At 32.9% G+C, this 288,358-nt stretch overlaps 2 protein-coding genes and 1 long non-coding RNA gene across 7 annotated transcripts; 1 reads left to right on the forward strand and 2 right to left on the reverse strand.

Annotated features, from left to right (window-relative positions):
* Nucleotides 1-721: 721 nt before the first annotated feature.
* Ubx (Ultrabithorax) lies at nucleotides 722-115,376 on the reverse strand. Of its 2 annotated transcripts, XM_089695050.1 has the most exons (4): nucleotides 114,391-115,376; nucleotides 58,725-58,739; nucleotides 27,111-28,246; nucleotides 722-3,208 (listed from the first exon to the last, which is right to left on the reverse strand). In XM_089695050.1, exons 1-3 carry the CDS (start codon nucleotides 114,848-114,850, stop codon nucleotides 27,945-27,947), a joined length of 777 nt encoding a protein of 258 aa, XP_089551176.1. In that variant the 5' UTR covers nucleotides 114,851-115,376; the 3' UTR covers nucleotides 722-3,208; nucleotides 27,111-27,944. The 2 variants fall into 2 exon arrangements, with proteins under 2 accessions (XP_089551176.1, XP_089551177.1); XM_089695051.1 differs by lacking the exon at nucleotides 58,725-58,739.
* LOC149488407 (uncharacterized) lies at nucleotides 54,363-109,720 on the forward strand. Its single transcript, XR_016315586.1, has 7 exons — nucleotides 54,363-54,534; nucleotides 55,547-55,631; nucleotides 56,597-56,929; nucleotides 59,283-59,447; nucleotides 61,289-61,479; nucleotides 61,607-61,876; nucleotides 108,910-109,720. It is a non-coding gene; the product is annotated as an uncharacterized LOC149488407 (long non-coding RNA).
* A 101,160-nt stretch (nucleotides 115,377-216,536) lies between the features above and the next one.
* Nucleotides 216,537-252,050, reverse strand: LOC149488408 (homeobox protein abdominal-A homolog). 4 transcript variants are annotated; one of them, XM_089695535.1, is made up of 3 exons: nucleotides 251,292-252,050; nucleotides 244,205-244,237; nucleotides 216,537-220,337 (listed from the first exon to the last, which is right to left on the reverse strand). In XM_089695535.1, exons 1-3 carry the CDS (start codon nucleotides 251,887-251,889, stop codon nucleotides 219,940-219,942), a joined length of 1,029 nt encoding a protein of 342 aa, XP_089551661.1. In that variant the 5' UTR covers nucleotides 251,890-252,050; the 3' UTR covers nucleotides 216,537-219,939. The 4 variants fall into 4 exon arrangements, with proteins under 4 accessions (XP_089551661.1, XP_089551660.1, XP_089551659.1 ...); XM_089695534.1 differs by having other exon boundaries at nucleotides 244,193-244,237; XM_089695533.1 differs by having other exon boundaries at nucleotides 244,205-244,252.
* Between the last annotated feature and the right edge of the window lie 36,308 nt (nucleotides 252,051-288,358).

The raw sequence follows: 288,358 nt of genomic DNA on the forward strand, positions 1-288,358 counted from the left end.
CCGAATTTTCCATAACTTATCTCAAAATAAACAGCTCTTATTGCACCATATAGACATTCTTACCCACTCGAAATTTATTCACGGCGTACAATAAAACTTGGTATGACGCGTATGTATGTATGTGTATGCAAATAAGGCTGATATTCGCTAGCGAAGCATCGAACCCTACTCCTCGGCCTCGTATGCTCGCTTCCTGTCTGGCACGACACTGCGACTACTCCTCAATGTACCTGCCAAGCTTTATTCTACTATCTACTTTTATTTTAATATTCTTAAAGTATGTGTTTTGGAGGTAAACAATATATTTCCCACATTATTTTCTTACGTCAAGAGGAACTTTTTCCTTATACAACATTTACATATGATTAATAATTATAGTATTCTCAGTTAATGGTATTCTTTACTTTTTGTATGCATTTAAAGGTTTCTTATTAAATAATTGTCACATTAACATATCAGAATTAAAATTGTTTATAATTAAGACACCCCTGTGCATAATAATAATTCACTCAAGATTGTGTTATTTATAGATAAATGTATTATTAATGTCATTATAGTTAGCTCTTCATGAATTAATTATTCATGCAATTAATCAGTCAAAAATGCTTTTTGCAATAATTAGGTATGAGTTTCTGTATGTGTATCATAATTAATCTCATTATGAAACTTTAAAATAAAAGGAAGTTTCAACAAGGTGTGTTTATAAAAATAATACAAAGTGTACAGTAACAGAATTTTATTTAATGCAGATCCATCTCGCACTATAGCTGATATTGTACAAAAAATTAGAATATCGCTTCCCATTCAAATATATATGATAAGTGATAATAACTCGTATAATTTTACACATTTTTCACACAGTTACAATCATCAAACACAAACATATAAATCATTTTAACTAGAGTTCAAGTTTTAAGTATTTCTCTTCATATTCTAATTAATATTAATCAATTATGATACATTACTATAAATTGTGCCTACCTATTACGTATGACAAATGCTTTAAGGACAAAATTTACGTATAATATTCGTGAGCACGTTCGAATAAAATAAATAAACGTTATGCTAAAATTAATTTGTATACAGGTCGAAAATAGTGAGTTCCAAAAACAAGTGTATTGATTCCGAACCTCCAATAATAAAATTCTTATTCGATTAAGAAGGAAAGCAATATAAATATTATTTATTTATTTACAATATTTTAAAATTATAAGTCGCGAGAAAACTTAGACGTAGATTCTTTCTAAATAAATAATATAGTAACATCGACTCGATTTTGTATAAATGTACAAAAAAAGGAACTCTTGATATTATTAACACGGTGTAAAATGTAGAACAAAAGATAATTTGGCACGTTACGATTCGTTAATTAAACAAAGCTGAAAGAATCTCGACCAAATTTTAAATGACTTTTATGCTACAAGTGACAATTATATTACAATAATTACGTATGTTATAGGAATCCAAAAATATTACAACTACTGTATCTTATAATAAATTACATTATTACTTAATTTTATTAGCTATTCGTATACTGGGCACAACTAGTTTTGTTTCTTGTCATTTGAACTGACTATGAGTAAGCTAAGAATAAGTTAAGCTATCGACTAATAATGGAATATTTTTGTAATAAAGCCTTTTTTTACGTATATAGGACGGTTGGTGTGACGTCAATAAATAAAAAATATCTTATCGAAATTTATAAAATAAATCATCGAAAGTTAATTTTGAATAAATAAAAAATAATCGTTAAAAATTTATTTAAAATGTATAATAAAATTATATAAACACTTTTTTTGCCGAATTAATGTAACAACTCAATTCATATTATTATTTATGCTTATCTTTATTTATTAGACCACATTAAATACGTCACACCACCAGAAAATATTCTCACAATTAATTATAAAAAGTATACATAATATAAAGTATTTAATTCTGACCGTATACAGACATTGTACATCAGTTTCAGGTTAAAATTCATACTAATTACCATAAATATTTACATTTACATAAATCCCTTTCCTTGCTTAGCACGTTTTCTTACGTAGTGAAACAATCTTGAGATAAAAATATCTATCATTGTCGAACACGTATGAGTCACAGAATGCAACATCATAAACTAATTTTGTTGTTCTGCCCACTTACCAATGAATCTTACATTAATAATGGCAAGTCATCAGTAAACCTGACATATATTTTGTACATTACAATTTCTTATGAAAATTTATTGCAAAGAAAATATACAAGCGACATCTTTTATAGCCAACGCGACACTCGATAATATTCGAAAAGGATAGCATTTCGAAAATGCCTAAATCGGTTAGCTTCGCAATATGGTTTAGAATCGGTATATCTACACGGCTACAGTGCGAGTCCGCATCGAGCCGAGTCCGCGTTTAGCAGATAAATTGCGATTGCAAGTGATCGATAGTGAGGTACAATTCGCACGATAAATAAAAACACAATTCCATTTGAGGCCGGAGGCAGCCGAGCGGCCGTCTCGTGTACCTCAGCAGGCGTTCAAGATTTATTCAGGGAGATGCTGAACAATATATCACGGGAACAACGCGGGAACTTGACCTATTCCTAGTGTGGAACGGCCACTGTTCCGATACGGCCGATAGCAGATTAGCTTGACTGATAGCAGCTCGGCGTCGCTTCGCCGCCCATACACGCCCCTCGGCTACCGTCACACGTCAACCTCTCGCTGCTCATTGCGTCACACGACGCGCCGACGCAGCCTAATTAATAATTAAAGAGGCATCTATTTAATCATCTCGAGATTAACATAACATATGCATACATAACTCAGGCTAAGCGATAAATAAGCGGACATCGAAAGTGTATTTTTCATACGAACATATAATTTATAGTTGACGATGATATCGCGACTGGTTCTTTTATTTGTGAAATAGTGATACGCGGAGTGTGCTCGGTAAGCGTTACTAACGGGAAATTTTGACAATAAATCTTCGGCAGTCGATTGCCTAAGCGTTCGTGTGGGCCGGCAGAAAAATTTATTTGACATTCGGCATTGATATCTTGATCTCGGGATGTCAAATTGTGTGGAGCGGGCGGAGTATGGGCCTCTATACAGTGCTCACTGTACTACAACATTCACGACTTGTTACAATGCGTTTTTAAGCCGGGATGTGTTCGACCTACCAAGGATTGGTAATGAAGCGACATATTACGCGACGACCACCTGAAACAAAAGGAAAAGCGAAATTAATAAAACGTCAAAAAATAAATTGCGTTAATGATAATGTGCAAACAATAGTAAAATTAGCATTTGTTTATTTATTGCGTTAGTATGATGACTAGGCAAAGTCGAGTAAAAGATTTAAAAACCAATAAAACGCCAAGCGTCACCGCCTTTATAACTCGATCGATAGGCCATACATCAATTAACAATCAGTGAGTAATACTGTCTCTTATATTATTTATCGTGAACATTTGCGTCACTATAATTCCATTATGCATTAATTTCTAAAGCGATTTTGATAAAAGGCCGTATCTGTAGCTCGCAGGCTCCGTCGAGCCGGCTGAAATTAAGATGTAACATGATGCGAGAACGAGCAAGAGCTGCTAGATTTATTGCTATACCACTTTGCATATGCTGATTTACAAAGACCGAGGATATGTATGGAGTTGTTAAAACGGTACGTTTAGGAATGTAGCATAAAAGCACGCCTAACGAACGCATTCGATTTAAGTATGTTATGGTATCCGGAACTTGAATATTTTAATAGAGCATCGGAATTTGTATTCTATTTAATGATTTTCTATTTAACCCATTGACCACCGTAAGCCCCGATCGGGGCGCGACACAATAGATTTTCTATTGTGTCTGTGATTCCGAGGACTGATGGATTAAATACAGAAAATTGATATTTTATTTAAACTAAAGCTAGATAATTCTATAAATTGGGTAGGTATTTATATAATGATTAATAACATCACTTAGTATATTACAAATTATAGACGCGCTAATATTACCAATAGATTCATTTACTACATCAGAATTTACCTATATTGATAGGTAACGAAATGTAATGCAGAAATTAATGTGTAACATATTAAAAACTGAGTCCTTTTTACACTCGTAACGTTCCGTCTGAATTCTGAGATCCTACTAATTATATCAGCTTATCATATTGATTAAATAATAAACATTTATATATATCTAGCGCAAAATAAAACAAATAAATTGAAGATATTCATGCAATTGTAAGCTCTATATAATTACTCGTCGCTGATGTAGCCGATTCGCAAGGCGGTGGGCGCGGGACGAGTCTCGGCCGCAGTCAGCAGAAAGAAACAACAGCTACGTATTTTCACTTCACTTATACATATAACTCAACACTATCATAGATTAAATTATATCTAAATTTTAGTCCTCGCATGATATATGTGAAGATATTAACCGTTGTTTTGTGATTGAAAAGTTACTACCTGTTTAAATGGGTTTTGGTTTATTCACCTACTGCTTAGGCTATAAATTAATATCTACTTAGGTCACGCTTTTGCAAATAAAAGGAAAAAAACTCAAAATCATTTTCTTCTAGGTATGTAATAGACCGGGAGATACTGACACAAAATTTCGAGTCATTTGTAACAAGGATGGCGGTTCTACAGGGGTCTTAGTACGCAATGACAAAAAGAAAAATGATGGTGTGAACGCTGGTACCGGTGTCTTAGTCGCGTGGGCGTTTGTCGAACTCGTCGGAAAAATAGCGAAAGTCAAACGATTTGTAACACAAAAATTTTAGAATTTACCGATAGCCCATAAAAAAGTAGTAGGCGGTAGTGTCATGCCATACTTTTCCGGTGTGACTTACAGCCCGCCATACCGACGCGAATGTGTTGATTTAAATAAAACAATCATTCAACCATTTGTACCAGGCTAACTTTAGCACAGGTAACTATCGTCGTGCAGCCATTTACGAAAATCGCCATACCATACTTTTCGGACGATTCCAAATGGTCGCCATACCGCCGAAAATCTGCAAAAAATTTTTATTTCGCCAAACTTTTTGTACCAGTATTGCATTTGGATTTTTGGAGAGTATTTGATAAAATGTGACCATTATTATATTTGCCATACTTCTAGTAGGGGGAAAAAGTGCTGTTACACTTGAAAACTTAATTTATTATTAATTTATATAAGTGAGGATTTCCAACACTTAGATCTTTGAAATTTTGTATTTATATTTGTTGATCCTCAAACTTACAGGAAAAATAAGTGCCATACTGTTACAAATCGTTTGACTTTCGCTATTTTCCGAAGAGTTCGACTAACGCCCACGCGACTAAGCCGCCGGTAGCAGCGTTCACGCCATCGTTTTTCTTTTTGTCATTGCGTACTAAGACCCCTGTAGAACCGCCATCCTGTTACAAATGACTCGAAATTTTGTGTCAGTATCTCCCGGTCTATAATGTAATATTTATGTTTTTATTATTTTAAAACCGTTTTTAATCTTATTTTTTGTGTTATTCTCCAGATGTCCCAGAGGTGATTTATTTGGTAAAATTCATCTTAAGGCAATAGGCACAGAAGTTATTTCTTACCCTCCTCTTGGAAAAAGTAATAAAGAAGAGGACGCCATCCGAATAATTGATACTATTATGTGTTACTACTGCAGACGAGGTAAGCCGTAAGGGTGATGTTATATCTAGCTACTATAATAATTATAAAACTAGTGTTTTGGTATTAGATATTCTTTATCATCCATTTAATTAGATACTTTAAAAACAAAGAAGTTATATCGGTTCTTGTAAGTTCTTGTTTCAATTCACGACGCGTTTAATTAACTAAATGATTTAATTACATAGAAACTAAATCAGAATATTAACGCAAAGTGCCACGCATAAACGCCAGCAATAAAGCAAAAAGCAATCCTTTCAGCAAACATATCATAAGGACATACATCTTGCAGGAAACGTCTAGAAATAGAACAGCGGGTAATGACCTAGACTATAAGTAACATCCTGAATTCCTTTCTATTTCAGACACTGGCCAGCAGGAACAATGAAAGAACAGCGGTAGGCGCTCCGTCAAGTGCGAGAGACCATAAATTCAGTAGGACGCGCAATTTGTTGAATTACAGCATGCGCCAGCCACCAGGCCGACGCGAAATTAGCTCCCACAGAGATAAATTGACGGCAGCCCGCTAAATAAATTATTTGGGAAAACCGAGAAAAAACGGGCGTCTTCCCTTGATAAGGGTTGCGCGCATCCCACCGTGGAAATAATGAATATCGACCGCTTTGTTGCGTAACTGAGCACTGTATTAAGTATTAACTACCTATTTTTTTCCATGACAACCATTTGAGTTATTACAGAACATTTAGGTAGTATAACTTCGAAATGTCGTAAGCGTTAAAACATTTAAAGGATTTATAAAATTTCGACCTGTACATTAACCCGTAACAAAGCATTGCACACGATTCTTATCAGATATTCACCTTTGTTAATTCAAATTCAGATCAAGTACCGATACATTTGACGGCTTCACAGATTTAAAATTGCATTGTAATCATTCAATTCATCGTATCTCGCATACGATCTGAATTATAAGACAACATCGCATTGAGACGTTTAATTCGAAACCAGCTTCGAACTTAATCGGCAAATTATCACCCACTGGTATTTTATCGCGATCGCAAAGTATTCTCACGATAAAAAACTTAATTTTTCACGTTTACACGACCATTATGAAATGAGTTTCTACATTGAAATATTCGCTTCACACGTGTTCGGTTAGTTTGTTCGAAATTGAAGTATATGTAATTAATTTTGAGACGTGTCCTCATATTTTAATGTTAATAGGTAGTGTTATTTTTTAAAACATTTTATTTATTTTTTTTGTGTTAATATCTGATCTTTTTATAAAGTAAAATTCAAAGAATTCATTTAATACATGCAAAAAAACATAATTAATCAACTCGATATAAAATTCTCAATTTTTTGTTATCAATTAATAGCTCTAACTCTTATTTTATTATGCCATTTTATATATTGTACCATTTTGCTTTAATTTTTAATGTTGTCGCTGTATGTTTAGCAATAAATATTTTCATAGTCGTGATAAATTACCGTAACAAATCTGAAATATGATTTTCTTTCATAATCACAAAAGCTCACCACACCCTTTCTTTCAGCGGGATTAATCTTAGTTGTATATTCGAGATTTAGCTGGCAATAAGAAAGACGCATAGGTGGGCTTAGAGGGGCGAGTGGCAAATTGTCTCAGTTTCGGCCCCTCGCCTTGCTACAAGCGAAAGGATTTTATTACATTCGTTAACGTATTTTAGATTTAAATTATATTTAGATGCATAAACTAGAAATAATGGAACGACAATATCTGCATTAATAATTTATTAAATACTATTTAAATGATGTAGAGTTGTTTAGTTCAAGAACTTATAAAAATTGATTACCTGTCCAATGACAGATGTTTCAGACCCGGAAGAAAAAAGGTCAGAGAATTTTTAAAATAGAAGTAATATAACATTCTTAAATATAGCATTTCACAACAAAACTACGCAGAATTCACTCTTACATCCGATTTTAAGTCCAAAAAGTATCTTGTCTATTTAGTTCCTACCAACACATGTAGCTCCGCATCAAAAAATAAAAATTACATAACAGATACAATTCTTCCAGGTTCCATTATTAAAAAGGCAGCTTGGCGGGGCTTATTCCACCCTACCTGAGTGGCCATTAATTCATCCCCTCCGAATGCCATGACGTGCCCGTGTAGCGCCATTACAATTTCGATTATTGTACGCTCCACATTTTGATGCTGTTTGAATTTTTTGAAATTGATTACATATGCTGTAAACTATCTTTGTCTGTTAGTAATTTTCGTGATATGTTTTTGGTTTTCTTGCTACCTAAAAGTATCCCAAAACGGCAGCATAAAAGATAAATAAACTGTTTACTGGCTTCTAAAGAAAGCCAATTTGATCACATATTGATAAAAAGCTTTATTATGTGTTTTATATCGCTGTAATGTTTATCTTTAAATACTACAGTTAGAGCTATTTGCAACGAATTCCAATTCGGTCCCCGCATTGAACATAAATCAGGATTTTGGACGGGTGAAGCTAAAATTTTGAGCGCTATAAGCCGAGCGTAAATTTCTTAAAACATGACGTGTCGGAAAAAAATCCAACCGAAATTGTTATAATCTGATATTCAAAAATGTATTATTACACGGTTATACAACGCAATGTAAAGTATATTTTATAATGATTCAAAGCTTTATTGTTTTCTATTTGCAAAGTAATTGCAATCAGTAATTGATTTTGTATTAATAGAACACAAGTAAAATTGCGAAGATAAGTAAAGTAAAACAATAAATATTTCGTTATATTTCTTAATGTACCAGCTGTGCTGCGCTCCGAGTTATGACCGAACGTTTAACCTATCGATCCCAATAATAAATCACTACATATCTCTCAAGAAGGCGACCATTACGCAGAATTGTTTAAAAGCTTAACGCACGCGCTTTACTTTGTCGCCGTTCTGAACTTTCACACCGCACAGATTTGTATTATTTTTAGAACGCGCTAAGCAAAATGACGCACCCTCTAATCCTTCTTTTTATGTAACTCTCTATTTATTTCTGTAACACTCTCGCCGGCATGTGGAAGATCACACTCGCGCGCAACATTTTTAAAATTCCGACAAACTCTACTCTCAATTAACGGAGAATACATTGATAGATGTTTATTTTATTGGGCTCTGTATTAACGTCCGTCTGGGCGAGCTTTAGATAGAGGTTACGAAATCGCTCGTACAAATGAAATAGTAAATATGCCTGTCTTTAATAAATCACTGCAATAATTCATTTTGCATATAAATGATACGATGTCTGCATATAATGCGAACTATATTAAATGTCAACAATGCAGAATCATTTATCACGCCTCTATTTAAAAGCATAGCGTAAAAAAAGATACGTAAAATAATTTTGTTGCCAAATATTGAAACGAGAAAAACTATTTAATCCGAAAACTTTTGTAGGTTGTCCGTATAAATCTATGTGTCGTTGTGGATGCCAAGGAAATAAGATGGGATTGAGTTGGCAATGCGATTTAAGTGGGGTTAAGATAATCCGTCATAGCGATCGTACGCAAGTGTTGCCATGGCGCGTCCGAGGTGGGTTTGCGCTATTAATTACAAATAATCGGTTTCTTGTTATTATTTATTGGCTAGTTTGTGTACAGCCTCAAACCGCCCGCGGCGTTGCGTGTCGGATGTGTGGCTGTAGTCAAAACAGATTGAGTTGCATATTCAATGAAATTATCTAGGAAATATTTATAATCATTTAAAATTAAGTTTAGAAATAAATACCTGACATTATCATAAGTTCGAAAATATGAGATAATATTATATGTAGATGTAGAGTCGTAGAAACTGTTATATTTTATGACTTAATATTTTTATATAATCGTTAATATGAAAGACATGTAAAATAAATGCACACTGCACCTCATAATTAATTATGATCAGATCCAATAGTCCAACATTGATGAGTGTCGATCGTAAATCAATCATTTTTGACAGATCGCAAACATTTCAGTCTGGATTAACGCATGATCCTACAATAAACCTACATAGAAACCTGTCGATATCAATTATTAAAACTACACCAGTAATACATTCCATGGATTAAATAAACCACACAAGAATCTGTTGTTTTATTTGTGTTACCTATCTATGTGTTCAAAGATAGATTAAAGTAAATCTTACCGCTAGATTTCAACTTCATGGCGTTATAAAAATTGAGATTTGGGATATCTAATTTTACAATGTAAGTAATTTCAAATATGATATCCGTATTGGTTATTTGTATTTAACTATCACCTCAGTTTCACAATCACCTTAAATAGCTATCTAACCCAAATATCATAGGAAAAGGCATTTCGAATATTAAGGTTGCAATTACTTTTGCCTCATACAATTTGCAAATAACTGAGCTCTTAGATACCATCTGTCCTGGGTATGTGTGCATAAATTAAATCTAAATTCCTACAAAACACAAATATTTATACATTATAACAGGTTTTATCTATTTCTAAGCAAAACTAGTGTAACAACATTTAATTTTGCGATGTTTTATGTCCGATAGTGGTGCTGGATTAATTCGCTAATATGCTGTTGCTGACAAAGATATAATATTTGTAATGTTTAGCGAAACTAGTTTTTAATAACGTAAATAGCTTTATGTATAATTCCTGTTACGTGTTAAAATAAACGATGCGTCAAAAGGATGAAACTATTTTCCACTTATTATAATTATTATTTATGCAACATAATTTTAATTTCTTTAGATAAATAATATGACAAGTATAATATTGTACTTTAGCATAGCACGTTATTACAATCCCTCATTCGAGAACAAACAGGGGAAAATATAAAATAATTTCTCGGAGCGAAGATTACTCCTGGGATGTGATCTTTATTACCACGAATCACGTGATACAACAATAAACTATTTCTCATCGCCGGTTATTTAGTGAAGCGCTGTGTTCACACTTTTTATTTTTTCCTCTATTTCCTTAGAAAAATAACAATCGTGGCCATGCATCAACGTCGCGGGAGCTCGTTACCGAAATCACGTTTATCATAGATCACATTTGTCTAAGGCTTTACTTTTAATTGTAACGATAACAGCCTAACCGCCAATATTTCTGCAAAGAAAATTGTACCTTTTACTTATCATAACATAGGTGAAATTTCCAAATGGAAATTGAAGTACTATAGTTAAATTATAGGAAAGGTAAGAGAGAAGAGTCGCGAGCCACACACGACGAATTACGAGCGAACTCGGGACGCGGGCTTGAGTTATGTGACCGCGATATATAATATTAATGAATTATATATGTTTGGAAAACTTTTGTTTAAAATATTTTGGACTGTAATATTTTTGTTCGAATGTTTTTATACAACATTATTTTAAGCTGTTAAAAGTAATATTATCGTAGGAGAATTTGTCAGGTTCCATGTTGAAATCAAATGTATTAAAAAATATTAATAGGTTATTAAAGACTTGTTACATATTCGTAGGTATATCCGTTGTTTCAGATGCTGACATCATTCAACACAAGCGGTTGCATAGCGAAACTTCACACTTATCTTACACGTACGCAAATGAAGACGCCATCTCGCAGTAAGACAAAACAAATAGTGCACAAAGACTGCAGTTGATAAGTTTATGGTGCTGTTGACAGCGAAGACTTTATTCAACGCAACACATACCTTATAATACTAATGTATACTTTTAAAATATATTGGGCCTATAGCAGAAACCAATAAAACAAAATTAGACGGATGTTTTTAATAAAATTAAGCAAGTTCTTTTAATTATTCCCAAATATTGATAATGATGACTAAATAAGTTGTATAAACAAGAAAAACAGGATAAGAGTTCTTTCAAATGAAATATAGAGGTGATAAATATTAAAAAGCTTCTTTCATTAGAGTCGAAACACGTAACTAGTTTCTGCGAATATTTGTCTAAGCAGACGCTGCAAGAGGGAAAATAAAGGCCCGATATTGTTTTGCGATTTTTCCATGTTAAACAATGTAAATATTTTCATTTTTTTCGTGTCTATACCTATTTTATATGTTCTAATAGTATGTATCTTGTTTGATAAGGTGTAATTATAATATGTATTGTTAAATATTAAATAAATTTATAATAAACGAGTAATGTGCTTGCTTGATTGAACATTAAAATACAGTTTTGCTTATTTTTTAATGCTGATAATATGAAATTATCTGTTACCAAAGGTTTTCAAGACATTCGAAGATAACTCCATCATTATTATTCAAGTTAAGGTTAGCCAGAACTTATCTTCAGTAGCCTCAGATGAATTGTCAAGAGCTAATTTCGTAATTCAATATCTAGGATTTCCAAAGTCATCCAAGTATCGCCAGCCTACACGGTCGGTGAAGTAAGGCGGGACAAGAGCGCAACAAGAATAATACAAAATGTTTTTCATTTTCTTTATGTCACCCCCGGCAGTCGTAAAGGCATTAAGCGTGACCAAACTTGTTTGATACCAGCGATGTATGAGAGCAATGATACCCAAGAACTTGCGTTCTTAACTCGCAAAATAAAATTCGCGTCTTCAGTTTATTTTGGTTTAAATTTCAGTGCTATGTGAAGGATCTTACGTTATAAATAATATTTGTAGGTAGGTATAGCCATCTTCATTGAACGTCAAACTATATTGTACATGAAAGACTACTAGAAATTTATTGTAGGTACATATACCTAGATATTGAAGTAAATAATGCTCTTTAAAATATGTGATCCTCTTCAATACTACATTTCATTACACCTTATACATACTTTAGGGTCGTATTTCTCTTACAGACAGATGTTAAGATGTAATGTGTCTACGTTCTTGCACAAGTAGGTATAGGTACATTTCTTAAAATGATGAAGCCCCAATACACATGGCAGTTAATTCAGTAAAACAATCCCAACTTTCTCCTTAACGCTGTAGGCGTAACGTATGTATGTAGGCATTTCGAGTTTTGTCACGATTCGTAATCTTTCAAATAAAGTGGGGACACGAAGACGTATGGATATTGGAGAATTAACTAGATTTCGGCGAGATAAAATCTGAATAAGTTTCCTTTGAAATATATACTTTTTGTAATCACGTGACGGTAATACTAATGCAACATTCACATTGGAAGATAACGTTCAAGATTTATGTTTTTCATTAATAAAATGACTTAGCTAACTAAACTACAATGCTTATGTATAAAATATGCTTAAACCATCATTAACACTTAATTGAACGCACAAAATAAACAGGCTTTATTAGTAAGTTTTCCTAAATAATGAAGCTAAATGAAAGTCATAAAATTTTATTTCAATAAATTACCTACAGTAGTCAGTAGGTTTACATACCTCGAGACGAGAGGTATCATAAATTCATTATAAAGGTGACTGATGTAATTGAGTATAAAAATGCTAATGTGCCAGTTATCGGGTGAAGAATATTCGAATATTTTACTTGAAAAAATATAATTAGGCGAAGTTCATATGGAACTTGTATAAACACATTTTTCACATACTTTCACGACCTATTTACTCTCACGGAATGTATGTAGGCCCTAATTAATTAAACCAACATCTAAGCTTATTATTACTAATTGCTGGGAAATTATAATTTTTCATAATTAAATGTGACAAGTGATATTCTGAAATATTTTTATTAACTACTTTTAGAAAAAATAAAATATTACACTGTAATTGTTCGAACTTACATCGAGATAATTACAATTAATTAGAAGAACAATGTGTGAACCCTTCAAATTGAGTTCCGGATACCTATTGGGCGGATCGGTGCCTCCGTAATTACTTTAATGCCTTGCAGTAAATGGTGTAGAATCTGATATTACTCTTCATTACAATAATTTAATTAATAGATAAGTAAGTATATATTTATTTAATACTATGTTTTATAAAACATGTCGATAAGTATAAGTATTTAAAAACACTAAAAGAATTTCTAACCACGTAGTTATAGTAAGGGGTATAAAACGGTTTTTGTAATATTCAGAACATAGCGTGATTTACGTGTAATTAAGATAAATATATAATTTAATTAAGGTCACTGCGATTATCTTGATGCACTAAACACAGGTCAATTGCAACGCACACTCAAATGTCAAGTACCAAATTCAAACCACGTACATTCTGACTGGACTCAAAAGCAACTGTGTCGATTACTCAAACTAACAGTACAATCGCAATGAACTAGCGAAAACGACCCGGTACTACCTGTGGCTTTCCGTAATAGCCCGGTAATAATATTTCATGGCCATTACCTTTGTAAACACGGATAAAACGCTTTTACACGACTTCGCTGTGTAAAAAGTGCGACAATTGCGCTAAGTGCGCTCTAAAAAAAGGAATTCTTTCTTCTATTGATTCGAAACAATGTGCCTTTTTGGACAATGTCATTCTATTTTTAAATTGCATTAGAAATTTTTTTAGCGCGTTTTCAACTTTTTAAACATTCCTTTTGACATAAGAAATGCGTTTAGAAATTGGAGTTTTAGAAGAAAGCTGGCTAAAGTATCGTTCTAGGAAGTCGGCGACGGTATGGGGATGTGCCAAAAAGAGATAAAGTAGTTTTATTGATCTATACGGACGTTCGGGCGGCGCGAGTGTGAGTTGAATGGAACGAAGATAACTTGCCGCCCCAACTTCATTCATCCTTGTTAGCTGCACGGATTTTTATATAACCCCATCCCTTTCGGGCCACGTGACCTAAGCAGGGTGTAACTCACCCTACAGCGGCCATAACTTACTCATAGCGATAGGCGGTATACGCTCGCAAAAATCATATACATTATTAATACTTTTATTTTGTATTCAAAATTATTTCTAATGTTCTATTGTTTGTATTTTATTTTGTGTCAAAATAAGGTTAAACTAAATAAATACTTAAAAAAATGTTAACATCCAACACAAACTTACGGTTTGTTATTTTAAACTCAGATTACAGAGTACCTAATATATTTTTTTTTATTGTTATTTTTTTGTAAAATTACAATGTACATATTATCTAATATTAGATACTTATATCTAATTATTTAAGTCCTAAGCGCAACACTGGAGAGCCACAAAATTACTTTATAATATTTGATACCGTTCATACCAAATGTGCATCCCATAAATTACGATGTTCCTTCATTACTTCCTTCTCTTTCTCGACATTTTTCCTCTCTTTCCCCCACACTTTATTAACAGCCGGGTTTATCCTCGGGGGCCCATACGAGATTCTCCTTTAATAAAATAAAAATAAACAATACAAAACTACATTAAAGTCGATTCGAACAGTTGTGAATGAAATAGGAACTTTCAACAGTCTATTAGATTAATAAAAAAACATAACCAATTTAAGTTATTTTGATTGCACAGTTTATGACGATTTATTTATCTTTTATTTACGTTTTATAATAATATTTATAACATGTTTAATAAAATTTAGTCATGACAGCCAAAACCTAATTAAGTAATTCATAAGAAACAAAAAAATCTCTACAATGCCCGTTAAAAATCATAATTCACTCATAAAGACTAATAAAATAAAACGCGCATCGCTCTACAATACATATTTTTATCTGTTTACAAAATTAATTTAAAGTGGCAATAAGCCGCAATCGGTATGAGGTGTTAAACTTGAAAAGTCGTAAATGTCGAACGAACGATCGTGATTATCGTAAAACGTCTCGTAAAACAAATAATTAGCTCGTAAAGTTATGAGCTCTATACTTGAGTATGTGTTATTTGTTTTACCTTTATTATGATGTTATCCGCTTTATCAATTACTTTGATCTTTATTGGAAACGCTTTTTTGTTTATAAGAGAATCAATTTTAGTTTAGCTTTAATTTTAGAGTTGTAGGTATAATTTGTTTAATATTATATTGTATAATGTTGTAATACATTTTTAATATATTGTGTATGTTCTAAAATATATGAAATTTATACAAGGAATTATTATATTGACAGTTGATTCAAAATTGTAATGTTAGGAACTTGAATAAAGTGATTGAAAAATATTGATTGTTTATTTCATACCCCAACCATCTGTACAGCGCCATCTTTTGGCGAGTAGGTGAACAAATATCGATATATTCATGTCTTGTTTGAAAGTGATATTAATTACAAAACAAATGAATTAATTTGTATATTTGGTAGAGCACTGTGTAAATGATAATTTGATGACGTTCTATTTGATCTTTCTAAGTATTATTAGTTAAACCATCGGACTTATCAAGTTATTAACTGGACAAACACGAAGGTAGAACAGCTGTAAAGACTTAATACAAAACAGCAGACCAGAACCAACTTCATTGGACCTCTATATCCTCATAAAACACGGTTGTAGTAATAAAGTGATTTATCTCATAAAATAACAGCTGATCAACGTGATTACGCACAATTATACGAAAGAACTCATAACTTTACAACCAATTTACAAACAATAAAAGTCCGTCTTATGCGCCCATTCACCCTCCGATATCTCCATATTTGAGATGAAAGCCGCAGCTCATAACTTTTATGGGGATTCCGATGACCAATAAAACCATAACTCGCCGAGGCGTCGTAGTTGTCGTTCCTAATTCTTCAATATAGATGGCGCTCATTCCAAAATATACTAAAGCGCCATCTCTGATTCCAGCAATGAATTTTTTTCTGTCAATTCGTCACATCGTAAAGTATGATGTTTTATTACTTCGAACGATGACGCTAGTGTAGCTATAGGCTATTTTGGCGTGTATATATTTTTTTTAAATCTACTTTTTGTAGTTTTTTGACGGTAAAATCAAATTATTACATAGTATAAGGGGTATGATTGCTTGTAACACCTGTGGATTTTTTCAATTACTAATAAGTATGCAATTAATTTTTCGTTATAATTTTTAATGTTTATCAGAACGTATAACTAGATAAAATTATAAACATTCTTCAATGAAGTATTTAGAAACATAGTAGAAAAAGTAAATCTAAAGCAAAATTCAATGTAAAAGAACCTTTACGTTGCAAGAAAAATTTAGCCATTCAATATCAAGTTAAAGAAAGTGCCAGGCAATATTCATGACTAGGAATCGTATCATAAACATTCACTCGCTACCAAACTACACCATTCGAGACAAAAGCCAAGTAAGCTTTTCCCGCCACTTTTAGTTCCCTTGTTTGGACACGAACCGATTGTGGCGCTGTCGTCTATTTATATTAGCGACATCTATGATTTTACGTTCGAACTTCGTTCTCAGAATGTTATTAAAAGGTAACGCAGAGAAGATTTATGTCATTTATTATTCAAATTATAAGAAGCAAAAAATAGCACTCGCATTTTAAATAAGTAATACATTAATAATACTGTTTTTATTTGAAGTTTATTTTGTAAATTATCAACAAAAATGTGTTGAAAACACAAACTAGAATATAATTTCGCCACTAGATGGCAGAACACAATTCGGATTCTGATGAAATGATGGATAAAAAAATAACTACTTTTTTAATTATTCGCATCTAAGTTGAAAAAATCCGAGTTAAAATTTAATTCTTAAAAAATTGTCATTAACAACCACGTTTTTTGGCAAAGTTACAGACATTACATGGCTGTGTAAGGCTGATGTGAGATTAACAATAAGATTAAAATAAAATTTACTGCCACTTAGATATATTTTATTTATAATTTATGAGATCATTAGTAATTTATTGGAATTGATGACCCTGGTATTTATAATTTTTCAGTTCCATGATTTTACACGACTTTATTTTATAGGAGCAACTTTGAATTATTAAGTTTTCAATTTTTTAAATAAAAAAAAAGTATAAATATTATGTCTTGTCAATTGTTATCTATGGATTATATAAAATATTTCTGTAAGCAACAACAACTAAAGTTAATTTTTCTTCTTTAAAACTTTAAAGACAAGCAAAGATTCTTTCTGATTATAATATCTATGTAATTGTAGATACTTTGATCGTAGACCGGTGAGAATTTTTTATTGAGTTTCAAAAGGATTGCAAGAATCCTCCTTGTAGATAAAATGTAAGAGATTCTCGTTAATCGAGTCATATTATGATTTATAATTACATATAAACGTTACTTGTTTAAGTAGATAAGTATACCAACTTTTTCTTTGTGGTATTCAGTGGCTAGAAAGCTTCATTGAATTTGTCCCAACGCGTGAGTCTAACCTCATTTATTAACGACATTTTAGTTCATACCCATATCAAAATCTAAACAATACCCTAATCAAAATTATAGGCGAAAATACATACCTACAAGACATTACTGTATCACATAGCAATATTTATCCCAATTATATCCACATAAACCCAATCTAAAAAGTTATTCGATATCTCAAGTAATTATAAAAGCGAGGGTTAGTGACAAATCCCCTAATAAAACAACAAGGAAATAATTCCCTGCATAAATCGCCCTCGGTGTGAATGGAATAGCAATTATTTGGTTCAGTTGCCTCACTCCTTCCGTGGCTACGCTTCTGAAACTCATCTTTATATCGACTGATTGCTTTATAATTTATTTAAGCCTTTCTTATGGGATTCTAATAAGAGATATGCATTAGGAATTGCAGTGTTATGCAGTAGATAGAACTGGTTATGATTTGTTGTTATGTGGATTGGATTATAAATGACAAATTTTGATACATCATCTAATCTTATGTACCTAGTTAAATAGGTATAAACCGGTGGACGTGCAATACCTATTAAAACTTAAAATTTGTAATGCCACAGCACATATACATAGTTAAATACCAGAAGTTGCAACTTAATCTGATAATAGATTTCTTGCCTATTGTAATTTTCCTTTTTGCAATTGCCAATTGCTAGCAATAAATATTTTTCATCTCAGTTACAAAACATTGTATTTGTCAATTTTATCATTGCAATTTGTAAGTAGGTTCTTAGGTATTATCAATTGGATAAGTTTTACAATATATTGAAATACTATTTTTAAGAGCCACAAAGGATAACCTATAGGCTATAACTAGTTAAAAAAAGATAAAACAGAATAGCGCGGTACCATAAAGCTTCCAATTTAATAGATAAAATATATTATCAGAAGACGTAGAGTAATGGGGGTCGAAAGGGCACGGGGAGACACTTGAGGGGTTCAAACCCTTTGCTTACCTATTTTTACTCTTGGAATATTTATATATATCTATCTACTTCTTAGATTTTTAATGTTTTTGAAATAAGTCAGTTATTTATTATTAAGAAGTTGTATACCTAGTGTAAAGTTTATTTAAGTTAGGTATAAATGGGTACAAAAGGTCAAATCAAAAACGTGAACGAAATTTTTATACCTACCAACTATCAACCAAACTATCTTTCATATACAGGCGAAGTAACTATTCTCTAATCTGTGATACAGGTTCCTATACATGACCTCGTCAATGTCCTCTGAGAAAGAGTCACATTATTCAAATGCTGCACTTGTGATATGATTAACTGGGAACAATAAATCACGGTCGACGCATGCGCACAACGCATAACAATTAACTATTTCAATTAAACCGCTGATTTATTACATTTCTAATTTATACACTTTTGCCGTGTCGACGCGCTCGGTATTGGCTTCATTTTTCACGCTTCAAGTGTTGTTTTAGTGATAGCTTTTCGCGCCTTTTTATTGTCTTTAGAATAACTGAATTGCATTAGAACGTGTCAATGGATGATGAAGTTTATTTATTTTATTTGAGAGACTTTCTGGGTTAGCTGCTCGGTCCGAGAAGATATAATAGGAAGAAAACTATACAGGAGTTTCTTTCATAAAACGAAGCATTTCCTGTAGACAATGAAAATATTGATATCTATTAAAAATTTAAAAGCAAAAATAAAATTTGCAATTGTTTTGAGTCTTTACCTTCCTAATCCTATAGGTAGGTACATAGATAGGTATTAGAATTAACAAGAAATTTATGCGATGTAGAAAACTTTAATCTTATTAGAATTTACGAAAAGTTTCAACGATGCTAATAAGGTTGATCGTCATTTATCTATTTATGTGTAGGTACTAAGTAGATACGTAGGACGTACGTAGAAGGGAGACCTACGACAAACAAAAACTGCAACAATTGTAAACATAATGTCCAATAAAGTCAATGGCAATTAATACGATTTTGTATCCTATAAGTGCAAGTGGAAAATAACTTGGAGTTATTTAGGTATATAAACTCTTTATGTAAGCAATTACAAAATCATAAGGTAATAAGTAATAACACACGAAACAGTTTCCCAAAACGTTATATCCTATAGGTATCGGAATCACTTATATCGTAAAAGCAACCTATACTTTACTTAAACGCGACCACGCCCACTAAATGTCACTTGAATACCGTGTACTTTATTTTCACATTCTTTTTTATTTATGGTGAAATTATTTACCAATTATTTTTAATCATCAATTTATGGTAAATTAGCCATGCCATATCACGAGAACCACTTTGACCTTTTCATCCAATGTCATAATTTTAAAGATTTGGTATGTGACACGGCCTTTTAAGTCCTCAATTTAATAATTATTTATAATGAGGCCCTTTATCTATGTAATTTACTCTAAAACTTTCGGTTGTAGGTATATAAAATATTAAGTCAGGCAAATGTTAAGTTGGATATGATATTTATTGAATACATCCATACAATAGTAGGGGAGGCCGGGGTTCAAAGTGCCGGGGGTAGGTTGTTCCGATTGAAATAGCTCCGCCAAGAAAAGAGATAGCAATAAGTGTAAAGTGCATCGCGAAATGTCATATCATCGCGCCATTGCGTCAGTCATTTTAGTGACGGTCTGCCCGCGTGTTAGCGTGGTAGTCGATTGGTGACACTCAAACACCACGTAAGTAAATTTTTTCGTCATAATACTTTTTGGTCTATTTCAATCAATTTTCTAGCTATTTGTGTGTTACTTGCTATTATCTGTCGAGCAAACTATAGTGATTAACTTTTTAATATCGTTTTTGGCTTTTTCAAACGTATTCTATTATAATTGGATGTTACTTTAGAAAATGGAATTTGGGGTTCCAAGTTCCTCTGGTGGGGGGCTAGTTGTTCCGCGGAACAACCTGCCCCGTAAGGAACACGTTAATAATAAAATTAAAACTTTGTTTTAGGATGAGAAACTATAAACGAAAAACCGAACGGGGCAAGGTTTCATTTGATCTTTTGAGCCTGAAGCAATTAAACCTTTACCAAAAGCACCGCCAAGATCGTGTGTAACAACTTATCAGCAATACTGACAAATACGCTTGAAAAGAATGCTTTGGCTGAAGAAAAAGCAAGAAAAGTAAAGAGCAATAGTAAAATAAAGACGAAGGAAGTTGAAAAAAGAGTCAGAAAGAATTTAAAGTAACTGGTAAAAACAAGTGAAATTATAAAGTGGCAAGTAAATCCGCAAATGTTAAAGAAAATGTGAAAAGGAAACTACTGCAAGAAGATAATCATGGAAGTGATAGTGAAGAAGAGTCAAGAGACCATGGAATGGTATTGTCTAATATATTGCAATTTATATTCCAACTAACGACCAGGTGAACAATGGATTGAATGTGTCATGTGTAAGAATTGGGCTCATTCAAAATGCCTGAAATCTGAAGATGTTTATTCTTATGTTTGTCAAAATTGTAATTCTGACGACGACTCTAAATATTTTCTTTAAGTTACTGAAATGGATCTGTTTTTTCAGAGTAGGTTATAAGTTTAGATCTCAGTAAAGTCATTGCTATAAGACTGAATTAAGAAACTATAACTCGAAATGTTAAAATTTGTTATTTTTTGTGTTTTCATTAAAATAAATAATTTTGTTTTTTTTTTGACAAGCAAACGTTTGTATGTTTATTATTCTTAAATCTATTAATTAGGTTGAACTACACTTGTTATTATTATATGTTTGCAGTTATGTTCATGACATTTTTTAATTTTGTTGAAAAGTTTGTAAATAACATTAAGATTTTGTACTTTTCTAAATAAAACTCTAATAAATATTCAATTATACCTAATTTATTTTATATAATACCTTTCCAACTAATACTACATTATTAGGGACTGGAGTTGATAAGCGGAACAACTTACCTCAGCTGAGGAACAACAAGCCCATTTGTGGGGCGAGTTGTTCCTTGTCGACTTTTTGTAGAAAAAATATCCTGAGCAATAATATATGCTTATTTCAAAGAACTTAAGTTTACAAATTGAAAGAAGGATAAATTATGCACCATTTTATATAGGAATCGTTGATTTTAAACATTTCTATTACATTTATATTGCCTCCGACTCCAAAATCGGAACGTCGAACCCCGGTCTCCCCTACCTATAGTTATTGATATAATTTTAATAAAGAGGATAATTTTAAATATTCATATTTTATATAGATATTGAGTGTATAGATATTAATATATATAATAAATTATGAATAATGTGGTCCGACAGGAAAAATGACTAACTACATCTTCAAACACAAAAAGGCAAGCAGAAATTAAAATTGATTGCAAATATTATGTATTCACGCGACCGTGTGTTATTTAGACGTTTATTTTCTGATAAAATAAATGGAAACAGGTACCTGTAGTATAATTAATAATCTCCTACGGTTTTACGGCAATCACATACTGTAATAAAGGAAGCGCAATTTGTCACAATTCACAGCTACACGACGAGTTTTATGGCATTCAGTGTGGTGTCATAAAGCAATAAAATAGAAGTTGGAAGCGCGAACAAACCAATAGATAATGAAGTTTTATTGGTCAGTTTTACAGCGGTCCCTGGGCGACAGTGAGGGCTAGTAAATGGTTGTAACGTACACGCGAACGCCCCCGGATGGTGTGGGATGGTGGTACTAGTGTTTACATAAACACCGCCGTTCTTAGAATCGCTATACATAGATGGTTAAGAATGTTCTCCAACATACACTATGGTCTTAATCTAATTAAATAATTCAGAGATTTTCGAAAATGAAAACGATTTTTAGAAAATCATTTTGCATCAGGCATTAATTTTCGGAAAATTGTCTTGAGTAAAATAATAGGTAGGTACCACACCATAACATTGTTAGGTTTAAAAATTAATTATTTATCACTCCTTTTTCATATGAATTTTAATCAAGGTATTCGCTAATGATTGGTACTAACCGTTTTAGTCGCTAGCTGAAAAAATTACCTTCGCAAGTAACCCTATTAAATTTTGTTTTCCAACCGATAGCCATGTCAGTTTTTGTAAACATTTTTTTACACACGAAGTCATTAACAGGACAATTTTATCGCTACTTCTTTCTTGCACTTTTTTGGTGCATCCATGCGTCATTTATGTTTTTAGTATATAAATCTTGAAGCAAATTCATACTTAATGAAGTAACAAGGCAAATTTATATCCTTCCAAAGTCTGCGGACATATATATCGCGGTGACGAGATAAAGAATGGACAGCTTGTCCGCTTAATCTCTTTGATTCTGGTTTAAATATCAATTTACTGGTTCTAAAGGAGTATCCGCTGCTAAAAATTAATCCTACGCAAACTCTTACGTTTCACTCTTTCTCTCCGACTAAAAGAGAAAACAGAGTACCTAGGTACCTACTTCTTTTATATTAGGTACTTAATTAGGAGAACCCTTCTTTTAAAGTTACAGAGGAAAATATCCTCTTTTTTGAAAATAAAGTTATAAGAGCAGACTAATATAACAGATAATTATGTTTTATAGTGTTGCCAAGTTAAATTGAAAGACTTACAACAATTTATTGAAAACTGAAGATAATAATTTTATTTATTATCAATATTAACATACGTGCATCGGCAATGTATTAGACAGGCCCAGTATAGAATAGTGTGAACAGTAACTTATCAACAGCACTTGTAACTTTATTGATTGCTGCAATTATAGCGAAGTGACTATTAAGTAGGCAGTTCAGTAACGATAGCGCGCCTAGTTTATAGCCCCCAGTGTGGTCCTTCGTATGGAACAATTAATGGATAGCGCGAGAAGCGATATTCTCAATGCATGGGGCTACGCAGATTTCATTGCTATGTTTGTATTCAGAATCTTTGTTGTAAGTAGACGCGTACTGAGTAACGCCGCATATTTGTTTGATATTTTATGCCAAATAATATTGTAGGATTATAAAATGTATAAGACATTATTTTTCCGTTTTCAAAATACAAATCATAATTTACCACACTTAATAAACAACTACAAGCAATTGCATACAATTAAACGCGCATTAAATTTTACAATTACAACTTCATAAAATTTGTAGTACAAAATTCTTACAAATATATGCAAATTTATACGCGACATTTATAACTAAATTAAAGTAATTGGCTTTATGCAACAAAATCAATAAGACTTGAATGCAAAGCAATAGTAAATAACAGTATAGGTACATTTATAAAGGCATTATACAGAAGCTTCGAGCAGCCTCGTGCGCGGGTACAGTTAATTAAATAAATCGTTATCGATGAAAGCCTTCAATTCGACTTCGCGTACAAGAGGTGAGTAACCTGAATATATTCGCCACGAAGTTTAATTCCATCGGACATTTCCCTGAAACGGTGCTAGCGAATGCGGCGGACACAATAAAGCATGTAGGGAATTTACTACTATCAGATAGGTTTGTATTTTTGAAAGACGTTGTTAAATGGTATCCCAGGTTTATCAAATTTATGGGTATAGTACGGAAGGTACAGTCGAGTCGTGTGCGGCGGGGCAGGCCGGGTGACGCGATAGTATCGCTGGGCACGAATGTACTTGAATACTGCACTATTGCTGGATTTCGTGCCTATTTACTAGCTACCTACTTTATATGTACAGTGCACCTAGCCTTATATGCTTCAAGTTTTATTACGGATTGATTTAGTGGAAATTAGAAAACCATATTATGAACTACGTATTTACATAGTAGGTAATAAACTACCAAATATAGAGACAATTAGGCATAATAATATGTACATAAAAATACTAAAATCCATAACACAAATTAGTACCTACTAAATGTAAAAAAAATCGGTATACAGGTACACACATAATATATGTAACGTATTTAAGGACATTGAGAGTCACTAATACATAAACATTAATTTTTCGAAAACTACAAATTTTTTTATAAGATTTTTTTTAAATGAACAAAATGATAGACCGCATGAAGGACCTATAATAAAATAACTTAGACTGTCTAGATGTCGTGTGAACAAACTGTTGTTAGGATATTAAGATAAGATTGCTAACGATAACAAAATGTCCATTAGTTAATGTTAACGGAACCCCAGGCTTGTAAGGATGACCTATGCCTTTACCTTACAATGTTATTTAGTATTTACTGACAAATTCTTTCCAATTATCGTTTATAATATTTTATTATACCGCTTATATGCGAGTAGTTTATAACATTATTATTTAATTAACGGTAACGATATTTATGGTAAGTTCAATATTATTTGTATTTTTCATGTGTTCATACTGTTTAGTAAATTATTTTATCTTACGTAGCCTCTTAGTAATTAAAGATTGGTATCAACACTAATTTACCTCCAACGATATTAGAATTAGCCTTCCGCCAAAAAACTACCGACCTTCGTGTTATTTTTCGGAAAATTCAACGCTATTTATCTCACTGTTACTCGATCGCACGCGAGAAATAAAACTTTCCGTTAAATTCTTGAAAGTGAATGAATATAAAAACGTTATCGATAAATAACAGGGTTGAGCGACATGGCTCGCTTCGTGGTGACTCCACATAAGAAAGATCTCTCATCTCGGCTCAGCTGCCGGACCGGCATTCGTGTACATAATGATATATGCACCGCCCGCAAAGCGCTCCTTTACAGTACCTACACTCATTTCATACCCACGAAACAGGTTCACGACAGGAGCCTTATAAAATTGCAATATTTTAATAAGAAACCGCCGCTGAATATCAATTAATTTGCTATATAAAAATAAAAACGTCAGACGCATCGTAATGATTAATCCAGCATGCATTATTCAAGTTTTCATCTAATTAACTCGCATTTTGAGGTGGAATTTTATAATAAATGCCATTAAATGAAAATTTTGCACCTTACTTTAAACGCATGTAACGGAATTTACCTTCGAGGTGTGCGCAGCATTTAAAGGTATCGACATAAAATAATATGAGCACTAAAATATGTACATGATCTATGATCTATGTACCTATATTTTCTAGTCAAAAATTTTGTTAAAAAACCAGTCTAATTTATGCATTTTTGACTGTTATAATATTTCCTGTGATAATTTATGTAAATATCTATCTACGTTTCATATTTAATTTAAAATAAATAAATTTATCCGTTTAAGTACCTACATACCTACAGATTAAAATGTTATGCAAATTCATGTGAGTTTCAAGTGAATAAGTTTCACGTTATGATTTATATAAAAACCTGAAATCACGTCCTCCATTCCCCAGTGAAATTAAGCCGTTTAAATATTCGCCTTTCGCGATACGTCGCCATCAGCCCAGCCAATAATTTTTCTTATCGGACTAAATAATTATCAGTTATCGTTGAATTGATTTAGGCCGAGGACCCAAAAATGGCGCCCATATATGGTCAGCAGCATCAACCCTATATTTTACCGTATACGTTTACTCCATGTTCGAAGCGCTTAATTCGAAGCTATGGCAATAAATATTTGACGCACATACTTATTTCTCGAAAAGGAATCTTTTCGAGAAATAAGTCGAGAAAACTATTTGCTCATACTTTTATTTAAAATTAAGAAAATTGCATGTTATTAAAATAATTGCTGAAATAACTTGTTATAATAAATTTGCTCGAGTCAATGATTAGATTTAAAGCGCAATGCAATTTAATTATGTAACACTTGCGATATACCGCTATTTGACATTTATCAACATCAGAAGCGGACCAAACAAGTAGACAGGCATGCTAGTGGATCTGTTTTACTGACCGTACCTCGCGCTCCGCTCAAAGAATCCATTTTTTAGTGTTCGTTTGAATGTTTGCGTTTCCGTATTAGGTATGCGAGATGAAAATGTTTATAGTTAATTTAATTAATAGACGATTCCGTCCATCATTCAAAAAGTACACTGGTACTTTTTGAATGATGGACGGAATCGTTCTCATCGGAATGGCTTCATCACTGGATGAAGCCATTATAAATTTAATGAAAAGACTTGAGGCATCCACCTTTTTGCTCTGTTTTGCTATCTATAGTTATTCGGACAAGTATTTAAATCAGAACACATAATATAAAGGATACGATAATGAGAACGGTACTTTATGGTTATCTTAATTTTATTTTGACTTTTATCTCTCCGATTAATAATTAAATGTTATGGTTTTGCACATCGAAAGCACCGTTCACATTTCGATAGCGGAGGGAGACGGTCGGGAAACATGAAAGGGCTCGCCTTAGTAAATTAAAACATTGAGGCAGCTATCCATAGACGTCTCGCTTGGACGATTTCAAAAATGGCGTCGGGATCGGCTGGTGACGAGTAAGTTTTTCGCAACCGTCTCCACTCGATAAATAATGCCGCGGACTTTGACAAAAACTTACCTAGTCCTGTTCGGTGGCCGGCGGCGCCTCCCCTCTCCCCGCCCGCCTTGCCTCTCTCTTTGCCCGCACTCTTCCCGTAGTCTTTTTCTGCCCATTCCGCGGCGCTCGCGCAATCGCAGACTCCTCACTTTCGTTACTATATCCCTAACTATTTACACGGATACGCGCTAAAATAATACCTACTTATGTTTATGGCAATTTGTTTAACTTCACCGACTAACAAATCTGCAGGAACACGACCACGTTTACACTATACTTATGCGAGAGTATTGAAGGTTAGATGGCGCGGTTAGTCTGTCTACACACGAGTCCGATATTCCGGTACATAATTTATTTAACTTATGACTCTTCTTACTTAGCTTTAACTTTAAGGGTACGAGACCGAGTCTCTTTGGTAGGCATATTAATTTGTACAATGTAATTATAGTTCGTTTCGCCGACATCGATGGGCGCTAGCGCTACGGTCGCTCGTAATCATATCACTACAATAGAGCTACACTATGATACACGGAAGAGATTTCTACAAATTGCACTGGTTTTCAAACGCGAACATCTAAGACGATAGCGCGAATTAAAATATACGTAAATAATTCAATAAATCAACAAAAACAAAACCCGAAACACAAAATAATACGACCCGTTTCTATACTAACATTAACAGTTTATTCATCGCTCATACAAAGAAACACGTCTGATTCGTGACAATCGATTTAAAAAATAATCACAACAACCGAACAACACTTATATAACGAAAATAATTACAAACAATTTACAAACACAAAGATAGGGATAGTTCGGATTGCAATCGTATCACTGCGCTACGCACGGTCGCGCCTAGTGCTCGGGGTGGCCCTGCGCGGCCGCCGCGGCCGCCGCCGCAGCCGCGGCTGCTTTCTGTGCTTGTGCCTGCTTCTCTTGCTCGTTTAGTTCCTTTATTGCCTGAATTTCCTTCTTTAGCTTCATCCTCCGATTCTGGAACCATATTTTGATTTGCCGCTCCGTGAGACAGAGCGCGTGTGCCATCTCTATGCGTCTCCTCCGCGTGAGGTAGTGGTTCGTGTGGAATTCCTTTTCTAATTCTAGCGTTTGATATCTCGTGTACGTCTGTCTCCCTCGTCTTCTGAGTCCGTTGGCTCCTGAAACAAATAACAAAAAGATTAGTCTTCGATCGTTGTCAATGTCTACAAAAAGTTCGAATAACATCGGTTAGTCTTGGTTAGTCGTTTGATCGTCATTGAATGGGTTAGGTTGTCTACATGTTGAAATGACGTTACAATTGCTCGTAGCGACAGCTTCATTTGGTCTTGCCATCAATATTGATAAATGATAGGTATGCTATTAGACTTTCAACGATGGTAGAGAATCTCTAAATGGTAATTAATTTAAATTAATCTCAAAACGTATGACAAACAATATATACAATTCATAAGGGTCGTAACGGGGCTCATTACTGAATACCCGCGTAAAGGTCGAAACGTAAGGAACATTATTAATCTTCGTTGAGCCTTCCTTACTGGAAAAGCTTTTGAATTGGTTACCGAGAACCCGATTCACGGGAGCGATAGCCGAGTAGGGGCCACATGCCCGCGGCTCGTGAAAATTCGATCACGTTCAGGGCTACCTCCGTAACAATGTAATTGCCTGATATTATGACGTCCGTATCGCGTCGCGAGCGCATACTTGTAGCGCACTGTACATTTCCAATAGGAAACTATGATCTGACTTCTAATTGGATTATCCAAGCTGTTTATGTAGATGTTACGTGTATTAATGAGGTATTAAAAAAAGATTGCTTTATGTATTCCTATTGTTTAAATATTTATAGGTACCTACATTCGACAGTACATATTACACATACACTTTTGAATAATATTAAAGTAGTAGTTAAAATTGTAATTCATTGCTATTTTATTGACAACCCTGAGACCATCTCGAAGATGCAATTATGCACAAAAAGCATATTTTACTTCACGTTGTTAAATGTTCATAACTTTATATCGAAAGTTAATTTTATAAACTTTATTGGAAGCCTTTATCTTTTACGTACAGATAAAATATTACTAGAAATAAAGTACGTAAAGTCGGCGAATATTCAACATAAAAACGTTATCGTAAAATCAATATGTGTAGGCAATATAGCCAGCCGCTGATAGGTGTTCCATTGCAGTAAATTATACGATCAACTTCCACCATAAATGAAATGTACAACCGGTTGATATAAATAACGTGTCAAAAACCAATCAAGGGCTCAAAAGACCAAACACGCAAGTAACACGTTGCCTTTGAAGTTGATACAAAAATAAAAGCACTTTAAAACGAGGCCGAAGAACGCTTCTCACAGTGTAAAAGGGTTGGCAAGCGATTTAATGGCTTAATTATCTCAAGTAGTGGGAGCGGGCAGCTTAAAGACCACAGCGCATGTATGCGTTTATCTATTATATTGAAAGAGTTCAAGTCACGGGAGGCAGACATATTTATTGAACTATGCACTAACTGAATCTTTCCATTCGTAATTTACTGAGCGATTCTTTATGGGAGCAAAAATAGACTATTAACATTTCTTAACAATAATTTCAAGTACCTACTAAAAACCTGAACGTTTAACGAAAGGGAATTTTATATTCCTTAATTATTTTTGTAAAACACGGGTCTGTAATACATTAGACGTGAATTTTCTTAGTGTAAATTTTAAAATGCCTCTTACTCCGGGACTTAAGTGCACCTTTTTAATAATTAACAAATTTATCTGAGGGCGGTTAATTGAGTGACGCTAATTGTTTGAGCCACAAAAGCCTCTGCCATGAGAAGCCGTAAATATACTGGAACCTCTTTTTGCCGCTGTACATTGCACAAGTACCTACTTTGATGTAATCAATCGACGTTAATCCCACTAGAATAGCAATGAAATAGGTGATCACAAAGTTACACATTTTTTATTTAGGTAAGTATACTTTTGTCTAAGTGAAGAATGTTGTTGAAGAAATTCTTTAAAACAATTCCTGCAACACTTCTAGTGTTACAAGTGTCTATGGGCGGTGGTGACCACTTAACATCAGGTGGCCCACCTGCCCCTTTGCTTGCTCTGTCATAAAAATAAAAAAAAACATGCTATTGCAACATTGTGCTCTTTGATAAATAAGTCTAATTAAAACCTCGATGCTTATGTAAAAGGAAACCAAGTAATTACTCCAATTTTATACCATATAAAAACACAAACTTGTTATCGTCTTTAGTCGGTAAATAATTAATATATTATATTAAAGAGCGAAAAGAAAATAAACGAATATGTAGACTAATTAATGTCAACGATTTCTGTCAATTTGTGCCTTATAAATTGTCCTCAAAATCTGGCGTTCACCATAAAAGCAATAAACATGACACAAATGGCTTCATTAAGGCATTGGGCGGGTCTTTGACTAGCAAAAAAGATGTGTGGTGAGGCCTTAATAGGTAAATAATGACACCGAATGTTTCCGTAAGCAGCAAATCTGAAACGTCATCTGTGCATCTGTGTCGAGTTCCGGCGTGGAAGATTGTAGGACCCGCCCTTGCGAAATTCGCTTCAAATCTTGATTCAATATATGATTCCGAGAAACTCATTTAAATGAAGAAATAAAGATTAAGAGAGGTACATACAAAACAAAAACAAAAGTCAAGTATGCTAATTAACACTCAATCCACACTGATACCTAGATAAGGAATAAAATGTGAATTATCCGTTCGTATTTTCTTACACTAGAGGAGTAAAAAACATAAGTTCCACGGAAATCGAGTCTCTCAGTTCCCAAGACCCCTGAACAAGTGTCAGGCCCAACCCGTTTTGCAACACGTGTCTCGAACAAAAGAAACTCCGGCAACTTCCCCGCTTTCCTCCTGCCGAGCGACAAAAGGATTGCGTAAGTTTATATTAGTCGTAAAGAATTTTGAACTAAGATCTATAGTCTGTAAACCGCTCGTAATTCTCAATGGTCCCGCAATTGCGGGGGACATTCGCAACAACTGTTGTTTGCTTCGATGTTTTAATTGTTCGTAATTCGTAAAAGTTTTCTTCGTGATTTACGCCCGCTGTGTTATTCCATCGCCGTCTAAGACGGAATTTTTTACGAACATGTGCCGCAGCTTGACGCAGGATGTGGTTATTTACTCTCGAGGGGTCGTTAAGGCTTGTAAAAACATTGATTTTATTATGTGTGAAAGCCACTAACTAGAATAAGAGATAAAGATGCGTGTATTGAGACGCATAATTGCAAGCTTAATGCGCAATCACATGCTCACGCTTGTAATTTTCTACGATAGAATTATGCAAATTTAATGCCTCTTTCAAAGTCAATATACAAAACCATTATAGAGAAATATCGATAGCAATATCAATTTATTAAAAGAAAAAATATATGACATTCTTATTCACGTTAATATATAATGAATTAATGATATAAAGAATAACTCGTCAAGTCTTTACACGATTTATTAAGTAAAAAATATAAGACAATAACGGTCAATTTTACACAGAACGAGTTTTAAAATCGGCCGCTTACTTTTCCGAATTTCGCTTATTACATATTCAGAGGTAGCCAGTTGACCGAGCTTATAATTTTTATTGGTAAAACGAATCGAAAATTACGAAATGAACACTTTCAACGACAGTGAATATATGATGGACGTTAATGCGCCGATACCTAAAGGCATTTTACATATGAGCACATGATGTAGGTGAGGTAGCGCTATACAGGTAACGCGGCGAGCCTACAACCTGGGTGGTCCAACCTCTGTGATCATTCGATATATAATACCTGTTAATGTACATAACAACGTTTATGTCGGTCGAGTTTCGTGTCTCGCCGTCTTTATATAGATTCGTGTTACATGTACAATTAAATTCGTGTTCAACTTTCGATACTCCTTTTTATTAATTAAAATTTAACGATGATCTATAATTGCAATTTTGAAAATGTTCATAGGACCTGGAAGGCTCTGTTATCAGTTCGCCCATTGCTTAGCGATTTCTTATTGGAATTCTGCAATTTATTTGAAATAAATAATTGTAATGGTATTAAGATGGCGCCCAGAGCGTTCTCACAGCATAAATAAGAAACGTAGGCACGTGTGCACGTATTAATTATAATAGAGTAGAAGATGCCGCTATCTTCCCAGCGACTTCCAATCAGACCACTAGATGTGTATCGACTTAAGAGTCTGCTTGTTATCTCAAAAACGCAATATGAATAATACATTAGTCACCGGCGCAGCATACTCGAGTACTTAAATTGGCAAAGCTTAATTGACTCAAAGTTGAAAATGAAACACGCTCGAAGCGTGGTTTTCTTACGTTCGAACGAGAATTTTTTATTCACTCTGAATCCGCCACGGAATCAATTTAAATTGGTTATGTGGGACTCTGGACGGAGTGTACGGAAAAAGGATTGAAAATTTGAAAACAATAGCGAAATTAAGTGCCTATAAGATAAACAACTTCTTTCGTTCATCCCATCTCAGACGTTATTATGACATTAAGGGTTAAAGGAACTATTTATTTTTTCGCAATTACTTTATATTTGAAATTGAATTTTTACAACTGTCTTCGGATGTTATTTATGAGATAAGTTCGTGAAGAACGTCGATAAATTTTACAAACGTGTATAAATTCTATAGAGATAAAATTATGCGACCGCAATCAGTGGAATATGATAAATTGATATAAACTACATTAAAAGCACCAATTTGTTGTCCTTTCTTGTAATCATTGCAAAAATACTGGAATTTAATCAATTTTTACATTATATGAACAATTTTGTTTATTACTAGGTATATTTAAATTGTTGGTGCAAACTGCAAAATGAGATGGTGACCAATGGTAAGTAACGGTTACCGCCGCCAATCAATACGGCTTGTGTAAAAAGTTAGTTATTACTTATTATCATAATTGCGAGGCAGTAACTACATGCCACGAAATAGGTACTTTCGAGAAGTTTTATCGAGAAAATTATCATTTTCGCTGGCGAAATGACGTTTCGAGCCACGTCTTGGTTACTTTATAAAATTAAGTGGTATTTTTAATAATAAATGCAAATCGCTAATTGATGGTGTTTAAGTTTACGTTCTGTTACTCGTTACTCGTAATATAATAAATCTCGCGGGCCGTATGTACCTACGTAATTTATATAGCCCCTGCCCTTTATACTTTACATGGGCATATGTATTATTTATATCACGCACGTTATAAAGTTACGCCTTCGACAACGGATGCAACTCGTGACAGCCGCGATATTGGATTTAAACGAGATGTTATCGAAATTGAAGAGATGTACCTACCCTAAACAATATTCGAACCCTTTAGACATCGCTTTTCGATATACTGGACCCATATTAGCTCATAGATCAGGCTCGAAAGCAATAAAAATTGGACGTCCCTCCGGGATTAGGACAAACCCTGACGTATATGGCATGTAAAACCCTGAGACTTTCTCCTTCAAGGGGACAATGCGAACTTATTTAAAAATCAATTTGGCCTCTAACGCCCTCGACTCTGCAATAATATAATGTATACAGCACATTTCCTTGCCGATAAAATATGATCAATACATTCGTTACTCAAAATATATGGCGCATAAATCAATAACGGCGTACTGATACTGGATTTACGAGATCATTCAGCTCATAACATGAATAACACAAAATGTTCGATATCTATATTCAATCGAAAATCGTAAAAGGGAGCACGTAATTTAAATTGGCACAAGCATTGACGCGAATAAATACAACAAAAAGCAAATCACTGAAACCACGCTAACAAGATGCAGCTGTTGCGATGTCTCAAGCGGAGACCATTTTGAAAAACTCGTTAGTCCTCGAAAATAGAATATAAAATGTGTCACTCCTTCCCTAATAAATCAGCCGTGATTAATGTTCGTTTGTAACGAAGCGCTCCGTGTGACGGGGCTGTGCCTCATTGGGTGGCGTGGTGGCCATATTGCACAGGACTTGTACCTGTCAAACTTTGAAATATCGTGGTCGCCTTCTACCCTCGGATTAGACTACGTCTTATCTTAAAATAACGAGATAAGTACAAAACACGGAATCGCAAACGTATCATCTACCTGAGAATTTATCGCACAAAAAAACGAAAGATGAATTTCCAAATGTTGTTTTGATTTCACGGACATTTCTGATAAATTGACGTTTTGTTCTGGAGGTGTAAAATTATAGCGCTATAGCGACTCCAAAGGAATATGTGTTGATTTATACATGACATAAAAGCCAAAACATTCGTTTCTATTGTAAAAATCAATTTATTATCAAATAAATGGGACAAGCCACGCTATTGATGTTGACACAAAAAATGGACATAGATAATTTATTTATGTATATGTTATTTTATCTCTTGCTGATTCTTTTTATAATAAAGAATGAAACATGTTTATACGGTTCGTATAAAATCTTGTAGCCATCAAATAATGTTAATCTGAAATCTCAGGCAAACAAATCATGAATCTTCGTACTTTACCTAGTTGATCGGATAAGTTTTATTGTGCCGGTAACAAGTTTGATTGCAGACCGGAGACCGCAAAGTAGACATTTACCTACCACGTACCCATTGGCTATACAAATCATAAACTGTCAAACGTGCCGATATCGTCCTTAAGTTAAGACATTAGGGTCGTTATTTTCAGTGAAAAAGCGGTACGTGAGTGGAGCTAAAGTGTCCGTTCGAGTGAACCGCCAATTTGCGATTTAACGTATGTAATGTGAGTACGTGAAAGCGAATCATACAATTCCGATAATGATCTCCTCCGATCTCATCCGTGAAAATGTCGGAAATAAGAGAATATCGGCAGCTTACTTCAGGATAGACCTTTGGCTTTTACAATTTTAGAACGATCATTTTGTTATAAATGCTTATCACAGGATAAAAATAATAACACAAAATATATGATTGGATAAATTACTTCAAAAACTATTAGTCAGGCCTTTGCAATCTAGGTATTGAACCAGTGATAATAAAATATGACGAGAAATAGTTAATGATTTAAATTTTTAAAAGAAGCTACAAATCTCAAAGGCTATTCAATCGTCTGAAACTTTGTTTTGAAAATATATGATTGTATTGCAAATTCACCTGACTTAAAGTTCAAATTCCGGTAGACGCGGTAAGTTAAGTTGGAGCAAGTTTCCAAGTTAAGTTTCGAGTTGGCAAAGAAACCACAAAGGCACGACTAACTAAATCTCTGGATATATGAAGTCTGGAATTTAATGCACATACTAATCGCTATAAATTTAGATGTAATGGATTAGGAAAAGAATCATAACAATAAATAAAGGTTTAATGCATTATAATAGCCATATAATTAGAATCTTACATCACAATTAAATTGTAATTATTATAAATAAGACTCTTTATTTACATTTTTATTTGCGCATTATAAAATTAATGGACCAGATAACACTAAACGATCTAGTTAGATATATTTATTATCTCAAATTGAGAAAAAATGTTGAAGTTTGAATCATTATACATAAGTTAGTTATGTGAAAGTAAGTACTGTTTGCATTACGCTTAAATGCAAGTTTGGTCGTTGAGGCAGGGATTTCGCCAGGATTTTGTCTGCGTTTGAAATAAATTTACCAGATCTGCAGTCTGAATGTGTTGAGACATTGCAGTTTTTAGCCAAGAGTTATATCTGTACGAACAAAGGAATATGCAAACTAAAAGTGTAGGTACTATATTTTCGCTTAGGTATATATTTACGGGCAATTTCAACAATTTGTGGTTGTGGGTTTTGGTTGGGTTTTGGTTTTGGGGTGGTTGTAATCAATATTTATGAATACATGAAGGATCTATACGTATGGTTTACCTTTTAGTAACCTACAATTGCTGAACATAACTACACAAACGGTTATGTAGTGTAAAGAAATAAAAACTCAAGAATTTATTACAAAGTAAACACGTATCGATGGCCATGTCGCGCCACATCAAGCCATAAAACGCTCTCCCCGAAACCTGTGTCAATAAAGATAAAGGAAAACTAATATCAAAACAGGAATAGGCACGTGATAAGAAAACATTTATTCCCTATGTTTAATGCATGATTTGTCATAATTTCCCAGCCTCCCTTGTCTGTCCGTTGTTTTGTATCTAGCGGAGCAATGGGCGTTTATAATTTATTGCGTATCTTATTTATTTCGGACGAGAAAAATTGTTTGGGGGAAGAGATTGGAAGCAATGTCAGGGTTATTAACAAATTTCTGTCGAGATTTCGGAAAGTCTCCATTTTCTATGTTCATATTTTGTTGGTAATCTAATGTAGGTACTTGCTTATTAAATGATGTGTTTTTTTTTTTCGTCAGAATTCTCCTTCTAACTAAAAATTATACCTTTCTAAAATTAAGTTTTTTTTTTACAATAAAGACAATCTGTAATAGGCATTTAAAAGATAAAAGTGCAACATGCAGTTTATATTTGCCCCACAGTAAAGCGGCAATAAAACCGCGAATCAAAAGTTGCCAATAAATCACAATATGGCGTCCGCTGCCCCGTGTTTGCTCTCGCCCACATAATCCGTTCATACGGCGGTAAATCCATCCAACGGTGTCGAGCTCACTACTAAATCATCATAAGAGAATCCCTCGCTATAAACACGTACGGGAACTAACTATTTTTCACTTTTTATTTCGCCCAAATCCCCGTCTTCGATCGAGAACATTAAAATAAAGTTTTAAAGTTGAAAAGTATTTTCGTTAAAATTCCAGAATCATTATCAGATCGTTCTCTGTCGCGTGGTGCTGTGAAAAACTAGCCAATATATTCCAGTCGTTTTGTTCGATTTCCGCGGCGGTGCCGTTACTGAAAAAGTTTGCATCGTAATGCAATCGTGTGGCATTAGTTTTGCAGTTTATCAGCCCGTACTCGCCGCTGCAAAAGCTTTGAGGGATTAATACGGTAGCGCGCTGTGGAATACATTATTCCTTTACAAAATACAACTTACGCTCCTCCGTAATTAACATGTATTTATACGTCAGTAATTATTTACTGAGGCCGTGTACTCAAAAACTTGTGACAGCAGCATGCTGTACATATTTAAAAATTAAATTTCGCATGCACGTTTCCGCGTATAATAGAACAAAAAACTCACATCGGCGCAATTATGTGCACTTAGCTGAGCCGGCATTTCAGTACATCAAAAATAAAATGAAGTTGTACAACAATAAAAAGTTGACTAAACAACAAGCGCTCATGCAATATTTGTTTGTACATCGCAATTTTTAGTTGAGGGCAGTGAGCTATCGCTGCAATTTGACTTTTTCGGTCGATTTATGGGAGTCGGTGCGCGGAAAGCGGGCAAACAAGCGGAATTTGTTGGAGCAAAGGGCTATTTTTTAGTGTTGCAACTCTTTATATCAGTCACATGTCTAGCTGGTGGATTGCGTACGTGATTGATGTGTTTACGGTAGCGCATGGCGTGGATAACATGATGCATGCGTGCGCAACAAAGCTAAATTGTAGTATTGATTGCTGCAACTTGCAAACTGCATGCGTGTTTATTAACTAACTTTTACGTTAGACTTTGTTTGAAACTACGTATCTTATGAATAAATTAAAAGCAGCTAGAACTTACAAGTACTCAGGGCGGTTTGGCTTTTCATTGAATTTTGCATGATTTTTGATAATACATATTAATTTTTTATAGTTGTTTTATAAACAGGAACTCAAGTGTTTGTTCATCTTCCAACCGTATATGCACCTAGAACCTAGGTATATGTAAAGTTCTTTCTGTATTCATGTGGGCATATAGCTCACACAAAAAGACGACAACATACACGTTTACTCGAACTAGTCACATTTACATACGAGTTTCGTAACAATAGCTTCTGTGATCAGTTAAGTTTGTTAGTCCGTCTCTACGTCAGTACTGGACATGTAGATGAAGGCGATAGGCGGCCGCCAACGTCGCAATAGTCGTCGTTTTGTTAAAGGAAATTGTGAAATATGTACAACTATGTACGTACATGTACTATTTATATTCTTTGCTATTCTTGTAGTATATAAAAATATTTTGAACGTCTTGAAACGAAATGATCAAAAATTATTTCAAATTATTAGCAATAAACATTCTCTCGTCTTGTTTACATGATTATGTTTTAAAACGTGAGCTAAATATGTGAAGCAATATTTCATCTCTTTATTTTAAATATATAAACTTGATGAGAAAACAAATAACGGAGGGAATAATAACATAAATTTTCCTTACGCTTCTCGTGGGATGTATTAATTCAGGGAGGTCTGATACATTTTTCAGTGAAGTCAAAAGTTAAATTATGTATCTTTGTTTCGCTTGTAAAACAAACCTTAATCAAACATGAGCAAGAGTGTATTTGTAAAAATAAATTTTCACTACAATAATTATTCAGTAGAATACGTCCATAGTTATTAGTTATAAAATATTTTGTATTTACAAACATAATTAAAACTTCTGAAAGTCCGGTTGACAGCAAGATTTTAAACTTAAAATTATAATTACAATATTTACAATTTTACTATATATATACGTATATGTGTATGTACGTATATATGTGTATATAATCCTGAGCTACATTGGGCTAGTCAGAGATAAACGGCGGGCTTGTACACAATATTTCATATCCAATGTCTACAAGATACTCCACTGAATCATAATATGCAAACCGACCTAGAGGTTACTCATGTCTTGTGAGTTGTGGACAGCTAGCGGGAACTTGCATGCGGTTTTGTTTAATTTAAATGTTTAAATAATGTATGAAATGTAAGAGAAAAAATTATGCTTAGGTATAGATATCTACCTATTATTAAATAATGCAGAAACAGGTTGACCGATTCGTATATCTTTCGGTTACTACACTAGTTTAATCTTGAACGAATCTTTTTTTCTATCTACAATGTCGTATTTTTTTCCTTCATAATTTCTAATTAGGTATTTGAACTGCCCTTACACTCAGTAGCTAAACATTTTACTTTCGTAACAATATTATCGCTACTCCATTCCTGACTTTGTTCTGTAGCCCCTTACAATACCTACATGTATGGCATTGAGATTTGAGATCAGAAGAATACAATTGTATACGAGCTCTATTACCTTTTAGGGTTCTTAAATTCACTTAAACTTTGCTCCCGGTATCAGAGAAGTGAAATAAACTTTATGTTAGATATTATACCTATGTCAAATACCTAAAAATATAGATGTATTTATGTAAGTACATTTTTGATCTAGTTTTTTCACTACCTATTGGTTTTTTTAAGTTCTATGTTAAACGATAATAATTGGTCATAGAAATTTATTAAAACCAATTTTTAAATGAAATCATTTGTTACTTTCATAAAGATCTTTCTCGATGGGTAGGTACTTGAATAAATAAGTAAACATAATATACCATATTCTTGTATATCGCATAAAAATTAAAAAGCCTTACTGAAGGAGCAAACGAATCGTCATAGATAACGCACTAATTCAGATGCGTAAGTACGTATTTACTGTAGGGCATGAATTCAGCCGTTGTTAATTTGTCACAGTGAATTAGCCACGGACGGGGTAAGTGATAGCCTTAGCATGTTGCACCCTGCATGGCGCCAATATGCTCGTAAATGTCGTTACAGCACAATTTAATACCTAACTATGCGCCTAGATGCGTATCTGTTTATATATTGTTGTGCTAATCAATGGTAAACATTCACAATACATGTGTAACGAGAGAACTATGAATGAAAATTTGCATCAATTACGGGATATAAGATGTTGATAAAATACATTGAATAGATTTGTACACAATCAAGATTCCTATTTGTAGTGGGTGTTACTTTATGTTTAACTTTAATGTCAATAAAACCTGTTATTTATTTCATAGTTACTAACACTTTAAAAACTTCAGTATTAGCACGTATTAGGTTACTAATTACTATGTGTATAGGTGTAATTACGTATTTTACGGAAATAATCTGTTTATTTTTAAGTGTTACCTATTTTTTAAGGTACCTAGTCCTCGTATTCGTCCTAGTCGTGAACAAAAAACAAATTCCGACCGTTACATGAATGTTTGCAAAATTTTTATGGCGATTGTATTGTTAGAACGAATCGTAAAAAACTATAAGAATTGTAAGTTTTAACTTCTTACCTTTGTGCACAAGATAAAGGGAGAAAGTTGCGCAACGAATGGTCAGCTTTCTAAAATTCTATATCGCTGGTCCATTGTTCAGAATAAAACTCTTTAAAGAAAGTTACTGGAACAAAGTCCTTCGCCATGGGAGTGTTTTTACAATTGGTGCTAAGAAAATATACGATTAATAATTTCTGGTTCGCTATATTTTAAAAAGAATTTCGTATAAATAGCAAGTTCACGGAAAGATTAATTAAAATTGGACTATAGAAATAAACTACCACTTTAATTGTTGGCGAACACAATGAGATCGACACTGTCATTTAAAATTGTAAAGGAGATAATAATTTCCTTTTATTCACGATCACGTTAACAATGCATCTGATAAAATAAATTCAATTGGCCTTTTCACTACGAATTTACATTATGAAAAATAAATAAACCAATCGATCATTTCATTATCGTTACGTATCTCGTTTTAAATTCATAATGTAAGGCGCTAACAGTGGTAATAAACAATGGGCCGCGTGTAATGCAGACGTTTATGATTGTCGAGAAACATGACAATAATGCATCAACTATATCAAGCCTCATTGAGCTAGATGCGCGGTGCATAAATCATCGAATCGGACTCGCGAATAAATCGAATAATCGAATAAAAACTACGCATTGCGCTTTCGATGAAAGGCTTTGTTTTAGACTGAATCGAACGTTCTGAATAGAATGCCGTTTTAAAATACCAAATAGAGTTATTGCAAAACTACTATGCGATACGTAGGTTATCATTCCACATTTTGTCCAAAAATAGTGATGAAACGTAACATAATTTAGAGGGTTGTTGTTGTAAAAACAAAAAGCATACAAATTGGGAAGAGCAATAAATAGCGTGAAGCGTACATCATAACTCTCGCCTGAAGCCTGAATATAGTGCCGTATACAGAATTTCCACCTAATAAAAGGCCATGTTACGTGTAGGGAACGTTAGACACGCAATTACGAAGCTACCAGTTTAATTAGACCTGCCCTTCCCGTCCGCATCTTAACTCATGTAACGAAACTGGGGTAAATATATGAAGTACCGCAGACCAACTTTGATCAGCTACCTTGCTCAGTAAAGTTTCACGTTGAGCGTTAATTAGTGCGTGCCTCACGTTCTTAAACGTGTCCAATGTTTGTCAAATGTCTTCAAATATAAAACAGCCCTTAAGCCGTAGAAAATATAATACAGAATTTTAATACAGATTGCGCTTAGGAAATACAAATCACGTATGTAAATCAAGGCTTGATGACGTTATAATTTCATAGACATTGATCCCAATACGCAGTTACGATAGGTAATTTGATGTAGAGATTAATGTGCGTGACAATTTATTGTCAATTATCGATAGTAACAGGAAGGTGGGATCAATTAACACAAAGACGCAATTGCAAATTACAGTAACTAACTGCATATCTATAGGGCTGTGGTGATATGTTAGATATTGGAGATAGGACAATCTCGCAGGCTGGCACAATCTCAATTTATTGCAGAGAGCTGATTCGCTGCCTGTTGATAAATTTTCGTGCCTGGGGATATAAACAGAGCTATTATACAAGCCGAGTACAGTAGGGCACGAATAAAATATATGAAATTGTATTTCTGTGTATATACCTTCATATCTCATCAGCCATAGATTACTTTCAGAAGTTATACTCGGATGTTTATTCACGACTTTGTGTTATGCGAATTTCCTCAATAAATCTTGTATGTTAAAAAGTCAGGTTTTATAACATTATTTAATATTTTGTACAAATTTTGGTTCTAATAAAATGCTCAAAAAACGTATTTCAAAAACGAGCAAAAATTGTATTACCTACATGCTGAAGAGTTTAATTACCTTTATTGGTAATACCTTCTTATGTGTTATCGATTGTGTTATTCTTCTTAATCGAGGCGCTCATAAATAAACGAACTATTTATTACTTCAAAAAAAATACATGAAATTTTCATTACAAAAATGGGTATTTCATAAGCTCAGTCTCATTGATTATGAACTGATTCAGGCATGGCGGAGGTTGGAGGCTAAAGATCGAAGGTGGCCATTAGATCGTGCATGCATGACTTGGAACCTCGTGGTTATGACGTTTACTTATCTGGGTACATATTTTTTGCTTTGTTCTCGATACCCATGTGTTTCCAATGTATTGGAATTTATTATATTTTTTGTACGGAATTAAAATATATTTTACGTTGTTTATCATATATATATTATATTATTTACTCAGGAAACATATCCATAAAACTGTAAAACTTTTTGATTAGGTATTTTTTTTTTCTATTAAAACATACAGTACAAATAGGTATAACAAAACTTCTCTTATCCGGTAGAGCTAACATTTTTTTATTTACAAACTTCGATTTGAATAAACCCGATATTTTGTAAAACTCAACCTACATAAAATAAGAAAGTCAAATTGTGGAAAAGCAGCGTCAATTAAAATAACCGTTCATGTACGAACGAGACAAGGGGCTTAATTAAAGCCTTCTAGGCATGTCCACGATATCGACATTTGCACACTTCATTAAAGTGACCACGCGAGCTCTTTGCAACTTTTTGTCACATGACTATTGGCTATGAAACTTAAACAGTTTGCATTTACAGCGTGTGCACTGTGCATGTGTGAGCTGTATATGGATAGCGATAAGTGTTATAACAATTCATTTAAAATATATAATTACGAAAATTTTATAAATAGGCTATAAACTATTAAACTTACATGTTTTTTTTATAATGTACGACTCTACATTGTAAAATTTATTTTGTATGGAATTAATTAAAATTCTTTGACCGGAATACTGTCGCCTTCCTCAAGATGACACGTCTGACTGATTTGTTCCGGATATGAACATATAGAAGCCTGTTATTTATAAGAAGAAACCTGTGAAGTAGCGGAAATTGTACCGTAACACATAACATGTTAAATCTTTGGACATGTAGTACTGGTACCTACTTTAAAGGACATAAAAATGCGACTGGTTGAAGCCACTATAAACACTACCTATATGTCTCTATATAAAGGAAAACAGCTTTTAAATATTGATTGATTATATATTTCTTCATAATTGTCTGACGCAGTAAACAGTAAATAAATATCACTGTATAAAAATAATAGCTACTTATTTACTCATCGTCGATGTTACCGGTTTCATAAAATATACTCACTTAATAAATAAAAAGCAACATGACAAAAACAAACTCAATACAAATAAGGTCTCTCGGTCCGCCTGATAAGGTCTAGGTAAGGTGGTGAGTAAAGAATAATTGTCCGCTTGTTTAAAATATGCGGTCAATACGCAGCTGTACAATGTAAGTATATGACGTTACATAAATATACATAGGTATTACAATCGCATTCTCTCCTACACCTTGCTAGGTACCTACGAAGTACGAGTTGAGCAAAACGCCAATTTTATTTTAATCTAACTCAAAAACTGTAACAATTTACATAACCGATAACAGGTAATCTAATGAAGTTCTTATCTCGGACGCCAATAAACACTCAATAAACACGTCGAGTCTAACTCGATACATTTGAAGGCGAATTTCACAAGCATTAAAATTCAAGTTGAGAATTAATAAAGAGATAAATAAATTTAAGAGCAATGGGAATGTGGGTCCGCCGTTACGAGTCCGGTTCGCTTTATGTGCATATTGAAGATGGATGTCGCGGGTGTGCGGGCCGGCCGGCGGGGCGCGGTGCGCGGGGCGGGGGCGCAGTGCGAGGCGCGGGGCCCGGGAGCGGCGAATACTTCGCCCCTCTACGCCGTCTCAACCCCGCCGCCGCGCCGTAATGGCCGCGACCACGCAGCCCTGTCAGACGACAAAAATGCCATAATAATGGCCCCTGAATACTTTTTGCTGCTTCGCTCCAAATACCCACTCCGTATCCAGTACGTGATAACTCGTCGGTCATCTCCCTTTTATTGAGAAATTCGTCAGTTTTATTTCCCGTACGGAAAAAGTACATGTCCGAAGGGATGGAATCCAGTTGTGTCATTTCAAACACTTGATAAGTATCGCTCGGGAACTTTTTCGATGCAGAATTTCAGTGAACCTCCTTTCGTTAGTATTCGACGAATGCAGTATTTTTTATTCAGCTTTAGGAATAGAGGGTCACCTTCGGGATACTTTAATTGCGAACCAATAAGAAGTTTATTTCTTTTAGAGACCGAGGTGGACCTTGACAATGCCTTATTAGTGAAAATTAATTCCAAACTTCTTTTTAAAATATATGGGCCTGAAGAAAGTTCGATGATCCTTTTTCATGGGGTTCCTTAATAAACTTATATAATTAGACTGTAGGTACTTGCTTCAATTTAAAGAGACTTTAATAATACCAATTTCGTGTAATATATCATTTTAAAGTTTTCAGTTCGAAAAAGAGCTACAGTAATTACGAATCCCGTTATAATTATATTGATCTCGCGGAAGCGGTCATGAATCACGACAACTCCCTTCGACAACCAAATCGGGGCTTCGATCAAAATTCAGCAGCAATATGTTAAGAACATACTCAACAGTTAATTAAAAGCAACGATCTGCTAATAATTGGCAATGTTATTATCTGAGCGGCGATATTCAACGTCACAAAAGCTGGACCAATTAAGAATTTCCCCGAATGTCCGAGCTGAGTGGTACAGAATGATAGCACTCTCCATTATACCTGCTCAGCTTTGCTCAGCCAATTACCAGTCACTGATTGATAAAAAAGACGTTGCGAAATTCGCAAAAACAAATTAGGGTTACTTTTACGCTTGAGCACCGCGGTTGTATTTAAAATTGTTAAATATGTATGTAACTTTTATATGTATAAGTGTATGTATTACGAGAAATAATCTTATACCGATGCATGCATTTTAGGTACATATACAAATTTTTCATAAACCACTACCAACTGAAAAACCTCTAACAACATTAAATTCATAATGCAATACAGATAATTAAAAAATCTAGTACCTACGCTCCATGTTTGAATCATAACGTGATCACGAGCACAATCAATGGGATAATTCATATCCCAAATGCGCTGAAAAATCAACATCGATTTACAAACGGGGTTCCGTTTTAATGTCGATTTAAATCTGCTTCACGATTTATCTATGATGAAACTGTGCTTTCCAAAGCTATTGTTTTGAAAAATAGAAGAAATCTCCGAAGATTTTCCTCGTTATTTTATTGTTGTTCTCGTGGTAGATATAGAGTGCAATGTTTGTATTTAAGGATCCCCAATCCTATTTAGTTCCCATCGGCCGCGGCGGCTTATTGAAGGGGTGCCGAGCTCGGCGACACCTGTATACGTTATTGTGTCGCATAAATTCACCGTCCGCGATTCACTCGCGCTGCAGCATCGTCCAATGGTTTATTGAACTTTGTATCGAGATAAGGCGCGTACTCCACATAATAGCGGCGAAAATACACTATCCCCTCGCTTCTTTCTCGTTTGTATTTCCTGCAAGAGATCGTGAGCGAATACTCCACGGCTCATAATTAATTCAATTCAAATCACTGCGCCCACGAGACCTCCAATTTATCTTTAACTGGTGCACCGCCTTGTATGGAAAACGATTGTGCACGTATAACGCTCTCCCGCGCCACATTTAAGATTTCTCTTCGGAGGTTGTACTTATTAAAATATTTCATATGTAGATCACGTATGTATCTAGAAAATATATTAATAAAACATATTCGAAACGAAGTAGGGTAAGCAAACTTACAAATAGCGGCTTATTATCACACAATAAACTCTATCTAGGAATAATCTCGATTCTCATAGTTTGCGGGCGTTCGCCTAAAATGTTTATTTCCCGCGCTAGAAATGGAAATGTCGTCGAGTCTGGGATAAACGGGTGCGCGGGCGCACACGGCCACTAGAGGGGAGGGCTCGTTCTAATGAGGCGCGCCCAGGCTCTTGCCCTCACGCACGCCGGTACTTTATAACCTTAGGTATGAATATAAATACCTACGCCAATTTCAATTACAATTCTGCAATCTTCAAACCCGAGAATGTTATCGGATATGACTCAATGTATACGTCCATAAATACTACACGTCTCCCAGTGTTTATAAATCAAGATTAGTAAGTATCAAAACAAATGTCCCAGCCGCCGAGCCGTAAATCACTTTGACCTAATGACATTAGTAACGTCTTTTAAAATTAAAAATATCTCCCGGTGTCTACCCATAAAATATATTTCTGATACATACGTCGTTAGTCTCTGAAACGGTATGGCCGGCTTTAAGTGAATGAAATAAAAGCAAGAAACTACGTGAGCAATAGAATCCGAGAGCTTTATGTTGGAAAACGTCTAAATTTTCAGTAACCATAAACCCTCGGAGTAATAAATATCAGTAAATAGGTATTTCGTATGTACGCACCACCTAGTCTTATTCGTACTGGCTTTTAAATAAATTGCTCGGTATAACAATAAAAACGTCTATAGAACCTTTCACACATTCTAATGTGCTCAATGCTCCTTCATTTGTCGACGGCTAGCACGGAGAGGAAATATTTTCCCAAATCCATACAGCCTTAAGGATCTCATAAAGCAGTCGTTCCCCACGCAAAAGTATGGAAGTGAGATTTATACGGGGGACTTCGGTCCCGAGCCTGGGGCTTTGCTATGATGAATTGACACTTTTTCAGAGTTGCCTACAAATTTCAAGTCGAGCGGTGTACGTACTCTGAATGAACAATGAGACGAGGCGGGTAAGAGTTGCCGCCGTTATGACTTGGAAACTTTTAATGTCTCTAATGAGGTAAAGCGCTCATAAATATCTCCATTTGTAAGATTAGTGGCTCTTTACGAAGTAGAATGCGCAACATGTATCTGCTGTTAATTAAGCTTTTGAATGTATAATTTAAGCCCAGGAATTTTATATCGGCTATTATGTAAGTCATAACAGTTTTCTACGGGAGCGATCTATAGATATAAGCATAAATTGATATTTAAACATACTTTACCCTAACACTCATTAGACCACACGAAGAGTGGGGTCACATGTTGCAGACTGCAGTTGGACAACAAAAAGTATGAAAATTATAAACACCACGCCATGACTTGCCGTCACGAAATCTGTGCTTGCATTCTTGCATATCAAATACCGCTATGATTTCCGACTTAAGGCAAAATAACGATACTATGGCATAAATATATTAATTTAATCTTTACATCGTGACTAAGTAGAGCAAGAAAATGTGTCTTCTACAAATGGGACTGTAAATGCGTAGATCAATTTTTAACATCACATTCGACACATTTGTTTTATCTCAATAAAGTAGGTATTCCGTATCAAACCGGTTATTCTTAACATGATGACTTCATTCGACCGGTAGAGCTTTGGGCACTCGTCTAAATTATAATAAGCGGGCGTGAGCTCATTCCATAGTCGAATTTAATAAAGACATTATAAAAATATTATTTTTCGATACGAGGTCGGATTCGGCCAAACTACAACCAACAAAAAGTTTTTATTCTAAAATCGTAAACCTTGAAAGTACGATAGTTAATTCTTTTAGGATAATAATACAAGAAGAGTAAGATCTACTAAATTCTATGGATTAAAATTGAACCCCACTGATTGCACCTACGACGCGGACGTAGGAACATAGTTAACCATTACCTAAGTTGCAGTACATTATAATTTAGCTGCGATCAGCGCTCGTCTAATTGACTGAACCACACTATAAATAGGGTTTTCGCGTTCCAAAACAAACAGCCAAAACGTACGAGTACCTACCTACGAAACAAAGCGTAGCAGGGCCGTAACCGCTGATTTAAGCGGCCGCCAAACAACAATAGTAGCTTCGGCCGTATGAATAAAACGATATACAAATTTAATCAAAGAGAAATCTATTAGTAAAATGAGAAGCACGGAAGGGAGCGCACCTATACATATTCAACGAGGCACTGCATCACGAACAGGCCAATTTATGCGGCAACTCTTGAGAGTATCGTACTTTAGCTAAGCCATATGTAAACTTGGACTATTTCTTTTGCCGATCAGATTGTCACCTGGTGAACCGGGAGCGTTTATTTATAGGTAGGTACTATTCGATTTCAAAACCTATTTCGCTGCTCGATTTAAATTGTGCGTTATTTTTTGCCTGCAGCTGTATTTTCTAATTTACAGTTATTGGCTTTTAACATGTATGAACTAAAGAGAGTTTATTTCATAATATGATTAGGAAAACAAAAAAAAAAAAAACAATTCAGTATATATTTTCAGATACGTGTTTATTAATTATCTTTTAATTCAAAAGAAGTTACTCCTGACAACAATACATATACTCCTTCCTGTATTCACATTAAAATATAATTTACTAACAAATAAAGTTTAATGGCTCATAGAAATATCCCAATTATGTTACAAATAATTATCATTTTAATATACCTAGTAATATATAAAATGTTTACACCATTAAAGAGATTTATATTAAAGTATGCATGAATATTAAACAGAACATTAACTTTTCTGTAACTATAAACTTTTCTTCATAGTCATGCATATTATTGTTATCATAACATTTCCACTTCTATGTCCCTTCAAAAGCAGTTTTAAAAGATACGCATTTAGGTACTTATATTGTTTACATAAATATTTAACTTTACTTATGATTATTTATTTATAGTTTATAAATCTATGTGAGTTATTCGATGTTCTTATCGAGATTAAATATCAAAGAAGCTTAAAAATTAACACTAAGAAAAATGTTAACTTCATCTTAAAATCATCATTTTGAGTACAATAAGTTTTAATATGCAATTAAACTTATCGTCAATCCTAGTATTATAGTTAAAAAAGTATTGCTTTCCAATTAACAATTTACTATGTTTATTCAAATTGAATTCAGAAGTGGTATCGCTATAAATGGTAGCAATATAATAGCAGCCTTAGACATATTTGAATATCTTGGTTAACATCGGAGAGTGGCCATTGTTGCTTGGGCCCAGTATGGACTTAATTAAGAAGGGAATAGGTGGAAGGATCTACAGGCATTTAGACCGTCTCCACACAAATTTAATATCTTTGCACATTATTACAATTTACTGCCTCGGTAAAATATGTAAACACATCAATTATCAATATGCAAAACAGCATAGAACGGAAGCAATAAATTCGATTACATTGTCTTTTAATCAATGCATTGAACAAATTAAAATTTTAATCTACTGTATGTATTTAAATTATTTTCCTTGCGCGTTAGTCACGTTGGTGTATTTTAATAGAAAATAGGTGTAAGATAATATAACGATTTTAATTTCAATTGTAGCTATATTTTCATAGTATGATCGCATAGGGACATAAGATGTTCCATCGTCCATAATAACGAAGTTGTATGCGGTCTGTATTCACCATTTGGGAGTGATATTGCATCGTGTTGTAGACGCACTCAACATTATTTATTGCTTTCATCGCTACCAAGAGTCAATGTGCTCTTCTACCAACTTCATATAAAGAATTCTGAAACGTGAAATAAGGAAACCGTTTAAGGAACATTTTTTACTTACTTTGAACTACTATTCAAAGAATTCCTCGTAAACAGCTGACGACTACCTTATTTATTACTGTTCGAATTTATGAATAAAACAATAATAAAAAAAGTCTTTGTGCAATTGTAATTTAACACCTGGCATTGCTATTGCATTCGAGATTGTTCATCAATAATTACAATTAAGCTTTTCTCCATTAATTAAAGAAAGCCGTCCCTTTAAGCCCGTCCATGGAATATATTACTGAGCGTAACAAATGAACCAGAAATTTTAATGTGTGTAGCCTTTATACGATCAATTACGCACACATTTAATTGTTTATTGATTCAGTGGAGAACGTAGCTCGTAATTAAAATAGTTTATTTTAGTTGTTTGGCTAAGCGCGTTTTTCTACTGCGAAATACAGAAAAATTATAGGGGCGCAAGTACATAGGTTGAAGCGAGAGGATTAAGAAAATTTCGAAACAAATGACTGAAATAAATAATTAATTTAAATATATTTAGCACGTAATTTTCTACAACTTTAAATGAATTGAAAAATATTTTTGTAAATTGGAATGGGCTACGAAAACTGAAATAAGTATGTAACTATACATTAAACCTATGTGAGTTTTTAAAGTAGGTATAGAACTCTACATTGTGTGTTTCATTACAATATTTACATATGCATTCATTAATATTTCCGTGGAAAACGATTTTGATTACGAATTTAATAACTCAGGCCCCGGAATCACAGACACAATAGAAAATCTATACAATAGATAATCTATATTGTGTTGTGGACCGATCGGGCCGTTCGGGGCTCAATGGGTTAAATCCAATCTCGCGTCAACACTTTTGAAACGTTAATAGTTAATACCAACATATAAACAAAATTCCACTATTTGTAGAAATATTCATTTCTGAGCTTCTCCGCGCCTCCTCTAATATTAAGGCATTCAAGAGGAGCTCGCGGAGTTACTGCAGGGATATAAATTAAATGCTTACGTTTCGCTTGCCCCGCTAGTTTAATTAAGCGTCTCCTTTGTGCCTCCATGTGCGTACACATTCAACATGTTCCGTCTTATCCCTTGGGCTACTTGAATTGCATAGACGATACTGTTTATTCTCAAACGCTATTGGACGTTATCAAATCAAATCAAATTCTTGGACGCTATCAAATTCTTGGACGGACTACACGCAAACAAAATAATAGTTAAGCTGCAAATGTAGGATTAATCAGTCTAAAATATTCAGAAATGTAATTTTGCATATGCTGGTTCGTACAGCTTGTAAAGGGAAATTTCCCTAAAACAAAAATTCATGTTCAATTTTTACTTACATGCCGGTGGGATTAAAAAATTAAAGTACGTTCGCCCTTGCCCCATATTTCGTCAAAAATTCATCATGTCTGACATTTTTATTACAGCACCCGAGCGATGACGTTAAGTACTTACAGAGCATAATTTTAAAGATGACTTCTCACTTTTGTACACTGATTCAACGTACACACAATTTATAAGAACACATGCATTCTACCAAATGGATTTTCGAAAACTAAAAAACTTCAAGCCGTTGACTCTCCGGGTCTTTTGAATACAAAAGGCATTTTTTATCTAACAATCGCGACTTTCTCTTGTGCAAGGGTCCCAAAAACGTTATTGTTCGATACGTTTGTAAGGACAACTTTCTCTCTGTACTCGAACGGAAAGCTTTATCTCAAAAAACCGAGACGTTTTAAAAAAGTTAGTAGAAATCCAGCGATCGTCCTATCCGACCGCCTGGACAATCGTAACGATACTGAAAAAACGGTATTCTTTTATCCAGAAATCTCTTAACGAGGTTAGTTTAGGCAAACTTTTGTGATGTGATCTTTTTATTACGTTTTATTTTGGTCCCATATGAGTTCGAATGTTATATTACCCTTTCGAAGTAAAGAATTTTCGATCGTCGGATCACTCTCCTCGCGCAGGCAGGGGATGCGCAAGAGTGAGCGTGACAAGGAGATTTTAGCAGTGCAACTACAATCGGAACAGAGAACACGTTTGGAAAATAATTTGAATACCGAAATACAGATGGCTTCTTTTATCTGTAGAGCTTTGAAACCGCTTCAGTGGACTACAAGTTAATTAAGGTTTGGCCATCAATTAAATATTGGCTTTGATTGTTTTCATTTTGCCGATGAAGCTGTGTTCTTGATTTATGCACGAGTTATATTTTTAATTAAGACATACATAGCGGAAACTTATTCAATATTGCTTTGAATTATTTTAGAAGGCGTATTTCTCTGGACAAAGATTAAAATTGAAATTCTGAAATATGTTTTTCTAATAGAAATAGGTATCTAAAAGTATAACCAGCTCATACCTAATGGCTATTAGTAAATACAATAATAGGAAAACATAAACGTTATATGTTTATCTACATTATTATTTGTACCATACATACCAAAACGACTGTATTGAATATGTATTTGGCAATACAAAATACGGAACTGTGATGTCCAATAAATAAATGAGACGGAAACGCTTACTCAGAGCAGACAAATACTGTTTGGTAACTCATAATCCGGGGCATAAATCCATGCGGTCAAATCCCGCACATTCGTATCTAGGACGATGCATTCGTTCACTGAGCGAAACACCGAAATTTATTGGGTTAGTAGTTGCCTAGGTCGATAAAACGAGTGTCGCACTCAGAAGGACGTAACTCTGGAAATCGACGAAAAAATATACGACTTTCGAGCAAAAGAAACAGAGCGAGATTTTGCATGTTGTCGATCTGAGACTGTATGACTGAAGTGAAATGCGCAGTGCAATTTTGTGATATCTTTTTCACTCGTTCAATGTTGAAGCGGCTAGGCGACATACGGACGTTATAGTGTGGAATTAGCATATTTATTGCTAGTTACGCGACAAAGTAAATTTATCCCGGCCCACTGGTCCTGGGACATACGGAGTGTTTTTCCATTGTATCTCCCGTTAATTTCTTGTTAGGTTACCCCCAGGGCTCAGTTTTGAAAGTTGTCAAATTAACTTAATGTAACCTACCTATATATATTCAGTTTGAATGTATAGAATTAATGAATATAATTACCATTAAATAGATAAACTATCTAGTCAACATTTTAATTAATAAAAATTTGGGCAGGTGAATAACGAATAGGATTTATTACCTATCTATTGAATGAGTAAGGGAAATATTACGTTGAAAATAATATTTAAAAACATAAAAATATACAAAATCTCATTCAAAAATCATATTATCCTACCAGATATAATAAATCTTAAATCTCGAGAAGGAAAATACGCCATGCCTTCGTGTAGGTAGATACATTTGGGAAAGCTAAAGAATTGAATTTTAAGCTTTTCTAAATTCTATTCTATCTAAAAATATTATTTACCTACCAATAAGTTATGGATATGATAATGAGTAGGGATGTAACGATACCGATACCGATATATCGGCCGATATAATCGGCAAGCCGATATATCGGTATCGCCGATTATAAAATAACCGATACCGATATCAAACAATTCAAAAACCGCGCCCCATGAACGATGCGGAAGGCCGCCCGCGCGTGCGCACTTTGTTTTTTGAAAAAACTCTACCAATGGTAAACTTTTATTAGGAACTGATTGTATGTGTATAACTTAAAGTTTAACTGACTTTGCAAAAAAATAATACTAAAATAAATGGTTTTCTTGTTTTTTGATTTGGCATTGTTATTTAAAAGAATACGATTTACAGTTGAATCTCTGTTGGTAACTTTTATGCATAATTCTCTATTTATTTTTCTACCAAGCCATCGATATCGGTATCGGTATCGCCGATATGTTATTAGTTATTACAAATATCGGTATCGGTATCGTATCGGCAAAATCATGTAGGTATCGTTACATCCCTAATAATGAGTATCAACTTATTCTCAAATCATTCAAGACTCCAAAATTCTAAACAAATATAGGTTTGTAATTTGTATCATTTACTTATTAGTTATGTAGCATTTACGACAGTACAAGAAAAAAAAACTAAACAATATGTTAACAAAATCGCATTCCATTAAGAAAATACTTTTATTTTCATAACTTGCATGAAAATAAAAGTGTTTTCTTAATTCGTTTAAAATATTTTTAAAAGTTTAAACATCGTCCTACCAATTTTCCTCTTATCAAACCTGTTAATTCTCAACAAAATCTGCATACATTGAATATTCATTACCTGAAAAAGAAAAGAAATTACAATTAAAAATTTCATTTTTAATTCATCATTTTCAAAATTTCAATTCATTCAAAGCGACGAATGCTCTCGGCAATACGATCCGTCATTATAAATAGGTAGCGTCTACCTGCCCTCGACACATAGCCGAGCGCACATACACACACTACGTAAACGCCTCTGACGAAACCGGTCTCTTTCGCCGCCGGCATACAAATGTACTGTCCTACCAATATATAGCTCGTCCTTCATCAACACCAAAACATCTCATAAATTTGTCTCGCTCGCACACATGAGCCAACTTCACTTCGTGTCACATGGCGACCAATCAGAACGACCCGTTCCATCGCCATATTGAATGACGCGACACGGCTGCCACCTAACCGAACTAATGCAAATGACGCGTCCGAGCGTTTTCCAATTTGTTTTTGTGAGTTTTTCATAGATTTTCGCGTTGTTTCTAGTTAAATTTGTGCAAAATTAGTGTTTTAGTAAGTGTTAAGTTTAATTTACATCAAAGTTTTATAAATTTGTTAGATTATCACTGGAAAACAAAAGTGTAAACAGGACGCCAAGGTATTATTAGTACCAAGCTTAGTTGGAATGGTTTGTTTTGAAGTGGTAAAGTTAAATTATTTAGGGCTAATTTTTCAATCCTTGGTTAAAACTTATTCGTCGAATAATGTATAAAACTACCATTTTAAAAACGTATTCTAATTGCCCGTATTTGACAGTTTCCGACGTATTTTAATATTATCGTGTAATATTATCATTGGACGGATAAGTTTTATCCAAGCATTGAAAAATCGGCCCTTAATGAAGTCTACGAATCTTTGAACAATATTTAAAATATTGCTTTTATGTGAATAAGCATAATAAATGTCCATTGAAAGCTAAATTACAATTTTAATCGTTCCAACAAGAATACTTCTCATGAAGTTTTGTTTATATTAGAACTTTTCTTTTGTTTATTTTAAATATATGTATCGTTAAATAATATATTAATCAATCAGAAAGAAATGTAAAAAGCAACAATAACATGCCTATAATTGATAGAATACTTACTCTATCATTAGGTAGAGAATTTTTAACTAACCAAAGCTACTTAAAATAAACCTACTAATAGTTAAGGAAATCGTTTAAAATTAATTTAGATAATTCTATTAAGGTTTTACATGTTATTATTTTACTGAAAGGGCAAACAAAAATTATTTTAATACCGCATAACCTCAAAAGTACTACTGCTCTAAATGTTTCTAAAATTGCGTTATATATGCCTTTTAGTATTATTTTAAACGAGGATTAATTTACATACAACTAATTTAACTGACTATCAATAAATATTAACTAATATTTGACTATAATATAGCAAAACTAACATTATTAAATACTTGAAGGGCTAATACCAAAAGCTCCGTCGGCCGCGCATGCGCTGTTTATCTGCCTATCATTTTTTATGAATAGGTACCTACTCACCAAACATTTTATCTGAGAAAATTTTAAGTAGGAATTTATTGAAAATAATATTTTTTTTTTTATTTATCTCTTAGTATGGAAATGTGTGATAATTTTTAATATTTGATTCCAGATACATTATGCGCCTGTTCATAAACATAATATATACGAACTTTTAAAAGAACCGAACTAGAAAGAAATAAAGAAATAAAATAAAGGTAACTAAAAGTAAACATTTGTTCTAGCCATGTAGGTAAATTTGCATGTCATTGTTTATACTACAAGACAAACAGTCTTGTTTTACATTTCGCATAACTAACGTTAGTTGAAATCGTTTATCATGCGGATTTTAATGTACAGGAAAAACAATTTTTCTCAAAACATTACGTTAGTCGACGGGTGAATATTCCTTAAACAGTTCAAGTTAGATAAAGATAAAACTGGATGCGCACTAGTGCGATATTGTGAAACTTGGTCGCGCTTAACTTTGAATCTCAAATTGTGTCCTGATTTATAATGAGTTTTTCTTCACAGAAAAGCTACACGAGTTTAACGTTGTTATTCTGAAATCATGAAGTTTTTTGACGGGTTTAACTTTATCGTTTATACATCTTTATTCATACATTATCCTGTTATACATTTATCTGTTACTATTGCAATATATCTTATCTTCTTAAACCACTGAAATATTTAACAAAATTTCGGTACAATATATTTTTAAAATATCTGCTATTTTTACATTTATTATCTGTTCATACTGCAAAGCAAGCATTGCAGAAATAAAGTACGTTGCCAAGTCTTTCTTAAGCGCAAGAAGTGAACCGAAAGCCAAAGATTTACTAGAAAATTTTTGGAAGTCAGCCGCACTACATTCGCGGAACTTTAATTGATTACCTCCTAGTAAATAACATGTACCTATTATGTAACGTTACCATCTTTAAGTTAATTTATAATCATAACCAAATTTATTAAATTAACTATGAATAGGTATCATAAACTCTTGAGTAAGCTCATTTATATTATTTATTTATTTTTAGAAAATTTGTAAAATTAGCGAAGCATTAACATTTTAATTTAAATAAACGGTAGGACTAAGCCTACTTAAACAAATTTACAACGATCGTTACTCTTAAAGGTGACCCAAATTACCATGAAAAAAAAGTTTAACAGCCCTTTATTTCAGAACAAACAGAGGCTGTTGGTGGGAATCCCGTGTAATCCTGGCCACTTATCACGCGTGCAAAATGCAAATTCGAGCCGGACCGGTGTACGCAGAATTAACGAAAACTTAAACCTGACCGGAATCATGCGTCACGAAAATTGTCAAAGTTTGCGTGTTACTGGCTTCTGCTCGTATCAAACTGTAAACTGGATAATCTCAGCTGGAACAATTTAGACCCGAAAGACTAAGGATTAACACGCTCTCGAATAAACTGTGGCCGGGAGAAATATGCGCATTTACTATTAACACAGTACCAAAAGGTGTCGTATATGAATGTAGGCAGTATTTACGAGTGTAAGTACCGCATGATTGAGTTCTACGAAAGACCTAGCGAGTAGTACTCACATATCGAGGCGTGCGTTAGATGTATTGCGTAGCAATTACGGGATGTTGTTTTACCATTTTTAGTTTGACGTTATAAATGTTGAAACCTATTAGCCGCTACTTCATTACATAGTTATTCAAATACAAGACTAACATGGCGTGGAAAATTGAATAGCAGTGTCGTTATAAGAAACACTTTCTTTTAAATTAACTTATGTACGCAACTAATTATACGCATAATTAAATCCTAACGTAAACACAATTCCAAAGAGATTCTTAAAAAAACTCGCTTTTTACCAATGTCTTACATGTCCTTTATTTTTATGGTTGCCTGGAAGAGATTGCTTTTAAGCAATAAGGCCGCCTATTGTACACTTTCCAATTTTATGTATTCACTTATTTTAAATTCCTGTTATATGTACAATAAAGTGTCATAAATAAAATAAATAAATAAAAAATATTTTTAAAGAAAAAGTACTCTTAATCACATTATAGTAGGGGTTTATTAACGAGCTTTATTAATCCTAAGTATGAACAAAATAAAGTCGGTAAAGGAACGTGATCTATCTAGTTAATAGCTATCATCATTTTCTCTATGCTGTGTAATAATGTTTGTTTACAATCGAGCTATAATCCAACCACTTTAAGAGGGTAAATTAAGACATAATTAAGCCGTAATTCGAGATGAAACATTAATTTTATCCGCAGGTCCTATAAGCGGCTAATCTTCGACCATTTCCCCGCGCCATGGTCTGCCGAATCCCGAAGCTTAACGCCTGTTTGTAAGCTGTAATACGCTTTTAACACCTGCGTTTCAGACTTATGTAATGTGTGAATGAAATAATGTATATTTTGTATAGAGTGTTGAGTAATATGTTGAGTTGGCGTTTGACCGCGATGCGTAGCGTTGGCAACCAAAATAGACATATTTTATTGATGAAATGAAAAGAATAGTCTTTGAAATATTTTTCAGACTATTATAGTCCGGGATACATCGCCCATTTTTGCAAGTGATTACTATCAAGCTAATTTTTCGTGAGTAGCTTTATTTTGATGAGATGCCCAATAATTTCATGTACAAAACTCTCGATTGTGGTAGCTACCAGAGGAATCAAGGATAAAATATTTTGATTTGATGGTTCTCAAATATTAATTACTAACTGAATGTTTTTTTTTTGTTCAATCTCAAGATAATTATCTAAATTATTCCAAAAAATATTTGTCCTACAAAATCTATGGTTTGATCAAAGAGTCCCCCTTTCCAATGTGTATCGATAACGAAGTCATCATAAATGATTACTAACCAGCTGATTTTTTTATTTTCACTTATTTAATACTTATATAATTCAACAGCAATATTGTCCTACAAATTGCGTGATAAATATTTGAGAACCGTCAAATCAAAAATTTTTATCCTTGTTACCTCTGTAAGCTACCACAATCGAGAGTTTCGTACATGAAATTATTGGGCATCTCATCAAAATAAAGCTACTCACGAAAAATTAGCTTGATAGTAATCACTTGCAAAAATGGGCGATGTATCCCGGACTATTAGTTTTGTTAGGTTAATGGGTATATTTTAAGGGCTAATTTATTTTATAGCTCAGCCTAGTGATGATAACAAATATAAATAAATATGATATGAATAGGTAGGTAGTACCTAACATATTTTTGGTAGATAAATCAATGGGTTATTTGCGTTATTTGAGACATGAGATTTTTTTTATATTGGTAAGTAGATGATAATATATTCAATAGTACCAACCTAATAACACCCTATCTGAAAGCAAAAAAAAAACTTGTTAGCGGTTTCAACTGAAAATAAACATGCACTTTGCAATCAGTATGGAGCAACGGTATGGAGCTTTCATTCATTCCATTTATTAAAATAAAATAATTTTAGATTTGAACCAATTACGGAAATAATTATTTGATAAATTGTTGACGAACTAACAAACAATAAATCATGATAAAGCAGCCAGTTGATAATTTATCAATGTTTACTTTGAGCTATTAATGAGTAATGAGATAATTGCATTATCTATTTTGCGTTTAATTAGTTCACTATTACGTAGTCTATCATGTAGGTAATAAGTCGCCTCGTAACATGACAGGTACTCAACTATAAATACGTTTATTGCTCAATTTATAACACATGTTATCTTGTAATTTCTGTTATTGAAACATATAATAATTACTAAATAGATAAGAAACTTCTCAAAATAAAATGCACTTTAAAAGCAGGTCCTGGTGGAGGAAATACCTACCTAATATCGTTACATTTGTTCAAATTATAAACTGCAAAATATTATTTGTTTTTTAGATAATTCGCCGGGTGTTTAGGTGTGGAAGAGAAGAAAAGAAAGGCTTAGTTAACAATAAATTGGAGCTAAATTCCATCTATTAGTCTTCAGCCCAGGTGAACGTATCTGCATATTTATGACTGAGGAAACCGTCTTAAGGGGAGCGTCTAAGCTTAAAAACGACGGTAAATGTATGAGGTATTTTTTTCTGCCGCAAGTTTTAACAAGATCCACCTTATTTATGCTGCAGGGGAGGGTATTTGAGCAGATTTATTAACAGACGCGTGACGAATCAGGGAATTCAGGAGAGATACGTTTAAGCTGTATTTAAATTACATTTTACTTTATATATACCTACACGCGGGAGCCACAAATTTATACGATTACTATACATCTAAAGGTATTTGCTAAACAACGTACCTCATTTATATGTAACCTACATTTACTTCAGGAACTTTTAAATTACCAATTGTTTTTATTGTCAGCAAATAACAGTATTTATTATCTACCTAGTAAAATATGAAGTGCATTCTAATCTCGGCACACATAGTTCCTGTTAACATTTCACGTATGGTCAATGGTCATGCTCGTATAAACGATATTGACATAAAAGGGAATTAGGGAATCAGGAAGGGTCTTATGCACTGGCATATCTGAGTGCAAATCAGTCAGAGGTGAATAAAGGTCAGCCATTTGATAAGGCTGATAAGCAAATTGTTGACAACGTACTGCTTTATTTATGGAATTAATTATTTATCTTTGTATCCGAGTGGATAATTCTTTAGGAAAAGACTTGATACATAAGGCTTTTAAAACATATTTGAGATTTAGTCTGTAGAATAAATATTTTATCGTCATTCCCGCGGAAGATAAAAAAAGCAATGTTATGACAATGTTTCTTAATATGTAAATTGAAACGCAATGAAGCACCGGGGTTCTAGACATTCTTTCTTTAACAAAGAAATTCTCATTAAAACTACCGCGACGCCTGACTAATTACAAACGGTAAGTAACTGAAAACTTAACACCCTATAGAGAAAATTGTAACAAACGCAGCTAATTTTCCTGGAAATACTATGAAAACAATAGGAAAAGTTCTATCTACTACCTAGATGAATCATTTTAACTGGTACCTATTTTTCTTATCCATTCCAATATTATTATTTTAATATCAGCAAATAATTAAGTAATAAAATTGAAATCTACGACCGGGCTTTATATGTGGCAATAAATATTATAAAAAAAATAAGTAGGTATTCACAAGTTAGCCAAGTTAATGAGCGCTCCATAAATAGAGTCATGTATAATTTATTAAAAGCCACTTGCAGTTTTTTGGCTTAGCTTGCGAACGCGAAGACTGCTCGCTTATTTACTGCGGCTTAACTTAAGCTGTTGCATTTTTATTAAATTAATGGTTTCTATTTTTAATTCGACATAATGAAACACATTTATTATATATCATAGGTGTATCTACAGTAATCTACACCTACAGAAATTTTAATTGTCATATTCTAAGTATAATTTTAAGTGCATAGAGTAGGTTGATATAATTATATTCAAAACAAATCAATACGGGTCGTTACAGTCAAAACAATGTATCTACATTTCAGAATAAAATAAAAATAAATGTTCACGGAGCAAGCGTTACATGTGTCAATTGTTTCGATATGCATAAACAGTTATGAATTATGTAAAGAACTCGCTATTCCGTTGTTAAAATAAGTTTTACACAACGTTTTGTTTTCAAAACATTGTCTTCGATCGATTCCTCGTTGCCATAGAATAAAAATCGATAGACCACCTGCTATAACATCTAAATAAAAGACAGTTTTCAACATTTTACACATCATAAACATCAATAACCTCGAACAATATAAATCGCATGTTTCGAAAACGCCCCTAATTTAGTACGTGTACGTAATTGAAACTCGGCACGGCGCTGTTAGGAAATTTCGTTTGAAATTTGAATTTTAATAAAACATAAAGTGCTCGTGTATTCATACGTCACATCAATGCTTGTTTCCAGGGCCTCTATGTTCACAATTTACGTCCCTCGCGGGAGACGAAGAGTAATGTCGATTGGAATTTGGAGCAGAATAAAAAAATCGCTTAGCCGACCGACAAGTTCAGCCAATTATAAACGACAAGCATCAGACCGTCGCGTTGGCACAAATTTAGCGCTATAAAGCAAAGTGAACAAGTTACAATATCTTAACAGTATGGCACCCACTTGATCATTTTCCTTACAAACCACAATATACTAATAATTCTAAGAACTATAACGAAATAATATTCATACTCGTACCTCTAATTGCGTTTAAATTAACTGTTATCCGCTTTTCAGAATCTATTATCTGCATTCTCCCTTCATTAAAGGTGCGTTCGAAAAGTTAAAAAGTGGCTCGGAATGAATCATGGCGTGCGATCCCCATGATATATTACACCAAAGCTGGCACCATAAAGCAAACGGCGTGGCACTGCGATACAACGATAGCGACACAGGCCCGACAGACACCAGAGATCGCGTCTGTTTTCAGAACGCAAAATACAGGGTGTCTAAAATTAACAATTCACAGATAAAAAATCTGATACGGCTACGAAAGGTGCAATAAACGTACGTATTTTTATTCTCTATTTATAAAAGATGTTCATCATTATAAGAACTTGTTATAACGTAAACAATTAAGCGATATGGAGGTAGTTATGAATGCTATACAATAAGCGCTATTTTAATTATAATCAGTCTCCCTCGATACTTAAAATAACAAAATACCATAAAACACTATAACGAATATGGAAGTGGTAAGAAGTCGTTTAATGTTCATTTATTATCAGCTTTAGAATAATTATTCCGTCACCTACGAATAGGCATGACGACAGTATCCATAAATGATCGTATTAGTGTTTTTAAGGGAAAATGTACAATAAATAAATTCAATATAGTGACTTAGAAATCTTAAAACCATTAAGATTAATGAGATTATCAATAAAATAAAACATTGAAATTCTGCAGTTAGCCATTTTGACTAAAACACGCGTGACGTCACGCTTAAGTAAACAACTCGCGTCACATGTGTTTTGTTGTTATGAATATGTTGAGAATACGCATTTTTATTTATTTTCTATTGTTTCACGTATGCTTTATCGACTCAGAACAGAAATACAATTGCGAATTCACGAATACGTGGTTCGGGGTTCTCCGCACCAACTTTATACAATCATTTCTTATTATTTCTCGCTTGAAATAATTACTAACACATTTTTGAGCATTATTTTTATGTGGATTCATACTGCAATACTGCACACCACTCATAAACTTTGAAATTCGTTTCTATAACACATATTAAATAAAGACTTTTTTAATTTTCTTCGCAATGCGTACAAATAATTACGTATTTACCAAAGTTTGACGTCACGCCTACGCCATGACACCTGCGAGCTGTTTTGGCACAGATATTAAATATTTTTTTTTAAAATGTCTTTAATCTTCGTTAAATTTAAGTATATTACCGAAATATAGGGTTTTTCTTGTATAGTAAACGTATACACACATTATGGAAGAGGATTTCAAAATCTTTCGTCATGCCTATTGTTGGGAATATTACATGGAATTTAATTATTATAATGAATAACTTTTTTATTGATGATTATTTGATTTGGTAATCGCAATCTTATTTATCAAAGGTATGTCACCTGTCAGACACGTTATACTTGTCTGCTTGTTTTTCTTCAATTCAGTTTTAAAACAAATATTACTTGCAGTCAACACAAACATAACACAAGTGCAAATTTAATAAACAAAACTGGAACGACCTGTGTACGACTCCCACATATTTTACTCACCAACACAAGAACGTAATGAAGCAATTATATATCGATATTTTTATGCATAAAATACTTGGCGGATATCTGGTTAGGCCGCGACGGAATAAGAAATAAAACAGCGCAGAGGTTATTGTTGGCTCGGGTAGGTGTGTGAGTCTCGGTTATCGAGCTTTTAACCCGACGTGCGACATGCCAAGACATCGACAAGATTTATCACCTCACTAGCTCACCACTCATTTGTATTTCCCCAGCAGAATAAATTTCGAATAAACAACTGAAATGATTGAACTTATTGTATGTGATTAGAGAATAAATCTTCAATTCGTATCGTAAAATCGACCATTTTTGTCCTTCATTCATTTAAAAAGTATGTGAATATTTACGACGCTTTAAGTCACAATAAACGGAGAATGGACCACAACAATTAATTCCGTACAAATTTCGTCAGCTTTTGTCTTTTGAAATGTGCGAGGATTAATAGTGTCAAATTCTTCAGAAGAGATATTTTCGTAGTGGATTTATTAAACTGGTTTTAATTAAATCACAATGTAACCCACTTTACACACAAAGAGTTAAAAAATAATGTCCCATTGAAATAAATTTATCAACAACAACGAACTGAAATAATATTCATAGCATTTTGAATAATAAGAACCTATGTCCAATACTAAATACCTATTTATTTATTTTTTGTCTTAGGTTAACCTCATTCTTGTTTAAGCCAATTTAAAGTCCAATTCTGGAAAGATGATCTGCTGTCTATTCATTATAGATCAATCTATTATTATCATTAAGTTTGTAATTTAATAAATAAATTCATGAAATTGGGAAAGCTTAAGAAATCAATTATGCCTTTACCCATTTCCAACCACGTATTAGAACATACATATTATATAACCTGAAATGTGATAAAAAGTTGGTATCCAAAAGACCATTAGTTTCGTACACTGATAAGATGGGCCTAATACTCTTTGAGCATTTATCTTTAAGATTAATGAGCCAATTTTCTTAGTTGGCTATAAAAAGAATCGCTACGACCTCGCAAGCAATCGCTTTCCATGGGACTTAAGTTTAATACGCTGTCTTTTTATACAGTAGATAAATGACAACTATAAAATAATTCTGAAGAATCATTCTTTGCATTGTAATAAAATTCCTCCCAATCGGACGGTATTCTACTAAAATTGGAACGGTGTTATACACATAACACAGTGGAATATTTTTCAAAAAAAAGCAATTATAAGAACAAAAAATTCCCCCGTCCCCTGAGTGGGATACAAGAAAACAAATTGGATTAAAGTGTCAAAGGTGAAATAAAAAACTCGCATTTTGTTTATCTCCCGCGATATCTGTAGAGCGTCAAGTCGCTGATGCGATGTGCGCCTAAACAAAATTTGATTTGCAAAAACCGACTTAGTTCGAACAATGATACTGTTCAAAATAATAAAACACTTCTCCATCAAAAGTCACACCAGCAATATAATCATATTTGCATTTAAAACGGTAAGTAAATATAGAGTCGAGTGTTTTGTAAATGGGCGGTAGCATGTTTATGTGTCGTTTATGACCTGGTAAACGTAAGGATTGCTCGTAAAACGAATTGGTCAGCGTTAAAGCATTGTGAATTTAATATATTGCTATTATCTGCTTTAAATGTTGATTTTAATAATCATACCGTCTAATTTAATCTTATTTATATCTTCATCTTTGTTATTTACGATAAAAGCGGCGGGTCTACGTAATAAGAATATGTTTTAAACTGTTTTGATTTAAATATGATATAAGAGTTGAATGCGTGAAAATAGAAAACGAATTTTTCCTTGTTTTTGACCGCATAAATCGGGCGTGTACAAGGAGCTAACTTATTTTTGTTCGTAGGTACGCAGGATAGATGGATCCAATTCCAAATTATGTCTATCTTGGGAATTAACTTCGGGACGGGGATCCCAGTTTATCCAAAAAAGTGCGGGGCTGTGGCGAGTAGTATAGGGAGCTCGGTTGGGAGTTATTTTGGAATTATGATTCCGGATGCGTCCTGTGAGCACCGCGTGTTTCACGCCTCGTTTCACAGCGATATTACCACTTGCAACCGTTTAACCCGCATCCAGACGCAATATCATATTTGTGTTGAAATATTTATTTTCATACCATAAATCGAGCGCCTCTAGAGATACCTTTCGAGATACCCAATTATGACTAGAACTCATTAATTTTTATTTCATTCATGTTTCCGAATGAACGTATTCACTTAGGAATTCGAATGAGGCGTTTATTATGGTAAATTGATAGTTAAATTTATATTCCAAGACGGAATGATAGGAATTCACGCGACCTGCACGGAGTTTTGTCCCCAAATTAAAATGTCTCACCAAAAATGCAGAACGTGTGTTTTAATGGGGTGACACCGGGTTCTTAAGTATTCCGCCGGCCCACCCTATAATACTCAGTCTCCTTAGTCTGGCACGTCCTCCCCTTAATATATTAGTCCCAGTTCGTCGTACATAATTTTGTGCGGGGTGGCACCTCCTCGCCTCCCCACGCAAGCGAAATGTCCGATCTACAATACGATGGTTTGTTTATTAGCTTTTAATAAGTTTACTAACTTATAAATTATCTCTGATGGATTGTCACCGTTTTTAGTTGAACAATGACATCAAGTTAGCGATACTTGTTCGTAACTTATTCTGCAGTAGGTAGTATGTAGAGTCAAGAATCAAGATTATTAAAACATATTTCTTGCAAGAAACTTACCGGTAATCCTACTTCTAAACTTGCGAATTGTTGAAAGCATCACAATTAAGGAAAATAATAACTATCTTAATAGCAAACAGCATACCTACATGCATTAATGGCATCTAATCAAAATAACAAGATACCTATATATACAAGACCTATAGGTACAATATACGCATTAATCAAAATTGCCAGAAGTATTTGCGTTGGGGTGACGTCAAACCCTGAACTATTAGCTATCGTACCTATATTGAGTTATAGCAATAAATCTCGATTAGTTATTACACAAGAGATGCATTTGTCTTTGTTGGCCGTGTGCGTATAGACTACTCATGCATCATATTTGTTCCTTTCTTTATTAAAAACTGAATAGTTTTTACGGACGTACTAACAAACTTTTACTATTATAATAACAACAAGGGCTGTTGCAAAACAATTCTTATTCAGACATACAAGCTTAATTTTTGCGGGAATAAAACGATTCCTCCCGAAAGTTTGCAACAGTTTGCCCAAGGCTTAATACACTGTGCCAATAAATATTATTATTTTAGTCCATTAGTTAAATTAAGTAAGATTTCCCCCTGTACCGTGTTATTTGTCATATACATTGGGGACGAGCTGAGTTAGGGCCAACCTTGCGGTTCACTCTCTTCATCTTGCCAGCTATAAATTATAATTTTGATAATATGCGACGCGAGTTTGTCTCCGATAAATTCTGCAATTATTTAACCGTTTATTATGATATTTATGGGTGATGAGAATGGTAATAAATAGCGAATAAATGGAGTCACAGATTGAAATTTGAAAGTAAACTTATTAAATACTTGGTGTGAATAATTTTAAACTTTTCTTTAAATTAAGCATGAGTATTTTTAGTAGTAAGATAGTCATATAAAGACGTAGTTAGGAATCTATTTGCAATTAAAGTTTTAAACTTCTTTAAATTTATTATAAGTTATTTGTCTTACAAACAAACCTCAATTAAATCTTTCATTCAAGGCAGTTTCAAGAAGAGTTATTTTGATACAAAACAATACTCAAATCAGCTATTTATTTACTATTTAATTAACAATAGTATTAAGTCATTACAAAACAATAGGGAAACCGCATTGTAGATCAGGGCGCCCACGCGCCACCACAACCTAGGTGGTTTATGGCGACCCTACGCACGAAATAATATTGCTATAGCCTAAAGAGAATATAGTTTCTTCACTCACCATATGCTTATTATTTGTGGAGTATTTTTTTAATCTTAACAATGGACATGCCATGAATGTAGGATGTTATATTATGCGTAAACAAAAAAAATGTATCATGACTTTTGCAAAGCTGTGGGTAACTGTTTAAAACAAAATTTAAAATCACGCAACATAAATTGCAAAAGAAATAACTTAATTTTTGACCAACACAAATAACTGTAATTCAATTTTCACATCGATATCGTGACCATCGATACAGATATAATTTGCGGCCTAATTAAAAAGGAAAGTACATAAACTCCAGGCGGGTATAAACCATACGGGCATCCAGCTAAATTATTTAACATCTTCATTCCCTGTGGCGCACGCAGGTTGCATGCCGGCACGGACGTAAGCGGTAAGACACATAACCTTTGCATAAAGTTACTACAACATCATGTATTTGCAAGTATAAAACGTCCACAAGACAATGTATCATTTTTTCAACTAAATTGTGGCTTAGCGAGGCGCTGTGGAAGTTTGCATAATACTCGCTTGTTTACTTTATTACAAATGGAACTAAGCTTATAAATATGCAGGTTATAATTAATATAAACTGTGGTTTCCGGGATTGATTAAAAATGTGCAATTTGTGTCATAACATAACAAGAGAAATAAAGTTATATAAACTAAACTACAACTATGATCTAAATTCTAAACATTGTAATGTTTTAATAATGAAAGCAATAAAGCACACTAATATACTTATAAGGATAAAACTGTATTTATTAATATTAAAGATCTTAAGGTAAACGGGTGGAGAGCCTGCAATTCCGCGATAAGGCAGCCCCGGCCCCACCTTTTGGGGGGGGGCACCTTAAGAGCGGCCATACTTCAAACTGCGTTTAACTTAGATAGCTAGTTTGATACATTGCTCCCATTATTGCATATCAAAGGTTTTGATAAGGCCCCGTATGATGAAGTGCGAGCTATATTTCCTATTTTACTTACGCATTTTGAAGGTGTGATCGCTGTTTGTTTTTACATACCTGGAATAAAGAAAATTGTATTTATTAATGGTATTTATTTATGGATAGACTTTACTTGTTATTTATATTTACTGAAAGTAGGTATCTTTTTCATTCGGTCCAGTGAATAATAAATACATAAAATACGAAAACAGAAATAAGAATTGTAAGTACCTATCGTTTCTTTACCTAATTTTAAATTGAAATCCTATTTTTAATTTATACTCCACTACAGGTTTCGATACAAAGTAACATACCTGATATCGGATAATGAAATACAGTTTTGTAATGAATAACATTTTATGTAAATTGAAACATTTGCTGTAAACAACGCAGCTAAGAATTCCCGCATATTCTTAACAAAATATAACAACCTGTACACATGAAAATGATGGTTACTCGAATTTAAAGTGCTACAATAAACGGGTCAAATACGAGAAGAGTCCTTTTACCTAACGATTGGGAATATTGTTTACGCATACACGATACTAATTGCTTCCACGCGGATTTCGATGTTTATCCGAAATGTATTTCGCATTGTGGATATAAAGCAGAGAAACGAATTGTAAACGTCACGCGCTCGTTCCCAATGTGACTACCGACAGCCAATCGATGTATGGCGATTGTAGGCGCAGATATTGTCACAGTTCAATTTAGTAAACGCTGCCTTTGTCCTTGCTTTGTGTGCGATACAATGACCTGCTTGTGGTGTCCGAGTTTCTAAAATTTACTAATACGAGAAATAGGTACGCAAAGTACAAATAAGTTGGTAATAAGCACATGTTATTTTGATCAATTTATTCGCCAAGAAGGTACCTCAATATATAACTAACTCCCTTTGTCGGCTTTAAGCAGCTGTATTTCAATTCAACGAAAATATCACTAGATACGAAAAATAACATGTGTGAAAAAATTGTTCAAGTGTTTAAGTTATGGGTATTTTACATGCTACTGCATTTCGTAAGTGGAGGTTAAAAAATATTTTTTTCCAACTTTCAACCCGGTGCGGATTCTCCATTCACAGTGGCCTCCATAAACGGTTGCATCTTAAAAACAATGATTGTTTACACATAGATAATACAAGTGTTTGTTTGCCCTTTGGTAGATACTATTATAAACAATCGAGCACGAACGTAAATACTAATAATCAATGTTACACGTGTGTACGAGGCTTCAACATTGAAAAGTATTCGAACGAATAATTTGCTTATTCGCGTTAAGCGCGCTAAAGCAATGAACAGATTAAACATCGTATTCAAATGAACACGCGATAATATATCGCACGTGCCCCCATGTGTATTAGCTGTATCCGACTAATGCCGGCTTTCGATATTCGGCGCTCGGTCGCGATTCCATATTTACGAGCGAGCCACTCGCATTAGACTGTCCACCGGTAGGTAAATTAGCACAGATGCTCGCCACTGTTACAGTGATTCATTCCAAATTGGCTTTTCAGCGGGAAAAAACAGCCAGCCGTTGCGGCGGAGGCTATCTAGGGATCGCAGCTAAATAGCTTTTAAAAGAGTTGCTCTTTTGTTTTTCTTACGACTAAATGCGGATGAAAATCCTCAAGATTTACCCCGAGTATTTTTACGAGTTACTATTTAAATACAATTAGAGAACACGAGAAATAAAACGATATGAATAACAATTAAAGAAGTTACAATGTAACAAATATGCAATTAAAATCAAGTAACAGAGGCTATAATGCCTTATGGGCGTTTCCTTGGTTGTAGGTTACGCCTTGTGATTATTATCTTGGTACACGTATAAACGCTACACTTAAACTTGCAGTAAAATAAAATGTGTATCTTATATGGTGCCAAAACTTTCTACGATGTAGATTTACGTACATGTTATGGGTTTCGCGATTTATAGGCGTTCATAAATTGGTCATATAAAATATATACGAAAGATCGCTTGTCCGATTCAGTCATCAAATTAATATCAATAAAATAATAAATATGATATAACGAGATAAAATCTGGAATGCCCTGAGCGATTCATTGCGGTTTCAGCTTATTTTTAATGAACTGCAAATGACAGGCCGTGAAATGCACAAATGTTGCATTTCCCAATAATGAACCAGCAAAATTACCTTTAGTATAAATAATCCGTGCCAAAGGGTGGGTTCGATGCGCCGCTACTGCAAATCAGCCCCCCCTCCCCCCTACCCGACTGTAACCCCCACCACGCGCTGTCGACGATAAATAAAATTCACGTTTTAACAATAAAATGCATTTTCCGCAAATGCTCCCAGTGAATTATTGTTCAGGCTTTACGAGCTTAAAATTATATGGGCATGTGAAATTTCCGATCCCGATAATGCATGCGCTCTGTATCGCGTTATATTTTCAATGATACAAACTATAATTTACTCAGAAATATGTGCGTAATAATTCGGGTCAATCGAGAGTATCTACCTACCTACCATATAAATCCATAGTCTCGCTATAATTGTATTGAAACTGCAATTCGGTTTATGCTATTTTTTACCCTAAACAAATAATTGGATAAAGTATATTTTACCATTGCATCAATTACTTCAAAAGCCATTACACAACCCACACCCTACATCACGTCGGTACCCTAAAATAGTTACCTATAAAATATCAAAGCATAAAAAACTATGTTTTATTTCTAACTAAAATAGATCATGCCGGCGGCTTGATGGAGAACCAATGGGCCCAGTCCCTCCGGCACAGATGGCGACACAAGCGCACAGATAGCAGAAAAATGAATTGTGGAATTCGATATTTGTCACTTGAATTATAACTCCCGACGGAGCTCGGACCACGCTCGGACGTTCACTCTATACCGACACCTCGTTTTGATGATGTATTCCGACATCCATTATTGATCATTTTCTAACATATTTCGTTTTATAAAACACGAAAAACTAAACAAGCTTTTTGTTTTTACTGATAAACTAACACATCATAAAACTGTTCACCATATTTCCGCACTAAAATCTTGCTAGCGAATAATATCCAACCATTTTGTTTTATAATTAGATTTGAGTTAATTAGAAGTCGCTTAATTAACTATGGTTTAATTATGACTTTCATATTTTAGGTTAATTTTATTGTACATATTATATTGTATAATAAACCCAATAGCCTAGATATTATCTATTAATACATTTCATTTGCCTTTAAAGTATTTACCTAAGATAAAAAAGTTATAAAATTATTTTCATACTAAAATTATTTTAAGCGCTATAAAATACAAACGCGTGACTATACATAACTTATTCCAGTGGCAAAATTTATTGGACCAGTTAATAACACATTGTCCTATCAAGAAAACCAATTTGGGAGGTATTTGTAAACGTCAAATATGTTTGCGCACACCTATTTATTGCGAGCATCCCTCACGTGAAAGTAAATAACCGAGACACTGCGACAAAGTGAAAAGAGATACCGGGAAACCATAGCGAGTTATGCTTTAAATGCAATATATTAAACACCGAATGTAACCTTTGCGCCGTAGATAATAAGAATTGTTTTTGTGTTATCCTCTATAATCCTAAGCTACTTTGTTCTAAGGCGTAAATATACAAGTGGAAAACTCAGTGCGCCACGTGCGAATGATATATAGCCGTCCCTTAATTAAAGAAGATTTTAATTGTATCGGATGTCTGTGAAAGCGAAAATAATGCACTCCTAAATTGGGGTTGGAGGTTCGAAATTTATATCCGAGAGTCGTTCGAAATATTGCCTTGCGTGTTTTACCTATCTTTTATGTATTGGCGCCAATACGCAGAGAGTTATTTAGCTCATTAATTATTGCCCATTGTTTAACGCGAAAATCGAATTAGTGTGATTTTCAATTTAGGCGCCGAATAAGCCAGTATTTTATAAATTAAATCGTATAAATTGCGTAAGCGCGGATTAGATTAAATCGCAATAAATAAACAAAACTCCATTTAACAAAAGTTGAAACGCAGTTAATCCAGTAAATTCATTTCGCGTAGAAGGCAAGCTGCTGCCAGCTTAAAATATCTTTCTTAATTACAAAAGCCTTTGTTGAACGTATCTGATCTATGTAAACAGACGGGGCGAATGTTTTAAATAGCAGCCCAACAAATAGGTTCCGGTCGGGCGAAATAAGCAAAACGCCTTAATGAAACAAAATTTAAAGGGTTTTGTGTGGGTCGATAAACTATACGAATTCCTTAATTTAATCGAGAAGTGTAAACGGTAATTATTCATTGAACAGTTAATTATATGTATATGCAAACCCCGAGTAAGAACGCGCGGGATTCCAAATGGGTCCTTGTGATGATCTGATAATATTATTTACCCGCTATCGCATTCGACAATCGTATTCGAATTTCCCGATGTCGTTAGCAATGTAACTATCCTGTACGGATCGTCGCGTAGTTCATTTGGCGCACAATAGAGAGACCGGTCCCGCCTCGCGACACCGGATAAATTGAGTCGGGCCTCTGGCGCCCTCTCGCGGAAAATTAGGGAAAATCGATTTAAATATCTTAAATGACGGCCTGCCTTAGTAAGAATTAACCCTCTCGTTCTTGAGTGAAACTTTTAAGCTAACTTTCTAATTTTAATGTTTTGTGACGCGTTGCTTTTAATTGCTATGATTGTATTTCGTAATTACCTACTCTATAATTTATTCAAATAACAAAATACTTCACTAATTTTCTAGCACATGAGAATAAAAACTTCCTTAAACTATTTCCTTTACTATTACCATCACATACACAATAAACAATATCGTAACCACGTATATAGTCGAACCTAATAAAACCGGGCTGTATTTCGTCTTAATGTAAAAGAATTACTTCCTGATGTTCACCGCTGATTTTCCTCTTGTCGAGATTTAAGCTCAACGCAAACGGGAAAAAGGCGGGCTCGATGGTAATGCGTACGAGGTCGGAAGGTACGCAACCTTTCTAATTAACAATTTGCCCAACACTCTATGAGGTGCTACTTGATTATTTTATGAGCTCCGCCCTTCTTTCAATGTCCTGGTATATAATCCTTATTAAACCATTGAATACAATTGGTTTGGCGTTCATTTTCTTGTTCTTATATGAACAAAGATTGCTAGATTGTAATAAAATAAAATTGGTTACAGATCGTTGCACTTCCGACAGTATTATTGCAGAATTCTGTAGAAGATAGTTACAGACCCTAAAGAATGTTTCAGACTCGACAGATAAAAAATATTTATCAATCGTGTACCTAATAAGTTTATTGAATAAATCAGGCGCAAATATTTATCGATGGGGACGCAGCGATGGGGTCAAAATTTATTGAAATTGGAGAAGGCGGATACATAGGTAAAATACATACATTGACATGGCTAGCAATCAGACAAATTGGCTCCGATGTGCCCCCAAACCGAATTAATCTAATAAACTCACGTAAGATTTCTTTGCTAAACCACTTACACTAAAATTATGAGACAATTTAGGGGATACTACCTGGTTTGTTGTTATTGCAGGCGTTTTGTTAAATTCGCAAAACAATAACTTAAAAACACTTGAAATTCTTAATCTATGAAAAAGTTTTCAAGTAGATACTTATAACAATTAATATGTGTGTTTCTAATCGTATTTCACACAGAATTTACCACCGACAGTAAAGATACCTAATACCTAAGCTTCTTTCCATCAAAATATAGAGCATAAACTTTAGACAACAACTTTTAACAGAATCTTTAATTCAAACCTATTTAAATTATCTTTTATTTAATATTAAAATTATTCTTAAACTAGAAATTGTGCTCTACAATTTAATAGAATCGAAAATAGTTTATATGAAAAATAGATTTCTTCAGTATGTACATTGTACGTCGCGACTCACGTGAACGCAAATTATTACCGTATCTATTGATCGCATAAGCACACATTATTAGTTACAATAAAAGCGATATCATTTAACCTATTTATATAAGTATTCTTAAATAAGACGAATACATTTGCTCCAAGAACGAGTGTGCATGAATAAATATCCTGCAAATCCACCTTTAAACTAACAGTATGGGGGAATACGTTTTTGCCTCTTTCCAAGTAAACGATGCTCAAGATATTTATTACGGGATGAGTTTTTTATACAAAACGCTTTGCATTGTGTTTACTTAGTAAGGTACCATATTTAATTCACAGATGGCACGTATAATTATTAATTAATTTGTATGTGTTGAATATGAGATATAAATACACATTGTCCATAAAAGTCAATAACCTTTAGAATAACAACTGCTTACTTCTTTTTCTTTGGACCTCAATATTATATGTGAGAATATAGCTATTATTTAAAATATAGTTAGTATATATAAACTAATAAACTAATTTATTAAATGTAAATTATTCAAAATTCACAACTCAGTTATAAAATATTTGGTTTTAACTGTTATACATATACCTATTAAAATTTTAGTATTTCTCAACCTAAACAATGCTTGTAAGCTTTTTATACTTATTTTGAATTTTCTTGTTTTAAAAGTTTGGAAAAAACTGCACATAAAGACAATTCACATTGAATTGGCAAAGGGAAATAAGTAAAATTTTTGTCAAAGAAGATATTCGTGAGTCTATTGGTTATATTAAAAGCCCATGTTAACCGTAGTGACTCCACCCTTCGTAAAGGGGAGGAAGCCAAATCCAATAGACTTAGGAAAAACTGATTATCTAATTAGAAGAAAACCGCCACAAGAGTCTCAACTGCAAGCTAATCACAAATTAATGAGAGCTTGTACTCGGGTGTCGTAGCGCGATGATAATTCTGCGCCCTGCTGTGCAAAGAACCTCATCAATTATGGTGGAGCCACCCCCGACTGAGCCCTGAAGGCAGTGCACCCCTTTGTCACAATCTAGTGGTATCTACCGTTCCTAAGATTTATTTAGTGTCTGTATCACTAGTGAATCACTAGAATAGTCCATTCACTGATTGGTTCATACCGTCATAGCATTAACCTTATAACTACATTACCATTTATTTAAGTGAACATTTAAGTGTGCCAAATTCTGCTTTCCAAACAGGCCAATTGGCGCTTAATTCCTCTCATATATGAGAGGCAATATATTGCAGCTCTATAGTAAATCATATAAAGATACACTGTTTCATATCTATACATCGTTCAATAAACAAGAAAGGCAAATTCAATGTATTCAAATTGAAACATTGTAACTGCTTATTCTAGAATGAATCAATCAGATGAATATTTTATTGGCCACAACTGTTTACGCAAGGACCTGATGATCGATGTAAGATGGCAGTAATATACAACAGATACAGATCATTGTTCATTTTGAGTCTGTGTGCCAAAGCCATTAAATAGTTGTTGTAGCGGCACTAAACACTTCCGTCCCAAACCACAGCTGATTTGTTGGCCCGTCGGTGCGAGAGTTACAGCGTGATGTTTTAACCATTCGGTAACATATGGTATATTATTGTTCTATCAAATGTTTAATTAATACTCACTGTTTTATAGCCATAAAATTATTCAAATCAAAAATAAAGAGAAATGTATAGGCTAAATATTTGATGGTTTAGATGCCGTTGTTTGTACTTTATTTAGCAGTTTGTAATTTGAGCGGTATCGCCCCAAACTGGCTCACGTTGTTATGCCATGAATATAAATCGTGATAAATTCCTCTGGCGCGGGAGTGAGGGGCGCGGGGTGAGGAAGCGCAGCCTCCAGGGGATTTTTCTTAAAAATAACTTTTGCTCAGGCAATTCGGCGGAGCCGCGGGATTTATGTAAAGGTGGTGTCACCCCTGTAATTAGTTTTTAACTAGTTGTGATAAGGGTATACTTTATGCGCTGTCACTGATAAGTTGCCAGCTTTGAATTCGAAACGAAAAACATTCAAACAAATAACAATCCGAGGATTGTGCAACTTTCTCCACGCAATTCCCAACAAAAGATATGATGTCACAATATTTTTATTGTTCTTATATTTTTTGCATATTCGACCCGTCATATCATACGATGATTTACGCCTTGTCGACAAAAAATAACGAGAAAGTTCTTCCACGAAACTTCTTTTATTGTTGGAGAAAGTTGCGTAAAAAACTTAAGGTGCTTAGAAAAAAGCAATTTCCTAGCTCAGGTGTGTGAGATGTTCTTTATCTAACTTTGCATCCGAGCGGCTTTATTTATGGGAGAATATTTTTTCCAAGTTTTGAACATTTTATTACATCGCACCGCGGGTTTACTTTTGTTACAACTCAACGCATACAACGCTAGAACAATTACTGTTTTGTAAACCACTTTTTTAGACGTGCTACCTGTGTTTGCACTCATAAACATCAAAGCTTATCTTTGATTTACTGTTACTCGTATTCAAAGTATCATAAAATATTAAAAAAACGTTTACAACGGTACAGCAAAAATCACTTAAAAATAAACTCCATCTACTTTTAATGGGGAATATAATTTGAAATACTCTTTATAGCTTCCATAATGTAACCAAGTGGGCCAAAAAATGGTTGTCACCGTCTGGCGTAGTACATTAACATAAAGGGTGTGAGGTAAGGAGGTTTTATCAGAAGGGCCTTTCCTGAGGGAGGGCCAAATAATGTGATATTGCTCGTTTGTGCGAAGCCCTATTTATCTATTAAAAACGCGAGATTTACGAGCCAGTATAGAAACCTTGAGGAAGTTTTTATGTTGTTCCTCTAAGCTAATATACGAAATTGATGTGTATTATTATTTTAATGGTACGCATAGAATATAATGAATGGTATTTCCTGATGACAGGTTTTTTGTATCGCTATTGTAAGTAAATTGTTGAACATGAGTGCTAAGAGATGATAATAACTTAGCAATTATAGATAAGTATGAACGTAGCTGAGCTTGCGCGTAAAGTTTTCATACCTTATTATAAGAGCTATATTTGGATTATCAAATAGGGTAACGGTGTTGGAGGTCTGAAGTATCTAATGTTTTGTCAGATCCAACTTCAGTCACGAGAGTCACGATTCCGCGTGAATATCCATACTCATGGGTTTTAAATATTAACTATCGTAAGTCGTTTTAGGAAATTTCCAATAGATAAGGAACAGTTAGTTAGTAATGAACGTCTCGAATAGGCATAGGGTAAAAGCCGGATAGTTGCGCCAGTGGGATACTTGCCGCAGTTTCGAATACACTATGTTACGGACATTAGTGGCAATAACGCTCTACTATAGTTGTAAGTACCCCTCCCGCAGACCTCAGTGCCACGTCAATCGTTTGTGTAGACGCACGCGTTTCATTTGTGCGAGCGAAATTGTTCCGCGGTGAAACTTCGATAGGCGTTGAAACTATATTGGTAAGTCATTTGTATTGAATATTTTTGTTACTAATTGTGATTTCAATATAGTTTATGTTTCTTTGCGTGCATAAGACTTTAAATTATACTGTTAATTACATTTTATTGCAAAATATTGTTGATTTATTTCGCAAATAAAAAGGGCAAGTATCCGTATCAAAAAGGATAGTCGCCTTAGAAACTTGTGCGGATAGTTGCTCTCGGGGCAACTATCCGCAACTACAAATTCTTTCACTAGCAAATATTAATATTATTGCGTTTTTATTGGTAATAAGGCATCTTCGTGCCGGTACAATATTCATTTCGCTAATTTTTTATTTAACTTCCAGGAAAATACCCTGTCCTTGATTTTGAAAATAAAAAAAGACTAGTGACTCATATACTAAAGCTCGGAGACGCAGGATTTCCTCCTGAAAGAAATACAATTCGTCAGCTAGCTTACCAGTTTGCCGAAAATTTGGGGTTAAAGCATAACGGCTGGGCCACAATGGTTAAAAAGCTTTCTCGAAAGAAATCCCGAAATAGTTTTGAGGCAAGCTGAGGGTTTATTAATTGAAAGAGCGAGGGGTCTCAACAAGAAGACGTTGCAAAATTTTTTGATCTACTTATTACCTACTATCTTAACTGAGAATGAATTGCTGGTTAAACCAGATGGAATATTTAATATGGATGAAACTGTATTGCATGCGATGTGGAAAGATGAAATCCCTCGCTTCTGATGATTAATGCCAAAGTTGATTGCCATATTCTTCTTCTATCTTTAAGATAAATATCAAAAATTTTACTAATATGTGATTATATCTAATTTAGAGGCTATTTTTGTTATATTGTTATAGTTTTATAGCAAAAAAATGTATAATGTTGATTAGTTCTTAATTAAAAAGCAAAACAAATAATAAAGACTGATTAAGTGAATTGATATAAATTTGTTTTTATTTAAAAAAATATTGTGAGGCATCTATCCCCTCACGAGGCAAGTATCCTCTGAAGTATTATTTACGATAGGCAACTATCCGCTAGATTAGGCAACTATCCTTCATTTGAGAGGTCAAATAAAACGGGATTTACTCAAAACCTTTAATAATTATGTTTAATAAAATAGGCTAATATGATGGTTTAAAGACCTATCTTTTGATATACATGTTTCATTATTCTTATTAAGTACATAATTTTTCATAATATAGCTTTTTTGAAAAGTGGCGCAACTATCCGGCTTTTACCCTACGAGTTGTTAAGATAATCTGACTTTTAGTAAATGGTCATTTTGCCAAGTTCTCCGTACTAATAACGCGGTCTACCTATAAAATTTAAGATTTGTTTCACCGCGAATTATTGCTGAATTAATTTTTATCGTTGAAACATTGCATTGTAGTTACTAATATCTTTAAACAAACAATATCTAAAGATCAGTACAACAATGAAAATACAATAGGTTTATAATATGTTATTTCGTACAAATTAAAGCATAAACACAAAACTTAAAGCCTCGAGGCCGTGTTAAATTTCGAACACACATAATTCTCTGTATTATACATTTGTATAGGTTTAATATGAACTGGGAATATTGGCTCGAAACAGTGCTAAATTCACATTGGACAGACGATAGCGTGGAATTATCTGCCATTAATTGTCATCGGATGAACAATGCCCTCGCCGGCTCTATCTTACTATATTTGTCACCAATTATAATTACGAAAAATTAACTGCGTATTTTATACCGAGAGGATAATGCTGAAATATTTTTCCTTGGTATTGTGTTTCAGCGCATTATGTTAATTACATACAAGAATTAGTTTCAATCTATGTTTTGCAATTATTTTTTGGAACTACTAATTATAATAATGTGTTTCTAAGGTTTAATAAGTTTCAAATATTAAATATATAATAATCTGAATAATATATAAAATATGTACATTGTACAGCAATGATAAATAATACTAAACAAAAAAAAGCATTAACGTTAAATTACCATTGATTAGAAAATGGAAATAAGCGCACTTTAACAAATATACCACTGTAACTATGAACAGAAGCAAATTAAATATTCCTACCTACTTTGTTTGAAACAACAAATATTGAAAGATCCATCTACTTAATACATTTATTTTCATTATTGTGTTCACATTTAATAAACTGACAGATGTTTCACACAGTAGATATTTGTTCTCATTCGGGTACGGGAGTCAATAAACAAGGAATGAAGACCTCCTAGCGGGGAGATATTCCCTTCATACTGTGTATTCTATTCAACAAAACACGATTTAAAAGATAATACTGTCAAATTAAATAATTATTGCGTAATATATTAAATTAAGACGTATGTCGGATTTCTTTGCTTTAATATTTCTACCTACTATTTTAACAAAACTATTATGTAGGTAGAACAAAATTTGTTTAAAATTTGCCAAAAAACATACATTTCAATAGATTCTTTCCATCTCTCTATAAATTTTCTTATCTTTTGGTGCGTGTTATAAAACTCGCCGTGTTCGAATTTTATCAGACTAATTACCTGAAACAAACGAAAAGACACTCATTAATATAAATAGGTATTAAAAATCCTGCTTTACAACATATATTTTACTTTATAAGTAGATAGGTATCCTTCATCGTTTATTTTTTAAAACAAAGGTTTAGGTTAAATAACAAACTTAACTTTAGTTAAATAATTACTGACTCTACATTTTATCGTCGAAAAATTTTTATAACTTTTAATAATAAAAATGGCTTTAGTTACTGATATGGTAACAGATGTAAAAATAATTAAATATCAAGTACCAACTAAAATACACTTTTCATAAACAAACCTACCCACTAAAAATTTTGTAGTAGATACCTATTATTCAACTCTACAATCTACATATTATTATCTTTATTGATTTTTTTTTGATCTAGGTATAGAAAACTTAGGATGGCCTTATTATAAATCTTTTTTTTAAATTGACCTCATTTTAATTTGATTCATAAAATAGAAGTTTGCGCATCACGCACACATAAACTACGAACTTTGGCACTCTCCACAATAAATTAAGGGGTGTTATACGCCATGTTTCACGAATGTATGCGATCTCTATCACTCGTTCATCAATAATCATAATACCATCTCGTTCTAACGGCCGGAGAGTCCGGGGGAGGGGTCGCTGTCTAGTCGTGACGTATTACTCGGTCGGCGGTCGGTCAGGTCAGTATGCTGCACTGTTGCGTAAAATATCACCCCGTCTTCTTTATTAACTCAAATATCATACAAACACAAGCCATAAATAATCTAAAGTCCAACCTTTACAAACTGCAGTAGGTATGTGGATAAATAATAAAAAAGACGCGGAAACGTTAATGAGGAGCGCGATGTGAATATCGATATCGACATAGCTCTAATTACTAGCCATGCCAGCGATATAATGTATGCCGAGTAGGTTTTCAATGCAAATCGCAAGTTCGATTCGAGAATAGACAATGCGAATACTAGTTTATGGGACCACCCACACTCTTTTGATAGGTTCGTTAGGGAACTGGACGATGAACATTGTTGATAAAAATATATACGTAGCTACTGTTCAGATTGTACAAAGTTTAGAGAAAAGATAAGTATGAAACAATGGTTCATATTTATGATGAAACTCCCGTGTAATCGGCATCACACCTCGACATTAGCATTTCACAGTCTAGTCATTTGTAAAAGCGAGTGATGGCCTACGCGTGATCGGACTGCTAATGAATCGAAATGGTAACTAACGCGATGAATGGCTATGGTGCAATGGTAGTTCAATAAATTACACATTTACTTTTTATTCACACCAAATAAATCGTTTTTTTTTTTTAAGTTAAGTAATAGGTGAAATTAATGTATTGTTTTATCAACCACTTTATAATTTAATTCATTACACACACTTATTTGTATCGACTAATTCGTTGTCCGCTCGGATATCACGTCCTCCCGGGACATCTTATTGGACTGCAATAAATACAGCGTTATCTTTCGATATCAACCACGAAGCACACAGCTCGACGCCGCAACCAACCCTCACTTTAATGAATTACACAATGAACTCTCATCTAAATACAGAAAAAAGCTTTTAAAGGCACATATCAAAAATGCCCACAAAGCCTACTAAGACAGGCCTCACAGATTTATAGCACTCCCTTTGTTAAATCACGTAATCTCCACGCGGTGCCACGATACAAATGGAGGTAAATGAAAATAAATGTAGTTCCTCATTCTAATGCTCACCTACCTATTTATGTTTCCAAAACATAAATATACCCGAATGGTAATCTATTACAAAAATTACCTGTTAAATCACATTTAAAAGATATAAACCATTGTTAAGGTTATGTGCGTTCACAAAAAAATGTTTGTCGGTCAAGTAGGATGTAATTTGTTGCTCTCAGGGTGGCATGGGTTTCACTGGATGTTTTATTTATAAAGAATACAAATACATACATAGATTTACTTTTGTACCTATTTTTGGTTTTGTATGGTGATCTATTGGTAATGCTTATAGATATAAAGGTGTGATTTAAGAAGAGACTTTCCTGTCTGTATTATGTTTAAAAATATGAATTTATTCATATAAATTATAAAACAAAGTATTATTCTAATTCACTTAATTATAAAAGCTGATATAATACCTACGTAATAAGCCAGCTTTGTCAAATACTTAGTTAACAGTATTAAATCATGTCTTAAAACGTGGGCGAGGATCGAATTCAAATTAATGATTATTTATCACTTATGTTTCGACTATCGTTATATTTTGTCGCTCTAGGTCGGAGCCATTTTGGGCAATTTCCGGTTTTATTCTGTATATCATCAAGTAGGTACGTATAAAATTCAATGTATGTTCAAAACACGTTTCTATGATGTGAATAATAAATAGTCAATCACTTTAAAATATATTACATTTACACAGTAGCGAGTTATTTTCATTCGTAAAAAAGTATTTTTATTGGATAACAGGATTCTGTCTTAACATCTTAAATTAAGTTATTTAAGTTATATATAATTAAGTTTTTAATAAACTAACATGAGTTCCCATTAACATAAAATGAACAATACATATAAATATTTCAAAGTGCTTACCTACTTTAAAAAATAAATAACTATCGTATTATCCAGTTATCGATAAACACAAAGGTAATCATCGCATCACTAGACAAACGCTCTCGGGTGCGAGCCTACAAATCATACTGATAGCATCTTCTACAAATTTGAATCGGATCTTATTTATGATTTGCCTTTTTCACGGCTACATTTTGGGAAAACTCAAATATAAATCACTGATAAATGGCTATTGACTTTGCTCTACCTATCGATTTCATACTTTTAATGAACATTATAATGTGAGAAAAAATCTTTTATTCTTATTTTATTCTCCATAAAATACTCGGTAGTTGGTATTCCGTATTGCCCATTAGATACTAAATAAAATCCAATAAGAATCCAGTAAAAATTGCGGTCAATTTGAGCTATCAAATAAATTTTCTTCTATATACGTCTCTCAATTTTCATAACAACGTAATAATAATAACGAGAGCATGTACAAAACCTCGTACTTGGTTAAACAGCAATCGCATAAACAAACCCCAACAATAAAGCCAAATAAACGCTCGAGCACGCCATCCAATCGCACCTTGAATCGCACATAAAAGCCCATGAACATCGGCGGAATTGAATACTATACCGTTCAACAGTAGCACCTAAATATTAGACTACCAATCGTACTCAGTCGGGTAATACCTAGCAGAGGAGCAGTGGAGCGCTCATAAAATCGTTTACGAGCTGCCGAAGTGCCCTCTTCGTTAAACGCGCTATAAAAGTTCAGTTAAACTCCACTAGATGGCGACACTAGTGGCTGCTTTAAACCGTTTCCACGATTTTTACTGCCATCTATCGAGCATTTTAGTGTTTAAGGTGTGCGAGCAGGACGGCACCTTTTCCATCCCTTTCTAGATACACTGAAGCGTATCTTGCAAAAATATTTTTGTAAACTATGTAATATGATAAATATTTATAATTACGTTTTATTAATTGTGTTTTGTCTAATGATGCGTTTAATTTACTTTTCATGTTTAATACTCATTTCTTATGATAATTATTGAATTATTTTCCTACCTACTTGAATTATTTTATCACCTACTTTGTGTCAATTATAATTAAAATAGAAGAACTGAATTTATTTTATTAGCACTTGTAACAAAAATAATATGCCAAATTATTATTATGACTCATTATAAATTTCGTCCTTGAATTTGATCATATCAGCTACTAATTGCCTAAACTTTATTGCAGACAATGAGTGCTTAAGATAAGAAATAAATTTATTTATTATTTACTTAATAACTCTTATAATAGTGGAATTAAAAATATCTTACATGTCCTATAATTTATAATAATTTATTAATTAAGATAGAGCAATCATTATTTCTGTTTTCAAATAAATAAATGTATCAAAAATATATTATAAATTAGTTAATGGGAAAATCGATTTGAAATATGTTCACAGAATAAATCTCAATAAAATTGATCTCATCTTAAATAACATCATCTTGGGGCGAAGACCGTAAATGTAGAGTCAGCAAACAAATTAAACTACGATTTACTTTTGTAGTACTTTATTATTAGCAAATTTAATATACAAGTATATTTATAATTAGTTTACATTTTAATTAAGCTCATTGTGTTCTTATATTTTTGTATTTAAATATTAACCCATAGGTAGGTACAGACGTAGGTACCAGATATATATAACAAAAAGCATTTTTATTACGATTTACTGATAATTAGGTGCTTGATAATTATACAGTGATCATATGTATTATAATTATTTATTCTCTGGATATTGTATAAGTGCATAATTTATTCATATTTTTTATACCTATACAATTATACATACCTATTTAAAACAGTCATACATTGCTAACAGGCTATGATTACACTTAATCGTTACATAGGTATAAAGAAGGCTACACGCATTCGGGTTCTCGTTAGAAGATAAATTAATGATGGGTCATCCATTTTACAATTCAATTTATTTAATATTATGGTCAGTGTAAAACAGGCTTAATAGTAATTACTTAATAATCTTGTTCATTTTTAAATCCTTCTCATCACTCTTAACATTTTTTTTTATAATTCGTACAGCAAAATAGTAGCACATGTACAAAAATGGGCCATAAAACTACTTCGATTCATATCAGTTTTATTACGAAACAAATGTTATTTTGCAAACGGTGCTGGTAACAGAAACAGGTTTGTACGTGGTACATTATGTTAGCTACGAACACAAAAAGTAACGCTATGGCTGTTCATCAGAATACTTGGGATTATTTGCATCTAATTACTTCGAAATTACCTGCTTACACACACGGAGATTTACATCCGACTATGTGTGAATAATTTATATAGGTACCTACTGTTCAGTTAGGGTTCAAAGGTCCGTACCTTTGAAGGTAAAAGACTAAGTAGGTATAAAATATATCATTCTTTCATTTTTTCTTAGTATATAATTATAAACATAATGTTTTATTCAAACATAATATAAATCAATCTTTAAATGATCACGTCCCCGTTCAGTTGAGATTAAGCTGAATAAAACAAAGGAACCAATTTTTAGATAATAATAACAAATTATTGCAATTTGTGGTCAAAATTGATTGCGCTCAATTTTGGTACATGTCTTAGCATCAATTTCAATATTGAGGTCAGGAAGGGATTTAAAGTAAATTACGAGAAATTTACATGGCATTTTGAACCATATGTAAAATGCATAAAATTAGTAGGTAGCATATTTATGAATTTAATTACAATAACTATAAAATACATTGAACATTGCCAACAAAAGAATGAACAATTGAAACATCATAGATTTACAATCATATTCAGTAATGTTTGAAAAGTGCATTAGAGGCAAAAGCACTTTATCCTATGGATCTACATGCGAGTTTTTACAATTACATCGATCCTTATCACATAAGACTTACAAAGCCCTGTAATACATTACATGTGTAATTATATGGAAGGCTTTTAATTGAACTTAATGTTGGTTGACTTATATTCTATTATCATGAATTATTGGTTGCTTTAATTGACGGTATGTTTTGTGTCATCGTTGTCAATACATAGTTATCCATAAAGGGTAAATAAGTTTTAGCATAATGGTTAAAACCTTTTGCATTCTAGGGTACCTATGCAGGAAATGCATAAAATGCAGCTGATATTTTGTAAACTATTGATTGTGCTAATTATACCTTTTACTGAAATGTATGGGATGTCTTATGCTTCCCGTGGTATTGCTTAAACTTTCTTCTACTGAACAATATTTAAAATCGACATAAATAATATATTAAATTATGTATCAAGAACACATTTGAATCACTAAATTACCTAGTTGCGACTATACAATAAAATATTAATTTTCAGTTGCCTTAGAGAACATACTTTCCAAACAAGAGACAATCAATTCATCTCACTACTCAGTAGCAAAGAGCGCATTCAAATAACGATATACTTTAATATAAAATAGGTTATTAGTCATCAATCTCCGTGCCAAAGCTTAAAAGCCTCCGGAACCACAATTCACCTTATCTTATTCACCCTTGACCATATCCTAAGGACTCTAAGTTACCGGTTTTAACTCCGCTTCTGGTACTCTATCATTACTAAGAAATCTTTGAAATAATAGTTTTGTTGACAAGAGCTTTTATAGTAAGATAAACCTTATTTTTATCAAATCATCAACGAAGAAAAAAGAAAAAAAAAACAATTTATAAACGCATTACACTTGCAATGCAAAGAAAAACTTATCGCTAGCATCTCTTTTATGGCGTGCAAATGAATGTAATTGTTATAAAAGCCTACTTTATAGATAATAGTGCTTTCCGCTGTGACCTGACATTTGCGGCACACCGGTGCACAATTTAATAAACTATAAACACCAACGTATAGAGTTAAATTATTTTTTCAGGGTTGATACTATCGAAATTAGATATGAGATACCTATAATGGTGAATTTAGTTTTAGGAGGTACTCATACTTTATAATAAATCGCACCACGCTTTAAATCGAGAAGTATTAGCTTACCGTAAAGTTTTTAACACAGTAAAACAGTGTATGAATGCCGCCGCAAAACAATCTTACTTTTCCCTTTTTGTGCCAGTCGTATCATTATCTGACGTGTATAATTATAAAATATCGTTTTTTACTTCCCGTTGTAAAATTACAACAAACCCGGAGCGATTCGAGACCGATTATTTTGTAGGTATCTAATACATGAACGTCTTAAGTTTATGGATCCTATAAAACCGAAATAAACCAATTGGCAACACCTTAAAGTCTATACTTCAATAAATAACATCTGATTTATGAAAATTTATCATACTCTTGAGGCTTAATTTTGAAATGATATCTTCTCACTTAAATAATGTGAGAAGTGCCCGTTTATGAGCTTTTAAATATAGACCTTGTTCGTACGCGAAATAGGAACAAGAATACAATGTTGAAGTTCATTGAGAAGACGTTTTTCCTTGCGTAGTTGGAAGTGTGTCTGCGTATTGTTTTGATAAGCTGCAGAACGGGTTTGCACGATTTATGAGTGCTATGATTTAATGCGAATAAACTACTCGCATTGCGCTGACTGTATTGATAAATACTACAGTTTTAACGCTGATTTTGTACTGTACCCGGGATTATACAAAGGAAATCGTATTTATTTTCTTCAGTTCGCTAGATTTTCTTGTTAGAGCGTTAATTTATGATAAAACGATTGCAATTACGCAAATTGTATAATTTGCCATGCATGTCGGTTTTGTTTAACGAGTCTACATTGTACACTAGTACAAAAAATGAAATCAAACTGATTTATCATTGAACAATGATCGCGTGATTGCAGTTTCGCAGATCAAACGTCAATCAATCGACACTTGTAGCCAATAAGGCATCTTATAAAGAACAATTTTTTATCACGGCGTGTTTAATTATCAATTAAATACAGCTGTTCGATATAATGGTGTTTTTTACACCATTAAGAGCTATTATAAATCAATTAAAGGTAGTGTCGAGTATTGTTGAGCATTCGTTTGGCGCATAGTTCAGTAATTGTAGGTAGAGTATGTGACTTCATGTAAGTAGTAAGCAGTAACTGGTAGATTGGCAGCCCTACAGCCGCAGGGCCAATAGCGATATTGTAACGCGGCGCCTGCGCAGGATCGCCCGCTGAGTGCAGTACAAACAACATAAGAAATATTAGTGGTGATACGAATTTAAATGGTTACAATTAAGTTGATGACACGGTATGTAGTCTGCAACAAATTTTAATTAATTTAAGAATATTTTTAATAGCTTTGGGTGGGCAAAATTATGTTAATTAATTTGGTGAAACTTGTTATCCTATGTCTGCTTTCGTGACAAGTGTTGAGAGAAAAATCAATCGTTACCTACTTACAATTGTTTTCTTTTTATATATCTAAATTAGTGTGTGTAGTTAATACATACCTAATACACAAATTTGTAACCTTTACCTACCCTTGGATATCTATATAAAATTATTTACACATAAATATTTCTATTTGCGCAAAATAATAAATCTTTCAAGTGGATAACCTGTATAAGTGATTAGGTAATTTGGTAGTTTTATTCATGCTGCTGTAGGATTTATTTCTCAACTATCCATCTTAGCGTCTGCAATTGAAATACAATTACCAAAAACAAGCGATAATCCAATGTATCTTTAACTCCAAATTGATCCAAATGGCAAATTGTAACCGTATTCAGAGTCATAACTCAACCGCAGTTAGAGATTTGCGTGTCACAACTATGAAATTTATTACAATTGCAAGGTCGAAGAACATACTGAATTGTTTCCGTTACCTATTCTTATTTGCTACTATTGAAATAGATTTATGTTCTATTTATTAGAATATTAAATGAATTATGAATAAAATGTTTGCATGCTGAGTTGAATGAGCATTCGTGATGTGCAGTATTTTTTATGCCTCACGTAGTGTTACATATTGTTTTTGCATTACTTCCATTAATGAACAGAATATCGCTTTGCAGCAGAGATAACTTTAACGTTAGTTTTTGCCCCTTTATATCTACAAGACGATAAATTTAATAATCAAGTTAGTTTAAACTGTTAACCCAATAGGCAAGGATTGATAACGTGACTTTCAATTCAGAACCTGTTACTTTCAGATATAATCGTTGTAGAAGAAATTTAATTGGCCTCACTATTGAATTTAACTCACCGAAGGAAAAGCAATTGTACATTTATATAAATAAGAATTACAATTGAAGTATTAAATGTGATAATTGTGACTCACACCCTTTCCTGTAGGCGAAGTGAAGACAGGAAATGGCTATAGTGATGAGACAATAGAGCTCGATTAACATTACTTTCGTACCTTCTGAAATCTAATAATACCATTTAGAATAGGAATTTCAAATAAACTTAACTTGAATGTAAAGACAGCAAATCATTTCCGCATTTCATTTAAAAATGTTATATCTATATTCTATATTTATTAGGTACTAGCGGTCCGCCCCGGCTTCGCCCGTGGTACATGTTTACGTTTTCTCTACATAAAAACCATCCTCGTACTTCAAGGAATATAATAAAAAAAGAATTATCGAAATCGGTTCAGCCGTTCTCGAGTTATGCGCTTACCAACACATTTTGCGATTCATTTTTATATATAAGAAGATTACAGGAAATACATTAATTCCTATGTAAGACAAAATTTACAGAAGTTTACGAAAATGGCGAAAGATTAGGTATATTTGCCTACCTTTCTAATATTAGACTCGATAATATTTAACCTTTAACAAACTAGGGTATATCCTCAAAACAAACATGTTATTAAACGATCATCAAGCAGCAAGCTATTGGACTAAAAACATTACATCATAGCATTTTGTCATGCCGCACGCTACTAGGCAACGTGCAATATCTCAAACACACTAAATCGATATATTCAGTTACAGACCATTCTAAGGCTTCTATGAAGGTAATATCTTTATCTAAACTTTATATCAAAATATAGCCATTATTGTTTACTACAAGCCCTTTTTGCTGTTTATATTTTTTTGATAGCGAACAAAAAAAAATAACAAAAGTTGAGTCTTATAATAACTAAATGTCAGTAGGTATACCTACAGAAACTGTACCTGCATATTTTTTTTTTATAAATTAATCGTAAAATTTTTTACTACATCAACATCAATATTGATTAAACATCTACAACCATAGGGAAGTACCTACACAATATGACCTAATTCCAAATAAAAACGAAACATGATTATAAAAACTGTTAAAACTGATTTCGTTGTTCAAATATGCCTTTATGACCAAAACATCGGATACCTTTGTAGTGTACCGACCTAAATATAAGCAAATTACTTCCTAGTTCCTGTTACATTTAAATTATTTATGAGAAAAGATTATTAACAATCCACTCTAACAAATATTATTTATTTATATGTATTTGATGAGTTAAAAGCAGTGTAGTGAATTGATACTAAAAAGGAGAGGCACCTCTGACGTAGGGTGCGTGTATCCATATTGGTATTATACACGCAAACGAGTTATAAAGACATAAATATTGAGCCCAAGTGAATATACGCACATGATAGTAATAGGCCAGTAGTGAAATATTTTGTCGGTTATTGTGCCAGAATACAGGTAATCTCTAATCGCTATCATCAATAGAGATGATAAACGTTGTGTTATGTGTAGAAAAGTTTATAGGAAGAAGACTGAAGAATAAAACGGAAAGAGAGTTGAGTATTGTATGTGGTTCATTAGTATTTAGGTATACAGTTCAAGAATGTTTATATAGGTACTAACTACTAGGTAATGTTTAAAGGTATAGCAGGTAATAAAGGAGGTACATACCTACATAATATATTCAATATCACACACCTAGATATCTTTCTTTAAGTAGGTTTCCATAGGTAAGTACCATTACTAGTTACTACCATATAGTATAGAGGTGGCAAGAAAATATTAGGTAGGTATGTAATTATTTTAGAAGATAATTCTCAGTATATCTTTCATTATCCTACCATTTTTACACAATACATACATAAAAAATATACATTTTTCAAAATCTTAGAACACCTATTTACTTACCTATAGGTATCAAATTTTAGATTGTTAAAGTGTAGAGTTAAATGAAAAACACAACATAATAAATATTTTAATAACACTTAAAGTACAATGGCGTGTCATACAAAAGTATAATTAAATAACATAACACTGAAAATGAACCTTAGTTCAAATACAAGTCCAGACACATTGTGTTATAAGATTGTGAGAAAGTGAACAACTGCTACCGTAGGTAATACAATTTGTACAATTTTGCTGAAAACCTCATAACATATTGCCACACTACGACATTTATTGTGAATTTTTCAAATGGACCACGAAATATAATATCATAAAATGAAATAGATTAAATAATTGCTCTCCAATGTTCGCATAAAATACCATTTTTACACAATACCTACATAAAAAGGAGGATAATCTATCTTATCTTCGCATAATATGATCTAACGCATCGCTATAAACTTTTCAAAATTATAATATCATTAAGTGCCATTTGCAGATAAATTGGTAAGAACTAAGAAGTTAATAGATATAAGAAAATATTACTTCTTATACATTAACATACAAATTAACATTTTAAATTAATATTAAATACATTTCGAAACTTAAATGTTATGTAGATATCATTTTTGAATATATAAATCGGTTTTACAACGACAACGCAATGTTATGATGTGCTCATTATTGCAATTAAACAGAAATATGGCCTTATTTAACTAAAATTAAAATAAAATAACAAGTAATACAACATATAAAATCTTTAATTATTAATTAGTAAAAGAGCAATAAAATGCGATTTATTCAATTGAATATTTTGTACCTTCAGACTTACAAGTAATTAAAACAAAAATGAATATTAATTACCCCAACTAATCTTAATGTGCGCGTTTTAGGAGCAGTTAGTAACAACTTAATTAAGCCTTTTTATTATTAGTTTATAGCCGTATCATAAAACTTATATGCATTAGGAAATACTGATTGTTATCAGATCGCAGTTTGTAATTCCGGTCAAGTGCGAGTCCAACTCGATGCAATTTGTGTTCCGTATACATATTATAATTTATATATTTTTGTGTCTCATTTCTGTTAAATTGAAATAATTATATTTCCTTGAAATGCTTATGAATTTTTATGTTCTTAAACCTACGTATAATAATTTTATATTGAAACCTAAACAAAAAGCAACATTTTATATTCTTATCTCAAATTTATTCATGCAGGTAGTTTTATTTTATTGAATTACTAGCTGTTGCCCGCGACTTCGTCCGCGATTCGGTCGTTTTTCGTCATTCGTCGTTTAAAAAAATACGTGACACTTTATTTTTGAATGTTCTTAATTGTCTCTTATAAAATTTAACTACATTAAAATTGAATACTCTGATAAGAAAATCTTAAAATCATCGAAAATCATAGACATCGAATATCTGAGGAAAACATGAATGAATGTGATTTAAATTCTACATTTCTTAGTAATTAAAATAATAATCTAAATTAAATGTAGATTAACAGTTTGAGCGCGCCATTATAGAATATGTACCTAAGTAATAAATTACGTTAGTTTAGATAGTAACTTTACTAAAAACACGATGACTTTCTTTCGCGCTCGGTACCACAAACTAAACATGTTTGTGGTACGTGGCCCGCGTCACTTTACCCCCCACGAGTTCCCCTCCGTTGCTATGCGAAAATACATTCGTCACCCTACTGTAGGAAAAATTGTAATACTGTGGCCTGGGCGTTATAACACGCTCAGGGAATTCCTGAGTGCTGATAGACTTCCGTCTATCGGCATTTATACCAATTTTATATTAATATCACCATCTTGAGGAAAAGCTTCTAATGTCGATTTAAAACGCGTATATACGGATTAACCTGATGAATTAACATGTTCTAAAATTGTGAAATGAGTTCAGTTTTAAATTCGAGAAATATTGATTTCTTGTATTCGATTATTCGTCGTAGTCGAATACAAAATATATTTAAAGAAACTTAGGTTGGCCTTCAGGCAAAAGGGATCCTATCAAATGATAAACTTGACCTTGTATCTTAAAAGTAAGAATGAAAGGAGCATCTGATAATTGTTGAGCACCAAAGGATCATTTAAAACGCAATACTATAAGAGCTAATATTGTCTAAGAACTGTTTAGATTGCACATGTTCCTCTAAAACTTAAAAGTAGTGATTTCAAAGGTTCCGGCGTATCTTCAAACGAAAGCCGACTCCTTACTCCACTTTAAAGCATTACAAAAAGAACATACTACGTTAATATCGCCTATACAGAAGATGATCTGTAATCAATTGTGAGGTTATAAGCAAACCCACTTTTATATTATTTTGTCGGACCACACCACCGAATTTGTAGATTGATCTTCTATGTTTACCTCTAAGTCATTAAGACTATGTCGAAATCTGTCTGCAGTAAGACGGGCCTCTCGCTATTCGTCCGTTTAAAGAGACCAATAGTTTCAATTCTTAATCTTTCATTAAACAAACTTATTAATCGTTCTTGTCTCAAATAATGGTAATATTCGCGTCCCTACTCTAGTCATTGCTTATGCTCATGTTCATCTTCGAGAGATCGAATAATATTATGGTGCACCCTATTATTTGTCAAACGGTCTTCATATTGAGTAAAAGTTTCAGAATTCTCGAGATAAAATATGACGATCGTGATCAGCTGTGAGACGTAATTCCCTCTCAGTGAGGGTTTCGGTCTCACGGGATAGTACAATATGCCATTTGCGATCAGCTGTGAGACGTTATATATACCCTCTCAGTGAAGGTTTCGGTCTCACAGGATAGTACATGCCGTTCGCGGTCAGCTGTGAGCCGCAATTCTCGTTGTGAAGCGGTTTCAGGTTCGGCATAACACATGTTGTTTTCGGTCAATAGTAAGCCTCTTATCTCTAACGATCCTTGAGAACTCTTATTTATCATTTTCTTAACTTTGCTCGAATTTCGATATATAAAGATTTTTTAGGTGGCACTGATGCGGGTGAATAAAAATTAAGTTAAAACGGACTAAGAGTGTAATAATCTCAATCATCATCATCAATACATATAATAAAATTGTGGAAAAGTGATGTCTGTACAATTAAAATATGTAGAAAAAAATTAGCAGGTGTTATTATTATCGAGAAATCGAGAGAAACCATTTTTTTCTCTTAAAAGCTCCCCCCCTCGCACTTCCCGAACTCCGATTGACCGTAATTTATTTTTCCTTACATTTTTATCATATCCTTTTCTAATGGGTTTCATCCTACTGCGATTTTTTTTTGTTTCAAAAATTATCTACCCTGGTGTATAGGTAAATTTTCCACATAAAATGTCCTTTAAATTATGTCGTATTATATTTTTAACCCCCGACGCAAAAAGACTGGTGTTATGTGTTTGACCGCTATGTATTTCTGTGTGTGTGTGTGTGTCTGTCTATGGCACCGTAGCTGGCTAACAGGTAAACCGAATTAGATGCGGTTTTTTTTGTTAGGCAGAATATTTTCCGACGCTGGTTCTTAGATAAAGTGTATCAAAATTGGTTCATCCACTTATTATACCTACATAGGGGTAAAAGTGGGAATGAAAAAAATGAAAGTTATAATTTATTTTTAAAGATCGTCGGGAAGTTTATGAAATTATTTATTCCTTTTTCTATACACTTTTCTTCGTCTCAACGGTTTAGTTACGTGCTCTCTCTCTCTTCAGCCTTTAGTTACGTGCGTGAGACAGGAAAGATCTAATTTGGATTTGTTTCTGGATTTGATAAAAACTGAGTATCGATTTGATAAAAACTGAGTATCGATTAAGCTGATCAGTGGCTACTGGCTACACCATAGATTATTAAAAACATCCGTTTAAGAAAGGAAGGAAATAGAATTTGCTCCTCTCCCCCCCCTGGTTCCTAAAAAATAATATGACATAATTTAAAAGAAATTTTACGTAGAATTAGTTAGGCATTTCTTTTTTGATTTTCGATATTATATACTAATCATAATTTTTAATTACAATAATATGTATTTGGTATAGGTTAGGCATTTCATTTCTTGATTTTCTTTAATAATTTGGTACGTAAGTTTTTTAGCTCAGTTTAGTAAGAAATTTTAATAACAATTCTTTTAATTATTTATGGTAGTACAACAGTACAGTATGGTTGTACGTATTTACTCAATAATTGTATGTTAAGTAGTAATTCAGCATGGGCGTAGCCACGGTGGGGCTGGGTGGGGCGCTTACCCTGGCTTTGATATGGTAGGTACTAATTGTGAAGGGGAGTGGGCGTGGGCGTGGGATTAGGACTGAACGTGGCATATGGCGTGGGAGTGCGAGTGGGCGCGGGAGTGGGAGCATGAAAATAAAAATGATTTTTTATTGTTGCCCCACCCTGAGCCCATGGTCATAGGTCCCATAGTCACTATTCCACGCGAACGAAGTCGCGGGGACAGCTAGTAGACAAATATAATCAGAAAGCTTTGAACTCCTAAGCTCAACCATAAAAGATAGACATTTATGATGTCGGGAGATATTTTTTATATAATATGGAGAACATTTCTTTCATACTTGATTTCTGTGTAGCTTTAACCATGAAGATACACGCATTAAGAACGCACACGCGACGAAAGCTTAAAAATGGAGTTGCTCTGCTCACGAATATGAAAAATAATTGTACCAAGTTTCGTTTAAATCCGTCGAGTAGTTTTTGTTTCTATAACGGTTATACAGACAGACAGACGGACAAACATCTCTAATCACCTCGTGATAGTTATTTAGGAAATATATTTCATGTGCAGAATTGACCTCTACAGATTTAATATAAGTAGGTATACATATATTTAGATTCCAATTTCCATGTAACGTTAAATTCGACTATACAATAACTAACAGATAATGCAGGTTACTCTCGTTTCCGTAAGTTGAGGCGGCTACATATTCGGTCCTAATAACATGACTTTTTGTGAACGAAACGACAGCGCGGTTTAATTCCATGGCAACACCATCAGAAAAAAGGAAATATTTTTAACTTTGAAAAAATATTATGATTTACACTATTAATACTATTTTAACATTAACACAAAATATAAGACTGTGAGTGTGTAAAAATAAATCCAGCTAGTTTCACATCACACTTATGTTTATAATTAGGTATACGACATGAAAATATATTAATTACCAAGCAATAATCATACAGATAAATACTGAACAAAAGTATTAACAGTCAAAGTATATTTTTACTAACAACATGTAAATGATGAAGGAATAATAATTATCATTGACATTGAGTTCAGTAGGGATTAGGACTGAACGTGGCATATGGCGTGGGAGTGCGAGTGGGCGCGGGAGTGGGAGCATGAAAATAAAAATGATTTTTTATTGTTGCCCCACCCTGAGCCCATGGTCATAGGTCCCATAGTCACTATTCCACGCGAACGAAGTCGCGGGGACAGCTAGTAGACAAATATAATCAGAAAGCTTTGAACTCCTAAGCTCAACCATAAAAGATAGACATTTATGATGTCGGGAGATATTTTTTATATAATATGGAGAACATTTCTTTCATACTTGATTTCTGTGTAGCTTTAACCATTAAGATTAATTACCAAGCAATAATCATACAGATAAATACTGAACAAAAGTATTAACAGTCAAAGTATATTTTTACTAACAACATGTAAATGATGAAGGAATAATAATTATCAACGAACTAACCTTTTTGTATTAGAGTCCCGCCTCGTGATCGAATTATTAAAACACGAAGATTTTTAAAAATGTAACCAATGAACACAATCAATATTAGATTAACTGTAATGGTGTCTAGTTTGACTTAAAATAATATACATCTACCCTCACTTTTAAAAATGTAGTATATTCACACGAATTATATAAGCGCACCTTATAGGGAAGGGAAGATTTATTATGGGTTAAAGAGTTAAATAAATAAATAACATAATTATATTTAAATTATTAATTTTTAACATTGAGTTCAGTAGTGATAACATGTAAATTGATTTGATTTTTACGAAATCTCATAGATGGCGCTGAATCAAATTTGTCTTTATAGTACTAAGATTCATTAAACAGTTTCTCTGCCCAAATTACGTAAATGACGTAGTTTTTATAGTGTAAAGCTAGATAATAGCATGGCTTACTCAAAAACAACATTTAAACATGAGTCTTTAGATTGTACGCTGTCGTAGTACACGGAATACGTAAGAAAAGTAAAGGTTCACAGCTCCTCCCCCGGAGGTGATAGCATGATAATATGTTTAAAAAAACCTCACACGACCTGTTAGTAATATTCATGCAAAATTTGAAGTCAATCTATGCAGTACTTTTCGAGATTAGCTCGGACAAACATACAGACAAACAGACAAACAGACAAACAGACAAACAGACAAACAGACAAAAATTCTAAAAACTATATTTTTGGCTTCTATATCGATTATAGATCATGGATTATGTATTCTTTTAAAAAAATATTCAATGTACAGTTTTGACTTTCCTACGATTTTATTATATGTATAGATATATATGATAAAAATATAATTTAATCTGGTGAAGTATTTCATAATAATTACATTATTTCTATATTGTTTAAGTGTATGAAAATTTTATTTCTTAATTATTTTATATTATTAAAATAAAAATTGAATTATTATCTAATGTGCAAATAATCCCACCGGCACAGATATTTACGGGTCGATGCGTGCAGAAAGTTTAAAATTTAAATACACGAGAAAACGTCATAAAAACAAAAAAAAATTAACTTAATTTTATTCTAATACTGTTTTGACTCATAATTTTATTAATTATTACCCAGCGTATTCTGAGCAGCATAAATTTTATTTATCAAGGCTGCATATACGGCGGTCTCGTTATAAAATTTATCAAAGACTCTCACTAGAAAAAAACTTAGAAACATGTTACAAAAACAGAGATTCTTTCCTTAACTATCCTCTTTATGTTATGTTTTTGTGGATCAATATTCAACCACGTGGGTACGTAATTTTATAGCGGCCTTGAACTTGTAAAGCGTCCGACAAATTTAGTCGGACCTAGTTGTTGTCGTTAAATTGTAAAAAGTGATCTCATTCATACATGCCTGTTGTAGCAATTGGGTTGGCTCTACAAACGAAATTATTACTCACACTTACACTTAGGAATGTTTTTTTTATAATACATACCTTTAAGATTAGGTATACTACACAGTTTATTTTTAAATAAATGTTGGTAAAATATTATTTTAATCAATATAAGGTGAAGCAGAGCGAATTTGCCCGCGGGCCGACAACGCAGCTAAGACGATTTAATGTTCTTGAAAATTGACGATGTAAACTTGAATAATCCAGTTTCAATAGTAACTCTTCCTACGTCCTCTAAAAGCATAATATCTTGTGTTAATAACTGGGCTCGTTTCTCGACAGTCTTCGAATGTTTCGCTGGCGCTACACTATCATAATTTATTTAATTTTATTAGAAATCTCATCGGAATGCCGTTGACCGACGTTCGTGTCAACAGAGCTAAGAGAATTCGGAATGGAATAACTATAAAACAAAAAATAAGACGTAAACATAGGCACACAATCGGTTCGTTTGCATGTTAAAATTAATATTAGTCATGTAAGCCGGACAATAAATCAGCTTTTATCGACGGAAGATTAATGTAGAGCCGAAATGAGCTTAAAAAACAGGATGATTTTAATTGTCGGATATACCAATGTAGAATGAGGTAGAACATCGTGGGCATGACAATGGCAAATTGCTGATCTTTGACATCGTGGGGAACAATGGGAAGACGCGACTCGAGATTTATGATGTGCAGCGAGTGTCGCGGTTTCAATAATCCAACGCGGTAGACGCGGCCCCGCGTGGTCGCCGGCCGCGTCATGCGGCAGAGAGCGGGATTTGCATCCACGCTTTTTCCAGTCCTACTTTCAGAATGCCAACGCTAATTTCGTGACTGAGAACAAAGTACGAGCGCAGTGTTCTTAGTTGAGAAACACACCGTTAATAGGTATTAACTGTACTCAAAATATGCTCATTATTTAATCTTCTTTAGATTGCACAAATTGGCAAATAGATTAACCCGATGCGTACGTAAAGTATCTATGTGAATAGCACCTGCTCTTGTTTTCGTGACGGTTATAACTTTTAGACCGCAAACCAGAATATTTTCGACTGATATAATGAGAGCGAGTAAAACCGTTACTTTTCTAAGAATCCAAAATGCCAGGCCGCTTTTAAAGCGTTCTTATTCTTTGAGTTACCTTTGAATGAAAACAATAAACCTTAACCATAAAAATTGTACAACCTTTTTTAAAGCTGTTAAACGATTAAGTTTTCAACAGTTAAACAAATAATGAATGCAACCTGGACAAAAAAAACGGTCCTGCCGTTATTTAAATGAATTCTTTTACAAAACGATTGCACAACTAAAACCTTGCGAAAAAATTCTGACGCTCAAACTAAAAACAAAAAAACCTGTCTATGTAAAGAACTGTTATGCAATTAATTAGGCGAGCTAATTTAAAATATAATAAAATTTAAAATATTCTATTTTAGCACTCACAATGTGTGAACTCGAGTCGTAAAATTATCTAAAAATATGATGCCCCTCCAAAATCCGACATTTGATGTGATATTTTAAACGTTTTATTCAACACTTAACTAGCTGTCAGTAACCTTATGAATTTAGTAAACAAGATATTTGCCTTAAATTCCAATTATACGTCTGTTAGTGACGCAATGGAACAGCTGATCCTATAAAATATTGTGTATCAGGGACGGAATAAAACAAGCCACTCGAAAACATCGCGACCGCGCTCGGCTCGCCCTATAGTACTGTGAACGACCTACTGCAGCTCTACCTTTCTACTCATGTGGCTCTACACTACGCCACAGACTACGCGATGAACTAAGTGCCTAATTTTATTTAATAAAAATAGATATTATATTATACTAAGTTAGCATAGTCGTTAACATTAGAATAATTAAGAAAATCGTTTTTGTTGTTGCGATAAATTAAATTTAATTAATTATAATGCAGACTTAAAATTATCTAATTTATCTTTAACAAAATAAGATTTACCTATTCTAAATAATGTGCAGAACCACGAATAAAATTCTAGCATAGTATATAAACATAAAAATAAAATTAACTATCGCAATAAAATCGATACAAGCGTCGTATAACGATAATGCTATTATAACTAGATACGATCGTCGTAAAATTAATAAAAAATTAGTCGACTTATCAGGCCGGTGCGCGGTGTCTTCAGAGCGGTAAAGTCATAAACAGTTGAAGTTAGTGCTTCGGTCTCGCGTTGTGACGTTTATACAAAGTGAGCAGGTGTGAACATTATCTTAATTCAAGCGCTACCGAACCGATCGAGAGGCAAGCTTCGCACATAAATGCTGCAAATGAGATCCTTTTTAAATCTGCCGATATTTATACGTTTATGTTTGCAAAATTTGTCACAAACACGAGCGGCCGTGTCGTTGTTTTTATTCGTTAGTAATTTAATAAATTGCTTATTGCTTATTAAACTTGATAAATTGTTGCTATAAGAATAAATCTCGAAGTCGGGAATAGGCGCCTTTAGCTGATCAATCTTTTTGAAACGCAAGTATTTGCCGTAAACGGCTTAACGGATTGCTAATTTATTTAAATTACCTGTTTCTGTTTAATTGATATGGGTAATAGTGCTCCATAAAGTCGATTTCAATTTATTTAACTTAATAAACAACTTTATATCAATATTTTTGGAATTAACATCAAGAAAATAATTGATTTAAATGTAGTTCAAAGTATCTCAGGAGTGTTTTTTTATGAATTTATATAAAAACTGGTATATTTAATGATTCATAATAATTCCATTAATATATTAAAAATAAAGGCCACCTTATTACCGATAAGACCGACTATTACTAGCAATATATTTTTCATACAACATAATTTTCTCGTGTGCCTATTACTGCCGTAACATGAATTTCGTTTCTTGTAAAGTGACCCTATTTCCATGCGGATTACGGCGTTTGACATTTTGGCGCCACCAAAACTGCCATGTATCGCGTAATCAATGGAGACTTAACTTTAGCAAGGCAATTAAGTAAGCTCTAAAATCTAAATAGTGTTAGTTTCAGTTTCGGTGAGGTCAGAAGCAAAGTGTGGGGTCGCGGCCCCTGGTAATGTACGAGCGAACTTCTATGGAATTCAAAATCTATAGGCGTTTAACTACGTAATCGTTGTTTCGTATGAAAAAGTAGTACAGTCGGTCAACAGTTAACATTTTAAAATATAGTTTCAAGAAATAAATATAACTATAGAAATAGAAAATTCCTAGAACACTTCTTTAATTCATTACAGCTTTTGCAGCACAATTAAATAATAATTTTATTGCTCTACAATCTGTTTACAAACACATTTGTGTATCTTAATGGCTAGTAAAGATACAATATTATATTCACGTTTTCATTAAACTACATCGCTATTTTATTCTTGTGTTTTATCAGAATAAAAACACATAAAAGTTAATTGAAACATGGTAGGTATTGAATACTACAAACCCATTGAAATGATATCGAATTTGATTATATGCCGTACGATGTATCATTGCTTGGTAATTGAGCGTCATTACACATTTTAATATTAGGGGAAGCAACCGTAATTTTCAGTTATCTGTACACACATCGGAAAATAATAGCCATATGTAGAAAAATTAATATAAAATCGTATACATTTGAGTACACTTAACTAAAATTACAAGCACTGAGTATTGCACCTAGGAACTATAAAAAATAAAAATACAAAGCATCAACTATTAAGTAGCAATTCTGTGAATTTAATGAAATAATATAAAGTTATAGGTTATAAGTAATAACTAAAAATTTAATGTCCATAAAAATAGATAAAACATCAGAGTATGAATCATCTAAGTAATTCATCAGTGGCATGGTATTTGGAATGAACATTAAGTATAAACAATTCTTCGTAAAACTTTTATTCACCTACATTGTAGTGAGTTAGATATGTCTTATTATGATATGGAATGTGAATTATCTACATTTTTTATTCATATTAAATATATGTACATCATACAAACACACTTAAATTCCATAACACAATTAATTATAAATGCTAGAGCATTTCATTTCATTTTTTATGTTCTTAAATATGTAGTTAGTTTTATATTTCAAAAGGTAATTTGTATGAAAGTAACTGACTTTTCACGACCGTGCTCTAATTTAAGACTAATAAAAATTTCGCTTCCTAACTCAAAGTGCTAGGATAGTGTTTGGCGTCGCTTGTTTGCAGAGACATATTTTCGCGGCGTCGACTCCGTGCGCTCGCATTTATAATCTCCGCGGTCTTTAACCCTATAAAACAACTGACATATTTCAGTTTCACACAGCACATTATTAATATTGAAACAACATTACGACCCGCAATCACGTCCGCTGTATTCTTTAAATCGACTCTTTACTGGAACTATATTTATTTAATATTTTAATGGCTAATTTAAAACACATTATGAGACTCGGCTTAGCACACAGCCCGCGACTCTTTTCCGTTGTAAACATGACGGCGCGACATAATGTTTTATGTATCGCCAGTACGGTGCAGAAGGAAATTCGCATTGTAATTCTGCGCTAGCGTCGGTGATACCAACATTCGTGCCGTGTTAGCCAAACACATCTCCCGTGATGCGTGTGAAAGAGTTATAACAGACTCGTTTTAACACCCAGTCTTACTCACATCCCTCGCACGTAACTGGCCCTTTTCTCAGCCAGCGCCTGATGAGGTAATAATTAAAATACAGCTGTAGATTTGTGTCAGCTGCCCGCCGCTGATTGCACGTCGATCGACGAAACGTGTGTCGCATCGCATGATCGGAACACTTTGCTCCACCGTCAATGAACTGTGGTAGGTCACGCCTTAACAATTCTGACGGCATGCATAATGAACGATAGAATGCCTCTCACAATTTGCACTCACAAACTGATCTCAGCGCGTCTTGTACATTCGAACACTTAACTCATACTGAGGCCGATTATATTATAATTTTAGAATCAAAAGCGCACCGCCATAGATACGATATAGATAACTTAATTTACTTCGTCCTGTGGGTTAATAAATTATAATTTACGATTGTGTTTCTCGACGTGGCCGGTGAAAAAACGGTCATCGTAATAGAAATGTCGGTTTTTTCGACCCGCATAGTATCGTTTAAAGGCCGCTTCGAACGGTTAGTAATGTTACTGTTCTCATCGGGATAAGGAAGAACCTTGATAACTATAGCCGACTCTTTCTAATAGTAATTTCATATTAAAAAAATATCTATAAGTAAGCTAGGTGGTAATTAAATAAATAATAACGATTAATGTCCGGTCATACCGAGATTTATTGCTTGATAAAACAAATATTAATAATTGAACGGACTGAAAACGATTTCCATATTATTTTGTTGTTAATTAAGAGAATAATATTTTTTTATATCTACACAGGCGATAATAATATTTTTTCTTTACCTAAATATTATTTAAGAATTACTAATTATAGGTATGTTAAATATTAAAGTTTCTCCATACAATTAAAACAATTGAGATTAAATAAAATGAGATGGATATATATTTCTGAATGTTCCACCCGTATTGAAGGGTTGATTAGCCGTGTACGTGGTGGGGCCCATTTATCACCGGTATATCGGCGCTAGCGCAAGCTTTCTGTTAACTCGTTTCCCGCGGTTATCTGTCGAAAAACTATTTCTCATACGAGATTTAAGCAACCGTCCCTTACCCGAAAGTATCAGAGCCTTTCACCAATACTAAAAATTTACAATCGAGGCATACATAAAATTTTATTGTCAGATAATTATCGCGTCCTACCGAAGTGGTGTGATAAAGTTTAGTGGTCGTTCTAACGAGAGCCGAAACAAATCTTTGAGTGCCGTGACTGATTGGAAAAATTGGCTACGGAACATAAAAATATGACTAGATTGACTAAGAATAATTAAAGAGTAGCGACTGTTGATATCGGGGTAAGTGAACTGCATGCGAACTTTTATCAGTTTTTATATTCTATAACTGTAAATAAAATAAACAATAAAGTTAATTTATTATTCTTATTATATTATACCTACCAACTATTTCAGATAATATGTAAGATACATTTTATTTTTCATTTCATATTTACTATTTATGTACTTACAGGTGCAGTAAAGAATGTGAAATTCAATTAATAATAATATAAGTGACTTATTTGCAAATAATTCCGCTATAATACCAACGCTATACTACTATAGGTACGCAGCAGTATTTATAAGTTATGTTTCTATAATTTTTCTATCATAATTAAACATGACGCTATGAAAAATCAACGTAAGAACACGATAATACAAAGTATATTTTAATATAAAATGCACACTGGAACCAACACGATTAACCGACTTAGTTTAAAAAGACACATTGTTCTGTAAAACGCTAGTTTCGGCACGAAGCCCCTTATATCAAGTGGACGTTAATAAAAAGCCTAAATACTTCAAAAAGTTATGCAATAGTGGACAGTATGTCGACGACAAAAGGTTCACATAATCATTAGAATGAGGATTTCAGCCTGAGTTTATGAAAAATGTGCCGTAAGATGCAGAACTTAAAAATTAAAATCTACCTCACACAGGCTTTTCACATCGGTCGAAAGGAGCTATTTATACAGTGTGTAACGATGCAGTTTATGTGGAATTAAATATGGTTTAATAGTTTACTAAGGACAGGTTATCGTTGTAAAATTATTTAATGCAATTTTGTTGAATGCAATGAGGAATTTAGCACGTACCTACTGTTTGTTATTATAACTCGTATTATAAGAATATTCTAGAAAGATACTGTGATGTATAGAAGACTCATAAATTAAATTGAATGTCGATACGACCTCGCATTCGAATGATCGATTATATCGATTCCTATCGGATATGTTAAAATGCCTGTAATTTTACTTTTGTGTGGAGTCGGTTAGCGATTGTAGAGCGGTGAGTCGTGCAAAATTATTAATTGCCTTACTCTTCGTAGTCGAGTAAGGCGGTTATCCACGCATAGCAAAGCGAAATTTCAACAATTTTATTATTTCATACATTTCTTTACCTTACCCTATAATTGTAGAAGACATTAAACAACCCCTTATTATTTAAAAGTATACAATTTGCATACTTTACGTGGAACAAACTACTTTGTTAACATAAAGAACTATGAACAATTATACATAAAGACGGTATAATTATATTTTGAGTTTTAAAATAGAGTGTAAAATCTTTGTTGCATTATTTTTTATAATTATACTTGCCCTTTACTATGTTTAAAACACATGAATAAAACAAGTTGAACGATTGCTAGTTGTCTGCTTCTGTAATAAGACGTTGCTTATATTATATTCAAGCATTTTTCAGCTCATAACATTGTTAATCGAGAGTATAAACATGTAGGTACCATTATCATCGCTACTGATGACGAATTAATTAAAAATGAATATGAAGAAACTTTATATAGTTACTCTTGTATTTACAACAACCATGTTTTGGTGTAGGTATTCATTCTGTGCTACATTTTTTTGTTATTTTTTATTATAGTTAATTATTGAATTATTTCTTATGAAAACTACTTATTCAAAGAGCTAATATGTATCTATATTAATTTATTTAAAATGAAGTCCCGTGTCCCCTAGTGGGGTAAGGTGCAGATGCATTATGCATACATCTGTTTCACTGATCCATTTCCTTTAGGGACAAGTAGGTGATCAGCCTTCTGTGTCCTGCCAGACCGAGACATTTTTTTTTCTTCATCTCCACCGGGAATCGAACCCAGGACCCCTCGGTTCTACGCTCACGCGTCAACCACTGTACCAAGGAGGCGGTCAATTTATTAAAAGTATGTAGATATTACTGATTTTTAAACTTGATTCTGTTTTTAGATTAAAACTAAAGTGTACCTACCATATTAATAAATGTTTAACATGCGCATTGCGCGCAAATAAATAATCACAGATAGTTAGGTATATACAGTGGTGGTCACATAATTAAAGACACTAAGAACATTTTATACTACCCAAGACACTTATCTCTACATTTTTTTTTTACACTACCATTGGAACTTGTTAAATAATTTTAAAATATTCAGGTATGTGTTGTCTAATGCTAAACTAAATTTTATCTACAAAACTTGTCGGTTTGTTAGATTTTATTCGGTTCATCCTTACTACTAGCAGTTTTAACCTAGCAAAGGTCTGGCCATATAATTAAAGACATTAGACTCGATTATAAGAAATATAAAAAAATATTATTTTAATGAGATTATTTTTACAACACAAAATACCTGACGTATTTACAAAACATTTTTACACTTTTCAATATTTGGTTGCATGTCCTTTGGCAGTAATGACGGTTTACATCTATTGGGCATTGAAGCAAATAATTTTGTTCAAGTTGCATCACTAAATTGGTTCCATTCTTCGAAAATGCTTTGCAAAGTTAGTCGACGTTTGATGATCGCTTTGCCGCGACTTCTTTCTTTCTTAATTTCATAAGTTTTCGATCGGATTTGAATTCGGACTGTAGGGGGGCCAATCCAAAACAGTTACAGATTGGTTCCTTAACAAGCACTTCACTGCTTTTGCTGTGTGCTTAGGATCATTATCGTGTTGACAAGTCCAAACAACAGGTAAATTTTCCTCTGAATAGGGCAGCATGGATTGCTCTAAAATTGTCTTGTACTGGAATTTATCCATGTTGCCTTCTGTCTTTTTGACAGGTCCAACACCAAGTCCAGAAAAACATCGCTACACTTTGATATTTCCACCTCCATGTATGACTGCTTTTTAGAGTATCTTGGATCCATTTCCTTATTGAGATGGCGTCTTACATATTGTTTTCTGACAGAATTAAACATATTAATCTTAGTTTCATGCCAAAACAGCACATGTTCCATTCTCGTTCAGTCCAGTGTTCGTATTTTGTAGCAAAGTGAAATCTTGCCTTCACATTTTGCAAGTTTTCCTCACACAGTCTCCGTCTAATTGTCCTTGCAGACACCCCCTTCAAGCCTGCTGCACCATACAACTCTGAACTGTTTCAGTTCCGACCCTTTAAATGGATCTTTTTAGCCAACAACACCATTTTTGAACCTTTTGGCCGAGTAGTTTCACTTGGTTTTGCTTTTCTGAGTACGTTTTCGGTCGTGTGGAACATCTTGACATGTTTTATAGCATTCATAACCATATCCTTGAAACAGTTTAATTATCGTTTAAGTTAAAAATATTTTTTCTTGTGGACGAGTCGCAACTCTTGTTTTTAACCATAATAATTGATATTACAACTATTAAACGTATGAATATTAATTTTAAAAGTTAAAAATACCCAAAAAAATTATAGAGTGTCAACGATTTATGAAATTACGCGACAAAACGAAGTAAAGCACAATGCTGTTTCTTTTTATTTATAAAAAATTATAACTCATTTCTTGTTGTCTTTAATTAAGTGGCCAGCTACACGTACGTTAACAAAGTTTGTGTTACATTCCCACTGAGAGCAAGTGTCGAAACTACCAAGGAATATAACTATTTTTTGTATCTCATTTTAAAGAACATATTGTCTTGTATGGTTTAATAAAAATAATACTAGATTAAATACCTTTTTCAAATAATTGTACTTCCTAATGTAAATATTTTATGTTCAATTAGGGGGTGTCTTTAATTATGTGACCACCACTGTATATAAGTATTATCTACATGAATAAGGTATTTCAATTATAACTATTTATTCAAGATTGTTTTTTGTTTAATTTATTGAACGTAACTGTTATGCAATCCAATGTTTTAACTCTTGTTTAGTGATGTAGATGTAATAAAATGAATTGAATAATAGCTGATCACAGCAACAAAGTAGTTTGTATCAATAAAGTAGTCTAGGTTAGGTTACAAAAAATATTATAATATAATATCTACGAATATGATGTTATTACTTATTAGGTATCATCATCAGCCCATATATTATGTTCCCACTGCTGGGACACGGGCCTCTTATGAGGGTACAGGCCATAATCCACCACGCTGGCCAAGTGCGGGTTGGCGGATGACACATATCGTCGAACTTTTTGATTCTTCGACATGTCGGTTTCCTCACGATGTTTTCCTTCACCGTTCGAGCAGTGGTGATGTTACAACATGCGCAGATAAATTGAAAAATCAATTTATTTCCTGCGCGCTCGCCCGGTCTCGAACCCCGGACTTATCGATTCGAAGTCCGAGGTCTCACCACTGAGCCACCACTGCTCTTCACTTATTAGGTATACACAGTATTAAAATTAAAATATATTCGCGATTATTATATCTCCGCGTATCTTCTCTTGGAATAATATCCTTATACCTTACTCCCTTCCCTCCGGCTGACGCTTGGACGGACTGTAATGTTTAATAATGATAATACTTTATTTACTTTTACGTACCTATATACCTTAGAAAAATTACTATAAAATCACTAAGGCTCTTATTATCAAAGCTTCTTTATTATATGCTAATCTCCCCATTTTTAATTGTCTACGGAACATCAGTTTACCGTATCAAATCAAGAAACTGAACAAAAATATACAAAGGAACTTATCTACCTATATAAAGATTGTTGGTTGCATACCAATAATTTAAGTGTTTATAAATAGACAGGTTATTATAATTATGAATTTTATTCTAAGCTCTATGTTACGTTTGGTATAAGTAGTGTCTTTTATATGATTAATGAAACTATCTTACATAAATTACGTTAACGTAAATTTGGTTACGAACTATTTCTTCATCGAACCAATTTCGTCCACGTCTCACTCAGTATTCGTGCTGCATACTACTGTCGAGACTCGAAAATAGCAGTGGAATAAAAATAATTGGAAGCTGCAAGTTCTCAACAAACAAAGAGTCGAAACGAAACAATTGTAAGATTGCAGCAGAAGTCACGGATCGGGAATAGATAACCAATGATTTTAGATGCAGCGCGTAATAATCTCGCCGTGGTTCCCAGATAGTAGCTTTCATGCGTCTGTTTATTAAGTGTGTATGATCGTATTTCAAAAATCGGACGCGGTTTAATGATGTCGATGGTATGGAGAATGGCTGTGAACTATAAAGATTTGATAACAGCTATGATGGGTTGAAGAACGGAATTTTATAAATATTTTATGATCACTATGAGTTACATATATGTAGGTACATAGACATCTACATAGTACAATATAAAATATAAATATAAGAAATACATATTTAAGTTTAAAGTAGGTATAGTAGAGCTTTTACATTCCCATTTTTTTGTTAAGAGTTATAACAACATAATTTATATTTTTACAAATAATCTCTTATTACAATAAATTTTAAACAAGTTTAACTTCGTAATTATGACAATGCACCGAAAGTTTTATACTATTTTCACTTAGATTCTAAAGCTTGATAACCATTCCGTTTTCGTTTATTTGCAGAGGCGCGCGTCGAATAATAATTGAAGAGTGGAGCTTTCAACGGTTGCACACAAAAAGAAAGCACGCACACCAAGACGCTCGGGGTTCATATTTATCACTTCACAGCTGCACCTATGATCGATGCTTATCCAAGATGGCCGCCAGCGCACTACGCCACTCGCGGGAAATATGGGCACGCGCATCTTCCACAAACAACTATTGCTTATATCTAATCAGCAAATTTAGGACACTAGAATCTTACAATTGCACTGCTAAATGAACGTGCTCACCCGTACACGATATTCGCCTAACTAAATGCTAAAAAACTTAAATGTATTCAAAACTTGAAAGCCATAAAACATATCTCCCCCATTATTAGTTTATGGTTTGCGACTGTTACGGGGCTATTATGTTCTTATTTTTCTGTGTGTACGTTGTTTGTTTTGATTGTATGCGGTGGACGGACGAGCCAATTTAGGGTACCATTACAAAATGCTATTGAGTGGGCCATAGCTCTTTTACTATTGTTCAAGGTCGTTTCAGTTATGACTTCACTAAAAAGCAATAAATTTGCTTTGTCTTAGACTTGCTTGTATTTGATAAAAAATATTAAAAACAGGTACTACGTTTACAGACGAGTACTTATGCTATTTATAACAAAATTAATTTGCTCACATTTAGGTATTATTGTAAAGTAGAGCATAAATCCCACAGAACATATAAATAAATCCTAAGCATTTCAGTATCAATGAAAACTTCATTCTATTATTGTTTTATTGGATATTTGTATGAATGACTAATTCTTTACACATATTATGTGACTAACATAACCTTTTAATATAATAAATCATAATCCCATTCCATTTTTAATGAAAGGCCATAAAATAGAATTTATAGTACACTTCAACAATGCATCTGAGCTGGAATTCCCTTGAAGTTTGTAATGCAAGGCATATACGTGAAGTAGAGCAACCTTCAAGTCGATCTCTCATGAGTCACGGATGCACGCAGCATTCTATAGTGATATATTACGATGGCTAAGCTTTGCGGTCTAAACTGTTGTTTTGGAAAACAAATCAATATTTTATGTTGGTTTTCCTGATGTATGAGTTGCTCTGTGAACTCAGCTCTGTGAAAATAATGTAAAGAGAATATTAATTATGTATTTCTTTACCATGAATTATCATAATATTATAATATTGGATGCAAAATGGTGCAACAATTAAAGGTTGTCTTATCCAATTAATACGAACATGTAACAATAATAATGAATATAAATATCCAGTTAAACGGAAAAGCAATTATATAAACGATACAATTGTAAATTGTAATATAAATGTTATTTTCAAATGCCTATTGTTATGAATTTGTTGCATGCATTGCATTACGAGATGATTTATGTATAGAGATATTTAAATAATAAATATAATAACTATTTTCTGTAACATTACACGAACGAAACATGACTGATATGAGATATTCTGCTCTAGGATGTTAAGATTTTTAGCGAAAAAAATTGTAAAGTTTGACTACGTTGCTCCAGGAATCAAATATTGACAAACATAATTTTCCATTTACGTACCTACCTACCTACTAGGATGATAATAATATGTATTACTTATATACATCATATTAAAAATGATTCAGATAACGATTAAATTTAACATACCTATTATTAATATAGCATGCATTGATACCTGTCTCCTGAAAGACTCCAATAGAAAACGAATCGCAACAATTTAACAGAAAAATAAAAAGAATTACAAAATGATACCAGTGCGTCGATTGCGGATTCTTCAAGTGAACAACTAGGTAGTGATTACAATATCTCATTTCCCTTTAATAAAAGAGCATTTAAAATATTCGGCCTCGAGCGAAATTCACTCGGCAATTTTGGAACCTGTTTAGAAATTATAGAGTCAGATCGTGCTTACGTTTAGACGCATGAGGGGGGACTGAGTGTAAGGAGTGATTCTTTTAAGATATTACCTACGTAGGTAATAGGTATGAAATGTTAATACTACTAATAATACCTACTAATTTTTGACACTCAAATTTTTTATATATAATTATTATGATTAAATTAAAAAAGTTATGGTTTCCACAAGGACTGAAACAAGATATACCTATAAGTGAAGCTCTATGTCCCTAAGTGAAAGAAATTATTATTTTTTTCTTTTACAGGCAAAGAAGCAGTCAGCCTTCTGTAATTCGTCAGAACGAGAATTTGTCTGAAACGGGTATTGAACCCGTGATAAATTATGGGTGTTTATTTTTCATAAAAACCGCATGTAGTTTTTCAAGAAATATTATGTTTATTCAACTGTTCAAGTTGATTTAAAATCGCTCATAAATTATTGAATAAATATTAGTAATTCATTTAAGTTTATTAAATTATATTATTTATAATATTATGTTGTATAAGTTAAACAAAGTTTAAATTTATCTTGTACGTACTGTCTCAGGATCTACATTAGGCTTAGGCTCTATATAATATTATTATTTAATAAAATATTTAAATATTTTTACTCCAACGGTTATTTCAGCAATATTAGCATAGAAAGCATTCAAAGCTTATTATTTATTCTTTAAAAGTAGGTATATCAAATAGGTATTATCCATTTTCCCACTCCTCTATTTAACCTGTCGGTACTATAAATTTTCTTGAGAGCACGCGAACAAAAACCTCTATTTGACGTAAATTAATTAGCATTATCTCACGTTGAATCTTAATAATATTATTTACAGTGCGGTCGAGACTATAACCGACACCTTTAGTTTTATTTATAATTCCTAAACTGCCGTTTTATTTTGGAAACAGCGCCATCTATATTCAAAGCAGTGAGTAAAATTTGAAAACCTGATAGCGTAATGTAAGGATATTATTTTTTAAGTCATCATCAGTTTTTTTCAAAAAATAAATAGAAAAAAATTACAATTTTCGTTTTTATACTAGGTACAATCACAGAACATCAACAACTTATAATAATATGTTCTGTGGGTACAATCTTAGAGTAACATACTCTAAGGGTACAATACTTTGTTTTATAATCGTTTGAATTTTGATGCCATTATTTATTATGTACCTAGTACCTACCTGCAGTTCGTTATGATTAACTAACACTGGCGCAATGCTTAATTAAACAGATCAATTATTTAAATTGAGGCAATTTTTATATTTATTACTTTTTTTGGCTGCATAATCCGTAAGAAAAGAGACTATATTGGCAAGAATTACCAAAGTACAAGATGCTCATGTGACGGAAGACGTTTAGTTACATTTAAAGTCCATTCGGAAAGTTGAACCCTCAGCTAACGGCCTTGTATTGTTTTCGCGGGCATTGCGTGAACCCAGGATGAAATACGGCGGGCAGTCCGACTACTTCATTTTTATTTTTTATTCCCTCTTACTTAATTTTATCAAACATGAGTTATGAGAATCGAGACCACACACGCGTCGTGTTAATTACGCGTTAGTAATGGCCGGTAACCTGCCGTTGTATTCTAGTTGGGTGTACCTACATAATGGAAATTCTTACTGGAAATTGTATTTTTCTTACATACTCATTTTTATGCGTCACCTTTTATGAACTGTGGTAACATCTTGTTTTATGTGTATAATATAATTATGTATAATATTATAATATTTAATGAAAAATGAGTATTGAAATAAACCTTTACTGTTAAAGACAATTAATATAATAATATGTACATATGTGTATAATATTTAATGAAAAATGAGTATTGAAATAAAGAAACCTTTAGGTACTGTTAAAGACAATTTCTTATCTTAAAAATTAGAGATTAGATCCAATATTTATTTCTTTAATAAAATTTCCTGCTGCGGTCGTACAGATGTCACATTTATTTAAAAAATAATGTGTGCGTGTACTAGTGTACACAAGTAAGAAGTGAAATTTCTTTATGACCTTATTTTTCAAAAAAATAATTTACTATAAGCAACTTTACAGAAATACGAATCACGCGTGGTAGGGATATGAAAAAGATGGCGCGTAACGGAAAAATGTCACGTGTAACGAAAAAATGTTACACTAAATTTTTTTCCAACCCCGATAAAGAACTTTCACTTCAAAAAAATGTAAAGCGTATAAAATTTAGGTTCTAATAATTAATATTCAATGAGCGAACTAGTTTTTTTGTAGGTAGATAGGTATACGTACAGGAAACTATCATTCGTTTTAGACCACTTCCTTCAATCATTTCAAGGTACAACTTTCGCTTTAAGCTTACGAATATACAGTAGCTATTGGATTGGTCATTTTAACCTCAAAGATAATAATAATGCGCCCAAACTAGACCGGGGCATTGACCCGAGTAGACCGGCGCCCGCGCCTCTAACCGTGGCGACTAGCGACTAGCGTTAAGACGTTGCATGAGCATCCGCAATGTTTTTTATTCCTATTTCTAACACGACACTCCGCATACTGAATCTCAATAAGGGATTCAACCGATACTTGTATTTATTTATTTTAACCCAGCGCAGATACCGATCGTAACGTACTGAGTGACTTATCACAACTGGCAATAACCCAAGATATTCAACTTCACATGTCAATCAACATGATGGCTTAGAAATCATTTAATATTTCATTTTAGAATATCGTTGAGTAAGTCTGTCGTTATAATTAGAACCTACGATTTATAATCAGGCAGGTGAATAAATTAATTGTTATCGAATTGCATAATAAGCAGGATTATCAAAGGTAGATTTTCAAAGACAACTAACCTTTTTTTAAATTAAACATAACTGTATCTTAATCTATAGATATTAAATATTAATACGGAAAATTAAATGTATTGTGAAAATATTTTCTTTCTTACATATTTTCAGAATTGAAAATTCTTTAAATGAAGAAATTTCATAAAAATATGATTTCGTAAGCAGTAAGAATGCAAGGAATACATACCTATTAGGAATAAAATTTTATATGGTTATTTAAAAATTAAACATTTTTGCAAAAATAAAAAAAAAATATTTCAAAATCTTGTCTGACATTTATTTGATGACAATCACATATTAATGGTACTATAATGTGTCGCACTAATAAGGTGTTATCGAGGGTCGTACATTTTATGTGATTTTTATTGATACTTAAGTAGTGGAGTGCGCTCTCTACCTGATTTTCATTCATATTGGTATCTTATAAGAATATTTTATATAGAGCTTTAAAACTGGTTGATGCGTCATTTTAGGGCCTCGTATGGGAATGAAGAAATTACTACGATTTGATTTACCGTTAATAATTGTGGTTGGTATCTAACACAATTTTTAATTATCTTCTGTGTAAAGTGGAGCCTTATAGTTGTTTTACAACGAGAGCTAAATTTTAATTTTATTAATTAATATCTATTTACATAAATTTAAATGTGTGCATAACAGCGTGTAGTACTTACATTGTTTTAATTGAACTTGGTATGCAAACTACTGAATTTGCTTCGTAGAGAAGCTTTTGAACGGAAATTCTAAATTGTCTAGCTTACCTGCAATGGCCATCCAGGGGTAGAATGTATGGTTGCTGGGTTGGTGCTGGACAGGCTGTGCTGAAGCCGCTGCTCCCGGCAAGCCGCACTGGTTCCCCCACGGAAGGGCTCGTCCTGGACTCGACGATTCGCTGTACCTGGCTTCTGGGGTGCACGCTGCGGGTCGCACTAAAGCCCCCAGCCCAGATCCCCACGCTTCCTTGCCTCCGTAACCGTTCTGTTGGTCTGCCCCAGCCTTCGAACAATCTGCTTTAGCGTACTGCTGCTCTCCAGCGTATAGCTTACATGCTGCCGCGACTGACGCATCGTAAGGCGAGTCTTGCGGTCTGGGCTGGTGCAAAGCGTGAGGCTGGGCGTAAGTCAAGCCCAAGGGAAAGCCGCGGTACTGGTCGCCGCCACCGCCGCCCTGGTGCACTCCGTGGGCCCCGTAGAAACCGCCCTGCTCGAAGTAAGAGTTCATGGTGAACAGTCACTGTCACTAACGTCACTCAGTTAGAAAACACTTATGTCATTGCGGCCCCAAGCGCCGTGATAACGCGACCTCGCAGTCACTCCGAATACAGACAGAGTGAATATTAAACTTTATTAATTTTATTGCCTATTAAACGTCACTCGAGCGTCATAATGGGCTTCGTCGGCGATAAAGGCCGGTCGACGTGTGTTTACTTTTTACGATTATTTTACGACTCGTAAGCGCGTGCCGCGATTTTACGAGTTTTTAAGCGGTACCGTGTGTGGCCAGCTCGGAGGCTGAGTCACGTGCGCTTTCAGGGTTTCAGTGTGGGACATGTGTCGGGACGAGCGCGAGCGAAGTTTGCAGTCGCGAGTGGCGGGAGCGCGCGACTGTATGGCGAGTGCGACCAGCGCGACTCGGCTCACGCAATCTACTGAGCGCGGTTCGGAGAGCACGCGCGCCGCCCCGCGCGCCGCCTGCGATCGCAACACTGCCGATTGTTCCGTCCCCTTTTCGCTAATCACTATAAATATTATCAGTCATGCTCTCCTTTCCTTTCTTATCACTCCTCCTGTACACGTGCTCTACACTTCAGATCAATCCTTTACTTTCAATAATGCACCTAGGTCCGAAATATAATAACCATTTTTTAAGCAATGCTTTCTTATTATGCCATTTAAAACTTTAGGAACTTAACAAATGATTGGAAATCTTAAGTGTCATGAGTATTAAATGAAAAGTTGTAAATTATAAAGACTTCAAAATGTATCCATTCCCACAACAAAAAACACCTACAAAAGATCGGTAATGACTTTGCCACTGAAAAGTTAAGCCACAGAAGTCGTAAACTCATAAACGTACAATTAGTGAAACGGGCCAGTAAAGAAAAGATTTTACAACCACTCTACGGTCGGGCCACAATGAGCTCGCAGTATCGTAACAAGGTGCTGAATAGAGTGAGAAGTCGTAAAGATGATTATTATTTCTTCTACTACCTGTTTTATGAGCGATAATTCTATCTCGCTCCCACCGGCGGGAAAGAAGAACGTGCGAGCGAGGTGGCGCGCTATCGGTACGGCGCGTATTGCGCGGTCGGCACGCAGGTATCCATAGCCATCTCTGTCTGACGCAGTGTGGCGCGTGCATCCAAAGACGCACTATCGAAAGGTAAACAATAGCGCATTATCGCAAAAGCACTCGGTTCGCGCCACCAAATGAAGACATCAAACGAATGAATGGCTCTCGGTAAAGCGGCCTACCCAGAGACACGCTCGCATTTTTATTGCACTCACCTCTTTAAACAAATATTTACCGATAAAAAGGGCGGGATGGCCTGTGAATTTTTTTAAATCATTTAATTGGTCAATTTAAGGCTGTAGAAATGCCGATGCGTCCTAGAAATTGTTTTATAAAAATTAAAGGTAGGTCCTATCAACATTCCACGGGGCTCACGGCTGATTCGTTTGATTTTTTACTCCACTAGATAAGCACAATTAAATCAGTGTGTAGCGATAATTGGTACCTATCTCATTAATTCTCTTTAGAGAGCTCTACGTAGAGTTTTCATGTAAAAACTAAAAAGTTTATATGTAGGTATGTAGTTTCAATACTTATCGAAAGTTTTGCTTATTATTAATAATTATGCAAAATGAATTTATTTATTGGTGAAAATCTTTATAAGCTGTTAATTCGTCTAATAAAAATAAGGTGTTAATAATATCCCGAGTTGAATCACCATGCTATGTAGAGACCAAGATACTACCCCATAGGTAGGTAGGTAATGTAGATAATTGCAAAATAAGTCTGTAGGTAGGAAGGTATCTATATCTAATTTAAGTGTCAATTTAAACCTTTCTAATACCTAAATAAAATAGTTTTTTTACAACAACATATATTTTCAAAATAACAAATCAATAAATAATCATATATCAAATGTTTACAACACTACGTTAAATTATTTTTATTGCTTCACAGTCATTACCATAACTAGGTTTTTGTTTGTCGGCTCGACAGAAGTCCTATAATGGCACTAAAATTCCATAGTTTGAATAGCGGCGAGTAAATAATGAATAAGTACCTAACTGCATATAAAAGTTTTTATATACCTAACGCTTATAGGTAGGTACCTCTTATAGACCTCGATATAAATGGCCCATTTAGTTAAAATTTTAATTAAGTCATTTTATTTAATAGCGGTGAAATAAGTAGGATACCTACTTTTTAACAGAACCCTTACTAAATACTACCCTATAATACTACCCTATAATAAATTTACTTACAATTGCAAATAAATAACCTTTTAGAAAAATAAACTTACGAATTCATAGTCTGTTTGAATTTACATCTAACAAGATCTCACGTTTAAGTTCTTATAGGACTGTCTGATTGGATGCAAGAGCAAAAACTTATTAGTAAGTTGATATCAAGATAAATACTACGTAGATATACCTAGTGAAGTTACAACTTTACTAATCAAGTAAAATAGTATAGGTAAGTACCTAAGTTACATTATTTTAATATTAATCAGTTTGAATACGTCCCTACGTTCAGTTTTTACGATTTGAGCATTTTAACATTATAGCTGAAACTAAACTGCTATTAGGTAATTATTTCTCCATCTAGGGTAAGAGAGAAAAGCACCTAATTAATTATTATTCATCAATATTTATCTAAGTAGAGTAGCTTGATATCTTAATAAATAAATTAGACTGAAAGTAGATCGCAGAGAGCCCGGATTTTTTTTTAGTTGTCTAAATAAAAAGTATTAATTTATATTAAGCATATTTTTGTGTAAGTATATAAGTATCAAATAATGAGGTTAATGGACTCAATCATAATAAACCTATCTACTATGTTTAAAAGAAACATACCTAGTACCTAGATACTAGATAGATATAGGTTTATTATTTTGTACATAGGTAGGTATGTAAATAAATCATCAAATGTAAAAGCTCCTTATTAATCAATTCTCTCGCTCCTTATAACCTTAAATCAATTTAAATTATCTATAACAATAATTTTCAAACGAGTTTCGGTAGAGACTCAAATTTTAATCCACTCTTTGTATTTCGAGACCCAAATTCAACTTTGAATGCTTATGCATTAGTCGTTCCGCCTGCCTGTCTAAGAGTTTCGGACTCCGTCGACGGAATGCTAAATCGACTAAATATTACCCTGACCTTAGCCTTAAAATGCAAGAAAACAAAAGTGAATTGTCTCATTCGCATTCGTGGGACAGATGCGTTGATATTCGCGTGGCAGGCGGCGCCCGCGCAGGGCACGCGCCTTGTGCTCATAAACACGATTTTTACTACCACTTGAACGCTCGTAAACGTCACGTGAATTGCGCCGTTTGTAGAACTCACAGTAAACACCGCTCAGATTATTTCGTATACGCCTCCGGGGCTAAACCTCGATATAAATTCGAAACTTTATGGAGGCAGCCGGCGGACGCACGCGGTTTGTTATTATACCGCTCTTTAGACATTTATTGAACCATTATTGACTTGTTTAAAGTATCAACCGCTTAATAGAGATAAAGGAGTCGTTGATAGTTTATGTCTTTATCGTGTGAGGATATACCTAACGACGTGGTTTGGAGTTCTCGAGACGTAGCGTCTAGCAGTAACTATTCTCTAATCTGTGGTCTAGCTGTCTGCTCGGACGCGATTGCAGTTTTATGACTGTAATTTTCCTTTTTATAGAGGCTCCATGGCTTTATTACTAGTTATTTGATTGATATCAATCAATGCGCTATAATGGACTGTTATGTCTGCTAACTAGATTAGTTTATTGCGTACACGTCTTACGTCTTATAAATGGGCTCGCATATCTTAATTATCGCCCATGATTCAATTAACAGATTGGAAAGTATTTAACAAGATATTTTGTGTTTGATACTTACAGATCTTCATTCTTTTGTGCTTTATAAGAGATGATATTGATAAACGATCTGTCGCATGCTGCAGGTAAGAGAATGTTCCTACGCTACGGCAACAGCAAAACTTTGGAAAAAAAGGAAAAGGTAAGGAGGCGTTTCTAGGTACCTACCTAATGCAATGTTTATGAGGACTCTTTATTCACTGAAATTATTTTTTATGGATTGAAAAATATGAATCAATTGAGTAAACTTTAAAAAACTATTGATTTTAATTTTATCACAAAATATCTTACCTAATGATAAAATACCAAGATTGTAGATTGCTCAGTTCTGTATGTAGGTAGTGTGTTATTTAGGTACCTACACTATTTTTTAAGTATAATCACAGACTAATAATAATATACTACGTATACAAGTATAATATACATATTATGTATTTTTAGATATAGGTAGGTACTAAAGAATAAACTCAAAATGGGTCTAGTCGGTATCTTCTAAGTAGATATTGCTTGTTTATCACGAGTCAACACGTGCGAAGCTGGGGCAAACAGCTAGTAAAATACCTATCTATGCTAATTTAATAACTCAAACTTCTCTATTCTCAATTTCATCTCTAAAAACGTATTCTTCTCACTTCTGTTAGTATTAAATAAAAAATAAATATAAATACATATCCAAAAGCTTATCAATAAGACTATGAGTTATTTTTAGTACCTACGGTCATTTTTATCGTAAATCACAATGCATTCCTTACTAACTCCATCTATTATGCACTCGGTGCAACAATTGCATAGTGCATTATTTTATTTATTAGCTTTTTTCTTGATGTTCTATTAAAAATAAATCATCTTTAAATTAAAGAGGGAAACTAAACTTTGATATTATTTGCGTAGTTGTATTTGAATAAGAATTTTTTGATTACCTACAGGTTTTACAGGATTAGTGCCATCTAGTGAAAGCAGTTCGCAATAAAGTATACAGCCTAGTATCCATATTATGACAATGTTGCGGTGACCCCACGTACTTAAAAGTTAACCCAAATGAAACTTATCTTCCATACAAACCTATAACAAAATTCTACTTACTATCAAATCTGATAGCATGTTAACATAAAATAAATCAATGTAAATCTAATTTAATTGATGAAAAACATAACAATTCATAATTGTTTTATAGCACATTAAAATATAAATTATCATAACATAATAATATAATACATTCAAATAAACATTATCAAGATAATTCATTTTATTACCACAGTTATCACATGTTATACAATGTTACGGCGAAAAAGTGGCATAACAGCCAATATAGAAGCGATAACTCGATCGTAAAATTCGTCTTTATTGCTTTATTCATCATTCGGCAATATAAATTCATCAAGACACTTGTTAATCATAAAATAAATCTTATTACATAGTAAAATGATGTTTAAATTGACGACAAGAGTTTTATTTTGGTCATAACAATAAAATTTATTTTTATGAGGGTGCTCCGAGCACGGTTAGTATAAGCGCCACCTATTGGTGACAGCCTTAACTACAACAACAAAGTAGAGTTGACGTCATTGTAGTAGTGTGTGGCGCTACAAGTCTTCACCAAATAAAAATCTAAACTTACAGAAAACTAGTGATTAGGCAATTAAAATAGCAGGTTTTGTTTTATTCAAGATTCTTTAGCATTTGAGTTTGATAAAATTGCAGATAAACCATAATTAAGTGTAAATCATTTTTTTATAAATTATTATAAAATGATCCGACGCGCGACGTATTCAGAACATATTTTAAAATAATATTTGAATAAAGTAAACACATTATGTGCTACATTAAATTAAATAAACTCCAAACTTCTCATGCTACCCCGACGGCGTTCTATCCAAGAATGGTCAGATATTTTTAAACACAAATCTACGTATAGCCGCTACTATTGTATCTACATTTCCCGATCCATTAAAACTAGACTAGCTTTGCATAAGTGTCTCATTCACGCACATGGGATCGTTACGACACCACTCAATTATGCTATCTCTTTTCCTCATGATCGTCAAAATGGCCTCCAAACGGGATATTTTGAAGCAACACCGCGCAAACTTTTGTTGCTTGTTATGGGCGGAGCATAAGCAGACAGATACGAACTTGGATGTTTCACAATTTGAGTATTTTTTTTTACTTTCTAAATGGAAATTAAAAAGGATTTTTTTTTCTTTTTAAAATCGTATAATGGATATTATATTAGTAACACAATTTTGGAGAATATTTACATACCTATATAAAATATTATATTTTTAATTTATACCTATTAGATTTTCCATAATCAATTATTTTAAGTACATATATTAAAATTGATTACCTCCTTATAGTTTTTTATCCAAGTCATAATTATTTTTGGTAGATACAATATCTAAAAAATGTTTTGTCTTCACTTTTTTAAATTATTAGGCAAGTAATATTTAATTGAGTCACGATATCATATTATTAGCCTAAAATAGTATTTTATTAATTATAGAGAAAATTATCAAAATTTTATATTTTTACATAGTACATAATATTTTAATTTAATAGACCGCTATTATTAAATTTGCTTCTAACAAAACCTGCAGTACCTAGGTATTGGCTATTGAAGTTCAAAGTATTAAATCTCCGGTCAAATGTAGCAAATCGCTTATGGATTAGGTACTAAGAGTATTTCATGCTAGAGCAAGTAATAATCTTCTTACTATATCAATATTTGCAATAATCAATCTTGAATATGTCTATATCTATACTAATCTATACTAATATTATAAAGAGGAAAGGTTTGTAATAATTATGTATGTATGTATGATTTTCACGTATAAACTACTGGACCGATTTAAAAAAAATCTTTCACCATTAGGAAGCTACATCTTCACTGAGCAACATAGTCTATATTGCATTTAAAAAAAAAATAGAGATCCTTACCAAAAATGCAATACTGTAACCCAAGGTGTAAAAAATTCCTTAATAAAAATTCGGTCATCGCTTGCGCTGCGGAATCTATTCTTATGAAAAAAAAAAAAAGACGGGTTGCACTCCGGGAGTGCCGGCATAGGGAAAACTTGATTATTAACGTTGAACATGTTTGATATCCATCCGTCTTACGCTTTTTCGATCAGGTCACGTGTCCTGACGCGAGTTTAAGATTTTATACCCAACACCGCTAAAGAAGTTTTCACTTCAAAAACGTAAACATGTAGGTACCACGGGTGAAGCCGGGGCCGACCGCTAGTCTTAATACTATAATAAAGGCGAAAGTTTGTAAGTATGGATGTATGGATGTTTGTTACTCTTTCACGTAAAAACTACTGAACCGATTACAATGAAATTTAGCACACATATAGAGGGTAACTTGGATTAACACATAGGATAGGTTTTATCCCGGAAATCCCACGGGAACGGGAACTATGCGGGTTTTCCTTTGAAAACGCGGGCGAAGCCGCGGGCGGAAATCTAGTTTGAAATAATTCAAAAGTTTTAAACATCTTTTTACGCTAACTACCTATTTAATTAAAGTCGGAGCAAAGAAGATTCAGCCACTCGGGAGACTTAAATATAATATTATTTGTATTCTTTTAAATTTGATATACTGTTCGTTTGACATTCTATACTTGACATTCTAAAATATAAGTATTCAAAATATCAAACCATAATAAAATATGGAATAACTTTAAAACTCTACATTTAGTATTGTGAATGATTAGCTGCATTCGTTTTGGTTTAATTCATTAAAATGTCTCTAAAGAAAATGTTTTTTACTTACTATGATATAAAAATAAATAAATAAAATATTTTTTGACCCTTCAAATAACGAAATAAATAAAATATATTTATGAGGTCAAGTCCGACCCTGGCCGCTCTGACTGATATGGCGACCGATGGCTTAGGCGAAGAGTGAATATTTTGTGATTGTGTGCGTTTAAAAAGCATTTAAATGTAGTATTAGACAATTAAATTGAACAGTGACTTAAATATAGTTAAAATGTGATTAAATTACGTGTCTGGAAATGTGTTATTTTATAAAACTTACTAGTTATAGATTGAATAAAAGTTGCAATGTGTTGAGATGCGTCCGCCATATCGCAGCGCGCTTTACACTGCCGCTAGATATAGCTTGTCTCTTTTATAACTGTAGCATTAGAAAGAGAGATAAATGTCAGTTCCATTTGAATTTTTGGATTCTGAATGCTCTGGAGGATTTACTTTGTTTTACCATTTGTTGATGTTTATTTAAGTTCTATGTGATTGAAACTGTTGTAACTAAATACCTATCTGTCTAGTACATTTTCAATACCTAATTGAATAAATTTATAAGTAGGTAAACCGTAAATTGAGGTTTCTATATTTTGTTAAACGTCCCTATACAAACTCCCTATGCAAAGGTTAGCCTATTATTGCTTTACTTATGTACCTATATGTAGGTATACCTACCTATATTCTTAGATAATGTGTAGATTAGGATTTTAATATTTTATTTATTTAAACCACTTCCTTAAAAAAGAAAAAAAAATATTATGAGCCATTGATAACATTCAAAATTCAATAACCTACCTATTTGTTAAAAATATGGCTTGGTTGCGCATGGACTGAGTCTCTTATAAAAATGTTGACAGATTGAATTCAATTTAGAAAATATGTACCTAATAACTTTGGAAAATCCCAACAAAAATCCCTACTAATTCATATTATGTATAGGTAGGTACCTTAATATGTAAGCTGCGTTTGTTACGACCTAAGCTTCAATGCCTGAAACATTGAATGGCTTTTAGAAGTAGGTAGGTAGGTACCTAGGTCCTAGGTAGATTCCTAAGCGTTAGAAAGTTCTTCTTGTAGCTATTATAGTAGGACTTGCAAACCTAAAGTAGAAATAGAAAGGGTGCACAACTGATAATGCTAAATATAGATTATTTACCTATATTTCTGTGATTAGGTATTATTTAATAGGAATGCAAGTGGATAGCCTCATATATCACTGTAGGGTTCCTGCATCTTATCACGCGGCTTCGTCTTCTAGTGATAAGATATCATTGTTTTATACCTAGGTATATTTGACCTAGCCCAAAAGATCATCATTCTCCTCAAACTAGCAACTTAGGAATGTAAGATGTATAGGTAGTACCTAGGTATGTAGAAACTTTCTGTTTTACAGTTTACTTAGACTCTAGTAGAGCACCTACCTATTATTAAAAACTAAAATGTTGTCGTTTATTTCTCATTATACCTACCTACCTACCTTCTTATATTAATAACACAGTTAATTAAATAAATAAGTCTCACATGAATCTTTATGAATTATACTAAGTACCTACCTGCAAAAGTATTTTATACTTATACCTAGAAAAAACTACAATGTACAAATAACTTAGTTTTATGTAATATCATTGCAAGCGGAAAATGTTATAAATTCCTATTACCTACTTTTAGTATAAGATAACATAAAAGCAATGTACCTAAGTATATAAAAAGGCCTTATAAAGATCGCAACTATTTCAGCATTCCTAATGAGGATAGGTAAGTACTAGGAACTAGGAAAACAATGATATCATTTTAACAAATACTAATCGTAAATAATGGACATTTATATTATCATCTCGATTTATATAAGAAAACACATCTATAAGTGACAAGTAGATATCGATCCTAGGTACATAGTAGTATTCTTCTATGATCATAATAGTGGCAGAAGTCACTAGATATAAAATTATATTCATATATATATCTCGCCAAAGCGTTTGACACTGTGTCTATTCCCATACTTATTAACAAAATGGAATCTGTTGGAATTAGAGGAGGAGCATTGGAAGTATTTAAGGACTATCTACAGAATAGGTCTCAATTGGTTAAAGTCGACGAGTATATTAGCACTGAAGAATCTCTTTCTTATGGCGTCCCACAGGGAAGTGTTCTAGGACCGACACTGTTTCAAATATCTATATGTCAATGAATTATGTGAGTTGCCCATTACGAACGCTAAAATACTTTCTTATGCAGATGACACAGTCTTGATCGTTCACGGTAGTTCTTGGAATAGCTGCCACAAAAATGCAGAAGCCGCGCTACAAACAGTAATGTTGTGGTTGAAAAGAAACTTATTAACCCTTAATGTCAATAAAACTAAATTCGTTACTTTTGCTAGCAATCTGTCACAAATGCCTGATGACGAATTTTCAATTACGGCTCATAATTGCTTGCAGCAATCAGATACCTGTGATTGTAACTCAATTGAGAGAGTCTCTGAGATTAAATATCTGGGAGTAATAATAGATTCGACACTGCGTTGGAGTAGTCACATTCAAATGGTCTCAACTAGACTTAGAAAAGTCATGTACCCTATTAGAAAACTCAGACTAGTGAGTGATACTAAATTATTAAAAATCGTTTATTACTCTCTAGGTCAATCGCTAATCACGTATTGTATTACAGTATGGGGCAACACACACAAAACAAAACTACTTCCACTCGAAGGAACGCAAAGAGCCTTGTTGAAAGTTATGTTGTGTAAGCCCTACTATTACTCCACCTCTTCCTTGTAGGTATAATGATTGCCAACTCTTATCTGTGCGTAAACTTTTTATTTTCAATGCAATGTTAAAAAAACACAAAACAATTACATTTAATCCTAATATATTGATGCATCGGAGGAATTATATTGTCTGCATGACTGCAGCAGTAAGAACGGATTTGGCCAAACGTCACTTTAATGTTGGTAGCTCATTTTTATATAACAAAATAAATAAGTCTCTCAATATTTACTCTCTAACCTGTAATAAAATAAAACCGATTTTAAAGGGATATCTATTAAAACTATCATATGAGGACACTGAAGCTCTATTATTGTAAAGATCATAAAAAAAACACACACACACACACACATTCTACACAAACGTATACACACATTCACACACCCATACATACTCTCTTACACACTCATGTTTATTGTAATGTAATGTAATTTTATCTCCAATGTAATGAAATTCTAATATATACTGTAATTTTAATTTTAATCTTTAATTTTAGAAATAACATAGTCATTTCTAGTTAATTTGAGGGGTGGGCGCAGGTGTCTGTAGCACAGTTTTTACTAACACAGATACCGGAGTTCCTCCTATTTTTATTGTATAATTTTTCAAATAAGTTTATGATATTAACTTTATGTGTAACTTTATGTGTTATTTTGCTGAATAAATGAATTATGAATTATGAATTATGTATATTCATAACTATAGACAAACAAGTAGGTATATTCAGGTGTTTGATTTAAAATAAAAAAAAAATAACGGACACTTTTTTCACACTGAGACATGCTCTACCACTATTCAGAATTTAGATTTGTTGCATTTTTCCATGAACTCTTTACTTCTGTAAATTTATTTGGCTTGTTATAAGTAGGTATTAATTGATTACAATAGATAATGATTATAATAAAGGTAATTGGGTATACATATTTAATATTTTTTATACTTTCCTAACTTTGACTCTACATTGACATACCTAATTATAAAAACAGCAGACAGTTTACTATTTAGTTACTTCTTTGTATTTTCTACGTATATAATTACCTATAATTATTTTGTTCATTAGATAGGTACTTTAGGTACATATTTTTGTTTCAATTAACATAGTTTTTAAACGGACTATACCACAAGTAAAGGAAGCTTTCCTTTATTTACAGAGACTCTGCTTGTTGTAGGTAGATAATAATAAATAAAATTGTATGGTCTACATGGCATTATTTAGGTAGATATTTATATTATAAGGTTTAGGGTTATAGGTATATATTAAGTCTAATTAATTAAAAACGTAAATTGCTTTCCATACTTTGTATTTTAAAGCAATTCTAAAGTAGGTACAATGAAAGCAAACCTAGACAAATAAGTCGTTATAAACGAAGCATGGTAGTTAAATAGCTTACCGTTTACTCAATAAAAGCCTAAACACACTCATTTACTGCTATTAGCGATCTACACAGAAAATTTACATTTTAAATGATACCTAGGTTATGTACCTACGTATACGTCAGAATACGCTACTTCAATATCAAATGAAAAATTAAAGTTCGTTAGTACTGAATTTGAGCTCACGTTTTTAAATCACTGTCTTCTATGAAAACAAGTATGAATTACGTACCTCATTAGGTATAATGTATTTTTACACTACCTACGGCTCTATATGCATTTTAATTATCATTTACTAGCTTTCCGCCCGCGGCTTCGCCCGCTTTGTCTAAAACCTAATAAATTAAATTATTATTTAGGGACATAGGGACAGAAAAAGCGACTTTGTTTTATACTATGTAGTGAAGTTGAAAATTTCTTCGCAGCCTTGATCCTACACCAAGCTTCGACCTACATAACAATAATACACCCAAAACATCTGACAAGCCATAACATACCATCAATGTTTTGTCGACACCACAGTGCTCATGTAAAAAATAACACAAATCGATCGTCGCCAGTTTCCCTGGGTAATTTTTCCATCGTCGGCTCCCTGCACCCCGGGTAAAATGTAAATAATTATAAATATCTCGACGGATATTCTGACGCGTGCGCGGGCGCCGGAGCGTGTTAGAATTCGACTCGCGCGTTGTTTGTTTTCACACCAACACGGCTAATTGCGTGATTGTTTTATTGAGTGATATTTTCGGTTGCATAATACACTAGTAATTTAGGCGTGTTGTGAGAATGTCGCATTGGTTTGAATTTATTAATATTAGACACGCGCTGAGAATTACTAAGTAGTTAGATATCAGAATACTCATTGTTTGTTTATTAGTGGATATAATATGTAGATAGGTATACACATACATACCATATTATTTGAATGGCTATACGGGAACCTAATGTAAAGTAAACTTACTAAAGTTATTACAGCCTAATTCAATTATTAATATTTATTTAGATAGTACATCTAGGTATGAGACAACTGAAATAAGTCACAGTAGTCGATACAAGGAAATCATTTATTCTTAGAAATTAATTTATCTTCAAAACATCTGTAGATAATTACTTTATGATGACAAAAGTTCACTTATAGCACTAGCTTATAGGTAAAAGGAGTAGGTAGGTAGTATTTTATGTTTTCACAAATGGTTATGAATGGTAAATACTATAGGTACATACATTCCCACGTTCATAATTAATCATGACTACCTATATACGAAGGTATTAATATTTTATTTATAGGAATCAATACGATTGTATGTAGAAGACCACCACTATTGAATTGTTTAATATGCCGTCGAGCACATGGATTGAATGAAAATTAATTCCGTCCCTCATTTCCTTATTGTCATTTCTTGTGAGCTTCTATTCATAGTTCAATGTTAAATTATTTCAGTAGATAAGTATAAAGGGATATTTCCAAGTTCTTCATGATACAATCTAAATGACTATGATATTCTTAGGTACCTACTATGTATTTGCGGTTCAATAGTAATTAGCGGTTTTTGTAGGTACCTAAACCAATATCTAAAGTACATTAAGTACCTACTTAAATTATTTTAAGAACATATTTTTTCAGGAAGGTATTCTGCTATTTTAATTCCCATTGGTTTTAAAAGAACTTTAATTGTAACAGTAGGTACCTACCTACTTGTCTTGGTAGAGTAAGTAGAAAACTATAGGTAGTTATATCGTTTAGCTGAACAGAAATACATAGTCAACTTTTATATATTTAAAGAAATATAGGGATTTATTCATAGTGAATGCTAAAAAGAGAAAAGGGCCAGCCGTCGGCAAGCGTCGCCATCTCAAAATATCCGGGCTCCGCGACACCGGTGGGTTCTATGTGGTTGGCTTACATGTCGTGTGAAAATGTTGACAAATATTAAATATTTATTAAAAGTATAAACTAGGCTGTAGACTAATTTTAAGCAATATTTAATTCATGTAACATGACTTAACACATAATAATATACCTATAACATTTATTGTGTTAAACTGAATTTACATAACTTTAAATAATATGATCCCTTTGCAAATAATATACTTACCTACCGAAAGCAGTGAGGTAACAAAATGATAAATGATTTGTAAAGTAGGTATATAAGTAAATTTAAAAGAGAGATAAATGCCAATGGACTTCGATGTAGGTACCTATATAAAAAAGTGTTATTTTTATAGGTCTAATTTATTTTTGATTAATCGATATCAAGAATAGAGGTTATCAATAATATTTGTACGACCAACGAATTTACATAAATATTATGGGAATTGCAATTTTTTTAGATAACAATGTACCTTACTTAATTAGGCTTTTAAAATAAATATTTACCTACATACCTATATATAATAGGCATGACGAAAGATTTTCAAAACCTCTTCCATAATGTGTGTATACGTTTATTAAACAAGAAAAACCCTATATTTCGCTAATATACTTAAATTTAACGAAGATAAAAGCTATTTTTCAAAAAATATTTATTAACTGTGCCAAAACAGCTCACAGGTGTCATGGCGTAGGCGTGACGTCACTATTACGTAAATACGTAATTATCTGTATGCATAGCGAAGCAAAATTAAACAAATATTTAATGATTAAGTATTATAGAATCTAATTTCAAAGTTTATAAGTGGTGTGCAGTATTGCAATGTGAATCTACATAAAAATAATACCCAAAAAAAGTATGAAAGAGAAAATAATATGAAATGATTGTATAAATTGGACGGAGAGAAACCCGAACCACATATTCGTGAATTCGCAATCATATTTCTGTTCTGAGTCGATAAAGCATACGTTAAAAAATAGAAAATAAATAAAAATGCGTATTCTCAACATATTCATAACAACAAAATATACCTGACGCGAAGCTGTTTACATAGACGTGACGTCACGCGTGTTTTAGTCAAGATGGCCGACTGCAGAATTTCAATGTTTTATTTTATTGATAATCTCATTAATCTTAATGTTTTTACTATTTCTAAGTGACTATTTTTAATTTATTTATTATAAATTTTCCCTTAAAAACACTAATTCGATCATTTATGGATACTGTCGTCATGCCTATTATGATTGTTGTTTGTTTGACTTAGTAGTTAAAATTACTACATAAGTATCTACCTATAGGTACTGTACATATCAAAAGTTAATATACTGACCCGAAAATGTAGGCAGGTATATAAAGCGTATCTATAGGTTACCTATCTACGAGTATGTATCTACTTATAACTCACAGTGAATTTACCTATTAGAAATACCCTCATAATATTTTTTTTTATTTTATCTCTCAAATTACATTTTGCCATGCATAGGTAGGTGTTAAGTTTAGTTAGTGTTATAGTCGACTTCAATTTTTTTTGTTAATTTCTCCTAGGTACTTAATCTCTGTAATTACAAAAGTTCCAAATCAACTGACCATAACTTTTTTAAGATAAATTCGATTTAAATATTGTTTTTTACATGTTTGTATAAGTTATGATCTACATTTAAAAATGAATATTTACTAATTAAATAGATACCTATTACAATAAGTAAATATTCATTTTATTTACGTAACCATAAATACTTAGGTAGGTACCAAAAACATGTTAAAATATCTGAATATTCAAAAAGTTAGGCATCACGAAAGTCGTTTCACATCCAACCTACCTGGCACTCTAAACCAATCAAACACCATAAATCTTCTTTCGCTACCCATTATATACGACGCGGACGCAGCGGTATATAGCTCCGAGAATCGAGATGTTCACAATAAGACGGACGACATTCATCTGCGACGAATAGTCGGCCATTTTGAATCGTATGTAAGCCAACCGCGCGCGCGCCTCCCGCCGGTAGAGGGGGACAAACAAACCATTCTAATACAATGTAGCGAAAAAATTGGAACTTGGACCTTAAGAGGTGACAATAAAGGTCATTATGGTGTCTTTGTAATTTGGTTAGTAGAATACGGGCTGTTTATGTAGCCGAAACGGTCGCTTTATACACTGATGGCGTCATAGCCATCACTTTCATTATTATCGGGCGATTCACGGTGTTTACTGAGCACTTGCTCGAATCTCGGTTCCGTTGTTCAATTAAAATTTCGTCTTACGCTTTTCGGGATCGAAATGAATGAAACTGGTGATTGTATCAATCTATTGATTTTTTTTGTAAATATTTACATATATAATTTTGTAGGTAGGTGTGTAAGTCCATTTTATAGTAGGTAGGTACCTACGACACAATTTATTAGTTTGTTCATGTTTCTTTAAAATGTAGAGATATCAAGGTCGGTAAGATTTTAATATTGTCCTGGTTTTGTGCTTTATCAAAGGCAACATTATTTTAGGTGATCAAATCTTAATTCATTTTGTGTTTAATTTTTGACCGTAATTGTTATAAATAAGATTTATTAGGTAGGTGCGTACCTATCTACATTAAACTTAATAATTGTTTTTTATTGCATCCATTTTTTAAATCTATTATTTACAACAGTAAGATACTATTTATTTTATAGGTCGGTTAGATGTATTCAGAAATAGAACAATAATGAGCTACACCTACCTATCTAGATATGATAAAAACTTTAAAATGTGACTATTTACTAAATGTAGAGCCGCAGTACATTAATACCGCAAACCTCATTCTGGTTTTCAGCCAAACCCAAACACCCAGCTCGTTTACGCTCTTAAATACCCATCCTTATTAAATTTATACTAGATACAGTTAAAATTTCAGTTGTTAAATTACACGGAATTTTGGCCAAGGGAACCGCAAATTGGAACTGTGTGCACCGGTCTCTATAAAATGAAGTGGTTAAAGCTACTTCAAATATTCACAATATTTATACTTTTTTAACGTAAGATTCTATTTCGGGATAGATAAATATTATTACTACACAATTTATAAATATCCAACAATGTGAGCACTGAGCAGATGGAACACATTCCGACGCACGAAAAAGACTGGGCGCACGGATATAGTGCGGTCTCTTTCAGCCTAATGCCCTCGTAACCGTTGTTGAGACGTTCAACGCTTTATGTTATGAGTGCGTCGTAAAATAAAAGTGCATCAAACCGGGCCTCCCGTTTGCATTGTCCGCGATTAAAACCCGACCGAATTTGGGGAGCAGACATTTCTTTGTGCGTTCGTAGAAGAGCCCACCTCTTGAACTTGGCATCGTTATCGGGGTTCCTTTACGATTATTTAGTCGTAAAAATCAAAGTTATAGGCTATTTACAACCGTAACTGTATGTTAATCTTTGTTTTACGAGTGCGCGGTGGCTTATTATTTAATCATCAATCATTTAACGCGTAAAGATCATATAGAGCCGCATTTTATAGCATTTTTATTAATTCACGCATAATTTATATGTAATTTAAGTAGCTTTTTATACCTGTGATTTTTATGTGAGCTATTTGTATGATACGGCTGATAGTGGATAATTTATATATACGTACATGTGAATGCCAAAAAAAAGTGCTATAAAGATAAACATTTGGATATTGAAATAACCACTAGGTAGGACGGTAATGGGAATGCAGTACAAGAGAAAATTGTACCTATTACCTACTCAGTTGGGCTGGAAACTCAACAAAGACATTAAACACCAATGTCAAGATCTAAAACAATATCGTACACATCGTTTAGTATCTTATAAATCTAGTTATTCTAGACAGAACTATAACAGCGTAAGTTCTCGATTCCTCGTAGAAATATAGTCTTTATCCCATTGAGATAAGAGTAATTTTTAATTGCTTGGATACTGGGCGAGTGCAATGTACAGGATTTTATATGTCATTGAATCAACTGCGTCGGCGCATGATTACATTGCGTACAGGCTGATGATAGTTGAAGGATACCTACATTATGAGTTATTTGACCTTATAATGTTATCTTTATATTTTATACTTCGCTTTAATATTATGTAATGAGTAGGTATAAGTAAATAATAATTCAGTTATGAGTTATTACTTTTCAATGGCTTTATCTTACTAGTCACATAATGGACGTAGAATATCTACCTATAATTATTATAACGATAAAATAGAGAACTTAAACACTCAATTTGTAATAGTTTTTCAAAATTTGAGGTAGCTGGAGAAAGTTTTATTTAGAGCAGATAATTAAATTGTGTTGAGGTAAGAGTGAAATATTTTTATTTTCTCATTTACTGCTTTATTACTTTATTACTATCTATTAACACGATATGACGTATAATGTAAATTTATTTTTAAAATAGATATTACTATTTATTATTAGGGATGCATCGATACGCCTTTTCGCCGATACGATACCGATACCGATACTCTTATAAAAATATCGGCGATACCGATACCGATACCGATACGCTTACTGTGTATTCAAAAATAAAAATAACTACGTTAAAAACAACCGACTTCAAACCTATTTGATAAATAGCACATCTAAATAATATGTAGTAATTAATAATATCAAATCTTTTTTATTTTTTTTACTTTTCCGTTTTTGAAGTCGGTTGTTTTTAACGTAGTTATTTTTATTTAATACTTTTTAGTGTATTTTTCAACACGAATCAAACAAGCCCAAACTCGATAAAGTTGAGTCAATATATTACTGAGTTCCTATGGCCACCTTCCGATTCCATCATCAAATCAGCTCTATGTCATGATAATGTTTCATCGTTATCCAATTTTAATACGTATACAAAATTTCAGCTCAATCGGTTACCGGGAAGTGAATCAAATTTACTTGCTACATTTCAAATCATCATCATCAGTCATCAATTACATCAGTCATCAATTACAGACAAAAATGCTCATAAAATAAAAACTACTGAGCCTATCCGAATAAAATTTTTACGGGACCAATTCGACACTATCTCGCATCGAACAAAGAAATAATCACGTAAATCGGTTCCGAACACTCGGATAGGTGTACATACATAAAAAAAAATTATACCGGCCGAATTGATAACCTCCTCCTTTTTTTTGAAGTCGGTTAAAAATGAAGGTATAATAAATAAATCACAAGTCAGATTATAAAAAGTAGAGACTAATTAGGCAATTAATAATTTTAGTAATTAAAATTAACATTGATAAGATTTTTGTTTAAAAAACAAAGTACATAATCTTAAGTTTTGCGGAGAAAGCGATTTCCCAAGTCTGTTTGAATAAGACCTACGCTGGAAAATAGTCTCTCAGATGCAACAGAACTCATTTGGAAACTAAAGTACTTCTGCGCATTTTTTTTCAAGTTTGGGTATAAAACGTCATTGCGCCAGAAAACGAATGGATCTGCATCTCTCGATATATTGGGACAACTCAACAACACTCTCACAAGCGCAGGGTTTCCCCGAGCATTGTTCATGCCTCATTTGCAACGGAATAGACGAGACAACACGCTCGTTTACACTACATTTTTAAATTAAAAAGTATCGTTGTATCGGTCATAAAAATATCGTCGATACCGATATATCGGCAAACCCTAAGTATCGCCGATATATCGGTATTGGTATCGGTATCGGATGCACCCCTATTTATTATATTATTTATTATTTTTATATTATTTATATTATTTATTTAATTAGATATATATATAGATATACCTTTATTGAATCTTAGCATTAGATCGTTTTTTTATAATTATAGGTGTCACTGAAAATCAGCTCTGCAATGAAGGCCTATGCTTTTCATTGTAAAATGCTGAGCGGCAATCCTTTTAGCATGTAGGTTGTTAGATTAAGTAGATTGTAAGTACATAAATTGTTAATTTTTAATATTGCCTACCTGCTAATAAAGAGTTTATTATTATTATCTATTATTTTTTTATTTATTATTACCTACTGTTTCTCTATTTTATATACCTAGGTATATTATAGAACTAGTAGGTACATTATACTTTACTTTTTAATAATGATAGTCTAATTTTCTTATAATCCGGTACTTAGGTACTCTACTTTTGTAGAGTTAGGTACCTACCTACTTAAAATGTTGTATAATTTCAAATTTGGCTCCTACTGATTTCATTCTCATAATAAAATTGTGAGCCTCTGGTTTCATGTTTTAAATACCTTCCTAACAACTCCCTATTGAAATGATTACTAATGGAAAATTATTATTATTACCTACTAGCGGTCCGCCCCGGCTAGGCTTCGCCCGTGGTACATATTTACGTTTTCTCTACATAAAAACCATCCTCGTACTTCAAGGAATATAATAAAAAAAGAATTATCGAAATCGGTTCAGCCGTTCTCGAGTTATGCGCTTACCAACACATTTTGCGATTCATTTTTATATATAAGATTAGGAATATGCTTACATTTTAGGTTAGGAAAATACCAAGGTAAATATGTGAGGTAAATCTCAATTTAGGTATACATTTATAAATAATTTAAACTAGGCAATTAAAAGATTAATAATTTTAAAATGTTCACTTCATCCTGCATTACTGACATGCATGGCTGATCTAGATAAGATAATCCCACCATTTTAAATATTAGTCGCTTAATTTTCTGCTTTTTTTATGAATAATTATATATATAAAGATGGGAAAACGTGTTTAATAAATAATTAATATAGTCGTTCCTGAATTCAGTAATTGTAAAAAACTAGTCTTATTTATAGAAGATGCATAATTTATGACCTAGCGCGGGCATGTGTAGTAGGTAGGTAAGTTGAAAATAATGTTACAATACAAAGAAAAAGGTTAAGACAAAGAGAAATAATATACGGACATAATTTAATAAATAATTAAAAACATATACTTAGGTAGGTATATTTACAAAAGTTATAAAAAAGTAAGATAGAACTCAACAAGATAATATTAAAAAAGAACAGAATAAATGTAGAGCAACATGATAATTGCATATAATTATTCATTAAGAAATAACATTAATTGCACATTAGCTCTATTATATTGAGCTGTGAGCACCTTCTTACATATGTACATATGTACAGGTATACCTACAACAAAATCCCATACCGTGAAAGTTAATACAACATTTCCTGTCAGCGTTATTGGGATTTGTGCCTGATATTTATCGACACGCGAACAAATCTAGTTTCCGTGTTAGAAGTTTGCTGGGCCTGTATTATCGTCCCTCGCCAGATACATCCTTTTACGGTGTCCATAACTCGCAAACTCACAACAATTTTCTAACGAGCCCGCCTTGTACTATCTCCGTATTAACTCTCTGTGGCGTGTTGTGTCGGAATAAAATGTTTTTGCACTTGTTATTAGGTAATGTATTGCGCTTGATGCTTTTTATGTGTAAAGTTCAGGTTTCCTGGTATGTTGCACTCTTTCAGAGGCGTTTGGTGGTAGTTTTTTTGCTCTATTACTGTTAATTGGAGCATTTTTTCCTATTTTTGTTTCATAAAATATAGGTACATAACGTTGTGTTTATGGCTGTATTTAGTATTTAATTGCTATTCGGACAAAAATCAGTTAAAATTCCCACTTTTTATCGAAATCTGAACGTCGTATATTCCTTAACTCTGTAGGTCATGTAAAATTTCAAAAATAAGTGAAGGCACTTTGCATTGCCTGAAATATTACCAATATCACTTCGTTATTCACTCAGATGTCTTTATGCAGAGATACCCTTCGTCCATTGTATATGGTTAAAAGCGTTTTCAATATTTAATGTGATAATACTGGGATTTATTGAAACGAATACTTAATTTAATGCCGGCGTGTATTACAGTCACGTCGATCTTGCAGTCGTGACAGAATATACATCAGCCGAGATAAAAAACCCTTGGCATCGTTGTCGGTACCCACTCACGATTGTTTTAAATTGTTAGCACTTAACGGATGTATCTTATTGAATCTTGTAGGGTTAGGGTGCGTGAACATAATATTATTTGAACGCAATAAAAGATACGGTAGAGATCTTTGCAGAGATCAAATGCGGGATGGTATTGAACGTTTTACAACTTTTTGGATTAGCACAATAAAGCGTTCCTCGTTTTAAGGAAAAGCTCATAGGTATGAGGAGGTGCAATGTACTAGGTACCTATGTATTATGAGTCTTTCGAATATTCGATTACACATTTAAATCGAAATAATATTATACCGACAAATTTCGGGTAGGTATGTAGTACTAGTAGTAAGTAGAATGTATACAATAATACAAGTAGAGTAGCTATAGTGCATAGAAAGCTTTTTAAATCAAGCTTCTATTTATAGTGTTCTAAAAGAATACTCAACTAAAACGGATGATATAACTTGCGTCAGTATTGAGAGGATCTCCATTCGTCGCTCGGTAAGCTTATAAATCATTGCATTCGCGTTGCAAGGCGCTTGTGCAGCGATTAAAAAGAAGCAACGTCGAGAGAAGGAGCTGAAATCGAATAAGCTGGCAATAATTTATTCGATTGTGAGTTATATGGTATTAAGTTTAGGTGGGAGGGCGCGGGGGCCGTTATCAGCTGGACAGCTTGAGTTACTACTCAGATATCTAAGATGTTTGTTGGACGTTCTTATTGCCGTGGCATAAAGTTTATTATGGCGACCAAAATTTCGTTGGAATGCAGCCATCTTGTATTCTCTGGCGTTCGTCGAGTTTTGTTTTTAGCGTTGGTTGTCTATTAAAATACGCTAGATGATTTTAAGTTCGTATACATTTTGTAGAGTTTACCTAAATATACCTACTTATTATTATTAGCATTTAGATTTTTTTAAAGGGACAGTACCTATGTAAATACAATCTTATTGAAAACGAGTAGATACAATCGAGTACAATCGAATCCATCTCGTCAATTGTAAAATATAAATGAATGAAAAAAAATCTACTTCTGTGGGAATAAAGTTATTCAGGTGACACTTACCGATTTTGTAAACTTTTCACTCTTGTTTTTTTTGTTATTCACTTTTTATTAGGATCACTATTTTATGACTTTTATTAATCTATAGCGTTATCTTGATATCCTGATATGATACATAAAACCGAGTGAACACTAGAACGATTTTTTCAAGACTAAATTTTCTTCAACAAGCTGCCTCTAACACAATAGCCGCAAGCCTATATTTGTGTCGATAAAAACAAAACATTACAAAATGTAAAAAAGTACAAGTTTTTGTGCCGCGCCGCGTTCGCAGAAGACAATCTTTTAAAAAAGCTAAAACGTTTTTGTTAGGAAACAATAAATAACCCTTACAGTTTGGAACAAAGAATTCCCTTGTTTTCAAACACATTTATTTCTAAATGGGTTAACTTGCGCAATGGAAAGGATGTCCTTGAATCTCGCAATAAAAATTTCAAAAAGGTAAGGTGCTTTTGTGATGCTTTGCGAATAAAATTAGAATCCCGCAATGTTTGGCCTTGTCCGAGCAATTTTATTGCACCGTAAACCACTAAAAAGTACCTCGCTTAGAATGTAACGATGTAGAAAGGTGTTCCGGGCCATTAGTCTCGTTAAAAAACAACCTAAGTAAAATAATTACACGTCGATCGTTTCCTAAAGAAAGTCTTTCACCAATTGTTTGGACATTCGGACAATGAAGGTAATAATTGTTATTGTTATGAGTCGTTATGAATTGCTGTCAAAGGTGGTATTTGCAGGTGAATTATGTGCAACGCACAATACATTTCTCCAAATTGTTTTGATTTTGTCTCCGTTTTTAATTCAGTTTGTCATTTTTAGTGCCTGTGGTAAGGTGTTGGTGAGAAATTTTAATTCTTGGTAAGTTATTTTTTTAATACCTATGTGTAAAGAATAAAGATTACCCTATTTGTTTATGAATAAATTATAAGCAATATGTTACTAAAAATGTATTCCCTAATGTTACCTATTTTCTCAAATAATGCATAGAAATTTATACAGAACTATACCGATTTTTGATCCCCATTGCATCGGATTTATCCCAGCTTATGTAAAGCTAGACGGCGGGAGTAAATTATTTTCATGTAGCCAAATACATTTGCATATCTGGAAGCGCACATAGTACCGATGCCACAAAGCCGCCTAATGGGGCGACAATCGGCGCCACATTTCATAATTATCGCCTATTTTGAATGCCCTGTATCGGAGCCTCCAGGCAAGCACTTGATACGCAGTTTGCATTAGACCCTTATTAAACCTCTTATAAATTTCAAGGCTGAAGCTTGTAGATTCTGTTTTCGATAAATCTGTGGTAATCAGTTCGTTCAATCATTGTTGTTATATTTTATATCTTAGATACTTTGAAGCTATAGATATATATTCATTCCATAATGTTTTGTATAAGAAGCAAAAAGAAGTTTATTTTAAATATTGTTTATACTTACTTCAACAGTGAGCTAGAGAAAAGGACTGAATGTGATGCAAATGTGTTTCAGTTTACCATAAAATGCATTTTTTTCAAGAGCAATATATGTACTTAGATACGTTCAATTTTTGGAGGTAAACGTTTTATAAACTTACTCTTGTCTTCACAAAAATGTCAAGTTGCCATCATACAATATCTAAAATTTGTATTATATATTGGGTATTGTTTTTATTTTTAAAATTAATAGAATATCAAATATGCTGTCGGTACTAGGCGTGCACTAAAGCATCATTATCATGCGTTTGTTCGACGTATCGGGATCACAATACTGCCAAATGCGATCGGACTTACGATGTGCGTCACTTTTAATAGCAACACTAATCGAGTCTAATAGCTCTAATGATATACGAGGCTGGTCTTTGGTTGGCTTCCGTGTTGGAGATTCAATGCTACGTAGAACGTACCTACAAGTCGCTCTTGAATAAAGATTAGCGCTACTTATGTAATATTTTATGGGTATTATCATTTTGATAGGACAAGTTTGTTTGGCTAAAAAGTTCGTGCTATTGAAAATGTAGATAAGTGTGTAATGAAATTAAAATCTTTTCTGTTATGGTTTCGTATTAAAGAACGTGTGTTACATGTTAATATTCAGATTCATAATTAAATTACCAACCAAAAACAAAAAAATGCTCCACATTTAAGACTGAACATTCATTAAAAAGCAATTTCATTGAAGATGAAGGGCAGATAACTGGCACCAATTTAACACAGCTCGGATTAGGTGGTTTAATATATTCGTGCGATGTAAATGGTTAGGTAAACGTAGTTTGGGCAGGACGGGTCGGCTCATTACACTTAATTGAAGGACCATTCGCGGACAAATGTTGGGCCTCGATGGGTGGTTTCTGTCTCAAATGACTATCATATAAATAGTGTTACAATTAGTTCTGAAGGAATTTGCCTGAGATATGATTGTGGTTTTTGTAAGGATTTTAATTGATGGATATGTTTTCTATGCAATTTACGTACTAATTGTTCGTTTGGTTATATTTGAAGGCGCGGATATTGAGTTAAGAGTTGAGAACACTTAAGTAAAACTTTTGCTGATTTAATACAAAATAAATAAAAATAAAAATTGTATCATAATATTAGGGACATAAAAATGAACAAATATCAATCGATAATCTAACATAAGACAATATAGCTCCATTCTAATAAAGCTTGAATGCATTTGATTAGTTAAACTAAACCATATTCTCTATTCATAATTGCATAAAAAACTCTATCCATTACTTTTCTATGGAACAAAGAATAACAAACAATACTGCACTTGTATTATAAATATGGAAAACAATTTCGCGCTCACTTAGCACTAAGCGACAAGAATATGCAAGCATAATAGATAAGGCTTTACGGGAGTCCTTTAATAGCTTTTCTTGCTAAGAAAATATGCATTCATATAATAAGAAGATATTGCATTATGAAAATCGTGAAACATTTTCTGAATAAAGTGTGAATACTGTGGTTGGTACGTGTTAGTTTTGTATGTTAATATACATAGATATCTATTCGTACCTTCTACCGTACCATAACAATACCATACCATTCTACCGTAACTGTTTATTCTTTCAAATTTGTTAATTCATTAGAATGGTGATGTACCTACCCCTAGACAAAAATTGAAAAATTGTTCGTTTAAGTTGCATAATTATATCAGGTATGTTACACTTGCAAGTAAAGGAGATAGATGAAAATCAGTGTATTGAATTATCTTATTTGTCAGTTTATGATGGACATGTTTTTAGCAGACTTTATTGCTTTGATTAACAATATGTTATTTATTAAATATTTATATTTATTATACTTAATATAAATGTAGAGTAAAATTTATATTACCTATTGATTCAATTTATCAGTGCGGCGGTATAGTTGTAGATGTAAGTCTAGGGCATGAACCGAATAGTTTTTTGGTCCATGTCTAGTGTTAACATCTTATTGAAAATGGAAATAACTTCAACTAGATAAAGGCTGAAGCCTCAAGGTATCACAAATTTTCAATTGTATATGCATATTGCATTGTACCTTAACACGAGTGTTACTTATAGCCCAACACATTAAAGGTAGCAATTGTAATTGCCTCGGAGGCAATCAGATCTGTATTTACATACGCACATACGTTCCTACGGAACGAAATTAAAACCTGCCTCGCTATCACAATTGGCAATAAGCAATCTCTTATCCGAACACATCTCTATAGGCCTTTTAACATAAACGAAGTGAGCGCGGCCGCGAGCGGCGAACTAATCTCCATAACTTTAATCCCTTTACCCTCGCAGTACCAAGAATCCAATCAAACAGTACAAGCGAGTCTCCCCGAGCTGGTGCCCCCCGACCTCTCCCCGCCCGCGTCTCGCCTACGCAGCCTGTCCCGAGTAATTATCAAAGCTTTAATGACGTCATAAATCGAGTGTATAATCTAATCTGGAAAAGCCCCGGGCTCCAGCGCGCGGCTTAATGGTGTGAAAGCTGCCTTATCTCCCGCCATGTGTGAATAGAGCTTTATACGCGGCTGCCTGAAAGCTCGCGCCGGGAAACTTTGGAAAAATATGTCGTAGAACATTCGAGATAAGAATGTGGGACGTGGAACGCTTTCAAGTTTAATAGAAAATCGAACATTATCGTAAACGAGATGTCTTTACTAACAAATTCTTTGGAAGCGTAACTATTACGACGTTAGCACTGTACACTTTTAAAGGATTAAAACTTTTAACTCCAACGCTGCGTTACTATCTCTTTAAAATAATTTTACCCGGGTTATGGGTAAACTTAAACTTACATTGAATATTATAATTTCAATAAAATAGTGTACAAGAACACTTAGGTAACCTAACCTACCTACCTAATTATGATATGTAAATATTTTATTAAATAACGAAATTATTATAATTTTTTTACATTTATTTTTACAAAGATAATAGAAGATGACGGTATTTAACAGTGAATGGTTTTATATATTGCTAAATCTAATTATTTACCTACATTATTCGAAAGCCTTAAAATTTTTATTGCTAGTCGTGCTATCTGGAAGCATTATGAATATTGGAATAGATGCAAACGGATACTTTATGTGTTATATGCAATTTGGAGACTATTTTAGCACCGAAAGTTGCCATCGACACATCTTAAATAACTGTATTTTAACACCTCTTAACTGCGTCCTAACCTCAAAGGTGCATCGCGATTTCTCAGCAAAGGTCTCTGTAACAAATCGATGATTTTATATAATCATCTTACGTAGATTGTTAGTGCCGCTGGTCTTGGGGGCCATTATTGAATTACACGCCAAATTCAATTTAAAGTCTTTGAGAGGCTCGCACCGCTTACGTTAATAGTCGTGAATTCGATAACGGCCACAGACTACGCGACTCTCTTCGCGATTCACTTATAGTACGGGTTGCGTTCAATCGATTATACTCACAATTTCATTAGACTGTGAAGTGTGGACGCCGCGGCCGATGTGAATGTTGTTAATTATTCTTTCGTACGATTTGTTTTTACGTTTGTTTCGAGAGGCGATTCATATTTAACTAGCCATTAAAGCACCGTGTCGAATTATCATCTTTCTCACGTTTTTGTTTCGTTAACCTTTCGTGCCTGTTCTATTCGATTAATCGATTTGCGATCGTTAATTTTTATTGCTTTAGAAATTTTGCACATTTCGAATTGATTTCAAATTGAACTTTTGATGATGTTCTACTGAAATTGAATACCAATTTAATTTGGCTACAATATTGTTGCATAATGTTGTAAATGTAGAGCTATCGGTTCAAAAACATTTTTTGAAATATAATGAAAAATCGAAAAATATTGTTTTGGATTTAGTTCGTGAATAGAAAATATATCAAAGCATATTTTATTTATTAAGGTGAAATACAATCGTGTTTGTGCACCTCTTGCTTTAGCATCGACTGGAGGCCGAACGGTGGAAGGAAGCGACCAGCCCGCGCGCAATGTTTTGCTCTTATTTTATATATTTTTTTGTATTACTGATATTTTAATTGAAAAATCTACTCCCATACGTCCCTCAAGAATTTAATGGTGCCCACGTGGGTAAAGTTTCATTGATATTACTTCACTATTGTCCAAATAAAATTGATTCTCCGTTTAATTTTTAGGTGACTTCACAACGTTTCTCTATCGAGGCAAATTTTGTCAATCGTGTTTCGGTTCCCAAACGTCGCTAAACAAACTCTTTAATTAAGTAAATCGATAAATAAAAAAAAATTTATTGGTAGTTTATGAAGAAAAAAATAATGTATTTTCCTTGCGGTCGAAACGTCTGTTTTGGGTCCGTTTTCACTTTAAAGTAAGTTAAAAACTTCTTATGAAAATATTTTTAAAACAAATTAGTAGGTAAAACTAAGGTACAAAAATTCACTCATTTTAATAACCTATTTATGCTTAAATTTATTGACTGGGTGATAATGTACAAATATATTTTTAAAAAAATACAGAAAAACTGCTTTGAATAATTTAAATTTGCTTTTAAAATCCAATTTAGATAACATACGTACCACATGTCGCATGACTCAATATAATATAGTCACAATATAATGCTTACTCCGTAATATCAAAACCTAAACGTTCATTTAACTGTGTCTATAAGTACGCCATCAGCCATTATCCTAAAATTCAGCTCTCGCTGCGATCCCCCGCTTCGCTTAATGAACAAATAAATAAATTGAGCCCTTCTTGTAAACAGCTAACGTGATACAGCAGGCCCACTGTAAGGGGTAAGTGGTTTTCGGTGTTGTACCGGATCTCCGTATAGTACTTTATCTGCCATGTAGTAAAGCCATAAACATAAGCACGATTCAGTGTCGACACTCTACCTATGTTCGGTAGCGGATATTAGGGCCTAAAAATTTCTCTATGGTATTGAAATGTACCCCAATTTCTATCAGATATATTAATAATATCTATGTAAGAGTAAGTAAGTAGGTGAACACCTATCGATTATGAACGGTAGCGGATATTATCTAGGGCGTAAAATTTTCTCTATATGGTATTGAAATGCCCCAATTTCTAGCAGAAATTTAAATAAGAGTAAGGAAGGGCACCGATCGATAAGTAGTCAAGTCCTTTAAATTGTATCGAAAGGAGAGAAATAGATTATTAATTTAGAAATACTCACATCATCACAGCTTCAATTGATGAAGGAAAAATTATGAAACCGGCGAAGATCCGAAATAAGAGATGGTGTATCTGCACTCTATCTTACACTTGACTAGCGTAGCGTAGCCCTACGCTCATATGACTGCAGTCGAAACAAAAATAAGAAAATGATGATTGTAATGAAATACAGTTCCTATTCAATTTACCCAATAAAATATACGATTATCGTGTAAGCTTAATTTTATTTTAATTTATACGGACTGTTGTTAAGACGTAACTAGAAATGAATTTATTTATACAAAACAAAACACTTCACGGCTTCTAAGTAAGTATAGTTATTTGAAATTCAAATTATGAAATGTGTTTTAAGAAATCTATTTGATGTTTTAACAATGTATACCGAATAAATGATAAAGCTTTCTATTATTGAAGATATTTCTCAATATGTTTGGAACTTTGAAGAGTTAAGGTACCCCTACGTATATTTTTTTCAGTAGTATTAACATCCATTGTATGTATTAATAATTTCGCAGGATATTATTATTTACTATTAAGATATTTACCAAATAAAATTTCCTTTGAAATAATTATAACGAAATATACAAATACGAGTGATATTTATAACTTCTTTGATGTAGTCTTATTTCTTTGACCGATATCACGTTACCATTTCAACACTCAACCTTTATATTCATAATATTTTCAGCGCAATCCATTTAAAATTTCCAAAATGTCTGACAATAAATAATTAAACACTGGTGCTAACTGCTACCTCTAAAAATTATGGCTTTACTCGTCGTATATATATTTTTAAGACTACAAATAACACAGCTTAATCCGACAGTGTGTTGATGGGCGCCTTTCATTTACCTACCCATCCAACGGCACCAAAAAGATTTCAAGGCTGTTTAATTTCAACTACCATTTATTATGTGGAATTGGATTCTGTGCAATGTTTTGACATCTCTTTACGCAAGACAGATGGAAAGCGTGATCATTCTGGCGCTACTAATGCTAGTATATGGAACGACAATATTGTAGTACCTAATAAAATGGATTAACTAAATTCCGCATTTCTTTATACCACGCATATTCGTTTAAAAATACAGACTGATTTACATAAATCACTCAATATTAGAACTTGGAATAATGTCATACTTCTGTTTACAACTTTTCAGTTAAGTAAATTTTACATTTCATCGCCAATTTAGAACTATAGAGTATAGAGTATCTATTATTGTAAGTTGGGCATCACGAATCACGATAGAGTAAAATAAATATTAAAGTTAGTAATTAGGTAATTTATTATTTAAATGTTTATCTTAAAATCTAGCTGCATTTTGCAGGTTTTGCTTATGGATGTACGTAGGTATGATAAATTTATAGGTGAACTTCAAAATATTGTAATTCGAATTTAAGTTTTTTTCTTTCGTAAAATATCTTCAGATGTAGTTTAATTAATAAGAATTTTATATAAGTAGGTATGTATTTCTATTTTCAAAGCGAAATATGTATGTTCAAGAAATTATTGTAAACAAACCGTTCAATCGCTAAGCAATCGAAGTAACGTGAGAATCAATCTTCAGTCATCTATTTACAGAAAGAACGCCATTAATTTCGGTGGAACTTTATTTACTAAGCCGAGTAGGCAGGCACGAAACGGGTTCCTTGAAACACAATAAATCGTTAGTCGAAAGCCCCAAATAAATCCCCAGAACACACGATAAGAATTCGATGTATCACGCGACGTAGGTATTTATTACGGTGGTACTCCTATATACAGAACCCGGAAGAGTCGATTCGAATCGATACCAGCTTTCTCTACCTTAAAAATAAATCGATTCTCTTGTTTTCGATGTTTTTACTCGACATAACTCAAGTTTCGAATAACGACGCAGTGATGTAAGATGCGCAAAAACAATTTGTGGTCCTCCCGATTTATGGGACGAGGAGTTATTTCTCTTGCAATTAAATTTGCTTTATGGGAAGTTGTTTTACATAAGCTTGTGATTATGTAAAGCATGGTACAAGTGATTGTTAAAAAAATTGAATTATCAATGCAAAGTATACACATAAATCATCTTCTTAACTTTTCCAGTTGTTGAAAATTACTTTGTTCTGATATAAAATGAAATGCGGTCGCTTAATTTTATAAAAAAAAAAACAAATGGAACCTGTATACGATTGCCACAGAAATGTTCAGCGAAACAGCTGTTCTAAGGGAACATGAATGACCCCTCAATGACTTGAGTTCCAAGCCACCTCGATTTTGACTAGGTTGAACATATCATAATTATATTAGAACTTTTAATAATTATTTGGGTTATGTCGTGTAATTTTTCTTTGTATTTGAATTAATTCAGGAGAACAGACATCCCTCACATTTGATCGAGATTGCGCTCATTATGAAAATATAGAGCACTCATTAATTAACTACCTACTTATAAATTTAACATAATATAATTAATGTATAAATAAAACTATAAAACACTAACATCTTGATAGCAAAAGTAATTATAGCAACGAAATGTAGTGCAGTACCATAACCGAAATAGCAGTCATTGACCCATTGAGTTAGGGAGTGTGTCTGTTGGTCGAGGCCGCGCCGGTCTGAACGTTCATCACTATCATACCATTTAGCCGTTTATTATGCGCTTCCTTATTTATGGCGTAATTCGTAAAAACAGCACTTTAGTTATTCGCATAAAACTCACAATTTTGCAAATTTTCTTTGAATATATCGCAATATAAAAAGAAGTTTTAAAGCTCGAAACTTTTAATTAGAGTTTAACTTGTTATGAAATTTTCTAACTTCACATTTTAACTATTTTATGATGTTATCTTCATAATCATAACAGTAAAATACTAGATATCATTAAACAAATAATTTTCAAAATTAAATCCGTAACAATCATGTTCCAAACTTCCAATACTTATTAACCCATATAAAATATACCTATCACTATGAATGCTGAATAGTTTTTTACGTTATTTGTAGATAGCCACTTGGCCTGATGCCATTGTGCGTGAGGTGAGATGCACGAGGGTGGGGTCCCACGAATGGAAATCAATACTAACTGCACACTACTGCATTGCTCCAGTATAAATCACCCCTGCTGGCACCCCGTTGCCAAACTTCCACGCTTTAAAATGCAAACTTTATACCCCAAATAATACGGTCCATTTTAAAATGCATTCAACGTAAGAATGGCCGCGAATCCATTAGATGTAAGTACATACTACATATCTATAAGTTGTCTTAGATGTTTTAAGGGAATGTTTGCTGAAATTTGCACATTTGCTAACGTAAATTCATACTGGATTTCATTTAGATTTTTGATTATTATTCTTATGCTATCTGAACCATTGCATATTACCTGAATACCTACGAACAAATTAAATCACTCACTATTGTGAAATCACAAACTTTTACTTGCAATAAAATTGATTAATGACGATATTGAATATTTATTCCCGCAATCAAATGTTCTTATTAGCCGCTTAGCTGTTTACTATTGTTGCGAATGAAGAATGCTGTTTATAGAATAGTGTTGAGTAAGGTTTAAAGTATGCCATAAAATCATGCGTCATTTGGGCAATTATTTACGTGGACAGATAGCTAATTTAAACTTAACACCCCAACAGTATAAGGTTACGAAGCCTAGAACACTGCAGATAAGGAACAGGCTCTGCTCACGGCAGGCACTAACTCTTGGCCTTTATTTATTTCAAGCTACGTGCCCCAAGCAAGCAATCGTCAGACAAATCCATTGCTGCTTTCAGCATAACAAGCTGCGCGATTTGCAATCTTAACTTCATAAGCAGAAGATCTATAGTGACGTATTTATAACGCAAGATGGAAGACTAAATTTGTAATGTGCTTCTAATAATTGATAAGGTGCACTATATCTGGTATTGCCATGATTTAAAAGCGCTTACAATCGATTCGCGATTTATTATCTGTCTGTGATGGTACTGTGTATGACTTGGAATTTTTTATCGGAGATTATATAAGTTTCTGATTTACGATAATAGAATACGAAATAAAGTAAATACTTTTTGACCTCCGAATGAAAATTCATCAAGTGACGTAACAAGTGACTTAAAAGGATTTTAGCAGGCGTCTGATAAAATATGATAAAAATAAATGCTTTATGAGGACAGTTGCTTCACCGGTTTAGCCAATCATTCTCCTTATTCCTCATTCGCCATTTTTGTAGGTGTGAGAGGGATGCTCGAAGATGTATTGCGTATTATTCACGTCTGCGGACCCGTTTATCATCGCAGTTTTTGGGTATTTTTTTCCTGTTTGTTGTTTTCGGGTCTGCAGTTTTTTTACCTGATCTAGGTATAATTTCTTAAATTTGTGTATCTTAAGAGTTTTGGTAGTTTTATTTTTCAATGGAAATAGCATCATTGTTAATAAGCGATCTTTATAATTTTATGATGACTTTTATATATGAACTTCTAATTATGTAAACTACTACCTACTAGGTAGGTACCTACTCTTATTATTTTTGAGCTGTGGATAGGTCAGTTTTTTTAACATACATAAAAAAGATGAGATACTGTAAGGGAATTTATAACGTTCTTTATAGCCCAAAGATGATAATCATTTCGTACAAATAACAATGTTGTATAAAAAGGTTTCATTATTCTTATATTTTGATGAGCAATTTTTTATTGAGTGTTGTAATAATGCTAATGAGTATATAGGCAAGAAAAACGTTCTAAGTAGGGGTGCATCTGATACCGATACCGATATACTTATCGGCGATACTTCGGGTTAGCCGATATATCGGTATCTTAATACTATTATAAAGGCGAAAGTTTGTATGGATGTATGGATGTATGGATGTATGGATGTTTGTTACTCTTTCACGTAAAAACTACTGAACCGATTACAATGAAATTTAGCACACATATAGAGGGTAACTGGGATTAACACATAGGATAGGTTTTATCCCGGAAATCCCACGGGAACGGGAACTATGCGGGTTTTCCTTTGAAAACGCGGGCGAAGCCGCGGGCGGAAATCTAGTCGACAATATTTTTATGATCGATTCAACGATACTTTTTAATTTAAAAATGGTAAACGAGCGTGTTGTCTCGTCTATTCCGTTGCAAACAAGGCATGAACTATGTTCGGGGAAAGCCCGCGCTTGTGAGTGTGTAGTTGAGTTGTCCCAATATATCGAGAGATGCAGATCCATTCGTTTTCTGGCGCAATGATGTTTTATACCCAAACTTGAAAAATATTGCGCAAAAGAACTTTAGTTTCCAAATAAGTTCTGTTGCATCTGAGAGACTATTTTCCAGCGCAGGTCTTATTCAAACAGACTTGCGAAATCGCCTTTCTCCGCAAAACTTAAGATTACTTAGTTTTTTAAACAAAAATCTTGTCAATGTTAATTTTAATTACTTAAATTTTTAATTGCCTACTTATTAACCTATGACTCTACTTTTTATATTAATAAAAGAAAAATCTGACTTGTGATTTATTTATCATACCTTCATTTTTGAATTCACAGTAAGCGTATCTGTATCGGTATCGGTATCGTATCGGCGAAAAGGCGTATCGATGCATCCCTAGTTCTAAGTATTAACACGGTAGTATTAGTGTGCATTTGGTATTTAAAACTAATAAAACTTACCTTACTTGTTTGCAACAAATATTTTGAAGTTTAGCGATCAATTTTTGTGGTGGTTTGTGTTTGAATATTTACCTTTATTCAAATTATATAAAGTTCTAATTTTCCATTTTCTTGTTTAAACACCAGTATAAATAAAAGCGAAAACTAAAATATTAAAAACGCGAAGTTGGCTCGCTGTCAGAGGCCGGTGCAGTGTTGTGCCATAAGGCTGTAAAGTTAACAGCTGCTGTAATATATGGGCTTTCAAAGTTAGCCCGGCAGCTTCCGACTATTTAGCTCTTTATAAATGCTCAGCGCTAACGATAAACTTTATAGATTTCCTAGCGGTACAAAATCTCTCTATAAACGATGGTAGGTAGATATTTATTGAATAATTTTTACGAAGTTTTCATTGTAGGTAATTTTTTTACTTTTTTTGTTGTTGCTTGAGTGGAAACTTTTGAACGAATCTCTGGTAAGAAATATGTTGATAGGTACTTATAAATGTAGAATTTGTTATACTTAATATTTATAGTAATCCTTGTGAATTTCATACTAGAATTAATAAGTGGGTGATCATTGTTTTAGGTACCGTTCCTACTGTTATTGTAACGGCAATTTGAGACGTTTTTCTGAGAATCAAATATGGAATTATAATATAAAAAGTTCATGAACTGTGGGCTAATGAGGTATATTAACTAAAATAAAGGTGTTTACACACAAAGTGGTATTTTTCTTTACATGCTACCTTATATAATAATATCTCCATACATAATCTATTACACCCATAATAAACATTTGATAATTTTGAAAACATGTGAAATTACCATAAAAACATCATTAATAATACGTTATAACTTATATCATAAAGGTTAAGGTAACCAAGGGCGTCTGGCGACGAAGGTCGAAATGATAAGGTATATTAATTTCAGTAACTGGAGGTGTTACAAAGTAAACTTACTGAAATTTATTATGTTTCGTGAGTATTAATATAGCTTTACATGTTTCTCTCATATATAATGGCTGCCAATACATTAACTAGGCACATGAAGTACGAAATAACATGAATACAATTATCGATTCAGTTTCTGTAATGTGGAAAAGCTGCTGAAAGAACTTAAGGTTACGATTACATTAAGTAATTATAGGAAAAGGCGTATAAAATTATTTGTTTTTTTTTGGTCAAAGAATTATTCCTTTCTTTTTTATTATTAAGTATAGTCAATAATGACATTTTCAAATATTGCGCTCTACATTTTTTCCAACCGATATTTTCCTATACATCTTTGAAATCAATTGAAATATATAATTAAAAGCACAAAGGCCTATAGGCAATAACACGATTATATTATAAATGCAAAGGTTTTTTATACATCCATCTGTAATAAATATCTACGAAAAAACTTTATAAAGTGGCACACACATAAGTGTCACGACAGGTGCGTTTTATATAACACATAAGAATTCAAGACTTCATACATTTTAATAAGTAAAAAATATAATGCCATGGATTATCGCTTACGAGACACACTTTATTACTTACACCTAAGGTAATAAATATAGTTTTTACTTAAAACAGAGTTATGTGGTCGTTTTTTAAAAAGTTGAAGGTGCAACACAAGTCATCGTTGACAATATGCTTTTTTCGATATTATTGTTTACTTATTAATGCATACAAATGTATACAATAATATGTTGTGTACGAGAGACTAGTTGCATCAAGTTTTTCTTTAAATTATACTTATTTTAAATTGTTACTACAATTCATTTCTATTTATGTTGATTATAATAAAAAAAAATGTCAAATTACCAAGCAGCGAAAGCTGTAGTAGTCCATATACAAAATGTTTATTTATACCTAAAAGGTAAAATTTAAATTATAAAATATAATAATTCGTCAGTTTCCTTAACGTAGGAGATTAATAATACTTCATTAATATAGTCCATTTACATAGGTAATGCATAATTAGTGAGCTCAAAAAGCCATCGGATGCCCAATGCCCATACAAAAACTAGTACCTAATGTTATTTCAAGAACGAAAACTCGACCTTTTAAGATCATAATTTATTATTTAGTCTATTCACAATGGAGTGTTCTTACTATGGAAGGTGATGGCGAAATATGGAGGTGTGTTGAAATTTATCTACACATCAATGGGATTCCAACATGCCCGGTACAGCCGTTTATGGTTTGTTTAAACTTTAATTATAAGCAGTGTTTTTGTGAGAAGTGTCTCCGCATATAAGAAGTCGGTAGTGGCTATTTATGTAAGGCTATTATCTATTCAATATCGTCTTAATGTTTTTACTTTTATCTTAATGCTTGTGAAAGCTCGTGGCTACGTAGTATACCTACCTATGCACTTAGTATGGTACTATACAGGTTCTAGTTGTGTAATTTCACTTTTACTGATTCTTTATAAAATTATGAAAAAGCTTGTCTATTGTCATGAAAAGAGAAAAAATAGGTACTTGTAAAAAAATGGTTTTTCAAGTTATTAAACAAAACAATATTGTACAATTATTTTGATGGTTTGTTTTTTGATAGTCTGTTATAACAAAAATTTTCTTTAGAAAAGTGACCAGTAATTAAAGTATCTGTTGTTTATTATCCAATGATACTAGTTCACCTTTTGTGTTGAGTATTAATTATGAATTGACTACCGTACCGTGGATTGAATTTTATTAATGGTACGAACGATTAAAATATTTTGCACGTTTCACTTCTTTTGAGAAGGCCGACAGAGGGCCATTGTATTTCACATAACCAGTCGTGCTGGGTCACTATAGAAGATGCGATTTATTGAGAAACTGTTCTGACCTCAATCTGTGATATACGCGCAAGATAGTAATTTAGGGTCATCAGAATAATTACTCGGTAAATATTTATGGATCGTAACCTTTATTTAATTGATTTTTACCTTCATTCAAGTCAATATCTGTCAATGTATTTTTAAGAGAAGTGCCAGTTTGGAGACAAATTGCAGTGGTAAGAATACAAAGTTGACTTTAATGAACACTACAATTCAGGCATCTCATGCACAATATATTCTTTATACCTACTGTTTTGAGCCGAAGCCAAAAAAGCGTATTATGTAGGTATGTAGAATAGGATAATTGACTAATTTCATCAATAAAGTTCATCGAATTCTATTCTTTAATTGGAATGGTGTAATGTTTAAATTAGAAATTAATTCTCGAAATGGCCATGAAAATGCATTCTAACGCGCTTGCATTATTCATTGTCGATATTAACACATCACAGAGCGGTGGAAGGCGCAAGCTTGAAGTATTTTATTGACATACATAATTTATGATATTAATTCTTATGTTGCTGAAATACATATATGTATGTATTTGTGTGGAATACAGCTTGTTCAGTATTTGCCGGAATTCGTAATGTGAATTACCTAGAGTTGTGTGGCTCTACAATTATGATTGAAATATATTTAGTATATTTTTTATTCCATTATATTTTGCTATGTAGTACCTATTTCAGTAGTTTTTGTTGTTGTGTAATTTATCTTATAGTTTTTGTACTGTATTTTTTAATTCAATATACAGCACTTGAAACTTAGCGCAATCTTTAATTCTAATGATAATAAATAATTATATTCTACACAGCTTCTCAAATCCACGTCAAGTTTTTGAAAAGTAATAATTTCAGATTTCGCTAACAAACACCCATCAATATTGTGTAACTGTATAAGTTATGTGACATTAACGTAAATGCGTATTATTTATACCAGTCTCTATGGAAAAGGCTTCGCTGCATGACGCTCGGATAAACTCACGGATGAATACATTTAAATAGTAAATGCGACACCAGCGGAGATTTAGTATCGAATAATGTAGCTGGTACATAAGTTCCATTACTCACGCCTATAACTCCTCCTGTCTTGTAAATAAGTTTCGTACGGACAAGTTTTAGAATTACGCCCGACGTTAGTTTGCGCACAAAAGGGTTTGTTAGTAGAAGTTATGACCCACGCGAACGACTCTGTATAATGTTTCGAAATAGATTAGATTTTTCTTTGTACTTACTTACTAGTAATCTACAAGTATAATGCATATTAATTCAAACGTTGTTCACATGGAGTGTTACTTTGTAATTAATGAGATGACAATATTGAAAGAATTTTCTTCAAAGCTTTGTCCACAAGAATTTGTTTTATTACAAATTGCACGTATCGTTATCGCGCAATCTCATCTCCCAATTCCTTTTGAGGTCGGCAGCTGATTCGCTACTTTTTGCTGTATATGCTTATATGGATTGTGTTTACCATCGAGTACTCGCGTTTGTTAGTAAAAAGCTTAAATATAAAGAAGCGACACAAATAACAAATAGATGATCAGTTCGCTAAAGTTAGGTGTAGGGATGTAATTACATGTATCGTAAAATCAGAAACAAAGGGTTTTCGCAGACTGTATATAATTCAACGCACGCCGCTCCTTTGTGCATGTCCTGAATTACACGAGTGATGCTTTGATCTGCCTTCCTTAAATGTTCATGACGTGCAGACGTCCATGCGTTTAATATGCAGCTTCATGAATGGCGCAAGTGAAGAGAAAATCGTGGACTTATGCATTTACTGGCCCAAAGGTTTTATTGAGTAGGTAGGTAGCTAGGTGCCTACTATTAATATGTATGGTGATCGAAATTATTTATGATTAGGTACATAGATTTTGTAACATGCATTCTAAAAATAAAAGCTATTGGGCTATGTCGTTGTGCATTAATTTTATTTATTTCTTTTTAATAACCAACTTGTAAATATAAGATGCCTTTTTACTTTCATTCAAATGTTGAGAAAAATACAAACGGTAATATTAAAATTGTTTGAATGACTTTCCCTATTACCTACTTATATTTGACTATGTTTTTAATGCTGTTGCCCGCACTTGTTATACGCCATCTTTCTTCGTTATCTTTACGTCTCTAGGTGATGAAAGGGTATGCTACAACTTTCCTGACGCTTGTATTTTCTGGAAGTAATACAATAAGTTGTGATAAACATCATAATTATTTGTCCCATGGTCTCTTGGGAATGACCGGACTATTGGTACAGTGCGAGCGCTTCAACCATGACGTCTTTGGTTCAAAAATAATATAGAATGTAAAAAGTTGGACCAACGGACAGATCTGGGTTTAAAATTTTCATCGATTGCATTATGAAAATAAATTAAAAAAAAGACAATAGACTTTACCTACCTATCTGTCGTACCTACATGTCTACAATGTAGACTCTACATAACCGGGAACAAATATACTGATTATAATTAATTATATTTATTTCAATTTAATTGTAATACAAGAAAATGAACAAAATATTAGTAAATAAACTTGTACCACACGGGTGTAGTTCAAATGAAACTTTCGGAATTTATATACGTTTAGTGTGAACACGTGTTTCGCGTATATTCCGAAGCTTTTCCTCCACTCTAAGATGAAACTGAATTCACACTTACAATATGACATTACTAAGGATAACTAAGTGACATGTTTAGTATTCACATACGATCAAAACATACCAAATATTGCCTACAATGTAGAAATAAAATATACTTAATATAATAATAAAAACCTACCAAGTTAGTAGGTGTAAAATGGAAATTCAATTAGGCAATAAATATACGATTTATGTGGACACCATTCAGATATGTTTAAAAATTCAAATCACCTGTTCTAACTTATAAAATTGTGTAACCCGTGAAGCTTAATGTATTTATTTATTCATGGTTTATACGTAAATGTTCGTGATGAAAAATGTTCGAGCTTTATATTACAAAAATAGTTAAATAAGCAGTTGAAATGTAATTCACGTTGCAGGGTCACGATCTAAGAAAATAAGTGACTTATTTTTAAAATGTATCACCGTAGACGAGTTTTACTATCGTCAATCTTACCTTGAAATGCGGTAGCCTAACAACGTGACGGAATTCTTATCATTTCTCTGTATTGAAGTTCTAAAGGTCTTGGGTGTTTTGTGAATGTCATCAAATATTTTTGCATTGAAACAAATATGCTACGATGTGTTGATCTTTAAAAAAAACATATTTGTCTTAAAAGCGTTTAACCAGTTGTCCTGAAATAAATATACCTAGAGCTATATTTCAAGAAAGAATCTCTCTGATTTTCCTTGAAAGCTTTGCGAAAACTATTAGTTTTATATTAGCATAACAAAGATATGAATCACAAGATTGATTATATCACGAATTTATGGTACTCTTAGCTGAGTGGCTTACGTTATCAATGATAATATTTCAGTATAAGATATTACAAGTATCTAAATGCTATAACTTTAAATCCGTCTAGGGCAGAGGTGATACAATTAGTTTCGCCTTAGTACATTAAATATTATCAAGATACGCCTATTGGTAGGCAAAGCCAGCTTTCAGTGTCTATAAATAATTATCTCAGTTTCGCATCTAAGATAACTGGAGACTATTGTTTGTAGTACACTACAATATATACAAATAATAAATTTGTAAATCTTTCTTGATAATACTACTCTTCTTTGTAAATTTTCCTGTTTTAAATGTTACTCCATCTATTTGCAAATGTTAGTACCTAGATAAAAAATATGATTTTTCTTAAACGCATTTTAAACATGTACCTATCTTTTTAGGTAAATACCTATACTACCAGATATAGGTTGTCACGTAATTGAATAATACAACTTTAATAACTGTAACGAAGCGCTACGTAGTATGTAACTCTTAACACGCTTTAAGATGTTGGCGTTCATATAAGCCGCAAAGCAGTACATAGATCTGCATCAGTGTAAAAATGCATTCTAGTTAAAGTACGCAGCTAAGCATCAACTCATAAGTTTCAATTTGTGTCCACGTCCCTCGCAAACACGTCGACATACATCAGAGTTAGCGACTGAATCACAAACGCCCTGGCACTCAAATGCGATGCAACATTTTGTTGAATTTATTGTGTTTTATGACTGCAAATAAATTGCTACATCACACTACGCTTGGTGCTTATGTGTTTGCAGATCCTATCTATTTAATTTATACAATAGTAACACTTTACGTTGTACAACAAAAACTTGTAAATTAAAAACATTATTTTCGTGTAATTCACGTGAACTATTACAATGTGAAAAACCCAGCTTTAGTTATTGTTTTCTGGATAATTGTAGGTACTAACTACTAACTTTAACTTCCATACGAGCGGCCATACAAAGTTTTCAAGTGGGTACTTTAAACGGTCTATACCTACTTTCGTTTAAGACACTCAAGTTTAATTAAACTTCTCCCTGGAGCATGCTGCAATTACTCGGCCCGTGTAAATGCAAATAAGTTCCGAACAACCGTGTTGTTTATGTTGGTCAAAGAAAGCCTTTTCCAAAATATTTTGTAGTTGTGTAAACCCTTCACCCTTTTATGTAACCAGCAATTTAAATGAAACACGGAGAGACACAGAGTTTGGGGTTGGATGTAGTTTTGTGTTGGAGCATTTCCGAAAATTGTTAGTTGAACTCATTACGGGCGTCTCAAAAGTTTTAACTCATTCTGTGAATTAGCGGTTTCTATATAAAACCATATCCTTGAAGTGTTCTATTGTATTCACTTTTGATATGAATTAAATAGATTTATATAGAAATAATGGGCTATAAGTTTGGTACTTGTTATATTTTACAAATAGTATGTAGAGTCTTACTTAAATGCCATAAAATTTATAATAATCATACGCTACATTTAAAATTGAAATTCATAAAGATTTGCGATTCCATATTGAAACCAGTTAATCAATTATCGCACAAATATTTCACACCATTTAATTGTTACCATATATAATTTGGTATTTTCAGAAATAACATTCTTTTGGCTAAAGCTTCATTATTTTTGTATGTGCAAAACGCATTCGTTATTGATGGTAACGCAGGATTTACGTATTTTTTATGCGAAAACATACACACTTATTTATAAGGCTCTTGACTGTATTTATGTTTTCCTTTTTAAAACGACAATAACATATTGCCTTTGAATCATTTGTTTTGTTTATAAACCATTCTTAAATTCGTACTTAGTTTATCACAATGCAATTCTTACAGCATTTATTTAAGTATCGGATAACGTATGCAATTATATTACAGAGATAAATATGCATTATATAAAAGTAAATTTGTAATTAACGTGATAATATATAATCTTAAACGCACACATTATATGTGACGATATTCATTTTAATGTCTTCATAAAAGGATATAAGTAGGTATTCCAAATAAAACACACCAGTGTTTGACGTACAGCTTCCATTAGTGCGATGCCCGTTACCAAGGAGATGTGATTAATAAAAAACAGTTCAAGAACCTCAAGGCTAAGAGCTCACTGATCAAAAAGGCATACTTTAGCCACACCACTGTGCAATCCATAACGCTCGAGATAGCAAGTCGATGCCTCATTTACATTCGCAGCGAGTTCACTCGCTTATCAGGACAATAAATAAATAAGATCGTGGTAATTACGTTGTCGATTTCGTGAAAAATGGTGCTTAGGTGCGCAGTTACAATAATTTGAATGGCTACAACATTATGACGCCTCGTTATACCTCTTGGTTTTGTTTGTTTAAAAAAAATCAAATATATCTTGACATTTTTATGGTCGTTTATATAAAAGGATATGCTTAGGTTTTGCTTTATTTTGAAATTGATTATGTTTTTAATTTTAACATAAAGGTGATTTTATGATATTTTGTTTTGAATCATTAAAATACATGTTCTCAATTGTATGCCTATATGAAATAGGGTAAAAGTGGGATAGATGCCCCACTTTTTGAAATAGCCTCATAATTTTAAAAACATGAATCTTATACGAACACTTTGTATGAATATAGCTAGGTTAATTATCTGTTTTGAATTACTATATATATTTTTTATCCTATCATTTATAGATAATGTGTAATAAATATTTTTGTAGAACACCTTTTTTGAGGATAGATGCCTACCTAGTTGGATAGTTGCCCCACCATGAAAATACTAAGGAGGATAGATGCCTGCAGAGTGGGATAGATGCCTTACATACTCTATAAACGCGAAATCTAATAAAATTTATATGATAAACCAGCAAATGTCATGTTCACATAGTTGTTCTGTTGTCCAAGAATATACTTGCGCTCGCCCTCCTTCATTTCGTTTGTATTTTCGTGGTGTGGTTCTCCTACAATCAGTATAAGGGCAGATCATTAATAAGTAAGTAAACATAACAAAAAAAGCAAATTAAACGAGTAAAATCGGTTAACATAGAGAAAACCTCTGACGCAATCAGGTAAAAATATAAACAGTACCTGTGATTATCGATAATAACATGTACATATGTATTGAGGGATAGATGCCCTTAGAGGCCCCTAAGGGCATCTATCCCTCGAAAAAAAAGGGGCAACTATACTCTTTGATAAGGATAGCTGCCCCAGTATTTTTTTTTATTAAATAAAAACAAACGAGCCACTATTTTTACTTAGATTTGTACTTAATGAACCAGTGTATAGACATAATAAGAAATATAGTGAAATTTATTAATACTTATAAAGTTATGCAAAGGCAAATATCAACCTTTTTAAATTTTAACGTGTTCGTGAAGTTCGCCGCCGATATTATAACACGCACTAGCGAAACACGTCTTCATCAAACAACAGCTCATGCGTACACGAGGTTCGGGGTGATATGAGCTCCTATTTAAATCATTAATTCGTAGCCAGGACTCTGGGAAGTGAGGTTTTTTGAAAATGGGGCATCTATCCTAGTGCGGCATCTATCCCACTTTTACCCTATGTAAAGATTTAAAGAACATAATGGAAAAATTTAATACAGTAACTCGGCCCAGTGTTTGCTAACGTTTAAACTGCACGCAGTACCATCTCGATCTGCGCACCATATTTCAATTTGAGCATCACGCATTAATGCCTGTAGGAAAAATATCGAATGCAAGAGTCGTAAATATGCTCGTAGCGGGTGCAAAACACATATACCCTCACTGCGCCGCCAATTAGTGCTGAATACACAAGTGTTCGTGTTACTTATATTTTCCTTTAATAAGACGTAGCTACTTCTAAACAAAACGTATATGTTTCTGTTATTGCAATTTATCGATTATTTGTTTCATATCTACTTCACTAATTTCTACGTCTATGATTTTACAACTTGATTAATGATTACATTCGTTACAAATTTGTAGGTGTTAGTTTCGATCAACACATATTTTACAATAAATTTACGCTTGTTCGATCAAGCGAATCAAATGGGTGTTTTATTGTCAATTATACATTGAAATAAGCTGCACAATAGCCGGTTGCAGTATCACATCAATAACACCAACTGAAATTATTAGAATTCCACAAAATATAATCAGGACAGGCTTATGAAAATCACGAGCCAGTAATAAATAGCAGGGCATTGCATACGCACCGAGGCTGCCGCGTTTCGTTATATTTCGCAAATTGAATACGCGGTCACCACAATTTACAACCACCACTATCAAGCGACTGGTATATTTTTAATTATTTGATCAGCCGGCTCTGATAAATCAAGCGGAATTGGTATCTGTAACTTTGTAATTAGTTTATTTCATTTCGCGCAAGCCCTGAAGTAATTTTCATGAATTTTAATTTAATACCCGCTTCGAGGTGTCACTTTAAGAGGGCACTTTATGAAGATTAAAGCGTTTTAAAAATGTTAATTCTTTAATGAGTTTCAATGAGGGGATTAAATGAAAGTATTTTTCAGTGATTGTGACTCTTAAAGGGTTATTCTCTGACTCTCATTTTTTATTTAATATAAGCTTAAGAGAACTTTTAATTTGATTTCGGATTATTGTAACACATTTGGATGTGTTTCTATTATATAATTAATTTTTAGTCAGATATTATCTATTAGTTTATAACATTATCTTTTCTATTAGCGATTATATTATTTGTAATAAAGGGTATTATCATAAAATAAAGTATAATATACGAAATTGTTTATAATCTACCTACTAATTGATGTGACATAGAACGGATAAGCTTAAATTATTATAGATTAAATACATACATTAGATTCTATTATCACTTCGGATCCGATATCTACATGTTTTGCCCAAACTCGGAGTAATTTATCATCATACATATAGCTCTTAATGAGGCGGTAAGGCAGTTCTCTTGGAGAAAAACACGAAATCCGAACATTCCTCGCTTGCTGAATATACATTAGGAAATCATTTACTTTATTAATCACTAAGATAGATTTATTGCGATTTCTTGTATTCCTTAAAATGTCCACTTAATAAATTAAGAGCTCTTGAGATAACATTTTATTAATAAATGCAAAAAGTGTAACCGTTATTTAAATCAGTACTAAAATTACGGAATTCAGTTTATATGACACTCGAGATAATAAAATTAATACCTACAGTTGTTTTAGGGCCTTGTAAACCATTAAAAAATAAGTAGGTTTTTTATGTAGAATAACAGTTTCATGATGGCATGTTTTGAAAATACTGCCTTTCGTAAGATAATTTAGAAAATTTCTGAAATAGATTGGAAGTAATGATTTGATCATAGTCGCAACAATATACAACAGCGAGCTCAACTTTTAAATGGTAATTTATTACATATTAAATTTAATGTGTAGAAATATGAAAAAAGTAGTAGAAGTAAGTACCTATAATGATAAAGGATTCATCTGGCATCATTTGTTGTAAATAATATAATAATTATTATTTTATTGATTCTTTTTAATTAATGATCTTACGCACATTTACAAACTTTTAGTAACTACCAACCAATACTTAATCTATACATAGATATAATAAATCTGTAGAAGGGTCAATTCTGTACATTGAAAATATTGAAAAAATAAATAGCAGGGGGTGTTACTGGATCGATACCAAACCCAAATATGTGATTAAAAAAATTTTTGTCTGTCTGTCTGTCTGTCTGTCTGTATGTGAAGACATCACGTGAAAACTAACGGTTCGATTTCGATGAAACTTGGTATAATTACACCTTATTATCCTGGGCGTAAAATAGGATACTTTTTATCCTGGAAAAATACGTAGAAAAAAAATTAATCTTAATTTTTCAGTTTTATCCATAGACGTTGTTCTGTAGAACCGCGAACACACGTTGCGTATTATTATAGGCCTAGCCGTATTTGGGTCCAATAGATATTTATAAGATGTCATTGCCAGAGTTACTCAAAATGGAGAAATAAACCATCCACGCGAAGACCAACATCCGCGCGGACGGAGTCGCGGGCGGAAGCTAGTACTAACTAAACTTAATATATTGTGAAATTTTTAAGCTTTAAAGAAAGCACAAAAAAAGGAGGATCTTTAAGACCTTATAGCACATAATATAAATACCAGCAATTTAAAAGAATGCCATTATACATAAGAAACATGCCAATAAAAATAATTTAGAATATAAAAACGGCAATTTTCATATAATTGGCTGTATCTTAATGATGAAGTGTCAAATCTCACACTGTGCGCTAACTTATTGTTAAAATTACAAATCTAAATATAAGAGGGCATTTTCATTATAATTATGTGACTACGTTATTATTTTAAGAGTTAGGTAATTATTACTTAGAGTACTTTATGTGCTGATTAAAAGTCTATAGGGATATTCATGACAGTTTTTATAATATATAATATATGATAAATATTTTACTTGATCTATGAATTGTTGATAATTTAATCTTTGACTTCCATAGTTCTTAGATACTTTACTGATTGTTAGACATAATTTATTGTTATACTGTGATGGAATGTAATGAATTTTATTTTATGTGATTGAATGTAACATAGGTATTTATTGATTTAACTGTATTTTATGTAATTTAATGTATTGTAGCCATAGTGGTGTGATATTTATCTGTACTATGATTTAGATTCAATTTATTTTATGACATGTATTTAAAAAAAATATTTTACTTGATCTATGAATTGTGCTAAATAATGTAATTTTTAATAATTTTTTTTTTAACCTCAATTGTGCTGTGTACATACAATTTGGCTGGCATGTTACCGCAACATGTGATTAAATTTGTGTATAATTAGTCAAAATTGTCAGCTGTGATGTGTACCTATTTAAATAAATAAATAAATAAAGATAATAAAGTATACTATAGTAGGTATGACTCATACCGTACCTATGAGTATTAAATTTTTTAATCTTAGGTTTAAATTTTTAAACGCAAAAGCTTCAATTTCCCTATATAAAGGGTGTAAGTTCCTTTACTCAAGGATCCATCAAAACTTTCCAGCCTGTATGAAAACAGTTTACTGGCGACATCGATATTTCATTATTTTTATATTATGTATTACAAACAATAAGTGTAAGTACTTGTTTTAATGTATTCCAAGCGTCATTTAATTATTTTTTAGTGTCCGACCGAACTTTCGGTTTCGGTTTCGGTTTCGGCCGAGTTTCGGCCAAAAATCAAGTTTCGGCCGCAGTTTCGGTTTCGGCCAAAATCGGCCGAAACTTTTGCCGAAACCGAAACTTATTTCGCAAGTTCAGTGAACTTAGTTCACACACGTTCACGCTCGCCTAACTTCGTTTTCCTCGGCAACGCTTTGACGGACGCTGTCAAAGCGTTGGTTGACCCACGCTGGTGGAAACAATTTTTGATTATCTATGTTGAGATTGGAACTGGGTGTAATAGTAATTAATAATTATTATTTTTATATAAGAGGTACGTAAAAGAGACTGATTATTCTTCTAAGTACAAATATCAATCCAAAGTATTAAAGACTCTTTAATAAAGAGAAAGATCTCAAAATACCAAAACTTAGTATTTAAAGTAACAGTAACAATTACTGATTTGATTTAGATGACTGATTTTACTGAGAACTTAATTTGAAAAAATAATAAAAATTAAAATTGTTATTATTAATATTTTAAAAATATTATTTTTTTATTTTATTATATTATTTTTAAATAAATGATTACAACAAATTTAATATATGTACTGTGCTTTCATTTCATGCCCTAATTAAGGCAAAATAGTAGGTAAAATGCACCAAAGTTCAGTATTTTTAGAAATTTCATACTTGACCACGTGAGTTTCGGTTTCGGTTTCGGTTTCGGCCGAAACTGAAGCCACGGCCGAACATTCGGTTTCGGTTTCGGCCTGGAAACCAGTTTCGGTCGGACACTATTATTTTTCTTTCAATAAATCTGCCTATCTATTTACAAAGTTCATAGAATAAAGTATCTGTTTTGACCATAATATGATAATAAATAAAACATACCATCTTAAATGAAATTCAAATAATTTCATTACCAATTTAGCAGTCCATCTTCAAGTTACATCCTGACAAAGTATACTATATTATAAAGCATATAGGTCGATATCTAAATGAAATTAAAAAATCATAACCAATTTAATCCTGCATACAGCTATATCCTGATATTATAAAATATATAAGTACCTATCTAGACAAACACTCGATGTAACCCTCGCGTGCCGCTGACACGGAGGACATGAACAAAGCGAGTAATGGCCCGGAAGTATCGGGACCTCTCATTCCGTTCCTCTCCGCTAGTTCCGCTCATTATCCGACATTCGGAATGTTCCTTTGTTGCTCTTAGTGGCTTTATTTACTCGAACAATTGTGTGCCGATGTGTTTTATATAGAATGGAATGGGGTGGAGTGCAAATTATAATTTTTCGTCCATTGACGCGTTGATGCGTCTCTATTTATTTGCTCGAGGTATGTGTTGTTTATACGATGTACTTTATAGCGTATAATTTTAGAAGGTACTATAGGTATAATTTTACAGGAAAAATTTAAATTGTTTTAAATAGATTTTTTGCTATTCTTGCAATAAAAAACGGCTTACTGAATCGGGTCAGGTGTATTCATTTTAATTGAACATAATATTAATATGGTAGGTATATATGTAATATAAGTACCTAGGTATTTTGAAAACTTGTTTCACGTCATAATGACGTTGTAATTAGACAAAAAAATGTAATAGAGATATATTTAAATTTATTTAAAACACAACTATAAACTTATATTATGTGGCTAGTAATTGTTTATTTAACCATAATTAACATAACAGTACGATTCTCACAATAATAATAATCAGTCAGAGATCAAAGACCGTAATATCATAATTGTTAAATGTTTCGATTATTCAGTAAGCACATGAAATATTTATATTTGTGATAGGAAATGTGGATATAAATAATACGTCCACGCATAAATAAGTATGGAACTTCCGACGCACGCGTGCACGGGGGAGTCACCCTAGCTAGCTAGCTATATGTTATTGTACGAACATTTGAATTTCTAATTTACACTATTGTTACAAGAATATGAAAATTAAATTACTCAATTCTCAAATGTGTTGGTCATTTATTTTTTTACCAGTTTTTTAAGCCAGTATTAGATTCTATCATAATAAGATATTGTGTTAACAAAGGCAATTCAAAATGAACATTGTTATCAAATTACGACAACAGGATGCAGAATCGTTTTTTATACTTTGAATCTTCATATTTACTGCGGAAAAGTAACAATTAATTATTTATGCTTGTTTTAGAGACTTAAAAAAATGAATTCTTTTGCTACGCTTCCCCTCTTTCTGAGAGTGTGTTACTAATATGTGTGAAAGAGCACTAAATTAATAATGAAGTACTTTAAAACCAGTAAAATTTGGCCTCTTTTAATGTCTCGACCCTCAATGAAATCAGTACAAGACGAGCAAAAGGTCGAAAAATCAAGGGCTTTCATTTATTGGTCAGACAGACGAATTACGCGGCTGTTGATTGAATTAAAGAGTACAATTTATGTGCCAATTTAGCAATGATGTGAAATGGCACTACATAGGGGCGAGCGACTGCGTTAAGTGAAAAATATGAGCGTTAATCATTAATGTTTCATTATTTAATGCTCTAGGTAATGGGGTTGCTTTTGTTTGTAATCTCCGCTGGGATTGTTGGTGTTTGTGTCTAAGAGGTTCGGGTTGATATGAAAAGATATATATATGTTATGGACCAGGTGATTAATGCGGGCATTATTTATAATGCCCGAGCATTATGAATAATGTCTAGCTTTATTGGGCTAAGTGATTAATTACTATCTTAACTTCATTATTTATCACATTGCACGGTCATTATTATAATGCTACATGACAATTGGGCAATTTGATAATAAAGCTATATTTAACCAGGACATAGAGAATATGCTGAGTACGTGGTTGGAGGATAACAACACTAAGAAATGGTCGGAAGGATTACGTTTTGTACAATTAATGAAAAATAGAGCCCATCACACAGGTATTAACTGTACTCCATATGAAGCCATGTTTGGAACGAAGTTGAAAGTAGGGCTTTAAAGTTCTTCTATACCACATGAGGCTCTGCTTGATATTAATTCTGAAAAAGACTTAGAGAAACTATTATCTACTGAGAGCACTATTACTGAAAGGAATCAAGTGGTTGTCAACGAAAATGATCAAGAAGAGTCCGCCAAAAATGATCAAGTAGAGTCCGCCAAAAATGATCAAGTAGAGTCCGCCGAAAATGATCAAGTAGAGTCCGCCGAAAATGATCAAGTAGAGTCCGCCGAAAATGATCAAGTAGAGTCCGCCGAAAACGATCAAGTAGAGTCCGCCGAAAATGATCAACTCGAGCCCATCGAAACTGACCAAGTGGAGTCCACTCAAAATGATTCAAACCCAATACCCACAAACGAAAACGAAAACCTAGAGCGCAAAAAAGAAAATGTTATGGCAGTTAGGAAACTAGCTTTACAAAATTTGCAGAAACAAGCAAATAAAATGTTGGATGTATCAAGCGCTAAATATCCCATGGCTGCCATTGGTGACACTGTAAGAGTCCGAGTTCCCGATGTTGATCGCGCTCGTAGCGATGGAAGAAATATGCTTGCTACAGTTATTGAATTAACAGCCTTAATTCAATAACTGTAGCAACCTGTAGCAATTAACAACCTTTATAAACTGGGAACAAAACAAGGTGTTTTAAACCAACTATGTATATTCAAGAAACCAATTTACTGTCTGCAAGGAAAGATTTGTTTCGCCTGAAGATGTTCCAGAGACACAGATTTCGCTGAGAGAGTGTTGTAGAATGTCATCTAGATGCGGAGGGCAAGGTTATAATAGATGTGGTTGTAAAGGTGGTTGCAAGTCGGATAAATGTAGTTGTCGCAAAGCCAAAAAGTTGTGTACCTCAAAATGCCATCACAGTGGCAGTTGTTCTAATAAATAAACCTGTTACTTGCTACATTTTATTTATTTATAAATAAATAAAATGTAGCAAGTAACAGGCTACATATTGTATAATTATTGTTTTCAATTTTAGTTATGTTCTATTTTACTTCTTCACATTTCGTTTATTAAGAGTAATTGCTAATTATGCCAAATAATGAGTCTGATTGCTTAAACTTTAGTTTATTTTATGTTTCATAATAATAAGTCATTTCTATAAAACAAAGGTACGTTGTGAAATTTTTGTTTTAAATTTAATTATATTTTATGTTATATTTTTAATATGACTTTCCTTAAGTTTTAAATGCAAAAACTAGTGGATTTTTAAGGTAGAAGTCCTTGGTAATTAATCCAAATAATGAGCCTGATTGTTTAAGTGGTTTAATATTTAGTTTATTTTAAGTTAAATGACAATAACAATAAAAAAATAGTAATTAAATATGTTTGTATTACTCTGCCCAAAAGGTGATGGGCAATATGTATAATGCCCGGTCAATTTGATTATTTGAATAATTATTATCAAATTGCACTCTCATATTGGGCATTTTTCATAATGCCCGTGCATTATGTATATTGCCCAATTTATCACTTGGTCCATAACATATATATAATGTAGAGACTACTTACAAAAATATAAGTAGACAATTAAATTGTCTTTATATTTGTATGCCATCTAAATCTTATATCGGTACTGAAATAATACTTACAAAATTTTATGTGATTTTTGTTTTAATATTTTAGTGTCTCTAGGCTCTACATTTTATAATAAAATCTTCTTATATAATTCATTCATTAAATTCGTTGCAATAAATTTTCAAGCAATCACCATATAAATAAATTAATCATTTTAAGCAATAATAACTATAAATAAATACAAAAATGTGAACTTTCAGCTGAGATACATTTTTATTACCAAATTTGTACTAGCGCCTCCATCTAGCGGCAAAGCCCTGAACTACGTGGAAAGTAAGGCTTTGAAGCCTCCAACTTGTTTTCGGAATGAACCATGAATATGTTAATGGTAACTTGGGTGGCCTTTGTTTCTATTTTAGGGCGAAACATGATATCAAAATAATTAATGCTAATTTTATTTAAGGAAACTTGCTTAAAAATTATATAAAACCTGTTATTACTAGACATGAAAAGCTAATAAATCTAATTAATAAAATACTTATAGGTAAGTAGTTTAACTGGATTTGGCTTTGTTTATAATATTGTTAATGGCCTTTTCAAATATTTATTAGGTATTACTAGCGGATAGAGACTCTATCACAGACTCTATAATCTATTTGATTGTTATAGCTTCCTTATTAAGTTACAGATCGAAAAACGAATCAAATCACATACTAATTATGAACTTCATTATATGTAAGTAGGTAGGTATATTTATTACATATTTTATAACGCAATAATATTACCATGGAAGAAATGCTATGCCCACCTTAATTGCCTATGATATTTTGGTTTATTAATTCATTACAAGATTAATTTATATTTTATTATTGAATGGAACTGAACTATTAAGAACATGATTGATTACATTTTTATTTTGCGGCAGTGAATTTCAAATACTTGGTAGGTACATAAATTTACTTACATAATATATATAAGACAATATACAAAATAAGGTATTCCGCCTCTCAATCCTTCCTTATACTTGAAAAATAAACCTCGTACGGGTTGTATCTCTGGGCCAGAGTGAGTGGTATGGCTGATAAGGCTAACCCTCGGGTCAGGCCGTCGACAAGCTCTCAGATAAGTTCGATTTAATACGTTAAAAGGTGCCCTAATCGGGTCATTCCCATTCGTTATGTGCCGACCGCCCGTATTTCTAACTTCGCTCACATATACACTTGCATTGCGTTAACATAATCTTCAAATATATAGAAAACGTTTTAAAACGTTTTTGAAATTGATTTATTTAATATTTATTGATGATACTATACAGTATGTGACGTATACGAATAAATACATAATTGTAATTGAAAGGTGAGCGCGGAAAAGGAAGAAAGTATAGTTCCAAAATTGAGTTCTTTCAATTCGGTTAGGCTTGAACGTTTAGGTATCATTACTAAGGTACTTATACCTACCTATTTAGATGTTTAGTTCGCATTCTTACGTTATCCTACCAAGACAGGTACAGTAAACTATTATTGTTGAGTAATACAAATAAATGATCCTCATAAAATAAGTCTAAATGACTCAATAAATAATTTTTATCGGCAATAAATGGTATCCATGCTCGATTGTGACATTATAAATTTAAATCATGCACTTGACAGTTAATTAAACATAAAGGCAACCGAATTAGAAATAAAATGTCATAAACAAGCAATAAAATTACGTTGAGAGGCACTTATGATTGTTTGTTTAAGTATCAGGCATTTAAGTGCCCTCTTATCAAATGTTTGAGCTTAAAATAGTATGCTTTTATTGAGGTAATAACACAACCAAAGTGCAGTAAAATATATTTTACACAGAACTTCCTAAATAATATAAATTAATAACTAAAACATTTTACACTAGCCGTATTTTTTGCATACCTAGGTAGGTATAATAATGTAATTAGTAGATATAGAAACATGGAAAAGCGTTATAATTTAAATTAAATTTGCAGGCAAACGAAGCTTTCCAAAGCATTTTCATGTATCGCTAATTAAAATACGCTGTCGCCGCCGTAAACGGGCCTGCGGTCGGTTTATTTACTGAAATTATTATTTTCCACCTTATGAAATTTTACCCCAATTTTTGCACGCTTTTCAACGTTGCTGAATTGCGTGAATAACTGATACGTGTGCATTTTTAATTTCCATAAATAATTAAAATTTATTTTTTTGGCATATGTTTGAATTTAATTTTGATCTTTTTTTTTGTTGTAGCTATTGAAATTTTGCGGCATTCCATATCAGTAATATATTTTATAATATCTACGGATAAAAAAGTTTTGAGATTGAGTTTGAGCTTAAAAATATACCAAAAACATAACGACGCGAGCGAATGACGCCATTATGGCTTCTGTTCTTATAATTACGCAGCGATGACAAAAAGGTGCTTAAGAAAGCGTTTAAGATTTCATTCGGCACATCCAACGGCCCTAATTAGAAGCCCTAAAATCTAATAAAAGATAACTCGAAAGTCAAGCTGAACGTCGCATTCATAAGGAAAACTTTGGCGATTAAAATTCCTCTAACGAGTGCGAACCATCTCCTTTAATAAATACAGGGCCCTTCTAATTTTCCTCGGAGAGATTGAAGCGGCATAAATTTTTCACTCTGAAAAGAAACTCTGTGAAAGAAGAGCTTGTACATTTTTACGACGAAGGATACCCATTCGCCCCTCGAGCGACGAGTTGTCTCTCTTTTAAATTAAATTTTCACTCCTAATTTGAAAGTATAATGTCATTTGAGTTGAATTTCGTTATTAAAACTTTTAAATCATTCGGAAGTTTGGTATTGTAGACATTTAGGGTGAGATCACGTGATTTTTTAATCAAAATGGGATCGTTTCTAGTGATTTTTTACGAGTGTGCCACTCCGTCGGCATCAAACCGTCATTAGCCACTTGCGTATCCGATATTGCTTTTCTTTGCAAACTGCTGCCATTTTATTGAATAATTCGAGACCCCTCCATGGGGATTTTAAATATATATCGTTCAATACATAGGACGCGTCGAAATAAATTACAAGTTCTCATTCTCTATCTAAAGTTCGGTTTATCTAAATATGTACATCCATTGACACAAAACATTGTTTCATTTCAAAACATCTGTACATTTTGTCTTGAGTCCTTGACACACAGACACAGTTCAGACGAGCTTTTATAGACCATAAACATTTTACTAGCTCGACCTTGGGTAGGGTCTGCAATGAGGTCGTTGCACTCAACTTTACGACTCTCACACTTCGCCAGTTGTGAATGATTGACGTCAGACGCTTTTGTGGATGTGACAAATAGGGTTCATTTATTTCATGAAGGTTATTAATTTATCTTATCGATAAAAATAAATGCAAATAAGGCAAATTCAGATAGATACTTGTTTATTTAAACATTTATAGAAATGTGCTTGAAAAAGTTATACGTTTTTTGTAAGACAGAAAATGTATCTATTCCCAATACCTACCTTTTAAGGAAGATAACGGATTAAAAGAGATCTAGAGATTTTTTGAAGTCATTTTAAGCACGGACATAATATAGAGACGTAAAATATTTTATAAGGATAGAATAGCTTCATACCAAAGCTTTATACTAATAATTGGTCAGCACGTAAACCATCTTCAAAATTTTATACTCTTTAAACGTTTAAATGTTTAAAGTATTAAAAAATACAATCTACCTTCTATAACAAAATAGGCTTACCTAATCTTTATTGCGCAATTGCCTCTTAGGTACCTACCAGTGTCCACGGAAAGGAACGTAAGTAAAAATGTAACTGTTTTGTTCTTTCCTATTCATGACTCCTTTTCCAAGAATTTAAAATCCATTGCGTCAAAATAACGGATTCTCTTGTAACAAAACTTTACATCTTTCTAAAGAAAGGGTTGTTTTTCTAACAAAAGCAATAAAAGGGTTTGGTCATTGTCACCCTTTCTTTGTTTATTGTTCTTGCAGAATAATGAATTGCACAAAGTGTCGTTTTGTGCAATATTGTTTGGCGGCATAACGGGCCTAAACCTTATTGTCTTCGATTTGACCGTAAAGTGGCATTATTTTATTGGTTTCTTCGAGAAATGTTTAAACGTTTCCTTTAACCTGTTGTAACACCAAAATAAATGCCACTAGATATATGACACACGTTTTTAATCTGTGCTATTAAATAACTTTGCTCTTAATCGTATAGTGTTACGTGGCATACAATTTATTACAGTTTCCATTGTACACCGACTTCTCCGATAATACATATGTATGAGAAAATAAAAAGTGTGGAAGACAATATCACATCTAAATTTAAAACCAATCTCAGCGTGGCATCAGAGGACGGTCCCGACATTTTTCTTTTTTATCCGACTCTTATCCTACAAGGCATAAATCGACTCGACCCGTATAACTCTCGAGGACCATTAAAAAGATAAACAACTTAATATAGGAATAATAATAAACAAGTCGACTTAGTTAGAACCCCGTATACAGGCGCTCATAATTTTATTTATTCACGAAACCGTAAATATCTGTAGAAATAATTCCGAAGGCTTTTTGCGGGGATTAAGGGAGCGCTGTGGGTCTGAGAAAATTATATTCGGCTATAACAGTTATCATGCATCACCTGGAAGACGGTTAATGCGCCTTTTCGCAATCTCGAGGGCGGCGCGAAAGACGCCGTGCGCAAATTACTTTTTCAAAGTATTTACATGTAAATAGAGTTGCCGTGTTACGAACTTTGCGGTGTATAACGAACAGTGAGATGAGCTTTTACGTTCCTTATATCTTTGGCAGATTTATCACTTAATTTTGTATTTTTAAAGAGCAAAGTTAAACAAAGAACGCATTCTGAAAATACGGTATGCATATTTAATTTCAATATATGTATTCTTCTCCTGGCATAACATTGTAGGCGTTGTGTAATCGATTGAATCATGATACAAATGTAATATATCCCTACTTAGAATACCTAAGCTACGCAAAATCAGACCTTGTCCCATCTTGTAATACCTATAGGAAACATAATATTACGTAGGTAATTAATATTGAAGTCTGTGAAAGAAATTCATTTTACCCATAACATCATAAAAAACTTATTTAATTAATTCTTAAATTAAGTGTTTCTTTAAAATCGCACATAATTCGACATTCAACAAGCGATCACGGTTCGGGAGCAGGTGATATCGCTCGAACAGCACGCCCCATACGTGAATCCTGTGTAATTATCATCCATTCTACTTATAAACTTTCATAACGGCCTATACGTCGACTTAACCTCTACTGGGAGGCTCCCCCTCGGGGTGCGCCTCCCTTCTTATAATGGGAGTCTAAGAAAAACGGGTGCACGGTTCGGAATAGAAAATGCTCCTTTGGAAATAGCTTCGGCGGAAAGCTGGCGATTTATGCGTGCTACGGGATACGCTGGAAAATACCCCGGGAGCGGATTTTTAATGGGGCCATTGTTTCTATTTTAAGTGGCGCGTGCGAATGGAATACTCAAGTTTTGTTTGAGCGCTCGAGTTTCGTTGTTTGTTTAATGTTATATGCTCGCGTGCGTGTTGATGATAATGACCTGATACTGCTCTTGAATATTCCCAAATTGCTATTAAATACACAAGAAATTCTGTATGACACGCCATTGTTTTGATTACATTTGGGCGATAAAACTTTGAATTAACCTAAATTTTTTATTAGTTTGATGTTATATTATATGTACCTACCTAAATAAACTATTGAAAATAGGTGAGATACATGTGTCTCTACTGATATTATAAAGAGAAAGATTTCGCTCTACCTATCTTTGATTTTAATTATTTATCTTAATGTACTTTTTAAACGCAGCAATCATCCCCCTGAAAATTAAAATAATATGTAAACAAAAATTTATTTTTATCATTTTTAAACACATACCTACTTATCAGCGTTCTAAAATTTTGCACATTAATAATTTTATGGCCCTACCACTTCAATTACCGTTGAACACTATCCAAACAAAGACTGGACGAGCAGCTAGTTATTATGTCTCCTGTTGTATAAGATGAAGAGCAATATAATTCCAAATGTAAAAATAAGAGACATAAAACTTTTTTAATTTGCGTTGCAGATAGGATATCAATTAATAAAATATGAAATAATACATCAAAACGAATGTGCTTTTTGTTCACAAAAATAATGTCTTAATAACATACTTAAGTTACCCATAAAGCAGTTAGTTAATGTTTAGTTTTCAAATAAAAACTTAAGATCGACTATAACATGTTAAAATAGAGTCATAAACTTAATTAACGTCGAATTTCGAATAACATAGGATGCCGCTTGGAATTATTAACTCAAAAAAACCGGCCTAGCCTATTTTTGTATTCCGCCCGTAATCAGTGGGACATCATTTTTCATCTCCGGAAGAAATAAAAATGCCTAAAATAATGAACTAATAACACACTGGGATCGGAGAGCCACCGAAAGCAAAATATATTAGTAGGCAAGTAACACATCGTTCCGTCGGTATAATGAACATGGCTCCCTCTAGCGGGGACCATTAATCAACCCCCTTGCACCCGTGAACCCCATTCCTTCTCCGAGCAACGCTCCCCTCAAAAATCTCCCCCCTCACCCCGCGCCCGTCCGGAATGCTTTCAATTCATCACGAAACCCCGCCCTTGACAACTCTATACGACTCTACAATACTAACGCTTTCGAAGCGACCGATCGCCGACCGAACCGAGTCCTAAAATCCCTTACCATTTTTGTAGAATTGCTTACAAGGTTCATGGATTTCTAGACCGGAGTGTATTTTCTTGTAATATCAGCTACATCGTACGGCGGCCATTACAAATAAATTTCACCTTACCTTTTATTTTTAATGCGGCTTTAGTATACTTTCGTCGCGTCTTGAGTTTCTTTGGGTCCGCTGTTATTTACTGTTTATGAATTCTTAACGTTTTAGTTATGAAGTTACACGATTTAATGTTATGTTTCAGTATTCAAACTTTACTATTTTCTCGCTCAAGGGGCTTATGATTTGTACTTTATAGCTGCTGTAATTTAAACAAATGTTATGGGTGTTATAATTGTTTAAACACTTAATTATGAGTCATTATTTGAATCTTAATGGATATGTTATTTTTATGATTTATCATTGGCATGTATTATGTGGGTAGTGCTATACTAAACATGGTGTGTTTGCGCATATAACATGTGGCAAACAGTATCCGACAGTATACAGTCGCAATTTAATTGCTTGGCACATTAAACGCATATAAATTGTTATTCATTGCCGCCCATTGAGCTTGCTTGCACTGCGCACTAGATACATACATGTTATATGTACCTAATCTGTTTATATAGCATTATTTAATATGTGAAAATCATCATTATTTAAACAAATAGATAGTTAGAATATATTCGTTTAATGAATATAATCTTAAAATGTCCATTAATACATATATAGACATATTCAAAACAAGCTCTTATTTTATTATCTTATTAATGCTTATTTTTTCAAATATTAATTAAATATGAAATCCTAGGTAATCACATCCCATTTAAAAAACGTAAATCTGAAACCAATAGCCATTATAGGTACTTTTTTAATATTCAATACGGCATCCAATAGAAATAGTTTTTATTGCATTTGATGATTTTAACCTTTGAAATTGCAGCAACAAACTAGAATAACACCGGTGCGGGACTAGTTTATTTGCAATAAAGAAAGTGGAATCCCGGGTTCGCTCCAATTACCGGGATATACGAGGCTATCCCGGTGACGTGTTGCTTAGTCGCAGCGGCTCGCAATTATACATATTGCGAAACTGCGGAGCTATTCGATAATACTGACGCATAAATTCGCTACATTTAATAAAAGCGCGCACTTTTTAAGCGATGCCGATAATATCTATAATAGCGATTATGCACTTCGGAAATGCAAATAATTTGACTCGGAAACGTTTTGTAGATTTTAACGCTATAGGTACAGTATTAATTGTGTTGGTCTGTTATATTAACCTAATAACATGTCATAGTAGTGACACAATAAAACTTAATAAGAATTTCTTTGTTACAGATTCGTGATTCAAGACTATTACTCGGAAGATATCCGTCTGAGCGAATCGTGGAAAACACATTTCCTAAAGCCCGAAGACGATAGTCGAAGTCGCGGGAGAGCTCCCCGGGGACCCACACTAGTTTTCCTACCATATCTTATTGCTCTTTTGTTGATTCCCCGGGCCGTTAGTTTCATCGCCCGGGGTCACCGTGCGTCCTATACGAATCCGGGATAGAACTTATATGGGTGACAGCCTTTTTGGAAAGGAAACTTTCTTTAATTGGATAATGGTACTTGAAGTACCTATATTTAAATAGTCAATATATTTTTTTAGTTAGGTGCTTAGATTATCTATTTATGCCTGCATGGAGGTAAAATCTACATTCAAAAATTAAATAAATTTGTACTTGTGAGTGAGTTATGTATTTTTGACTCACATGACACATACTTTTGAACAATGTATGCAAAAGAATTACACAAACAATAACGTTGCTGTAAGCCATGTTTCATCTCCTATTTATACCTACCAATTAGTTGATTACATTAACAATGCCAAGACATTAAAGTAATTAGATACCGGTCAAATGTGGCTACTTGACCACATTTTTTTACTTTTTCTTAGCTAACTTATTTATGTTAAACTTTTATTAACATTTTATGATTTGTTCATGTCATGAATGATTTCATCATTCACTTTTACTAGGTATTTCTTTAAAATATATTGAATCTGACATTATTTACAAATAAACGTAATACAGGTCAAGTTGACACTGATGTGGTATCTTGACCTTGCACATCAGTTTTCATAGGTAGATGCTTAACATTCTTGTTTTAGGCTAAGTTGCTATTACTTTTTAAGTCTTCGACTTTTTAAATATTGCAGCCCGAAGCTTTACAATAAACTGTTAGGCTCTGGCTACCTGGTCAAGTTGCCACGGGATTTGTAATGATTTCATACAAAGCATTACATGTCGGATAGGGTTGTCACAAACAAGACACAAATTTTAATGAACTATTTATTTATTAAACTAAATTTAATACATATGTATATGTATATTACTTAATACTTATAGGTATTTATTAATAGGTAAGGAAACATTTATTTTTCATTAGAAATATGCTAAATCGTTGTCATCAAAGAGAGTATAAGTATCTGGATTGTCCGAAATTTGCAGCAAATTTATTGATTTTACTATGCAAAACTCGAAACAGATAAAAAAAAGGAAAAAATGCAGTCACGTTATTTTTTGTGTCAACCCTAGGCGTCGGTCAAGTTGCCACGCAGCCGTCAATGGCAACTTGACCTAACCTGAGGCATCAATGCCCAAGCAAATATTTCGACAGATGAGCCTAAAATTGGATAGTTCCCACTGTAAAATCAATCTCTAGGGTTTATTACACAACATATCAAAACTGTACTCACCTGAGATGTGCAGTTTAAGCTCTACAAACATAATAATACTGACACCGGCAAAAGATCCTTAGTCACAGACACACTTCGATACGTTATATTGCGAGAACCAACAGCGTTACCGCTTTAAAATTAAAATATGTTGCCAATTAATATTTAAAAAACCTACCAATATCGATACGTTAGGTCAATTTGCTTTCAATTCTACAAAATTTGATATTTTGTTGTTAAACGGAAGGTGTGGTCAAGTTGCCAAGTAAAGGTCAAGTAGCCACATTTGACGGTACGTGGAATCCATCTGAGACTGCAATATTCAAAAGGATTAAAACATTCAAATCAGACAAACGCCAATTTTACAAGTAGGGATAACCCCTCGGCGGCGACCCTTGTCTTATTTATTCATCACAGGAAAAAACTTGTTTTGTTTGCTCCCCTTTGCCGCTAGGGTCAGGAACACGCCATCAGCAACTTTACCGATCCACTGTAACCCTAGAAGATATTTCTGCTTGTTTTGTAACTGTAAATCTCGGAGAACGGAGAGTAATGTACTTCGTGATAGTTTCTTGTTTATTCGCTGACTTTTGATACGAACGGGGGATTAGATTACGCGAACTTATGAAGGCTATGTTGTTTTAAACAATGCTTTATCTTTGGGAATGGATTGGCTAGATTAATGGAGTCGTATAGTCGATAAATGGATTCGTCCTATATTTTATGTTATAGACATGGTACATGATTGTTAATATCTATAGTTAAGAAAGTATATTCTTTGTTAATCAAAGTTAAGGATTTTTTTACATAATTATTTTGAAAGATATTACATAGTTATTGTAGGTCTTTTTGTGCTTCACATTAAGCTTTGCGTAAAGTATTATAACCTTCATAAAGAAGTCAACGACACCTATTGTAAGGACTGACAACATCATACTGTAACAACAATTTAATTATATCACTTACGTCTTCTACCTAAACAAAAACAATGTATTTTTGTGCGAAGATGGGAATGCACTGTTTTTTTTCTGAGAACTTCTTACTTACGATTATGTTTTCAATTAGAACTGATTATATGAGTATGAACACAAGTAAATTGATTTGTAATCTGTATTTCTGAAAGATAATAATTACATAGTAATTTTTTAAATAATAAACGAGAGAAATTAAGACATAAACGCAAACAGCAATCCCATTAGAGTTTCAATTACTTAGGTACTGCAGTTTACATTTACTGTGTTTAATTATGCTGAGGTTGCTATTCTAGGTGCATTCTGAGATAGCCTAAATCTAGTCTGGATTTAGCTAGAAGCGCAGTAATGAAACGCCACCCCTGGCTTAGACGTCTCGAAGCACAAAGTTTCGCCAGACATCACATCTCAAACTTTAACCGCCTTATGTTGAGCGCTTACTCAAAACTTCTTACATACAGACAATATTTGTTGTAATTAGTTCTTGGAATATTATGCATAGCGGTATTAGTATAAAGTTATATTGCATTTTTTAATTTCTGCCTCTCTATATACTTATATCTAGAGTTAAATAGGTACCTAGAGCTTGTAAATTTATTGACATTTTGTAAAAACAGTATAGTTTCACCTTTAAATTTGAATGTTATTAAATAACATAAAGATAAAATAAATTTAAACTTAATGAAAAAATGTATAAGATGTTATAACAAGGAATAATGAAAGCATATATTCTTATAAAATCCGTATATTTTGAGCGTCGCTGCGCAGTGTTATCCCACCCCGGAGCTACCCTTTTTAAGGGGATTTCTTTATGTTGTGAGAGCTCATTCATAGCTTCCATCAAGACGATTCCGAGCGTCATTACGGTCGAGCTAAATGTACCGAAATCATCGCTACACTGCGCTTTCGTCTTGGACATATGGCTCACTGGTTATAGCGTCCATATTGAATTGTTGTATATACATATATTGAATTATGTTTATAAACATTTATTTGTGTTATGGTTTTCTTTATAGATGTAGCGAGGTAAAGAAGGAATAAAGATACTTTAGGTACTTTGTTACGATAGTTGCACTAACCGCGTTACGACATTCCTACTTATAACCAATGGTCTTGGTAATTCTATCTACTACGTGTAGATTTTGATAGCTCTAAGGAGTCTCGGGCATTCTTCTTCTGATATTTCTAATATTTTTCTACTAATTTATTATATTAATGTATTAGTAAATATCATTGTTCCTTAAAATAAATGAAAACAGATGTGATAGCTAACTTTTTATCACTGACCGAATGGTATGTCCCACATAAAATGTTATTGACACATGACAGTTCATTTAAAAACCATCTCAAATACTGACTAAATCATAGTAACCCGTTGCAGACTTGTGGACGATTTGCGGTGGGAAATTTAGTTTTAATAAAGGCGGCAATAGAACCTCTGCAGCCGTTACCCCGTCGATATTACACGACGAACACCCACTAATGTTCTCTTTTCATATTACGCTCAAGCATTATTATGTACTTAGGGTTGACAATCTCTATCTTATTGAAGCTTTGCGCGAACATTCGTTTGTTATACTTATACGGAGAAATAACTAATTTTAAGGTGCGACCGTTGTTTTAAATACAACTCGCTAAAATATGAAATTGGCGTAATGTTAACACAGATACATAATGTATAAAATCATAGTCAAAATAAATAGCGTATACATATTTTAATTTTTAATATGCAGTACAAATAACAGATAACTTGGTTATTGTACAAATAACTAGGCAAATATTTATGTCAGATCTGAATTAGGTAACTATTTACCTACATTTAAAGATATGAAATAATCTATCAAACAATTATCGTCTTTATCCCTGTAATTTTATAGATTTTTATAACGTCAACAAACAATTAATGACCCCCATAATTGTCATGTACCAACAAACTAATAATGGTCATAATGAAGCTCTGTAAATGTCACTACAATTAAGATCTGTGGTCCCCTATACTGCTAATCTGAACGTGGTTTGGGTCATTATTGACTGTTAATGACGTTTATGTAGTCCAAGTACCTAATGACGTAAATATGGTATTTTGATTAATACTATATTTCTTCTATAAATCTTTGTGATGGATATTTTACCAAGCGTGTCACAATATAATTGCACGTAAAAAAGAGTATTCACGGGTTTAAATATAAATACATAGAAAAGATAAAGAGCTTAAAAGCTTATATTATGCATCTGAGCTACTGTAAATAGATACTGTATTTAAATATGTACGGACTGTTTTATTTGATGAACTGAAAGAAATAGTTGATAAAAAACGATTATGCTTCATTTAATGAAAAGAATAGACACAATAACTTACAAAGAAAACTTTTAATTGATAAAACAAGTTCAGAAAGAAGTAAAAAATCTGAATAAAGAGAGTATGGCTTAAAAAGTTAACAAGTGGAATTCAGTAGATATCGTGAGTACGTAATAAGGGGCATAGAGCGGAGGCTCCAGTCCAGCACGTCGGCTTTATGGACCGTTAGTGCTACTGAAATCAATAAAAGTGCCGGAATGTACCGCACATGCGCAATGCTATGGCGAACTGACTCAGCTACATTCGTTTTATAGCCACTTGTATTTGTGTCTATGGCCACTTTGTACTCTTTATCGTTGTTACTGCAAAAAGAGTGAAGAAATTAATTGACGGCTCGTAAATAGCGACGGCGTGCGAGGGTTGCGCTAAATTGTAGTTTTCAGCTATAACTATGTATAGCATGCTTATGTACAATAATTAGTCCTAAATAGAGACCTAGATCAGGAGATAGAGAGGAGTACAGAAACGCATAAATAATAATGCAAACAAAGCGAAAAGTATTTTTAAACTGTTAATTTTATTCGCAATACTCAAATACATTTATATGATAGAAAGTAATACAAAACAATAAAGAAGATCACTAAACTAGTGAAACAAGTTATTATTTCATATATTATCGTCTCGACAGTGGAAACTTTAATAACTTTTACGACTTCTATTGACCGTTAAAGACATTTCGGCTATAACCGTCGATTGTTATGGAGGATTACTTTTATCATTTATTATAAAAACTGAATTTTTGGTATAAAGTATTGTATGCTTTCCCGCTGAGATTATAAATATCTTAATGTAAATGAATTCGTTAAGATATGAAGACATTAACGTCCCGCCTACGTACCTACTTATTAATGTTAATAAATCATTGTTCCCCGTGATCTTATATTTGTTATCATTGCCTTGAACATAATTATAAATACATTATCTTTATCTTAACGTTTCTTCACCCGCTTGCATTTTAATTAAACCCACAATGAAGTAAATCTGCAATACAATTCTAGGATTTCAATAAAATTCAATAAAATATTCATCAGCGAACGTGTATTGTAGGCAATTTTAAAGCTATAAAAAGTGATGTTTAAAATTTATTTCCAATAAACGGGATATACAATGAACATTTATGTTATTTTTATTAACTATCAGCCCATCAACGTCGTTTTATTGAATCACTACGTCGTCAACAATTTTCAAGCCATCTTCTAAGCTGATACGGCATTTAACGACATGACAATTAATTAAAAAGGCATAAACGCGACTTTTATATACGAGAGGACTATAAAGACTAACTTTTATACGTCGTAAATGCGATTGTCTGAGTACCCTGACGACTTCGCCACCGCTCCGAGGGTAAGGAGCGGATACTGTAACCAAAACGCTTATGGTGCTATAAAAAATCGAAAGTGCTTGAATCAGGTGTGCTTTTAAAAAGCTGTTACTGTTTGTTTAAAATTACTATGATAGCTTTTTTATAGCACAGAGGCATTTGTATAAATTTTTAAATTTATCATACTATCTGAATGGCTTTTATAACACTTTTTTAAATAGGTAATGGAAATAGCAAAAAAAACTGCTTGTGAAGTAGGTACACGATTTCAATAAAAAATATGGCCAAAGATCTGTTGTAATTCTCAAATCACCACTAACAATACTCCGCCTACAATAGATTCAGTGAGGCTATTGATACAGTATATCTTTTCGGCAGACGAATAAATAATCTCTATGTGCAAAACATAACGCTAAATCACATAGATACTGAGGAACAAAGCAAACATCGCATAAAAGCGATTCAGATCAAAGTTAGATGTCTCCAGGGGCTAATAAAAGAGATTTATTCGTCTTTACCGAAGGAAACTTTGAATAAAAATACCGAGATTTTTAAATAAACCATTAAAGAAAAAGTTCCGGGCCATTTGAGGCGGGTTATTGTACCACTATCGAACGGCATTGTTCACTGCAACTTGGGATATTATACTTTGATATAGAAAAAATGGATGGATATATATTTTATTGTTGTTTGTATACTTAATATCTATTTAGGTATTTTTAAATACCTACCTATTATAGTTGTTTGGTCAGTGTTTAGTTCTATCTTGAAATTAAATCATTTTAGTTCTATCTTGAAATTGAAACTAAATCATGTGTCTCATTTTTTATAAACATTTATAATGATACTAGCTTTCCACCCGCGGCATCGCCCGCGCAGAAGAAAGAAAAACCCGCTCCCGTGGGATTTCCGGGATAAAACCTATCCTATGTCCTTTCTCGGGTATCAAAATATCTCTATACCAATTTTCATGCAAATTGGTTCAGTAGTTAAGGTGTGATTGAGTAACAGACAGACAGACAGAGTTACTTTCGCATTTATAATATTAGTATGGATTCCGCGATACATTTAGTCATTCGTATTACTACAGATTAAAAATATGCCTTGTTGGAAGTATAGTTTCATAAAAAACATAAAAAATGGAATATTTATGTTTGAAATCCTTACACTTATTGAAAATAAAAATGTATTGTTCACATCCAGTCTAACATTGTTAAACCTTAAAATTCTTGGAGTTAAAGTCAACTCAGGAGATTTCTCACAAGTTATGCTATTCGGAATGGAGTGTTTGTACGGGAATCCATTAATTTTTATAACCACCGCATCCTTTGATTGTACAAGCTACGTTTATCAAGCAGATAAAGCTGTAGGTATATCTTATGTCTTTTACAGAGTGATAACTAAAATGTGGTTTCCAATTACGTTTAAATAAATGGTACAAACTCACATTTATCTGGTGCTGAATGAAGATATCTAAAGTTTTATCTTCAGCATTGAGAAATCTCATCATGGAAGGCGTAATATATTGACGCTTGGTGCATGATAAAAATTTTCTTTGAAGATTTAATCAAATGAATGATGCTCGCAAAAAACTTGTTACTTTTGACTTTGGATATGGCTTTACAATAGTACCTCACAAATATTAATGTTTTGGTGCATTAGAGATATTCTATGTAAACTTTTTGAAAAGCAGAAAATAACGCGTTTTGCCGACAAAATAAATGTTGAACAGTCAGATTTTATCATAATATGTGAGACAAAGATGGTTTACGACGCGCGGATAAAAGTAAACGACGAATAAAGTTTACGTAAACCAAGATTCAGTGGGTACAAGAGATTTCCGTAAAAGCGTTCTTTTTCGAATCAGCAAGATTTATTCAGGGCTCAAGGGATGTCGTATGTATTTATTTGTGAGTCAGTGTACCGGGGGTCGCCCCGGGTGGTGGAATGGCAAACAGGAAACGGATCTACCAACTTTCCCGTCGAGCTGGCGAAAGGAAGATGTCTGTAGGGTGATGTGCTTCGAGGGTGCTGAATTTTTAGTTTATAATGTTGTACAATATTTTCTTTATAATGTTAGATCAAATGGCGTAAAGATAGAAATCAATGTCACTAAGAAAATAGAAGCAATTATGAGAAAACTGATTATTCAAATGTTATGTCGATAAGGATTCGTGTATCTGAGCGTTGGCTCAGAGCGTTTAGGTTAAACTTTTTAATTATAGACAAAATATATTAATAAGCGTGTAAAATCGCACCTATATCCTATATACCTAAAGTCTAAACCTAAGTTTTAGGTTTAATTATCTGCATCTAAATAAAATCAATAGACAATACCGCGATTACGTAAAATTCACTGCTCCGTTATTTTAGTTTAACTTAAATCAAAATAATATCCTAATATATTAATGTTGACCCTGGCGTCATACTTGATATATTTATAAGTATTAATACCGTTTTATAAGAGCAAGATAAACATAAATCACCCCGTAGGCGGACCACGCATATTATATGTATATCCTTCTTTATGTTATTCCCTCTAATTTATTTATGAGAATCTAAATTATGAAGAATTGAATACAAAATACTCTTCAATATTTCATGAGCCATCTTGTGTTGGTGGAAATTAGAAAGTACCTACTGCGTTCATTTTAATTCACAATGTATAATAAATGTCACAAGAGTGTTTATGTGTTGTTTTATCATATTTCGCCTGCATCAATTCTGAAATAAGTACTTTTTAAAATTATATTTTATGCTATAAAATTAAATAATAAAGATGTTCACGGGTATAATTTAATGCGAATAGTAAAAAAACAAACAGATTATGTATTCTTTAATAAAAGGTACATATTTCTTAAGAATAAATAGCAAGAAATAACAAAAAGTACTTAGTTGCAACGCTGCTGTTTTATTATGATTTGCGGAGCCATTACATGGCTTCAGCTGTAAGAAAAAATATAAAATTAATAAAACAAGTACTAAACCCCATAAAACACATGCTCCCGCGATGTTTTAAACATTTACTGAGATATAAGAAAAGCAATTTTGATGTGAAATGTTGCTTTGGTACGTTTTGGTGAACTATAATGCTGCTTATTTGAAGGGAACTCTATTTTAATTTCGTTTAGATTTTAAATTTATATTAATAATAAGTTCCATGATTTTGGTTTTTGGAATAGATTGGTTTATTTTAAATTCAAAAAACAGTGCATCTAATAGGTAGATAATATTTATTCTTTTAAATATTAATTGTAAATAATAAATATATTTTACTTATAATTGAATTTTGATATTAATATATTGCAGTGTGTTTAGTTATAGAATACGCCGAAAATTTATGAAGTGGCTAAAAATTTAAGGCAAAGCAACATCGCTATGAAACATTTTCCAAAATCGCGGGGTAGGTACGCGTAAAATATGAAATCCGCGTTTCGGCAGTTGTACGCACACGTTACTTGTTTATCCTTTAAGGGCGAGTTCTCATTTCCAACAACTGCTATGATTGCTGTGTAATCTTATCCCTCCCCTTACAATTTGCGAGACACAAAGTATTAAGGCGACTTTGAGGTTGGATTATTTCGGTCGCGTCATTAACTGCTCGTTGTTATTATTAGTTCTGTGTGGTGTGCTTTTAGATGGTATTTATAGTTCAGAATATACGTATGCTTCTTTTAAATTATGTACCTATATCTTAAGCTTAGTTAATGGTTTAAGATAATATTCTATCGTCAAAGTTTAAATTAGATTTAATAATATGTGATATGAACTGTTAACATTTGGTACCATTCTTACCACAATCTCTATTATAAACATCAACATTACAGAGACATGCACTTAGCTAGATTTAAAAGAATACGAATACTCTTTGTTCTGGAAAATTCAGAATTGTTAGTAAATTCAGCATTTTAATTAACTAAAAGGGCACACGATAATATTGAAATATACTTTACGTTCGGTTCCGCATGTTTTGGCAGAGTATCAAAGTATTTTTGGCTCAGAATGCACTTCATGAATGCAGTCGCTTTGCCGTCTCTAATATATTATAATGACCTTTTTGTACCTACGTTATATCCAGTACAAGTCAATATATTTGTAGCGTTGATACGTTTATTCATTTAAGAATATCCTGTAATATTTCTGTTAAATTTCACGCTTATTAATAACATAATTTTCCTGTTTACTTCGTAAACAATGAATAACAAAGTCGTTTAATTATTTTAGAGAATTTACACTACACTCACTTTTTCTCTTACCTATTGGTTTAAGTCGCTGGATAAAAGAACAAATAAGAAAGTGTACCTACGTGTAATGAGACCTTTAATACAGTTTTTACTCTATTGAAATATTATTATACGCTATTCTGTTAAAAAAATTATCATGTAATTATTATAGACATACCTATTATATTATATCAACATGTAATTATTATAATATCAACTGTGTGTTAATTCTATCAACTTAATTATGCTGGTTCTAATATTTACTTATTAAATACATTATTTTAATTAAATACGTTTATCATCCTATCTTAGAACCAAATAAATAGAAACGCTGACCTTGCACTGAGAAGAATACAAAACAAATAGATACATATTATTACATTAGGAAACCGACGGAAAACGCGAAACAAAATTGAAAACAAGCCATTGTTATGTTATAAGAAGGTTGTACGAGAAAAAGGCAATCTACATGGAGGGTTTGCACCGGACGCCTCCGAGATGAGGAAATAAGAATTCATCCTCTCTCGCGGAGGGGGTGGGCTGGAGCCGGGGGAGGGAGGGGCGGGGGTGTCAAGACGGACGACGCCATTCCAAAAAGCCATTATACGATGCTGGAGCTGTTTTCTATCTTGGAAAGGAACCCGCGCCTTTCCCGACCCTCCTTCTCCGGATTCCCAAGTTTGTTTATGAAAATTACCCATTAAAATAGCTATGAAAGTAACGCTTTTGCACTCGCAAAATTAATAAGAAAATTGATAAAGATTATTTTAAATGTTTGCGTTTCCGATCTTGGATTCTTCGGGAAATGTTGATTTTGCTCGTGTAATTTGTATGAGTTTTGTTCTGTAGTTTTAATAATAATTAGTTGTATATTTCTTAATCAATAAATAAGTGATTTAAAATGTCACTTACAATATTCAATATAATTTTATTCATAAAACTGTTGACAAACAAAACAAAAAATGGTAACAATTTGACGATGGTAAAATGGTAACAATGGATTTTGATTTTAGAATTCCTTGTTAAAACTAAAATAGTTAAATATTTGGCTCTAGAATTTAAAAGAATATTTGTTATAAATATCCTATTTTAACATAAAAAACAATAATATGCATACATACAAGAATTAACATAGGTATATGTATCTATACTTATATTTAATTTATAATTTATTTCCAATATCGGAATCTCTTGACATCTTAACTTATACCATAAATCGTATAGATTCATATTATTTTGAGCATTAAAACATCGTACACGTTATAATAATCTCTGATTTATCGTTTTGAATCTAACTCGGTGTAATCTTAATTTATAATCCCCTTCAAACCTGGCGCGCGTATTTAAGATTACTTAAAGAGATTTATTTTATGCTCCCCTCCAAGATTTACTACCTCATTACAAATTAAATTAAAAAACGAAATTATTACACTTGAACCAAAATTTAAATACACATTACCACTCCCCTCTATATTGGGAAGTGAAGCGTTTTCTTCACAAAGATTTTTCGTCCCTATCGCGAATGCGAATTTTTCGGTAAGCTCGACAAGGACAAAAGTCTCCGTAGCTGGTACTGACTCGATATAAAGAAAGATTATCCGAAGCCCCTAAGGAAGTTTGAAATTGCTATTGTAGCGAAAAGGATTATATGTTACTGCTACGTCGTAGAGAGTCTACGTCGTAGCAGGGGATGGATTTGGAAGATCGTGTGCTGATGTTTTGTATTGGTAATAAAATGGAATTCAATTACTTTTATGAAATAGATTATAAATTACATATACACGTGCAAAATATTATTGATGTTGTGAGAATTTAATGGGTATTGCTATATACTTTTCATGTACCTATTTATCCAGAATAATATAATTAGAAAACAAAAATTATACTTTCTTGTATTTGTTTTCCAAATAACTATTTCGAATATTGTGAATTTGATTCAGCTTCGATAGTTAATAAATAAAATTAATCAAAATTCAAAATGGATACAAAGTGTAATAATTAAAATGCTTACAAAATTAAAACAACCGTAATCAGATAGGCCATATAATTCGGTGAGCAATTTAACGCATAAACATTTCGATATCGCGACATTGCAGGAGCAGCCGCGTGGAGCCGGTATAATCCGGTAAAATCCGGCGCGATCCAGCGGAAGCCAGCGCGAGCCGGTGAAATAGAGACCGGCGGGTGACGCGATACGCGGCCGGCCTAGACGGTGCTAATCCCTGTTTTAAATTCTGATAAACCACCTGTATTAACTGTTACCCTAATGCCTGTAATGTATACAGATAGTGCATGTACATATTACCTACATAGACCTGGAGGTTAAAACTTCGATAGTTTTACAAATTTTGTCAATTTTAAGATTCAGATGAACAAAAATTCAATATTACTTGTAAATCAATTGCTTAGTATGTACAAGTGCATATTTTAAACTGTACTGAAGTTTTAAAGATTTCGAGAGGTGTAGTTCTTTAAAGCACTTTAATAAACACATGTCTAAATAAACCTCACAGAACATTTTATTATATTTAAATGTGAATAAAAGTTCTTCTACTCACAAGCATGAAAGACATGGGGACAATAGCATAGATTTATATCAAGCCATTATGAATTTAACAAGGGACACATAATCCACCGTGCATAACGAGATCGAAAATGAAACATAAATCGTCGAGACGGACTAGTGGACGATTAAACCCATTAACATAGCACACGGGTCACCGAGGCCCAGGAGTATTCGTCCAATCAACTAACCCTTCCACTGCTCCCAATTTTAAGAGGCCTCCATGCGCATACGTCACAGGCCACATTTGTGTACGCACGTAGGTCGTATTGAAATTGTCGGTGTGTATCAGGATTCATGATAGGGCACCCCAGTACGCCCCCACTCAGATATACGGTAACGATCGCACCACAATACCATAGACAATAAATATAGCCTGTACGCGGGTACATGCCGGAGGCGAGTACAGTATTTGTATTGTTTATGCCACATTAAATTGTTAGAATGTTGCCCGGTTATTGCCGAAAGCGTATTCGGTTCGTGTATCGTTATGTTACGTATTCGTAGGCGTAAATTGTTTCGTTATAACATTCGCTAAAATTCTTGCCTGTTCTTGATTTGTTTAAGTACGATGGGAATTCCTCGAGTTGTTTGAAGAAAGTTTCCTTTATAGCGTATTACCATTTATTATCTTATAAATTTTGAAACAATGTCAATACAATTTCTTTATTAATATTGGAGCTAAATCTTACATACCCTCACTTTGTAGTCTTCAAACGGTTGTATTATCATTTAAACCTTAATTCGAACTTATAATATACTCCATAGCATTTTTATTATCTTAAAAAGTCTTGAATACACTTATTATTATTACAGCCATAAATATTTATTAATGACGTTATGAAAATAAAATCATAGTTTACAAAGTCAATATTACTTTTTTGGCATTAAAGCTATTTCTAGTATCGACTTGAATAAAGAAGATAGTTTTTTAAACTATAGTTGTTGTAACTATTAAAATTGTTGATGTTCATAATAATGACCTTATAACTATCTACTTATAAGGTCCTTTATACTTTCAACAACTTTAGGAATATTGCAGTTTATGGGGTATAAACTGCAACTGTAGTAATAACTAATAACCGCACTATTGGTCCACTAGTGACAAAAGAAAATATTTTAAACGCTTATAAAATAACTATTAAGAACGCATCAACTTATCATTTAACAGGTTATATTTTCAACGAAAACATATTACAATTACACTATTTCTAAAATAGCGTTGTATCAAATATGTTGTGCACGTGCGTGTTTTAAATGCAGCTTAAGGTTATATGAAAAATACCTTTGAAATATCTTATAGATGAAGTTAGTAGAGCGATAAAGGGCGGGTGCCGAGGAAACGGCCCACGCTCACCTTATTTCAATAACAATGTCTTTCCACAAAGGGACACTAAATATATGTTTATGACCAGCATCCTCTATCCTTTCCTATGTTATTTTTGGTGTGGAAATTTCAGCATTACGTGCTTGAAATCAATGGATTTTTAAGAAAAACATATATTATGTAGTTTAATCAATGCTGTAAGAATTATGTGCAATCTTTTTTTCTGGTACAAGGAGTCTGATTGCCAACTGTACATTTTTTTGTTATCTTTATAAGGTTTACTTTATAAAAACTTTTCGCTAACTGTCAAGATTTCTGATACTTCGCGAACACGGAGTAGTTTCATCGATGTCGTCTTGGAGATGTTACTGAGAGTCATAAAAATAAAACATTATTCAACAAGCGAATAAACGTCGAAAGGAACGCCTACTTGGAATAATTTTCGCACGAACATCCAAAGAGTATTTCCATAATGTTGAAAAGAATATGGAATTTATGGTAACAAGTTTACTGAGAAAATCGGAAGCCTATAAATAAAGAAATTCTTTATTCGGGCTATATATATTCTTGCTTACTCATATACTGAGTTTCTGAGTAATTCAGTGAATCGTATAATGTTTGCTAAGTGCTTCTTAATAATTAATCATTGAGTCGATATATTTTCCAAAAGCACAAGAAAAAGTTTCTTAATTGTGCGACAACCAACGCCACCTATTGACAAATAAATATTCACAATTACAGTCCAATAAGAAAAGCCCAACACTTATAAGTAAAGCGAAACAAACAGTAATTTAAAATACAATAACTATAGTCCACATCAAGCCATGCGTGAAGCGATTTCACGGAACATTAAGCCAAAATATCTTTATATTTGATACACTCGTATCGGGAAAACTGCGAATATATATCTCGTATATAGGCATTTAATGTGCGCAGGTTGGTCACCGGGGAAATTTAACAACTTCGCAATATTTGCATAGAGGCTGACCCTCTCACTCACGATATTACTCCGTTTGAATGATATTTGCATCTAATTGTAATCCATTGTTGTTTCATGGGAATGGTCAGTGTGGGTCCGCTGATAAATTATATTTATATGTCTATTTTATTGTGATATGAGCGTGTGCGTGTGCGGACGGTGCTCTGGGACAGCCGAGGGTAATAAACATATTATTATGTTACTATATAATATGATATAGAGTATAGACATTATATACGTGTTTGATAGATAGTGATAGTTAGTTTTTTCAATTACTGGATATACACTTAGATTAAAAGGTATATATACCTACGTATAATGATGTACATATTTAATTAATGAAAAATGTATTGCCTATACATATTTCCGAATTACTTCTGAAACAGTTATAGGTACCTATATCTATATTAAAATTGAATGCTGTTAAATCTTAAAACAATGTTTATGTAAACTTTTTATAAATTGTTTTGAAAAAATCATAAAACATTTTCTACACAAGTTAAAATTGTCGGTCCAATTATAATTAGGTAGCGCAGTCCACACAAGTCAGAAGCAAAAGGCGTAACTTCCGTTTTCCGCGGCATTGGGCACAATTTGAAATATTTTACTGTTCTTGTAACGACTTGATGGCATTGCCGAGGGCCACTTATATATCTCTTTTATCTTTTGTTGGTCCTCGCCCCTTTGCCCTCTGTCGCGGATAAAAATTCACCAACGGAGGGACTTTTTTGTTTGATAAGAGAGTGGATTACGTTTGATTTGTGAAAACATGTTGAGGATTTACTTTTCCATTCAAATAGGTATACCTGCAGGCTACTGCCGTTAAAGCGTTTTATTTTAATATGTAACATTTTACATTAGGTAGGTATATGATTTTTTAATTAAACTTTATAAATTGAACTTGATTTCTTCTACTTTTAATTGTGTGTAAATTATTTAAAAACCAATAAAATAAAAAATAATATAATAGAAACACGCAATTCCAAGAAAACTGTGCTGTAAGTAACAAAGCTCCTGTAGGTACAAGTAAATATAGTGCGAAAAAATCCAAATTTATTACATTACGAATAAAGTTTCTGATAGTCTTAGCCATTTCTCCCTGCTCTAAAGTACTAACATAAACATTTCTGTGTGCCGGCGCAAATCTTAAGGGCTAGATGTCTAAATCAAGCCTATCTGCTTTGCGATCTGCCGCCTTATTCTCGGTATTTCGCCTTAACACAACTGCGTTCAAACAACAGCTTCAAATTCTGTTTGTCTCGTTAATGAGCTAGGCAGATTTCAGGATTAAATGGGATAAAAGAGTTTTAAATTGAATGTAAGCCACGCAATGAGTTTTATGATTGGATTTAGAATAAAATTAATATACAAATAGGACACTATACTGAACGCATATTTAGATAAAGTTTAGATATATTGAACCTTTGAACATATAATATAATGTCAATTGTGCGAAGTGATTTACGTGGTACTGGAGAATAAAAATGTTATTCTTTTGTTGACTGAGTTAAGATTTCAAAGGTTAATAATAAAAATAAATGAATATTCAAAAGCATCATCAAATGTGCAACAAAGGTACGCTTCTATATTTATAATTTATTTAATAATGTGAGATAAACCATGACTAATTCTATAACTCTTGCTTGTCTCTTTCATGCATCCGAATAATAATCCTGAAGTATCATCTTAATATATTTGTATGCTCATTATTAACATGTTGCGACTCTATTTATTGCGTACAACTGGTTCCCAACAAATATTTCTATTTTATTGCTGATATATTCATAACGTTATACATCTTTCCCATCCCATTAAAATGCTTTATATAAATACCTAAACAAAACGGTCCCCGGTCCGGTCGGCAGTAAGTTATGTCGAACAGAACTATAATTCAGACAAAAAGAATATATAGCTACAAGTTTTTTATTTTCGGTAACGTCTTGATTAAGTATGGACCACCTGCTTGGGTCCGTTCCTTCGGTACTCAATAAATAAAGCTTGAAAAAATTAATGGTCATATAAAGAATACGTCCAAATTCATGCATTTCTCATTTTCGGAAAGGGTCATAGAGAGCTCTTTGTTTTTGCCGGTTTAAATCTACGAACATATTTTTTATGAGGACAAGCTAAAACAGTCTACGACGCATCCGAGAAATTGAAACAGTTTTCATTCTGATCATCTCAATTATTATAATATGTAATGGCAATTAGGTATTTGGAGTGTGTTTTTTACAATTCTCTTTTTGGCGGGACTAATAAGAGAACTGAGAATGCATTCATAATAAACGTGGCGAATTGCATTTCACGGTAACAAAAGCTCACGTTTTTAACCTAACATTGTGGTCGGAATTAAATGAGTTTGCACAGTACAATGGACACTCCAGGTAAATAACGAAAGAAAATGTCTTCCCCTTGCCAATAAATCATGGAAGAGGTTCTTTCTTTATATCTAATCGCAAATTTATTGTTGCGAGGCTCGCAGTGGTACGAATTAACAATGAACAAACTATTATTACACATAGATATATCATTTTATATAAATCATTGGGGTCATTGTGTTGCGCCGCTTTTGTATTTGCAGTAAGTGGTAATGAAGCCGTTTCCACTACCACATAATGGTTTGAATGTATCGTAAATTGATTTTTATATTTTGTTTGACGTAAATGATTGACATGAGAGAGTAAGTAGCGAGTCGTTTAGGGGAAGCACCACACTCGACGACTTTGTTACCGAAACAATAATTTAGACCATAAACTTTTCTGTTGAGGGAGATTTAGGCAATTTTATGACTCATTTAGTGGTAGTAAATGTCCATGTATATTGTATAGGTGTGAGATTACACTTTTTTATTTTATCACCGGTGCTACTGGGTACGGATTTATTTTGATAGGTGGTAATTAGTTAGCTTGTCATTATTGGATTTATTTTTTATCATTATATCTTTACATGTACATAAAATGTGCCCGACCCAATTTAAATTATCACATCAAATGAGTTATAAAAAATGAAAAGAAAAACAGATAGCAAGTAGGTACCTACCTACCTAGATCTTTTAATAGTTTGGTAAATAGGTATAGAGCAGGTGAATTTTTATGTTATAGTTTGTAATAAAATTATTTAGTTGGATGTTGCAATCAAAACTTTTCATTTAGAGTAATGTCACTAATGATTAAAATATTTTGTAATTAAGCGACAAACAACAAACAGAGATAAGTACAAGATATTTTTATTTATCGGAATCGTAAATGCTGCACGCATCACGCTCATTGCTTTTGTTGTAGGTAATTCAAGCATTTCTTTTTATTTTAGTGCTAATGAATCGGTATCTATTTAATTAATTAAGATGTTATTTTTATATAATTAAAGCAAAATTAGTCATAGGATATTTATTTGTAAATATGTAACGTTCAATCAAACGTCCAATAATTATATTATGGACTCTACATACAATCAAAATCCCATACTTCATCTTTCCTTATCTTCAATTAGTTCATAACGTAACATAAAGGATATTATTTAATTTTCCCAAGACAAAGTTAACGTCTAAATTCTAAAACATGCATTTGGTTTCAGCGCCCGCTCTCGACGAAGGCTTCAGAGGAACAACATTAGTCTTCCGTAGAGCGCCGCCTACGAGCCACTCGCTTCTCCCATTGGCCCGCCACGACCCGCCCATACAGCCTACAATTATATTTATAATGCACACGGCAAAATAATTTACATTCAAGCTGAATTTGCGACTAGTATGGGTAATTGAAAATTTGTTGTATTGAACCCAACACGGCCTATGGCTATCGGAAAGATATTAAATTAATTAATCCGCATTTATGCTTCCCGCTTTTAATTTGATTGTATCTTTTTTATTGTCTATTGATTATGCATTTTGTTGAGATTCAAGCTACTGTGGATTTACGTTTATTGGTAATACATATTGTGTTTAAATATGTTCAACCTAGAATGCTGAAAATGTTACGTGTTTTATAAAATATGTATATTGAAAGATACAATTTATCTACAATATCCTTATTAAGCGATTGTATATCTAATATAATTATTTTGATTGTAATAAAGAATTAACTACTGTGATTTCCATGGGGATAATTTCCTGAAGCTAATGCAAAAGACATTTGAAAGAAATATAAAACTGCTATTTTTACTGCTCTACATATCCATGTAGAGCAGAGCAAATTTTAAATACCCAAAGGGAAAAAATGAAATCAAGTTGCAAAGAAAATTATTAAATAAAAGTCAACAAAATAAGAAAGGGGTACAATTCCTAAAACTTTATTATTAACTTACCTATCGAATACCTAGTTCCGCAAAACTGAAATGGTTTTCTAATAGGAATTTTACTCCTAACTAGATAACTTATTCGTATAGGTACGTGTACCTATACGTATTGGGTTTATCTTCAACTCTATCGGAGTCATTTTAAATTGCAAACAATTTCATCGCAAAATACATTTCACACAATTGAATGCTAGTTAAATTTTTAGTTTTAATATGATAAGGTAAATTTACTTCCTATGTGTAGGAACTAGTATTTACAAATGTTTACAAATATTGTAGTTACAATATAACGTTGTATCGTATAACAAAAACGTACACTATTAAAAGCATAATATTATGATGATATCGAAACTATGTTGACTATTATTTCAAAAAATCTTATAAATTCATATTTTTACCTACGTTAAAGACAAGCGATAACTTAAAGTATTTCAACAGCTGATTGAAATTTACCAAGTTTACATAATAATTGTCATTGAATATTTTAATTTTTAGCATAATATGCTACACATCAATCAATCTATTGATATATTTGAATTGAATATTTCACTGAAACTTGTTTCATTTCACTACACATTTTACAATTTTATGTAGGTACCTATTGTAACAATAAAATATATGACATGCCTCGTCTTTTATTTCCAATCCTTTACTAGCGTTTAGCTACTATTATGTATTATGTCCCTTTACTTAAAAACAAGTGCATATAAAAATAGAAATCATTATTTTTATTATGTTTTGTATTGGTACCTATTGTTTGGACTTCGCGTTCAAATTATTCCATGAGAAATAGAGAAAAGCGAACCACACAGGTGAACGTTCTGATCAGCCCTAATTAAGCTACATGTAAATGTATTAACATAAATACGATTGACGTTAACCGGTCCAATCGCCTTCCACGATAAACACAACAAGCAATTCCAATAAACCAAAACCTCTTTAATTGGTTCGACTATATAGATTTTAATTGGCCATAAATCCAAGATCGTCCTGTAATGGCTCTTATACCCGTCCAGGGCACAAATCTTCTTGTGAAATTAAGATTTTTCTCTGTAAGGAGCCTATATATTGTGGAGTTACGAATGCGATACCGCAGAGGTTCGAATTCTTAATGGCTGATTATGTTATTTCGAGATAGGGAGATATTTATTACTAGTTGATCTGTTACATTGTAACATCCATATTATATATTCTTTAGGCTTAATTATTCAACACATTAATGATAAAGAGCATTTGAAATATTTAAAAACATAATTTGTTAGGCGAAATTCAGTATGATGAACATTGTGAAAGTTTGATTGTATTATCATACACCTAGAGGTCGTTAGAAATCCCGGTTAGATTCCATAAAAAGCTTTCCAATAATTTTGTTTCTCTTAATATAAAGTAAGAACTTTTTGTTTGATGTGATTCACAAGGTATTTGGTTAAATCAAAATTGGTGCATATTTTAATTGCTATAAAAATAGTATTATTTCTTTAATAAAACAGAAAGATTTGCCATGACTATGCGTAGAGCCAAAATTTAGGGACATCTCTTGTATCTCTTGTTTAATAATTAATTATCGACTAATACAGTTCGAAGGCAAGAAAAGGCTGTTCTTTGAAAAAGCTTTAAAGAACAGGAAAACAAAACACATTCAACTCAGTCCATAACGTGATCCCCTACGATCAGATTGTAAGAATACCTATATCTCATATTTTCTATGTATTGACGTAACATGATAATCACATCAATTCGAATAAGTTAAAATACACTTGATATTATGTGCATCTAATAAGAATTTCATTGTTTACATTCTTATAAGGTACATTGGTTTGACATAATATTTTAACTACAAAATGTTGATTTTATTGCATATGGATTTATTGATTTGTTTTTAGCCACATGCATGTCTACTTTTATGAGATAAAAATATGAAATATGAAAGCTATATGTAACATATTGATAAATAAAATAGGAAAACACCTAAAGTTCCTTATCTAAATAGCCAAACAAAACGAACAATAGAAAATATTCTTGTTATTCTCGCAAAGGGGTAGCTACGAACGATTTAATCAGTTGATAAAATAGCTGAGACTGTTATACTATTGTGTATACCATAATTATGTAGTAATATCAGGAGAATCTTATTATATAATATTAGGACGCATATATTTTAATACGTAGTAGTTATAGGATTATGCATATTATATTACCTTATTATCTTTTTCCTACTAGCGCTAGAGTGCGCCTACATTCTCAAACGCCCTCATTTTTGAAAATAAGGTAACACATCAGGCAGATCATTTATAGATTAAAAAACGAAAGACTAACTCTGTCTGTCTGTATTTTTATATACCTAAATGACTAAGTCTGCAGTGGAAATCAGTCAATACTACAGAATATCAAAGTTCTCCGCTCAAAAGCAGGTATGGAGGCAAAACTTCCAAACTTGTTTAACTGTGAAAGTTATACTTATACATTATTTTCATTATACTTATAAATAGGTACATTTTGATATTTGTTTGTACTTCTATTGCCCATTTAGCTTTTAGTGAGTTTTATAGTTTTCTTTAGTTAAAATATGATGAAAGTAATTGATTAGTTAATAATAATAAGAAGAACTTTCGAGAAATGATTCTACATACGGAATGTCGGATATTGGTCAAATTAAATTTATTCATTATGCGATACTATCTTATAAAAGTAAATTCGGATCGCTCTATACCTACGAATCATACACTAAATTTGGTGAAATAAGTTCCTGCAGAAACGAATCCAAATTATTTTACGATGAAATAAAATTGCAAATAAAGTAGATAACATTTATAAATAAATACTCACGGATTATATATTATTATAGAAATGGCAATGGCACCTATATAGTTAAGAATTTCACGGCTGTAAAATAGATGACAATTTAGGTCTATCGCCACCTTTAGTATTGGGTGAAAGTAAATAACATTCTATTAAAAAATAAGAATTTCTTACCAAAATCAATTCCTTAAAGTGCTCCACACTTTGCACATACCTGCAAAGATAAAAAGGTTTTTTTCATTACCGTCATAACTGGTTAGAATTAACTGTTATGTTATTGGCCATAGTTTCAGGGCTTCAAAGGGCCGGTGTTAACTTAATTGCGTAATAAAATAAACCTTTACATTGTTTGTTGTTTACAGTTTTTTGGGAAATATTGCACATCATTTGAATTCTACTCAGTTATACGTGAACTTATTTAGTGCTAAGTGCTGTGTTTACTAGTTACGAATATAATAAGTACATATAATTTTAATTATATAGGAAACTAAATATTTTGCGGTCAAATTGTGTAATTAGTAGAACAAGAAACGAATCAAAGACGCACTATGAATAAAAGGCTCTACATATTTATTACAGTTCAATAAAGCTCACTCCTACGCTGGATAATGTTTTATTAAGGTATGTACCCAACTATTTGTTACGCCACAGATAGTATAATACTGTGAGATAATTGATTCAGGTGAAATTTTATAATTCTACCTTAAATAGTAAAATGCCAGTAAAGGTATGGAAAGTATTTTTTATATATTTTATGTCCACAATTTAAGTAACCCTGAATCTATTTTTTATTCTATCATGGATAATATATTATGTGAATTACAACAAAGTTAACAAAGTCCAACCGACATGTTGAAAAGTTGTTATAAACATGGGTCTATCAACACTGCGCGTTGCAGCGAGCGTTATTTTTCCAGTAACATTGTATTGCTCAACAAGAGCAATAGCAATAGTTGCTAGATGTATCTACTTACTATGAAGTCAAGGCATAATATATAATTATGTACATACATGTTTTTTAATAATAAGTATTATTCAGTTACACCTATTAAGTTTGTTAGAAAATTATTCAATCTACTAATAAACTTAATAATTAAACTTTAATAACTTTAATTATTTAATTTATCAATGCCTTGAATTAATTATTATTAAATAACAATATTATCAACCATAATGTCATGAATGAGGTTATAGGATCTAAAAGTTAGTTCAGTATGTTTGTCTTTGAACAATATAATAGATATCTTAAGTAATAATATTATTTTCAATTCAAAAAGAGAGTTTATGATATTATTTTTATGAAATGTTTGTATTAGAATAGCACCATCTATTGGTTATGGATGACTTTACAATGCAATAGTGCACTTGTAAAATTTAATGTATAGTGCCATCTATACGCGCGTGCACGTACTATGTTGTGTTCTAAATGAGATGCACTTTAGAGCTTGAAAAGCTTTTTATGCTTTACTATAGATGTTGTTGGTGTCGTATTTTTGGGAATTTTTAAATTATTATAAGGTTTATATATATTTTTACTTTACCTATTCATTAATATCAAGGAAATTCTTTTTGAATATATTTTACTACAAAATAATACTTAGATATCAAGAAAGATAGTCACGTAGAAAAGTCGTCATAAAAAAAACCTGCAAGAAAAAAATTATAGGCCTTAAGTTATGTTTTAATAGCATGTAGTTATGATTATGTTACTAATAATTAATTTTTATGACTATGCTCATACATGAATATGCAAATGAAGTTTCCTTAGATTAATTTTTCAAAGTGTTTTTCTAATGGTTTAATACAAGTATTAATTACTATAATATTGTAAATCTGGTTATTACATATTATTAACTCAATATTCCAGTTTAATATTGTTTCTCAAAATAAGGGTACACCAAAAGGAGGAAATAAGCTCTTATGAATCGCTTTTTTAAGTTTGTTTAGTAATTTGATGAATCCATGTTTATAGAATCAAAATACCACCAGATTCACTTCACATTCATTTAAGAAGGATTTTAAGAAATAAGGGAAAAATTTATAAAGTAATTTGACAATATAGATAAAGCAAAAAGCAGGTAATTCTGGTAATTCAGGTTTGTAGTTCTGTGTAAGAAAGTCTTATATCACCATTTATGCCTATATAAAAATGAATACTCATAGAAGCCACAAAGAAATAACCTGTGGTTCGAATGTTTTCTTTGATTCTCCTTTTCAATAAATTGATGCTTTGTTTATATTGGTGCAATAAAATAGTTACGACGTGTTGAATAATCGCTTACACTTCGAGTGACTATAAATTTATATATTTTTAAAGTCACGCTGTTTCAAGTCCATAAAAATTTAACGATTGTGAGGGTGCCCAAGTTGAATTGTTTAAGCCTGTTTTTTACCAAAAATAGTTTTTTGTCGTGTAAATTATAATGGTCTTTTGATAGTTATTTCAATTAACTTTAGAACACAACATGGAAATTGGAAATACGCAAGTAGATATGATCATTATTTCTTTATTATTTTATCAATAAAAGTGTTTTTAGTTTTGTAGTTATCTTTAAGCACATTGCCGCGTGCAGTATATTGATCCCATTGTTATGAAGCTTTAAGCTCCAAACATTGTGTAAATCCACGCAATTCGTTTAGGCCCATAAATAGAAAATCGTCGAGAAGTTATTTCTTAACGTTCCTCAAAGCAATCTATCTTGAGGCCTCGCCGCAATATCGGTTTCTGAACGATTAACAGAGGGCGTGCGTGCCCTTCGGTTTTATAGCATACTTTTACGACGTCGTAAAAGTCGACTATAGCAGCCATAATCTTTTTCTTTGGAGCCTCTGCAAATAGTTCATAGATGGCGCTTAATACAAAACTCGAATCTCTGTCACCGACTTAAATGTTAAAGTTTTATTGTATGTTTCGCTAATGTGGTGTGAAATTAATAGGCAATAATGCTTTTATGGGTGCTTGTAACGTTTATAGGGGCATAAAGCGGGGCCAGGTGATGGTTGTGATGTATCTATTTGTTTTACTGACCGCATATTCTTATCTATTTAGGTCGAATTGCGATGGCAATGGCTATAAGATCGGAAAATATTATTTTCACATATATTTTACTAAAAAAACTTCCTTACTTACACATTCAAGTATATATTTTCACTTTTTACTAATTATTTAATTGAATCGAAGAAGTCGAATGAAATTATCTGGGTGCTCTACCACAGGAATGGTAACTATGTAGAGTAGAGTACTTACTACTACCTACAGCGTAATTTTAAACATACCACTTTTATATTTTATATTTAATTAAATTAAAACAAAGATTTTTACGCTATATATTAAGAAGATAGTTAAGCAGAAATGCTTAAAAACATTGAAGGCATTAAGGGTTTAGCTACGCATAAGTACCCAGGTAGCGTTTAGCTACTATTATGTATTCTGTGACCCAGGTATAATCCGTGTTTATATTACCTATTATAGGTGATATTAGTGCAAAAGCTCGATTGTTTCTTTTGTCTCATAATTTCACGCAGTTTTCAAATAGGTAATATGAATGCTACCTATTTAAGTAACTCTTTGTAGGTTTCACCAATTATTTTGTGTGTTTGTTTGTTACGCTTAGTGCAAACTTAAAAAATTATATTTCGATAGATAGGATAGATTTTTAATAAAAAGATACCTATGGATACTAAATGAAATGAAAGGGTAAATTGCAAGGAGACGTACAGAGAAAAATATATGAAATACGGGAGATATCGGTAAAGATAGAGGCAACGAGAAATTTATTCACAGTTAATTTTAGTTAGATATTCATTAACACTCTGGTCAACTTCTACTACTATGTAGTATATAATATAAGGATGTAGTTGACATAGAATTATAATTACCTACATAATAATTTAAAAATAGCAACTAAAACAAGAACTGAAACTACTAACATTATAACAAAGTAACTACCGCGGCTGTTGTTCAGTTTCAAGAGTAGGTAGATGTTTCAAAAAGATTCATTATTATAATATTATGCTTAATGTTTCTGTAAAACTTAAATTAACAAGAATATCCATTAATTTTTATTACCTATCCCGATTTATATTCATTAAATACAAATAATCTTATAGAAGCGTTCGAAATTAATCCAGCAAGAATCCAGGGTGTCAAAGTATTTCTATGGCCATGAATAGTTTTAAGTGGAATGTCCACAATCCCAAGTCAAATAAATTAAAGTAAGCGTGAGCTAAAGTACCATTACAATATATTTTAACCAGCTCACTATTGCGCCCGTAATTTGCAACCTACAACTTTACTCGTCTAGACTGAAACTATTCTGATATTACCCTCAATTACGTTAACTTCATTCACTATCTCTCTTTGACGCATTAACTGTACGAAAGAGGAAGAGAGATAAATTGTATCATTTTAGGGTGGGTCTGAATCCCACCGATTTTCCATACAATTGAATAGAATAGGTACGTTATATGGTGTCGACGGGATGATGTGACTTTTGCAGTGTTAACATTTCCTATCAATATTTAATCCTTTATGCTTCTATTCTGGTTGTATAAGAATTTGAGTAATGGTAGGTAATACTCTAGCTGTTAGCCCGCGTGGTCAAAAGAAATTCCTAGGCATACCTATGAGATGTTACACCGTGGCCTAGTAGATAAAAAATATATCTCCCTTATTCGCTCGTTCTTCAAACTTTCGCATTTACTAATAATTTAAGTAGGTATAAGGATTATTACTATAACTAGGTAGTAGGTACAATAACCAGTGTAATTTAGAACCTACCTAGCGTAGACGATTTATTATATAAGTACTTCGAGAGACTTGCATATAAATAGGTAGTTTGAATAAGTATTAGAAAATATTAACCAGTAAACTTACTAAAGAAATTGAATTTACCTATATTATTTAGATTTTAGAGTATCAAAAGAAAATAAGCCATGGAATATAGGAGTCTTTTATACCACCACTCTTATTTTTATATTCCCAATTACTTAATAATTTAAACATAGAATATCCAGCAAAAAAAATATTCGAGACACTAACATTTATCAATATTAAAAAAGGTACTTGATAACGCAGCGAAAATACCTGAAAGCCCTCTAGAGTCGAAACCTTGCTGAATTTTCGGTAATGGCGGCTGGAACGAGCTCGGAGGCCGTAAACCGACGGAATTTGCATTATCGCGATATTAATACTAGGGCTATACAAAAACTCCAGCCTTTGTAACACAAAATGTACGGGTTCCTTTCGCAGCTACGGAAATTCCTTTATCTGTACTCCCTGCATGATACGTATTGCGTTCGTATTGTTTCTACGCCCAGAATACAAACTGTTTATCTCATTTGATGTGGAATACTGCTGCTGAAATGTAAGCTCGCTTTTTCCATATTTAGGTACAATGGAAAACAAAGGTTTCTTCTGTTGTAAGAGATTATTACTGAATTTTTTTTCTATTCTATATTTTCAAGATCAAGACAAAATCATAATTAAGTAACGATTTTTATTTTTGCATTAAGCCTTTTTGAGTAATAAATGTATCAGTAAACTAGCTAATATCTAGACACACGGTAGCGTGTCAAGCCAAGTTCAAGCGAAGAGAACTGGCGAGCAGTAGCTGTGTGTAATATTAGAGGAACCATTTGGAGCGGATTCTGCCACGCCCGGCTGGCGACGGAAGTCTTTTTTTGAGTTACCATGACTGTATTCTCACATCAAGGATGGTCGCAGTACTGCTTTCTGCATGTCGGCTTCGCACTGGGCAACGTCTGCCGGGTGCTTTTTTTTGTGGGAGAGCGATAACGATTTACGCCATATAAATAGATACGTTTATCTACAGCCTACGTCAATCTCATACATTCGTAGTCTATTCTATTGAACGCTACGCTAACAGAAAGCCACTTGACTATGGGGTTGGGCTATTCTCGTAATTATTTTCGATAATCAGGAATATCATCACACCTGGGAATGAATGACGGGATTATGCGGGAGTGATATGCTCAACGGCGACATCATAAATAATAAAGGCTGGTTTCACCGGCTAAGACGCTTTTGGGCTGGTGATGCATGAAAACTTCGTTTATTTGGCGTGGGCTGCGTTTATTTACAGCGTTTATCGTCTGCCTGCTATTTATATCCAGAACGCTGGCCTCACAGCCAGCAAGTCCGGTGTTGTCCGACAAGGTTCGAACCATTGTTTCCGGCATTGTAAGCTATACCCGCTGGCCTCAGCTTCAGGGGTTTCCCAGGCTTTGTATTTTTTCGACCGCCGCCTATGCCACCACGCTAAGTGATAAAAATAACGATAAACCGTTTCAACCGTTGCTTGTTAAGTCAGATGAAGAGGGATTACGAGCGCAGTGTGACGGGATCTATTTTGGTAACGAGTTACCGCAACAGCAGTTGCAATTAAAAGAACGTTTTCAGTGTCTCGACCTTTATTGTTGATTGCCGAGTAGAACCCGCAATGCATAATTGGCAGCGCTTTCTGCCTGAATATTCATAATGACGCAGTTTCTTTTTCGGTAAATCTTGATGCCTTCACGCGCAGTGGCGTCAGTGTTAGCCCCGATGTATTACTGCTGGCTAGGCCAGGGAATAATAGTCATGAATAAGGATTTGACCCCCTCGTCACGTCCGACGTTTAAAGGAAAATTACGCAGAATCAGCATCATTAGCGTGGTTATCGCCATGCTAATTGTCTGGCTGCTGCTTTCCGTCGCTTCAATGCTGACGCTAAAGCAATTTGCTCAAAAAAATCTCGAATTACTGGCGGTGACCGTGAGCTACAGCCTGGAGGCCGCCGTCGTTTTCCGCGACAGTGCCTCGGCCAATGAAATGCTCTCAGTTCTGGGTAGACAAGGGCAATTCACCGCCGCAAAGGTAGTCGATTCCGAAGGCCGGGAACTGATCCACTGGCAGGCAGAAAAACCCTCTCAACATGATATGGTTGGCAGTCTGGTCATGGGGTGGCTTTACCCTCACCCTATAAGACAACCGATCTGGCACAACGGTAAAATTATCGGTGAAATGCGCCTCATAGGAACAGACGCCACCGTTACCCTGTTCGTCTGGCTTGCGTTGGGCGTGCTCACGGCCTGCATATTACTCGCCTCCGTTATTGTATTGGGTATTTCACACCACCTGCACGGTGATATTGACGCCGCACTGCAGAATATTACCGACGTTGTCCACGACGTCCGCAGTAAACGTAATTTTTCTCGCCGTGTGTCACCGGAAAAAATTGAAGAGTTTCACCTTTTCGCTCAGGACTTCAATAGTCTGCTGGATGAGATGGAAGACTGGCAAATTCAGTTGCAGCTGAAGATGGCGTCGCTGCAAAAAACCGCCCTTCAGGATTCGCTAACAGGACTGGCAAATCGCGCGGTCTTCCGCACGGCGCTGGACAGGCTGATTGAGGACGCCGACACACTAAAGAATAGCGCGCTGTTATTTATGGACGGCGATAATTTCAAAATTATTAACGACACCTGGGGGCATGCTGCCGGGGATGCGGTACTCAAGGAAGTCGCACAACGGCTGCAAATGTTTGCGAATACCCGCCATCTCGCATTTCGCCTTGGCGGTGACGAATTTGCTATACTGCTCCATGCAGTCAGCAATGAGCGACAGGCAGCGGGCGTGTTGAGGCAGCTAAAGGAAATGGTTGAACAGCCGATTCTCTTACCGGGCGGGCACTGGATCACTATGACCCTTAGCATTGGCGTCGCGCTCGCTAAAGACATTATGTCGGCGGAAAGTCTGATGGAAACGGCTGACCGCAATATGTACATAGAAAAACACAAGCATCGTGAGTTGCTTACAAAACAGCACCAAAGGGATTCATTATGATAGCTTCGCGCTTATTTGCACCAGCAATGCTCTTTTCATTTCTGTTAACCGGCTGCCGGCGGCTGATTGTTAGCCTAGGGTGGAAAGGAATCAATTCTTGAGGTAGATAGATAGATAAATTGGTTATTTTCAAAAATGGACTCACACTGTATAATAATAACTACACAGTTATACAAAAGATTTTAAATAATATATTTTTATTGTTTAATTATATTCTTCATCTTGACGTGTGTAGATAAAAGTGAAGTCCCGTGTCCCCGTAGTGGGGTAGGGGGCAGATGCATTATTCATACATCTGTTTCACTGATCGATTTTTCTTTAGGGACAAGTAGGTGATCAGCCTTCTGTGTCCTGCCAGACCGAGACATTTTTTTTTTTTTCGTCTCCACCGGGAATCGAACCCAGGACCCCTCGGTTCTACGCTCACGCGTCAACCACTGTACCGAGGAGGCGGTTTACTCTATATAAATGCGTGTGTAGATAAGATTGATATAATTATTATGAAGTGTATTATTATTAATTTATTAAATGTTTATTAATTGCTTATGTTTGTTGATTTCTAATAAATAAATCACAAAAAAACATATTTTTTATTTTTCTCTTAACTCCTAGGATAGATTTTGACGCGCTTTGATTTACATGCCAGTGTTGACCTGAGGAACAAAATGTACTATGTCCTCATTCTGGGCAACACTTGGTCCAACTTCCATAGAAAGACTGTATCGGCTGTTCAGTATTTTGTAAAAGGCAGGCTTACGTTGCACTGTCTAGAGTTAAAAGTCTAGATGGGGTACATATTATTAATTTAGATCCCAGTCAAATTAAAGCACAAGAGAGCGCTATAGTGGAGTACAATCGCTTGCGGACGATGTATCGTCCTGACTTGGCCTAGACTTAGCATAAGGAGAAAACGAGTTAAAATTTGCAGATAACGAATAGGCAATGCACGCTGACATTTCTTACATATAAGAAAATACAGAAAATAATACTAAATAAACCATACAGAGAAAATGCAAGAAAAAAATGGGAGCCAAGTTCAACCGACGCCGACGACTTTGCCGAAAAAAGAATTGAGATCTATATAATATGTGCCAAGTTCTGAAGACAATCCAGAATTTTATTTACTATATGTCTAAAATTCTTAGGTGAACTGAAAACTCAATTGTTTTATTGACCCTTAAAGAAAAATGTTTATTCAAAATATGACTTTATTGATTTTGAATACCTCATAGAATTATTTATTTACACAAAGCAAACAACTAATGACCTATTGAACCTCGTAAATTGACTTGGCTACTTTCTTTCTTCTTCCTTAACTGATTCAGATGTAAATACCTACAACACACATTTAATACAATTCAAAGTATATAAAAGCTATTTATTTAACCAATATATACAAACAAACATGTAGCCGAGTACATTAACGTACACATTCAATTTCATTAGCGCCTCCCCAAATTAGCATTCAAAATGGGAGCTCACGTAGATACAAATAACTGTGTAAATACTTTCCATAGCTAAGTAAAAGCCGTCCGAATACACCGTTATTTTAATACCCTTATCAAAAAACAAGGCACATTACAAAATGGCTTCCATTTTCATGAGTTTGCGCGGGAAAACGTTCGTGAGCCAGCCTGGAAAATTATAACAAAGGCATCTACCGCTATCTTTGTAATTATAGTAAATCACCTTGCTGCGGAGATAAGGATGGTGCCATTTGCAACTCAAAAGTCGTATAAGTTGTTGGAATCACGCGACTTAGTGCGTTTTGGGTTTGCTTTCACGGTTTCATTCGATACAGACGTAGCGCCTTGAAACAATGAAAATGAGCAATTTTCACGCGTTAACTAATGTATTTCTATTTTCTATTTAAGATTAATCATTGTATAATTGACTATCTTTAGGCAGAACTAAATCATAACCATATTTGAAATATTGCTGAGGATATTAATTCCATATCAACAATAGCTTTAGAGTTTAGGTATATGAAAAATCAATAATACAGTAATATAACCACCCATACCTTCATATTTTGCACATACCTGTATAAAAGCTCACTCACACAAAGATTAAAAGGTTCGTCCAATATAACATGGCCTTCCCTAGCCCTCTAAGTTGTTAACAAAAGGAAGAAGGAAGGGGATCGTGGTGCATTATCGAAGATCTTCATATTCCGGTTCTGATCTCCTTTGACTCGCTTAAATTTTCTTTCTACTAGCTCTTGGAATATTCACAGTTTATCAGTTTCTCATAAAATTATTATTACAATTTTTGTTTCCACATAAAAACTCAGAAGTTACTAAAGTCAGCGTTTAATGTAACAAGTACTTAATTAAAGATAGACAAACAAAGTACATATTTATATAGGTGGTTATGTAAACGTTGCTCAAAACTACACGATTACTAAAGTAGGTTGTTAGGTAAGTTAAAGTATTATAATTTACGATTAATATTTTTTACTACGGTAGTTAAATGTATCTTTGTAACTAGGTATTTTATGATTTTTTATATCTTTATTGTCGTGAGAATTTCGTATCTAGGTTTGAAAACAGAATAGTATCTAATTTTTGCTTATTTTTCAGTTATAAAGGAAAAGTTTAAACGAATTTATCAGATTTATTTAAATGTAAACAAAAATAGATTTTAGCTACATCACCGCACGTTTAACTTTCCCGTGCTAGTAGCGGCAAACGTTCATTTTCCACAAATAATGGGCGGATACAGGATAGTCGTAACTTGGAAGGATAGTTAACCGTACGAATAACCCTCAATGTAGCTCGCGGCTTCCACGCCAACGATCTGTTACCTAACGCGATCCAATTAAATTGTACCAATTTATGAGACCCTACGATGTGCTGTTCATTTATTTGTTAACAAACACGGGTTATAAGATCGATGCGGTAATGAGATAAGGCATTGTTTCTTTGAGCTATTCGCTTTGTTCATTTAAAACTTGTAATTAATATCGGTATATGAAGGATAGTTCTCAGGGATAGTTAAGGTGGAATATTTATTGCTTATGATTTTTCACGTAAAGCTCTCTGATAATGTAATGATACGTAAGAACTACTTCCGTAGGTACTGTTACATAGTTCAGTGTAAGAGTTTAGTGTGTTAAACAAACAAGAAAATTATAAAGAAACAAATTTGTATATTTTTAAATAAACAAAAGACTTTGTCATGATTATTTTGTGTACGTTTAACAGAACGCCTAAATAATTCATTTGAGCAATTCATTTTTGTTGATCACACCAAACCAGCTTCGTTTGAAACGACTATTGCCAATACGATTGCTATTATTATACGTACCGCGATGTTCTCTTGTACAAGAACCACCGCCATTCCTCTTACATAAAATATTTAATCAATGTTCGTAATACATTGCGGAGTTTCGTTCCAAAATATTTCACGTTACCAGTCGAGAGTAAGCGATGGTTGGTATTGGATGTAATGTTAGGGTAGCTTAGTGTAACATGGTAGGTATAAACTCCGACCTGGCTTCTATCTGCAAAATCAATGTAACTATTAGCAAGTTTTCGCGCAGTCGCAAAGCGATGAAAGCTGCCGGATGAAAGCGTGATGAAAAAAGCAATCTCAATTTACATAACAGTCATACAACAATATTTTTATATTCTCAAATCAACTTGTATAAAAACAATTTCTTTAAAACGAATATTTTATAACGCCTATGTTTATTATATAGCAATATTGGCTAATATTTTTTAAAAGGATAAGTAAATTAAAAAGTTTTTATAATTTTTTACTATAAGTAGGTGATCATTGATGTAAAATTTATTAATATTTTTTATTACCTATGTTAATTAGGCAAAAAATATGTTATCATTGCGATAGAGAATGTATGAATTTACATTTCTATACGTTTACACCCAAATAAAGAATAAATTTGAAATTGTACTCCAATAAAAAAAAAATCCTTTAATTTTTTTTTTTAATATAACCTATGTTTCATCGATCATTGCCAAAATAATTTAGATCAAGTCAAAATACGTACTTATAGGTACCATAATAATTAAAAAATCAAATACCTACCTATAAAGGGGGTAGAAATATTTGTCATCTCTCTTTTGTAAATACTTAATAGGTTCTTACTTCTTTGTGTTGCTCTCACGGTTTACGTAAGTCGGCGATCGATACTGCATCCCTTCCCAAAGTTGTTTGGCCCGAAACGTGACATAGAATACCGCGAACTAGTTTAGACTGAAACCGCTTCCTTTAATTTATATTAAAATATATTATAAAAAGTCCGTTTCAATAGAAACTTAATGTGAATTTGTATGTGTGGTGATTTATATGAAACATATTACCTACTTCCAAATTTTCATTAATGACTTTACCTATAAATTGCAACCTAATAAAAAGGTAGGTAACTACCTTAACCTATACTACTCTTAAGGAATAAAGCAGAACTATATAATATTAGGTACCTAATAGGAAGTGTAAAGCTAAACGATTTTAGTTCATCGATAGTAAATGCTTATGTTCCTTAACAATAGGTTGCCATACAGTGTAGGCGTGTATTAGGTAAATCTATGTTTCGATCGTAAAAGTTTCAATGATCGTGTGAAATTCTGCAGCAATATCCAGCGTATGAGTCGGCGAAATTCCTCCATCTTAATATTGCCTCTAGCATACATGTTAAAGTTAATAACTTTTAGTTTTATGTGAAAATTTAATGTTAAACATTTTTATTGCAGTTTAATCTTACACGATAAGGCTTATACTGGAAATAAATTACAATAATCTTTTAATATATTGTTATGAATTGTTCTTTTCGAATTCTATTAATAACGCATCAGAAATTAAAAGAAAATTGATACAATATCTCCTGAATGATAAACATTTCGTAATCGTATAAAGAGGAATATACTTGAGTTGTTTCCTTTCCTGTCTGTTCTTATGGAAAACCAAAATTAATAATGTGTTAGCAATTGCGTACCTTAGAGAAGTAGGTACTTATGTAAAAATTCTACTATTGAGCTTTTAAGCTTTGAGCTTCTTATTTATTTATATTATTATAGAATAATTACCTAAAATTTGGATATCTACTGCATGGATGGATGTAGTAGGTAGGTAATTTTCTCCAAACATTAACGTTTTATAATTTTTTATAAATATCTAAATATAAGGGTTTAAACTTTAAAGCTTTTTATACCTATATGAAATGAAAGACGATACCTACTATAATTTTAAATGAATTGTTGTTGTTAAAGTTATAATTAATGTTAAATAAACAGTAGGTAATTTAATATGGGTTCTGTCGAAGGTTTCGGAAAGCTTTCATCTTATAAATCTACGTCATGGTCGCTAGACTCCCATAAATGTTACAGCACACATGCTTTATGTGATTAAATTAATAAGACATCAAAGCCGACTTTAGTTTAATTTTTAATGGCTATAAAAATGATACCAACCTACTTTCATAAACTTTGAGTAAATTTTAAAATGTAGGTATATACAGAAAACACCTAGGAAAAAACATTTACATTACCTATAAGAAGTTCAAACACAAATATTGTTTATGTCATATAAAAACAAATTTAAATGTAGGTATTTTGGAGAAAAGAGTTATCATTTCAAAATAAACTCAATAAAGATGTTGAAGTAAAACAATTTCCCTCGAACAATAAAATCGAAACCAAGATAATATAAAAGAATCAAGTTTTCTATCGTATTCGGAAGTGTTTGCAAGCGGATCGCAGTCGCCATGTTCAATTTAGAAGGTTTACTCTCAAATAAACAAAAATATATTTTAGATATAGATATTACATATATCCAGTTAGATTATGCAATATCTATTTTACATAACTACAGTCCTCTCATTACAAATAAATAATGAAATTGAATTATACCTATAGGAAGGTACCGACTGAAAATTCTCACAGAGGGCAGAGTGAATTATTTTTATACTAGGAAAGTTCACTGCTGTTGGTATATTATTAAATTATTAGAACGCAATTTTGATTTTACCAGAGCTTGAAAATAGAGCTTTAGTTTACTAGGCTATAGAGTCGCAAATGCCTTGGTAGTGTGTAATTAAAGGTCGATGCAAGAGCGTCAGGGCGTGAAATTGGCAGCGAGTACCATCAGGCTATGCAGTGCCATTTAACGTTCGCCTAACGAACGATTCTTTGTATATGAACTCTTATTTACACGTCAAAATGTAAATATACTATTACTGAATGATATTTTCATGTTCTACTCTACCTAAAGCAGATCTTACAATTTATTTTCACCTTGATATCTTTTGTTCCATGGATCTGTAAAAGCTATATTCAGTTTTTTATACATTTATTATAAATTGTGTGATATATGATAGTATTCTAACAATATCAATCTTTGTTATAAATTTCAATTATACTCCTATACTCTGTCCATTATATTATTTGCTTTTTGACAGCTTCACGCCTATGAAGGATTGTATTGTCTATGTTAAAATGTCATACAAATAATTATCGTTCTTCATGGACAGGTCCCGCCCACTTAGTGATGTCTACACAGAATTATTCAATGATGGGTCGATAGATTATAATAATCGATAGAAATACTCTGTAAAATATATCCGATGCAGAAAAACTCTTCTATTATGTTATATAATTTAAACGTAAAGACAACCAAATTGTAAGATAGAAACCAATAAATAATAAAATATTAGTTTAGTTTAGTTTTAACATACAATGCATAGATATGTGGTCTTATTATTACATATCTTATTAGTACGTTTACGTTGTAATTATTATTTACGTACCTGATTCGATTTATGATAATATTTTTAATTTATAATTGAAATGGTATCACAATCGATAATCTTTTGAACATCACTTCTGGTATCACCCGTCGAGCTGTCAAAAAGCAATTCTTATAGTGGACAGACTATAATAAAGAGTTTTGCAATATGTATGAAATGAATGATTGCTTGTAAGAAATGATATAAGGGGTCAAATCAATAAAAGTTCCCATAATAGATAATCGAATTGCAACTGAATTTGTTTTGGTTACAACAACAGCTTTAGATCGTTTTAACTGCCATAAGAATTTGCTACGATCACACCATAAGATATCAGGCGCCATAAAGGTAATGTCAAAAGATAGGGGTACTAGAAAAAACTATCAACAAAAACCGAAAGGTCGGTACAAAAAATTACTTTTGGCTGTAAGCGCAAAATCGTTTGAGCTCATCACTAGCTTTGCGTAGCTTTCATTTGGAATGGGGAAGTGAATTGCTAAGCGATTCTGAGTTCAACGTGAAACGATCCCACCTATTGTGAATTCCGTAGGTCTGAAATTTATTTGACAGCACTAGTGTCTGTGGAGAATGGAAAATGGCGGAATGGCAGAATACATTACATTATGGATATAACTCATGGTTTGTTTTTGGCGGGGATCCGACAAACGTTATTGGTATTTAGGGGCATTTAACTATTAGGGCAATGGCTTTTTTCTTTTTTGTAATGATATATGAGGCAGTTACTGTAAAAAGAATGAGTTGCCGACAGTGTGAATATTAGTTACGGTTAAAATTTAATTTTGTTTTAAGTAGGTAGAGCTGGGCTCTCAGCGCATTGATAAAGAAAATAATGGAATCCGTGCCTAGGATTTTTGTAATTAATATCACTAATATGTTAATTTAACCAATCTAAATTATGAATTCCATTTATGCTATTAACTTGTACCTACTTATATATGAATTAAAAAATTATATGTAGGCGCTACGTGCGTATCTTGGTAAGATCCTTTATGTGGGTAATAGGGACCTAAATTATATATTTATTCATATAATATTTATTACAGACTTTAATTTTTATGCATTATTGGAATAAGAAGCAATTTTACTATTAAAACATTTTTATTGCTTAGGTACATAAACTTTGGTTTTTTACAGGGAATTTCTGAAAATGATTGAAGTGTTATAGACCGGGAGATACTGACACAAAATTTTGAGTCATTTGTAACGGGATGGCGGTTCTACAGGGGTCTTAGTACGCAATGACAAAAAGAAAAACGATGGTGTGAACACTGGTACCGGTGGCTTAGTCGCGTGGGCGTTAGTCGAACTCGTCGTAAAAATAGCGAAAGTCAAACGATTTGTAACACAAAAATTTTAGAATTTACCGATAGCCCATAAAAAAGAAGTAGGCGGTAGTGTCATGCCATACTTTTCCGGTGTGACTTACAGCCCGCCATACCGACGCAAATGTGTTGATTTTAAACAAAACAATTCAACCATTTGTACCAGGCTAACTTTTGCACAGGTAACCATCGTCGTGTAGCCATTTACGAAAATCACCATACCATACTTTTCTGACGATTCCAAATGGTCGCCATACCGCCGAAAATCTGCAAAAAATTTTTTTTTCGCCTTACTTTTTGTACCAGTATTACATTTGGATTTTTGGAGAGTATTTGATAAAATGTGACCATTATTATATTTGCCATACTTCTAGTTGGGGGAAAAAGTGCTGCCATACTTCATAAATAAATTTATTATTAATTTATAGAAGTGAAGATTTCTACCACCTAGATCTTTGAAATTTTGTATTTATATTTGTTGAACCTCAAACTTATAGGAAAGATTAATGCCATACTGTTACAAATCGTTCAAAATACGAATAAAATCATACAATAAAAAAAATCTTATACATATTCGCCACCTCCCACAGGTATGGCATTATCACACTTCTATTAATAATCATTCAGGAGTTGTTGAAAAAAAAATTTTGGGTGTTACAAATGGTTCGGCGAAATAAAAATTTGCAGATTTTCGGCGGTATGGCGACCATTTGGAATCGTCCGAAAAGTATAGCATGGCGATTTTCGTAAATGGCTGCACGACGATAGTTACCTGTGCAAAAGTTAGCCTGGTACAAATGGTTGAATTGTTTTTTTTTAAATCAACACATTCGCGTCGGTATGGCGGGCTTTAAGTCACACCGGAAAAGTATGGCATGACACTACCGCCTACTTCTTTTTTATGGGCTATCGGTAAATTCTAAAATTTTTGTGTTACAAATCGTTTGACTTCGCTATTTTTCCGACGAGTTCGACTAACGCCCACGCGACTAAGCCGCCGGTACCAGCGTTCACACCATCGTTTTTATTTTTGTCATTGTGTACTAAGACCCCTGTAGAACCGCCATCCTGTTACAAATGACTCGAAATTTTGTGTCAGTATCTCCCGGTCTATTACTTTTCTATTGATTCACAAAATGACGATTAACTTCAATTGAGTAATATTATGATTCATGAAAAACACCATATGGATCATTAATAACCTAGATAGGTACCTATATAAAGTAGATACTAAGTTTTATTATTTATATTTTCAACTTTCCACTTATAGAAGTGATGCATAAGCAAAGTAACTATTGGATCTATAAAATCTAATGTCTCATTAAATTGGGGAAAAACATAACTTATAGATGACCGGAAGAACGCATAAAACTGCAAGATAGAAAATATGTTTGTTGTGATGTTTAAGAAGATAAGAAAAACTCTTACAAACAATATATTTTTCAATAATTATTTATAAAGAGCTATGTTATAGAAAAGAAATGTTTTAAGGAGATAGGAATTAGGTACCAACCTCAGTTGATAAAAAAATACCTGAAATTGATCACCTATAGGTACCTATTAGAAAATGATTTTGTTTTAAGTTTTTATTTTAAGCAGATTAGATGTATCGGTATTATGATTTATTGGACACTTGAAAATAGGTCAATTCTTCACAGACGTCTCTCTGGCAATGCAATTTTTAATCTCTACCTCTAAAGATCGGTGTTTCGTTTCTTTCGGATTTATAATAAGTCTTCAAATAATAATACCTATAACTATTATTAAACATATAGGTAAAGCTCAACAATTCATTCCTTATTATTATCAGTATATTAAATAAAAAAGTTATTTAAATATTAAAAACTATACCTATCACGAAAATAATCGATGAAGGATGAGACACCTAAGAAAGATCTTCTCATGTCAATTTTATTCAAGAGAGATAAATTTTGGAAACCAAAACACACGGCCTAGGTACCTAGATACTAGATATACAGGGTGTCCCACTATTGGTATACAAAGCGCGAAGGAACTAGTAGTTTTGCATACACTGATCACGTAAAAAATTACATCAAAATTTGTTTGCTAAATTTTTCCTGAAAATCCATGTTTTCTTCTCTATCGCGCAGCCGTCATATACCGCTTCTCTAATGTGAACATTTTGTCTATGAAAACATAATCTTAAACGATAGCTCACGTGCTGGTGACAAAAATGGGCGGGTTGCTTGTTAGGGGTGTAGGTGTACACATAGAGTTTTAAGAATTCATCTATTTGAAAAAAAAATGGGTCTGGAATTTTTTAAGTATTTTTTACGTACTCAGCGTATGCAAATCTATAACCTCCTTTGAGCTTAGTATACCAACAGTGGGACACCCTGTATAATTATAGTATTTTGAATAAGCCAAACAAATTGTTTTATCCACATAATTGCACTTCTTTGGGCAATTTTTGTGATATCCAAATTTAATTACTCTACAATGTCTCAAATATTCACGCATAGCTTAAAGCCTTACATAGGTATAAAATTCATATTTTTATTGTTTATTTATATTTTAAACCTTTCACCGTAAAATTCACATAGGTAGGTAGGTACCTTCTGATCATGTTGATCACCTCCACAAAGGATGTGTTATGAACATCTTCATGGAATTTAATCACTTATTGATAATAATTTATAAATAATTGGATACGTTGTTACAACGTGTGGAAGGATATGTTGTAGGATAGTTGAAGGTATAACACATAAGGGAAAATGTAAAATAGAAAGATTATATGTTGTTTTATTAACTCTTTATTCTCTTGAATCTTCGAAATTAATATTACAATATTGAATGCGGGTTTCATATACAATCACCCCTCTATTTTGCTTATATTAACACGACACAGTCACATGGTTCCGTACGCCGGTTCTCTTTTCAAATGGACAATTTAAAATCATATTTATACATTTTTAGTACAGTGACAATATAACGTAAATGCTTCTCTATTTTCTTGTACTTTATTCAAGTATTTTTTAAAAGTCAAACAAAGGCAATAAAATAATAATTTATTTATGTCACTATTTAATTGTTAGCGAACCGTGTACGGCACTCATTACATAAATACATAACATAAACATAATATGAACAAAAAATATAATGCGCGACAAAAACTTCGACAACTATTTACAATTACTTATTTTTAAATGACGATTTTATTACTATTCTCAAAAATATAGATATACGTACATACATACATTGCTACATTTAAAAGACAAGAAATTTATCATTACCTACACAAAGAAAGTCTTTATAACTTTAACATAAACATAAAACAGGACAATTTCCATCAAAAATAATAAACATCATCATTTCATTTCATTTCATTTCATTTCATTTCATTTCATTTCATTTCAAAACAAATTATATATTGCAATAAATAATTTATACCTTATAAATCCAAACTTTATATTTTGATATCAAACAATATTTTTGAAAGGCGAACAAAAATGTTAACATATAAAAACAATTAATGACATGGTATTGGTATTATAAGCACTATAATACCTAAGGTCTAGAGAACTCTAGCTATGTATATGGCAAGACGGATGGAGGTCGTATATAATCTATTTAGCAAATTGCTCATTGTTTCTCGTGAATTATCTACAGTTCTTTACGAGGCAGAAACAATAAAGAAAACCTAACATAAATCATTGGACGTACATACACACAAATTTCATTACTCATACACCTCAAGTTGTTATGTTGTTGAATATGAAACCAGAAAGGATCGAGTAGTCACGAATAATAACCATATAGGCTCCATTCCACATATTATAACTCTCCTAATTTGCACTATCCCACAAAAATAATGAAACAATTCTTACGTTATAAATCAATACAGGGAAAAACAACCACACAATTATCTATAAGTGATAACAATTTTGTAACAGTTCGTATACACACGTTGCGTTGTAATTGTTCAAGTATCGGTGTGTAACGTGTTCACTGTTCAGTGTACGTCCCTTGTTCTAATAAGCAACCTTCTCATCCATTTGTAGTTAACGAGACTAAATATGCAATTAAGCGTTTTCAATCAAATACTTCCACCGGTTCTATACGCTTAAAATTATCAGTATCTACGGTAGTTACAACTATGCATAATAATTTATAAAGCCTACACAGTACACATACCAAAGTTAAGTACATTTTGTTCGATTTATTCACGTTCAAAGATGGAATATGTATTGTTAATTTTATATACCTACTAACGACAACCTTACACCAAATACGACGATAGAATAAACCAATATGAATAAAACTATTGCACATATATCGATCGCCGATACATTCAATATTAATAATACGTACAGATTGTTTTATAAAATTATTCCTTTGGAAAACTTAAAATAAAAATGAACCTTTTAATACGTTTTAAAATATTTTTTTTTATCTATTTTATAGTTTATATTGCGTGAATCATTAATCCTATATTATATCAGTTTTATTCTACGATGGCTTGGAATTATTGAAAACACGATTCGGAAATTCTTACGCCTATAACATGATATCACGATATTAGTCGTCATTTAAGGAAAATGTATAGACCGTAAGTATTATTATGGTATAAACAGTGGACAGTTGATTTAAGATATGATTATAAAAATGAAGCAAATGTATTCATATCGACACATATTATTTTATATTTAATTTTTATTATTTCTACCCTGACAATAATTTACGTATAATGGTGACTATCAACACTAATTTTTACTACTAAATTTGTTCTGATATTACGTTTTAAGAAATATTAATGCTTAAATGGGAATTAAGGAGATGATGAGAGAGATGAATAAGTCATTAATTTATTTTGGCACAATATGAATTACAAGCAAATTAAGTTTTATTGTATATAGTTTTTAAAAAGGAATGGAAAAGAAAACCTTTTGTCTAATAATTTGTGACTGAAACATGTATTTTGTATTTTGGAAGCACGTTTGTTTAAAAAAAAAATTAAATTTTAATACACTTTATGCCGTTGCTCTCTGCGTTACCTATGTGATTCGAACAAACTGTCCCCAGGAATACGAACGAGGAGATCGTATAAATGACACCTAGATTACTTCATAAAAAGTCGAACTTACGTTTAAGATATATTACACTTACCTATTCAACTTTAAAGATACATGTAAAATTTAACTTTAGTACACATTATTGTTTATTATATGTATCAATGTTACGTATATAATTTTGAACTGCTGACTTATTTGGACAATACGTCGTATTCATTTTCGAAACCTGTTCATTAATTTGGACTCGATATTTTCTATATAGGTAGAATGCTTATCGTCAAAAAATATTGCATATTTCCAAGAAAGATTAATAAAAACGATTTTACGACAAAATCCTACACATGGAATTGTACTTTGATACGTATTTTTGTTTAAATATACGTTTAACGTTCTTATGGAATTAGTAATTTACGTAATAATAATTATAGATAATTGAATATTACATTTACGCGATCAAATAAACAACAATAATCACTGAACTTAATTAACGGAACTGAATCACAATCAAAAATAAAAATAACCTTTTGAAACCGATTGACAAATACAACAAAATTTACAATAACACAAAATAGTGGTGATGATCTTTAACGTTACTGGACCACGGGCAGCGGCCAAATAAAATATACATCAAAATGTACATAATATTATAATAGCTATAATAAAAAGAAATAACATAATGTTTTAAGAGTAGCTGCTGTAATAAATACTATGAGATTCACAGATTCATAATCTTAACTAACAATACCGAGAATCACTCCAAATAGTTAATCTTAGAGCGACACTTACACCTTTGTAAAATTTAGTAAAATATTATTGCAATACATGGTGTGGTTATGGCAACAAAATAAATGCTTAAAGCACATCACCAGCCTGTCCACCAGCGAACGACACCGAGGCAAGTCCTTCGCACTAAAGGAACATTAATACAATAAAAGTCACGAAACACCTCCACAACGAGGCGACACTCCTACTAAATCAGCCGCAAAACATAAAACTAGTGGATACGAATCGACTAACGCAACGCGCGAGTCCTCATGGACGTAACACTTCCATTCATGTATTCACACTATGATACAGTATCAGTCAGGATTTTGCTACAAGATGCGTGGGGCGTGGGCGCCTTACGTCGGCACCTTGTTCACTTTGAGAATATCGCCGGAGCCCTTATCTATGGGCATCTTCATAGGGTCGTGGTGGTGGGTCACGTGGTGCCCGTGATGCTGGCTCTCCAGCTTGGCTTGTTTTTCCTGTTGCTGCTGTTTCATTCTGTCTTGTTCCTCTCGTTCCCTGCGCGCCTGTTCATTTATCTCTTTAACAGCGCGCAATTCTTTCTTTAACTTCATACGTCGATTTTGGAACCATATTTTTATCTGTCGCTCTGTGAGGCAAAGAGCGTGGGCGATCTCTATCCTGCGTCTGCGTGTCAAATAATGGTTGAAATGGAATTCCTTTTCTAGTTCTAGCGTTTGGAACCTTGTGTAAGTCTGTCGACCCCTCCGCCGTGGACAACCATTGGGACCTGGAAATAAATAACATCCATTTAATATGTCATTCTACAAATACATATAAGCAAACAAAAAATATTAGCATAAGTAGCACATATTTAGCATTTTTGAATGGTACAACGTTTATTACTGCTATATATCATAGAATATTATTTATTGGCTTCGATTCGCAAAGGCTTTGGGAAACCATTAAATTTCATTTCCAAACCTTCTTTGAATTTAATGTCTCATTAATATTTTATGGCTACATAAAAGTTAATTTTAGAGTATCCGCTACTGGGACCAACCTCATAGTAGATCGAATGCCTAAGTTTATACGCTTAGATTTGACGTAAAAAAATTTACGACTTGACAGTTTTTGACAGCAACGTAAACAAATGCACGGTCCGTTAGTCGCCGATTGTCCCCAAAAAGGTGTTGTTTAAAAAAGTAACGGAAAGGGTTAAATTCATTTTATGGTCCAAAAATCACAATAGAAGATTTCTAAAAAGAAAGCTCTATAAGGCGTCTGGGTGAGGAAGGGTTGCGCAACTTTCTAATGCTTTGTAAGGTGTCTCTTTGTGTACAGCGAGATAAAAACGTTTTCTTGGAATCTGTGAAAGTTTTAACCCTTTACTTTAAAAAAAGCAACTGGTCGAAGATTTTAGTGTGGACCTGATTTCACAAACAGATAGTTGACCGTCCACTTTTGAATGCTAAACCTTTTTGAACGAGATTTTATACATATCATTCGATTAACTTCTAGGTATATAGTTAATAGTTATATACGAATATTATTAAACGAAGAACTTTAAAGTCAGTTAATTGTATATCTAACCGGTCAATCTATAAATTATTTTTCCTTCATCAAAAATTAATTTAATCACATTCATGGTACATAATATACATAAAACCATGTTTACACTGTGAAAAAATTCCTCAAGAATACCGATCTCAGACAGGTTTTTGAGTTGTTCAATAAATAAGGTAAGATAAATAGTCTTCCCTGCGTGTATAATTGATAGCGGACGCGGACCAACGCGAACGAAGCGCTTTGGAATGCCCGGTCGTGTGTACGGAGCCTTACCTGAATAACTTAGGTAGCAATTTAGGATGCCCAGACGTGACTAATGGATTTACATAGCTATTCTGTTTTAAACAATATACTTGCATATAATGTGATGTGCGTTTTTTTTGTTATAATGTAGCTCTATCTATACACTTCCAATCTTGTTACACCCCAGATCTAAAAATATATCACTCATATTATACCTATTATGCCCATCAGTTCATATTGATCAATATAATATCAGAATTTTGTTAATTTATTTTTCCCAGAATATTATGGGAGCAGAATTATCGTTCATTACAGATTACTTATATAATATTTTTTTGCATAAGCAAGAAGGTAAGTTATCTGCAGTAGCAGAAAGAAAAACATTAAAAGGAAAATTAATTCAATGCATATAAGTAAAAAATTGATTTAATTTCATGAATTTACATCTTACAATGTAAGAACAAAGGATGTCTTTTAAAGAAACAACTTCCGTTAATTAAAATTACCGTTTACTGAGTTACACTTTAATTGAACATATTTTTACACGGTACGGGTAATCCGCAATTTTAGTATTGAAATAAATATGCAATGAATAAATCACTTTATCCACCAGAATCTGGAAACCGCATTTTATATGGGCAATAAATTAGCGTAACTGCATTTTTACTGCTTTAATTTTACATTTATTGCTGACGGTCATTTCAACAAAAACTTAAAAACTGTTTAAAATGTCATAAACAGAAATGGAACAATTATAGAGTGCGGTTGAGGACGATAAATATAGATCGTGATGCGAGTAAATGAGATGGAGATAGCTATTCTAAATTTAAAAAGCAAAGATGGAACCCAAAATACAATACACGCGTCCCGATTAAACAATCAAAGAGAAAGGTCATAAATGATAACGACCGATATTTTAAAGAGGTTCTTCCGGTGCAGAACATAGAGTCCAATTCTACTTGCGAGTTGGGGTGGATTTATTTGCTTTTTGTTAGCGCTTGTAATGTGTTAGCGAGGCAGGTTGGCCACCCTTCGCACGGTCGCCATGACAACAGGCGAAGACACCTCCCTACCCGTCAGCTGGGTTCCATTATTTTCGAAAGCTTTGTAGATTGGAGAATTTGCTCCATGTATGAGTTTGTCGAATCGATCTTTTTTTAGGGAATCGACTTCGCAAGTTTAAAACGAGCTTTTCCAAAAGAAATCAGGAACTAAACTATTTCTGCATTTAAATACCATGGAATAAGTTAAATGCTTATTCCTTGATATATTTTATTTAAATTATGCATTGCTTATTTTATTTATTTCTAATCTCAGAATTTTAAGAGAGCATTTTAAAAGGATCGCGGCAAGGACAATATATCTTGGAAGACAACGTCGTAGCATTAATTAGAGGCGTATATCGTGAGCCGACACAGGCGAACATAATAAACAGCGACAAGACCCGGCTCTTGCGTCCCTTTTTTCTCTTCGAATAAATCTCACAGAATGTTCTCGCTTATTTATTATTTTATTTAATTTTGTATAACCTGCCCACCTTTGTACAAAACCAGTTTTATACTATTTGATTAATGTAAGACCGGCGGATCATCGGACATACCTACCTATGTGAATTATATCAACGTTTGTCCAGTAAGAGGGTTATTTATGGAGCAAGCTAAGCGACTCCTGGAATGGCTAAAGGCAATATGTTATGAGACCCGATTCCTGTAACTTATTGTTGTTGACCACGGTGGGACAATTTTTAAGGTTCACACGTGAGTAGGTACAGTTGGTAGGTACCTAATATAGTAAGTATAATTTAATTTTAATGTAAGAAGAAATAATTCTACGACGTCTCTCTCGTCAACGATTTAATGAGAATCACGGTAGGTAGAGTGGTTAATAATCATCCAATATATTTTCTTCTTTCTTTAAAAGTATAGTGTTAATTCTAGCTTGAGCCTTTTTTTAAAGTTCCGGTCATTTATTAAATAAAAATGTGATTGTACAGATTCAAATTAAAGATTAAGAATATTTTAAATTATCAAGATAATTTCGCAGACACTTTATTTTTTATGAACAATATAAATCCAATTAAGTTCAGTCATTACACATTTAAATTAGGTAATTTAATTACGTTTATGGTATGTTTCTATTATTACACACACATTTCATACACGTTAATTTCATGTAAATGTGAATTTAAATAACGGTTTATACGCCCAAAAAAGTTATGAGATTATAATATACCCATCAATCATCATAATATATTTATCGAAGACAAAGCATCCTTAATGAAATAATATTATCAGTACAAGTTTATAAATACCTCTTTGGAGTTTTTGTAAAAATTATTTTGTTAGGGTGAAAGGATTATGTTTCAAACAATAGAGTACCTTTAACAAGAGCGGAAATTAATTCGCGAGAAACGCCTTTCCACAATTTATTAGACGTGTGAACTTGTTACTGTAAATAGAGTTTTCTAGCGAGGACGGGGGCAGGAAAAGGGCCGTAAGTGGAGATATGGGAATTTATTTGACTACAAAGCTAATATTTCAAGCTTGTTCGAGTCGGAAAGGACTATTTTTGCTCGTTGTGAGCGCCAGTTAAATCATCACAATGTTGTTCTGTGCTCCGCTTTGCGAAGGACATTGCCATGCGAACAGGGCTGTCTGGAAATGCTCCATAAATAATGAAAAACGTAAATAATACATTTTTAACAACTATTCGCATAAACCATTGCTATTTAAAATTATAAAGTTTGTCGATTTAGTTTCTGATACTTTGTTGCATGTAGGAAATTTTTTCCCAACATTATTTTTTATGCATTTAATATTTTTTATTGTTTGGTGCATTCATCTGAGACTTTACTTGAAGCAGGTAATTAATAATTATACCTGTAAACAGGTTTGTACAATTTTGCGTCTGAATTATTACATATTTTTGCAATTATATTATCTAGTAGATAGGTACCTAATAAGATTAAAAAATTGAACCTACGTTGTTTATAGTATATGAGTCAATATTTTATATTATTTATTATTATTTTCCTTAAGGATGAAAATAAACATTTTTTTATGTCCAAAAGAGATTGGAAGCAGCCCTATTTTCAAAACCTAACAAGTATGTACAGTAGCATGTCAGAATGATCTTTGATCTGCCCCTGGCTGACGTCACGTATTCATCTTGATGCTGAATACTAATAGAGAATTGTGAGCGTAATATAAACATATTTTCTGATATAACGAAACGATACAGTTTGGAATGGAGAAAAGCGGAGATTAAAATCGATACTTCATTTACTGAGATTTCACTGTTATTAAGGCGAACGATGATATCATATTCATAAACAATGCTATTGCTAATAAACTCAACGTTTGAAAGCACAAGCTTTGAGTAGGTATTGTAATTTGTTAAGGATCTTACGTAATTAATGTATTACAGTATCTATTTTATTACTACTACCTATAGAATTTAATTTTCATAACTTCTATGATTAAGCCTTAGAGTTATGTGATATTTGTTTTGATCAAATAAAACGTAGAACTTGATTTGTGCTATCCTTTATTTCTTAATAGGTAGGGCCATTTACAAATTGTTAAGTTAAGGCGTGTTTCTTTATATATATATATATATATATATATAGCTACTTATACCAATATGAACACGTCATGAACTCACAAACGAACTAACAAGTGTTGACAGGCTGATTTAATGTTAACAGGGTCATTGCCTCACACCAACTACATCGTATGCACTTATGCACCGACATTGTTACACATTATATATAATATGCGTATGGTGGTACATAAACGAACATACATAAAATATATGATGCAATAACTGCAATAATACTTTACTAAATTTTTCAGAATTTCCTTAACAAGGCATAACATTACTCTACAAAATACGCACCGTTATAATTTGGTCGGTAGTTGAAACTGAAAACATGGTTATTTAATTAAATAATCAACGCGCTAAATTAACGCAAAACTGCGCATAGCTTAATAATGCGATAACCGAGTTAGTTAAGAAATATAATTTGATAAGAACTGCCGTCATGGACAACCTAATTATAAATAAAAGCCTATGTCTGAACAGTGGACACTGAATTGTAGATCACTGCACATTTAATATAGTTATAAATGCTATTTATTATACTATTACATTATACATTGTGCTGTTATGACAACTATTATTGAAATTGATGACTTTATCCCAGATAAACGGGTCATGCGATATCTAGAATGACACATTATATTCGATTTAATTAGTCTGAATGTTTCCATTATGATTACTTACCTACGTGAATCAATTTATTATATTCGTATTGATACGTAATTTGATAAGTTTATACAGAAATTATCTCAAAGTAATTAATAATAATTATTAATGCTTCAGCATTAATTTCATATATTTGTATGGACCATATAAATATTATAGAGCAGCCAAAATCTTGCTCCTATATTACCTATACTATTATTTGTTTTATCAAATAGATACTATACCTATAACTATACGTATTTTATTTTTAAAAAGATAGGTGTGTCAATGGAATGCCCACTCAAATTCATATTTATTGGTAATTGATTAATGATCACCAACGTGAATTTAATAGAATAGATATTCATATATACCTACCTACAATTTACAAAATACAGTACCTATCCACTATTTCCCTTGCCCGTTTAGCATATTAACGTATTTAGTATTTGATAATTAAGTAATAATTAAGACAGCAATTAACAGTATTTTGCATATTTTACAACTGTTTTCTTATGAGCTGATGCAAGGTGCAACTGTTTATGTTTAATTTATGCGCGAATGTCACACTGTCTTAATTGGAAATTATTTACCTACATTTGTCTCAACTATGTAGTTGTTTATCTAAAAGACATAATAATGTATTTAAAATACACATAAGGCTATGGCATGTTTAATTAAATTTTGGCAACGTAGACTCTACAAAGGAATTAAGTAGAGACTCTACTAAGGTATTATTTTTTCATTATAATTTTGTCAGGATATATTAAATAATTTAGTACAATTAAAAAGTACTTTATCATGAAATAAAAACCCAAATTACATAAATTTTACTATGGCTTTACATTCGCAATAATCTCTACCTTCAGCATTGCAATAGTCGTTTCATGCGACCAGCTGCAGTCGTTAAAACGCAATATGTCCACTGCCGGGCAAAATAATACATTTTCGACTCTATCCCCTTAGACATAAAACAGTTAAAAAAAATCAATAGCAGTAGCGGGGTCCTTCTTTCGTGCTATATGCTGGAAAAGTTATTTTCACAAATAAAACGTGCTGCAGACTGACGCCCATTGCAATGGAATAATTATTAACTTTGTCTCTCATGCTGTAATTGAAGACGCTTTCATTAAAATGTTTTAAATTCGCTTTAGAATTTTATTGCAATGGTATTTAATGACGAAATATAAACAAAATAGTTTATATACAATAGCAAATACATATAAATTTTGATTTTTAAAAGTGCTTGTCTATTTTTTTAAACTTTAAAGTTGTTAATTTAAAATAGTGTTTAAATCTGCGTTTAAATTTTAGGGACTGAAGATAAATGAAAGTATTTACTAACTCGTAGTATCACTATTAAATTATTAATACGTCAGCTTTATGTACAGAAAGCTCTCATAACTTTTACCGAGTAGGTACCTACTGTAATCCGAAGTGATTTCCTTTGATTTTTTACATTACATTAGTATTGGAACTTAATAATCATTAAATAATAATAAATGAGATAAAAGCAATGTAACCTTTCCTATTCAGAATAGCCATAACGATCTCATAAATAAGAATGGCTCGTTACGTCTATTCCCTTATCGTAAACACAAAGCCATCTCAGCACTATTTCGGATAAACGGAAACCAATGCCTTACACTCGAATTTTTAGTCGTCTTTGTTTACATTAACTTACCACGTGTTAATGTAATAACAGGATGTTTAAAACAACGAATTGCTACTCTTAACAACGTACTTGATTTCCTATTAAATATTATTTAATCCGTGCTCAAAATAAGCCCGAGCGCACCTACGAAAGCTGTGTAAAGAAAGTTTATTTTGATAATTTATTAATGCGAGGTGGTCGTTTATTCTCGTGACACGAGGAGAGGCGGGTTTTATTTTTAAAAATGACTCCATCATTCAACGATAACGCATTTCAAGAGTCACAAAAAACATTTACGCTCAGTGTTATATGTCACATACCATTTTGGAATAACTAAATATTGTTAAAGCGACTTTTATGAACCTTTGTAAGGATTAACGCGTATTGTTAAGGTGAACACACACCGAGAACTAAAGGTGTAGCTTGAAAATTTTATCAATAATAATTGAAATCATTCAATGAAAATTTAGAATATGTAGAGTCGATAAAAACGTGTAAGGCGTTTTTGTTAAGAGTTGCAATTCATAAAAAAAAAATAAACTTCATTAGTCTTTCGGTAGGTATGATTTTTTTAAATTCTAACATTAAAAAGATAAAAACAACCAACCTTATTACTAATTCCGAGAAAAAATGTGGAATTACTTCATTGACTTTAACAACCTGTTTTAGAAGGATACGTACCGATATAACAATATCCGTTGCGTTTTAATACTTATAAATATTTAGTAGAATTCGAATTCATTCACACAAGATTATGAGCTATTTACTTAATTTTATTGAGTGATATTGACGATGTTTATATCTATAAAATTCGTGTTCAAAATCAGTATTGCTCATCAAACATAAGAATTATCAATAAGCACTATTTTATATCAATAAAATATATACATGGTAATAGAATCCTAACCTACCACAATATTATCGATTAACTTCAAACTCGCCTACCACATGTAACTTAATCGATCCATATGAATTTTTAAAAATATTATTAAACTTTCTACGAGCAGATGTGACGTGCTACATTTTATTTATCCGAGTAATTTGTATTAGAGCTTTGTTAGTAAAGTATTTTTGGATTATTTCATTCCACTTGTAAAGAGGTTATTCACGTAATATTATTTAAGTAACAAGCATGCATCGCTGACATGAAACCTTTGATATGCGTAAATATATCCCGTTTTGTTTATCGTATATAAACGGTTGTCGCAATTAACCTAAAGATTTTTTATATCCGTTGAGAATCAGCACACATTTTCCTCCTCTAATATCGGTCGCATGTTAAAAGAGCTTTGAGAAACGTCGAGCTATCTTAGCGGCCATTGAGGCGGTCGTGTTACCCGCGCGATGTTTTGAAAGCGCATGGGCGATTACGATTACGTTTCCAACGAAGTGTCGACTTCGGGTTACGTTTTATACCGTCATATGAATCTTGCGCTCGGATGTTTGGTCCGAAGTGCTCGTTCATTAGCATTTTATGACTGATACGAGCGATAAAAGTAGAGTAAGACGCATTGAACGGGTCGTATAGTGTGATAGACGCACCGGCACTGACTCGCAGCGCAGGAAGTCGGCTCTCTGTTATTGGCCTATAGTCGTTCGGATCAGCACATTCTGATTCACTACATAAACGTTTTAGATGTTCCGATTCCGATTTTGTTTGTTTTATGCGTTAAGCGGCGGATTCAAGTGGTTATGAGGGTAATTTGGAATCGTTTGGCGGTTGTATTATTAAATATTATCTTGAGCATCGAAACAAATACAAAAATTACCTCGAAATGAATAAAAGTATCCATTCGAATTAAATACAAGTTTCTTATAACGAACTAGAATGTATTCATATGGACATTTATAGCTCTAGCGGAGCTATTCTTTTTAAACTGAAATAAAAGCTTGCTCTGTATTTTTGGAATGCCGTATTTCAAGCTTCTAAAGAAAGAATTTGCATTACTTTTGTACATTTTATGTTTTACTGACAATAGTTCAACAAAGTAAAATTCAATTTGCTAATAAAGTTAAATTGAATATCTATGCAAACTAGATCTCTAACAAAAACTCACTTAACCTAATTCTTTCAAAATCTGTATGTACAAAAGTCTAGGTACCAGCTTTCAGCCTTGGTTTACTCTAAGATCTATCTTTATGACATATTTGTTTTATTATTATATGAAAGGTCCGGATCAATGGGATCGTGTGCCATCTGCCGTTGGTGCAGGGCGTCCTCGATTCGATCCAGTTCTCAATGACTTCACACCCGAGGATATAAAGCCAAACAGTTTGGGGGGCGCGGAGATCGTAAACTTTTTGTAGATCCTCATTCCTCTCCCAACAAAACGCGAATCGTAAAAGTAATTGGAGCCCATTCATATTAATAGACATTTACGAGGTTTCCTTCATAAAACAGAGATTGTCATCGCTTACGCAATATAAGTCGACGAGCAATCGAAAAGTATTAATTCGTTTCGAGTATGTTCAATAGTTTTATAGCCGATAAATCACTCTGCTCATTGGATTATAATTTCAACGATCGTTGATATTCGTCACATGGATTAACTTGAATTCAATCAAATATTTAAAATGTTAGAAGATAAGATCATGTTACTACGTAAGAAGATCACGCAAAATCAAATTAATCTGGTTAAATAATCTTTATTACAAAAAAAAAAATGATAATGTCGTGAATAAATATCATGTAAGTAGGTACTCGGTGTCGAAAATGTGAGGAATTTGATCTCATATCGTAAATATAGGTATAGTAATAAACGTTATGACATATATATCTACATACCTACGGCTCCCTGATTGCAGATAAATAGTAAGGACATTAGGCTTCACAGCTGTCGCCTACTCCGTTTCTCCCTTGGGGAATTACGCAATTTTCCTTCCCTTAACGCCAGAAGAATCACAAAAGGTTTCCCCCGAATATTTATTATTATATCTTTATTAACATTCTAGATTATCTTTTCCTTTCTCAAATGATGAATTGTATTATTTATTTCGGTTAATAAGTAATTAATTAATACACCTGCCCAATAAATTTACTGCCAAATGTGTCTGCGACACCAGGTCATTGATAAAGTCGTAAATAATGCTAAGTGGTTTTTGAATAATTTAATTTTAATGCGTTTCATTTAGGTTAGTCCTTTAATCGTTTTTAGTAAACCGATTTTTATTTAAATTGTTGCTATACAGTGTTTTTGTATATGATTAAAATACACATATATAGGTATGAACACAAGCGAGTATGTTGCATAGGTTTATAAGCAATTAAGTTTTATGTGCAATAAATATTGTTAGCATCATCTTGTATTAATTGCAATAGCATACTTTCGCATTTAAAATGCGAGGGATGAACCAATGTAATATTCTATCCTAGCCCTCTACTATATTTCAACTCAAAACACAATATCGTAACGTAATTTAAAACGAATTAGCCTCCCCTACAAACTCACAAATTTGAATATTCCTCGCGCCCCATTCTAAGAGAACGCAACACTTTTTAAAAACAAAAGGGAGAAACGTTTATGTAATATATTATAATTTAACTCCTCCCTACCTTTATTTTCATATTTTGTAATGCACTTCTTGATGGTACAAACGATCTAGAACAAAGATGCTTGGGGCAAGTTCGTACATTCGAAGATTTTTGTGAAGTTTTCTGAATACATAACACGAATGTAGTGCTGTTTTTCGCAGAGTTTTATTAAAAAAATTTTTTCTTCCACGTTATTTAGAATACCCACATACTCTTAAACGTTTTGTAATTATTATTTATTGTATATTTATATATCGTATTTTTTAATTACGGTTTCAGAATATTAAAATATTAAGACGATTAAAATCTTCTAAACATAAAACGCAGCTGATATTAATCACCCCAGTGCATTTGTTATACAAGATGGCGGCCTGCAATGGACAAAGCGTATCTAAGGGTGTTATGGGGTTGCTAACATGCAAATTTAATTCGCCTGTATACTCAGGCGGTCACCACCGACCGTGCTTATTACTTGCTCTATTGTACGCTTATTAATTCAACTGCGTAATTTATGAAGGTTTATATCGACCCAGACACATAAATTCCCTTAATTGGAACTTAATGCGGGCACAAACGGATTCTCAATGTGAATGCCACTACGGATAATTCGTTTATTGGTCAGTCGCAATTAAAAATTACTGCCTATTTATTGATTAAATGTTAGCTGCAAAATAACAATTTAGATAACAATATACTTTCAATTACGGCGATAAGGACGCCAGCTGTTATGCAAAATAATGAATTAATTTTAATTCAATAATCCATTAATATTATTGTTGTTATAATTGTGTCATTTTTAATTTAAAAATGTTATATCAAGCTTATACAAGAAAGACGATAATACTGAATCAATAATACGAAATGCTTTAATTCGAACAAGTAGAGAAATAGCTTATTAGGTAAGTATGTATTACAAAAATATTTTACCTTCCTCGTCATATTTTTTTTATATTTAATTCTACTCAAACAAGAAAAAACACTAATACTGCGAGTACCAGGTACCTCCATATATCCTAACTCACTCGAGAACAGGTGCGTTGTCCACTGATAAAGCGCTCTATGACACGATTATTATTCATACACCTGTAGATTTGACTCATGTACTACTCAAGAGTGTCGTTTTCATACATAATCGTCTGTTTAGAGCGTTTTAATTACAAATGCTTTATTCCAAGGGTTATGCGCACTAAAGCGACGAACGACGATGGTCCCTTATGTGCCTGTTAACTACACTACGAACATTATATTTCACTGATGAGCGTACGTTTAACCACTAGTTTACTTTATAGGCAGTATCTGCTATCTTTACGGTTTGTAATTAATTTGACAAATTCAATTAATACCGTGACTAATTAAATAACATATCAAAGTTATGAGTTAACTTTTCAAACGTTAATAAAATAGATGAATAATATTAGTCTTAAATAAAAAACGTTTTAGATAACATTTTCGCCTTGAGACGAAATAATTAGAAATATCTACAGCAATATTAAACAAAAAGATAATTATGATTGAACGTTTATAAAGAAGTTGATTGAAATTCTAATAAAGATCTGAAATGCAATTATGGATCCCTTATAATTCAAGAATGCGTATAATTTCTCTCCCGCCCTCGTTATAAAGCTAGTGATTAAGTCTTGTCTCACGCATTCAGCCTGTGTCTTGAGCGGTCGCCATTTGCTACGGCGTAATTATAATTAAAAATTAATCCAACCTCAAGGCAATCCCTCCAATTGTTTTCGTTATACTATACCCAAACAAGAACTTTGAAACATGTTAGTTTAAATACATTGCCTTAGTTTAATTCACATACCTATATTAAGGAAAACTCCCTGAGAAAAGGGAAAATACATCTCATAAAAACCATATACATCTAGCAGCGGGTCAGTAATAAAAAACATGAGTAGGGATTTTTTATTCAATAGGTATATGCATATTATAGCAAAATTACCCAACAAACAGTAATATTAATGTTAAGCCTCCCCTACCGGACCGGGAGATAGGATTGCAAATTTTTGGCAAAATTTATGATAGCCGCGTACCCATATAGTTCCCTAAGGGGCGTGGGGTGAAATAGGTCTATCGGCATTTCGGAGAGCTGGTTTCGCTCGTTGTCGGCCGGAATGACCCTAAACATTTTATTTGGTGGAATCGCTAGTCTCGTAACGCGCCAAAATTGCGCCGACTAATCTTCAGCTGCAATTTAAAGGGTGTTTGTGCTTGTTTTATATAAATACTGAGTGTAATGCGTGGGCATTTTTATATAAGGCATTTGCCCGCCTGCTGCTAAGTTACCGCCATCAAAGAATATGTTTTACATGCTGGGTATCAAACCGCGATGCATTAATTTGGCTTTTATGGTCTTTGCATGATCGTTTGGACGTGTTGATGTTGAATGGTAATTTTGAATTTTGATTTACCTATATTCAATTTTTTATTAACAAGGAATTTGGTAAATATTCATTGTCATCATTAGTTTTCTATTCTACTACATATACGATCAGAAAAAGCCCTCCGTTGATTTGGGCACCTAAAATGTCAAAGCACCTATGTCACTTATCGGTGCAATGGTCGTTAGCATTAACACAAAGCTTACCTATAACTTTAATTTCCCATTTATTAAACGAATTCAACAACTAGTCTCAGAACATCAAGAGATCAGCATGGAACAAAGACATACACGTTTATCAACACCATTCGATTTTTTGTTTATTGCATGGATACCTAATAAAAATAAGCGGGAAAATATAAATCCTGAGCTTAGGTTTCGGTGTACACGTGTAGGGTGAATAAAATTATTCAGGAGCTTAGGAGTTAGGAGCAATAAGTCGAATCCGTATTTATTGGCGATCGATTAGCACCCTCGCGCACATAAACAAGCTTCGTGTAATTGAAGTGCTCCCGTAATTGGATTAGCCAATTCTATCTACCTAACCTTTATATACCTTTGAGTAATCATTATGTAGGTAAGTAATTGTGTATGGGCTGTACACATGGTCGTACTGTACATATGTATCTACTGATGGTGTAGGCATTAATTAGAGTAAACAAATAAACTTTATTTGAAATTATTATTATAAATTTGATGGCAGAACTTCTGTTAAAAATTATTAGTAACGATACTTGCATAAGGTAATATATAATCTAAATCTAATAGCATTTCTAATAATCGCGATCTGTGGAAAACTAATCAATTTCAACATGCCACTAAACTGATTGCTTTCGATTGTGCAACTTTCATTGTATATAATTACTTATAAATAAATTCACATGAGCGTATACAAGTGCGTCGAAAACACAAAGGGTGAATCCTAGGAACATATTGTATTATCTCAGTAATAGGTAAGCACCTCGCTATTCCCATGCGATATCTCCCGAATGTAAATATGACACCCCATAAACTGAATGTTTTATCGACTGCCACTGCCATTCCAATTTATTCTGGTCATTTTTCTATAGGTGCTTCGAGGGTGTTCGATTTTTAGGGGAGTATTTATTACTCTTATTACGACTTTTTTGATACTTAACCGGTCATCGTTTCAGCTAGCTAGAGTATTGTCTAAGGTTTGTATAATGCCTTTGGAATTCAAATTATAGATACTTTCTAGACTATAATAAATAGATAAGTCTTATTAATTATATATCGTAAATAAAACAAAAGCGTTCTAAATTCGTCGATAAGAATGAAGTTTTAAATAACTGAATTACGCATATTTAAGACGCGTAAATAAAAACATCTTACGTAGTCAGGGCAGATGGCTAAAAGATCGTAAATCGTGATCTCACCTTTTATCCGAGAATAACCGTACGTTGAATGGGGACATAACCTTTAATGATTCGATTTATATATCATTGTGCCTTAATGTAATTATCTATATAGAATATTTAAATGTTGTTATTATATATACCTACGTATCCCAATTATAATAGGTAATTATTTAAAAATCATGACGCTATAAACGATAAATTATATGCAGAAATAGAAATGAACATAATCTAAACATTTATTTCCAGTTTCAAGCATTATTTGTATTTTATTATAAAAGCTGATATTGATGCGCGATCGATTCACATAATGCTAACAATTGATCAAGCATACAGATCTAGCGACGAGCCTTCCCGCATTGTAATCCGTTGTTTAGAGATAGTGAGCGTACTAACAAAATATTCCGATCTCGTACAAATGTAACGCCCTACGTAGCGCCGGCCCCCGCTATTTATACCTCTGTTATTGGCACTACTTCAATGTCAGACGCACCCTGTGTCCCTTCTCCCCTAGCTGCCCCGGTGCCTGCGCTACCCTCCAACATGCATACACTACACCGCTTGAATTCTAAGGGCTATATCAAATTATATCAAACACACGGGTAACACCAAACTACAAATTTAGATCTGTCGCTTCCATTAAATGGCTAAATAAACACATAGTTTTGAACATTTCTCCAAATTGAATTGCTCGAGATATCAAATAGCATAAATAATGTAAATATTTATGTGTTATTTTCAGTCGGCGAGTACTGAGAAGTTGTATGTACAATCTTGTTTAGTTGCAGGAATTAAATGCTAAGCGTAGTAGGTATGCCGTTTTAATTATTTCTTTGTCGGTAGAGCGTGGGCTGCGGCCTGCCTTCTGAATTAGTTTTGAAATTTGATATATATCTTTATTCATTTCTATATCACGTTTTCGTTGAGTTATAGGTAAGGCTAATGGGAATTAATGAATGTGAAACATCGACTTGAATAATAATAAAATCGTGTTGATTTAAACTTTAAAGCTACTTATTAATATGAGAGGCTTAATTACAAATGCATATACAGTTTTGGCGTACGATATAAACTAGTAAATATGTAGACTCAATTTTTTATATTGTTCCGAGGCTATCTATTTCAACGTATGACATTGGTCATTGGACTTTATAGCGTGGGCTTCATTGATGTCAAACAAGAATTGGATGCAGCGTGAAAGTACAAAATAATAAATAACCTAAAATGGTTTTAATTCTCCATGGGTGGTTAAACCGGCGTACTAATTAAGAATTCTCAATTATAATTCCTTACGGTTAATTTCCATAAAATCTATGCGATACGAGCAAAGTCTAGATTAAAATCATAATTCACGGCGACTGCGCTGCGACAAGACCGGAATGATAATGTGCTCTTTTAGATAAAGCCATTAACTTGCGTTCATTATTGAAAGGGAAAAATCGAAATGAGTTTGTGAGTCAGTAGGCGACGGCCGACCTCAAAAGGAGAACGCGTCAAAAATACTCGCTACGTACAATTAAGCCAATAAAATAACGATTTAATTACATATTAGTGGGAACAAAATTACTTCAACGTCGCCTTAATTGGACGAAACCACACACATTATTGTAATTTTAACAAAGATTTTTTACATTATATGTGCGATAGTGCCAATATATTAGCCATTTAAGTTGTTGTTAATTTAAGTGAAATTACTTGCGGGGCGATTAATTGAAATAATTTTATTGTTTAATTTTGTCTACACAGGTTTTATGATCATGTCCTTTTCATATTCAATGAAATCTTAAATAAAAAAAGAATAAGCTAAGACAGCGTATTATATTTAATGTATATTCAAATTTTTATCTAATAACTTCATGAGGAGCGCGTAAAATAGCGCAAAATAAAAAGTTAAGTGTTAATAGAGCAAACGAATTTATTTTCAAAGTTGAAATAGATTCTTCAGCACATCGCAAAATAGCAATATAAAACAAAGCGTAAGTATATCATCCTAGCGTTTGTAATAGTGAAAGTGAATATATTATATTACGCATAGCAAAATACATAAAGAAACGTTAATCAAATCCAGATAAAGTGTACAAGCAATAAAGTTCAGACAGTATACAAGTAAAACGACTAGTTTCCCGCGAACGTTGTCTGAAGGTGAAAACGTCCACTTGTATATCAAGATAGTATCAGATTTACCGCCGCACGATTGTATCTCAGAGATTAATGCGCATGAGCCGCATAGAGACTCCAGCCTGTAATGTAATTCCATTCCTTTATCTCGTTATTTATAACTTCGGCTCCGTGTTGTTTTATTGTGTCGTGCTTGATTGGCGCCTTCGAACTTGTTTATATACTTAGGGATCTCGAGCGGATGAACTTATTTTTTTTCTTTTAAAAGTAGCCGATGGGTATAGATAATAGCCGCATTAATCTCCTTTATGTACAGCCTGCATAAATATTTTATACGGATGATATGAAGCGAATGTTTGTATCCAAGAAACTGCCTTTAGCTTACGAATTCTCAGAATTCCGAGCACGACTGAAATATGAAATTGAGTCATATAATATTAAAATAACTCAGTTTTATGTTATTTTCTTTATAGTTTGTAGTGAGTTACATGAAATGCCAGTAAATCACCTTCAAGAATGTCGCACGGTTTCCTCGTACGTGTGTAAAGCTCGCCTCTGGTCAGCGTCCAGCCAATTTGTTTTTATTGAGACTACCCTCGAGTTATGCAAACTCCGAGGAAACGCTGAGCGCGCTGTAAACTAACATCAACAACCACTTTCTATTGATCCGTCACTCGTACAAAGCGTATTCCATTTAATAGCACTACGTTGGATCAACTTAGCTGGATACTTTTAACGAGCATATACCTTTAATCTTGTGAATGTTGTTACTAAGCACTCTACGTATGCTAATGGAGATATAAATTACGTTTGTTGCATATCTGTAAGCGCCCGTACGAGTGTAATACCACAGTATTACCATTATTTCCTACAGTAGTGCGACGAATGTACTTGTGCAGAGAAACGGAGGGGAACTGGCGGGGGTCGGGCGACGCGGGCCGCGTAAAGCAAACACGCTTAGTTTGCTTTACCTAGCGCGAAAGGATGACGCAGTCGTATTTTTTGTGTAATAATTTTATTATACATAGGTACTTACATATTCTATTATGGCGCGCACAAACTGTTCGGTTTACGGATGTAAATCTACATTGAAATCCCAGAAGGAAACAATATTTCAGAAAGATTGTATTAATTGTATCTGTTGAATTAAAATCAAAGCTATGTATAATATATGTTGTCCTCATTATTTTCTAATCAGATTGTACATCCCAATGCGAATGCATTACTTAGTTAAATGTTATAATATACAATAATTAAGAACATCCAAAAATAAAGTGTCCACGTAAATAATATTTAGCAGTGCAATATCTGTAATTATATATTTATGAACAAATAATTACATCAGATTTAATAATCGCAATTATTTTGAATGTACATATGAATAAAGATTTTATCATAATATTAATAATCACAATTGTTTTATTTCCCATTTGTTGCAACCCTAGCGTATTTTCGTGTGGCAGCGTCATTACCTACGCTGGCGGCGGCATCGCGCGACATCAAAGGCGATTCCTTACTGTAGGAAATAATGGTAATACTGTGGTAATACCCCAGCCACACTATGCTACTCGTCCTGCTACTCGTCCTGCTCCTCGTCCTGCTCATCGCGCTGCCGCTCGCCTCGATATTGCCGTCTGGCCACACACTGCTCTACTCGCGCGATTAATCGCGACGCTCTTCACTAGGGATGGGTCGTCGACGTATTTTTCATCAACGAGACTAGATAGTTAAATGTCGTTCATCAACTAGTCATTCAACTAGTTAAAATCTTCGACTAGTCCATGTGTAAAATAAATAACTATTATTAAATAAATTCTTAAAACAATAAATTCTAATCTCAATAAAACAATTAATAAATATTTATGCTTTCTTACAAAAATTATACTCCCTAAAAAAAGTATTACTAAAAAACTTATTATCGTTTGTTTTTATAGTTTAAATTCAAAACATTGGTCTTGTAAACCAAAAATATTTTTTTTTTTTTAAACTTCAAAGAAAAGAATTTATTCTTATCAATAAGACTGTTTAGCCGTTGAATTCAACTAGTGCATTGGTGAGCGATGGACTAGTCGAATCGTTGAGTGTACATATAGACGGTTAATTTAACTAGCCCGTTGATTCCATGACGCCCATCCCTAATTCGCACTCGTATTGCCGGTCCTTTGACTCGCGCGCAAAAGCCGACAGCAGTGAGCAGGACGATGAGCACGACGAGTGGCATGACGAGTAACGTGGCCACACTACGTCCCTGCCTACTTCCCTCGTCACTTCCCACACCACTCGTCGAGTCGTGTGGCTGGGGTATAATAAGAGCGACAGCTCCACGTCACTAAGAGCTTGTTATCGTTGCGTCCAGGCCTTTCCCGATGTAGACTTAGGCTAGAGTTCTATTTACACTGTGAATACAAACATGTGACCCCGAGTTCGTGCGGAATCCTAAACTAACAGCTTCTGCTAAAGCTTGAACGACAAGCAAATAAATTTAAGGCTTTCATATACTTAATGTAACGTACCGTTTGGATTGGCTTAATAAATTGTCTGAAATACAGTACATTAGTATAACGATATCGACTGAAAGCAGACGAATAAAATAAATTCAAACTGGCAGACGTTACTGCAGTATCAGAATTAACATAAAGTATTTGGCATGGCGTAGCGAGTTAAGCTCTTGCCTTGGAAGTTCGACGTACTATTGAACAATGCCCCTATACATCCATACAGTTGTTGAATCAGTTCTCTGACTTCAAAGCGTTCTGTATGAGAAACGTTTTGCATACACAAAGTTGTATGAAAATATGATATTTAATATTCAAATTATACTTGTTCAATAATTTATAAAGGTTTGAGCATAATATTAATTAATAAAACAGACAATCTCGTAATTTCCAGAATGCTACACGCCAAGAAAATTACCGTAGCTACCTATTTATTGTATAAGAACATTTTTGTTTAGATATTCTAGTCACGATCTTTACTTTTTTTTCTTATACATATCTTAATATTTACTTTTACCAAGAATTAAAACAAACAATCGAAATAATAATAATATGTAAATTCCCATCGCGGTTACAAATGACGTTAAACATATTAATACATTTTACAATTACTGCTTTAAATTTATGGGTAAGAAACAAATGAGTTGATTCTATAGAATGGAAATAGACTCTATTATAATATTGAAATTATGATTGAAATGAACCATGAATATGAATATTGTGGAAGTTATTTAGTCGCTTAGCCTTTTAAACATAAACTTTGAGTACAGTAGCTGTAGTGTAAAATATTTGGCTAGGTAAACTGTTTAACTACACTGTTTTTAGTTTAAATATTTGTTATAGGTATGTAGTAGATATAGGTAAAAAAGTCATACGATGCATGGGTTACATGACAAAAATTTCATGTCAACTTAGTCATCACATAATTAACTGTTAATAAGGGTTAGTCTACATAATGTTTAATAAAGCAGCGAACATACAATATTACAACAAAAATGTGTTTTCCCTAAAAATACCTACTCGACGATTTGTTACATAAAGGTGTTTACATAAAAACGGTTTAATACTTAGAGGGTGTGTACGTAATTTATTTACATAAATAGCCTTGCTAACGTTTATGCGCAACCATCGAACAAGATAATCAAATCATCTTTAAAATACACGGTAAAATAATAAAAAGCATGAAATAATCACATGTGCCGGTACCTACATGCGACTCCTGTTGAATGCATCCGTCGCAACGTGCTCCGAGTGAAAAACGTATTAAGTGAATATTTAAACTATAGTTCACGTTGCTCTAAGGTTATAAAATTAAGCCTTTATGTCAACAGGATATGAATTAAAATTGCAAAAACGTCATCACCAACTTTGCATTTCATACAGGCTTTGGTTAAGTTTGGAATTAATAATTTAATACAGACATCGGCATAGCAACCTCTTATCGAAAATCAATAGGTACCTACCGTTCATTTTTATCAGTATTGAGTGTTTATTAATTACTAAAAATTGCTAATAACATTATCAACCAACTTAAAAAATACGTGAAATTAAAAGTCTATCTCTACGTTATTTTAATGATATCTAATACCGTTTCAAACGATTTAATTAACCTCTTTAAGACACCATTAACACTATTTCTTTCTTTTCAATTTTGTAAGTTATTATAGTGTTTACTATTGCCACACAGTTTTCGTTGGAATTGAAAATTTTTAATAATAAATATAGTCTGAAAAGATAACGATACATGCGTGCGCGCACGTATAAACAAACATTATAGATTGCTTTATATATGGATTCACTCAAAGTGTTTTAAATAGTTTCGAAGGAACGTGGATACCAACCGATTCATAAATAAATGATCAAACGAACTGCGTTAATATTTATTGGCAATTTATAGAGAACATTTTAATTAAAAGTATTGCAAGATATGCTCGTAATTGTATCTTTACTTTTTTTAATTTAGTATGTTATGCGGGTAATAATTTTTGTCGGTTAATAAGGCTTTAAACGGAAATTGTATTAAAAATAAAAGTTCTCACTCAAGGATACAAATGCGTATTACTCACTCCAACAATTAACGAGAATTTTTTTAAAAGCCCTATGAATATCAAGGTATTGTCGTAGGTACCTAAATAAAAAAATGTGCTCGAGTTTTCTGCTAAATTTCTTGTCTCGGATGAGATGAAGGGTAGGTACCTACATATAGAATTCTATTAATATAACTTTTGTTAATATTTTAATCTGCAAAGTTTATTCAACAATGTATGTAGCCTAATGTAATATTTTAATCAGCCGAAAACCATTAATAACAAACAGAAATTATTTGTAAGATAAGATTATCAACTATGACCCTTTCCCTAAACTTCATTGAACTGTCAAAACATTATATATTTATTTGTAATAAATTTACCATTATTATTATTATTTGTAGCACACAATTGCAGCGTGAAGTGCCTATTCAGATAAGAATTTAGTAAATCATCACGAAATAATCAGACGGCAAATATGTACATTCTATCTACCTACTCGAAAATTGTTAACGCAATGGATGAAAAGTGTTCTAAGTAACAAAAATCAGTGGCAATTTAGGTATTACGGAGAGAAAAACAATTTATTAAAGTAATGATTCATTTTGGGTTTTTCGCTGCTTTGAGTAATATATATACCTTATACAATTAGATGTCTAATAAAATAATCCTAAACTAAGCCTTTAAAATATAAAATAACAGTAGTTAAATAATACCCGCTTTGTTGGTATTGGCAACGGCCACCGGCTATGACCTATCCATATATATACCTAAGTACTTGATTTGTTTAATCTGTGAAATATTCACGCACTGCATATCATATGAATTCACACAGGTCGACAACCTTATTGCATTTTTAATATAGCTAAAAATAGTGGGTTGCGTAATTCGTGTAATAGCAACAACAACTATAGCCTTGAACGACAAGCGTATGAAGATTTAACATCAAATGAAACCGAGTGTAGTCGCACAGCACGTAAGACACGTCGTAAGTGACATTGACATTTGGAATGTTGCTAGAGCGAAGACCTCTGAATTAAACAAAATACATAATCTATGTTTCACGGCCACGATATCGCATTTTTTATCACAGACCGCTCTACTTACCTAGTGAAAAAAATAAGAGCGAGAGAAATAGATTACACGTAAACTGAACAAAGATGTGAAAGCTGCTGTGTTCTTAAATTATATTGAATTCGACATTTACGTTCGTTAAGTGTACAATAAAATAATAAAATGGCACAGTTTTCTTAATGTATTCGACTGTATATAAACGAATAAATCACACATTACGGTTTCTTTATAAGCCTTTAAAATTTTTATGATACAAGCGCGAAACTGTCGCCGACGCGGACGCGGAGTCGTCGGCCACATGTCGAACCAGCTGTTTCTATGACGATCACGTTCACAAATCTGGCAGTGTTTATACTACGCTACGCCACAGGCTTGCCTCGTTAAATTTTTATTGCCGCAAGGTCGTCACTTTATGGTCAATTCTGAGATGTTATTGTTCGCAGGCACACTTTTTTCACAGCTCTAGCGGCTTATAACAGTCGAGTTACGATTGACAGTGATTAGCTCTTAATTGTTATAGCATCATAAAACGACTTTTATAAACTTGTAGAGTGTAATCTGTTGTGTTTGCCCGATTATTGTAATATATTGAAGATAAAGGAACATTGTGAGCCATACTCGCGGCATTTCATAACAAATAAATGTTCCGCGAGAGACAGTTTTATTGTGAAACCGTACGTGAAAATGCAAATACTGGCACTGTGAGTGCGTTACAAATGCGTATTGCGTTACGTTGCCCTTGCACTTGGATTTGGCCACTATTATGTATATGATAACAAATAATGTTTTGTCTGCAATTTTGGGCATATCGACTTTCGCGGAACGGCCGCAAAGCTTTGAGTAATAAAGCAATTTGCGAGCGTGCCAACAAAACAATAGCCCCTGTTCTAAGCTTGTTTTAAAAGCTTTCGACACCGTGATTTAAAACCCTTTGACTTATACCTTATTTGTAAACACTGGAAGCACAAAGCGTTGCTATTTTTAAGAAAAAAGAGAAATTGTGCAACCCTATTGCCGTAAGCCTTTGTTTATTTTTGTTGGACAAATTGGCGAAAGTTGGAATCTCTTGTGAAGAATCCAACAGATACTGACAATTGCTATTGCATTTATCAACGCTATACTTCTTGGTCTTCAACGTTTAAAAAACGTTAAAAAACGATTTTTGGTATATTTATTCAAATTAATACATCCATATTTTATATGGAGATGAATAAATGCCGCAAACGAAATTTTCTATGATAGAATGACTGAATGAATTCAAATTTTTTTTTAATTTTTGTAGGTTCTCGGGTTTTTCAGATTTACCTGTATTTTTAATTTATACCTAGTTATAGGTAAGTATGCACAAAATAATTTTTTATGTTTATGCTACCTTAATAGTTGATCCTTTGTTAAGAATTGCAGAGAATACCTAGTCTTTTGTTTAAGGTGAAAGTTTTCAAAGCGATAAATAACCCTTTCTTTTGCAAAAAACTAACGTTAAAAAAGTTACTATTGTCGTTTTTTTTTATAATTTACAGAACAGCTATTATCTACAAATCCGTTTCTTATTCAGATATCAAATTAGTTTTGACTAATTCCTGGCTAATCGCCGGTATGAATTAAAAGAAACCGCAAACAAAACATTAATTGTTGTTCAATCGAAAATTTGATTACCTAAAGTTAACCAAAATTGATGCTGCAATCGAAGCCAATTTTTAGCAGTTATCACACAAAAAACACAGTAGTTAATTTAAATAATTCGACAAAGCATGTCAAATTAATAATTGCAAATAAATATTACGGAAGGTAGCAAAGTCTTAATACACGAGCGAAAAAATTACACAAAGGGCAAAAAATTGCATCATCTCGTGTATACAAACTATAATATATCTAATAAATAATCTTAAAATTAAAAGAAAATAAATGTGAAACGATAAATACCATTGAACTCACCGCAGACCACGCGGTCGAAGGGGCTCATCCAATCTGGAAATGGAAAATCTATTATCAATCGTAAAGAAAGTTCTTTGTTTCGGCAAAATTACATGCATAACAAAATTGAAGAACATCAAAAGAATGAAAACAAAAACATTGTTTACTTCACGAATAACAATTTTTAATTTAAATAACACACAGGTAGGTAAATTAATGAAATTATAATTAGACAATAAAAATTAGATTATATAATGTAAGCGCATGCTGTTGTACATTTAATAATTAAATAAAGTGCATTTTTTATTATACTTTCTATAGCAGTAGGTATAATCATAACATAACGTAAGCGAATAAATAAATTCTATGAGTACGTTAGATAAAATATAAAATAAACAAATTAAACGCTTTGTTGTTAGTATGAGATATGCTTCCATGTTACGAGCGAAAAACTTTTTGCTCGGTTTATGGTTAACAATGCCAACATAATCAAGACAATTATAAAGTCATACAATTTCATCTTTTTAGAGATTTTCCACCGATACAGCATGTTTTATTGTTTACAATTATTATGATATCGCTCGGTTATAAATATTTTTTTCTCGACTCTTATATGCGCTTTACTGGTACTTTTTTTAGTTTTCAATAAGTTTTTATATTGTAACAGCGGCGGAGTAGTAGAGGTATTGGAATTAATAAAAATAATTTATCGATTTCAGTTTATTCATAGCTCATTTAACCGTTTCGCAGAGTAAGCGCGTCTTGCGTGTTTCATACGACGCAATAGAGCACAAAATTTCAAAAGTTTAAAGTGATGCGAGATACTTTTTAATTATCAGCGCTCGTTCAAAGTAAACAAATACAGTTTATAATACGATACACTGAACAAAAGAATTTTGTTTACTATATAAAACATTGCATGATGCATCAGACCATGATTTAGGTAGGTAGACATATGAAAAGAGTCGATATATTATGTTTAATCGTGATTCGTGACTTGCAGTCGTAATTAAGATTGTTTTGTTTTCAATATTATTTTGTGATCGTCGCAGTTAATATTTGAGTTGGGTTTTCTTTTTTACTGGGATATAGGTATCTACGTTTATAATTTTCGAATAGGTTATCTCTTCGTATAATAATTATCGATATAATATATCATGTTCATCAGGATTTATTTTAGGAGTTTTTAAATAATTTAGATTGATTAAAACGTGAAGGTTTGCTGCAAATATAATTTATTTATCAATGTACTGCGACACTAACTTTTACAGGACGATTATAGTACCTTAATTCGCATTAAAGTAACAACTCCGGTTTTGTAAGGCACTAAAATTAACCGAATTATGCCAATCGGAAACATAAAATTTATTGATTACACAATCGGTAACCAAAAGTACTAACATAAAACATCGATGTAATTTTAAATGTCAACCGATATTCAGATAGGTACTTGAAAGTCACAATTCTCAAGAGATAAGCGCGTTGAAAACCGTTTAAAATTTAATTTTTTGAAGTGCCATACAAATCAGATATGGGCTGCATATCAGTCTTGGCTCATGGATTTTTTACACTATTTCTTATCACTATTTGATAAAAATTATTGATTAGTTTAAGATTAAGTATAGGTACGATGATTAGATATATCTATGTATTAATTATAATGTAGGTTAACTCCTCGTTGAATAATATGAAAATATACCTACTATACCTAGCTTAATTTTGATTGTAGAGCATTTGAAAATGGAAGTTTTTAAATATCATTTATAGATTGATAAATTTTATTTATTAATTAATCCTTATGGGATGGAATTTTAGACACATAAATATAAATTAATCATAAGTAGTTATGTATGTAGATACCTACCTACCTATGTACCTACCAACATTTGAAATTGCTTTGATATCTACTTATTTTAATTAGCCAAAATTGTATTCATTTATTGAGACGAAGTAAATTTCTCATTATTGCACTAATTATAACAACTAGAAATTGGCAATCAATAAAATTATGAAGCATTCTTATCACATGGGAAGCACGGTGAAGCGTTCTGATTGGCCAGCGGCGTCGGCCATGTTTACTCCGCGCATGCGCTATGCGCGCATACAAGTGGCCCATCTTTGTAACCGGTATATCACCTCTTCTGGCGGGAAATATTCTATCTTTTATGTGCTTGAAGAAATTCAACGTTTACATTAGTTGTGATTCAACATTAGTTGTGAGAAATTAGAATGTATTAATGCATGCTATTTGAATTCAATATAAATATTCTGAGGTTCTGCTATTGAGTCACTTTGATAATGATATTAGGTAGGTATTACAAAATCCTATATTTTAATAAATAAAACCGGCCAAGTGCGAGTCGGGCTCGCGCACAAAGGGTTCCGTAGCAGCAAATATAATAAATTACAGTTAAATCAACCTATCTCAAAAACTATAAGAGATACTTTGATCAAACCAAAAATCGTTGAAAGAGTTAATTAGCATGCATCACCTCTATTTTTTTTAGAATTTTATACCCCGTAGTTATAAAAATAGAGGGGGGGGGACATACTTTTTACGACTTTGAGAGCTGATATCTCAAAAACCGTTCACTTTAAGAAAAATGTTTTTTAGAATAAATATTTTGTTTATTGTTACACTAAATTTATTATTTTTATATGTCATATACTAACGATAACAGTCTTCCAAAATATTAGTAAGTAAATAATTTTAAAATTACAAAGTACCTGATGATATATCGGCACATAGAGCTCTTATTTTATTTAGAACACGGTGTGGGGGGACATAAAATATAAATTACATCATAAAAAGTATGACACTATCATAATATAAATGATTAATAAATTTCATTATATTAAAAAAAAATGATAGTGAGTCAAGCATCTACAGCCGCTGACGCAGTAGGTATATTGGGCACATCCACATAATTCGTGTTTGAATCCACCGAGACGGCCGCAATAATTCTTATAACCCTACATTAGTAACAAATCACGTGAAGAGACCATTTTAAAACAGAAACAAGTCGGTTATAGTCCATTTGGTATAATTTTAGTGAGCTACGAGCGCGTTACGAAGGCACATTCGCTTTGATTATGGGATCTTTACATGTCCATGTTATTGATAGCGGACATGTGCCAGGAAGGACGCCTCGTTTGAGATGAAAAACATATCATATTCACACTATATTTCATGCGAATTAAAAATTGTATCATGCAACAGATCGTTAGTCTAATTTCAAATTTCCTTTCATGAGTCAAATATCTCGAAATCCACCTATAAAATTAAATGTATGGTTACCTCTTTAATAATAATTCAATATTATAGCGATTGCGGTTATTAAGAATTTAATACTGATAGCAAATTTAATATTCAAAATTGAATTTAAAAAAAAATAAGTTAATTTAAATCGAGTCGTGGGTAAACGCCCTTCAAGAGATAAATCTTTTTAATGTTCGTTATACGCAACAGCTACTTTGGTATATAGACCGGGAGATACTGACACAAAATTTCGAGTCATTTGTAACAGGATGGCGGTTCTACAGGGGTCTTAGTACGCAATGACAAAAAGAAAAACGATGGTGTGAACACTGGTACCGGCGGCTTAGTCGCGTGGGCGTTAGTCGAACTCGTCGTAAAAATAGCGAAAGTCAAACGATTTGTAACACAAAAATTTTAGAATTTACCGATAGCCCATAAAAAGAAGTAGGCGGTAGTGTCATGCCATACTTTTCCGGTGTGACTTACAGCCCGCCATACCGACGCAAATGTGTTGATTTAAAAAAAACAATTCAACCATTTGTACCAGGCTAACTTTTGCACAGGTAACCATCGTCGTGTAGCCATTTACGAAAATCACCATACCATACTTTTCGGACGATTCCAAATGGTCGCCATACCGCCGAAAATCTGCAAAAATTTTTTTTTTCGCCAAACTTTTTGTACCAGTATTGCATTTGGATTTTTGGAGAGTATTTGATAAAATGTGACCATTATTATATTTGCCATACTTCTAGTAGGGGGAAAAAGTGCTGCCATACTTCATAAATAAATTTATTATTAATTTATAGAAGTGAAGATTTCTACCACCTAGATCTTTGAAATTTTGTATTTATATTCGTTGAACCTCAAACTTATTGGAAAGATTAATGCCATACTGTTACAAATCGTTCAAAATACGAATAAAATCATACAATAAAAAAAAATCTTATACACATTCGCCACCTCCCACAGGTATGGCATTATCACACTTCTATTTATAATCATTCAGGAGTTGTTGAAAAAAAAAATTAGAGTGTTACAAATGGTTCGGCGAAAAAAAAATTTGCAGAGTTTCGGCGGTATGGCGACCATTTGGAATCGTCCGAAAAGTATGGCATGGCGATTTTCGTAAATGGCTGCACGACGATGGTTACCTGTGCAAAAGTTAGCCTGGTACAAATGGTTGAATTGTTTTTTTTAAATCAACACATTCGCGTCGGTATGGCGGGCTGTAAGTCACACCGGAAAAGTATGGCATGACACTACCGCCTACTTCTTTTTTATGGGCTATCGGTAAATTCTAAAATTTTTGTGTTACAAATCGTTTGACTTCGCTATTTTTCCGACGAGTTCGACTAACGCCCACGCGACTAAGCCGCCGGTACCAGTGTTCACACCATCGTTTTTCTTTTTGTCATTGCGTACTAAGACCCCTGTAGAACCGCCATCCTGTTACAAATGACTCGAAATTTTGTGTCAGTATCTCCCGGTCTAATATTTTCAAAGTGACATTCATTAGTGGAATAATTATGAGAATGGATTGTTATTTATTGAACTGAATAAATTTATCTGATATAGTTCTAGAGCCAATTCTAACATTATTATCGGCATATGTTTTGGTATTTTAAGAGATATTTATTTGCCGAGACGCGTCGTTATAGGTATATAAACCCACAAATGTTTTATTTACATTTGTGACCGTTCAAAAAGTTCGCTTTTTTGAATATCATACCTATTTAATTATATTTAGAAACCTACCTGTTATTTGATTCAATTTAATAATCCTATGAAAAACAAGTTTTATTTGTGTTAACAGTTTTAAAGAAATTAATCTATTTACCTTGATTGCGATACAAAGTACAATCCCATACCTATAAATAATTGGTGTAAAATTGATTTTTAAAGATTAACAAATTATTGTTGCTATTAAGGTAAGTACCTACCTACCTACTGATAATTTCCAATTTATTTTTAACTCAAGAACTCTATTCAATTAGATATTACTTGAAAATATCGCAAGTGTTTAAATAATATAAATGTATTATTAAACAATAATCATAATCAACCGCTATTAAATTGGTCGGTCGTAAAGTAGCCAAATAAAGTTTAGGAAAGAACGGTAGTAGTGCAATAAACCGCAAATAAAAAATAATTGTACCATTGTATTCAAAGCGTACAAGCAGTAAAACTTTAATAGAGTACCGTTTTTGAGTACAAAGTGGACCTCACATGTGAACGCATGCAGTGCAAATCTAACGGGCCATGGCCTAGGTTAGTTTTGTTTGCTTTGATGCTAGACTTGATAGCCATGTGGCTAGATTGTTAGGTCATATAGAAAGCGAAAAGTATTTAACGTTTTAAAATACATACTATTATTGTACTTTATTGCATTTAGGTAGCTTGATGATTTTTCTATCAACTCAGTTTTACTGTGGTTTTACTTTTCTTTATGTTCTAGTTTTTTTTAATAGACCTACCTATTATGTAAGTATACATATAAGCAAATACAATTATGTAGGTGATCATTATTAGTTTTATTATTTTATGACTCTACATTTATTCAATGACTATCGTTCTAAACCTAGGTTCCTACTATTATATTTTTCAAGATATTCTACCTAGACGAGAGTGATTTGTAAATATTTAATTGAATTATTTTTATATGATATATACTATTTATTAAATACCTATATTTTTTATACCTAATTGATTTACTATACCTAATTTATTAACAGTAAATCAATGTGTTATTTGTTTAGGTATTGAAAAGTTTTATTAAGGCAATTAATTAATGTACCTAATTATATAAAATAATTATTTTACATAGGTATTATGACTGTGTTGATTTAATGAAAAGTATTTATATTTAACTATCTATGTGTCAATACTCATAGATAGTTAAATATAATAAGAAAAATCTATTTTTTCTCATACCTATATAATTATTTATTTATGTACATATTAAATTTCTCATAAAATATAACATATTAGGTATATTACATACAAATTGTGGGTAGGTACCTAGTGCTGTATATTGTATGTACCTACCCTACACCGTCGGCTACGGCGGCGCTACATTTTGTAATAGTTACCTATAAGTAGGTAGATAGGTATTATAATATTGAAAGTATGATTTTTATGGGCTTAATTATCTTTGTACTGTTTTCTTAATATAAATTTACAGTTAATAATTCCACGATTATCTCTTTTAAATTGATTTGATAAAAAATATGTAGAGCCGATATTTAAATATTCAAATAAGACTTGTTTTGTTTTAACAAGGTGAAGACAATTGTAAACTTTTTAATTTTAATTAGATTATATTGTTTATATTCACTCATTGATTATTCATAGGTACCTAATTAATGACACGTAACATCCAATTATTATTGGTTTAATAGGTCATACCAATGCAGTTTTATCTAGCAAACGAATTTATGCCAATGAATATTTATGTTTAAGCGGAATTTACCATATCAAGTTAGTTTTTTTTGTATTGAGGTAATAAAAGGATAAATGTGAATTCATAACACGAATCAATCTTTACTTGTGATAAATAACGTTGCACTTGCACGTTTCCGTTTTATAAAATCCAATTAGAAATAAGTAATCAAGAAATAACATGCTTCAAATCGTTTCCTACATTAATCTACATAATATTTATAACATTAATTATTATAACAACAAAAAACAATGCATAAAAACTTAAAGAACACAAACAATAAGCTATCGGAAATAAATTAAATTAAAGTTCACACACTAACAATTACAACTAAACATTACTTTTACAGATGAATTGCTTCTACGACCATCTAAAACAAACATGCAATCAAGAAGTAAACTATTTACCAGTAATAGACATCCAAGGATAGCGTGGTATATCGGGCAGGGGCTGTGCCGATGGCTGAGAGCAAGCGGCACCCATGGCGTCTACGGAAGCCGCTGATGCCGCCGAAGCTGCGCTCGCTGCCGCCTGATGGTAGAACTGGGCAGCCGCAGCCATGCTCGCTGAAGCCGCGGACACTGCAGCCCCGCCATTGTGTTGGCCCAACGCGTAGTTCACCATCGGATCGCCACCCACCGCGGTTGGATATCGACAGCTCTTATCGTCCGCAGACAAGCCGCTGCCCGCTGGGAACGGCACCGATCCACCGAACTGCTGGTGGTGCGACACGTATGGATACATCCTCGCCGGTGCTCCCGGCGATGCTGACGATGATGAGGAAGAGCGCTGTGGGCTCCCGGCACCTGGTGAGCCGGCCCCCAGCGCTGCCGCCCCCAGGCCGCCAGATAACGACGACGACAGGGACGTCGAGAGCGACGACGACAAAGAAGATGAAAGCGAAGCCTCTATAGGAGACGCCCCAGCACCCGCGAATAAGTTCTGATGGTGGAATTGCTGGTGGTATTTGGGGAGCATGCTATCGATGATGAACTTGGAACTCATCGCTCGGCGGCGACGCGGCGCGCGACGATCGCCTCGCGGGAGATGCGTTTATCGCCGGCGATTCGGATCGATTCTCGCGCGTGCACCTCTACTATGGCCGCGGATCGTTTATGACCCGCGTATGAGGCTCTACGACTCTGAATTCCCCGTCGTGGCGAACGTTACCGCTGCCGCGCGCCGTGTACGAGACGGCGAAACGTGTCACGTGGGTGCGAGCGAGACGCAGTGACTCAGCGGGGTGACGCGCCGGAACCCTCTCCGTCTCATTAATTCCTACCTGCGTGGCTTATATTAGAAAGAGATAAAAGCTATTCGCTAACGACCATTCCGCCGGCCATTCTTTGTAATGGCGCCGACCCCGCGCTACCCCGCACTCTGCTCGTCTACGCCAATAGTAATCCGGTGCAGAACATTCACCACCAATCACAAACCATTCCGGCACTTCTAGCTGTCAAAGTGAATGGCACTATGCAACAGCGTAACATTTTTTTGCAATAGTTTATTTTCGCACACTACGTATAATTTTATAAAACAATCTTAATTAATAACAATTTCACGATTATAAGATAATAAATATATTCTTACCGTTACGATTAATACGTTACTATTTATTTTTATGCTTAATATACCTAATAACTTGCGAGATAATTTACATGAATAAATATTCAAAATTTAATGTAGGTATTCACTTTATTTATTTTGGTTTGTTTCAATAATTAATTATTAAGTAATCAAAAGTGATCTGATTATATTTTTGTTATTCCTGATTTTTTTTACACAAGATAGAAAATTCAGGTGATAATTATTTAAAGATGTGGTACGTATAATGCGATAATTGTTAACAATGTTTTGATTGATTTTACACTAAAAACTTATTTTCAACCATATTCTGTCAGGTAGGTACAGTCCTTTTAAAATTTCACTTGTCCTTTTAATATACTAGGTACAATATTTTCAGCATTGTACGTAAATAGCAAAAATTGACGTGAGTAAATTTGTGATATTTTTATTTTTTAATAAATAGAACGTTAATTTATATTAGTAACAGTTATCTAACTGTTACTAATATAAGAAAGAGAAAGAAAGAAGAAGATATCAGAAGAAATGTTAAATGTTTACAAATAAAATATGTAACCAAACATTCATTTATATTCGTGTGCTTACTTCTTCGCAGCTGAGCTTACTATAATTTATTCTAATTTTATTGTTTGCAAGTTATAAGAAATATCTTCGCGCCATAACAATAAAATTAAACAATAAAATCCTAATAAGAATTGCTCTTAGCTGTGTTACGCCGGCCACGTGGTCGAACTGGTGCTCGCTCTCTTTATCTTACAAACATATCTCTCTCTTTCACTCATTTCATTCATGCCTTTCTGTCGTAACCGCATCGCGCACGTGAGCAATAACAAACTTTATGATTTTAGCAATAAAATTGTTTATAGCGTGAGAATGTTATTTATTTAACACATTTTTGAATGCTAAAGTGAGTTTAGTGCATGGTTTTTATAGGCTTAAGTTGCCTTTTCAGCTTTATCAGGTCGGTGGTACAGCGGTGTGGCAGTAGAACATTGCATAAGTATTGAGTTTATGTTGTTATTGTTATGTTTATGTCATAAACGTATAGAAACTTCGATATGGACACTTTAGGTCATTTATTTTACGATAGGGCCATTTTTGATCTATAATTGATTCTTTGCTCACTGACTGGAAGGTTAACAACGTTTTTCTTATTGGATTTATGCAAAAACCTTTTTAGATCATGTACCTTCTTATATTGCACCAATTTAATTGTAAAAATATGCTATAAATTTTTATAATTTTATTTAGGCACCCATTCAGTCTACAGAATAAAATAGCAAAACAGTTCAAGCTGGAACAAAACAACCATCCACTTCAATTTTTTTAATAGGGGTTGGTACATATTATCTCATACTAGCGGTCCGCCCCGGCTTCGCCCGTGCCATGTTTAAATATCCTATCTCTCAAGTTGGATCGAACTGCACATGGTGTGCGAATTTTATTATAATCGGTTAAGTGGTTTAGGAGTCCATTGAGGACAAACATTGTGACACGAGATTTATATATATATACTTATTAAGATTTGTAAACTCTACCTAGAGGCAATTATAATTATGTGAAGCAAATTTAAATATGTAATATTTCGTCACTTAAAGATATAAATTATTCATATTATGTCTTCCTTTTAACTTCATTTTCACTTTTAATTAAAATTTATAAAACTACTGAAATTATTTATTTCATGTGAAACACAGCCAATTTGGAGCTGCTGACATATTTATAATCATAATGTTGCAATTATGTATACAGTGCAATATTATATGAAGTGCGTTTTATCAACTGCTTAAAAATAAGGGTAGGTATTTAGGTACCTTCAAAGTTTGTTATTTTTTGTTCTTGCATAAATTATTGTCTTATTAGAGAATGTGTAGGTACCTACGGTTAACTGGACTTATAAGTTTGATAGAGTCAATACATTAATTCTAATCTAGTGCTACATATCTCAACAGATCACTATCTCAGACACTAAACATGATTTGCTTATGGGATTGGTAAAGTTTATCTAGTAGTCTAATATAAAATATTTAGGTATTCTGTGTCTGGTTCTGTGAGATATACTTAGATTACCTATAATCATTGATAGATATCGAACTATTAATAGATATTATTTATTCTTCTTATGTTTAATTTAAATATTTTATATCTTCCTATACACATTCCTGTACATTGTTTTGTGTAGAAGGTATATAATATTAAATTTAGATGAATGTATCAATCTTAATTTATTAATCATCATTAAGTTTGTATTACATCTCAGCGATCGCAATAAAGCATACCTACCTATAGGCAAAACATGACGCGATGATCAAACACTAACTAGCTCCTATAGGTATAATATATCCTCATTAGGTAGGTACCTAATATCGTTAACATATCATCCATCAGCCAAAAGAAAAGCCGACAGCACATCACGCCTCGTTTTATAGGGGATCGATGTATAGGAGTCATCATACTGCCACAAAGTCTGAGGTGGGTGTGGCAACGTCCATCGTAAAAGTTCTACACTCCTGAGAAAATTTACAACTATCGCTTTTGAGATTTAACGAGCAGTTTATAGAACCGATGCTTTAAAATTCTCTATATACTTGTTTTGTCACTTTTAAGCGGTCATCAACTGTAGATAGTCGACGTTCATGATTAGCCCAATTGTTTAATTGAATGTTTACGTCAATTGAGACTGATCTACGGGATTAGAAGTGATTATAAGGTTGTGAACTGAGAGCTCTTAAAATATTTGTTTGCATTTTTTATGTATATGTAAATTGGTACGTTTTTGATTGTGTGGTTATCTTATAAGAATCTTTATAGGATTTGTTAATATTTATTTAATGATTATAATAGATGATATCGGTAGTAGGTTAGACTATAGACTGTTACTATTTTCTAGCACTGTAGGTATACTTTGAATCACTAAAGGCCCAAGAAGTCAACATTGTCAATCATGGTTACCCATGACCCATGACAAAAAAAAAATAGCCCAAACAAAAAAGATTTACAAAATACCCAGTTCACAAAATATTACCTATGATTTATTCTTACATAAAAATTGCGTTATAAAATTAAAAACTCGTACATCTGGTTTAAGCACGAGTCGAATTAGCATATGTGTCGAAAACTTATGAGAAAATTACTGTAGATTCTTATATAAATTAATATTAATACTATATTTATAAAATGTACATAAATATCGCCATTAAGGTTATATAGATAACATATGTGAATATTTATTAAGAAGAAATATATATAGCTTCAAAAATTATATAGGTATCAATGTCTTACCGTAGAGCGAGGTTCATCTTTTAACCTGTAACAAAATAAAAAAATAGTCATTTATTAGATTTATAAGAAATAACGATGCAAAGCTTGTCAGTAATCGATTGCGGACTTAACGTTTCAAGACTAAAATAACATTGTAATGTTGGCAATATACCTAAAACTAGATATCTATTTTAAATAAATACACCTAGTACCTAGTATAAATCAATAAAAACAATTACTTATCATTAATGTAAAAACAAGTAACTACACTCAGTAAAATTTAAGGCTAATTAATTAATTCAATTATATTTACGTAATGTACAACAATATTTCTTATCGTAGGTAACCTTTTCAACATAAACAAATATTCTAATAAGAAATATGTTGTAATTTAATTTGAATAAATTCAAACACTATCAGTGTAAAAATACTGATCAAACATTAAAGCTTAACATAATTTAATGTAGGCAATAAGATTGTAACTAGGCAGGCAACGATATTTATTAAGCAATTCGTGTCGTGTACAAGCCTGTAGGGGGTAAGTAGGAAATTTTAATTTCACGTCTAGAGGAGGCAGAGGGCGCGGAAATTTGTGTGGCATAATAAGTGAGATTGTTGCGAAATTTGCTACAAGAAAAAGAAAAAGGGCCTGTGCCTCACTAGCGCGTTGGTTTTGTATGGACATGCTTGGAGTTTAGTTTTTGATTTGGATAGGTGCAGATTGCATCAGTACACTCTATGATTTGTTACTTCTAGGTTAAAATGTGATTGAGAGAACTACATATATAGTAGGTATATAATTGTGTACAAAATTTTACATTTGCAAGAATGCAGTATCGGTAGATATTAATATCATATCTATCAGATAATCTGTTTTGTTTCTTATTGAGTTAAAGAAACAACGTTTACTTTTAGAGTTTATTTTAGGTTTTATTTTAATGATAATAAAAAATCTATATATTATTATCTACTAGCTGTTGCCCGCGACTTCGTCCGCGATTACGTCGCTTTTCGTCATTCGTCGTTTAAAAAAAATACGTGACACTTTAATTTTGAATGTTCTTAATTGTCTCTTATAAAAATAAACTACATTAAAATTGAATACTCTGATAAGAAAATCTTAAAATCGGAGGACATCGAAAATCTGAGGAAAACATGAGTGAATTTGATTTAAATTCTACATTACTTAGGAATTCAAATAATAATCTAAATTAAATGTAGATGAACAGTTTGAGCGCATCATTATATAATATGTACCTAAGTATTAAATTACGTTAGTTTACATAGTAATTTTACTAAAAACACGATGACTTTCTTTCGCGCTCGGTACAACAAACTAAGCATGTTTGTGGTACGTGGCCCGCGTCACTTGACCCCCCGCGAGTTCCCCTCCGTTACTATGCGAAAATACATTCGTCGCCCTACTGTAGGAAAAATTGTAATATTTTAAATTCGAGAAATATTGATTTCTTGTATTCGACTATTCGTTGTAGTCGAATACAAAATATATTTGAAGAAACTTAGGTTCAGGCAAAAGGGATCCTATCAAATGATAAACTTGACCTTGTATCTTAAAAGTAAGCATGAAAGGATCCTCTGATAATTGTTGAGCACCAAAGGATAATTTAAAACGCACTACTATTAGAGCGAATATTGTCTAAGAACTGTTTAGATTGCACATGTTCCTCTAAAAGTAGTGATTTCAAAGGTTCTGGTGTATCTTCAAACGAAAGGCGACTCCTTACTCCTCTTTAAAGCATTACAAACAGAACATACTACGTTAATATCGCCTATACAGAAGATGATCTGTAATCAATTGTGAGGTTATAAGCAAACCCACTTTTATATTTGTCGGACCACACCACCGAATTCGTAGATTGATCTTCTATGTTTACCTCTTAAGTCATTAAGACTGTCGAAATCTGTCTACAGTAGACGGGCCTCTCGCTATTCGTCCGTTTCAAGAGACCAAATAGTTTCAATTCTTAATCTTTCATTAAACAAACTTATTAATCGTACTTGTCTCAAATAATCTTGTCTTAAATAATGGTAATATTCGCGTCCCTACTCTAGTCATTGCTCATGTTCATGCTCATGTTCATCTTCAAGAGATCGAATAATATTATGGTGCACCCTATCATTTGTCAATCGGTCTTCATATTGAGTAAAAGTTTCAGATTATCGAGATAAAATATGCCATTTGCGATCAGCTGTGAGACGTTATACCCTCTCAGTGAAGGTTTCGGTCTCACAGGATAGTACATGCCGTTCGCGGTCAGCTGTGAGCCGCAATTCTCGTTGTGAAGCGGTTTCAGGTTCTCGGCATAACACAATATGTTGTTTTCGGTCAATAGTAAGCCTCTACCTCTAACGATCCTTGAGAACTCTTATTTCTCATTTTCTTAGCTTTGCTCGAATTTCGATATAAAGATTTTTTAGGTGGTACTGATGCGAGTAAATAAAAATTAAGTTAAAACGGACTGAGAGTGTTATAATCATCAATCATCATCATCATCAATACATATAATAAAATTGTGGAAAAGCGATGTCTGTACAATGAAAATATGTAGAAAAAAATTAGCAGGTGTTATTATTAAATCGATCTTGAACCCAAAACTGTAGTTAACATTTTTTTTGTCTGTTTGTCTGTATGTTTGTGCACGCTAATCTCAGAAACGGCTTATCCGATTTAGATGCGGTTTTCATTAATGTATTGTGGTAATCTTCATTTAACAGTTAGTGTTTATTTCATGTCAATCGGTTCATAAATAAAAAAGTTATGACAATTTATAAGTAATCACGGCGAACATTTGCTAAGGCATTCTATTGTACACTGTACAGTGTACGATAAAACGTAATTTATCTGTTATACGCTACAGTTATTCCTTTACATGTCCAGATGATCATATCAAAATTCCCCAAGGGTTTGGGGGTAAGCTGAGGTAGTAGGGGGGGCGGGGTCAAATTAACATTATGGTTACTTCTAATAGGTAAATTTTCCACACAAAATGTCCTTTAAATTATGTCGTATTATACTTTTAACCCCCGACGCAAAAAGACGGGTGTTATGTGTTTGACTGCTATGTATTTCTGTGTGTGTGTGTGTGTCTGTCTATGGCACCGTAGCTGGCTAACAGGTAAACCGAATTAGATGCGGCTTTTTTTTGTTAGGCAGCATATTTTCCGACGCTGGTTCTTAGATAAATTGTATCGAAATCGGTTCATCCACTTATTATACCTACATAGGGGTAAAAGTGGGAATGAAAAAAATGATATAATAATTTATTTTTAAAGATCGTTGGGAAGTTTATGAAATTATTTATTCCTTTTTCTATACACTTTTCTTCGTCTAAACGGTTAAGTTACGTGCTCCCTCTCTCTCTCTTCAGCCTTTAGTTACGTGCGTGAGACAGGAAACATCTAATTTGGATTTGTTGCTGGATTTGATAAAAATTGAGTATCGATTAAGCTGATCAGTGGCTACACCATACATTATTAAAAACATCCATTTAAGAAAGGAAGGAAATAGAATTTGCTCCTCTCCCCCCCTGGTTCCTAAAAAATAATATGACATAATTTAAAAGAAATTTTACGTAGAATTAGTTAGGCATTTCTTTTTTGATTTTCGATATTATATACTAATCATAATTTTTAATTACAATATTATGTAGTAACTATTTGGTATAGGTTAGGCATTTCATTTCTTGATTTTCTTAATAAATCAAGAAATGAAATGATATAATGATAAGTTGACCATACGTAAGTTTTTTAGCTCAGTTTAGTAAGAAATTTTAATAACAATTCTTTTAATTATTTATGGTAGTACGTATAATTACTCAATAATTGTATGTTAAGTAGTAATTCAGCATGGGCGTAGCCACGGTGGGGCTGGGTGGGGCGCTTACCCTGGCTTTGATCTGGTAGGTACCAATTGTGAAGGGGAGTGGGCGTGGGCGTTGGCGTGGGCCTGGGAGTGGGCGTGGGAGTGGAAGCATGAAAATAAAAACAATTATTGTTGCCCCACCCTGAGCCCATGGTCATAGGTCCCATAGTCACTATTCCACGCGGACGAAGTCGCGGGCACAGCTAGTAGACAAATATAATCAGAAAGCTTTGAACTCCTAAGCTCAACCATAAAAGATAGACATTAATTATGATGTCGGGAGATATTTTTTATATAATAATATGGAGAACATTTCTTTCATACTTGATTTCTGTGTAGCCCTAACCCTTAAGGTTGCACACGCGACGAAAGCTTAAAATGGAGTTACTGCTCTGCTCACGAATATGAAAAATAATTGTACCAAGTTTCGTTTAAATCCGTCGAGTAGTTTTTGTTTCTATAACGGTTATACAGACAGACAGACGGACAAAAATTTTTGGCGTCAGTGTCGATCCCTAATCACCTCGTGATAGTTATTTAGGAAATATATTTCATGTACAGAATTGACCTCTACAGATTTAATATAAGTATTTTATATACATATAATTAGATGCCAATTTCCATGTAACGTTAAATTCGACTATACAATAACTAACAGACAACGCAGGTTACTCTCGTTTCCGTAAGTTGAGGCGGCTACATATTCGGTCCTCATAACTTCACTTTTTGTGAACGAAACGACAGCGCGGTTTAATTCGATGCCAATACCATCAAAAAAAAGAAATATTTTTAATTGTGAAAAAATATTATGATTTACACTATTAATACTATTTTAATATTAACACAAAATATAAGACTGTGAGTGTGTAAAAATAAATCCAGCTAGTTTCACATCAAACTTATGTTTTTAATTAGGTATACGACATGAAAATATATTAATTACCAAGCAATAATCATACAGGTAAATACTGAACAAAAGTATTAACAGTAAAACTTCAAAGTATATTTTTACTTACAACATGTAAATGATGAAGGAATAATAATTATCAACGAACTAACCTTTTTGTATTATTGTTTATAAATAAAATTCATAAACAATAAATTTATAAAGAATAGAAATTTTCGACCACTAAAGAATGCTGGTTCGAGTCCCGCCTCGTTATCGAATTTTTAAAACACGAAGATTTTTAAAAATGTAACCAATGAACACAATCAATATTAGATTAACTGTAATGGTGTCTAGTTTGACTTAAAATAATAAACATCTACCCTCACTTTTAAAAATGTAGTATATTCACACGAATTATAAGCGCACCTTATAGGGAAGGGAAGATATGAGTTAAAGAGATAAATAAATAAATAACATAATTATATTTAAATTATTAATTTTTAACATTGTGTTCAGTAGTGTTATCATGTAAATTGATTTGATTTTTACGAAATCTCATAGATGGCGCTGTTTCAAATTTGTATACTAATAAATTCATTAAACTGATTCTCTGCCCAAATTACGTAAATGACATAGTTTTTATTGTGTAAAGCTAGATAATAGCACGGCTTACCCGAAACCAACATTTAAACATGCGTCTTTAGATTGTACGCTGTCGTAATTCACGGAATACGTAAGAAAAAAAAATGTTCACAGCTCCTCCCCCGGAGGTGATAGCATGATAATATGTTTAAAAAAGCCTCACCCGACCTGTTAGTAATATTCATGCAAAATTTTAAGTTAATCTATGCAGTACTTTTCGAGATTAGCCTGGACAAACATACAGACAAACAGACAAACAGACAAACAGACAAACAGACAAACAGACAAACAGACAAAAATTCTAAAAACTATGTTTTTGGCTTCTATATCGATTATAGATCATGGATTATGTATTCTTTTAAAAAAATATTCAATGTACAGTTTTGACTTTCCTACGATTTTATTATATGTATAGATAATTATGTAACTTCAAAAATATACTAATGATTGTGATTTGTGATAGTGGTTTGGGTGGTAAGTTCGAATAAAATAATTATTTTAATATATTGACAGCCATATTTTAGCAGCATATTCTCCCAAAAATCTTAGCATTTGTTAGAGTTCAACTTAATAGTGTTGTCGATTATAAGTATATCCCTCAAATCTTAACTACCTTACATTACTTATTTATTAACTATCTTACAACATCCTCCGGCCTCAGCCTGAATTATAGAGGGATTTACTTTTACAACATAACGTGTTTTTTTTGTAGACATCTGACATCATACACGTATGTACTTTTCATCTCATACTTTTTTCTTTATTAATCTCATTCATTTATTTCTGAAAATATATTATGTCATGTATACTATCTTCTTCTTATATATAAAAATGAATCGCAAAATGTGTTGGTAAGCACATAACTCGAGAACGGCTGAACCGATTTCGATAATTCTTTTTTTATTATATTCCTTGAAGTACGAGGATGGTTTTTATGTAGAGAAAACGTAAATATGTACCACGGGCGAAGCCGGGACGGACCGCTAGTAGTATATAATTGTAAATTAATAACCCCATTATAACGTTAACACTACTTGAATCAAAAAACAAAACATCATAGTCACGTGCATCTATGAAACGTTAAATCATACTACGAGAACCATACAACAAAGTACCATCTTACAGCTGTCAAAAACAAAATAAAGGCGTATCCACACTAAACTATCGTCAGGCGGTGGGCGCACGTGTAAGTGGCAGCTTCAATATTTATGTGCAATTTTTCCGGCTCCCCTCCCGCGACCCTACGATAAAGGATGCAGCAACGTACCGCAGAGAATTCAAAATACCTTTATGAATGGGTATTGTTCATAAATATTGTTAATTAACGAAATCCGATTAGGTATAAAATAACTATTTGCATCTTTAATTTGAGAAGGAGCGACCACCGGGTTGAAGTTGTGCAATGTGCAGCTTAGTTTTAATTCATTCATGTAGTGTACTCACTAGTCATACAATAAATACTATAATGAAGACAAAATAGTGGGTAAGGTACCATGCAATTTCCGTAGAGCCACAGACCTAATGTTTTCTATTAATACTATAATAAGCTGGATATCTAATGTGGTGGTTAATGGTTATTAGTTATGCTTTTTTTTTTTTAAAGTAGGTATTTATTTCTATGTAAGTAGGTACTAAGTGTTAAAAATTTGTAATCAGTATATAATATTATACTCAGTTCATCAGAGGTAGGTATGTACTAGTAGGTACCTCCCTACATAAAACTATCCCACAAAATCATCATCAGCAATCTGGTTTTTTAAATTTTACGTAATCAAGAAATTGACATTGACAAGCTAAGAAACAATAAGTTTAACGATCTTTGTAAACTATGATGTAATGACAAACTCATAATAATAACTTTGTGAGTAAGAACGTCCTAAGAACGGAAACCAACAATATTCGCAGCAACATTTAGGGCACTAAGCAATACAATTATTATCATTTCTGAATCTACACAACCGTTGTAACAGTAATATTATTCAAATAAAAACAATTTCAATTTGTTTCTAAATTGAAACAGAGAGCAGGCGGCGTGTTATTACATTTGGGCGGAGGTTAGCTGCGGTAGAGCGTGTAAAGTGCCGATAGAGCCTTCCCTCCCGGCCGTCTCATTGCCTATAACACCAGCTACGGGCTTTCCTCAAAAGCCTCCAAGAACGCCTCAAATTTAGCGACTTTCGCTCTCAATACATTTACGCGACATTTAGGTGCTGTATGACAAAAAGTATGTTCGTAATTTTTCCTTCGAGTTCACACGAATATAGTTGATATGGACCGAAATGTTGTCGCACCGAACAATGGGGTGATTTTATGAGACTTAACATTATCGAGGTATTTCTTACTTAGATGAATAAACGTTACGTCTTCTTGTACTGCGTGTTTTCGTTTACTTCTTTCTACGTGCTTGCGTATGAAATTCAACTGACGTGCTAGCTGGCCAGAATTCTAATTTGATTATGAGATAGGTATTTAAACTACACGATACATTAATTGAGAAGCTATACAAAGTGTAAGTAAATTGTGACCAGTTTATCTATGAATTGAGCATGCCATTGTTTATTGATCGTTTAAAATTCTGCAAGCATATGTCTTCATTTCATCGAGCAAATCTATAAGGAAAGTTGACTCATAGGTACTTCATAATGATAAATGAACGCTGCTCTATGAGTGATTGAATAAAATAAAATTTCATAAACATTTTTCTTTACTTTCAGAAATCAAATTCTGCTAGCCAATTCGTATAAGAGCATATCTATTATAGGTACTTACATTAGAATTCATGGATGCCCTTCTACCCTCTTCAACCTCAAGAACATATTAGGTATGTCAGATTCTACATCAGGTTAATCTATGTATGTATTTTTTATTAGATAGTTTACATATCAAATTATTTATAACTATTTTTTATTATGATAAAAAATAGCGCAAATGTTTTGGCACTACGTACCTATAAACAATTATTCTTTCGTATTTAATTGCAAATGTAGGTACCTATTGCAAATTTCAAATAAGATTTCTGAACCGAGCCTAGAGTCTGGAGAGATCACTGAAAATCGTTCCTTACTTAAAAGTTGAAATTTATAGCATGCTATAAAATATATTGCAAAAAGGTAAAGATGTAGTTAAAATAATGTAATGTAGGTACCATTTTCAATTATTTGAATTATCACAAAGTCATAAGATATCGAGAATTATACCCGTATAGTGTATGAACTCGCTAAAATGAGATGGTATTTTAAATAACAACGAGGTACTCTGGTTAGAATGTGGAGCGTAAACAACTGCTGTTAAAAATAGAAGGTATTAAAATTTTCTCTAACGTAAGAGTTGTTTTATGATAATAACAAATTATCTCACACATGCAATATAATTTTTATTAAAAATTACTTAGGTATAGTAATAAAATTGTATTGCGTAGTTTCAGTAAAATTAGTTATGTTAGGTTATTTTTTTTTGTTCGAAGGAGGTTCTGGTTTGCTAGTCTAATGCATAGCACTGTTCCTAAATTCTGGTGTCTGTACTGAGGCGTTCATGATAAAATATTATTTATTTATTCGATACTTTAATATTATATTCCTACTTTCTATAAATTTTTAAACATACCTGACGATGATGTATAGAAACTGGTTTTTTTTAGTAAAGTTTTTTTTAATAAAAATATTATTTTTTGCTTTGTTGCTTGGTAAAGACATAATATTAAGAGACTTACTATCAGGAAGAGATAACTGCTTTAAAGACATAAAGTCTATATCAATAGGAATGCTTTATCGGTATTGATAGAAGTTCCAGTAGGTACCTATACCTTTTTTTTTTTTTTTTTTTTTTTTTTATTTTTTTATAGTGGGGAAATCTTCCAAAGATACCCACGGCCCCCGGGGAAGGAGCCGTGGGTTATGTCGGATTCTTACCGACTAAAACCCCACTGTGTTCCGTCGAGCCGCTTTAATGATGGGGCCGCGGGTATTTGTTGGAATTCTTCCGCGACAGGTACCTATACCTAGAGGTACGCATGTACTTTGGTACAGTCTGCAATGTAAACCTTTTTTAGAAGAGAGTAGGTACACTAAATAAAACAAATTAGTAAAATTTTGTTACTACCTATTAATTTATGAAATCAATTAAAAATTGTTCTATTATTACAGCTTCCAAGAAAATATTTTATTTAAATTAAGGCACACAACTGGTTTCAAAAGCGTTACTTATCGATAAACATTGATGTAAATTTTTATTTTATATCCCATAAATGGAAATCAATAATATTGTGATAATAATGACCTTTCGTATAAAGATACAGTTTTATAATCAGAGCCATCTCTGTTATTACAGCTGAACTAAAATGTAAGTTAGAATATTTTTGCAACCCTTCATGAATACAAATATTCTGTTAACGCTTTTTAATTTTCATTTTTCAATGTCAACTAGCAATATTCTTATAAAAAGCTTTTTTTATAAATATATATTCACAATAAATATAAACTAATCCGATGAAATTTAGATATCAGATATTTGTTTAAAGCGCCCTCTCTCATGGGGTGAATGCACTATGTCACTGGTTATCCCAGCTAAGATAGACCATGGCTTACTGCATCTGCGGCATCGATCTCGAGGTCATCTTGGGGTACAGATAACTGTCATAATAAAATATTTAAAAAAATAATTGCTTTACATTAAGCTCTACATAAATCTGAAAATCTTCAAAGTGGCTCGGTTTGTTTGCCTCAAGACTAGAGTATTTTATAAAACAGGAGAATTGTTCACAAATATAAAAGCTGTTGAAAATTGACACACAAAATATAAAACCCTATTTTCTGTAGAACCAACTATTTCTAATATTAGATACATTATCAAAATACTTAGGTTTTATAATTAACGGTTGGTTTTTCATGCAAATAAACCTACCTATGTTATATTGTGGTTAGGTAGGTATATCCACCGTGAGCTTTTGTCACAGCCTCACAGGCTTTTGTCGTTTTGTTTTCAGTTTAATGAACGTGCTACGTTTTCAGAGATCCTGAACATTTAAATGCCGAAGAACGTTATTGAATTACCTACCTAGTTTATAGAGAAAACCACAATATTAATAATATAAAATTTCAATTTATTAAAACGCAATTTATTCCAAACACCTATAGGTTTTTACAATTTTTAAAAAGAAAAAAAAGTTACATCCCATAAAATAAAAATAACAAATACATTTTATATTTCACATAAGGTTGTACAATAAATCACACAACACGACTCACTCCAGCAGCGTTAGCAGGCATTATATACCCATATAAAAATCGTTCAATCACGTATAATTCGCGATAACATTGACGTAAGCGTGCGTACAACGCATTATGATACCTAGGTATCGTGTAAACGATAGCCAGGCATCACAGCCTATAATAATGATTCAATTCTCACGTTCCTCGCTGATTTACAACCCCACACAAAACCGCCATAAGACTCCGTAATGACACCTACCGCAGCCACTTTATTTTTGGACCTTCACATTTTTTTTTCACACGCGACGATTTAGAATTTTTATCACGTAAATTTTCCGCTTGAAAGGGAAACCTCTATTGTCATTCGGTGCGGATCGCCCGTTTCCTTACAAACACGTGTTCAGATGCGTTTTATATACTTTTGTATATATAACTAGTAGATATTTCAGTCACGCAATATTTTGGTTTGAAACTTTTGTATATTCGTAGTTTGGAAGCGTGGAAAAAACTGCAGTTATTAATACTATGATTTAATGTTTGGTATCACGAAAGAGTTTTATAATAAGATGTAGAGACAATTTATTGTCTAATCATTTCTATGGATCGTTTAAAAAACGAATGTTTATACAAAGTAACACACAAAATTACGTCCGTATGCAAAATTTAGCTTTCTAGGTCAATGGAAGACTCGAGCATAAGGATAAACAAAGCAAAAGCGACGAGAAAACTCTTTAAAATAAAGTAACGTATACATATTATGAGGGAATACCTAATTAAGTCTGATTGAGTTATTAATTTTTTCACTTATATATTGGTAGGAATATAATAGGTACAGGTATGAGGTATGTTTAAAAATATGGGTCAAGTATTTTAATATTTCGCTTTTGTTTGATTTACATACATAGGTACATAGGTAGAGATTGTCAGGTTCAGATTCTGATGTATAAATATAGCATTTCGTTCGTCCTTAAATAGCTATTATGTAGGTGTGTTAATATAGAAATAAATAGGTTGTGTATTAAAATTAGAGTTACGAATAAGTTTTTGTAAAGAGATTATCAAATACCTACCTAGGTAACCTCTATAAAATGCCTTAATTTTTTAACATTTCGTTGAGGAATATTTTTTTACAATAACTAAAACAATCTATTAAATACCGTTAGAATTATAATTTATTATTAATTCACTTCATTATAAAACAAGTTGCAAGAACAGCCGTATTAATTTTAAGATAATTCTCAGCAAATTTATCTAACATAACATCACATTAACAGTACGATTTCTTAAAAAAATTGTGTAGGTATAGGAAGGTTCCTACGATTTCACAACGATTTCATTACGATAAGGTTTAGATTAGATTAGATTACCTAATCGTAATGAAATCGTCGTGAAATCGTATTACCAAATGCATACAAACATAATGGTCTAAGATCCGAATATAAGTCGAAATGCAACGGCGTGATAAATAGAATGAGACCAATTTTTTAATAAATTTAGTGTATTAAAAAATGTATTAAAAATGGGTTGACTGGGAAAATCCTTGACAGGATATTTTTTATTAATTATTAATTATGATATACCTTACCTATCTACATTAGAACGCTCATTAATTCGGACCGGAGCCGATTCGTGTACCTAATCGGAAAATCGGATAATCAGACATAGACTGTTAGTAAAGAAAAACGAACTGTCACAAATAGAAATTAAATATTATTGGTGTCTTCTCTCTAACTTTCTATCGTAAAAACTTTTAACCTATAAATTTATAAATTTATAAAGCATTTGAATGCCTTAAAACCAAAAATATCAATTTCAACTTTTAACCTATCTAATTCTTTAATTCCTTTAGGTATAGGCAGCCACTCATACTAATAAAATTATCGAAAAAAAATTTTTTTATTTTTTTTTTGCAAGAACATAGCAACACAATGCACAATTGCTTCGACCTTAAGGGAATTGAGAATGTTCGAAGCAAGACCTTATAGGTGCCGGAAACAAGCTCAATTGAAAATTGTGTGGGCAATGTGGTCTCACAATGTGTGTCAGGAGTTGCAATATATCAATAAATTCTTGCACTCATCAAGTGTGCGTATTGTACCTTGTTCTCTTGTGATGTGTTCAATTTAAAATAAACAACTAGGTGCATGTAATAATCAGACTGAGAAAGAGACGAGATTTTCTTGTATTACTGACAAGGTGAACAATAATGCTGAGGCATACCTACTTCTTCTGTCTTTCTTATATGGCAATTGAGGCATACTTGTAGGTACTTTAGTCATTCACAGGTAGCATAAATGAAATAAAATTATTGCAATGTACATAAAGTACAAAAACATATTTTAAGTATTAAATTTAAATGTAGGTACCTACAAATATTGCAGGTATCTACTGCCTGCAGATATTTACGATTGTCTAAGATCATACTATGAACAAAAAATAATTATTTTATACATATATATAGTTAATTGTAGGTAACAAAATAGGCAACGTAAATGCACATAATATATATCCCAAGTTCCGACCTATAAACTGCTTGCTTATTAATAAATCTACGTGCCTAACTCGAATGTGTAAATAACTTGCATATAAGTTTACTGCCGAACAACATAGTTGCACCTGTGTAGTCGCGTGCTCATAAACGTTTTATTTTACAAGCGCTAAGCAGTACATAATGTGTATAAAATATAGTTCGTACAAAGTTTTGTCGAGACTTATTTCATGCAGCATAATGTAAGGCCATCGCCAGATTAAGTGGAACGCCTACACGCCCGATATTTAAAGCGAATGTCGAACAAAATTAATGCGGAAAACTTAGTACTGCCACAGATAATATAATGCTATTGCTATACTAGTACTGATTACTTATTTATTACGCGAAAATAGTGTTTATGTTATTGTTAAGTTCTATTCCAAAAGCAAGAAAAACTCGTTCTAATGTAATATTTTCTTGTATTTGATTTTACTGTTTTTCAAAACGTAGAATACTCACGTTCGTTCTACTGTTTTAAAAACAGAGTACCTAAACTCAAGAAGCTTATATCTTATACACTGGAGATTTCGGTATGAACATTTGACGTGTAACAAGAAAATTGTTGTGTTCTATCACTTTCACACCTAACTTGGTATTGCCACTGTTAATACGAAGTTTTCCCAAGGCTACTATGTATGCTGTAATATTCTGTGCAAAAGGTTAGTTTTTGTACATGAGTTTGTTGATAAATTGCCAACAACGTCATTCAGAAGCATTGTTGGATGAGACAATTATTATTTATGCTAAATAAAATAAGTATCTGAACCAATTATTAAAAAGCGATATTCCCTGATTATGGGTAGTTACCATAATAAATTGTAGCAACTCTCACTTTGACAATATGACATAAGTGTCAAAAAAATTGCGTCGCATCGAATATTTAAGTTAATATTGTTGCGTATTTAATAAATATTTTCCGAATATTAATAATGTATTGCATTGTGAAAAATTGCAGAAGTTTTCGGACACCAAATTCTGGCCTATAATTTCACAGGCAAGTGTATATTTACGTTATTTACAATATTTCTCAATACTCATGCATTTACCTGTTTAGAATCATTTTAATGGCAAAAATCGTCAAATTTATCATCATTTTACTAAGCAATCATGTTAAATAAGTTCTTTTCCTAATACTTTCATCATTTTTCAACAAGTTTTCAACAAACAAATTTAACAAGTAAGGTAACCATGATGATGGGTTTTTACGGATAGCGACGATAATATATTGCTAAACAATATTATGATGAATATTTAGAACACCATTTTAAAATTTTTTATACTAGTAATGAAACAACACACGACATCGGTATTGCACTCACATATTGTGGTTTGTTCTTTTTTACATTGAAATTTATACTTTTTAACCTAATATTTTTTTGTTTTACGTATTTCAGCTTTCCAAAAATGAAATAAAAAGAAATAAATGGCTGTCCATAGTGCCTATCAAGGGTAAAATTTATCAACATGCCAGAATATGCAGTTTGCATTTTAAGCCTGAGGATTACGGTCCAGAAAAAAAATACCTTTTGAAAAGTGCTATACCTTTTTATTTACCACATTCTTGTTACTGCGTCTCAACTGATAAAGTAATTTTAATTATATTATAATTAACCACCATGAAACCATTAGTAACCGTAAGTACAGCTCCTGAAAGACATACGAATTTCTGAGAACTGTAATATCGTTACCACACATCAACACTAGCGATGCAACTCTCCCTTTGGAATATTGAAAAGTTTTAGACTGAAGCTTGAGTAACCAAAACGATGTTTTAATGTATGTAGCACTCATTTTAATTAAAAAATCGTAGTATGAGATCAAAAGTTATCAAGCGTTATTTAAAACTATCATTCTCTACCAATTAAAATGGTATGTACCTATAAAGATGATAATTATTCATGTAAGTTGACTAGTAATATTATAATATAAATACTGTTAAAAATATATGTCGTTATTATTTAAAGACCATGATTTTTAGTTTTTTTTATTTCGAAAAATCCTGAATATACAAACCAGTGTGGTCACCCACAGAAAGAGACAAAAAACAACACTGACGTCATTCAAGGTTATATTTTCTTGTGACAAGTTAATGGTCATAGTGCAATCTCCAGTGTATTAGATATAAGCTTCTTGACCTAAACTAGAAAGTTAGAAACCAAACCAAAGGCAATGTTGAAATATTGAATATATTGTAGGACAAAAGTTTAAGTAGCACCTTAGTGAAGCAAGCAAATAGATACAAGATAAGAGATAGTCATTTCAAAAACAGTATCTAGAACAAACTAGAACTTCTGTGTTAAAAGCTACGTTGTTCGCTCCCAATCAACATCCCCATGTGGCTTCACCCTAACGTGTTTGTATCCCTCTATTGTAGACGGGGTTGGCAGGGACTCAGTGCTCATTACAAACAAAGTCCCCTAGAGATGGTGCTACTGTGCATTGCGAAATGTGCAACTAGTTCAGCTTTTGCTAACAAGAGGGAGCTCGAGTCAATTTTTTTTAATTAGGTACCTTAAATAAATAAAAGATACGATAAGCTAAAGAGATTGTTTCTGAGCATAAACGAATAGAGAATTGTAAAACCAACACAATGTCTCACTTACACATTTGCATGACATCGTACCAGTTAAGTAGATACCTATAAAAAAAATATACCTAATAAAAAACTTTTGTTTTACGTTTAAAATTTTAGCATAGCGAACCTCAATGTGCTACTGAAGAAAATACTTGATGGTTAAATATGTGAATTAAAGTTCATCAAATATAGAGCAATCGAAAGATAAACTTTAATGCGCTCATTAATAATTAATTGAGTTCATACCGCCATTAATAATACCATAAATAATAAACAATTCATTGCCTGTAACTATAGACAAGCTGCAACGACGCGGACGCCATGTAAGCTCGCTATAAAGCTCTTTACAAACATTGCATTGCATTTTGTTACCTGTAGTACCTATATATAGGTACCAAAATACAAGTATGTAGATATTATATTACATTATTTTCAGTTTTCTTTTCGGCAATCGTAGATAATATTGGAGTTTCAGTTACGTGTCTGGCGAAATTTATCTATTAATTGACATTTTGGTACGGGAGCTATTAACGTTTTAAAAAAAGTCATTTTAGTATAGTTGGGTTTTTGATATACTGTTTCTCTTGCTATTTCGGTTAGAGTCCGGGCTGTCTGGCTGGCGGTAGTGGTTGCGTTTATTAGTGCGCACAGGAAAATATCCGTAATTTAAAGTCATTTATTAACGCGTAATTTTTAATCTTTTGCCTTTAGATAGATCCATCAGACATAAATTTGTTATTGCAAGACGTTTTTTTCGTTGTTAAATAGGTGCCATACGCATTTTTTTATTTCAAAATCATTAAAATGTCATCGAAATAAGTGAAATTACATCAACATGACTCCGCTTAAAAGGTAAGTAATAACTTTATTACTTATATTATATTATCCTTTTTTAATACTTATATTGAATAATTAGTAAACTAATATTTTTAATAGATGGTTTCATATTTATTACACTTTTGGGTATTAGTATGAATTTGATGATATTTGGTTTTTATCAAGTTTACATTAACGTCCTATTTGAGGTTCGTTGGGAAAAGGAGGCACCATGGTAGATTGTTGCTAAAAAATTGTAAATAGTAAAATGAATATTATACATAGTATATCCTTCACGGGGACTCATGTTGATGAAATTTCACTTATTTCGATGACATTTTAATGATTTTGAAATAAAAAATTGCGTCTGGCACCTATTTAACAACGAAAAAAACGTCTTGCAATAAAAAAATTATGTCTCATGGATCTATCTAAAGGCAAAAGATTAAAAATTGCGCATTAAAAAATGACTTTAAATTAAGGATATTTTCCTGTGCAGATAATATGCGCACTAATAAACGCAACCACTGCGACCAGCCAGACAGCCCGGACTCTAACCGAAATAGCAAGAGGAACAGTATATCAAAGAACCAACTATACTAAAATGCTCTCTTGTCAACGTTGGTAGCTCCTATACGATTTATAGTCCCATAATATGAACACAAGCATTTATTATGAACAAATGAAAAAATATCATAAAATGCTCACTGCAACAATTCACGTATTACTAAAAATTTTTTTTCTCATAATAAAATTAAACATAACGGGAACATTACCTTTATTTACCTACACTTTATTCACCTCGCATTTGTCAGGTACCGTACCTTACTAATCACCGTTGCACAAACAATATGTATACTTTCCGTTGTTCCTGTTTTACAGCATCTTTAAGATGTTTAGAGATTTCCCGGTTCGAGAGAAAGGGTTGTGTGACAGAACAATAGCTGCTTTGTCGATGCGCTGTCCGTAATGCACTTTATTGTCGGTCTAGTGGTTAATTGCAGGCCAAAACAAAGATATATTGCGTACTAGCGATTTGATACTTTGCTAGTAATGAGATATTTTTGCGATGATGATAAATATTTTGTTCATGATACAGAAACAAAATCTGTTTGTAATTTGTTCTGCCTCAGCTGAATTATAAATTTTCCATTAGGTACATCACCATCTCGTGTAAATGTAAAAATTTTGCATTAAATGATTCAACTCCATGAACCTATAAATCTCGAAGTTTATCATGAAAACGTATTTTATGTTAAATTAACTTTTATAGAGCTGTAAGTTTAATTAATTGGGTAATTTAATGAGAAAGAAACAATGAATCATACTGTCAAAGTTAAATTCTTTAAAAATATCTAGTAAAAATATTAAAGGATCAAATTTGTGCAGTTTGTGATCGCACTATATACCGCGATGGCATACAATGCAAGAAAATTGCACAACGAAAAACCATAAAACCATCACCCTATTACTCAACCCTTTGAGGTGTAATAAATATTTCTGTCATTGCACCACGAAACCTCATATCACTCCAAGGCGATTTTTAACCGAATGTTAAAGTAAATACGGCATAAATTTCTTTGGAACAACGACGATACATGCATGAAAGTTTGTAAAAACTTAACTGTTAAGGTAATTACTGAACAATGAAGCGTAGTGAAGGCTATAATCACAGGTATTAAGGGGTAAAACGCGAATTCTCTCAGTGCGCCTCGAGTTGCAAAACAGAACGTTTAAAAGTTTAAGTGCTTAGTTTTTGTGTGTGATATGAGTTCAATTACCAAGGAAAGTGTGTAGAAATCAAAAGCAAGATAGCCGAATATCCGAATATCCTCTAGTGTATAAAAATATAGGTATAGGTAATATAGTTGACAATTTATGCTACACTTGATTTTTTTATTGCATCTTTAAAATCCGTTGTTAAGTGTTGCATATTAAATTAGTATTCTTTGCAAAGTATGATGTTAATTTTATAAGACTTGTCGCTTCATTAGAATCATATGCTAAGTTAAGCAATTTATTAATATAGATAAGATTTAGATAATGTGTTGCAAAATATGTAAGTAATATACAGAATACGGTATCGTGTAGGTAATGTAATGATAATTGATATCGGCTAATGTTTATTATATTTAAAAGACTATCACGTTCGCTAACGAGTTCAATTTGGGGCGGCGCTTGGATATCAATAAAAGCATTTCTGAGGTTACACCGTCGTAAAGTGTCCCATAAAATATTTTATAACCCATGTGTACACACATTAAACAGATATACATTACAACAATAAATCATTATTAATATACGGTATAAACAATATAACACGGCAAGGGTTTACTTATGTAAATAATTTTATAGCATTTACGGCCTTGGATTGTCTCCCGCGAATTTTATTAGTAATAAAATTAAATTTAGATCAAACATGATTTAAGTTTCCTCTAGATTTTATAGACGTCATTCTTACATTGTTACTATCAATGGCTATTAATAAATCGTATGCGTGCGAATGAGTGATTTGTGTACACGAGCTTCGGAAGAAACTCTACGTCCGACGTTTTTGTTGCAATAAATATGATTTGTACCAAAGTATATTATAATTAAATGCATTTATCGATAATATGAAAGTAAAAAACCTTAGCCTTCACCTTTACGTTTAACTCGACAGATGTTATGTAGCCTAGAACTATTTTTATATACGACATATAAAAAGGGCAATGATACATAAATGGAAAGTAATTCTTTGTTCTCATATTCAGAAAAAAATCTAATCGTAAAGTAGGAGAAATATAGCCTTCCATCGTAGGCAAAAGGCACACCACGCCAAGTGCATTGCTGTTTCACAAGAAAATCGATACCGGGCACGGTATTAAGCAAACAAATTATGTTCACGTTCTTATGCATTCAGCTATATTAGTCTTTGCGAATGAAAATTACGACTCTATTAACAACTGTAAATAGAATTCTGTGATCTGTTTACCAATCCTATGTCAATTTTGATAATTATAGTAATTAATTGAATAGATTATTATTTTCTTAAATCTTTGTCCAAGATTAAATAAAAACGGTGCGCATATAGGGATAATTAGGGCTTGCGAAACTGTCGTATTTCTTTTAAATAACTAATTCTTTGCATCTATTTACTCATTTAAGGACTTATCTACAAAAACAGTTCTTAATACGAATACGTGCTGATTAAGTATAGTTTCGCTGATGTTATATAATTCGAAATAGATAACGAAGCGCACGAAAGGGATATTGTATAGGTACAATGTCATGTAGCAAATGTTCAGATGAGGACAAAAGTTCACGTACTAGTTTTCCCATTCTGCCAGTGAGGGTCGTAGACGGTACAAACCAATTTAAAGTTGGCGACCAACTGGTTAAAAAGCAAAAGTTCCTTTTGAACATCTCTCGCTTCTGGACCTTTATTTTTACTTATTTTACTCCGGTCCTTTACGACTTAGCCATGTGAAGGGCTAAGCTGGACTACGTTATGTTTGTTTTATTTTTATATAGGTAGGTACCTACATTTTATTATGCGGATTGTTTTGCGTTTTTGTTTTGTTTTGTGCAAACGTTAAATTTTCACGTTATTTCACAAATAGATAACTTAGTGTATTTTATTAATTTAACTAGCAATGCCCTGCGGTTTCACCCGCATAGATAGCGATATCGTTACAGTGAAAAGTCTACTAAATAGGTCGGACTATAGGTTTAATTTTTAATCACATGAAAATCACCTTTACCCCGTCCCGTGGGGCCGTGGGTTATGTCGGATTCCTACCGACCAAAACCCCACTGTGTTCCGTCAAGACGCATATTGGTAGAATTCCTCCGTGACCCCCGCACTACGGCCTGCTCGAACAGTATAGGTACCTACTATTTTCTGTAGATTGACACTTTTAAAAATTCGTTATATCTTTTGAATGGAATATCCAATTCTTTTCATTTAAAAAGTATTTTGGTGGTATTGAAACAGTCTATAATAAAACATCATTTAATGTGATAAGGATTAATATATGTGTATGGATAACATGGTTTGATTACTGTCGGCACTTTTATTTACTTTGAAAACGTAAAAAAGTTGTTGTAGTAACATAACTACTGAAGATGGACATATGGTATCGCGGACTTTCTTGTAGATATTGATCCATTCTATAATACCGTAGAACATTTTTTTGTTCTATCTTCAATAGATTCTGCAGCGCACGCGATGACAGAAGTTTTATTGAGGATTTTTTTACACCTTGGGTTACATTATTGCATTTTTGGTAAGGATCTCTAATTTTTTTGAAAATGCAATATAGCCTATGTTGCTCAGTAAAGATGCAGCTTTCTAATGGTGAAAGAATTTTTGAAATCGGTCCAGTAGTTTTTGCGTGAAAACCATACATACATACATACATACTTACATACATACTTACAAACTTTTCCTCTTTATAATATTAGTATAGATTTCATGACACTTTCAATACTATATTACGGCATTTAATGAAACAAAAGCCTGCGTTAATTTAATTAAAAAACGGTCAATACTTTAAATGTATTCAGTCAAACAATTCCGATTGCCAATTTACATTAATGACACGAAGTAATTAAACTTAAGGTAACTGTAGAAATTAGAAAAGTTCTAAAACAGATAATGTTTTACGTGAAGGTTGCCAACGAAACGACCTTAATTACTACTGGCCCTAAACTTAAGCAGCCATTAAGAAACGTTTGACAGTTTGACCTGTATTAACGTCGCTTTCTTTCAAAGTACCCACTGTTAAATTATTCATACAATTATCGATACTACGTAAATTACATGTACCCAAATAGAACGATAAAGCTCTGAATAAAGCAATAATAATTACAATCAATTATGTACACGCTAGAGTTATATTTAGAGATTGACTTTGTTGATAAAATAAAACTGATGTGTTATGTGACCTACCGACTCTACGATTATTTTTAATCGTTTCTAGTATTACATAGGTTATATATTAGAATGAGAAGTCGAAGATTTTGTTATGTCTACTTACTTCTCATAAATTAATGAGAAGTAAGAAGACATAACAAAAAGAACTCATATAAAAACAGGTCTATAATATTATTAAAGCTATTCGTAATATCATAAGATACTTTACATTATTGGAATAGAAACGTGGAAAAATATTTCAATTACGTAGCCCTAATGTAATTAAGTGTCAGCAGTAGACGACGACAAAGTTCAATCCTATTAAATTACTTCTCTTTTATACGATCGACTTAATTTTTGTAGACGCCATTTTACAAATCTGGAGACTTGTTGAAGTTTCAGTTTCAATTTCAAGTGGAATTTTAATGGATGTCTGGAACGGTGAAAAACTTAATGTATCGTGAATAAACAATGGAGTTTCGCAATCCCAAAGACGTTCTGGAGTCTATCCAATGAATTAATTAATAGCAAGAATTTGGTTTTATATGTGCCCTTATACATATTTTATCAAAGTAAACAATTAATAGTCTCATTTCGTTTACTTTGCCATGAATTTTTATTACAAAAAACAAAACAATAATTTACACTTAATACCTTAATGCTTGACTTATTGGCCTACATTCTTCAGATATTTTCTGTATCAAGTGATAAATAGTCATATCTACACATAATATACCTACCTATAAGGTAGATAAGTTTTCAATGGGTCAATGTAACTGTAACACCGCATCATACCTATCGACCTTTTACGATCAGCATGGAATCTTTATATACGTAGGTACATACATATAATATGGCTATATTATATTTTCTCTATCCCATATTAAAAACAAACATAATTTTTGATTTCGTCTCCAGATTTGCAAGTAGTGTTTACATTGCATAATTGCCGGTATAGACCTGCTACTAATTATGGATGTAGGTATTTAAATTTATTTCTATAATAATTGCTGCAATTAAGGATCTATATAGTAATTAAAGCTAATATTCTTTGATCTAAAAACGCAGAAGAATTAATAAATAACAGAAAAGCGAGTAGATTGAAAGCTTCGATTACCGTTTAGTTATTTATCGCTGAAACTTAAATTGCGAACCCAAAAAAACCTTAACGATTAGGATTATTTTGTTTTATAATTATAATATCACTGTAAAAACCTCAAAATCGATCATTGTCATAAATTTAACCCGCCCGTCTTTTGTTTTCACAGACGGTTTCCAATTATTAAAATGTATCTTTATGAAATTATTATTCATGAATCGTGCATAGAATAATCAACCTTATAGCCATTTCTAATTTAATGCCTTAATAAATGCAGATATTTTGTTTTTCACACATAGATGATTAAGTTATTAACTTCTATGGTTATTACCGACAATTGTCGATTCGTTGGGCGCCGTGATCGATAGAAATATATTCGTTTTTAATTAGTAGTGTAGGTATGGAATAGTTTAGAAGTAATTTTAACTGGTGAACGTTATAGAGCAAGTTTCCCCCAATTTGCCGTCAAGTTTGGAATTATAAAGCGGCGGGTTTGTGCCTGGCAACACGTTGCACTGACAGCTTTTAAAATATTATGCTCACGATATTTCTGTTGTCGTTAATTATCTACCAATATATTTTTCATAATAGACGAAAATTTTTATTTACAAACACCTGCATTCTCTACCATCTATTAAAAAAATGTTACATTTTATGCGACAGACCGTACCTACCTACAATCTACATGCCTATAATATAGTGGTAGCTGTATACCACTAATAGTACATACTATATATATATTACAATGTGATTTGTTTTTTATATATTATAAGCATTAACAATGACAAATGAAAAAATACTCACACAATATTTTCGCTCAGTTTGCTCGTAAACTAGTAGTCCTGTTTGATTCCGAATTCTGAATGAATTTCTCGGTCTGTTTTTAAGCAACGTAGACTTAAAGTGTGACAATTAAAAAATGTTATTTATGATATTGTATGGCGCTTAGATTTACGAGGCAATAAGGAAGTGTCCGTCGGACATATTTTGAGGAAAGGATTGAATAGCTTATTGTATGTGCATCTTTGTTACTTTTTTAAGTCCTTTATTTTAAAAGTTAATGTCATTCTGGTATTGTTGTGAGGCCCCATTGTTCCTTTATGTGTTTTATTATTTGTTTTACAAAATTTGAAGTATTTTGTATCGGATGTGACAGTTGTTACAAGGATAAATATGACACGAAACGAATCAACAAATTGATAACTTGTAAATCAAATTTGCATGGAATCGTTGGGAGGAACATAATGTAATTCAGTTGCAATGTCCATTATCTCACGATCCATAATGTAATACAGTGCCCCGATATAAATATTCATATATGTGTTGTGTCCCTGACGTGGCCCACGTTCATTTGCAAGGGACAATTGCATCCGCGTCTGCATGCATTGTACCGGCTCAGTAATATATCAGTCTATTATACGTCTCATTGCAAATGCCCGTTGCATCCAGTGATGCCTACATTTGTTATTCTAAAATTTTCCATGCTAAAATACCCAGAGCTTTTTCCTTAAGTAACAAAATATACCGTTCATTTTAAGTGTGTATTTATCTTGTAGAGCTTTAATTCAATTAATTATGCAAATTTTTACACTGGTAATATTATAAAACGTAAATTCCGTTACAATCATACCTGTATTGACATTGATAAGCAATACAAACGACTATTTCTCAAATCGTACCCATTATAAATGTAGAAACATGAGATGATTCATCGTACATTACTCGTAACAAGATGACATCAATATCCAATTAATTTAGTTGATATTTATATCTTCTTGCTGCCGTAAATCATGCGAAAATTTCCTTATTTTTCTCTTGTATGTATAACGTATAAAAGAGTACATTTTACCAGCTTTTTGCAATTTCGACAGACATTAAATTATTTATGAAATGAGAAAACTTAGATAAGACAGCGCCACAATTAAAAACTCTGGCTGCAGCAGCTATTATGGGAATAATTAATATTCTCGAGTAGCAAGTTTACCAGACGGCTTATATACCGCGCTTGTATATGAATGCAGCTTATCCACACAACGGAAGCCCTCGCTTCGAGATCCGACTCTCATTGTGATGCAAATGCGTTCGTTGTCTGCCTCGAAATTACCCTTTCGGTCAAGCGGGAGCGATGACCAAACATTAAAACCCTCCCTTTTAAAATCGACCCCAATACTCTTCCCCTTTCATAGCCACCTTTATATTTTAGGAGTAATGAGAGTAGGCACAAAGGGAAGATTCAGACGTTATGAACATATTTCATACAGATATTTCGCATTGCTAATGTGATAAAGCGTTATGAAGAGGAATGTACAATTGCATGGACAATAATTATGGAGCACGCTATTAAAGTGGGTATAACTGGACCGAAATAATGTCTTGCGATTCTGTTAATGGTTGTACTTGGGGTTCGAGTACGTGTTTTGATGGTATTTATTAATGATTTTGGGGTGAAGAAGTCTTTAAAGACTGCGTAGAGAGTATGTACAAATTGTGAGCAGTTCCTTCCATTAGGTAAATATAAAACACCCAATTTCATTAAGATTGTACAATGTAGGTACAGAATTCCATATTACCAGAGTGGTATAAATTACTTAGGGTTATAGAGAAACGATGAAAATGTTAACTTCATAGAAAATATAATTTATCAAGCAATGTAATAGGTATCTTTTGGCTGCATATTAGGTAAGTATATAATTTATTAAGATTTTAAATGTGAATTTTTCTTTAATAAAAGACGATACTAAATAAAATTAAATAGTGTACACTGTACATTGAAAAATATCTATAAGTTTACATTACTTTCATAGGGATACAGATAAGACAGAAACAATAAAAACGAGGTGTTTAGTCCAGACGCTCTCCCCTGGGTACCGCTTCCTCGCAATTTCGCAAAACGCTGTCTACCTACCTAACTACACATACATACGACGGTATGTATTGTACATCCTACCTACTCTAGAAATACATACATACTCTAGAAATGTACAACGCTTCCACCAACTTTAAAAGATCCCAGCTCGACTATTCATTTGAATTTTATAGCTACGTGCCGTATACTGAAGAAGGAAGCTTCATGGTTCTTTTTAATCTGGATAGGCTCTCGTTTTATATTACCGGAGAGACTAGAAACTAAATTGAAACACATATTGCTGCGATGGATTCAAATTACCATTTATATACTCTTGAATATTACCACCCAAATTAAAATAGAATGAAAGTAAATTTATTGCTATTTGCATGGTTTTTTAACTTCCTAATAACCTTTAAACACGTACTTAACAAGCTTGATATCAGCAATAAATTAGATGAATTGGAAACTAGAAAGCTTATGCAAATTTTCATCAGACTGCCATCATCTTAAAATATTTGTTTTCAATATCTCGTGTGCTATTAGTAAATAGATTTAAAGGTATCCGAAAATATTAAAACTAATTATTAAAATACCTATGCGTTTCTCGAACGTCTTGTCATGAATCAAATATATCGCTTACAAAAATGTATTTTAAATGGCCTTATATAACTTATTTCGATACTAGTTAACCATTTACGTAGACCCTTAATCATACGTAACCAATATTTAATGCATAGAGATCAACGAATGTGCACGGGCCAAGTTACGTTGGATGAAAAATATTTCTATGTTGTTAACTGCGGGCGGTATTATTTAAGTCAGTCTTATCGATTTATTTTATCCAAAACTGCCGCAATTATGACATTAATTCAGATCATAAAAGCCATAGAACGTTCATATACGACGTTTGAATCGAATTACTTTATTGGATGCCGCGCGAACGAAAGCGTTCTGTTGGATCGACTTATGTGCCTTTTTTCTAACAATCGTTTAGACTGGAAACAGGTAAGGTGTGGGAAGAACGACGAACAAATAAGGCGATCTTATACGCTCGATCAGACACAAATAAATTGTACGGAACACGTCTCCTATTCATATACCTACAATAGACCGATCGCGGATACCTTCGTAGCGAACCTGTTATGTAGATATTTAAGCCATAAGTTAAGTACTTAAGGTGATGAATTAATTTTTCTAACATTTACGGCCCTTTTCAAACCTTCGTAATTTTTATATTATTAAAGTTGTCGTGATGAAAATTCTTGACAAGAAAGTTCAATAGTAACACAATACGTCTACCGTTTTAGAAACATGATTCCATGATATTTTCTCGATAGAAAAAAAATACAAAGTTCTCATTGTTATTTTTTTATAATCTCTGGCATCTTCAAAATAACAAACGTAAAGTTACGACTTTTTGGATATTAACTATAAAATATACAACCTATACGTCTACCGATTTAGAATTTTGAAATATGCGATGGTTTTGAAATAAACAAGAAATACTTGAAATTAGCGCGCGACCAGCCAATATAGCGAGAGCCGCCCTGTACCTTCCTACCCCGATCGCTGCACGAGTCATTCCCGCTACGGCCGTCACACGGGGAACTTGTGTCGCTCGCGCAATCGTAAAAAAGGGTGACAACACGATAAGACAAAATGAGACAAATGGGGACAATAAAGAAAATAAGAAGAAGAAACATAAAGGTTGGAGAAAAAAGAAAGCTTACAATTGGAACAAATTAATGAAGAAGTTGGTTTTATTTTAAATTTGATGATAATTGTATTATAGACGATGTTTGATATGTACCCCTGTTTTAAGTACATAACGAATGTGGAAGATTTTTTTCATTTATAGCATAGATAATCTTTTCAGAAATCCGGAATCCAGAAGGAAAATAAACCCACTGATTGTTCACAATGTGAACCCACTCCTTCGTAAGTACCTTTATTCAGTCAAAAATGTATGTTATCAACGTTCTACTGGTTTTATCGCATGATTCCATTTTTAGCAAAAAGCAACAAAGTGCAAAGAAATAAAAAATCATGGTGAACTTAGTGGAAGTATGGTTGACGTGATATGGAACAGGAGCTCATTGGAGTAGTATTATATTTTAAAAAAATACGAAATAATTTCAAGAATTACATTTCTTAGTTAGGTGGTAGATAAGTATGTTGTATAAAGAATTTGATGTTGATATTTATTTCATTTATACTTACTACACCTGTGCGGGAAATTGCTTAGTACTAAAACAGGTTTATATTCATATTTACATAGTAATGTGAGTTTTAATTTCGAAAAATTTTGTGTAAGTATATTAAATTGAGTTCGTGGGTGATCTGGAAACACAATTGGGCCCGGAAGATGGCGCTGCAGTCACTCCTCCTAATCACATGAACCGATTTGGATGAATATTTGTGTGCACATTTCATTGCAGTTGTGGGATGATTGGTTGATTCGTTTTCACATTAGCTAATATTATGTATTTTTGTTGTAAACTTAATTTAATGTTTATAATACATTATTATTGGTATAAATAAGCCAGTGTTCGTCTCACATTGCTGTACCTGCCTACCTTCCCTACCAGAGCCTAACTTTGTTCTGGATATTTTATTTTGATTATTTGTAATGAATAATTACAATTATAATAGAGTGCAAAAAATAAATACATGCGTCAATATATTTTGTGTTTTTTTTTTAAATAATTTTTCTATTTCAAAAAATATCATTCCGACCGCGGCTTTGCCCGCTTGGAATTAGGTTATATCGTGAATCCTGTTTTATCCCACAGAAGTGTTCAGTTCGGATAAAAAGTATCCTATGTGTAAATCCAGGCAATTAGCTATATTTTATCAAAATTGGTAATGTAGTCTTGACGTGATTAAGTAACAACTAACAAAAAAATATACAAATTAACATCCAAAGTTTCGCATCAGTTTTACTGTATTAGTGATATCTTCCACTCTTGACTTTGACTGAGAAGAATTAGGGTTTATAACTTCTTTCAGAAATAGTACCTTTCATTTCTGGGCATGATGTAATATCTACGTCAGCATCAAATTCTATCTAAATCAATTCAGTAGTCCGCGTTATTGATTACCATTTCATTTTTTCAGAGTAACAATATTTTTTGTTATTTTAAAGATCATTTATAACCTGTATTATTTTGTAATAAAGTAAACATTACGAAATAATAATAATTATTAATAATGTCTAAGTAGTTGTTGGAAAGAAGATTATTTGTTTATAAGCAAGAAAATAAAACCAATAAATCAACAATTGAATAAATGTATAACAATATTATAACTGTATGACGACTCCATACATGTTTGTCCCGAGTCGGCCAGCGGCAGCGCGGCGAGTTTGCAAGAATGACTTCGCGCACACCCGCGTTCGCGATAGCGAGCTATTAGACTCCGCCCGCCAAGCAGTGGATTTTTTTTTGTGTATCGTCTTAAGCTCCAGGCATTTTATATTGGATAGGTAATTATTTTTGTGGTTTAATTCGCAACTGACTCACATTATATCTTTTTATTTTTATGTGTCTCAATGACTTCGGAATGTAGGTACAATATGCTTTGTGTATTTAGGTACTTAAATTTATTATGTACTTCGATAATAATTTAGATAACATAAAGTTGGTATTGGAAACTTCAGAGCGAATTACGATATCTATACAGCAGGTCCCATAAACAAAATACTTAATGGTGTATATATTTTCGTAGCTACGGCCATGGTAGTAACAATATTTTGGCGTAAGGCGCCCCAGAAAAATGGCGCGGCGGGTCGTGTTGTTCAGATAAGTGTATTCCACCGCTAATATACAATATCAGAGATAACTAGATTACGTAGGCATGGTTTCCGCTTTATTGCCGATCATACAATTTGTGTATCGATGTTCACTAAAGGAGCTATAAACATATTTGATTATTATCAACACAAAGTAATTCAACCCTGTAATAGAGTAATAAGAATTAAAATTAAATCTGCCTATCCTATTTAAGTTATCTATGCAAATAAAACGGTACGTTTTTATTTCCCGTTACGTTTGACAAGTTAAAAGCTTAATGAGGTAGAGCGAGGCGTCGTTGTCGATATACTTTATATTCTGCCTCCAATATCGGTCGGTACCCGGTGGGCTAAGAAGATAAAGAGGCCATTAGCTCGGATGGTACCGAGAAAGGGCTGAATTTGTGGCCGACGTGGGATCATTAACTGACAATCTCTTTAAATCACTTGTAGATCCTCCCTACGGACGAATTTGGCTTATTACAGAGGGTGCGCCCGAAACGCTTCCGAGGCATTAAGAAATTTTACCTGCTATATTATGTATATACGGTACAGAAAGCTTATTTACAGAGTCGTTGGTGAGTAAATCTTGCCTTAATTACAATGTTTCAAACCAGAAATGTACTCAAGAAGAATAAATTCAAATATAAGGGAAAAGAAAATTATAAACTAAGTAGGTAGATAAAGAAGGAACGTAAACCAAAATAAGCATTATACTTTACGAAGCAAAATTTCCCTATATTACATGATTCCCCATCCAGCTTTACGATATAGTTGTTCAAATTCACATTTCATAACATTTATGCGTATATATAGGGAATTTTCTTTGTCATTTAGATAGCATTATTACTTTGCGCCTCCACCCGTAACGCTATATTTATCAACGACGCGCAGCCTCAGTTAATTTCAACGTTATGCAAAATATATAGTCGTTTTTTCAAAGCGCACCGAATAATATTTGCGGTAGGAGAATATTGTGGAATATTAAACACAAACATAGGGAAGCTTGTTCACTTCCACGCGTAATGTTCTCATGAAGCATGTATTTATGAGAAAGAGTGGTATTATTAAGGTTAAATTTAACATAAATATGCATGCTTTTTGGATCCCCATGGAATTTCAAGTTCTGTATATCACAGTGTCAACTATAATAAGGTTTTTGTAATATCTTTGAGGAGAAGATTTATTGCTTAAACTGTTTATAACAGGATATTTTAGATCTGAAATTCGCCAAATAAGGAGCTGAATTATTTTGGTATCTCGTCTACAGTATGTCGCGGTCGTACAGATAACAAATCAACGTCAACAATCAAGATAAAAAGTAATCATGAATTTTTATAGCCCATAACTACTACGAGTATAAGCAATATAGTGTTGATTGAAAAACTACCAGCTACCTATTAACTTTCCTGTGCATGACAATAGAATAGGGTTCTCGCTGTAACAAGCATGAATACTAAATGTCTAATTATAAGATTTTTGAACAAAGACGATCCAAGTTCCGCTCATCGATCCGGGTCCTTGGTTCCGGTTTTATCAAATTTCCTTTTCGCTTTAAAATCCCCGGCTTAATCCGCCCACTGCAAGCGATCCGATTTTTAGCCGTATTAAAGTTTATATTGGATATTGGTTCGCTTTATGAAATCATAGGTCAACTTATATTTGCTTTGGTATTTGAAGCAGGTAGGAGAAAAACTAATTGTGTATTCTTTCCTCGTTCCGAGCGTCCTTAATCCACCCTCTTTTGCCCAACGCGTAACAACCAGGCGGAAACTTTTAAATACAATGCAAATCTTTTAGCTCGTAGATTACATCGATTAAAAGTTGTTTACGATGTTGTTTAGTGTTTGCATAGAATATCGAATTGTAAATTTGAAGCTCATACCATCGTTAGTGTTGTAATGGAAACAAGTTTAAATATTATGACTCGCAATTTCTCATTATCTTTGCTTCCAACGCTGCTGCAATTCATACATGCGAAAGATTATCCAAATAAACATTACAAAACGAAATTGTTCGCAAACAAATTTCCAAACATTTTCCACACGGAGATAATCCAAATTACAGTACATTTACGTTATAACGAAGGCAGCCTTAGCATAATGCAATGGAACTCAATAACGGACGCCACGGTAGTGAGAAGAAAATTGTTCAGGAAAAATTTGCATTTTTATTGAAATTTCCACTCTTGGTCGCGAATAATACTATGTCTAAAAATACATACCTTAAGCTTCGTATAAACGAGTCCGAAGCTACGTGCGCACTTTGCTTTTAAAGGCACGTGTGCGACTTTCAATAGTGACTTCGTTTATACCTTCTGTATCGATGAGCTCTACTGTTATATTGCATATATCGCTAGAAAATTTGTATGTGTGTCATACCATGTACATAATGTATAAATAAAAAGTGTAAATAAGAAAATTATTATGTTTTTGATGTTGGATACTAATCCATCTTTTAGCTCTATTCCCTATCATTTTTCGAAGGAAGAATAATACTTACTTCTTGCAAAAAGAATTAAAGTTGTTCAACGCGCGGGATTAAAATGAGTTTATCGATACATAGTGTCTCATGCCTATAATCCGTGTGGCAGACGATCGCTATACAAATGTGGCCCTATACAGTAGTTGCTTTAGGGAAGGGATCATAATAGGAAATTTTCTACGTCGAATATGCGAGCAGTATTCGATACCCTTTACATTTGTATTGTTTTTATTTTCCCAGCTTAATGAAAAGACGGTCGGTATCATTTTTAATACTAGGTATGACTATATAATATTTGTTGGTATGAATGGGGATATATTATTAATATATATTATTATTTTGACCAAAAAGAACACGTAGCGCAATATGAGACCAGCAAGTACGTGATTTTCAATATGTGACAGTCAATTTTTAGTACATTACCTACAGGTAGATAATGCCTTCCTACTTATTCATATTTTTAAGTGGCAGTAGCTCTTTCGTGGCACACCATTCAAAACAATTGTGCTCGATAAACATGATAAAAAGTTTTCTATAAATTGCGTGTTAATGATTCTCGATCCGCCAAAAAAATAACAGTTTTCTTTAACTCGAATAAAACAAAGCCCGATAAAATTTATGTTTATAAGAAATTGGGACACGGAAAGTTAAGTTTTTCGTTCATCAGCTGTAAATGTCTCCGCAAATTGCTCATAAATTTCTGCTCTATTAAAATTTATTGTCCTCAAACCGTTTATTGTTATATTACGTAACTTGGTAACCCTTCTACCGTCATAAAACAATGCAACCGTTACGGATCATGCAAAAAACAAGCTTTATAGAGACACGATACCTGCTTTTAAAGGCTGGATTCGTTTACCCGAATTGACATGATTTTTATGATGTTGGGGTCAGTGTTTTATGGCTGCTTATCGAATCGGGATTTTTCCCTAATTCAAGTAAAAGTACTTACGTATTTTCGCCTGAGAG

The sequence above is a fragment of the Colias philodice genome, chromosome 5 (assembly GCF_061535455.1).
Source record: "Colias philodice isolate Cphi_HAF_F1 chromosome 5, ilColPhil1 Martin Lab GWU primary, whole genome shotgun sequence".
NCBI classification, from domain to species: Eukaryota; Metazoa; Arthropoda; class Insecta; order Lepidoptera; family Pieridae; genus Colias; species Colias philodice.

Excerpts from the sequence above, each read along its gene's own strand:
- Ubx (XM_089695050.1), bottom strand. The coding sequence starts at position 114,850 with ATGAACTCTTACTTCGAGCAGGGCGGTTTCTACGGGGCCCACGGAGTG.
- LOC149488408 (XM_089695532.1), bottom strand. The coding sequence starts at position 251,889 with ATGAGTTCCAAGTTCATCATCGATAGCATGCTCCCCAAATACCACCAG. Across the intron at positions 244,253-251,291 it reads TCCTTGGATGTCTATTACTG|ATTTTCCATTTCCAGATTGG; the intron begins GTAAATAGTTTA and ends GATTGATAATAG. Across the intron at positions 220,338-244,192 it reads GGTCTGCGGTGAGTTCAATG|GTCCCAATGGTTGTCCACGG; the intron begins GTATTTATCGTT and ends ATTTATTTCCAG.